Genomic DNA, 280,619 nt, shown 5'->3' on the forward strand with positions numbered 1-280,619 from the left:
AACAAAATCTCGATGCCTGAATTGCATCAAGAGATTTGAAACCATTCCAGAGGATCTTAATAATATCACATTCAAGAGACACCTAGTCCACTAAAAATATGAGTCTTCTTTTTTAATTTGTGGTTTCTGCATCAAATAATTTGACTCTTGTAAATATTTAGAAGTTGCTCTATTTCCGGCCTACCACTAGGGCTATACCACCAACGCCATTTATCAGAGCTATGATGCCCATGTAAGCCCCGAGGGTGAGCCTTGAGGTACAAGCATCACAGTCACACATCTCTGTTAAGCAGCCAAAGCTGTAACAGGAAATCAACTTGGTCTAGAGGCTAAACTAATATTTCATGAAGGCCAAGAGCAGCCACTCTTCTCCCTGCTGACGTAGACTTCCTTTCCAGAGCCGCTGTGGATGGTTGTGCAGGTACAACTCTAGGGAACGCGCTTCACACTGCAATCTGTGTTCTTCCCTCCTGATGAAATCTCTCACTTCCTCAGAAAAATCCTGAAGAGAAGGTGAAAGGCAACTCACCTCAGTAAAGATGGTGGCTGTTCTCCAGGCAGCCAGAGAAGCCCTGGGCAACTGCTCTTCCTCCAGATTGCTCTCCCTGCATCACCTGCCTTCAGTCATGTTTTGTGGGCATGCTTTTTCAGATGAAATATCATCACTCATATATTGATACACTTAAAAAAGGCCATTCACCCAGAGCTCATCTACAGGTGTCACTCCCCTCCTGCCTTTTGTTCAACATCACGTGACATTTTGAATTTTACAATCTCTGGCGCTTTAAACCAAATGTGAAGTGTAAGCCAGCTGATTATCACTGGGGGAAAGAAGAAAAAGCAAACACACTTTTCCATGTTTGTCAGTAGGAATACGTGACACACTATCGTTGTTGGTATAGGGAGCGAGGGAGGGAGGGATGTGGATGGGTACATGCATAGATTTATTTGTAAATTTATTGACACTGAACGAGCCTACAAGTTTCCCACCATGGGGTGGGAGGTCATCTTAGGGAGACGCAGTGGCACTGAGCTGTAAACTATTACAAGACAAAGGTAAATAATTACTCAGAGGTGGGAACACTTTACCCACAAGGAAGACCATTCACATCATCTCTTAAATCCTGCATCAACCTCGCCTGGTGAGTTAGGCAGGGCATGTAGTATTCACCCCATTCTTGAAATGAGGAAAAATTAGGTTTGGGGAAGATAAGTGATTTGCATGATCCCACTGCTTATTAAAAACAGAGCAAAGCTTCACATTCATATTCTGAATTTAGGGCCTTTGGCTTATCCAATAGCAAGTAGTGGACTTCAGGCTTCAGTGGGGTAGATACTTCAAGTGTTAGTCTTTCCTAGAGCCCCTCTTCAAAACCTGCGATGTGAATGACTATTCTCACCCACCAATGCATGAGGCCCAAGTGGACACTCCTTCCCCACGCTCTGGACTTAAGCCTGAAACCCAGTTACCCATCTTCACTGGGAAACTTTATCCTGGAGGGTCGATGTCTACCAAAAACGGCTGTTTTGGCTTTTTTGTACAATGTACCATTTATTTTCTTCTAATTTTAAGAAGTATTACAAGTTCATTGTTCTTAAAAGTGAAAATATAGAAATGCTCCCTCATTTCGAAGGAAAGTAATTAACATTATGTTGTAAGTCAACTGGAATCATGTAATGCAGATGTTTCTATAATTATATGCACTGAAGTTATAATGCTATTCTATTTTGTAACCTGCATTTTTCCCTTTCTACATCATGAGCATATACACCAACCATTAAATATTTTACTAAAATATTTTTTTTTAAGATTTTATTTATTTATTTGACAGAGACAGAGATAGCGAGAGCAGGAACACAAGCAGGGGGAGTGGGAGAGGGAGAAACAGGCTTCCTGCCGGGCAGGGTGCCTGATGTGGGACTCGATCCCAGGACCCTGGGATCATGACCTGAGCCGAAGGCAGACGCTTAACGACTGAGCCACCCAGGCGCCCTAAAATATTATTTTTTACTTCTGCAGAGTAATTTTAGCCTACCATATGGAAGTACTGTTATGTACTCAACCATTTCCTTTTTTTGGGATGGACTTGTTTGTTCAGTTTCAGTTTTCTTTTCCTTTTACCTTTTATCATAAAGGAGCAGGTTCATATGTACCCCGATATTTGTCATACACTTGAGTCCCCTCTATCCCTAATGTCATACATCTGACCAATCATCAGACTCCTGCTGCCTTAACTCCTTCCTTCTTGCCCTCTGTCTTTCCTCCTCCACCTCTATCACCAGTACTCCAGTCCAGGACCTCCCACATCTCTCTCCTAGACTGGGCTCCCTAAAATCCATCTGGGCCCAGCCTTATCCATTCACCAACTCCAGCCTGAATAGTCTAAAACTCTAGTTGGACCATATCGCTCCCCTGCTTATAAACCATTCAGTGGCCTCCCATAAGCTAAAGCTAATGCCCAGTGTCCATTACATGGAATATGGGGCCCTTGACGGGCAGGCCCTTAGAAGCCTGTTTTCAGTATAATGTCCTGCCACTCTCAGCCTCCAACTCCCCAAACCAGATGTAGCAAATGGCCCCCAGCAACCACTCCTGCCCTCTCAAGAGTCATACTGTGCATTTTCTAGATCTACCATCTCTACCCATGCTGTTCTACTGCTCCTAAAAAGCTTCCTCCACACCTCATCTCTTCACCTGGACAGCTCTTTTTAGTTGTTCAAAACTCTGATCAAGAACTTTTCCTCAGGAAAGAAGTCCCTCCTCCCTTAATGCCTCCCTTCATCACTTCACCTACCCCCAAGCCTGTGCTAGGAGCCCCTCCCCATAGGGCTCCCACGGCCCCTGGGCACATCTCCATCAAATACTACCACACATTGTTTGCAAGGACATGCACACCTGTGTGTATCCCTTGCTAGACCATAAAATAATCCAAAACTCTTTTTTACATTTCAACACCCATAGGCCTATATATAACACTTGGCACAGCACAGATGCTGAAGAAATGGTTAGTGAATTCAACCAATTTATTCCAAGGAAGTGAGTCTCATTGTGTACTTAATCTCAAACTTGTCCCACCTACATTGCTTCTGAGTCTCATTTCTTGAGATTGACTTAATCTGATTGTCTTCTTTTGATCATTTGCTGATTGTCTACATGCTGTGCATTTTCACACACATGACCTAAATTTAATCTCACCACAAACTGGCAGAGGTAGACAGCTGGTATTTCTGCCTCCTTCTAGAATTCACTTTTCTTCCATCTTATAAACTTACTCTAACTTTTCTCTGCAGAACAATCCATCTCCTACTCCAGAACCAAGTGATTTTGGTGGAGTGAGAGGTGCTAACAGCACACAGCAGTGAATGGGCAGATGACCAAGACCAAAACCAAATAGCACAGCACATGGTCTTTGCCACAGCAATTGTTTCAGGGATGAGCACGTGACCAAACAAGCCAATGAGAGGCAAGAAATGCAGTTGGGCTGTTTAGATAAATGTACATTCTCTTTCCCAGAAATGATGCCAGAACTGCTATAGCCATCTTGCCCCACCTGAGCCTCCAAATGACACCAGTGAAAAGAAAGGCAGAGCCAAGAAAGGGGGGACATCGTTGTGATGATGTTGGATTAGCCCTAGATGAACGTGGGCTGAAAGCCACTCCTGTGATCTGGACTTGTCACTTGCATGAGCAAATCAACTCCTTTTATCTACGTAAGTCAAATGGAATTAGGTTTTCTATAATCCACAAACCAAAAAAGTCTTAATGCATATACCTATACAGGAAGTATTATTGGAAATAATCATTGTAAATTAAGACTCCAGAACATTACTATAGGCAAATTATACCTAATAAACAGCACAGCTAAGATTCAAATTTGGGATTTTATAACTCTATACTTTGCTGTTCTCACTCATGTGATTAAAAACCTGACACAATCGGGCGCTTGGGTGGCTCAGTCGTTAAGCGTCTGCCTTCGGCTCAGGTCATGATCCCAGGGTCTTGGGATCGAGTCCCACATCAGGCTCCCTGCTCAGCAGGAAGCCTGCTTCTCCCTCTCCCACTCCGCCTGCTTGTGTTCCTGCTCTCACTGTCTCTGTCAAATAAATAAATAAATAAAATAAAAAAATAAAAAAATAAAAGCCTGACACAATGTAGATAAGGGAAAGCACGCACACGAACACACACGCACACACGCATACACACTGTCTCTATACCCTATCATGAGATTTTAAATGACATCTGTGAGTCATTCTGCCCTTCTCTGCAATTAAAACATATTAGTACGTTAAACAACTCTGAAGGTCTGCCTCACAATACAGAAGGGTATTCCTAAAAATGTGTGTACTCATTACTTTTAATTAGTCAAACTTTATTGTATAGAAATATTCTTTATTTAAAGGGATTTGATGGTAATCCTTCTGCAAAGTGAAGAATCTTAATGTTGAGAAGAAAACGAGTGCCATAATTTAAATCTGGCTGTTGATCAATCAGGATTGCTTAAAAATAAGTCTGATTTACAATTTAAAGAGAAAGGGAATCCTGACAGCATGCAGGTTATGTGTAAAAGACAGAGTATATCCTACACTCTGTTTCAAAAGTTTGGACAAATAGATCATTCAAAATGTCCAAAATACTTCCAAAGATCTTCCAGGGTAGAGATCCTCAACTGTGTAAGGAAAATTTGATAAAAACAAAAACAAAAAACCACAAAAACAAACAAACAAACAAAATACCTTCTGTTGGAACAATTAGTTTATCTAGTAGGCATTAATTTAAAAATATATATTTTTTTGAGCACCTCCTAAATTCCAAGGACTGTGCTAGGTACCTGGGATATGACATTAAGAAAAGATAAGAGAGCCTGTTCTCTTGGAGGTTATACTATAAAAATGCGTTCTGTATGCTCTACTACAAACTGGGTATACAGAGATAAATAAAAGAGACACCATCCCTGCCCTCACAGAGCTTCATCAAGCACAATATCTCTAAACTATTTTGATTGTTTCACCCCATTATTACAAAGACTCTTGAGCAAGCATCCCTCACAAATGTATATTTACTTGTTTATAAAGTGTAGCTTTGCTCTAGTTTCAAATATGTGCTGTATAACAAATACACATCAAAACCAACCAACAAACAGAAAGCAGGAAGGATGAGACCAAAACTTAATATAAAGAGTCCTAATATTTCCTTCCCACACCCTTCATTGGAGAACACTGGTCTAGTAGACTGGGCCTCCAATGGCCAAGCATTGCCCTGACAGAATTACAGCTCCCCGTAGGCACAATGACTGACCTGCACTCTGGGGCTGGGGCTAGGCTGAGTATTTCTTACTTTGGTCCAGAAAACCACTGATCAGTGCCTGGCCACTGTCCGTGATCCTGTCTGGGATTCACAGAGACCTAAAACCACTCTTGAAAACAGGGCAACCAGGGTCAAATCAGTTGAATTTTTATTTTTCAACCCTTGGCTTTGGCACTGAGTAGACACTCTGCTTGAGTGAATATTCCTCACAAAATATCTCACCTACACACCAAGCAGAGCTGGTTTATTTGGCCAGTGCTGGAAAACTCACAGACTAAGTGTCCAGTGCATTCTCTCCAGAACTACATGACTTGGACACAGCTGACTGCAGAGTCCAACCAGGCCTCCCGTTACACGGCACCAGTATTCTCGGCACCCTCTACTTCCAAGACCAACGTGTAAGCCCATAAGCTACAAGAAAACAGTGTCTCCTTACACCAATTTCTATTCCTGTTGCTGCAAATTAATTCAATCAACATTTATCGAGGGCCTACCTTGAACAAGACACAACAAATAAAAACTTATTTTAGCCAAATGACTTGAGCCAACATAGATATGTGGGTGAAGAGACTTGGTTATAGGCAGAGCTCCCACTTTAAGGAAATTATTTCACAGAAAAATGAATGCTAAGTAGAGTTTTCATGCCCACCCCCTGGCATCATTGTGAGCATACATCAGCAACCAACAGCATGCTTCATTCCTGCATACGCTAATGAAAAATGATTGCTTGTCTTTCTAAAACCAAACCAATTATTCTTGTTTTTGTTGAATGGAAATCTAGCTTGTGTTTAGTGACAGAATAACTAAATCAGTCTTATTTGGAACCCAAGCGTCAACGTGGATCCTGTCACTTTGCTGACAGGAAATGTAACCCAGATAGCTTATTTGATAAAACAGGGCTATTTTGGCTTTGAAACAAAAAACTCCCCTCTTTTGACTTCAGAACGAATGAACCATGTGCCCTCACCTCCATCCCTCTCTTCCCCTGATGCCTGTCCTCACACAGCACGTAACGGGGCAACATTTTACATAACCAGCAATATCTGCTCCGAGCTGGTACACGGACGCCTACCTGATTGAATATCACCATTTCAGAAGTGCTGCCTAATCACATTTTTTCAGGCTGTGTGAACAAAATAATGTTTCTTTAATTACGTGAACTCTTTATTTTTGATATTTTAATGACATTTTAGAAGATAGAGCGGCCACTTCTCTTAGATCGGGTGGTATTAATCAGGTGTGACAGCTAGTTATTTGATACATTTTTAAATCCCACTTGTATTTTCACACGAGTAATCTGGGACTTGATTTCTCAGTCCCGAGCCTGTAATGGCAACTTGTGCTCCTGCCCATAATGAGCAAAATAATTGAACCAAATTAGCACTATCTATAATTCAGTTGTAGCTTAGAGGCCTTATTTTATTTTATTTTTTAATGAAATTAAAAAGCACTCTTTCCCCTCCCCCCGCCCCAGGATAAATGTTAATAAATAAAGGTCAGTGAGATCAACATTCTTCATCGTGTCGGTCCAACACATGTCTTCCCCTGGGGCTGCACCCAGCGGCCACGCTATAAACGTGGCAGATCCCTTTCTTCACTGAGCATGTTTTGTGCCGGAGAGTTGCTCAGACGCACGTGGGGGCTCCGTTACCTGGGTCAGGACGCCGGGGACCATTTAGTGCATCTTAGATGCTGTTTGGGGATCACAGAGTATTAACATGGGGTACGACCTGGGCATGCGTTTGTCATAAGTGCAATAATTGTTAATTTGTTTGTCTCTCTGGTATCCTGAACTGAGAGGCCCCAGACGACAGGCCTGGGTTGCCTCTGCCTCATCGGAATTTCGGAGCCTCCACACCCAGCGTTGTTCTAGAAGTGCTTGTCTAGAGGCCACACTGTTAGTAAGTAAATGTTTTTGTAGAAGGCAAAGTATAAATATTGCTCAGGCCTCTCATTTGACAGAGAAAGATGAGGAGGCCCAGAGTAGACTTGATCAAGTCACAAAGCCCACATACTTGAATTCCATTCACAAGTCCCAGGCCAGTCTCCCATTTACTATACTGGTCTACTCCATACAGCTGAGGGTCCAGCTAGTATTCAGTTAATAATAAGAGCAGGGGCGCCTGGGGGACTCAGTCCGTTAAGCGTCGGACTCCTGATTGCAGCTCAGGTCATAATCTCAGGGTCGTGAGATTGAGCCCTGAGTCAGGCTCCGCACTCAGCACAAAGTCTGCTTAAAATTCTCTCTCCCTCTCTCCTTCTGCCCCTCCCCCTGCTCGCACTCTCTAAATAAATAAATAAATAAGTAAATAAATAAATAAATAAAATCTTCAAAAAATAATAATACTTAGAGCAATAGAACAGTCTTTCTCAAACATAAACGGGCATATGAATCACCCAGGGAGCCTGTTAAAATGCAGATTCTGATTCGGTAGGTCCAGGTTGGGACCCGAGATGCTACCTGTCTGAAAAGCTCTAGGTGACCCTGGGACTGCTGGTCTGTGGACCACACTTTGAGTAGCGAGGCCAGAGAATAGAGTGATTAATCCTGCTGCCTCTGGAGTCAGACTGGCAGGGCTCAAATCCTGACTCTGCTACTTTGTGTATTTTACCCATAGGCCAAGCACAGTGCCGCTACTATTCCTCAGACGCCATGCTGTAAAGTCTACAGAAACCAGAGAAACAAAGCAGGCAGTGGGGAGTGGGCGGGGGGGAGGGGGGGGCGGGAACTGAGGCAAACTGGAACATTCGTGTGCTCTCTGGGTAGTAGCTGCCGTCTATCTTGATTTGATTGTTACATCATGGGAACAAAAGTCCTTGCAGAGAAAATCTGCATCATTGATTTCATATTTGAGGAAGAAAAAGATAAAGATAGATGATAGATGATAGATAGATAGATAGACAGACAGACAGGAAGACAGATAGTTCAATGATATCTCTTAATTTTTAAAAGTTGGCAACTACTTAAAACATTTCAAAACATCTTGCAAGCCACCCACGGGCGGGATCCTGCCTCTATCTTGCTACTTCTTTACAAACATGTTCTCATTTAATCTTCAAAACAACCCCAGGAGGTGAGTATTTCTTTGATTACCATTGATCAGCAAGGAAACTGGCCTAGAGCCGCTCAGGAGCTCCCTCCCCTTGCATGCTTAGGTAAAGACAGTGCCAGGACGCGAGCGGGGACTGCCTAATTCCAAAGCCCGATCACTACACAGCAGTGGCGATCATCACCAAGTCCTGCCCAAATCTCTGTTTCTCAAATGTCCCCTGGGCTGTGGCTGATGTGCCATGTGCTGGCAAAAGGGAGCGAACACCAATAACCATTAAAAGGAGTTTGCAAATCCAGCTGGCCCAAAAGATCAAACTTGTGACCTAGGCCTCCTGAGCGCTACGCTATCTCGTTTCTACCACAGGCTCTGTCCTTACATTGTGTGAAGGTTAACAGAATGAAATAACTAGAAACACCACCTTGAATCTTGGCACTGTGAGCCACATAATGTCCATAGGCCTCAATTCGCCTCAATGCCCACCTCGTTGGGCTAGTGTGAGGGTTAAATGAGAGCTGAGCTCATGAAACAACTAAACCAGGTGTGTAATCATGCTCAGTAAACAGCCACCATATGTATACACAGTCCCTGTGATCTCCAGGGCATCTCCCCCAGGGACCCGAACACGGAACCAGAATGTTCCTTATATGTCAGGAGATCTGATTCACAGTGCACCTTTCTCAGTAGCTAATCAAGAGGAAATCTCAGGCCAGTTGAGCAGTGCCTGACGTCCCAGGATAATGACTTCTCGTCTCCCTCTATTGTCTTCTCTGCCCCCACCACCCTACTGCTACAGAAAAAAAGCCTACACCCTCGGAAGACAAGACCACCTGGTCTGGATCCTACTGTGCCCCTGGCTCCCTCTCGGTTACATCACATAGGCTACTGGAGACTCAATATTCCCAATTGAGAATGAGAACAATAGTCGTTATCTCCTAAATTTTCTTCTGGTTTTTGCGGGAATTAGATGAGATGATGTATGAAAAATGCCCGATACATAGTAGGCACTTTGCAAATTTAAGTTCCTCTTTCCCTTCTGTCCAACCTTATCCCAGAATGTCACCGGGTAAAGAGTGAGCAGATTACACATAACCTACACACGCTCTCTCTCCAAGCTCTGAAAAAAGCTTGTAAAGAAGGCAAAATTATACCGCATTCAGCCCTGGACTGGGAATGGAGAACTTAGATGTTTGTTTATAAACAAACATGGAAATGCAAACTGTCATTAACCCCATTTTCAGGGCAGGGAAACAGGTTTAGAGAGGCTAGGTCACTCATTCAAGACCACTCTGCTATCAAGGAGGACTCAGTGTCTCATTTCTCAGTGGGTACACACCAAGACAAGTCATTTTACTTCATCTGTCAAATAAAGATCTCAGCAATATCCAACCATATAGGAAATTCATATTTTTGTCCTGGCTTTTGGAGAGTCTTCCCCATCAGATTCTTCACTGAGACTAGACCAGGATGCAGCCCCTGCTGAACAGGAGCCTAAGGCCAGTGGCTCGCCCTCAAACACACTGTTCTCTCATGTTAAAGACAAGTCCTGTTTGGTGATCTGCCCCAGTCTCCTTTCAAGCGGGCCTGTGTGGACAGTTGGGTAGTCTCTCTCTTGGATCTAAACTATTTTCAAGTGGCTCAGATGTCCAGGATGGAAAGGATCCTTTTGATACAGATCAAGTTCAGCTTTGATCATTAAACCATTCCCTACTTCCCTGTGAATTTTCACCAAAGCGGGAAACTGAGCCAATGCATGCACATTGGCTCAGAGGGTGGGTGCTATGGATCAGGGCGGGAGGGAGGTAGGGGCACAGCTGTCTCCCGTAAGCTGCATGAAGACACCCTGTTAGGACCGCAGTCCGGGGCGAAAAGAGGCACTTTAAATAGAAATCAAATACTGCTACCCTTTCTCCCTCTCCACTCCCTTGCAAATAAACACATAAGGTTTATGACTGGATAACCATTTGGTTTCATTCCAAGTGTAGAAATGGGTTTAGAAGACTTCAGTTTCCTGTCTCCTAACTTCCCTGACCACAAATATTTTTTATTGTAAGCCATGAAAGCAAAGGGTTATTTAATAAATTAACACTTCAAATGCCTTTGGTTCAACTCTCAGTTAGTCCTAAACTCAATTATTGGCCTTCTATTCATTTAGCTCAGGCACTTAGACCTGCCTCACCTGTCTCTTAATTCCTTCACCTAGAAAGCTTTAGTTCCTATCCTTGCTAGATTTTATGGGTTTACAATACTTTATTCAATTGCTCTATTGTAATATTTCTGCCCTCCACCCCCACCCCAAATAATCCTTTATGAGGAAGCATAGACACAGCCCGGAATGCAGTAAGGTAAGCACAACAGTCTTTATAGCATTTCACAAATTTCTCGTGGCCTCAGAAATCACAAAATAATCACATTAAACACACACACACACACTCACACACAACAACCTAGCCCTTTGCCTGCAGGACAATGCATGTTTTTTTATTAAAAGAGGAATTTAAATTCCTTCTGTGCACAGACTGTTTTAACTAGAAGACTTAGAAAATTAATTTTTGCCTATAATCTCTTATAGATAATGCTTTAAAAATAGTTCCTCTTTAAAAAGCATATTTCATGCAAATATCAAAAAGCCTTTTATCTGTGTTCAAGACTTCTTGTTCTATTTCTGTCCGTTGTTTCCTTCTCTTAGGAAAAGATCAGATTTCGGGGGCCCTGGATCCCAGAACTCAGTGCTGGGAGGCAGAGCGCGGGGCAGGGCGGCCAGGAGGCGGCGGGGTGGTAGGCCACAGGTCAGCCGGCCTGCCCTCTCACAAGCTCAGAACCCCAGGTCCCCACCGAACTTCCTACGCTGTGCTGGGGCCCCGGAGGGGTGGATTCAAAAGGTGAGAGTTGCAGCCTTGCAGCTGGAAAGTTCGCGAAGGCCTGGCCCTGTGGCACCGGTGCAGAAAGAGACGGAAGGGCAAGAAATAGCATCTTTGGGGGCGCCTGGGTAGCTCAGTAGTTAGGCGGCTGCCTTCGGCTCAGGTCATGATCCCAGGGTCCTGGGATTGAGCCCCGCATCGGGCTCCCTGCTCGGCAGGAAGCCTGCTTCTCCCTCACCCACTCCCCCTGCTTGTATTCCCTCTCTGGCTGTGTCTCTCTCTGTCAATTAAATGGATAAAATCTAAAAAAAAAAGAATAGCATCTTCGAAGCAGTGTTGCCCAAACCGCCCTCACTCACAAACCATCTTCAGGGTTTCTGCACATCCTAATACCGCCTGTATTATTATTTATTTAATATTTTCTTCAGACGATTCACTTTTTTCCTTTAGTTCAGCCTCATCCTAAGCAATCGCCTTTGGTGAATGTCACTGTTTTATGAGCTGCTGTTATGTGTGTTTCTAATATACATTAAAAGAAGGACATAGGGGCGCCTGGGTGGCTCAGTCTTTAAGCATCTGCCTTTGGCTCAGGTCATGATCCCAGGGTCCTAGGATTGAGCCCCACATCCGGCTCCCTGCTCCGGGGGAAGCCTACTTCTCCCTCTCCCACTCCCCCTGCTTGTGTTCCCTCTCTCGCTGTCTCTCTCTCTGTCAAATAAATAAAATCTTTAAAAAGAAAATAAGGAAATAACCATTGAAATGAAATGTTTATCCACGTGCCCGTAACTATGTTCTCAGGTAAACCACCAGGCAGCCCCACAACACACTTTGGGAAACCCTACTGCTATGGACTGAATGTTTGTGTCCTCCCACCCCTCACCCCAAATCCATATGTTGAAATCCTACACTCTAATGTGATGGTATTAGGAGGTGAGGGCTTTGGGAGATAGTTAGGAATTGTGGGTGGAGCCCTTATGAATGGGATTAGTGCCCTTATAAAGAGACACAAGAGCTGGCTGAGTCTCTGCCCTCCACTACGTGAGGGCAGAGTGAGAAGGCTGCTGTCTGTGGACCGGGAATCAGGCCTTCACTAGGTATGGAATCTTCTGGTACCTTGATCTTGGACTTCCCAGCCTCTACAACTATAAGAAAAATAGGTTTGTTGCTTAAACCACCCAGTCTATGGTATTTTTGTTGTAACCGCCTGAAGATGCCTGCACAGATGAAGAAGTCACCTGCCTTAAGACACAGAAGAAGATACCAGGAAAAGGCAGGAAGGAGAAAAAAATAGCTAGGACTCAGCATTTGTAGAAAAAGAGTTTCCAAACTGTGTCACGTGGTGGGGGGGACTCCTCACCTGTGTACACACTCCCCAGATGAAGCCGTGAAGTCGAATGCTCAAGATGCCTTCTGTCCTTCTGTCCCCAGGGCCCCAGGAGATGCAAGGCCCAGACCCTGCAAACTCATACTGTTTGACAGGTGGCTGGGCCTGGAGAAATCTGCCCAAATCTATCCCAATCACCTGAACACCCATCGGAGCCCACCTCCTATCACTGTAGTCCACGGGATAAGCTCTCACCGTGGAGAGACAGTGCTCATTGTTACGCTCCCTGGCCATTAACACGGTACGTTTATGGCCCACAAAGGCTATGATGCCTACCCATGCCCCAAGTATTGAACATTTGGGTTTGCTAATTTTCTGAAGGCAGGTTCAGGATAGTAGAGTGAAGTTATGGAGTCAAGTCTCTCCTGCATTTCTTCCCAGACATTGACCAGATGTGCAGTCTTGGGTCAGTTACGTAAATCCTGTAAATCCTGTGACTCCCAACTTCCACGTCTTCAAAATGCAGGTAATGATCCATATTTATAACAATTTTTTTGGGGGGGGGGAGGCTGGACAAAAAGCCTAGTGTATATAAAAACATAATACTTGACATATAATTTGAAATCACACAGTAAATATATTTTTAATATGAATTATGCAGCCACTAGAAACGATAAAATCATAGTAAAGAAGACTGTAAAAGCAATTATCAGAAACCCTTAAGATGATCGAAAGATATTCCAAATATTCCAATATTCCAATCTTAATATATTCCTGTGTGTGCATTTATGTGTATTCACTCCAATTTCACGTGAGAAAAACAGTGCCTATTTATGGACAAAGACAAAACCATAGTAAAGTAAAACCTTTTGTGCCTTAGAGCTGAGAGACAGACAGTCTGGCCTAGAAGTGAAATCCTGAGTCCACTACACTGGGCTTTAATCCCAGGTAGGCCCCCTCCCGAATGTTATCTTAGCTAAATTACGTAGTCTCTCTAAACCTTGGGTTCCGCTTCAGAAAAACAGGGATATTAATCATAGTATCCACCTCACAAGTCGGCTTAGCTGGTCTTAGTAAATTCTGGTATTGAGTAAATTTGCAAGAAACAGTACTGATATTAAGGTCTTAGGATGATGGGTGATACTTCTACCTTTTAAGAAAGGATCTTTGTTTTCACTATCGAAAATGTAAGTAGCCAAATTACAACTACATTCACTGTGTTTCTATTGTTCAACCCCAAAGCTGTAGTGTGGGAAAGAGCTAGAAGAGCAAAGGCACCGCCACCACTAGGCTGTCCGATCAATGCTAAGCCACACCTGGGCAGCTTGTGACCACACCAGAGGGACAAAAGTTCCCTTCCCACCTGGCACAGTCGAATAGGACATAATGATCCAAGTGCTTTTTTGTCACACGGAACAAATGCATCTGAAATATCCCTGGGCTGTATGTCTACCCCTGCCACTTCCAATTTGACTTCACAGCTACAATGGAAAAATTTAAACCCTCTTCAATTTAAGCTGCTTTTATTTGTATTCAGACTAAGATAGAGTGTGGGTGCCAGGGGATAACTTGACCATTAAAAAAAATTCCGTTTGACTACATATATTTTTTATCAATTTGGGAAAGCTATCAAAGCAGGCATTTTCACTTAAATGCTTGGAAATAAAGCTGATATTATCTGGTTGGGGGAAGGCTGGGGAAATCACTATATCAAAAAAAAAAAAAAAGACCCTTTTGTGTATCCAATTTCACATTGCTGTTGTCATGTACAGGATGTATATTCAAATGTGTTTGCATATTTCTAAACTGATCATACATCAAAATTAGAGCCATATTGTTCCTTTTACAGTGAAACTGTTTATATAGGAAATATTGTACCAAACATTCCCTGCCTCCACCCTGGGTTGTGACTGATTGCAGAGTGAGATAAAAGCACTTATGTCCACAAACAGGAGAAAAGCCTATATGCATGCAAGAAATCAAAAGAAGGTGTGATTTTAACACAAACACTATTATCAACCAAGAAAAAAAAAGATTACTGGAGTTTATGCAAATTCAGAGAAAGCAAAAAGCATATACTTACACACTGACAGACTGAAAATTAGGGGTTGGGTTAGATAACAGAATTCAGTTTGGTACAGTTCAAAACAGCTCCTGGATGGCTTTTTATTTCCATGTGACCCACAGAATTAGAGTCGTTTACAAGGGATAGATATGGCCCACCAAGGGGAATCCACTTCCTACTACCCCATGGGAAACAGTGATAGAAAGCCGGCCTCTTGATTCTTTAGTGTATTCGCCGGAAGACCTGAGCTGGTTTCAGTAAGTTCAGTTGAATTTTCCCTCCTCCACACTCAGCCATTTTTTCCTTCTTCTTGCTCAAAACCTTGCTCCAACTACAAAGTGAAGATGGAAGCTGGCAATTATCCTATAAATCCAGGTTATGTTGTTTGGTCAACAGAATTGTAGATTTGATGGAGCTTAAAGGAATTTTAGAGATTATCCCATCCTGCAGTTTTCAGACTTCAAATATTTTGTCAATGAAATCATATGTAGAACCCCAACAGATAAATTAGATGTTAACGGTATTCCACCATAAATTTATTTTAAAAGCAGGCAAGAAAAAGTCCTGATTTTAACATTTAACCTTTTATACAATCGACAAATCAGAATGGTAAGACTGATTTGATAAATATAAAATATTGATATTTGGACTTATGAATGACAACAGTCTTACAACTGCCTCAGCATCTAGTTTGTTGCTTTTGAAACCATCATTTCTCACACAAATAAGCAGTGCAAAAAAGTAACAGTTTTATATTTTAAACAGATAAACAGAAAACTTGATTTAAAAAATGTCAAATGTTGGGGTGCCTGGGTGGCTCAGGTCTCAATTTCAAGGTCATGAGTTCAAGCCCCATATTGGGCTCCATGCTGGGTATGGAACCTACATAAAAAAAAATAAAAATAAAAATAAACTTTAAAATATAAATAAATCTCAAATGTCAGAAGACACTATATTCCAAGGCCTTCACAAAAACAAGGTAACCTGGCCACATAAATAGAAAGATTGATAGGCTGTAGTATGTAGAATTTGAGGGATTATGATTTTTGTTATTATAATTCTTAAAATTGAATAGAAATCTACTTTAAAATAAAATTCAAATTAAATGGCTACAAAACTCTTGACTATGGTTTGAAAACCGCTGATCTAGTTCAACATCCATATTCTAGAAGCAGGGAGACCAAGACCCAGAATTGAAACGGCTGGCCCAGGGATGCAGCGTAAAGCAGGTGGCAAACTCCTTAGGTGCCCCCTCTTCTTGCTCCTCCCATTTCTACTTCTCAGTAGATTGTTCCTAGAGCTCTAATATGTTTTATTATCTCCCATTTTTAAAACCAATAAAATAAAGAAACAAAAAGCCTCAATGACCCAACACCCCAGCATCTTCATCATATTATTACCTGCCTTCCTACCCCCACTTTTTAAGTCTCTTGAAGAATATCCTCGAGTGCCATCTCCTCTTCAGTCAGCTCCAATGTGACCACCCCTCCTCCCCCCCCAACCAATTCCCAGTCTACTTTCCCTTTGCTAAACTTTATTGTCTGTCACCTCCATTAGATTGCTAACTTTATTATGACAGAAATTTTTGCATGTTTTGTTCATTGACGCATCCTGATTACCTACTCACAGTAGGCGCTTAATAAATATCTTTTGAATAAATTAGTAAGTCATGTTATGGTCCCTATCATTTGTGACTAAAGCTGCTTATCAAAAATCTCTAAGAGCAGAGTTATATTTTCAAATAACACTTGATAAAGGACTGAAAGGGAAGGGATATGCCTAGTCAAAAGCAATTGCCCAGTAAGAATCATTACAAACATAATCATTTAATGGCTCTAGAAACACTTGTATTGTTATAAGAGACCAAGTTTTAACCCAACTGTGGCACTCAAAGGCTTTCTCAGTCTTGGGTTTTATTGGTGTAGATGACAAATGCTTCCATTTTCCATAAGTCCTGCAATTTGGAGCTTATATATGCCCTTTTAATTTTACCTGTCAACCTGGCAGTTCATTTTCAAGCTCACCTCTTCCTTGTCAAATGCAGCCAACAGAACCAAGACACACTAGTAATATTCTGTTTCCCAAACTCCCATACTTCCAAGTAATTGCAGATGACATCCAATCAGCAGCTTATGATGATAAAGTTTTATTTCCCACTCATGCTGCATGCCCACTGTAGGACAGCTACAGCTCCATCCCATGAGTCTTCTTTATTCTCGGACCCAGGTTCAGGGATCTGCCCCTTTTAGGGACATTGCATTCTCATGGCAGAGGGCAAGAAAGCAATGGTCCCTAAAGCTTCTGCTCAGACATAGAATGCGACACTTGTGCTCACATTTCATTGGCCAAAGCGATTCACATGGCAAAGCCCGATGCTGATAGTTGGAATGCATTCTTGCCATGGAGAAGGAGGTCCTGTAGAGGAAGAAATCCCGTAAAGATGAGAGCAGTTAAGGGGGTAATAACTATTTGAGGAAAGAAAAAGTAATAATACTGTCCTCCACAGTGACAGTTTGAATATTGAGAATGAGAGAAAGACCGGAGTCTAGTGAGACTCCCATGTTCTAGTCTGGGGAGCAGAGCAGGGGAGGATGGTACCATTCCTCCTGTTCAGAAGTACAGATGGAGGAGCAAGTGGTGAAGACAAAGACTATGGGTTACATTCTGAACAGGTTGCAATATTGCTGGCTGTGCCGTTCATGAATAGAAATGCTGGTTAGTGTAGCTATACTACACTAACTTGGATTTGAAAGATAATAACTGTGCCAAGATAAAGTTCTAGAGTCATCCGCATACAGATTGTGGATGGAGGCACATGAGTGAATGAGGTCTCCCAGGGAGTGTGAAGGAAGAAAGAGGTGAAGACTGAGGAAAGTACATTCTTGGAACTCGCAATTCAGTTGTCAGCCGTGGAGTGAGAGCTTACAAAAGAGACTGAGAAGAAGAAGGAAAAGATCCAAGAGAGGCCCATGGAAATCAAGGGAAGAGAGATTTCAGGAACTTGTAAACTAGGCACCAGTCACCGTTTTAAGTCCTGCACACATATTATCTCAATTAATATCCACCACACTATAGGAAGTAGGCTCTATTTTGTAGATAAAGAAACTGAGATAAAGAGAAGCTGGATGATCTGCCCATGGTCACATATAAGTGAAGGAGTGCTGTGGAACCAAAGTGTATAGCTCCAGAAATCACTCTCCACTTCAAAGGTTATGGAAGGAAGAAAAAGGGTGTGAGCTTGATTGTCAAAAGCTGTTGAGTGCATGGAAGGTGAGGAAATGGAGTAGGAAGGAAACAATTCCTTTTGGCTGAGCTGACCAAGAGAAACCTCATGGTATGGGTACTAAAGGATGAACATCATTTGGACATTCTTTCCTTCCTTCCTTGTCTCCCCTCACCCTTCCTTGTCAAAGCTGTAATTCAGAATTGTGATCTTCTAAGAACTCCATCTAAAGGGCAGCCATGTGGGAATTTTTTCAACCCGAGTAGGTTGTCACTTCCCTGTAATGACCATCCCACCTTTGGATCTTGTGGCAAAGATGACTGGCTGGTCACCAGGGCTTCCTCTTCTTCTTGCAAACACAACTACATTTCCCAGCATGCTTTGCAGCAGATATGGTCATGCGACTGGGTTCAAACAATTGTATGTGGGAAGTAATGCTGTGTTCCAGGCTTGGCCCAGAAAAGAAGAGCGTGGAATAGATAAGGTGTCAGTGAGAACACACACTGGTGTAATGGAAGGGTCACCAGATTCAGAGTCAGATCACCTTATTCCAGTTGCATGACCTCAGGCATGTCCCTTAATTTCTTTGTTCCTTCATTTGTAAAATAGGGATAAAAATACCTACTTTGCAGACAATTTTGTTTATTCAACCAACATTGATAAGGCAGTGGAGAGGTTGCCCTGCCACATGAAAGGAGCATGTATGGATATGGGGAGGTGCTCTCTAAGCAGAAAGCACTCAACAGTTGCTGATGACTAAGTTCCCGTATCTAACCAGGTTCCTGCCAGTGTGTGTCTGTGCGCAAAACCAGGAAGACAAGATGAGAATGTGCAATGTCATCATATCCAGGGGATTATAATCCACCTTGGAGACTGCAGGAAAGGGTTTTACAGAACTGGCCCCCGGGTCCCCCCGCACATTCTGCTCTTTCCTCAAATTAGAAACACAGGTTTCATTCCCTGCTTCCTCTGTATGAGCCAGCATCACCAGCACTCAGCCTCTTGCTCTTTTATGACTCTACCCATCCCCAGGTACATCTGATAGGCAAGAGACAGAATTGCAGCCAGTGGTGAGCAGGGAGCAGAGCCTGTCAGTCCGAGGCTCCATGCCAATTCACCTTTGGGGTCAGGGTTTCACTCGGCATGGCAGCTCCTTCGACATCGGGCAGGCACATCTCATTTCCAATTCTTGCTAGATTTTAAGGCCATGTAGAAATCTGGAACCAAGGAACTTTACTCTCTCATGACCACCTGCCCATCCGTGCCACCACACTCATTGTCCAAGAAGGCTGCCTCAGATTTGGGATCACTGAATGTCAGGACAGGACAGGAGAGAGAGGTTGGTAGGCTATTCTCTGATTCATCTTTTTCTTTCTTCCAGAAAACATTTCAGATTCTGAAAGAGTTCTGCAGCTAAATAACTACAGAAAGGTTTGTAAGACACTGAAGCAAGTTTCACGAGGCAAGTGACTTACTCTCCAATCTTCAATGTCCTCAACTATAAAGTGTGGGATATAGTATGTGTTTTTTTCTGCCACACAGGATTGTTTTCAAGCACCAATGAAATCATTTCACAGATGGTGGAGGTATCATCGTTAGTATCTTTATCACTATCTTACCGAAGACCAGCACCAAGACCTATGGCTTGAAATCATGTCATCAACAGGACATCTTCTGGGTCAACCATCCTGTATGTAAGACTACATTATTTCATGTTTGAAAGATGCAGGATCTCTCTGGAATTAAGGACTTCAATAATAGTAAAGTCTCAGGAATCGAGACATTGCAAATTCAGAATAAATCACGGAGGGAGTGCCTTTGCACCAATTACAAAATAAGGCCTGAGTGTGTAAACAAGGATTCAAGGGGAGTATTGACCCTCCTCTTGAGTTAATCTTCAAAGCATTTTGCTCAGAACTTTAAGAAATGTTTTCAAAGCAACGTCTTCCTATAAATAAGTAATACAGCAATTCGGAAATATTTTTACTGCTTTGTTATGGCAAGTCCCACAAGGGCCTACTCATGAAGATTCTGTTCACTGAGATTTCTTAATTAAAAATGTATTTGCTGAAAATATTCTATAATTTATACTTTATAGCAAGAATAAAAATTACCTTTTATTGAGGGCCCATTGGGGCACACATCATCTCATTTAACCCTTAGGACAACATGACAACTCCCAGATATATTGTAGAAGCTATTCTTTTCTTTGTACCAGCAGGAAAGTCTGGTTTGGGGAGTTTAAGTAACTCATCCAGTGTCCTAAAGCTAGAAAATGATAAAGCAGGGATACAAACCAAGGATTATGTGATTCTAAAGCCCTTTCTCCTAGTCATTTTTCTATTTTGTCTCTTAATTCAGATGACCTCTCATCCAGTTAGGCCAACTTAGTAGGGACTTTGCTGCAATGAAATATGCTAAAAGGGTCAGCCTTCACATCATCAGTTGGCATGTTTCTAGAAAGCAGTAGCCGCACTTGATCAGATCCTTATTAAGTCCATTTGGCCCAGCAGGGTGTCATCATCCGTGGATGCCACAGGAGGTTTGATACTCATGATCATGACTTCCAAGTTCCCCTCATGGTCAGGATACTGATAAGTGTGAGAAATGACCTGTGTAAGGTCACAAAATCACCTAGCAACTGGGAAATGGGCATAGCAAGTTAACTCAGGGCCTATCAGGCTCATCTACCATCTTCTCCTTGACCTTCTGCCCACACTGCTCCTTGCAGCAGCCCTGGCATTTAAAGGGAAGGTAAAGGACAAGAAACATTAGTTTTTCTCGATCCCTCCCAAGAAAGAAAAGAGACCCAGCTGGAAAGAGCAGTGCAGTTGGTTCACGGTAATGCAGGCTGTAGAGGGAGCTGGCCCCAACATAAGGAATGTGCAACTCTATCCGCTGCTGATTTTCTCCCCAAAGAGAGACCCTGTGGAACGTAAACTTCAACCAAGAATTGGATTTTTCTTACAATGTCAACAATTACTTTGTTATTAAAGAAAAAATCTGGGAGGGAGATAGCAGATGGGCACATCTGACAAGAGGCAGGGAGGAGGGAGCAGTGTTCCAGGTAGTGGAGAAATTGTTCAAGGACAATTTGTGTGTGAAAATATAACCCCTATAAATCTGCCAGAGCCAACAGGACTGAAGACGAATCACTTACAGAAATGTGTCGTCTCTCCCCAGCAAAGCTGACCACGGGCTTAATTTAGGTGCACGCCCTGTTTGTACTGGGTTTCAGATATTTTTTTAAGTGAGGCATGGGCAACAAAGAAGTAAATTGATATCGGTCCCCCTGCCTTGTCCCGTTAATAGCATCTTTTGCCTCCTGGTATTTTTAGAGCTTTGATTCAAAATATTAAAGTCTATGCCATAATCCAGATCAGCAAGCATATCATTGCCTTGGCAATAGAATACTGGCCTAAGAGCAAGAGAGCCAACTTTTTGTTCCCAATGCCATCATCAACTTTCTTGTTCTTGTCGACATGACTAAAAAGGATGGAAGAGCTGATCCATTATTTAGCCAGTCGAGAATTGCCTAAGCAGCTTATTCAACCCATTAGGATATAAGTCACATTAAGGCAGAGATTCTTTTTTTTTTCCTTGTTCATGCCATATCCCCAGTGCCTGAACCATGATTAGTTCATAGCAAGAGGTCAATCATTATTTGTCACATTAATAAATGAATCATCTATCCATTTATCCATCCTTGAAGACTAATGCAAAATACGTATGGGTTTTCTTTCCATGGAATTGCAAATGATACTCATTATCTCACTCAACTTTCTCCTTGAGACACGAGTTAACATATTTCCATATTACTTTAACTGCTGTTCCACAATTTTGGAATAGGAGCTCCCCTCTGGGACTGTCTTGCACCAACGAATACTTCCACTTAATTTTGATACCCACCCCTACCAACTCTTTAATAGCAGCCTACTTTCTTAACTTCACATATTCAGCAGTTTGGGTAATATAGGTTACAGACAATTAAACAAAGAGTTGTGCTCAGAATTATTGCTCTCTGGATTATCAGATTACAGTTTTATTCCATCATACTTTCTTAAAATGAATGATCTATCAGTTTATTATGGGAGATTTTAGAAGAGAGATTTCTGATCTGCCCTTGGCTAAGTCACTTCCATCTCCTCATATGGAGAGAAACACTTGGACCAAATCAGAGGTTCCAAGATGGCAATACTCAGAGTGGATGGAAACCATGGACACTTTCTATTTGACCTACATGGAAGTTTTTGTTTCTCTCTCTCTCTCTCTCTCTGTGTGTGTGTATGTGTGTGTGTCAGAGGTGAGGCTGGAGGGGTGGGACAAGAGGTAGGGGAGTTTAGTTGCTTAGTTGCCAAGAGATAAAGACATCTTCACATAACAACCCAAAAAATCCAAATTCTCGTCTTCTCTTTGGAATTCAGATCTGGCAACACTGTGTCTAAAGTCTCACATAGGAACAGTTAGGAGCTGTTCCCTTTCGAGTTTGATCTCTCTGGTTCTCCCAGTGCCCTCCGACCCACATCACTCCTTAATGCTGACCCCCTGAATTAGGTGATCTCTGAAATTCCTTCCATACTGAACATTCTATTATTATGGAATTGTATGCAATACTGTCAATTGGATTGGGTCTCTAATAAGCATTTGATGAGAGTCTACAATGGGTAAAACTCTGTGTTGCCACTATATATGACTTACTTACTTTTTAAGATCCTGGGGACACTTGATGCTCTGAGTCTGTTTCCTCATCATTAATGAAGGGAATGGCTGCTAAACAAGAAAATATGAGGCCCAGATATCCAGCCTGCTGACCTCACTTTGAATGTAAAGCTAAAGGATTAGAATGCTACCTCATTGCTGCTTCTCAAATATGCCCAGATATTAACTTTGAATGACTATAAACTGTAATAATTTGCTCATTGACTTTCTTCCAGTCATAGTATATAGTATATGTTGTAAGCCAGTACATTTTTCCTGTGGAACTCAATAAACTATTTTTATTTTGAATGGAAAATAAAAACAGAGGGAGGCAGGGAGGAGGGAGCAGTGTTCCAGGGTTTTGTTTTTGTTTTTTTTTTTTCTGAATAATCCCTTCCAGTTCTCAAATTCTGTGATTCTGTGTTTTGGGTTTTTTTTTTTTAATGCCCTTTCTTCACCCAGAACAAAATAAGCTCCAAAACTGGAGATATTCTACAAATATCATATTGGTAGAAAGGAATAAAATTGAAATGGCCTAAATATGCCCTACATGTGTTTCAATACAATTACCTTCTGGCCTTACAGGAGCCCTGTAAAGTAAATATCATCATCCTACTTTTACTGAGAGGCCAGTAAGAGCTGGAACTCAGTGTGGTCTGATTAGAAATCCCAAGCTTTTTCCACCATTTATCATGGCCCCCTAGAAAGGTCTGTCACCCTAACTGTAGACAATTACATGATCTTACTTTATTTTTATTTTTTTCAATTACATGATTTTCGATGGAAAGAAGCACCAATGAGTTGACTATCCCTCCATTACTGACTATTAGTAAATAGATACATTCTTCTCAATGAGGAATTTACTTTAGAAAATTAGAAATTAGTAGAAAATTGTAAATCTCTCCATAATTTTATCAATAATTACTTTTCATTGTGGAGTTTTATTTTTTTAAACGTTTTTACAACAGTTTTGTTTCCTCTGTATTTATTTTTTGGCTACCTTCTATTCACTGCAAATGACACTGATTTTTCTTTTGGTCATAAAAAGTTTTAAAAGTGAGTCACTATAAATTAATAGTAACCAGGAAGGGAAATACAGGTGGCAAATTGAGAAACCAAAGATCAGAAAGAAAACATGCCAATGTCTGAAGTTGGAGAAAGACTAGTCTGAAGGAGGAAGTGTGTGATCAGGGCTCTTGGGAAGGACTTACTCTAGTTACAAGTTAATGAAAATCCCTCCCTAGGGAGCAGCCATCTTATTGGCTGGATGTGGAAAAAGACCAGAAATAATGAAGGGTCAACAAAGAGAGATATTAATCAAAGAAGAGATCTCTTTTTGTCTTTGTAGTATTTCTCATTTCCTCCTCCATACACCTCTGTCCTGTCTCTTAACTCCACCCCACCCAGGGCCTATTATTTTTCTATTAGGAAGTGCATGCATCTTTAAATCCCACTTAATTGGTCACTGACAAATCTGACTCCTCTCTTGAACACCGAAGTCACTCAGCTCAAGTAAAAATTTTCTTGTCTCCTCAGTAGAGCAAATGGAAATTATCTGCATAAAAATAATAAAATTGATAAATAAAAATTCCTTCTGTAAGAAAGAACATTAATAAGAACACAAAGTAGAAAATGCCAAGTGTTTAGAAAGCCTTCAGCTTCATTTTATTTAAATGTTCCATTGTTTGTAAAAAATTCTTAATAGCTTGCAAATCCAATTTTTCCACTACCAATTTTATCCTTGGCCACTTGGCAAGCACTGGCTTTTTTTTTTTTTTTTTCTTTTCTGCCTCTGTTACCCCAGTGCAGAATTTGGAGATTTAGATATGTGAATCCTGAATTATGAAACATTGCAATAAAAATATCATCTCTGTGCTGGGAATAGCACTAAGAAACATCAGGACCAAGACTGTTACAAATTACTGGGAGCAGACTATCCCTCCACCCTACTATACAACAGAGATTCAGAACACACAGAGAATAGAGACACAAATTCTCTAGGGGTAGTTGATCTGTAGTGAAACCCTTTTATAATTTAGTACACACAATTGCATCTAACTTTTATACTAACCACGTATTACTCATTGCATAATTATTGCAGGATTGAAAATATATGACAAATATGCCATAACTCCCCCCACCCACACCATGGCAGACATTATGAATCAATCATGGAACTGTTTCCTGTTAGAATGGGGTTGGGGAAGGAGGGCCAGAAAGGGTATCCTGATTAACCCTTTCCCTCATAATAGAATCCAGCTTTCCAAGGATTGATATTCCCATGACTGCCAAAATCAAAGCCTCCCCTTTTATAATGTTGGATAAACATTATTCAAATCTTCCTCTTTTGGTTCTTATTTCAGAAACGCCAAGCAGTTCATGAACACATTTTTCTTCTGTCAGATCTTAATGCAATGGGTTGAGTTTCAGCTTTGGCCAGGTTACTGCCCTTGAGAAAATTGAAGCTGCCTGCCTATGTCCCACTTAATGAGTCATGTCCACATTCTAAAGGCTGTGAGGAAAAATCCTAACTCAAACTTATTTGACCCATTTTTCTTCCTGAAAAACCTGCTTCACAGATCAAACCTCAGGCAGTCACTTTAGGAAAACTTGCCAGAGTACTATTTTTCAGCATATTAATATTCCCCCTTGATTAGATACAGGCTATCCTCATCTCCTTATGTCCACTTCAGCCACTCAGGCTTTTCCTTAGTGGGTGTCATTTCCAGGTCGTTGGCCTCATTGATCATACATGAATTCTAGGTATTGGCCACCCATCCTTATAACAGCAATCTCCTCTATGACAGGATTTGGCTAATGGTTTAAAATAATGCCAATAATGTCTTGGATAAAGGCTTTTTCACATCTCTTATCTTACTTTGCTCTCACCATAGTTCAGTTAGGTATGAGCCATTTTGTGTCATTTGTCCCATTGGCAGATGATGGAACTGAGGCTCCAGGAAGTAACTGAGAATATGTCTTGGTGATGACCAAACCAAGTCTATAACCCATACCTCCTACCTCTCAGGCTTGCCCTAGAAGCCAATTAAATCCTTGCACAGAATAGGTTCTAGACTTTTCACACTGGACTTTTCAAACATTTGAAGTTTCATGCCTTGAAGGCTTAGTCTGGTAGATTATGTCTAACTTTAAATCACTAGGCTTCTCTCTACTGAAATAAATAGGTTTGCACCGCCCTAGTCATTGCTGTTGTTTTCCCATTGTTGTTATTTAGTAGCGTTCCTCTTCCTCAAGGGAAGAGCAATGTAAATATATAACTTACTCAAAGAGTCACAGCCAAGCAATACACACTACCTATGGAGTTCCAGGAACATTGAAATAATTCTCAGTTGATAGCATCAGAGAATTCTTCATAGAAGAGGGGCTCTTGAGTTGGGTTTCAATGAATGATGAGGAAGGGGAGGATGAGTAGAGGCATTCCAAGGAACATAACCATCATGAACAAAACTTCACGACAGTCATGAAGGTTTTTCTGTCCTTTCAAGATTCTGGTTCCCACTATTTAAGATAGAATATTAAGGAGCATCAGTGGCAATAGTGAAAGTAATTCCTCTGTGTCTGAAGGCGCCCTGAGGTTAGACAGAGACCCAAAGGCACTAGGCACATTTTCTTTGCAACTGGTCCCTGATTCATTACTTGTCTTTAGGACTAAGTCACTTATCAGTGGCGCATTCTTTGATGGACACAATTAATGTTTTCTCATTCTCATGCTAAGTGCTATGCAAGCACAACTTGAGAGAGTTCTCCTCCTTCTGACGGTACTCCCACCCTTAGGGCCCTACCGTTTAGAAGTTCTAAAGTTACTACAGCATTTAGTATTTCTGTATTTTCCAACTAGTAGTTGGGAGAAACAGCAAGGTCTCAAAAGAGGAGACTCTTCAGGATGTAGAAAAGAATATCAAATGTTCATAGAGAGGAACTGGGAAGGGGAGAGATGGGTGCCAAGCCAAGCAAAATCCCCAAATTACCAAAATGAATTGACCTACTCTAGGTTCCTCTTCAGATCAGATACCTTTTGTATGACTTCCAATTAAAAGAAAAAATCTACCAGGAAAGCACTTTCTATTTGGCAGAAAAGTTAACTGGCCCATCAAAAGTCACACAATACAGTTATTTACCCATACTAGATCCCCTCAGGTCTCAATTTCTAATAATGGATGGTTTAATTTTTAACCAGATAAACTTATCCTCTTTTTGAGGGAGATGGTGCCTTCACACCAAAGGGTCAACTTTATTTTTTTATTTCTGAATACTACAAATTATTCACATCCCCTTAGAAGCTTCCTCCTTAGTGACTTTGAGCAAGTATTTAACCTCCCCATGCTTCAACTGCTTAAAAGGACTGCTGAGAGTGCTTCTATCATAAGAGTTGTAAAGATTAAAAGAAATAATTCATTCAAAGTATTTAGTGGAGCTCCTAGCACATAATGAGTGCTCAATAAATGTTAGCTGTTAATTTCACTTTGAACCTTCTCTGGTTATAGTCATTGCCTGTTTTGCACATTTGCTCAAGTTTGCCAGTGGCTAAGGCGAGGAAGGCTGAGCCCTTTCTCACACATATATGGGATATATATAAATACATATATATTACATTGTAGAAATTTTCAAACTACCAAAAAGTACAAAGAAACGTAATTGCCTCAATTCTACTATTGACATAAACTTGTATGTTTTAAGTTAAAAGCATTTCCTTTTTAAAACAACAGTATTTTTAATATCTTCCCATGTCAATAAACATGTTTCTGTTACATTCTTAATGTGTGCATATTTTTCCTTACTGGGGTTGTACCATGATTTTTGTAGCCAATCCTCTATTTCCATTACTCGTGTTTCTTTCAAATTTGTGTTATTTTAAATAATGTTCTGGTGTAAATTATATATTCCTTTTTGTGACCTTGTCCAAAATTTTCTTTAGCATAAATTCAGAGACGGGGAATTTCTGAGTTTGAGGGTGCGCTGTATCTAAAGGATACATTATGTACTGCCAAATATCTTTCAGAAGGACCATACAAATTGACATTCCCCTCCTTGGGGCAAATGCCATTCTCTTACTTCCAATCCAACACTGGCTACTCTTTAAAATCTCTGCCAGGTTGATAGGTTGTAAATCTAATTTCATTTTTTAATTTAAGGTTTTTTTTTTTTTTTATCAAAAGTAATGAAGAAAACAGCTTAACACATTCATCAAATATTTGAATTTTTTCTTCTGTGACATCCCTGACAGTGTCATCAAGGAGATGGTAAAATGTGTGTGAAGAGCACAAACCCTGGACTGATTACCTGAGTTTGAATCCAGGCTTTATCTCATGCCAGCTGTGTGATCTTAGGCAAGTTACTTCTCCTCTCTGTGGTGGTGCACAACAGACCCAGTGCCTTCATTTAAATGTGGATAATATTAGCACTTACCAAGTACCTGCAGGCATTTAGGACATTGTTTGCCCATTTTTCAATGGGTGTGTTGGACTTCTTTAGGCGGATATGATGAAGAAGGCAAGGTGAAGGATAGCCAAGACAAGTAACGGCATAAACAAGGGCACAAAGGAACATGAAGTGTCGTGCCACTCCGACAGTTGAATCTTTCCAGTAGATTCATATGATTTAAAGAATGAAAAACAAACACAGTTTCATACATTGTTTTTCACTTCATGAAACCCAATTTAAAAAAAAAGCCTTGGCAAGTCATCAATGTGAAATTTTCTTGGTCCATGGACAACTGTCCCCCTGGGTCTAGCAGCTCCCAGGTTGTGTTGTCTTTTACCTGTAATGACCCTTGTTGAGCAGGTGTGGCGAAGTAGAGCTACACTTGTTTCAGAATTCTACGGGCCCCAGCCTCTGGATCTCAAAATGTAAATTATACCAGGATACCTCTCTTTTCCTTGTGATGCAGCACAAAGGGGGATGTTTAGAACCCAATTTGGTGCTCTAACATTGTCCTCATGTGTGGGTGACACTACCTAGAAATGCAGTCCCGGAAACTTCATGGAGAGTCGAATGAAACCTCAGACTTCATCTGGTTCAACCTTTTCATTCACAGTGAAGGTTCTAGACCACTCTAGTCACAACAGACCCAAGAATGGGGGAGCAGAGACCTCAGGGAGCTTTCTAACTTTTAAGGTTGAGGAGTGTTGTATGTAATTTGTTTAAAAATGTTTAAACCCAACCCCAATGTTGACAGGATCAGCTACACATGAGGAGCCTTAATTACTTTACCCCGTTCTGCCCATCCATCCTGTCCCAGAATAATGGCTTGAGGCGCTTTATGAAGGTGGAATTCCACAGCATATATTTGAGAACCATTTGTCTAATGTGCCAAGACTCTCTTTCCAGAGCTTTGCCTTACAGAAGTCATCCAACACCACTTAGCATCTCTGGGTCTCAGTTTCCCTCATAGGTAAAACAAGAGTACAGTTCTAAAATGCCTTCTTGAACAAACATTTCAGGATTTCACTTATGGAATCATGATTCCATTTATTCCATTTAGGCCTATATATTGACTCAAAGAACAGACTTTCCTAAGACAGGGTACTTTATGACAACAGAAAATCATCACCCCCAAAATTACTATTATTGAAAAATAGCCCAAGAGGTCAGCAGAAATTATCAGCCAGGCACAGGATACAATTCAGGGCTCCCCAGTTCCACACCATGAGAAGCCAGGTACACTCCAAATGGGCATTGCTTCCAAAAATAAAAAGATGGGTACTAATTTAGGCAAGAAGACATTTTCAAGATCATCTTACTCGACTTCACAAACAGGACTTTTTAATATTTCCAAGTAAAAATTTCAAAACTGCTTTAAAAAAAAAAAAGATTTTATTTATTTGAGATAGAGCAAGAGTGAGAGAGAGAGCACAAGCAGGGGGAGCAGCAGGCCGAGGGAGAAGCAAAAGCAGGCTCTCCACTGAGCAAGGAGCCCGACGTGGGGCTCAATCCTAGGACCCTGGGATCATGACCTGAGCTGAAGGCAAACGCTCAACCAACTGAGCCACCCAGGCGCCCCTCAAAGCTGCTTTTAATACCATCTTCTCCGTGATGTTTCCCCAAGATGCAGTCCCTGATTTTTCTCCCTGGTATCACAGTCTGGGATTCTCACCTCCAGTTGCACATTAGAATTCCCTGCTTGGGGCGGGGGGGGGGGGGGGGCGGGGGTGTGTGTGTAAAAAATTCCTATGACTTGTGTACCTACCCTCAGAGATTCTGATTTAATTGACCTGGGGGCGCAACACCATCACCATATCTTAAAAACTCTCCAGATGATACTGGCGTGCAGCCAAAGTTGACTGCGGCTTGTCTAGATGAACTGGCCGCAAAGGGACGTGCCTACTTCATTAGCATGCTGAACAAAAGTTTAGGATGTCTTTTGTATATATTTCAACTTCTTTATAACTGATATCTTTGACTATATTAGTATCTATTATTACATTTGTAACAGATTAGTGTAATGGCAAATATATAATTTATAAACAAATACACATTTATCTGGCGTGCATTCCAAAACAAGGGTTTTCTGATAGAAGTATGTCCCTGGAAAGTTTGAATCTCACTAATTCATTGGGTAAGTAGCCATTTCTAGTAAGTGGGCCTTTCTTTAATTATAGTCTTTGAGGTCTGTTTTTAGCTAACATGTATAGTGTTATCTGCCTTTCATTTCTGCATTATGTCCTATCTCCCAAAGTAGATTGTAAATGCCTTTAAGGCAGAGACTCTGTTTCTTGCTTCTTACTGTTCCCCATATTTCTTGGCATGGTGACCCACGGCTGCTCAACTTTGGGCATGCCTTAGTTCCCTCACTCAAAAAATTATTGATACTAATAGTACCAACTTCATAGCATTTTTATGAGGGTTAAATTTGAGACACAGTTCCTAATACATATCGTGGGCTCAGTGAATGGGAATGATTTTCTTACTTGTTTGTTGAGTTAAACTCTTATCCCGTATACATGGGATATCAGGTACCATGCTAGAAAATAAGGAAAAAATGCATAAGACATGGTTCCCTTTTAAGGAACTCGGAGTCTAACAACAACAACAATACCCCAGACATTTAAACAAACGTAAGGACACATAATAGATGCTCAGATTGGCACATGTATAAAGTGCTATGAGAATATAGCTAAGGGAACAATTTTTCCTAGGGCCTTGAAGCATGAATAAGAGTTTTCCTACAGACAAGGAAGAGGCATAGGCTTGGAAGACCAGCGTAAGCAAATGCAAAGAGCACTGGTTCTCCTAAGCGTAGTCTGGGGAACTGTGGGAATTCCTGACACCATTTTAGGTGGTCCACAGGGTTAAAATAATGATCATAATAATTATTTGCTTTTTTTCACTCGCATTCTCTCTCAAAAGTATAGTGGCATTTTCCAGAAGCTACATGACTTGGGATATTCAACAGATTGAATGTAGAAGCAGCTATGAGAATCCAGCTGTCTTCCATTAAAGAGATTTGTAAAATGTAAAACAATGCTTCTCTTTTCACTAAGTTTCTTTGTTTTGGAAAATATAGTTATTATTTATATAAAAAAAACATGTTATGCTGACATGTAATGAGTTTATTGTTATTTTAAAATGAGTTAATGAATATTTTAAAATATTTTTCTAATATTTCAGTTATAATCTCTAGTATGTTAAATATCAAGATATATGCGTGTGTGTGTGTATATATATGTATACATGTATATATGTGTATATGTATATATATATATACATAACCACCATAAACAAAAGCTTTTTGAGGTCCTCAACAATTTTTAAAAGTGAAGAGGGTCCTGAGACCACTAGCATAAAGGCATAAAATTGCATGGTCTGTCCAAGGAATAAATGAATAAATGAATACATGCAGTTAGCTAGCTGCCTCCAGTTCTTTTCGGAAGTAGACAGAGTATAAATTATAAATATATACATCACGCATTCATACACAATGAATCTGATTATCATATCCTCTCAGCCCCTGAATAACAGATAAAATACACCAGAATGCTGAAAGAGTTAACCTGAATTTATTGGTGATTTTTAGAAAGGAGGGGGGAGCAGATTTAGTTAATCCAGTGAAAGTCATCGCATATAAATTTGCAAACTAAAATATTCCCTGGGCTGAGGTCATGTGTTTAATTTTAGCAAGCAGGGTGAATATGTTTGGGTAGGTATTTATACTAAGTGGTGGACTGAGCTGGAGATAGGTTTGACAGTGGAAACGGTGAAACAACCTTTATTATTTTCAATGCAAAAAAAAAAAATGAACTATTAATGTGATGTTCTGGTTGAGAATTTAAACTCTCAAAAAATCTGGAAATTCAAAGTCATGGTACCCATAGCAACCATAACTCTGCCCCCTTGCATGCCCAGTGTGGAGTATTTTGTATTGCAGTACATGCTGTGAAATCTATGCCTAAATGTGCTATATAGCAGAGTTACAGTTGCTGTGGGAACTGTAACTTTGAATTGCCTGCCTTTTGTGTCATTAAACTTTCAGCTGAAGTATTGCATTAAAGGAATTTTTTTTTCCTCCACTGCGTTCCCTCATTTAAAAAAAAAAACTGATTGGGTATTTTTTTTAAAAAAGGATGTAGATGATGTTAGACTCAAATGGAAGGATAATGCATTCTTGTTTCCCAGATATATGCACTGATATAGCATTAGTGAATTACCACATTTACATATTTCAACCTGCAATCACAAGTCATAAAATAATCCTCTATTTATATAGCACCTTTAATCCTGAAGGGTCCCATCACACACATAGACATACTGTAACCGAACCACATTGGACGAGAAAACTCAATAAATATTCAACAGCGCCCAACAAAATTATACAGTGCTTTAGGATAGACGGTAGGAAAGAAAGGTATTGTCATCCAGTGGTCGGAACATAAGCCAAGGAGTGCGAAATCTGAATGCTTCTGTCTTCCTTTTGTGATGGCATTGGCTCTGCCCTTGAGTCAATGATTTGAATCCCTCACAATTCTGGGTGTTCCATTTGCTCTGTTTACCAGAGGAAGTATTTCTAGGTCCAATGGCAAGAAAAGACTTCAGAAGGTCATTTGGTGGGGTCTACTGCCCCCAGCCAAGGAACATACCTACATATTATAGCACAGACCACTTCTACAAAATTCTGCTACAAAGGGCACAGTAGTAAATATTTTAGCTTTTGAGGGCCATATGGTCCTTGTCACAACTCCCCACCTCTGCTGTTTGGCGTGATAGAAGCCGTAGACAATACAGAAATGAATGAGCATGGTTGAGTTCCAGTAAAACGTGTTTATGGAAACTGAAATTTGAATTTCATGTAATTTTTATATGTCACAAAATATTATTCTCCTAGTGATTTTTTTCAACCATTTAAATATGTAAAACACATTCTTTGCTCATGTACAAAACAGGTGGTAGGCTATAATTTGCCAGTCCTTGCTCTAGAAGTTTGGGTTGCATGTCAGGCTCAAGGCTACCTTTAGACAGAGACATGCTTCTAAATATTTAACTAGCTTCCCATCCTTAAAAAAGAAAAAAAAGTGTGTGTGTGTGTCTGTTTATATCTAGATCTAGATACGTACATATGTATATATCTAGATTTGGATATATACAAATACGTGGGTGTGTAAGTTCATTATACATTTTGCTGACATACAGGAAGTATAGCATAAATGTACAAACAATAATAAAATAGACAACACTTTTCACCGTAAATTCCATATAGCCAATCTATTCTCATGGAATGCTTTTTGTTAACTATTCGCTGAACTCTTGTGTCCATAGCTAACCTATGATTGCATTAACAAATGAGTATAGTTCCAAAAAAAACAAAACAAACAAACAAACAAAAAAAACCAACAAAAAAAACCAAGCGAATATAGTTTCAGTGTGAATGTCGGTTGATCTTTTCATTTATATTAAGGAGAAAGACGAAAGTGAAAAAACAGTGATGTATCTCAGAACTTCAATCTTTCATAAATGACATGAGCAACTTCTTTGCTGAATCAGGTTATAACTTTCAAGTATTTCCTTCACTTTTTTGTACTATTCGCAATTTAATTGGTACAGACTTGACAGACTTTCAAGTTAATTTGTGTATTAGTCAGGGTTCTCTAAAGAAAACCAATAGGATGTGTATCTATATATATTGGCTCCCATGGCTTAGAAGTTTCAAAATCTGCAGCTGGTAAGCTGGAGCCCCAGGAGAGCTGATGGGCAGTCCAGTCAGAGTCCAAAGACAAAGAACCAGGAGAGCCAATGGTGTACATTTCAGTCCAAAAATCAGCAGGCTCAGATTCATGAAGAGTCAGTGTTTTAGTCTGAGTTCAAAGGCTGGAAAAGACCTATGTCCCATCTCAAGAAGTCAGGCAAGAGTTCCCTCTTACTCAGACTTTTTGTTTTATTCAGGCCTTCAACTGACTGGATGAGGCCCACCCACATGGCGGTTGGGGGGGAAGGTAGGCAATCTGCTTTACCCAGTTCACTGATTCAAATATTAATATCATCCGAAAAATCCTCACAGACACATCTAGAATAACATTTGACCAAATATCTGGGCACCCCATGACCCAGATTGATATATAAATATAACCATCACAATCTGCAATATGAACATTTTTCTCCATCATTTTCTTAAGTCTAAACAATCAACAAAACAATAAATCAAGCTCTGATTTGTAATGTTCGCTGAGTTCCATGGTCTAAATACTCCCACCACAGACAATTTCAAGCCACCAACATGCCAATGGACACGGATTGGGAAGAGAACTCTCAGTAACACACCATCTTATAGTATTGCAACCATAAAAATATAAAAGCTAAAAATAACCTCAAGAGTATATAGATAAGAGTAAAATGTAGTAAAATAATTAAAAAGTGGTGAGTTTTGAGTAGGTATTACCTTTGTTTTTAATACAATACTTACTTGTGAGTTCATGTCATTTAATGTTTAATAATAGAGATGTTTATTAGCCAGCTTGCAAAATTCCTGAAAATATAACAATCAGCTCTGGTGAGTAAGTAATAGTTGGTTCCAGCAACCTTGAGAATGGAATTGTGCAAGCCCTGAGTAAGGTTCATACTGGTCCCCTGCCTTCTTCCTGAAAAGGCTGACCAATTTCATTTTGGCCAAAGCTTACTGAAGACAAGAACAGAAACAATCTCACTATTCTTCTTGGTATTATTTTTTCCTCTGAAGTCCTCAGATCTCTTTACACCCTGAGTGAATTACTACATTTACATATTTCAACCTGTAATAACAAGTCATAAAATTATCAGTCTGTGGCATGGCAAAATGTAGGTGGAGGCAACCAAGGGACTTGCTGGCGCTTCCGTGGGTTTGGTGGATGGCCTAGCACAGGGGGCTGCTAATCCACAGATGACCAGTCTGGATAATTCTGCCACAATCATCTGAGAAATCCTGACAAAGCCAGAATTAGGGTTTGAGTCCTGCAGATAATTATAGCCATGGACCCGGAGACATAGGAAATCAGTGAAGAATGGTCCCCTTCACTTTCAGTCTAGTGATTTACCTACCATACCCACTCTGCTTCTAAATAATGAGTTGCTTAATGCCTGTCAAGTAATTTTAAGTTATAAATCACCAAATACAAGGCATCATTAACGTCCATTTGAAACTGCACAGAGAAATTTTTAGTAGGCAGTATATGAGTCCCCCAGTGGAACCAAGACTCCATGTCTGTACATTTTCTTGTCTTCTTTTTGAAAAATCAGGTATGGCAAGATGTTTTAACAAACCTCAGATGGCTGGGATCTCTGGTTTTAGAATGATCTAAGATAGCTGTCCCCAGCAGTACCAGGCTGAGGGGCAATTTGATTAAATTCTTTATTAATATGAGGATCACAAATGAAGCTGAAGAATAAGGAGCCTGGAAGTTACACCACCCACTCACCACCTGAGATGAAATGGTGTGTCATCCCAGGAAAGGAACAAGGTCACAATTTAGTCAAATGTCATATGTAACCCACTGCAGCGCATATAATTTAAAAAAGAAGAAATGAAGCTTATTTATTTCTAAACTAAATAACCCATAAATATCAAGGCATTTGAAGGCAGTGAATTGTTAAAATTAAGGGGGTTTGGGTGTATCTGTGATCAGGGTGAGGGAATGAGACTTGGCTTTCATTGACAAACAAATTTAGAAAAATAGATTCAGCATTGCTACTATAACTGGAAATGGCTTGGACAAATTTAATCCAACTTCCCTGAGAATACCTAATTAATCTCAGGCCCGGGAGGAAAATCAAGATTAAGATAGGAAGTCTCCATCTGTACTAAGGGCAGAGGAACTTGGGGCCTCCATGTCCACAAAGGGCATCACATGACCCCTCCCTGGGGGATCTTCTCGGAGTGCCTCGCTTCTCTCTTGGCTTTGGCCTCCACTCTATGAGAAATGTGTACCCGGCTACCGATCTTACTGCCTGACCTGAGTTGGAGACCCACGCCCACCACAGCCCAGGAGACAAGCGACAAATACGAGCCCCATATTTAAGATGTAGCTCAACCTTTGACCACTAGAGGTCTCCTGGAAAGCAATGACCCGTATAACCCGGTTTATCTTCCTTCAAACCAATAGACTTGTTGCACTAAGACTTGGCGAGCCCGCTCTGCTGGAGGCCGCCTTATTAATAACGCCACCCACCCCCACCGCTGAACGGCGCCAGGCTAGGAAGGGGGAGGGGACTAGGCGGTGGCTGACCCTCAGTGCTGGTTTTTCGATCCACGAATCAGTCTGCAGACTCCGGGGCTACCCCCTCGAACCCCACTTCCTAACCAAGCAAGACGGGAGAGCCCCTAACTCAAGGTCCCCAGGTGGGCAGCGCGGAGTCCCACGGACTTCCAACCAGCGATGGACTAGCCAACGGACCAACGTGCAGAATCACCTAGCATCAGGTCCACCAACAGGCCAGGATCCACCCCCTCCCCGGGCTTCGCCCCCACTCATTCCTCCCCCCTCCCCCCCTTCATCTCCTCCCTTTGCCTCCCGATCGCCAAAGTGGCCCGAGTTTAGCCGGTGGAAGGAGATTAGGGAACCTTTCACCGTCCCTGTTCTGACCCATGCGGTATTTTCTGCAAAAATTAGCGGCTTCTAGCTGGAAGAGGAAAGGAAAAAGGAGGGGGGAGACGAGGGGGAGCAAGAAAGGAAACAGCCAGGTTGAATTCCCAGTCTTTATCAAGCAGTTCGCTCACCAGTGAAAGAAAGCTGCAGTGGCAGATTCGAGCCACATGCGGTAGTGTGTAGCAATTAGTAGATAAAATGCTGACTAAAGTGCTAAAACATGAAGTATTATTGTAGCCAAGGTCAAAAATGCTTCAGTTGTCTTTTGCAATTTGGGGGAGGGGGAGGCCCAGAGGTGCGCAGAGAGGTTTGAATTTTCGAAATGGTTGCCTTCTTTCTTCAAACTGTACTTTTTTTTTTTTTTTATGATCCTGTTTATTATAGCCCAAGCTGCCTAATTATGTCACTGCTGGTTTTTGCAACTAACTTAATCCTCCTGATCCTTTATGAAACGATTCACAGGCACTGAAAAAATGTGTCTACTGCTTCCCCACCCCCTTGAGGGGGTGAGAATGATTTATTTTGTATTTTTTTACCTTTTAAATAAACCAAATAAAACTGAGAGTTGGATTTGGGGCTAGCAAAGCAGCAGGAATATAGATGTGTGGGTATAGGGTCCTGTGTTTCAGTGTAAGAGAGCCCAGAAAATAGTGGGTCATATAAACATATACTGCTTTATTTCCCACTCCTCTTTTATGCACAGTGAGTCCCAGCTACAAGCTTTTTTATAGATAAATAAAGCAGTTGCTTTCATGATTATAACTGTCCTGAATGGATTGTCTTCTTACAACATTCGATCTGTTTATGAGTATTTACTTTACATTAGCCCAAGGACCCTGCACTGCGGGAGTTTGTCTCTATTCCCCTGGGTGTCGGTGTCTCAAGTCTTACATCTGCTCTGTGATTGATGGAGCCTTGAATCCACGTTATTACTCTCTCACAAGCAGAAATCAAACAGGCTATTAACTACATTACTTCAAAGAACTGTTTCAATACAATCTCCTTATCTTAATTGAAACTTTCTTTGTATGGATATTTGCTACACAGATAATTTACAGGTGCCTATCAAGCATCATATTAAAGAGGTAAAATAGATGATATTTTTTGGTTTTTTGTTTTTGTTTTGATTTTTTTTTTTTTGTAAACACACACCATTGTGATCTGTGATTTTAAAAGCCATTTACAGGATTGGACCAGAGGTTTGATTTATTAGATTTTATTATGTTCATGGGGGGTGGTTGTGGTGGTGCTGTAAAAAGAGAGGGAAGATACCCCTGTGATCCAGTTTTGAAATTTAGCATTCATCTGATTACAAGACTGCAGATATTCAAAAATATTCAGACCTAGATCCCTGCAATTGTTAACATCTGAAAAACCTTATCGGGAGTTTACAAAAAGAGAGATTACACAGCATGCAGCCTAGTTCAGCGCCTACCTTGAAGAGACATAGAAACAGGGTTTCTAATTAGATGAAGTCCCTCACAGACACTTAAAGACTTACAGCACCAAAACCAGCAGAAGTTGCTTAGATGCTCTTTTTTAAAAAGCTGTGTATTTTTTAAGAGAGAGATTTAATATACAATCCAGGGATACCCTCAGGCATTCTGTTGAGGTTTCCTGCATAAATGCTGGAAATGCATTGGTCATACAGGAAACTGACTCAGAGTCGATCTCAAATATGATCTTGTCAAAATACTGCAACTCAAGTTTTTAAATATAGGATGTGTTGAACTGGATGTATATATTTACGCTAACAGGACAGAGACTAACTGAAGCCTTAGGCATCTCTCCTGTATTAAAAAAAAATACGTAAAATGCCCTTCAGTCAAGTCCATTCATATGTAAAAAAATGAAAATGGGTTATTCTAATCAAACGTCTGCAGTATGCATCATAAAGTTAAAAAGAGAGAGAGAAAGCATGAGAGAGCTGTAATTTCTCTTTGTAACCCATGTTTATAAAATAGAAAGATCAGATGAAATTTCAAGGAAGATAATTAAAGAGTGATGTGCAAGTCATAATTTGGCTAATGCAAAGATGGGAGACTCTGAATTGTTACATTGTCCTCCTTCATTGTGCAGAGTTGTGATATTACTTTAAATTATTAAAATAGTTTTCATCTTTAAGAATACCGGCTCTTTGGCATGGGCTTTTATTACTTATTGTAATTGGAGGATCTGCCATTTTCTTTCGTTTATCTCTGTGTGTATAGAAACGAGATAGATCTTGCCTTTTATTACTTCCCCATGTTCTGAATCAAAAATGTGGTTTAGATAATGTTAAGTGCCCTAATTCTTACTGCAGCGGACGCAGACGTTATGAGAAGGCATAAAAATACACACAGAGGGTCTTTCCACCTCAAGTCACTGAATATGAGGCATTTGTGCTCTGCCGGGTGTATTAACTTCAGCCATGTGAATATAATTTTCATTAAAGTAATCCTGTTTCAACTAGATGCTGTGACTAGAGGTGAAACGTTGCGAAAGCGTTAAAAATAGCTTACTAGTAATTTCAACATCCTGTAATTTTATCACAGATCAAGTTTCAACTGTCATACTATACAGACCTTATTCCCCATATAGTACATGTTTACTTTTTTAGCATGCCAGACCCACTTTAGAAAGACTGGTGCCAATATAATAAATTCGGGGGGGGGGGGGGGGGGGGGAGGGGGGGGAAGGAGTGGGAGGAGAACGGGGAAGGGGGTGGGGAGCGTGGGGGAAGCGAGTACACCATTTTACATCAACACTGCGAAAATGCAATCTAGCCTGGCGGAGGACGGGCAGCTGGGTCGGAGCGAGCGAGGGCTTTGCAGTCTCTGCCTGTTCCTTGTTCTGTCGCTCTTAAGTTTCTCTGTGTTTGCATAATAGCCGTGCATGCAAACCTCGCAATGCTCCAGGGCTCCAGAACAATAAATATACACATTTAAAACCTTTATTGTCTTACGGTTCATGCCCCCGGTTTTCAACAGCTTAATTTCTGGTTGTATTTAACTAGTTTGCAAATGGATTTTTTCAGTTTCAAACTATTATTGAGGAAGCTCCCCTCCCTTTTTTGGCGGGGGAGGGGATGGGGGTGGGGTAGGAGTCGGTATATTATTCCTGTAGCGCTGGGTTATATAAACACATTATCATTTGAGAGCGCCCTTGGCGTCCATCAGCATTGTAAACACGTACTAGTGTATATACTTCAAAATTAAAGAATGCACACGCAGAACGGGGAGCCTGAATTCATATTCCGAGCAGACTCGCTGCTCGCATTTATTGATTTATCATGCATCGTTTATTGTTCCAGTCCCTAAATGCAGTCGCTGTCCGTTCAATATTGTTTGCAAAATCCTGAGATGTGTGTGCACTGCTCACTTGTCTTTCTGGTTTTTTTTTTTTTTGCCGAGTATTTTTTGCGAAGCGAACAAATGCATTAATATTTATATGTTTATATAATCGATAACCCACTTTTCCCTTCCATGTAAATAGGCATCAAAATATAATTTAACAGATTAGTTCTCGAAAACATGGCAGTGAGGAAGCGTAATTTAACTATCAAACAAATCTACATGTCTAATAACAGCAAATCTGCTAAGGAGCATTAGAAAGAGGAGCAGCGCCCCGGAATCTCTGCAGGAAATGTTCTTTATATTAGACATATACAAGCAGGTCCTGTCAGATGCACAGCGGAGCTCGCTAGCTCTCGTCTCTTCCAAAAATCTCATTAGACGACACCCCTAGACAAGGGAGATTGGGAAGAGGGAGATCTCATCTTCACACAGTTTTAGGGTGGATTTTATTTTTACAAACCGTCCTATATGTTTTTTGCCTTGATCCATCCGCTTCCCGCCGAGATCGGACGGAACCTTCCTTCCGATTATGAATTTGATCATTCCACATTTGGAAGGAAACCTACACAGTTTTGACAGGAGCTGAAAATTGAGTCGTCAGAGAAATATTAGGACATATTTTCAATCATTTTGGTGCCGAAGGGGAGGCAAGAGCTCAGTTTTATATTGAGACATTACGCCAGCTGAAGGCAGAGAATGTTTTTCCCTGCCAGGACCTGATGCAATCCATTCAAGCCAACAAGTTTGGAGAGAATGTTGAGTTCAATCAATTCAGAACGTCGAGATGGAGCCCAACTCACTCCAGGTATTTCGCTCTCCTCCGCTCCTCCGATCCCGGCACCCCCCGGCACCCCCCCGCCCCCCAGCTCACCCACACCTCTGCACCCACCCACACCCCCCACAAACTTTTCACCAAACTTTTACCCTCTGCATCCCCCCAAATCATTTTTATTGTTTAAAAAAATCCCTGCACTGATCATACATACATAATGTAATTTTACCGCCTCAGATGGAGAAGTAGGGAGAGGTGGCGGTGGGGGTGCCCGGAGTTTTTTTTTTTTTTTTAAGGGAAGCAGAAAATTTGTGGGCTCTATTATTTTTCCACCCAGCTTTATATCTGTTGGCTCTTCTGTATTAAGAGTGTGGATGTCTGTGTGTAAATGTGTCTGGGAATAGATGTTTGTGCTCTGATGGCTACGTTATTTATTTGGTGCTTTTTTTCCCCTGCAGTGGGTCGGCTCACCGTGTGGCTTGCACGGACCTTACATTTTCTACAAGGCTTTTCAATTCCACCTTGAAGGCAAACCAAGAATTTTGTCCCTTGGCGACTTTTTCTTTGTAAGATGTACGCCAAAGGATCCGATTTGCATAGCGGAGCTCCAGCTGTTGTGGGAAGAGAGGACCAGCCGGCAACTTTTATCCAGCTCTAAACTTTATTTCCTCCCAGAAGACACTCCCCAGGGCAGAAATAGCGACCATGGCGAGGTGGTAAACTTATATCTCCCTCTCTTCTTTCTTTATTATCCCCCCCCCCCCAAGTAATGCTTATTACAGGGCAAGCTTGAAAATACTGTATTCACTTCTGCAGGCGAGCAGGATCGACTCCTTTTTTAAAGGGGTAGCGCCACTAGCTGGGGCTCGAGTATTTTGCCATTGTCAGAGTTTGGCTGTCAGCTTTACAAAGAGGATCCAACTGCTGATTTTAGTCAAGATCAAATAACTTGTTCGAGAAGGGTTTTGTTCAAGGATATGTGTGTGTGTGTGTGTGTGAGAGAGAGAGAGAGAGAGAGAGAGGGAGAGAGAGAGAGAGAGATCGTTCGCTCTCTTGCTACTGCGCTTGATCACATGCTTTTTATATTTTTTTGCCTTTTGAAAATTTTACCTTCGCGTCTGGCTCGGTCGGGGCTGGGTGGATTTCTTTCGGTGGGTTTCGATATTGTTCACTTTTTTTTTAAGTAAGTATTTGATATGTTTAAGAGGGCGGAAATTACGAAATGGAGGCAGAGTGAGATCAAAAGCTATTGAGTTGGCAAAGACGTGTTGAATAAAGTGATAAATGACAGGTACTGGAATAATACATTCAAATAACTTGCAGATCTGCCCGGGCGGATTTCAAAGCGGTCGTGTAACCGGCACAAACACGTTAAGCATTAACAACTATCTCTCGCCCCCACCCCCCCACCCCGGACAAGCCATTTGATGTTCTAGTTTTCAATTACTCCACGCAAAGTGGACGTCTTCCAGCGCGATCTTTGGGGATGTGTGGGACCGAGACGGGGGAGGGAAGGCAGAGGGGTGTGTGCTCGCCCACTGGCCCTGCGAGTCCGGCGGCCTCCGTGCCCAGACGGCGCTCCGGGGGAGGGTGGGGAGGGACCGAGCTTCGCCGGCACGTTTCTGGGCGGCCGCAGGGGCGCTAGCCGCGCTCCCGGGAGGACGCCCGAGGTGAGCTGCTGTCACCGGGCGCCGGGGCGGCCGCCTCCCTTCGGCTCTGTCATTTCATGTGTGACCGCAGTTCTGCGGGCTCCCCTCGTCAGCTGACCGACCTCAGCGCCGTGATACCCACCAGGGGAACTATTTTGGGGAGGCTGTGCCCTCGGTGCGGTGGGAGGGAGGGCGCGCGGCCGCCTGGCAAGGCTTTGTGTTGCCCGAGCGAGAGCAGGGTGATCAAACTGAGACTTTTGAGGGCAGCTAGCTCTGTGCCAGGCCCTCGAGCTTTCGAGGTAGATGTAAGGATCTTTTTGTTAAATGAATGGTTCCCCGTTTAACTCATCCCGGAGCGTGGAGCTGCCTGCCAGTCCTTCCACAATTCCTTGGTTTGATGGAGTTGATTGTAGTTTTGGCATCGCCAGTTCACTCCCTCTCCCAGGATCGAATTACCCATCAGTGGTCTATGCCGGTTAATTACTGGAGTTCGTCAAAACCTTCGCCCTCAGATCTGCCTCTTCGGAAATAAGCCCCGCCCTCCTCCCCGAACGTTCCCCCCCCCACCCCCCCCCCCCGCCCGCTTTGGGTTTTAAACGTTCATACTTCCCGACGTCTGCCTGCAATTTTACAAAGGTGTTGTTTGGAAATACTGGGAAAAAATACTGCAACCTACCAACAGGTTGAGCTCTTTCCCCCTCCCAAGGTCTAGCTCGGCCCCCTCCCCCGACCCAACTTTCCTGCGCAGCTGTCTTCCTCCCCTCCCCCTCCTGATTTCTTATTATTTGCTTTTCAAATTTATTACTTCAACATGGCCTGTGATCTGGAAAAGGGAAGGATTAAATATCCAGAAAAGAGCTGGTGCCTAATAGACTTCTGACTAAACCCAGAAGGAAATTATTCAGTGTTTTATGAGATATTTTGTGGTCACTCTCCTCTCTCTTTTTTTTTTTTAATTGAAACTGAAATATTTTTAAAGACCCCGAGTTGACCCCACTTGGTCCAGTTTTAATTTCTGTTGGTGTAATTAAATAGTGAATTCTGATTTAAGAATAAAAACAGTATTAGCCGAAGGTTGCATCTGTTAGAACTGCTGATAATGAATAGATACACAGTATTTTTAAATAAACGATTTTAAAAAATTGTTCATTAAGGGGAAATGAAAGCGAACCGTTGTAATGATCTGCACATTTCGTCACTGCTATATGAGCCATACCTAAGAAAATTAATCTTGCCATTTAAAAGTAAACTCTAGGGGGTTTGGGGAGGGAGATGGCTCTATTTATAATCCTCAGCTGCATATACATCGTCTAATATTATGCATGATTTGTTTTTTAATGCTAACACGGCTGGTAATTAGCTGTATGATTATACTTGTATATTTCATTAGGACTTTGGCTGATGTCATTGTGAATTATTCAGCCATATTAAAACAATTTTCAATTGAGATAATGACACGCCTCAAAATTATGCAAATGCAGGCTGCATTGTGCAAAATAATTATGACAAATGTAAAGCAGGTAGAAAGTTTCCCAATGCAGATCGCTTTTCCACCCTGGTGATGTCATTTCCCCCCCTGGCCTAAGTTAGTCATTCATTAGCTGAATAGCAGCCCCAGTCTCCTCTGGAGGAGAGCCTACAGAAACCAGCATTTACTGCAGGCACCTAGAGGGGGCAACAGGGTCCTCTCATTAAGAAATTTGCTTTGTTTTCACTTACTCCATTAACTTGTTTATATACAGTGAAATGATTTTTGTTATTGATTTTAAATAGTTTGGAATGATGCATTTGCCATTTGCAAAGTGTAACTGAAAGAGAAAGGTTTCTTGGTGATGTGCACTGTTACTTGGAGAAAATGTTCAGCACATTTAATCAGCCAGGACAGTTTATTTTAAGTAACCAAATGGAGGTTAATAATTTCTTGATTGAGCTGACATCAGCATCCATTTCAAAAGGACAGCCAGGACTCAGTATGCTTTTTTGGTTTAAGAGAACCATTCTGTCTATTTATGATTTCTTGAAATGTAAAGACGTCAGTTCTAAAAGCAGGAAAATTATCATTGTGCGAGATTAGAAATAGCGTCCCTGTGTGGTTTGCTATCATCTGCAGAGGGCCTTTTTGGGGAATATTTTATTGATCCTTGCAATAATTGTATGAGGCTGGATAAGGCAGGACTTTGTATGCCATTTTACAGATGGAGACAGAGGCTTAGAGAAATTATGTGGTTTGTCAAAGGTCACCAGGCCAGAACGCAGGCTTTCCTAAGCTTTAGGGTTGTTTTTTTTTTTTTTTTCTCACTAAACCCTACCCTTGACACCAGAGTTTTAATACATCATATTATATTCTAGAAGTATGCACTAATGTGGGCTGGTCCTTGTTCATTTTAGAATTATGACTAGTCAATCCATTTTGCCAGAGGTCACTGGATTTTAGGTAGCAGAACCATTCTTATTCTATAAAGTTCAGCTGATTCGAGCTAGTGGTATCTAACAAGAACAGTTGCGTTTTAATACCATTATTAATAATCATTAACAATTTATTATTGGTTATAATAACTATGATAATGACTTAACTGCTGCCTTCACATACTTCCAGTGCTGGCAACTGGTATAGAGGAAAAGCAGTCCAGAAAGAGTTACATCTTGATTCTGCAACTTAGTATTTGTTCGACCTTGAACCAGCATAAACACTCTGAGCCTCAGTTTCTTCAGCAGCAAAATGGGGACAATAATGAGGCCGACTGTGGATTGTGAATATCAAGAGGCATTGTATGGGCAAAAGTACTTCAAAAACAGTACAGTCCTTAAAAATAGAAAAGAGGGATGATTGCGGTGATCTTTATTCTAGATATTAATTTATAAACAATAAGCAGGATAACTTTTATGCCTGTGTGGGGGTTCCCAGGCCTAATCATGATACTGTCTTAAATTACCATGAAAGTGAATAGCAGAGCCATATACAAGGAGTTAAGTGTCTTTAGTAATTACCCCCAATCGCCACATTCAGCCACAACCTCTTCAGAGGAGGAAAATGGCAAAGTAGGCGGGTAATTGGTTCTGTTACTGGGTAACTTCTGATTATATTCATTTTCAAATTGCCAAGCGCTTAATCTATTGGCAATATACCCTCTTAAAAGAGGTGGATGTGCAAGCTTGGATTTCAGCCTGACCGTGGGCTGGATTCTACAAGAAGCTTTACTGGGCACCTGCAACTTTGAGTGTGGATGAGTAAGCTAATGATGTCAGGAAGTCAAGATCAAGCACACCTGGGCATTACAGATAGTAATGACACGTAGTCAGGATTTCTACAAGTGGTTACTATCTGGTTAAAAATTGTCAAACATTCATATTCCAGAGCCCCTGTTGAAATTAACTCGATTGGAATCTCTGGAACTAGGGTCCAGGATCCTGCATTTTAAACATTGCCTCGCTTTCCTCATCTATGAAATGGAAATACAGTACCTACTCCCTAGATTGCCTTAAGGATTAAATGAGTCAATACATGTGAAGTGCTTACAACTGAGATTGGCCCATAGTAGATTCTTCAGTAGTGGTGGACTCACTGTTTTTATCATTAATATTTGTATTGCTGTTCTCATTGAAATTTGAGACCACTACCACTACTTTCCTTTTTTTTTTTTTTTTTTAAGATTTTATTTATTTGAGACAGAGAGCACAGCCAGGAGGAGGGGCAGAGGGAGAGGGAGAAGCAGACTCTCCGCTGAGCAGGGAGCCAGATGTGGGGCTCGATCCCAGGACCCCGGGGATCATGACCTGAGCCAAAGGCAGAGGCGTAACCGACTGAGCCACCCAGGCACCCCCACCACTACCTTTCCTAAAGAAAGGTTTTCTCTGTGAGAGGACAGCATCTAGGTTAGTTTGCTAGGACAAATACCCGATACAGGTCTCCCCAAATCAGGTTGGCTTTCATCCATATGATGAGTTTAGCTATGTCACCAAAATAAAAAGTTCCTTAAAGATTTACATTTCAGTATGGAGCTATGCTGTCATCTGGATCGGCAGGATGTGTTTAAAAGATTGCCTGCTTGTATCACATCTCGTGTTAGTCAGACACGTTCTGAAATCTAGGAGGTGCTGGACTGACCCTGTTCTAGCTGTAGATGGCTGCTCAGTCTCCGGTCTATATACATGAGCTGACTTTTTTTTAAATTTCCAAGACCTCTTCAAGTGACCTCACTGGCCTTGGACAATTTCTTTAGCTTTTCTGAGCCTCAGTTTCTCCATCTGTAAAATGGATCTAATGATCTCTACTTTGTCAAGAGAATTAGAAACAGTAATGGAAAGCACCTGACAACTAGCATAAGCACTTACTATGGGAGAGCTCAGCAAATGAGGCATGCAGTTCGGGCAGTTTTTAGTAGTTTTAGTAATGACCTTCAACTAGGTGAAGGAGTAACTTTGCTCCAACTGGCTGGCCCTTCAGAACTAGGACGAGAACTAATGAACTCTCTGGAGAGAATTTAGAGGACTGTGATAAGCATTAGTGAACTACGGCCTGAGGGCTGAATCTGGACCACTGTCTGTTTTTGTAAAGTTTTATTGAAACAAAGTCAGACTCAAGTTGAGTACTTGTGACGGTGAACATTTGACCCGCACAGTGGAAATTGGGAAATTATTTACTGTTTAGTCCTTTACAAAAATGTTTGCTGACCCCTGGCCTATGGAGTTGATTTGAAATAGGGAGCGGGATTGTGTACTTTTTTTCTCTTTCTTACTTGGGTTGGAGCAAGACCCAGTAATACTAAGAAATAATTTAACAGTCATGTCAAAAATATTTGCATAAACAAATCTCTGTTTCATCACTGATTCTAATGATGTTAAAATTTGAGAATCAGTAGAATGTGTACTGAGTTAGATTTTGTAGGTTCAGATCCTAACTCTGGCAAACGTTGGTGTCATCTATCTTGAGTTAATCAAAAACTGCTTGTTGAGTGCTAACCATGTACTCGGAGCTCTGCTAGGTACAGAGGTGGATGCAAAACAGTTCATGATGTGACCCTGTTTCTCAAGAAGCTTATCAATCTTCATTGAGAGATGAGATCAACACGTTTTGAAAATGTAAAAACAACATAATTCGTTATGTAACACGTTGGTGAATTGTGCTGACAATAAATGCAATGTGTGTTTAAAGGAAGGCTCATGATCTGCGTGATTTTGGAAAAAAGAATTTATTCAGCTTGCAGATGTTGATTGAAGGCCTACTATGTGCTGGACAACAGGATACAGAGAAGAAGGAGAATGGCCTCAGCCCTCAAAGAGCTCATCGTTTACTCCCATGGACAGACATTGGTCACAGAAAAGCTGTCAGACTCTCTCTGTGCTCCTTAGTTAAAGTGGAGATTAATTAAAGTCACTATTTATAGCCTTTCCTGATCTTTCTGGAAACTAGAAAGTATTGTCTTTATCTTTGAAGTCTCGATCACTCAGTGCATATTTATAGAGCACCTACTTTGTGCCAGAGCCTGTTCTAGGCCCTGGGGATACAGCCATGAACAAGATAGACAAGAATCCCTGCCTTCAGGGCTCTTCCTGGGCTGTGGTTGGTTTCGTTCTCCCCTGTGCTTTGCACATGCGCCTTTGGTGATGGTTATCTGTGTCCTTTTCCTTTGCCTGTCACTCCCCCTTTCCACCTCCCCTCTTCCCCCACCCTAGCGCTGTTCTCAGGAACTGCAGGTTATGCCTTATTCACCTCTGGGTACCCCCCCCCCCCCAGTATTCAGTGCCAGTCACTAAGTATTTATTGAATGACTATATGACATCAGTCATCTAAAATGTTCTTTCCCACAGCCTGCTTTCTTTAAGGCCAGCCTGGTTTCTTCCTGGCAGAGGACCTACGATGGGTCATTCCCATGTGGGCCAGCTGCTGCACACCCCCGACTCACGCGTGTTCTTTCTCATCTAAAATCCATCGTCGTTTTGCCCCAAGATGTGAAAAAGCGTAAAGGATATTCTTTCAGAGTACTCCACAAAGAGATGGGTGCCTATTTGGGACTGATGATGAGGCTAGACCCAGCATCTCCGTGTTTGGGTACTTTTCCCATCTTCAGCCTTCAGCCCATAAAAAGCCAGGGCAGTGCGGTGGCAGTCTGACCAGAGACTGCTGGTCACTCCTCACCTGAGTGTGGTTGGCAGCTCCTGTGGGCCAGCATGCTTCCCAGACTGATGGTCTTAACTAGGCCAACGTTTGATAGGGAGTCAAAATTGTAAGCAATTAAAACCTCCCTTGATGTTTAGAGTGTCAGGCACATACTAAGGAAATGTTATTTTTATGGAGTACACGAGTCCATACATGTAAATACTTTGTTATTAATTATTAATAAAGCATACCATTGTTCGCGGTGGCATCTAGTGATACATGACTCGAGCTCATTTATCAAAGTCTAGTTTTAACCAATATCCAGAATATAATTGCTCGAATCAAAATGCATTTGCTTGTCATTTTTTATAGCCAGGGGTGGTTGGACATTTGCCATCTCCCACTCAGAATAATATTGTAGCTAGTGATTACCCGTTGGTTTGGCTTTTAAAGAAATTTAAAACAAATTTATCGGTTGTTGGCTTAAAGATTCATTCGCCTCTCAGAAATGCGGTCGCAGATTTCCTGCATTTCTTGAAAACTCTGCTCCCGTGGCCTCGCACAGGCATGGATGGCTTTTTCCAGCCACGCTGTGGTCTTTGCCGGCTTGCCAGAGATTAGAACCCGGGCCTTAGCCTTCGGAAAACACGGCTCCCATCCTGGACTGTGAACGTCCAGATCGACAACTCATTTCAAACATGCAGATGATGATTATTACAGAAAGGGTGCTTTCGAATCAAGCTAATGGCATCAATCTCCAGCACACACTTGCGTAAATTAATTCCGCTTTTAAAATCAGATGCACTGTTAGCAGCGTCAAAGATGGATATTTGACATTTATCACACAGACGAGGACGTGTGGTTTAATTACATGAATTTTCTGTAGAATCTCTGTGGCTGTATAAATAGACGCACAGTGGCGCATGTCCTTGCACGCGTGACCATCGAGTTCACAGCCCTGTCTCCATCCCTTTGCCACGATGAGGAAAAGAGCGGGGAGGGGCCATGTGTTACTAGTCAATCCAGTGGCCCCAGGAGCCTCTTCCCCGCCTTACCATACCTTTCCTTTCTCGTGACTCCGAGCACACCCAGGCTGTGAAACACACCCCCTCCTCCCCAGAGCTGAGTTCCAAGCCTGATCAGTGACACTAAACATTAAACTCTTGTCTTTGAGAATAATAGGCTTTGCTTTCTACACCCTCAAGCATGTTGAGCTACTGTGCAGGCTGGAAAATAAAAATGTTCTAATTGTGTCTTTTAAATAAGCATAGGAGTGAATTAATTAGACCATATTTTGTCTTTAGTTGCTTAGTTACACAATAGTATTCCTGAGCACGAGTAAGATAAATTGGCTCTTTTTGTGCTGCCTGTCCCTTAATCATAATTACTGTATTGCTTAGGAGAGTAAAGCATACATAGATTTTGAATTTTTTATTAATAGTCAAAAATATGCATATGATATATAAAGTATATGCTGTTCAACCTGTTTTATATGCTTTTATGTGGGAAGAAGTTTTATTGTGGTGGTAACATTTGCATTAGTTGCTCAAAGATGTAGTTCTGGGAAATACATAATTGAAATGTTTTTGAATTGCTTTTTCTGGCCTTTTCAATCTTATTCAAAATAATAGTGCCTCCAGTCCTGGAGCAGTCATTCTCATTTGATTTAACATCTTTCTTTGCACTGTGTGTGCAGGGCCCAGCCTTAACCCTGCAGAGCCTAGACGGGGCTCCGTGATTCTTAGGCCTCAGACATCGCGCCTTATGTTTCTGGGCTCACGCCGTTGGGGGTCGGGGGTAGTGGGGCAGCAGAGCATGAAATGCCCTTTGTCCTTGGCACACTTCCACGTTCCTCGCAGAAATTTCCAGGGTTAGAGATCGTTAAGACTTTGTTTTAACTGGGGCTGGACAACGCTATGAGCTTGCCTTCTGGGGTCTTGCAAAATGGGATGTTGCTACCAGAACTCGGGTTTCTGGCCCCCTACCCCGACCCTCCACCGAGGAGGCAGCAAGAGTTGGACAGCTTGATATAGTTATTGAACAATGGGAGAGTCTGGCTTAAGACCCAGGATGCATGCTGGGTAAATGTATGTGAAAACTGACCCCATTGTTCTGTTGTATTTGAAAAGCAAGTAAATTATTTACAGATATTTGCTAATTAAAGCACATGTTGTTTTACCAGCACAAAAGAACACAGTATAACTGGAGACAAAGAACTAAGTGCAAATAATTTAAACTTGCTAATTCTGTGTATTTTTCTGAAAGGAGGAATATGTTTTAAAAATATGTATAAATACATACATATTAAAGTGTGCATATGTGTGTGTGTGTGTGTGTGTGGATATTCGGATATGCATGTGTGGGTTTTTGTTTGGTTCTGACCCCTACATGGGAAGCCTTGCATGCTACAGCGGTAACAGGCCAAGTTATCACCAGTTACCTGTCACTGGGCTTGCCCCTAGCCCCCTGTGGGCCATGGGGATGGAAATCATTGTGAGAGAATACTTGTTTTCCCTTTAGTCCAAGCTTTGCTTGCCACCCTCTGGGTTGAGCTCGGCTCAGGGTACCAGTGGAAAAAAACAAACTATCCAGATATTATACCAGAGAATAAAAATGTTCTTACTCACTGCCTTGTTCTCTGACTTTCCTCCACGATAGGCTCAGGTTTAGTTGTTTTTCTTCTGTGACTACCCAACTTCGGTGACATTCTGGTTGGAAATCTGCGTTGTGGGATGAGGGCCTCTTGACATGGGGCTAAGGGTTCAGATGCAGAGAAGGTCGCCGAGAACATTCTCCTACTCTCAGAGACCTTCCCCGGCTGGATGTTGGTGGAGCCGTAGGCGCAGCTGGTCCCTCTGGCTCTGCCATCTGCACCGACACGTTTGGTTTCCGGTGTGACTGGCTGGACATCCCTTGGCTCTGTTGATAAAGAGCATCAGGAAGGCTTGCCCTGGTTATCTAAGAAAAAGGCTCATGTCTAATTTGCCATGGACATTTGAATAGACTTAGAGGACATTCAAGAGAGCAAGTCCAGCCCCCTTTATTTAATGGACACAGAAAGGCCAGAAAAATCTTGGGCCTAACAGCCAGCACCCTCGGGCCCAACGGTCTGCTGCTCTGAGGAAGAAGGGCTGCTCTCTTAAGGTTCTACTCTGAGGAAGATAGGCAGGCGTTTCCCGTGGGTGTGTTCAGGGTGGATCATCCCAGCGCTCTTAGACCAGTAGATGGTGCCTCTGTGGGACAGGGCTCGTATAAAATCACTAATGAGAGTGTGGGCTTTAGTGCCAAGATACTTACCCAAGGGTCAGTGATGACAAAGAAACCAGGCTTGGTGTTCACAGTCCCCTCTGGACCTTACCTTCATTTCCATATTCTTTCCTGAAGTTAGGAGGGCCCTCTGATGGTATTATTTATGTTGGCTTAAGAAAAGCTTTGCTGAGACAGCACTCTTGGCGGCAAACTGAATTGGCATTTCTGCCACTCTGATACTCATGGATGGTTTCTTTCATTCTGAAATGTTTATTGCATGCCTACTATGTGTCGTTTCTTTCCAGTGGGGACATTAAGAGTGAACACAATGACTAATGCACAGATAAAAATTTCTGTTCCCATAGAGCTTACTCATTCTCTCATAATAAGAAGGAAAAAGCAACTTGATTCATCTATCTGAAGTGGCGGAAAACCATCCCCATACATTTTGGTCTTAGAACCACACTCATACTTCCTTCTTCTAAACTTTTCTCTTCTCTATGTATGCACAACCCAGAGAAAATGCCCCAACTTTCTCTTCTTCCAAACCATCTGCCAAAGTTTTACCCACAGTGTTTTCAATGAAGTTACAACATTTTCTGTTTATTGAGTAGCTATTATGTGTCAGGCATTGCATATATATTAATATATAAATTAAATGCTCATTTAATTCTCAAAGAAATTCTCTTAGGTTGTTGTATTGTGACATTTTCATACTTCATAGATGAGGCAGCTGAGGCCAAAGGAGGTTAAGTAACTTGCCCAAAGTCACGTATAGTTAAGACTCAGAGCTAGGATTGAAATCCAGGTTTTCCTTGATTCTGCCAGGATTGGTGATCTTCATGTCTCCCTATCACTTTAAAATACACTGAGGGACTATGGGATTTTGATTATATACTGACCTATTCCCTAATTGAGCCTTCATGAATATTGTTTCTTCAGTCCTTCATTTATTTGTTGAGCATATGGCGCTTGAAAGCTTCTGTCCTGCTCTCTAGGAATGTGCAGTCCAATTGGCGGTTGACTGATACACAGGTGACTCAGTCATCATACTGTGCACTTAAGGAATAAAAAGTTTAAAAGGACTCCTTAAATCCCACACCCCCCAAGGCAGGCATGTGGTGCCTCTCACACATTGCACAGGAGAGGAGACTCAGCCTCAGCCCCCCTCGAACGCCTTATGTGTGCAGGCCAGCATGGGGCCCTGGAGAGACAGAGGTGGGGAACCAGGCAGATCCTGCCTTCAGGAAGCTGCCGGTCAGGTGGGGAGTGCATAATTAATCAAACTGTCACAAGTAATGGGTCATCATGTGGCACAGTCAATGTGATGGAGTAAAAATACAGGGACCTCTGACAGGAGTGCCTGATCTTGTTGGGAAGCTCGGTGAAGGCATTTTGAAAGAAACAACATTTGAACTCAGGTCCAGTGAGATTCTGATGAAGGTTGGGAAGAGGTTTCTTTCCAAGATGTGGAGGTGGGAGCAGTGTCCCTACAGGATGATTTCTGGGTGGAGCCTAATCTCGGTAAACAGGTTAGAGATGCCCATGCTGCCCACTGGAGGCACCTACTGTTCTCGATGTCATCGAGACACCTAGATAGCATCTTCAGAGGTGATTTACATTGGCCGGCTGTGGGGATGTTGAAAACAGGGGGTCGGTAAACGAAGGCCCACTGGTCAACTCTGGCCAGCTGCCTGTTTTGTAAATAAAGTTTTATTGGCACACAGCCGCACCCAGTTGTTGACAAATGGTTTCTGGCAGCTTTCACACTGTAGTGGCAGAGTTGAGTCGTGTGACAGAGACTGTGTGATACACAGAGCCAAAAATATTTACTATCTGGCCTGGGACTAAATTGATATTAATAAAGGTAGTAGTAAAACTAGATGCTTACAGCTTCGTTCGCGTGAACTTTTATTTACTCCTTACAACAGTAATACCGTGAGGTAGGTTCTAGTGTCATCCCCATTTTGCGGGAGGGCCATCTGAGAAGTTAGGCGACTTGTCGAGGTTTCTAAATTCCTTCACCAGGTGAATGACAGAGACTGAATGGGAACGTGAGCTCTCGTGATTCCAAAACACAGATGGCAAAAACATCGCGCCGTCCTGCTGACAAGTGGAGGAAACACAGGCAGTATGAGCAAAGGGGTCTAGAATTCACCGAGGTATTCCTCTGTGAAGTAAAACCTCTCAACAGCTGGATCCCTCTTTCAAGGCCCTGCTCAAATGCCACCTCCTCCATGATGTCTTCCACCATGTAGGGGAGAAAGGGACCCAGAGCCTATGCACGTGCATAAGTGCCCACTGGGCCCGGCAGGTGACATCAAGTGGAGTGAGCCAGGTCTGGAAGAAAATATGATGCTTGAGGGAACTGGGGATGTGCAACTCACTCGAATGTTGTTACTCACATCCTGCTGATCATTACTGGGCAGGAATGTCATTTCATATTGCCAGGTCTTTCCATTTTTCAAGAGACATGTCAGAAATCTAGACTTTTGTGTGAGTGTAGTTGGCACTTTGGTCCAACTTTCAAAAAACACTGGGCCAAACAAAACATATCTTCAGTCTGGATGTTTCCCCCCAACCTCTCCCCCAACCCTGGCTGCCACCTTGCACTCTCTAGAGCAAAGCTTTGGATGATTCAATTTTTAAACCATTCTTATATTTGGCCCATTTTCTGTGAATAAAGCAAAGAAGTGAGAAGGGGAAAGCCAGGTAGACAAAGCCCTCACCCTTCTCTCTAGCCAGAGTTCCAGAGGCCTGCGGGTACAGGACTTGAGCTGTGGAAAGAAGCGTGTGCGAGTAGGAGCGTGGCCTGGAGTCACGCTGAAGGTATCCTGGAGACAGGAAGCTTGGGAGCAGGCCCTTGAAAATAACTAGGACTCTCTTGGATGGAGCTTTTTGAGGAATGAGTTGGACAGAGGAGGAAACCCTTGACAGAAGAAGCCATAGGAAGGACATAGATAGGAAGGAAGGACATAGCAATATTGGATATGGTCTACACTGGGCAAGAGGGCAGGGATTTAGTGGAAAATAAGGTAGACCGAGGCCAGAGTTTAGGGGGTCTAGCAGGTCAGTCTTCACTTGAATCTGAAGGCCAGTGCTGATTAATAATTTCACATGTGCATTTTGTCTTTCTGGTTGGAATAGAAACTCTTAGTCTAGAAGCTTGAGAAAACCAAATGTGCATACTTACTCTGCCAGTTAGTAGCTGGTTGTCATCTTGGTCTACTTACTGAGTCTCTTTGGGATCTCAGTTTCCTTACCTGTAAAATGGGTTCCTCTTACAGGGCTGTGAATATCAAATGAAATTCATATGGGCACAGAGCACCAAACCATGGTCTGGCTTCTCCTAGGCCTTTAGCAGATGCTCGTTATCGATCCTTCCCTTCCTGGTCAGGGGCCAAATCATAACGTATTGTCTCAAGGAGGTCTGTCATGATGCTAGACTGTTAATAGCTCGTTAATAAGTAATGTATTGGTTGAGCCGTTGGACTACTAACTATTATTTGAAAAATGCTAACTAAAAAAACTATCAATTTGAATAGAGCGAAACTTCCTGGCTTCCCATCTGTCCTGAGACTTTTCTGTTTAGGCGCAGAGATTTTGATCCATGTTTGAGGTTTCTGGTCAGGTCTCCGTTCTGTTCTGTACCATTTAGATCTTAAAGGACATTGAGGGGGCGTCTCTCCCATCAGCCACAACAAAATGAGATGAGATGGGGGAATGATGGTGTCAAGAGACAAAATCTGCATTCCAGATGTTCCATCTTGGTATGCCAAAGAACGTTCAAACCTGCTGCTTCTCAGGTTCCGCCCCCTTCTTGAGGCAACCTGTGCGAAACTGGTGTTGACCTGCCGAATGTGCACAACATTGAATTTATTTCAAATACTCTCACCTTCCCTCCGCTTAAAAAAAAGCCTCTCCTATTTCCTATTCTTACCCCCCACACCCGCAATTTAAAAACATGTTTCCCCCCTAGACACCTCCTCTCCCTCCTCTTCTTGTGGTGGTGCTGGGGGTGGTGGTAGGGAGTGTATTTCACACACATCTTTAAGATGTGCAAGGGCAGGTTCTTTTAAAAAGCAAAAAAAGCACCAGCAAAGGGATGCAAAAGGAAGGGAAGGGGTCCCAGCCAAAATGGCTGGGGGATCTCAGACATAGGATCTTCAAAATAGAGACTGCCTGCTGGGCCATTAAATCCTTTTGCTTTGGGTTAATCCCACAGTGTATATCAGATTACTGAATTCAGATGAAAACACTGCTCTAGTACTCTGTCTCCTCCCCAAATTATTCCAAAATCAAGTGTACATGGGTTATAAATACAGAAAATAATTGAATTCTGTGTCTTAAGTGAAATAATCTGTTCCATTCTGTTTCTTGTGAATATTCTCCATAATAGTCTAATTGTGTTTTGTGCTCCTGGGAGCTGAATGTGTGTTCAGCAACAATGCATTGGGTTGTAAAATATGCATCCTCAACTATCTGGGCAGGCAAAAAGAAGGATCTAGTAAAAAGGCTGAAGATGTTTCTCCTAATGCAAATTGTATGAATCACATAAATGGTGGTATCTTTTAAAATTATCAACAGGCTCTGTTTTTCTTTTTTCTTTCCACGTATAGGTCCTGTTTCTCACTCCACATTTTTGATGTTATAGATCAGTAATTCAATAGACAGCCAAGCAGGTGTTCAAATCACTCCTGACCCCCCAAATTCCTTAAGTGACCCCTCGAAGCAGTGGAGTGAAAACATTCTCAGCATGTCAGAATATTGAGCTATCTCAGTTGCCTTAATTTTTTTTTTTGGCCTTAATTTTTAAAAGGCTATTTTCTGCCCTTTTTGTTTGTTTGTTTGTTTCTCTTTTTAAGCAAAGAGAAGCCACGTCTTGATCCCGGCCGTGAGGATTGGAGGACTGTGTGTCTACAGGGCCTGCAAATCGCGATTATAGGCATCACAGTTCTGACTGGTCCGCTGTACCAAGGGCCTTCCAAAGATGAATCTGGAAAAGGTGGGAGGAGGAAAAGAGAGACAAGCCTTGGGCTTCTTCTCTGGTAGCTAAGGATGTAATACAATACTGCTCTTGAAAAACATTTCTGTTTTTAAACATAGGTCTTTTGGCTGCAAATTTTTATTCAGTTCAGTTCCACCAATATTTATTAGTATATCCAGGGTACTGTGGGGGTGGCAAAGAGATGAGTGATATCGGCCCCTTTCCCTTCAGTTGCTTGGAGGAGAGAAAACATAAAGTTAGCCTTACTTGGCAAGATGATCTTTTACTCTGCCTCTTGCATCCAGGAAGATATGCTCATATTATTAAATCGTGTTCTTGGAAATTTCTGTGTGTCCCCCAAAAAAGAAAAGGCCTCTTGTATAGGTAGTTGTTTCAGGATTTAGGCAGGCAGGAAGCATTTTTCCACTTCTCAGCAGAAATTAGTCTAATTTTCCAGCAGAGTCAAAACTGGTAGTTAGCACCTTCTTTCATGGGCTTTGTTTCATTATCACACAAAAATGTGTACATATATCCCATATTAAAGATGAGTGTATTGTTATCTATTTTTGTATAACAAGTTACCTCCAATTTTTGTGTCTTTGGACAACATTTATTATTCAGTGTTTCTGTGGGTCAAGAGTCCAGGTAAGGCTTACTGGGGTGCCTCTGACTCAGGGTTTCTCAAAGTTGCAATCACAGTGCCTGCCTGAGCTACGGTCATCTCAAAGCTCACTGGGGTAGAATCTACTTCTAAGTGGCTCACTTGCCTGTTGGCAGGACACAAGTCCTCGAGGGCTGTTGGACTGAGGGTCTCATTCCTTGCTGGCAGGTGACCGGGGCCTCCCTCAGTCCCTTGCCATGCCCCATGGGCTTCTCCATGGGCCAGTTCCCAACATGGCGGCTGACTTCCCTCACAGTGTGTGAGTGAGACAGAAGCCATAGTCCTTTTGTAACCTAATCTCAGAAATGACATCCATTTGCCTAATTCTGTTTGTTGGCTACTGTGCGACCCACACTCAAGAGGTTTACCCAAGGGCATGAATATGGGGAGGTGGGCATTGTTAGGAGCCAGATTAGCAGTAAGCAATGGAACCAGTCACCGTAGCCTAAGGCTAGTCTGATGAGGGTTGAATGATATTCTTCTTACCCTATCTAGCTCTTTTTTTCCTCTCTCTCTCTCCTTTTGTTGTTGCATATTCTGTCTGGGTGGTTCCTTCCAAACACCTCCTCGCTCTTCTGGGCATTTAATTATAGAAGACATACATGGTAGACAGCAGATTGCCTTAATCTTTTAAAGATTTGTAAGTCTTAGAGCATGTCAACAAGCCATATTGGGTCTTTCTTAAACCTAACATCTTGATCAGTGAATTTGGAGAGTTTTGCTGGAAAGGGCATTGTGTCTGGTGTGATGAGTCTGCCGAGAGAAGGGGAAGGAGGCCCCTGTACCTGGTGTAGTTAAACAGGCTCCTTATTGTATAAGAAAATAGGTAGGTTTCATGCACAGTGGTTGAGGAGGGGCATTAAGTCAGGTTGGTATATGTCCATGTAAAGACGTAAACATCCAAATGAAAGGGATTGTTGTCCCAGTTTGTGTTTCTGAGAAGTGGGTCTATAGGAGATGAGCATGTCCTCGCTACCCACCAACCTTCTGCATATGTCATAGGGCAGCTGGGCTTCCACCTTGTAAATTCTGTGAAAATCGGCTATTTCATGGGAAAACGTATCTATTTCTCTTTCTGGGAAGATGCAACTTCGTTTTCTACCAAGTGTTCAAAACATACATATGTAGGCATTAAAGGTTTGAGGAAAAAATGACAATAAGCAAATTTTAGTCAATTTTTTTTTTTAAAGATTTCATTTATTTATTTGAGAGAGAGAGAGAGAGCAATGAGAGGGGGGAGGGTCAGACTCCCTGCCGAGCAGGGAGCCTGATGCGGGACTCGATTCCGGGACTCCAGGATCATGACCTGAGCCAAAGGCAGTCGCTTAACCAACTGAGCCACCCAGGTGCCCCAAATTTTAGTCAATTTTTAACAGTGGAAGTTGATTTATTGGGTAGCCTCCATGCTAAACCTACTGGAAATTTAGAACAAAGGAGTGTGGATTCAAATTTAGAAGCATGCATCAGCTATAAGGCATGCACCATGGTGTGTGTGTGTGTGTGTGTGTGTGTGTGTCTGTGTGAGTCTGTGTGTGTGTTTAACCTTGAGTTTGACATTGCACCATGCTCCTCCCAGTGCCTGTGTATCCTGTTTTCTCTGCATGCAATGTCCTATGTTCTCCCCCCATCCTTTCCTCTCCTCCTGACCTTGCTAGCTCCTTCTGTTCCTTAGGGTCTTAGCAGAGAGACCTCCCCAACCACTCGATTTGAAATCATCCCCAGTTCCACCCCTGGTCTTCCATTATTGCCTCTTCTAGTTCTTTTGCTTCCAATTTTTTTACTATCTGGCTCTTAGACTGCCCCACTCCTCTCTCTCCTAATACACACACCTCACACCATACACTACACATGACACTTAATGACAGTAGGCCCCAGGAAGGTAGGGAATTTCGTCTGTTTTATTTCAGACTGACATATAGTTGGTGCTCATTAAATATTTGTTGAATGAATGAAATCACTTATGACAATTTCTCATTATATAAATCATATTTAGCTGAGGGCTACCGTTTACCATCTACCCACCCCCCTAGACTGGCCTCCATGAGTCAGGGGCTTCTTCCCCAGCTGTTCTAGTACCTAGCACAGCTCAGAGTAGATGCTCAGAACATCGAAGAAGGGAAGAGTGAATGGATTCTCTGGCAAAGGACTGAAAAGAGAGTAGCCTTCATTTCCTAAGTGAGAACAAGAGGCCGTGGGCACCATGCATTTTGGAAGGGAGCAGCACAGAGTCTTATTCATCCTTATCTCTCCGTGGCTGGTACTCAGCCCAGGGCTCGGCCCAGAGCACAGTCCATACAGGTTAATTGGATCAGATTGAGTTGAGCTAGGGAAAAGCTCAAAGTCTCTCGTGACGATAACACTGGTGATTCCTTCTGTATTCCCTTCTGCAGTCGTTTTGTTAGAACGCCCAGAAGCATGCATGTGTCCATTCATCCGTCCATCCATTGGTTCATTCACTCATTCTTTAAGCTCCACTTGGGAGTGTACCGGCTATTGGAAGGCACGGAAGGCTATGCAAGTTTTCAGGCCTGCTTTCAGAAAGCTTACCTTGAAGGAAACTTGGGCTTCATTCTCTGGGGTTTGTACAACGTCCCTGGGACAGCAGCAGAGTTGGAACTAGGCCGTTGGAGTTGCTTGGGTCTGTCCTCTGCACCGGCCTGCACACCACAATCTTCAAACAGGAGTAGAAAGGTCACCAACTGTGGTTGCAAATTGGCTCTTGCATTAATCCTGGCTTATTCAAAAACACTCAATATTTTTCCAAACTGAGTTTAGAGCTTTTGATGGAAGCCTGAATCATTTACCACGGCAGAGCATATCACCAGTATAGGGAAAACCAGAACTTAAAAATACAAAGCCCCTTTAAGTAATCCAATATAGGATAATTACATTATTAAATAAAGCTGTGGGTTTCAAATTATTCCGCCGCCATTGTACATGTAAGGATAATAATGTGAACTGTGCAAAGTGAACAGAGCAAAAAAAAATGTTTAACAAGAGGGAGCATGTCTAAATCATATGTTTATGTTTAAATAGAGACTACACAAAACAGGAAGATTTACTTGGTTTCTACATTAAAGCGTTCCTAATAGGCATGAGGCTTTTGGTGATACGCTGTGAAGACTGCTCTTCTCATTAATGACAGTAGTATGTCAAGACTCCATGTCAGATCACCAACAACCCTGCATCATTCAGACAGTGTCCACCATGGTTTTCATCTACCAACAGGGGCAGAGTTTTCTTCTTCCTTTTAGGGTCTTTATGGAATATAGGCCCCACTGAACTGTGTACCTGGGCAGAAGGTAACGTGCCTGTAAAAGTGGGTGAAAAGAGATCAGGAGATGTCAAAGGAATGGTTTGGAGTCGTTCAGCATATTAGACCATCTGTGTTGGGTGGCGGTTGAGTTTGGGTTTTATTGTTATTGTTTGTTGAGAAAAAGTGGAGTTGAGAATGTTTTCAACTGAACTTTAACACTGGAATTGGGCTCATTTATCTTCTTTTGCTTGTTTTAATGGCCAGAGCTAAGAATATAGGTGCCAAGCTAGTTTTTATCATAGCAACCTCAAAGTAGTTAAAAAAAAAATAGACTGTGGAGTGAAGACCCCATTAATTTGGCCAAAGGGAAGGTGGGCAGGCTCACCACACGTCTTTCGGTATATATCAGATACTTGCCTGTTTAGAGAGGAAGTATCTAGGACACTGGGATGCATCTTCTTGCTCTCTGTGTAAATTGTTTTTAATCTTAGGGAGGGAAAAAAGGCTCATACATGGTCAATCCAAAAGGAAAGATATGAAACTGGGCATTAATGAGAGGATGTTTCTGGGGCTTTCTTTAGAGATGGGCTTCTGGTCAGGGGAGCAGGCTGCAGCCTAACAGGTTTTAAATTAACTTGTATTAAAAATGTATTTAGCAACATAAAATATTTAGGATTTTGAATTACTTGTTTGATACGCAAATGCCTTTGGCTGTACCGTGAAGGATGGTTGCATTACATCTGACAAATCACACCTCAGAGCAGTCTTCTGTTTGCTTACTCCCTCTAATTGTGCCAGGATGGATTTCCAAAGTTCATTGAGCCACAAGCTTCACCCAAATATCTGCGGGGAGGGAGGGAGGAGGTTGGAAGAGAAGGGGCTGGCTTGGGAAATTGGAACCCAATACACTAATGAGCCTCCATGGCAAATCCATTTCATCATGTTCAGGGAGTCAAATTAAACCTTACTTGAGAGGATATCTTCATCACTCGGACGACAGAAAATTCTTCACATTTTTAAATAGCACATGAATGGCAATTCCTATAATCTTACTTTGAGGACAAAAACACAATACCAATCAAAAATTAAAATCCCTTTTGTTGCAAAATGACCTTAAATACCAACCCTTCCCTCCTCCTGCAACCCCCAGGACACTGTTAGGGGAGAGTTCCCTTATCCCAGGGTGGGAGTAGCATGGAGCTTTACTAGAGAAAGGACCGTAGAGATCAATTTGCCAGCAAGACGGGGGTGCTGCCAAATCTGGTTTCTGGTTCCACCTCAGTTTTCTTATCTCTAAAATGGGCCTGAGAACACCTACCTCAGAGAGTCCTTGTAGAGATCAAGTAAGAGAAGGTCTGTCAAATTCATGGATTAGTGTCTGGGTAAAGTAAAACATCTCAGAGTTTTCGACTGCCCTATCCTCAAAGACTGAGGAGAATGACTTAGAAGCCCAGACATTAGTAATTGCTTTCTGGCCCAGCTTCCCCTTGGAGGTACCCAGCAGCTACAGGGTTATCCACTGTTCCCTGACAAAGAATTAAGAAGAGTTAGGAATACACACAGCTACTCCCAAGTGGCATATGGATACCCCTCGCCCTCACTCCCTCATTTTCAGTTAAAGCCATGTGATATAGTAATAGTAATCGCCGTTATTTCTTGAGTGCCTACTCTGTGCTGACCATTGTACTCTGATAGCTTCAACATCCTTTACTGCCCTAGGAGGCAAGTTTTTTTTTAATCTTAATCTTTTTTAATCTTATTTTCCCCCATTTTTTAGTTAGTTTTTTTTTTTTAAGTAATCTCTACACCCAACATGGGACTCGAACTCACAACCCTAAGATCAAAAGTCAGATGCTCTACTGACTGAGCCAGCCAGGCACCCCACCCCCCAACCCATTTTTTTTAGATGAGACCTTGGCAAGATGATGCCATGTCCCAAGATGAATGTGGACATTAAACCTAGTAGAGCTGCATTTGAACCTGGGGCAGGCAGACTCCAGAGCCAGTGCTTTCTAAGTATCCCTTCGTTTCTCCGAACATGGAACCATCCAGAGATGGTGTACCATTAAGATAAGTAGTTTTTGTATGCTTTAGGCACAGCATAGTCCTTGGCTCCTCGGGAAGTACGAAAGAAGTAGAGATTAAGCAAGGATACCTGCTGCTAAAAAGTTTCCGCAATGCAGGTGTTTACTGTAGAACATGGAATTACACAATTCAGCATGAAATAGTGGTGCCTCATAAAGATTTACCATTATGTCACAGGTAATAAGAACAGGAATTCCCAGTCCAGGGACCAACTTAGTGTTGATATCATTTTATTTTGTCTACCCAGTACATTAAAAAACAACTACTACCATCTATTGCCATCCTTATTTCTGAGGAAAAATGGATATTATTACACCAGATGAAAGGAGGAGGGACAAAGTCTTAAATGGGAAGAGTGGGCAGGGGCCCTGCAAGGTCAGTTCATTCTCCAGTACAAAGAATATTTTAAAAACTCTTCCCTTCTCTTTGCTCTCTGCCCTCTCTTTCACTGGTTTGACTCCATGAACAGAGCTGCTGGCCCTGTGGTTTCTAGTGGGGTTCAGCCAGAGAGGTGCCCTGCCAGGATGGGGATAGGAAGGAGGGTGAAGACAGGTGATGATTCCCTGTTCTTTCCTGTGCAGTTCCTCCAGGCTCTTGGTGTCCCTCCAAGGAAGAGTCACCACCACTGGTAGAGAAGGGTCTACTCCATCCTAATAACCATTCGCTCCCTGCTTTGACCCTTAGACCTACAAGTGATGATAACTGACCTGCCCTTAGCCCAAGTTCCTGTACTGTCTATCTCTTGTGGCTCCTTTACATCCCACCAACACCTTTGTCATCAGTGCCTTCCTGAAATCTTCCTTGGATTATCATTACACAAGTATTCTCTTTCTTGCTGGGATCCTACACTGGTACAAAGATCGTCCTTGAAATCTAGCAAATGGAGCTGCATTGTCTTCCTTTTTCGCATTTCACGGCTGGCCAGTGAAAACTTCATCTTGTTGACCCACGTTACCGTTCTGCCCTGACTTTGTTGGACTTCTGACTGGCAAGCACGTGCCTGTAGAGTGAAACCTTTTACTCGCTCTGTAGGTGTCCTGTTAGTGGAACACACCAACGTCTTAACTGGGAGAGTGATCGGCCACATGAGCGTGAGAGTGGCCAACCCAGCCAGGCCCAGTGGTGGCAGTCTTTCTTCCCCTTGCACGCTGTGGGCATACCTGCCTACCCCATGGTGGTGAGGGCACAAGCCAATGTGCTTGCACTGGTCTTTCTGAATGTTAGCATTTAACAGGGTTTTGTTTGTTTTTTTTCATTTTTAGTTTCTATCTAGATGAAAATATCCCACTCTCGTGGAACCAATTGGACTATTATTTTGGTTTCACTATTTATTTAGCTAACATCACCTGTTGGTATGTTTGTGTTCCTAACATTTATCACATTGCAATTGCTACAAAGAATATTTTAAAAATCTAGGATGTTTGGGGAACATTGAGGTGAATATGCCGTGTTTTCCTGTTCTCATTCCATCCTCTCTCTGCCAACCCCTTTTACATTACGCTTATGTGTTCAGAATACTTTAGGCTTTATTAACATAGCTGAATATAGTTATCCTTTTTTTTAAGATTTTATTTATTTGAGAGAGAGAGAGGGAGAGAGAGAGAGAGCAAGCAGGGGGAAGAGCAGAGGAAGAGAGACAAGCAGACTCCGTGCTGAGCACAGAGCCCAGTGCGGGGTTCGATTCCACGACCCTGAGATCATGACCTGAGCCGAAATCAAGAGTGGGATGCTTAACTGACTGAGCCGCGCAGGCGCCCTTGAATATAGTTATCCTAAGCAATGATCAGTTACTGGTTACCACATGGTATGTTATAAGGAAGGCTGTGTTCATGTTCTCTCTCCTGAGGAATGATATATTTATAAAGATAGAGGTTTATCTGTGTGTCAGAGAGACCCAGAATTAAAATTGCTTGTAGTCGGGAGTTCAAAATCTCTCTTGTGTCACAGCCTACGGGTGGATGGTTCAGGCCTAGTAAGGTGGCTCTGCACATGAGGTTGCCTAGAGACCCAGCTCCTTCTGTCTTTTTCTCCTGAGACATTTGTCCTCATGTGTATTGTCCAAAGGCGTTTCCATTCCCTTTAAGGCCATGACCTAGTAGTGGCACATGTCACTAATACTCATATTTTTTTTGGTAAGAACTTGGTCACGTGGCTGCACCTGGCTGTAAGGGAAGGCGGGGAAATGGTGGGGATAAGGATGCTTAGCTAGTGAACAGCTTTGGAAGACGGAGCAAGTTTCTTTCTCAGAACAAAGGGCAGGCGTGATTACTGATCAGTATTAAAGATTTGGGGCGCCTGGGTGGCTCAGTTGGTTAAGCGACTGCCTTCGGCTCAGGTCATGATCCTGGAGTCCCTGGATCGAGTCCCGCATCGGGCTCCCTGCTCGGCAGGGAGTCTGCTTCTCCCTCTGACCCTCCCCCCTCTCATGTGCTCGCTCTCTCTCATTCTCTCTCTCTCAAATAAATAAAAATCTTTAAAAAAAAAAGATTTGGGTTCCCTGCACTCAGGGTCCTACTCCTATAATGCACCCCACTTCACGTGCACATGTCAGCTCGCCCTCTTTGCATCTCATTTTGGGAATTAGGTATTGAAGAAACAACACGAACATGATACTTTGACTGCAGCTGTTGCTGTGAACAATAAACCATTCTTTGTCTCTGACCAGGAGTCTTGTGTCCTCTGCCAGCATCCGTAGAATTGTGGCAGGCCAACTTGTAAGTTTGGGAAGAGAGCAAAATCTCAGACGCTTCATAATTCTTAATAAGGGCGAGAGTTTTGTCAAAGATCGGGTTGTTCGTTATCAAATGCCACTAAGAGGTCAAAGAAAATGAAGAATAAGAAAAGGTCTTGGTTTCATGATATAATACAATGGTTCTCGAAGTTTTTGGACTCAAGACCCTTTACACTCAAATTATTGAGGATGCCAAAGAGCCTTTTGTTTATATGGGTTATATCTATTGATATTTACTGCATTATAAATTAAAACTGAAAAATAATCTAAAGTACTTGGTAACTCATTTAAAAATAAAAACAATATGACATCCATATGTAGAAAAAAATGAATGTCGAGCTGAATCTCACAAACCTTATACAAGATTAAGTCAAAATGGATCATACTTCTAAATGTAAAGCTACACAGCTTTGGGAAGGAAACATAGGAGAAAGTGCTTATGACCTGGCATTAGGCAAAGAACTCATAGGTGCAAGAGTAAAGCCACAATTGAAAGGAGAAAAAAACTGATCAAATTGGACTTGATCAAAAATTTAAAACTTTTGTTTTATTGAAGACACTGTTAAGAAAATGAAAAGACAGCCACAGAATGGGAGAAAATATTTCCAAATCCCGTATCTGACAGAAGACCTGTATTCAGTAGACACAAGAACTCTCAAAACTCAATGGTAAGAAAACAAACAGCCCAATTTGAGAAATGAGCCATAGACTTCAACATGTGCTTCACCAAAAAGGATATACGGATGAAAAAGTAACACCTGAAAAGATGTTCAACATCATTAGTCGTTAGGGAAATGAAAATTTAAAACATGATGAGAAGCCACTCCATACATATTAGAGTGGCAATAATAAGTTAATAAACAAAAACCGTATCAAGTACTGGCAAGGAAGAGAAACAACTGGAACTCTCCTCCCTTGCTGGTGGGAGTGCAAAATGGTACAGCCCCTTTGGGAAACGGTCTCTGCAAAATTAGATAGACACTTACCCAGCAGTCCCTCTTCTGAGTTTTTGTTCTAGAGAATTGAAAATGTCTGTTCACAGAAAAAGCTTGATGTGAATGTTTACAGCAGCTCTATTTGTAGTCCCCCAAAGTTGAAAACAAGCCAGTGTCCCTCAGTGGGTGAATGGAGAAACAATCTTGTGACACATCCACGTCATGGGAGGTAGTACTCAGCGGCGAAAAGGAACAAGCTTTTGATACATGCAGCAACATGGATGTATCTCAGAGGCGTTACGCTGAGTGAAAGAAACAGTCTCAAAAGATTTCAGATGGTATGATTCAATTTATATGACATTTGGAAAAGAGAACTCGATAGCAAGAACGTATCAGTGGTTGCCATGTGTTAAAACTCATAGAACTGTACATCAAAACCAGAAATTTTACTGTAAGTTAATTTAAAAAATGAAAATAGCAATATAAACCCATTATACAAGTGCTACATTTTTATCAAAATTAACCATATTTTGAAAAACAAAAAAAATCAGTAAAAACAGTAGCATTGTTTTCCATTTTTATAAGCTCTTGACTGTCTAGCTTAATAGAGACAGCTGGGTTCTCATATCTGCTTCTGCATTTACTCTCCTGCCTTACCATATGTCATATAGTGTCTGGAAAACCCCACTATACACTTGAAAGAAAATAAGACTGAAAAAAGCAAATAATGTCTTAGTATTATTATGATCTTTGTTTTGCTTCTATGGACCACCTGAACTAATCTTGGGGATTCCCCAGGGTTCCTGGACTACACTTTGAGAACCACTGACATAATACACTGTCCCAAATTTCAGTCATTTTCATAGTATCTTGTCTTTTATCTTTTTTTTTTTTCTGCCATACCCACATGTCCTGTGTTTACTTAATGGTTTTGTTCAAATTGGCCTATTTTTTTAACTTAAATTTATTTAAAGAGGAAACTTTCTAAATCTCCTATAAATGGAAAACCAGTACCACTTTCCCATAAATGGAAAGTAACCACAAAAATAAATAAGCAATGAGTAACTTTAAAAAAAAAAAAAGTTTACCCGTGAACCATCTACACTCATCTCTGCATGGTACACTTTGGAAAACATCAGAGCGGAGGACTCATGACAATGAACGTGTCGCTAACTCTGACATCCCACTTCATTTATGTTAGCCCATTTAATCCTCGCAATTACCATAAGAGGTAGTCTTATTGTCCTTTTTTAAAAAAAAATACATTAAATAAAATGGAAGCACAGGGAGGTTAAAGAAGTTTCCCTGTGCTTCACAGTGTAAATTGCAGGCCTGGGATTCGAACCCAGGCAAAGGCTTCAGAGTCCAGGATGAATGCTATGTTGGCAGATAGGAAACCTGGAGGCGTGTCCCGGTTCTATCAGAAGGTGGTACGAGGCTATGTCATTGAACCTCACTGTCCTCGTCAATAATGTGAAGGAGGTGGACCAAATCAGGGTGTGCATGTTTACCTGCTGGCCAGCAGCCCCAGGGGGCCAGGCAGGTGAGGGAAACATCGACTGACTATAAGGCAGTAGTAGGGAGTGATGGGTCACCCGTAAACTAGAGATCTCCCTTCTTATCTAAAGAAAGCAACCACTTTCAACTGTTTTTGTTTCTGTTTTGTTTATTGGCAGATACCTCTTTTTTATTTTATTTTATCTTATTTTATTTTACTATTTTGTTTTTATTTTATTTTATGAAAAGACAGAAGTCTAGAGACCTTGTGTGAAGTTTCCCAATTTTTAGAACACGTGGGGAGGCCAGCAATACACAGGCTAATTTGTGACTTCATAGCTAGATACTTTCCTCTGACAGAGAGGGTTCCGGGATGGCATGAGCTGTTTTTATACAGTGGTAGACACAAAATCCAAACTACAGAAACAAGCCACTTAAAACAGTGGCAAAAGGGATCTGGACTTCGATAGCCTCTCAACACAGCCTCCATAAATAGTGCTAGGGAGCTGGGTTAATTGAAAAGCCAAGGTACATTACGAGAATAACAAAGTGTATTTCTTTGTGTTCCTTTTGTGTTGTAGTAGAGTAAATCAGCAATATTTATCCAGTGCTAATTCTTGGTTTGCAGAGAGCTAATGTAATCATGAGATGAGCTTATTGTAATTCTTTTCTTAGACATAGAAGCTTGCCCAGGAACGGCGAGTATTAGGAACTTTAGTCAACGCTTGCTCAGAATAGTAAATATGAACATGTGATTTGTGCCATTGTGTGTACAAAGCAATGTTTCCTGAGACATTTTCTATATATATGTTGGCTGTTTTGTTTTTTGGGTTGGTTTGTTGCTTCCCCTCCTCCGCTTATCAGATTTCCTTCTAAATCCTGGCATTTGACAATGTTGCAAGGCCAGTTTCTTTGTGAATCCACAGTAAAACATACTGGTGGTTGCACAATTCATCCAAACTTGGGTTTATGGCTTATGCGAGTTTATGTGAAACCCTGCATTTGTTTTCATGTATGGGTGTATATTCATGAAGTCTGCTTCTGAGAGAGAGAAAAGGAGGGAGGACAAAATCTATAGACTGAATCTTGAAGGATGGGTTTGTTCATCAATGACATCATAAGGATTGTATTTTCTCTTGGTTAATAAACTATTTGTTTGGCGGGCGCTGTAAGCCAGCCAGGGCTAGTCATGCCATTTCTTGGAAAAGATCTGAAGCAACTGGTAATTGAAATGATAATCATTTGATCATAGTTAGAGCTATTCGAAAATAACACTCATCTCCAAACTGGTCTCGTCTAAGGAACCATATTTGGTAACATTGTTGCCAAATTCCATCTTTGCTAATGTTGAGACTTATATACCATGATACTTAATTATTTTCCAGCATATTCTAAACTTGATTTCTGGTGTGCCCTGTCCAGAAGCTGTTCCCATATGCTTTGAAACAATACCCAGCCTGAATTTTCATTCTGACATTTAATAATCACCATGTAATAGCTATAAAATGCGTGACAACGACAGATCTTTTATTTCAAGAGGATGGTGTAGTGAATCTGAGTGAAATCATCCGTTGAAATGGTACTTTGTAATATGCTCCATTGTTTATAAAGTACTGAATTTTTTTTTTCTTGAGCAGAGGATAAAAACAGTTTCCACTTTGGGTCCCATTCAGTGGAAGTTCATATTTAATCATGATAAGAGAATGGACTCCATTACGAAAGTTTTACTTTTCATTTTTGATAGAGTATTTATTTTGTTGCTGCCTAACAAACTTTGTTCTCAGAAGCAGCTTGGAACTGGATGAGGAAAAGTGAAATTTTAGATCCTACCTTAAAATAATTTTAAAAACTAAATCCAGGGTTTCTTATTGTGTGAAGCTGATCTTAATAAACCCTTTTTTGTTTGCTTTGGAGTAGCATGTGCAGTACTCTGTGTAAGTGTGTGTGTGTGTGTGTGTGTGTGTGTGTGTAGGTGGGGGAGGAGGAGGAAGGAGTCATGTTTAACAGCAAAATTAGCCAAAATCACTTGTGAATTCCTTTTGTTTAGTAGCTTAGAGACATCTTCCTGTTGTTGTTTGTCAAAAATATTTCTAAGATTTTGTAAGCTTAGGGGTTTTCACAGCTAAGCTTTCTTCAGAAATGTGAAGTAAAAGAAATGAAAAAAGTCAGTTCAAGTTGAAATGTCAAATGCTTCAAATAATTTAACTTAAAACCCAGTGAGATGATCTTCTTAAGCCTTTTCCAAAGAATCTTCGGGTAAGAGAGGCCCTCCTTTGCTCCATGGATGGATATCTATTAAATATCTTGCCGGATTAATTCTGAGTCAGAAAAGTTGGTTGTTTCCTGGAAGCAATTAGAGATGCTTAAAATTCAAATTTATGATCCATACGAGAAACTTAAGTTTCAACTACTTTTCTTAGATTCAAAGGCTTTCTCCTCGCTCACCCTCTCTCCCCTTACCCCATATGTATTAAAAGAAAAAATCAGTTCATTTCTCAACTTACAAAGTTTTTAAGAAACATGAGAATGTGTAAGTTTCTTTCAGTGGGAAGCACATAACATTTATGAAGTATTTCTTTTGGGATTACATCACAGTTTTATTTAATTTTTAGGACAAAAGTTAAATTCAATATTTGTGTATAAGCCAAGGGAAAATGTACCATAAACATAGGAATTTGGGGGTGAGTCAGAGTTCCAAGAATCCCAGATTTACTTAGACCATTTATATAGAGACAGGCTAACCATTAGTCACCTAGTTCTCACTTTTTACTTTTGCAATTAACTGCACCTAAAAATTAGCTTTCACCCGAGCGAGTGGTTAGATGGGCAGATTGGGCTTTGGCACCTAGCATTAAAAATGGCTATCAGAATTACTGCCCAATTTTGGGGCACTTTCTTACCGTATAACAAATAGATCTTCTACATTATTTTTCAACTAGACAGCTAGCAGTGAAAAACGCTTGAAGTGAATTATTGAAGATTCTCTGTCACCAACAAGCCCATTGTCTGCTTGCATAAAGTTAAACCACTCAAATGGTATTTCAGAAGGGCTTTGTTGAAAATTTATCATTTGCCTCCCAGGCACCAATAATGTTTTGTTCTTCCCTGACCACCTCTTGTAGGATGAAGTCATTGCTGTTTCCGAAAAGGTAATTGTGAAGCTTGAAGACCTGGTCAAGTGGGTACACTCTGATTTCTCCAAGTGGAGATGTGGCCTCCAAGTTGGCTCCGTGAAAACCTCGGCCTTGGGGAGGAACGGACAGAAGGAAGCTCTGCTGAAGTACCGGCAGTCAACCCTCAACAGTGGACTCAACTTCAAAGATGTCCTCAAGGAAAAGGCTGACCTTGGTAAATATAATTTGTACTTCAAATCGCATGTGTGGGCGTATACAGTAACCTACTTTGTTGTTGTTGTTGTTCACAGACCTTTCTGGAAACCCTGTCATATAGATAATTTTATATAGATATAAAATTTCTTTGACCTCAAAGTATCCTGGGAATATGTATGGACAGATTGTCTGGGTGTGTAAGGGATGGATGCTGGCTGCCAGATCACAGGGCCTTCTCCGTGTGAAGCCCCGTGCCAGGAACTGGGTGATATAACACATGGCCTTAGGCAGCTTCCCGTTGGTGTGAAGGCATAAGACTTCATTAGGGTGCCTGAGACTGAATTAATGAAGAGTTTAAATATTTGTTCTAAGGAGATAGTATGACCTCTATTAACACCATGTCAGAATTTCATGTGTTTGTTTACATTGGGTGGAAAACAGAGCGAAGAAGAGAGAGGAGTTACTTAATGTGGAGCAGGAGAGCAATGTCAAATTGTTTAACCTCCTAGCCTCAGTTTCCCCACCTGAAAAAGATGGGCACTTTAACACGTCACTGAGATTTAAGATATAAACGGTTTAGCACAGGGATGATTGGTGTACGCGAGGGGCTCCCTAAGTAATTCTGTTGCTTTAACTTAACACTTTCGTCTCCAGAGACTTTTGTGACCTTTTCTTTTTTTTTCTCCCCCTTCTGTTTGTATCTCCCTGTGGCATTCACTGACTTATTCTCCTAGCATTGCTCAAGACCAAAGTTGTTGACCTCTGAGTTAGACTAGTTGTTTCCTCTTTAGGCAAAGAGGAACTTCACTTTTAACATATTAAGGCATCTTTTTCTTTCATTCTCGCGCAATGCTGATGTTCATAGCCCTATTTTATGCCTTAATGTGACAACTTCCTGTTTTTTTCAGCCTAGGATTTAACTATTACAACCAACCTAGACTATTTACTTAATTGGCATAAAGAGACTGCATAACAGCCGTAACTGTCTTCGGTGTGATTCTGATTTGTGATGAGCTGTACTGTGCTTTGGGAATCATATTAATATTTTCTTGCAATTTGAGTCAACGACTAACAGTTTCCTGTCATCTTTTGGTAGATGTCAGGCGGTAATATTTTGGACATGGCAGCCTGACTGTCATGTGTACACGTAGGGAAAATTATTAATCTGGTGGTTTTATTTTAAAGCCCCGAAATTGTTTTTTTACTATATTTCCTATATATGCTGTTACACTCCCTAATTTCATGAAAACACAGTGACTAGTCTTCTGACGTATCATAATGGTGAATAATACATCTCTTGTATTACTTTCCTAATGTATGCTCTAAGTTGTATTGCTGTTGTCTTGTATTTTCCCTAACATTAAAGCGTTTTTTTGTTTGTTTGATTTTTTTTTTTTTTTTAGTTATGGAATATACTGTTACTAATAAAAAAACTAAACAGGAAACCCATGGGGGACAAAAGGATGTGTAGATGGTTAAGCTTGATGTCACACATACAAACAAAAGTATTTATAGCAGAGTTGTTTTCTGTTTAAAATTGATAGTTTATTAATGAATCTGAAGAGAAACTCAATCTCTTAATTCTATCAAAAGATTTAGAGGGTTTGATCTCACTGAATTCTAAAAAATGTCCATGATCTACTTTTTAATAATTGATTTCAGAAGAAATTGATTTATAGTGAATATTCAAAGTACTTAGTGGTTTTTAAATCTAGTTGTTCATTGAACTCAGTAGGGAAATTTTAAATATAATGCTGATTGCTAAGTCCAGCTTCCCCAGATTCTTCATTCAGTGGGATTGAGGCAAGGCCAAGGAATGTGGACTGATAAAGGACTTTCCAGGTGATTCTGATTTTGGTTTTTGGTGTTTTTTTTTTGGTCTCATTTGGGAAACAGAACTACAGTTAGTGCTGAGGAAGGGAAAATAATCAACAGGAGATTGGATGGGGAGGCTCTCCTCTGGTGAACAAGAAATACCATGTGCTTTTTCTTTCTTTTTTTTTTTTTTTAAATGTAAAATACCCCTTTAAGGATAGTATTTGGGGCCTTGAAATTCTACTCAGTTGGTATGAACTGTGGGGAATTTGAGACAAATAGCTTTTGTAATTGGAATGCACACTGTGTTGTAATAATGTGGAAAGAGAAACAAAAACTTTCCTTAATGTAATGAGTTTCCATTATCTGCCTGATCTAAGGTTTACAAGTCTACATTGTTAGGATTTATATTGGGGAGATAGGGGGTGTCATTTGCTGTACGCATTCCTGTCCCAGCAACTTTCTCTTCAACCTCTTCCTTTCTCTGTCTGCAACATCAAAATATTTGTTGTCTGTACTTTTCTTTCTACACAGTGGTTTTCTTATCTCTCTTTCTCTTGGCCACACTGAAACCACTTCCAATACCACATTGTTAATGGAAGTTCACACACTTATTAGGTTTTTCCTTCTGTAGAACACTTCCAACTCCTCATTGTTCTTACCAAAGAAAGAAGATGAACTCTGAGATTATTTAAGACCCCCCTCTTTTTCTTTTTTTTTTTTTTTCTGGTGGAAGTCAGCAAAGAAGGGAAAGATCTCACCTTTCTTGTGGCTAAAATAAAACTCCAATACGTTATGTTTTTAACCAAAGTATTTCATCACGTTAAAACATCAATAACGACAAAATAATTAGGTTGACTCTTAAAGAAGGGATTTTGCCATCTAAAAGCTAATTAAAGAACTCTTCTTGCTCAATGTTTAGGTAGAATGAGTTCCCTTTAATCCCAGTTTGTGTCACTTCCTGTCTCTCTCTGAAGAGTAAAAAAACAAGAATGTTCTCACAAATGTGTGTCTGCCAACAAATTAATACTCCGCAAAGAGAAACTCTGCCCCAAATGGCAGCTTCCAATAACTGCTCTGATTCGAAACACAGCTCTTATGTTTTTTATCCCCTGCCCCTTCAAGGACAATATTTGTGGGTATCATGTTTGCTTTTTACAAATCTGTGCAGTTTTCGTTTAAGATTCAAAATGACTGGTGACGAAAATGACACATCTAGATAGTGGGAAAACCAATAATCTTCAAAAACACTCCTGAGATGTGTTAGAATGACTTCGTCCCCTTTCCTCCTCTTTGTCCTTTTCAAAGAAAGAAAGTTAACTATGAAACCAATTCAAATTGTGACTTTACTCGGTGAGGTATTTTACCTTCTCTCAGACTGTTTCATACTGAAGTTTATAGGAAAAGAAAAAAAAGAGAGAAACGAGCTATGTTAAAATAGGAGGGTTGAGGAATGTATTATTCATAAGCATAACGAACACAGGAACCTGTTTTTCCAGAAGAATCGGGTTGATTAAATCATTCACTATACAAGCTTCTAGTTATTTATTTTTGTCTTTAGAATTACAGTACTTAGCTTTTGTAATAAAGTGGACTTGAGACCCATATTTGGTATGGCAGTTGGAAGTCGTCAAATGAAGAATTATTTCATTTTACAAAATTTTTAGCAACTAAGGAATATAAACACTATCAGTTAAACATAGCAAACTTGCATTTTTTTATTCCTTGGGCTATAGTTTGGGGGAAAAAATCAAATTATTTTATATAACACTGCTTCTTACAGAGTTCCTTTAAGTGAAGTATGAAAGCTGCAGTGTAAGCTTTATTGGCCTATAAATATGTCATTATAGTTGGACTACATTTATATGCTTTGGATTGTTGTTTAAGCCAAGAAAATATGTCTCTACAGGTTGACTTTTTATTGAAACCCTTTGAGGCATACAACAGAATGTATTTTAGGCCAAGGTTATTAAAACAGCATTTTCATTTTTTTGCAGCAGACTCATTGTCAATTATGCTGCCACAAAGTGTCTGTGGATGGGCAGTTATGAATGGTTTCATCTCCAAATGTGTCTCTAGAAAAAGAAAGAAAAGACAGAAGCGTCTGAGCTGAAATTGAGAAAAGAGACCAAAGGATGTGGGTGTGGGTACAGCTGAATTTAATGATGGGGGTTCCCTTGGTTCAATTTCTGTTTCTGAAGGCCCATCAGACTGGAAAAGTGTGGCTTCCCCTGTCCCTTCTGCTGCTCGGATTTTGTTGTACTCTGGGGAATAAGACAGCATGATGGTGTTGAAAGCGCAGTGGGCAGGAGGTCAGGAGACTCTTGGCTCCACCTGTCCTGGAGATCTGTCACTTCCTGGAACAGTCACTGTATGTTTACATCTTTAGGTTCCTTGGGTGTAAAATAGGTGTAATAGTGTATACCCTGCTTTATCTCACTCGGTGTTTGAGAAGATCAACTGAGGAATAATTAGTTAGTGTCAATGGAAGCATTTGTGATACTGAAGTCCTAGTATGATCAGCATGTTACTATCAGAAGGAGGTTTTGTATGATAGGGAGCTATGCAGTATTTTAGTTTATTTGTCCCTTTTGAACTTTCCTAATCACACGGTCTAGTGTTGAGGGCAGGGTTTACTTTCATTATTATCTGCCTCAATAGAAGACTATTATTAAAATCCTCCTGAATATATATATATATACACTATAAAATGATATTTTATATGTATATTACATATTAAATATAAAATATATCATACATATGTTTTATATGGTTCCTTACATATAGATAGGTATATTTATATGTTGTAGAACTTTTTTCCTCTTGAAAATTTTGTCAAAACAAGCTGGGCCAGGAGTGGCCAGTCGTGTCAGTGACTTCTCAAGTACTTTTAGTTAGAAATTGACTTGGGGCACCTGGGTGGCTCAGTCGGTTAAGCGGCTGCTTTCGGCTCAGGTCATGATCCCAGGGTGCTGGGATCGAGCCCCACATCGGGCTCCCTGCTCAGTGGAGAGTCTGCTTCTCCCTCTCCCTCTGCCTGCCTCTCTGCCTACTTGTGCTCTCTATCTCTCTGTCAAATAAATAAATAAAATCTTTAAAAAAAAAAAAAAAGAAATTGACTATAGTCTTTGCTTGGAAATTCTGGAGGCCTTGTATTTCAAATGGTTATTTCAGGTCATTTTTGAGTTTGATATGTCAAACTGCTTCCTGGGGTGTGGATGTGGGTAGGATTCTCACTCTGCATTGAAGAAAACAGTTTAAATGTCTCCAGTAAGAAGCATGCTAAGGTGCTGACAGTTTATCATAATGAGGATTTTTCACCTGATACATCTAATGAACTTACTAGGATTGAAGACATGCTTTATTAGGACAGTCCTTTCCTTCCTCCTTCCTTCTTCCCTTCCTTCCTTCCTTCCTTCCTTCCTAGATGTAAACTTTGTATGTATATTAAACAGTCTTGTGAGTTTATTTGGTGTTTATATTTTAACTTCATTGCTGGGTTAGCTGTACTATTTTCCTTAAGGTAGAAATTTGTGAAATTTCTTAGATGATATATTGTTGAATTATTCTATTCATGAATATCGTGAGGAATCCCTACAGAAGGGCCTCTTCACTGAAACAAATCTGGCCTTTATAGAATCTTTGAGTTCAAAATAGAAATCAATTACCCATGGAGCTTATAAAAAATTTTTAAAGGTACTTTCCAAAGGATTTTCTCACAAGGCCCTCTGATGGTATTGTTGTGTGAGCCACACATTCTTTAAAGAAGCTCACCGTGGCATAGTTAACACTGAAGTATGCTGTCCAAGGGCCAACATGGCTGTTTCTTCGTGAGGTTGCTTCATGTGATTGTAAATTGAGAGTCCAAAGGACCTTTGACAGGAGTATGTTCACCTTTCCCAGAGTCTGTATCCAAGACATTCAAAGCTTTAGAACAACTTTTCTAAGGATCTGGGAACAGATCAGGGAGGTTATTTATTTGCCCATGTAATCAAACAGTTGAACATTGTCCTGAAATAATGGTAGAATGCGTGTGTAAGAAGTGTCTTGAAAAAATGACAATCGTGTATTTTGTCTGCACTCAGCCATCTCGGCTGTTCCTGCTGGAAAGCAAGTCGGCAAAATCCACGCATGTGTGAGCCAGTCGGCAGCTGGTCATGGATATTGCTGTCTGGATACTTGTCTTGCCATCACTCATGATGGCGCATTCCAAGTTAAGACCCTCTCGTTTGGAATTTCTGTTGACTTGTGGATCTTCTGGTGTTTTCTAGAGTAATGAATGCATTTTAGGATTCCATATTCTATTTTCTTTTGATAGTGGACTGAAGATGGATAGTCAACAGAAGAGAAGTTAGTAGAATTTAAGAGTTTATTCTTTTAGAATTGGAGATGTCAGGGCAGAAGTGGGGGGAAAATGTGAAATTGGAAGTTTCGGTGTTATTTTTAGTATTCAGGTTACCAGTATTCACCTCTTGACTACAATGCATGAACAAGGCAAGAAACTCATGCTTTTTTCAAGCTCTTCAGAGAGTTGTCAGGCTGGACATTGGTACAGTTGATGTTTCTAATCCCCTTTCCTTGAAATAGTCCTCAATCCTCTTTTTATTTGCCTAAACAATCCCAGTTCTTTCAATTCTTCCCCAGGACGTGGTTTTAAAAAATCCCTCACCATTCCTGGTTACTCATCTTAGGATCCATTTTGGGTGTTCTTTTTACACCTGCTTACCCATTCATATTTTATGAGCTCGTCTGTGCTGAGAAACCTAGACCCAAATGAGGAACAGCCTCCTGTGGAAGAGGGACTGTGATACCCGTCCCTCCATCTGGACAGCCTCCAGGTAGATCATGACACTGACTAAAGTATGGCTCTCTTCTTCTCTCCAGCTGTATGGCCTGGATTTCTAATTCTCAGAGCACAAAGAGTTATTCATTGTTATTCAGCCACTACTCCTGAATTTCAGTTACCTGGGTTTTTTGTTTTTAAACTAGCATTAAATGTAGACTATTATCAAATGAAAATCGTTGTCAACTAATATGGCGGCAGTCTCTGTGGCTCAATACCAATGCTATGCTTTTCTAGCTTCTGTGGTTCCTGTAGTTGTATTATAGCATTTAAGGGACTACTTGCCCCAGCTGGTTTTTGCCTCATTAAAGGTCCACAGTTGAATACCAGCATGGTATCCAGCTTGTTTAACCTGCTCCGATCAAATAAGATAAAGACCAACAAGTATTCCCTAAGTTATCATATGTGTTAGTTGAATACATCATCCTCCTCCTGGACTCTAGCTGTTCTGGCTTTTTTGTTTGTTTTCATTTTCTGTTTTTCTGGTATTTTGTCTTTAGTCAGGTACTCTATGGTCATTTCTATGATAAAAAGACCATGATGGAGAAAGCAATCAACCCGTAATTTTGTTTTAGCTTCATCAATGAGAAATGTTAATTTCATAATGAACTACCTGTGGTGGTTACCAGCTGATGGGAAGATAACCAAAGATGGAAGAAATCCAGGTGTGGTCTGAGTCCTTTGCTCAGATATAGATAGATAGATAGATAGATAGATAGATAGATAGATAGATAGATAGATATCACCTTTAGTTCCTGGTTACATACCTGGGGTCCATTGGAAAAAGTCTTTTGACAGCCTTAGCTTCTTGCAAGCTCATAAATTTCTGGTATCATAGATTGACGAACTTGGAGCAATAATTCTTTTTTTTTTTTTTAAAGATTTTATTTATTTATTTGAGATAGAGAATGAGAGAGAGAGAGCATGAGAGGGGGGAGGGTCAGAGGGAGAAGCAGACTCCCCGCCGAGCAGGGAGCCCGATGCAGGACTCGATCCCGGGACTCCAGGATCATGACCTGAGCTGAAGGCAGTCGCTTAACCAACTGAGCCACCCAGGCGCCCCATGGAGCAATAATTCTATATGCATTTGGTGGGAGGAGTGCAACACTGACTCCGTGCCTCAGAGGTGCTTGAAAAACATGGTTCGATTCAAGAGCTCCCCTCCCGGTTGGAGACGCATAATGCTTTTCTCCTATCATTGTAACTCTAAAATGTTTTTGTTTGCTCTCCACCTCTCATCTCTTGAGCCACTGCGTGGTTACTGACTGTAGGCCATTATTATAGCTGTTATCTGATGGCATCACCTTGCAACACAAAGCACATACATCCTGCATGTGAATTGCTGTGACTTTTCCAGAGGGTTTTGTGAGCAGATATTTGATTTGGGCGTTTAGGCTTAATTCTCTTTAGTCTTGATGCTGATTCTCCCAAACAGCTCGTTTATCTTTTAGAGTACTTCAGATGTGAGGTTTTATTGCAAAACATTAATTTTCCTAAATGTCAAAGATTCACCCCTCTTCTGTCCTCCAGCATTATGTGTTTAGGTCTATAGTTTGCACAGGTCACTGCAGAGAAAAAGCCGAGGTTTGGACTTTTACCCCATTTTAATAAATATATTTATTTAGGGCAGGGAGGAATATTGGTGGGTTTGCGAAGCCTTTCTGAAGTGCTTCGTGCGCAGTAGGGGCTGAGCAAATAGTCCTGCCATTTTGGGGTTTCCTGACTGGCCTGCCCGTGTGTGTTTTCTGTTAGTGGTTAGTGTGCTGGGGTGAAGTGACATCTCTTCGTTCTCCCCCAAAATCCCAGAGCCATGCCTTGCCTCCACCTTTCTCCCTTTGGACCTCTCCACTTGCGTTCTAAAATTTTTGATAATGTCTAACATTTTTATACTTCTGACCCTTTTTTAAAATATTGGCTTTCAGCCTGTAGCCCCCGTCCCCTCCCTGCACCTTCCGTAGCCTCATGCCTAGCGGATAAAGTACAAAAGTAGGCCAGCATCCAGTGATTACGCCAGCCTCCATTGCTTTTCTTTTTTATGAAATAACTTTAATTGGTGTTGTTTTCATTACCAATGCTATCCATGTTCATATTACAAAATGTGGGCCTTGCAAACAAAAAGCAGAAAAATGTACGTTGCTTCTTTTCCTCCCATCCAGAAGTAACTGTTGTTAACGCTTCGATAGATCTACGTGCCAATGTATATAATATGTGCAGAGACCAGAATTCATATGCATGTACTTTTCCCCCATAAAAATGAAATCTCATGTGTGCCTCCCCGTTGTAGCTCTGTACAAATGTTCCGTGACAGTATCCTCAGAAGCTCTCTACACTGTTCCCTTCTGCCTGCGTCATGTTTCACTCTAGAGGTGTTTCTGTTGTTGAACATTGTTGAACGTTTCGGTCGCTTCTGTTTTCCTAAAACTCGGTAAAATTCTTGGCGCTCTGCACGTATCCATGACTATTTCCTTATACATCTGTAGAGGAGGAATTGCAGGCTCAAAGTGCACACGGAATGTTAAGACCGCCTATCTCCCTGCCTTATCTCCTATCCTTTATGTAAACCTTCTGCTTTAGTCTAACTAGTCTGACTACTTGGTCTCCTTTCTCTTGAGCAACACGGACCTACCCTCCTGCCCCTCGATCTCTGCAGTGCATTTTGAGTGGCTCATGCCTTCACTCATTCTTGAGATGCCCCTTCCAGGACTCTCTACCTGCAGAAATGCTCTCTTTTCTTTAAGACTAGCAGGTTACGCCCCTGAAGCCCTCGTCAGCCATTCCGCTCATAGGATTTTCCCTGCTTATGGAGCTCTTAACACACTTAGTGTCCCTACCACCTACCGAGCACCTAACTCTGTAACCAGCAATATAAGGCAGTATTTTTTTCTTACGTGTTTGTCTTATCTTCCCCGTAACGGTCTTTGGTCTATCATGTAGGCATTCTAACTTCAAAGCCATACCTACTAGTTTGAGTAAACATGCCACTTTTATGATCAACCTCTAAACGTCTAAATCTCTGGAGTTCTCCGCTCTGAGTCGAACCGGGATCAGTGGTTGACTTGACTTCTTTTCCGCGCTTCCTACCATGACACCCTCTAGTGGAGGGGCGGTCTCATCAGTACCTGCTAGGAGAAGCAACATGCCTGGGGGGCGGGGGCGGCTGGGGGGTGGAGTATGTCGTTTTTAACTATTTTGGCTTAATCTGTAGCCAGCCATCTATAGACTTATGCTGGGAAACTCATTAGGAGAGATTTTGAACGTGCTCGAAGCTAGCCTGCTAGCCTGAGGGTTTTGGGTGTTGTCGTAGGGGTTTGTGGTGTGTAGACATTTTGCGTATTAATACTGGCACTTATTAATTCATCTCTTCCTCAAGGGAATCTTTTACACGTTTCAGGATTATAACAGTTACAGAAATGTGCAGGGAAATAAACAAATCCAGACTGGACTTGCTCTGCCTTATCTTTCTTATTATCGGCTTGTTCGTAATCTGTCTTTTTTTTTAGGTGACAGGTTATTAAGGAGATGGTTTTAGCATGACATCTAATATTTCGTATTCTAGGCAATTGCACTGTTTTAATCCTCGCCTCCCTTAAAATGGTTACTTGCTAATCATGATGGAGGATATTCTCCACCTTCCAACTACCCATTCTGCTTCTTTGGTTCACAAAGAAAGTATTCTATTAGGCCCTACAAAAACAATGCTTCATGCCTGGCCTATTCACTCAATAAGAAATAAAACATTGTTTTCATAGCAGTGCTGATAATAAGGCAGATTTCAAAGCATGATGAAACGTATACTTTTCTAGCAGAGAAAAACCTATAGTTACCTGGCTAATTACCCGTCACGTGATGCTTGTGTGTAAATACAGGCTTCTCACATTTGCAGCCCCTGTACAGGTTTCTTTTTTCTTTTCTCTTTTCTTTTTTTTTTTTTTTAATTGAGAACACTTATTTAGTTGACATTGTTTTGTATTAATGTTTTCAGTCAAAGATTTAGAATGAGCAAACAGAAGCTACCATTTTAGGGTGCCTTCTTTTTGACCATTGTGCTAAACCTTTGTAGCATGGACTTTAAAATAAGACAGTCCTGGATTCAAATTTTTGCTCCATCAGCTGTATGACCTTAAAAATTGTAATTCTGCTTTGATGGCTTATCTGTGAAACAGAGTTAACGATACCTGTCTCACGGGACTGGGGAAGATTAGATTCGCTCACGTATGAGGAATCACCAAGCACACAGTGGGAGCATTTAGTCAAGAACAGTTTTTTTTTCCTTTCCTCCTTCCTTTAGAAAAGTAAACCCTACAAAATGCTGTTTCCTCCCCCAGAAAGTAAAATAGACAATTGCAACATAAAAGAATACCAAGATATAGACATAGTAATACCTGACTTCATTGAGATTCACTCATAAACATTTGATTATCTATTATAAGGCACCGAAGTTGATTCAAGGTTAAATAAGTCATGATCCCAGTTTTCTAGGGGTCCAGAAAACCTCAAGAGTTATTTTGAAATGCTTTTAATGTGATGTCTTTAAATTTAATTCTTTTTGTCAGAATTTACCTGTGTATTGTCCTGCAAACCATCTGCTTTTACTTCCTTAGATCATAATTCACAGCCGATCCTTAATTGGTTAGAAAATATCTGATGCCAGGAATTCAAATGTACGTTGGGATATCACAAGTGAGACGTGTGAATTACTGCCCTCATCTGATGCTTCAGTGGCTGTCACCTGGCTGATCTTGTGGTGTATTAGGTGTATATAGGTAGGTGTCTGGTGTTTGTGTGTTTGTACAATGGTCCAACCTAGAGATCTCTTTGTCCTTGAGGTGCCTAATTATTCCAGAAGAAACCCAACCACACTGTGAGGGCCATGGGTTTGTGTGTTTTCTCTTGGAGGTCATGAACAAGAATTTTAAATGGACATCAGGACAGCCTGAATTATGCTACAGTAACAAACATCTCCAAAATCTCAGTGGCTTAACACAACAAAGGCTTATTTTTTTTGCCTCTGCACAGTTCACTGTGGCGTACAGGACTCTACAAAACAAATTTTCCCTATGTGCTGGCTCCGCATTGGTGCTTCGTGCTTATAGGAAGGGGAACCGAGAGGTGGAGAGCTGAGCGCTACAGTTTAAATGTTTACACTCGATAGTAACATGAAGGAACACACATCGCTTCTACTCACATTTCACTACTCATTCAGATTAATTCCGTGGTCATGGCTTACTTCAAGGAGGTTAGGATATACAAGGAGTTTAGGATATATAATCCTACAGCATTCTCGGAAGGAAAGGGAAATTGGATGTTGGGTACACATTTGTAATAGCTCACACATGCCCTTGGGATATTGATCAATTTCATAGAATAATAAAATCTCAGGGTTGATAATTTAGTTATAAGATTCTAGTTGTGACATCTTTCCTACACTTGCTACTTCTTAAATGTCTTCTGCTGACACCTTGATTAGTTGACCTTTTACTATTTTCAATGATTGAGAACTCTTTACCTTACGAGGCAGTTCTGGTCCATATTTGATCCATCTCTGTGTTAGAAATGATTATTTTTGATGACTTAAGTTTGAAATGCATACGATTTATAGTACAAACTACTATATTCATGGTATACTATTGTTACTAATTCTATTCTTATAACAACAGAGAGCAAATCAAATTTTCCTTTTCCTTGATAGTGTTTCAAATATTTGAAAAGAGTTGTCCCCACCCCCACTTTTTCATTCCCCAGCTCAAACACCAACAGCCTCAATCCCACATTCCATATGTAGCATGGCTTCTAATTCCTCCCCCTTGCTGGTAGTCCTCATCTAAAGGAATCTCAGCTGTCCCTGCCACTCTCAGAGTATAACTATATTTGTCTCTACTTAAGGAAAAGATGGGACTGCAACCCTTTAATTTTTTTATACAATACATGTAAAAATTTAAACCATTTCCTGCTTAATTGTACTTTTTTACAATACACATAAATATTCAAACCATTCAAGTACAAGTCCTTCTTCGCCTCTTTCCAATTACACTCCTTCTCTTAGAATTTACTTTACTAACAATCAGAGGTTACTCCTCCAGTTATCTGTGTGTGTGTGTAAATTGTTTTGCTTTAAAAATAAGATCTTGGGGCGCCTGGGTGGCTCAGTCATTAAGCGTCTGCCTTCAGCTCAGGTCATGGTCCCAGGGTCCTGGGATCGAGCCCTGCATCGCATCGGGCTCCCTGCTCAGCGGGAAGCCTGCTTCTCCCTCTCCCACTCCCCCTGCTTGTGTTCCCGCTCTCCGCTCTCGCTATCTCTCTCTCTCTGTCAAATAAATAAATAAAATCTTTAAAAAATAAATAAATAAATAAATAAATAAATAAATAAAAAAAAATAAAATCTTACCATGTACCCTATTGTGCAACTTGCTTTTATCAGCTACGTAAGTAGCTAGAACTGTGTTGTCCGATGTGGTAACCACTAACCAGGAACAGCTACGGAGCCCTTGAAATATGGCTACTGCGACAGAGAAACTGAGTTTTTGATTTTAATTAATTCCAGCTTAAAATTAAGAACTGAAGCAATTAAAATATTTTTGTGTGTGAAACAGCTTTATTGCTTTGGTAGGGCTACATATCACTTTGCTGAATGTTTAGCATACAAATTACATGTACTTTAAGTGCAAAATACACACCAAATTTCAAAAACTTACCGTAAAAGAATATATATCTCACTAATAATTTTTATACTGGTTACATGTTGAAATAGTGTTTTTGATATGTTGGGTTAAATAAAATATATTATTGCAATTGATTTTACCTTTTCCTTTACATTTTTTATGGCTACTCAAAATTTTAAATTATGTGGCTCACATTCTATTTATATTGGACAGTGCTGATCTAGAGAGATTCGAATAGCGGTGATGGTTAGCCAAACTTTTTATTTTGAAGTAGGATCGCTGCTGTATGCACTGAGTGCTTCAGAAGGCTAGGGCACTGAGTTTGCTGTGGAAAGAAGATGAAGATGGAAGAGACCCAGGCTCAGGAACTCATAGTGCAGTGGGGTGGACAGACACAGCTAGGTTGTGACATGGGGGTTAGCCAGTGCATGGATGAAGGTGTAAGCGACATGCACTGGAAGCACAGAAGAAGTTTCCATGGGTACGTGTCTTGCAATGTGAGCAAACTTGCAAATGCTTAAAGGGCAGGGATTATGATCGTTGAATAAGTGAGGCGATTCCCATCCCGTGTGATTTCTCTGTTCTATCAGGTTATTACTAGAAATAAAGAATCTCGTGGTCATCTCTGGCTTAGATCTTCTTTCTGAATGGCCTACTCATCTCACTAGGAACTTGGACTTTGTTCAAATTTGGCTTCCCAGATAGAATTCCTGTGTTTGATGTTAAATGCTAAGCTTTCATTGTCTCTGATAAAAACATTGGGGTTCATATCAAGCTTGTCTTGTTAGCAGAAAGAATACATGTATTATGTATTCCTCGTTGAAATTCCTAATATTTTGTCAAAGCTTTAGCACTTCTACCCAGAAAGTGTTCTGAGATGTTGAAGGGAAGATAATTAAGCTGAAGGCTCTTTCTTGATTTATTTGGGTTTATAGAGTTCCATTTGTTTCATAACTAGGAAGACTTTTTATGCCTACCAATGCATTCTCGGATGATAAAAGGCTATCAGTTGAAACTCAAAATGTTAAGTCTTTATCCTCTCATTGGGTGTCCTTGATTCATCAAAGCAATATTTTCGTGTGATATTCCTTGCTTGTATTACCCACAAGCTACGAAAAAAAGTTGGCAATTTTCGATTGCAAATGATAGAACTTTTCTGTGAAAATGTCAACTTTCTGCCTGGCTACATTATTCATAGTTGCAAATGGGGCTAGTGTGGTTAATCAAATCAAGTCATATAAAACAATTTCTTCTGAAGGCAATGTTAGTGGTGGATCTCACAAAATCAGAGAATTACCCTGGGCAGAGTTTTCTGGCTGAATAAAACTTCTGTCGAATCTGTTCTGGGAGTGAAGATACGGATAGTATACATCCATACTACAGATAGCGGGTTCAAGGTTTGGCAGACAGTGCACTGATGATCATCCGCTTTCTCCCACCCCCCAAAATCCTATAACTTACACTGTAAGTCAAGTGCCTGAATGTTCTGCTGAGGAATCATGAGTCATGGGTTCTTCATTCAGGACCAATGGATAAATTTGTGTGAGGATGCCTACCCCCCCCCCCCACAACCAACACCAAATCTTCATGCAGAATTCTGTATGTAAATACACATTTTCTTGGGAGACCATTCAGAGCATTAATCTGATTCTGAAAGGAGCCTATGAAGGTTATGAAGTACTTTTTTAATGCCTGATTATCAGTTACCCCCTCTCCCCAAAAAACACCCCTCAGGCACTTCTGCCAAATTTGATGTATTGCCCTTTCCTGCTAGTCCATACACATGGGATCGAGAGGAAAGGTGGTTGGGTTCTCCTGTCCTGATGGTGCTTAACCTTTGTGGGGTGCCATGGATAACTTTGAGAATCTAAAGAACACTGTGGATTCCCTGCCCAGAAAACATGTACATCCACCGAATTGGAGTGACATTGGAGGACATTCATGGACGCTGTCCTGAACTTGCTTTTTGAACTCTTGGGTCAAGACTGCTGGTTGAGTCCCTTTAAAGAGCACAAAATCATCATGCTTAGAAGACCAAGGAGGGTGATGTTGTGTCCACCCACAACGTTGGTGGGATTCCACTCTCCGATACGGGGATTTCTGGTTCTCAAGCATGTGTGGCTCTCTCATCTCGTATATTTTTCTTCTATATTTTCAAATTATAAATTTTGACAGCAGGGTAGACCAGAGGCAATTCTTATTTTCTACTGTCTGGATAATTTGGATCTGCTGTGTAGACATTGTATCTTTATTAGTTACTTCCTCTATAGGGTGCTGTAAAAAGGCTTGCAATGGTGGGAAACCCTCTGCAGACTCCTTTTGATGAAGTAGAGTGCCCTTTTGTAATGTAAATTTATTTCCTATGGCTTAATTTTTAGATATCAGATTTTCATGAAATTAGGCCTAAGGATTCCTTTGAAAGCCTTTTTGTCAAATCGACCCAGTGGCCATTTCTAACAGCAATTTGTTTATTATGTGAATCAATCTCATGCTCAATATTCTTAATATTTATAAAATAATGACTTTTTCTTTTACTTAGGGAACTCTGCATATTTACTTGTGGCTCTAAATTTGGTCTATTTCCTGGGAGTATGAGTTGAAGCCCAAAATGAGAAACCTTTTCTTTTTTATTCTGATCGAGACCCTATCTGCCATTTACTAGACTGAAGTACTTACAGGGAAGAGAGAAGTTCCCTCCCCCAGCCCAATTTTTAATCTAAGATACCGTCTGGCATGCAGTAGGTGCTCAAAATGTACATTGGATAAATGGATAGATGACTATGCTTTAAATCTTATATCTGGAGGCAGCAGAACGTAATGGTAGGAGTCTTGCTGACCTGTACTTGAACCCTGGATCCCCAATTTAAAGAAAAATTATAAAATCCCTACTTCTCAAGGATATTATAGGATTTAATAATATACTGAATTTCAGGTTCTTAAGACAGTGTCTGGCACAATAAAGTATTTGATAAATGATAGCATTATTAAAGTCTCAGCCCTTACATTAAGATATCCTAGACTTTAGTAATTTATAAACCAACATCACAATTTTTGTCATATCAATAACTCCCTATTTTTTAATTTACTTAATATTTTTCTTTAAATTAACTGCCTTTTTTTTTTTTTTTTTACCTAACTTGATCTAATAGAAAATTGTATTTCACTACTATAAATGGAAAACCTGTATCACTTGCTGTAAGTAACAGTGGAGATAAATACATAATTCTTAAAATTAAAAAAACCTGTTTATCCATGTACCACCTAAGATTGGCTTGGGTACCACTAGTGTACACCACACTTAAGTCATTTCCTTCGAGGCTTTTCTCTTGGGCAACAGCCCAGCCTAGCTTACTGATAGCAAAGAGACCTGCTCGGGCTGTGGCAAGCCTCATGTCAACAGCAGGCTGGGAAGGGTTGGAAGCAGTTACAGTGAACTAATCTATAGGCTCAGAAGTGTAACTGCCACACAGATGTGAGGTCTGAAAATAACCCACCACACACCTGCCCTTGCTGGGTGTCCGTTACAGCGTTAATTGAGCACCAGTAGATGAGATGCGGTAGGAAGAGTAAGAATAAAGACATGAATCTTACCTCTGAGATGCCCAGACTCTTGTGAATGGTTTAATACTCAGCCCGGGATTGGGGTTGCAAACTTAAGAATCGCAACTCTGGGCAGTTGCGGAACATGGGTCCCAGGGGGTGAGGAAAAGGGTAATTGTTATTACCCTCAACCGGCCCCAAACAGTGATTGTGTAACCTTGCAAAACTGAGTCCTGGGTAAAATTTGTCTCTTTAGAAATGCACCTAGTCAAAGGTGATTTGCTGAGGCTGCATCCTTAAGGTTGTCTAGATTAGAACAACCTCCTTGCCCCAGGGTCGTGTTCAAGCCAAGCAGAAGAAAATAGACCCTGTTCTGCAAGGGAGTGTACTTTAGTGGCACACGAAAAACAAAAGTGAAGGCTCACATCTGTGTTGTGTTGCATAATTGATAAAAGCTGAGGAAGCAGCACTGGAGACAGGCTCCTCGTCCATACTACTCTCCCAATCGTTCAGTTACGGGCAGCGCGTTTGAGGAGGCACATCGGTACTCAGAACATTGCATGTGGTTTGAGAAACGGGTCCGAATGTGTTTGCCAGACAATTTGATTCCAACCGTGTACCGAAGACCATCCTCAATCTGACCGTGCTCTACCCCGTTACGCTGAGAAAGAAAAAGATAATTCAGCCGAGCGTTGCGCCGTTGGCTAGAAACACCACAGTTCTGAATACAAATATTACTGACGGTAAACGAATCATTAAAGGAAGAGTAGCATAAAATATCTAACAAATGAATTCCTGAAGTTTGGAATAGAATACATTTTACCATCCATGAGCAGGACCTTAATTCGTCAACCAAAATATCAGTTGTCCGTTGAAGTCGCCAAAAAACATTTATAGTCTTAGAGTAAATGGCTGGTAATTAGGACTTACAAGCTATAAATACAGAGCAGGGATTTGGTGATATCATAATAAACCACGAGAGAAGCTAGAGTGGTTTCTAATGTTAGTAGAACCTTGAGAAATATTTAGATCCATGTTCTCAGCGCCACAGTTAGTTTTTTTTTTTTATTGGGAGGTGGGGTTTTATCAAAAAATGTGCAACTCTTTTCCATCAGAGGCAGTGGGAGTATAGACTGTCGAGAGGAAGTTAGGTCCTTGGTTTGTATAACGCCTGAATCTTTTAACAAACAATATATACTTAGAGAAAAATAAAATTATTCCCCCTATTCCTGTCTCAGTTCCCTCACTTCAGATCCCTTTCCTTTGAATGAGTTTTGTATAAATGAAAAAAGACAACAATGGAAAGTTCCTGGGCCTCTCAGCTCCTCGTCCCCAGTTTGGCTGGTTTATCCGCTATTTCAGATCGTAAGAAGTAAAGCATTCATCATTCCAGCTCTGGACTTTGTTTCCCTCTCTTTTTCCCTGCCGGTCGGCTGACTCTGGAGACATGACAGGGGTGCTGACCCACACCTGCGTCCTGGCTTCCCTCACTCACAGTGAGGGTGTGAGGGTGGGAGGGTAACAGCTAGGCCACGTCCGGAAACGAAGTTGGGTGATATCCGTGCGGCGTCTTAGTGAAAGATCCAGACCAACAGCTGATCTCTTACGGGCCAGTGTCAGTGCCCTGCAGGACCAGCCCCGCAGAGCATCGTATATGTGAGCAAGGAGCAAGACAGTTCTTTGTAAAGTCCGTTAGTCCCACAGAAAGTTCCATGGAAATGCGGGCCAAGTGGTGTTTGGGGCTGTGGAGAGTTGCTTGCTGCATGATAGCTACACTCTTGGTTTCTGTAGCCCATTTCAGGAGATTTCAGGCATCCTGGACTAGGCATTTCTGTGTGCACACACCACAACCATATCTAGCATGTGCAAGGCACTGGGGAAGAAATGTCCTGGACAGCCAACACACCTACCCTGATGTCATTAGCGATAGTTTTTTAACGGAGCTCACATGCAAGGACAGATGTTCTTGGTGTGAAACACAGTGCCAGGATCCGGCCCAGAGTAATTTTATTTTTACGTATGTCTGTGGTCCTCCAATCCCTTGTAGATTTGCGCCTTTCTTGAATTTGAAACCTGGAATCAAATCCAGAGTCCAGCTCACTGGAGGGTCAGAGTCACGGGTGAGAATCAGCACATGAACAGCTATTGGGCACATGGCAGGCCCCAGTCAGCAACCAGGGGCCCCCCAGTGTGGCCGGGGTTAACCCATAGTGCCTGGACGGAGGGGGGTGTCACAAGGGAGGATCCAGGGATGCGGGGGAGGGGACAGGGAGCATCAAAGAGAGGGGGCTGGGGGCACTGGCTCTTTACTAACCAGCAAGGAAGTCCTCTGGCCTTGTAAACTGGTGAGGCCATCGTGGGGCCTACCAGCCAACCGGGCAGCCCCTGCCTAGGGCGCTGGTGTCAGCGTGCTAGCCGGGGGGCAAGAACGCGCCTAGATTCTGTTTGTAGCTTACTGAAAGCCCACCCTACAATGCTTAACTGAATAGTGCTCTTCAAAATGCACCGACTAAAAATAGTTTCATCTGCAGTGTGAACATAGTTTCGTATTTATACTAGCATCTGGCCTAAGGAATTGAAGACTCCATTCTTTAAATAGCTCCACTCCAGCTCTTGAATACTCTGAGAAGAAAATCTATCCCAGTCAAACACCTTGTTTACATAGCCATGTTTAAATGCAAACAAGCTCCCTTTTTAAAATGCAGAAGAATATTAATTTGGGAGTGATGGTGCTTTGGGGTAGTCTTTTTTGGGGGGGGAGAAAGAGGGGCTGACTAGAAAATGAATTTAAAAATATGTCCATTTAGTAAAAAATTTCTGAGACCTCTACTGTGTTAAAATTTTTGTATTTCCCTAAATTAGATTTGCAAACATGTAAATAGTATGTGTGAATTTGGGGTGCCTGCTTCACTGTCATATGTGAAACCAGCTAGAATGAAGGTCTTGGGAAGAAAAACTTACACTGCTGCTAATGCCCAACAATAATAGAAATATAAGCCTAGATACACTTTAACTTTTTCTACCAGCAAATGCTCTGGGGCCGGAAATCATTTGCCAGCAGGCAATGAATGTACTTTTGTTAGTCTTAGGGGGATACTAATGGTTAGTCCCCATGAAGAAAAATGTGAAAATAACACACTAAAAGTAAACATTACGAATGGATGGCTAATGATTAGCTGTTATAGTCCAAAGGGGCAGGGTATTTTTTTTATAGTTTTATGACCCTTGCCCAGCCCTTATTGAAAGAACATTGTATATTCAGAGTTACATATTTCAAACTTCTACCTCCTTTGAACATCTCCTTAAAGATCATAGCACATATTCTCTGCCTTCATTTGTATGTTGTTGTAGGGAGAGGAGGATTTTAAATGAATACTGGTTTTAACATTATATTAAGGAAGAGGAACAGTTATTTTTAAAAATTCAGTTCATGAACCCACAGAGTGGGTTATAATAATAACTCTTCCTCCCATTATGAAAATTAAGTCAGGGCAGTAGGATTGTTCTGCTAGGTAGATGAGTTCGTACATGATCGCTACAGTGTCTTCAAGATAGAGCCCTGTCCCGAGTGAAGAGCTTTTGTGTACTTAGGCCTGTTCAGAGAAATAAAAATGTTAACAGGTTGTGTTTTTTTTTTCCTTATTTAAAACAAAAATGGCTGTTTTTGAGTCCCTGGGGGCTCTAGTTTTACAACTTAGATTAACTACTTTAGTAAATAAAAGAATGTCGGTAGAATATTGCCCACTAAAATGTTAACATGTGGGTATTTGGAAAGTAGGAACATAAAAGCAACTTTTCAGTCATTGCTGTTGAAATTAGATTTGAGGCCATGGGTTGTTCTTCACGGTCTAGGAAAGTAAATGCTCCGGCTGAATGAAAACTAGGTATATTCTTTTCTCCGAGAAACACTGAAATGTCATAATTTAAGCACCACTTTCATTTTTCACCAGTGAAACTTTTCTAGATAAAAATCCAATCTAATTCTAAATCATCCTTTTAAAATGGTTTTTTTTTTTTTCCCACTACAAATGTAATATGTTTTTTTATGGCAAAAAGTAAAGATATGTGAAAAGAAAAAATAAAAATCATTCATAGTCCCAAGACCCAGAGGGTTCTACCACTGGTAACAGTTTAATTCCAATTTACTATATTTCTTAATCCCAAAATGCCACCGGTTGTAAAGATGCACCCCTGATTTCACAACAGCTTTTGAGGAACAAGAAACAATTTCATTCCAGTTTTTAGATATGTACTGATTTCAGAAAATTAGTAAGTTGTGAAGGGAAACAAGGAGTGCATTTGAGAATTGGTTTTAAAAGGCCCAGCTGTGACCCTCCTTTTCCCAAGAAGCTATATTACCCCCAGGAATCCTGCCCTAGTCTGAAACCCTTAGAATTGTAAGGAACCTCAACAGTTCCACCTAATCTGACAGTAATCCTTCCATTGATCTTCCAGTGATGCTGACTTTACTTACTTTATACAACCATGGATTTTTTTTTTTTATGTGCTTTGAATTTTAGAAAGTGCTTTGTTTTTATATTGGACCAAATAGTATGTCCCACCACATTTTTCCATTGGGACTGATTTCCTTAAGAAACCCCACAAGAGAGGGTATACATCTTTTCCCACCAGAAGTCCTTTAGATATTTTAAAGGCAATTGCCATATTGCTTTCAAGAGCTCCTGAAGTTTTACTGGTTCTTCTGACATCCTCTGATTTCTTGGTTAAACATCCCTGGTGCTTTCAACCTAGAATAATTCCTTATGCTCCTGTTGATGTGCTTCAGTTAATCAGTGCTTGTTTAAAAACAGTGTCCGCGGACTATATACGTTGTCTAACCAATGTGGTGTAAAATAAGACCATTACATTCTTTATTCTGGACCTATATTTCCATGAATTCTGCCCAATGTTTTATTGTTTCTTCCTAGCACTGTTTTCTTTTGACTCCTACAGAAATGATGTTTAGCTAAGAAAATTGGGTCTTTTTCATATGAAATGTTAAGAAGGGCCACCACCATCCTGTTCTTATACAATATATTTTTTCTTTTTTGAAACTAAATGTAAGACTGCATTCTCCCTTATTACATTTGGCATTATTTGATTTCAGCCAATTTTTAGCCCTTTAAGAGCTGAATATATGTTTGGATCGTATCTTTCGTTCTCATATGTTTGGATCATATCTTCCCACTGTATCATCTGCAAGTTTTTTTTTTTTTTTACTCAAGTAGTTGACTAAAACAAGTATCCAGCAAATAAACACAAGCCATTCTTATTGTTTAGCTGTGACCACATTCCTACTTGAATTTCTTTCTGAGGTATATCTTCCTAACTTGACTCCAAGTGTCTTACAGGAAGAAGCTTGTCTTACTAGTCAATATTTGGATCTTCCAGAGCTCCTAGTTCAGAGTCAATTTTTGTTGGATCTGTTGGCCATTAGTGAATTTTATGTCTACCTCCCCTTACCTTCCGCCAACACCACAATTCTTGGTACATGAACAAAAGGGAAATTAAGTGGTGTGAAACAACACAGTGGACCTCGGTGGAGATAGTTCACCCAGGGTCATGTATCCTAACACAGAAGAGTCCTTTTTTTCATCCATATGTTTTCTTATAGAATGATAAACTGAGGTGGTTGATGGATAAAGGCTCATCTTTCAGCTAGATGATTTATTGTATAGACAAACTGCCCAAACATTTAACTCAGTTTTTCCTTTTCTAAGCAGATGTTCTGCTAGAATGTAGACACAGCTTCCACAGATACCTTTCTGGCCTGTGACTGTTAATATCTTTGTTAATATATGTGCCATTTACAACAGAAGAATGATGCTGGCATTTTATTCTGACAGTGTTGGAGGCATGGCTCGATGTAATAAAAGGAGCAGCCCAAGCCCATGGAGCAGCTCGTGTAACCTTCTGGTTGGGATATGCTTGTTGTATTCATGCAGATAACCATCTGTTTGTACATTCTTATACTGACTTATTCATTGCTTAAGTCATTAAACACTTAAGAGTCTTTTGTGCTCAGGCTCTGTTAGACTTTAGCTTTCCGGGAAGATTCTTGAAAATATTAATTTTTTTATTGTATGGCAGTATTGGGGATGGATCATTTCATAAAAATTACTTAGGTTAGCATTTGCGGGTACACAAATATACATAATCTAATAATGTTCAATAATATTCATCATCATCATAAATTTAACACTGTAAGCCAGTACACACACACAAATATTTATATTCCATTAATGTATATGTGTGTATATATATATATACTTATATCTGTATTTGAACCTATAGTTTCACCATACCTTGCTTAACACTACTATGAATGATGTGCTCTAGCATTTTCTTTTCTGTTATGTTCTATTTCATTTCTTTAAAATGATGATTGCAACCCACCTAACTAGGTTTTATAATCCTACTAATAGGCTGAAATCCTCCGTTTAAATAACACTGACCCAGAAGTGATTGTTTTGCACAATGTCTTCTTTCTGGTTAAGACACTATTTCCAAACTGAACTGCTTATGGATCTGAATTTGGTCAACTGTTATCTAGGTCCTCCCATCCCCATAACAATCCCTACGGAACTTGTGCTTCTTTTCCAAAGTCTAGAAAGGAACCCTTCCAAGGTATCCTACTTCTAAGGCACCATTACTCATATAGTTCTTTGATAATCTAATTATATTGCTATAGTATATTGATAATCTAATATACAATATTGTCATAAATAATTTAACTGCCCATATCTGAAGTAAAAAGAAAACCGTACATCATTGTCTTTTATGACACAGTGCCCTTGATTTTTCAAAACATGTGGGTAAGTTTGCTGTTCTTCATATAAAATATGTTTAGAGAATCCATCTTTTAGGCATTGTCTGAATTGGTATGTGACTCCTTGGTGGAGAAAAAGCAATAATTTCCTGCTTCTTCGCCTTGGACCTAAGAGAAACTGCTTTCAACATCCCAAAGACAAAGAAAAGCTTCTATTTATAGGCTTCATGTGGTTTCTAAAGTTTTAACCAAAGTGAATAGAACAATAATAAATTGCTTTCACATTTCTGCCCATAGAATTGTTTATTTAGCATTTTCTGTAAAACAAGAGACCTTCCATCCTCATGAAAAAACTGTATTTTGATTGCCTGGGAGATTTGAAATGATTTCTAATCTTGCCACAACTGTCTTCTGCTGTATAAATGAAATGTTTCATTTTCAAAGAGACTGTCAGGATATTCTGAAGACAGTTCCTTCCCTACTCTGCACAGCAACCCCCCACCACCACCACCAAATAAAGTGCTTTGCTTTGGATTTTTTAAGAGAACAATGGCATTATATCATGTATTGGAAGATATGGTTTTTAGCGGGTCCTAAGATGCTTATTTTCTACCAGGTTTTGTTATTGTTGTTTCATGACATTGCTCCTAAGATTCTCTTTTTTGATTCACTAATTACCAAGAGTTGCCAGTTTTGTGGGGTGGTCAAACGGGACAGTAGCCCTTTGTATACGGAGCAAGAATTGCTAAAATATTGTATGTATGCAAACAACTATCTCTTTTTTTAAGTATGGAGGGTGGTGGTCAGGGCAATAAGTATCCACAACAAAACTCCCTTCCTTTGTTGAAATAGGCAGGCCTTTTCTTGATAGCTAGACAAACCATATCAAGGGACTGCCATTTTATCAGGGTGTTGAAGAGGACTGAGTTGAGCTTATCAACCAGCTTCCTGACCTTAGGGCTTAGGATTTTCAAATTATTTATATTCTCATATACCCTGCTGATCTCTAGACCTGCCCTGAGTGTGAAAGAGGCTCAGTTTTGTTTGTTTGTTTGTTTGTTTTGAGGTTCAGTTTTTAATGGCACTTGACCCAACCAGTTTTCACTCCAGAATCATCGTGTTCTATTATCCCACAATCAGAATAAATTGACGTTTTCAATTTACTAAGTGCTTTAGTTTTGTTTAGAAATAGCCCATAAGGTTATTCTTTTAGATTTTTTTTTTTTGCCCTAAGTTTCTAGGTTTCCATGCTAAATTACCTGACTGATATATTTAATAAGGAGAGTTTTTCATAATTACACTTAAAGAAGTGGAAAAAGTCAAGTTTAAAGCATATACTGTAATGCCATTACCAGAAAAGTGACTAACATCCAAGCAGAGAAAAATAGTTAGCCAGCCCACTAATTACCTTAATATATATAATCAGGTCTCCAAGCTGCACTTAATCAATATCTTCTGCCTTGATTAGCCATATTGAAATACTTGAAACCCTGACTTGTAATATGAAATTCAGTCATACTTATAAATGGTGATAGCTTTTATTTACTTAGAGTCAACAGTTGATGAAAAAGCTCTTACTTAAATAAATTGGCTTTGAGAACAAGGATACAAACAGAAACATAATTCATTCATTTTATAATTGTTTCTTTCTGCTGTGGACATTAGCCTTTGGCATCTGGTCTTTAACCATAATCTATGGCTAGATATATCCAGGGAACTGGAGGCATGCGAAGGTGAATTCAAATTGGATAACGCTTGAGAATTCCAGTTTAAACAAGTTGACTGGAATCTAAAACACACTGTAATATGGACAAAAGAATTGTTATTATAGATTAAATATATGTCGAAGATATAGAAGGATTATTGTGTCTGTTTCAGATGTAATTTCATGCCTGAGAATTTACATTGAAGGAAAAATGGTCTGGATCCCATTAGCGAAAGGCCCTGTTTTGCTGTCAGTTTAATTAAATGGAAACCTCTGGCAAGAGCGCTCAGGAGGTTGATAGAAGCAATACTATTTTGTATGTTGGAACAGGAAACTGTTAGGTCTTCCAGTTTGAAAAGGATACAAGAATGAAACCTGTGATTCATTTTTGTTTACAAACTCCCTCCTAGTTTACAATGACCTAAGTGATAAATTAACTACAATAAGTTATACATAGTGTGCAGGACAATGGCTTGATCCCAAGATACGAAATGCTAATCTCTGATGAAGAAGGTAGAACTTATTTAAATGTGACTTTCCCCTAAACAATGCATTCTTCAACAAAAGTAATTGTTTCCTTTGGTTTATTTTTCTGTAAATAGATTGAGTTGAGAAGGGGGAAGGGTGTTCAGTTTGCTTTTAAAGTGTGTGTCCGTGTGTGTGTCCATGTGTGTGTCCGTGTGTGTGTGTTTGTGTGTGTGTAGCAAAAGAAAGAGAAGAAAAACAACACAAAAGAAGAAAGGGGGAAAAGAGTAAAAGAGAGACCCTGAAACAGTGATTTATCTGTTAAGTGTGTTTGGCATCCTGCCTTTTGGCTGGAATTTTTGAGAGAAACATATTTGGTTTACTTTAATGGGCAAAAGCTCTGAACCTCATTTGTAGAAAAAAAGAGCATGTTTTCTTTTCCCTTTTTCAGTTCAGTTTATTATATCTTGACATTCTGTCTTGTAATTGAATAGTAATTCTGAATTTAGAGCTGGAGAAGAAGAAAATTTAAGTGGGTCCTCCTCCCCTCCCCCTCCTCTCCCTCCTCCCCCCTCCTCTCCCCCTTCCTCTCTCCTTCCCTCATTCTCTCCCTCTTTCTCCTTACATTTCAGAGAAAAGAACTAGCTGATCCCAAAGTTTTATCTCCTTTCACAGGCACCCTTAGGACTGGCACCAAAACTGATTAATTTCACTGAGACTGTGTAGCTGTCTTTGTAGCTTGGACTGTGCTGGGGGTTGTTGACATGTTTGTGTCTATTCTAATAATATGAAGTCAGTATGTGTTAGTAGAAGGAAATTTTCAATCTCAGTTAAAAAAAGGTAATCAGTGAACATATTCTATATCATACTGTCATGGTGGATTCATGACATTATGCATTTAGCAAAGCTCTCATACAATACACAGAATGAACCCTAATGTAAACTATGGATGTGATTAATAATAATGTATCAATATATTGGTTCATCAGTTTTAACAAAGGTACCACACTAATGCAAGATGTTTTAAAAATATATTTTGCAGGAAGATACTAGCAGCAAAAAAGAAGAAAAGGGTATATAAGTAGTATGCAAACCAAAATCCAGTTTTTCCCCCTTAGTTTGGTATTGCTATTTTATCACTATTATTAACTAAATGTCTTTATTGGATTGTCATTCCCTTAATAAATATGATGAGGGGAAATTATCAGAGTTACAAAAAACATAAGTTGGGTATATTATTTCAAAAAGGTTTGATCAAATATTTGAACCATCCAACATTGGAGAATTTATATGGGGTCATTTTCTCTCTCCGTGTCCACATTTATTTTCTTCATCTCTTTTAATTGTGCTTATTTTCTTATAATAAAAGTATTCCATGGTTGGGGCGCCTGGGTTGCTCAGTCAGTTAAGCGTCTGACTCTTGTTCTCTGCTCAGGTCTTCATCTCAGGGTCGTGAGTTCAAGCCCCGTGTTGCACTCCACGCTGAGCGTGGGACCTTTTAAAAAAAAAAAAAAAGTAATGGATATTTATCATGTTAAGATGATATAAAGAAATAGAAAAAAAATTAATCACCCATAATACCACCATGCTGAAATAACTACTGGTAATATTTATTGTCGCTCATTCTAGTCTTTTTTCCTCTGCCTATATATGAGCTTTGGTTTTTTTAAATTTATATTGTATCTTCAGTTTCATATCTCTTTTCTTATTTAATGTGGTCTTTTATACACAGAAGATATTCATCGGCAGTATCATTTTTACTAATGGATTCCACTGTATTCCATTATACGGAAGTACCATAATTTGTCTGTCTATTCTCCTATTGTTGGACTTCGGGGTTTTTTTTTTCTAGCTTTTGACTATTATAAGCAGTGCTCTTGTGAACATCCTTGAAGTTATATCATTCTTTGTATCCTTGATTATTTCCTCATGACAAATTCCTAGAAATGGAGCTTGTGAGGTCAAATGTCGAAGCAGAATTCAGAGGCTTTTGCTAGGTGTTGGTTCAATTGTAAAGAACATCTTCAGTAGAATCAGGATATCTTGTACACTGAAAATCCCTCAATGCTTGGCATTGTTGAAGCCAATGTAAAATGAAAAACATGTTATCAAATTTCAAGAGAAGTTGGGCAAATTTACATATAGCCAATCTTGGGCAGATTTGTACTTTGTGTGTAGTACATGTTTCTTTACCCAGAATTCTATCTCTAGTTCTTGCGTTGTGATTTGGAAAGATATCCCAACTCTAAGAGTGTTCCTAACCATTCCCTTCTCCACCTGCCAGAACTTCCTACAATGTCCCTTTGGGGGCTTATGTTTGCACTAAGCTTTCTATGGAAGAGACACACCTCCCCGCCCCCCCCCCCCCCCCCTTTAGAACATTCTAGCTCCATGTCGTTTGTTTGTGTGTGTGTGTGTGTGTGTGTGTGTGGTATGTATGTGGTGTGTGTGAGGGTGTGTGGTCTGTGTGTGTGTGTGGGGAGGAAGGCTTCATCCCCATTCTCTCTGCGCTCTCCTAGTCACAGGTGAATATAGGGGACTTGCGTTAGAGAACTAGCCAGTGATAGGCTGGGACATCTGTGAAAGGGTTAAGCTGAAAGACTGTTACAGCCAATGAGCGTTTATCCTCATGATGTCACAATGGTGATATCAGAGGCTCCAGGGAATTGATTATGAAATTACTCAGAACTGGAAACATTCATTCCACTCTTAGTAGCTTTTTTGAGTGTGACAAAAACCAGGATAAATTGAAGTTTTAATAAAATAGGGCTGTATATGTTGCTCCAAGTTCATGAAGATCATTATTTTGAGTACAGTTAAATTAACACACGGGCACACACACACACACAACACACACACACACACACACACACACCAGATGCCAGTGTGAAAAAGGGGAGGGGGAAGCTTTTAATCTTTGTTATTGATTTTCTGTGTGTACAGTTTTATCTAAAGAGTATGGTTTACCAGCTATTGTGGGGTTGGGCTTTCAGGCCAATAAAAACCTTTGGTCCTTAGAAAATAAAATGAGATATTCAGGCAGCTAGTTTATTTTAATTTCTTTTCTTTTCCACTTCATGACAGTATTTCAAATAATTAGGTTGATTTATGATTACAGATAGTTTTAAGATGTAGGACGCTTTAACAATGCAGTGCCAGTTTATTGTATCTGGCTTTATCCAATTATAAAATTGAGTTTAGTCATGTAATGATTCTCTAACTAAAATATCAATCACAGTGCATGGACTTTTCCAATGTATATACTGCGAGGCTATTTTAAGCTTCTCTCTTCAAGGCGCCCTCACATCTGAATATGCTTACTTGGCTTTACTCTTTAACATGTAAGAACACATGAAACTTTGGCTACATTTAGCCTCCCGAGTCTAATGCACATGCTTGGTGACAGCAAAGGGGGAGGTTTTGACGACGAGCGGAATATGATAGACTAGAGTAATTATTTCCACAAGAAAATGAGCATCCTACGTTATTTGTACAAATAACACAAAGTGATTATTTGGCTGTGCCATTGTAATGAAACAATAAAGATCATATTTAATTTAAAACAGTATCCCCCAGGGTCTTCTTTTTTATTCAGAGCATTTTTGGCTACTAAAACAAACATGATTTGCTGCTATGGTTAGCAACAGCAATTCTAAAGGAGAGCAGAGGGAGGGAGAGAGAGACTGGGAGAGGGAGAGAGGGAGAGAGAAGGGAGAGAAGCACATCTTTTCCTCTCTCTCCTTTAACTCTAGTATTCCAGAAATCATGATAAGGGCATACGGAACAGGAACGTTGAAATGAGTTGCTTATTGAAATAAGTTGCTTATTGCACTATTCTTTCCATATTGTTCATATAACCATTTATTTACAATAATTTGAGTAATCTCAGAGTTCCTCCTAAAGGCTTTTTTTGGCCTGGATAAAAAGTGCAGCTTTAAGATATTTCTCCTAAAATAAATTTGAGACGGTCTCATTTATAGTCAGCAGTGCCTTGATTACTTGCAGACACACTGGAAATTTACATGCGCTTTTCTCCTTTATAAAACACTGATCTGTTCATATCATTAGTTCCCTCATGACTAGCGCTTGGCTGCTTGCCAAGCGGTCTAAATCTGTAGTTGTAAATCGTGAGTTGAAATAGCAGAAAGTGGATTTGTAACTTAAAAAGTGTAAACAGTTTGGAAAATGAAGTAATTTTGGAGTATGATTGATTGCCTTGTGATTGTACTTTAAATTAGCCTGGGGTCTTGGGGGCAGATATGTGCTCTAACTGCTTATTATACATTTTCAGTTTTCGAAGGAATAATAGCATTGTTGGTCGGCTTTTAAACAATGTATGCATCTCCTGGAGTGACCTTTTAGGAAATGAATAGTTTTATTGTGTGTCCATTACTTTGCCTGAAACAACATTTTTGAGTTATTAATTTGACTTGTTCTATAAATAAAGAATTCAAAATGCAAAGCAGCTGTGCAACCCAGAGCACAGTATATCATGCCTGTGCTTTAGAACCACTGTTTGAGATTGATAATCCACAGAACAAATGGTTTCTTGGGTGATAAATTAATGTTTTCTGGAGCCTATGGTTACCGAAGATTAGTCCTTCGATACTGCAGAAGCCAAAAATTACTATTAAGGAGAACAATCGATTTGTTGGCCTTCTGGGGCACTGGAAGCATAGGTCTGCTTTTGTGAAGGGATCTCTATTCATTTAACGGCATAGATAGAAAGCAGGAATAGCCCAGTGGGTCATTTCTGGGCAAAATATAGCAGCTGTGATAGGCAGAAAGCCCTGGAGTCAGAACGCCTGAGCCCAGGTATCTCTTACCCTGATTTGCCAACTGAGTCATTAGGCAGGACAGCGAGGCTCCACTCCTCTTTCTCCCCCACCAATAAAATGGGTATAAGAACTTCAACCTCGCAAAATCGTTTTAAGATTCAAATGAGACAAGCTGGGGAAGGATTTTATAAACGTAGAATGCCATGTATTTCGTATCATCATCACCAACGTCATCATTATTTTTACCGCGATTGTGTTACTATTACACTGGCTTTGGGAACTTGGCCTGTTAATACCGTGAATGGCCCACGGATACAAGTTGTGAGCAACAGTCTCATTCACTCTTTGCTTCCATGAGGGAGAGGTCTAGGAATAGTTGTTTTGTGCTAACACTAGAATTCTAGTTTTTGTTTATGGAAACAGTTTTCCCAATATAGCCCTTTCCTTGTATTTTTTTACTTCTTCGTCAAACTCAACATTTCTTGGGGACCACATTTTGTTCCCATGTTTAGAGACGAAGAATCTCAGTTCCTTAAGCGATTGTTAGAGCTTTTACTCCATGTCAGGAAGAGCCTGCGGTAGGCATCAGGGACACAGAGGAGAAAGGAGGGTTCTCTTTGCCTTTGCAAGTGGTCGAGCCTCGGCAGCACTTTCCAATAGAACTTTCTGTGGTGATGGACCTGTTCTGTGTCTGTGCCTTCCAGTAAGGGACCCCCCAGTCACATGTGGCTGGTGACCGCCTGAAATATGATTAGTGTGACCGAGAAACTGACATGAAGCATTTTAAATTTTATTTGATTTTAATTCAGTCAACTTTAGCTACCCGTGGCTGGCAGCTATTCTATTGGACAGCCCCGATCCAGAATAAAGATTTGCTAGTTTAATTGCCAGGTTGGGAAGTACACCTAAATATTTTGGAAGCACATGGTTATCCATGTTTCTATTCTCCTTAATGAGACACAATGCCAAAGCTCAAAACATTGGCATTTAGATAGTGCCATTGGACAAAATGGATGAATTGCTTTTTAGTGTGTTGTCGAAACAGGGAAGTGGTGCGTATAGGTAGGGAAAATGCACAAAATACTCCCATCAGGGCCTAAACCCTGAGCAGGCAAACGGTGGTGGTGCTGATACAGGACGCTGGCCGGGTAGAAACCCCAGCCAAGCCAGCTAGGGGTGTTCGACTGGCTGCCCTGGTGAGTGACGGCGATTTGGGGGCATCGGTGCCCAGCAGTCCTCTAAGTGTAGGATTTATGAACACTGAACTACAGAGTAAAGAACTCCCTGCCCCACAGGGAAAATGTGGCAACTTCACATTTTCATTTTGAGTTATCAAAATTCCTTCATATCCATGGAACATAAGAAACGTCCAAAGGTATTGGGTGTGAAATGCAGCCGTCCAAGACGGGACCACACAAATCATTGGGGGAGCACCCCGAGCGGCCAGAGCGCGCAGCGGCTGCTCGGTAGAGGGGTGGGGGGTGCTGCATCCGAAGCTCTGCAGCGTGGGGCGGCGATGCATCTTTCCAAGTGATCTGGGTTCCTCAAAGTCCATGCTTGGTTCCTACGTGAGTGAGTTTCCTCTGGGAGAGGAAGCAGCTTTTGGCATTGTGGAGCCGTATTTAAATACTTGTGGTGAAAAGTCTAATATTAGAATGGGAACAGAGAGACTTTAGACATCATGAAATCCAATCTCCTTACTTTGTTTGTACTTTTGGACTCCAGCGTTCCCGGCTGAGCAGCGGAGGTCTCAGCAAGGACCTCGTAGAGTGGATGGCCCAGTGGCACAGGGCTTGCTTTCCGCCCCGCCCCCCGACACAGCTCTGACGTCATTTCCCACCTGGCACCGCGGCTCTCGCCCCGCCCCAGCCGGCGGGCAGCCAGGAGCGGGTCTCCGCCCCATTCTTCTCCCGCACACAGGCCTGTTCTGCTGCGCGCCGCTGTGCAGGCCCGGCTGCTCCAAACTTGCTTTCCGCGCCCCAGGGCCTCAGCCGCCACGGGCTTGCCCTTTGTCCCCGAGTCCTGGCAGGCACAGCGCCCGGGGCCCACAGGACCTTTCTCGTTGCCCCCAAAAATGTTTCCAGAGGAGAATACAACTTTTTGGTCGAAGAAAATGTTTTCATATATAATATCTATATATTCGTCTTTATACCAATGCAGTCCTACCATGTGATGTTTCTTATTTTCCTCGGGAGGCAGGGGCCGGGGAGGAAAATGTTACCTGGGGCTTTTGGAAGTCCTAATGCAGTGCTGCTTTCACGGGTCCCACCTTCCTTAGAAGGCCCCGTCATTTATACAGAGAAGGCACCTGAAGCCCAGAGAAGGGCGCTAGTTTGCCCAAGATTACAAAGCCGGTGCCTGGTACGTGTCTCCCTTCTGAAGCTCCTTCTTTATAGGACATCAAGGAGATTTTGTCTTAAAACGATTTATTCTGGGGCTGGCTTTTCTAAACCGTAATGTAATTGTACTTTAATCAATAAAAAATGTCCTGAGGAACAACTGGGAGGGTGGGGGAGGAGAGAAGCCCAGCAAATGTGAATTGTTGTTTATTTGTCTCTCTTAAACAATGTTTCACGTTAAAGCAGCGGCAAATGAAATGGATTGTATTACAACCTTCTTAGAAAAATAGCTGCTGATCTCATAAATTCATCGAACTTCCTGGTTCCAAAGGCCCCTCTTAAAATAATAATAAGTGTCACACACTCCGTAAAACCTGCCTCCAGGTAGCGGGCAGCGAGGGGATTATAATTCCAAAACCAGAATGGGCCCCTCCTGCCTCCTCCGAGGTGGCGGGTTCTGTGCCGACCCCGCACAGGAAAGGGGAGGGTGATGGCTTCCTCCCAGGACTGTCTCCTGTCCTCCGTATTACATGATGCCTGGATCTCAAACGTCATCCCTCGGCTGATAGTTCGCTCCTCTGGCCTGGATCTCAAACGACATCCCTCGGCTGATAGTTCGCTCCTCTGGCCATCTCTCTGGCCCGGCGCACAGCTCATGGCTCTGTTCTCGGAGCTGCCCGGGGGGCCGCTCTCCTCGTGTCATAGGTTTATCCGGGCAGAGGTGTCTCTCAGAAGCCCCAAGCAGCGGTTCTGACCCGGAGTTGTAGAATCAGGCAGACCTGGGTGCCACAGTGACCTTGACCAAGCTGCTTAATCTCTCTAAGCCTCAATTTCCTCATCTATAAAATGGAAGCAGGAAACATATCCCTCGGGATTGCTGCAGGGATTAAATACACATTAAGGGTTTAGCGCTTGCCTGTCAATAGTGGGTGTTCAATAAAAGGCAGCTGGACTCGACTGGGACAGTGTGGGATAACTGAACATTCTGACAGGTAGCCCAAAGATCTTTCTTGGTCTTTTTCTTTCGTTTGGCATCAAGCTCTGTGATGACTGTGGTATGAATAAGCATCAGAAAGTGTGCCTGGCATTTTGCAAACTGGGCTGTATCTTACCTGTATCCAGGTGTGTGAGATGTTCTCAGAAAATGCTTCCAAGTCAGTTGTACTTGAGTTTTGTTGGAGATGCAGCCGGTTCGTCGGGTTTAAGACCTTTTTGAAGCCCGTGATGTACACTCCTCAATGCAGATCTCTCAACACCAGTCCATTGCCTTATGTTGGCCATGGGAGGATGCCTTCCACAGGAAAGAAACACCTTGGGTGTAACTGAACTCTATTACCTTCTGTCAGACGCGCAGGGCAGAAGAGACAACTTCAGTCCTCCCCTCCCCCAACCTGAGCATTGGAAGGGTCTCACTGTCTTTATAGAGTCTTCTTTGACACAAACGGTGTGGCATTTTTAATTTTTTTTTTTTTTTTTTTTACTTTTTGCAGGTCTAGAAATCTTATTTAAGTCAATGTAATGAGACACTTTGAACAAAATGTAATCATTCTCACTTCTGCAGGGTTGGAAGAAGCGGTATCAGAGCTACAGAGTTGGGCTGAGCTGGTTGTGTTCACACAGGCTAAGGTTCTTGCCGTGTGCTCTGACTCATCACAGCGTATCCTACAAGTAGGATTTTTTGAGTGTCCGTATTAAGTGAATTATACTCTGGAAGAATTAAGAGGGCTATCATTTCACTATGATTTTTGAAAGAGTGAGAACCCTCAGACCCAAGCAGAATTGCTGGGCCAGAGCTCTCCCTTTTTCTTCCAGGCCCCCTTCATGTCCTGAGAAGAGCAGTTCTCTGGTTTTCAAGAAGGCTCTATTGAAGTGGAGGTGTAAGGTTTTGTTAAAGTTCCAGGGTTTGTGAGGTCAAGGGAGTCTTCGCTTTGTCTTTTACAACAAGAATATATTTATATATTAGTTCTGAAATTTAAAAAAATATTTTTAAGTATGCATGAGCAAAGATAAAAGAATTATCTCATTTCTTCTGGCTAAAGATATCTGTCTCCTCATGGTCACCTGTGAAGGAGCAACTCACTGACACAAAGAGCATTTTAACCCAAGATATCATGTGGCGGGAAATTTAATCTAATAAGAGATTCTTCCAGTAAAAGAAGTTTTGCATGAGCAAACTTATAATAAGAAGTATTCCCCAAGGTGATAAATTATGTGGTTTTTTAATCTAGAAATAGGCACCTTAAACAGAAAGAACAGAGATGACTTTCAATCATCTGTTTGATTTGAAGGCTAGGGGAAGGTAGAGGGATCTGATGGATCTTAGGGCGTCTTTCTTGGCTGCCTAAGACCATGTATGGAGTCTCCTTCAGATGCTGTACATGTGTGCCTCTGGCTAAATCCTTAGAATAACTGGTGTTGGAAGTCCTCTAAGCTTCGAGATTTGTTACTGGAGCAAGGAAAGGGTGTTTGGGATGTCCCACTCGACTTGAAGGACCTGAAAGCTTAACAGCCAATAAAAAGAGCATTGGTGGAAGATGAGTGCTAATTTTAGGCAAGAGCAGACTGTTCCCTCATGCAAGCCCTTCCCTCCCTCCTTCCATTAAGAATTGAGGAGCCGCAATGGCTTTGTCTTAAGGTAGGATGACAGAGAGAGGTGATTTTCTCAAGACAAACATGGAATTTTTATAACACGTAATATTTGCTGGTATTTAAGTATACTTTGGTGGCATCTTGGCTGGTGTTCAGAGACTTGAAATCATCTTGATTGTAAAGAGTCACTAAAAGGAGCTGTTAAATTGTGCTTCTTGAATTACATTAGCTACAAGTATTGGTTCTGTCTTGGCCTTGTAAATGATAATACCTATTACCTAGATGGTCTCTGTCCACATCCCACCTGAGGAAAAAAATCGAATTGGGTTTGAATTTCAGTTGAGGCAAAATATATTAATAATATCCTTCATTTTTAAAAGAAATCTCGACCGCTTCCCTGCACGGAGCGTGAAGTCCTTTCCCCCTTGAAGGGGTGGGTTATTTGTAAGCTGGGTGCCAGAAATAAAAATGAAAAAGGAAGCATTTAAATTGTAGGCGACGTAGGGATGTATTCGTTTTTCTTCTGCATGAACCCACTCATAATCCAAATTGCATTTTTTAAACCCCTTTTTGTTCAAATTATTTTACCAACCATCGCTTTAGAAATTTCAGACTTGAACATGATGAAATAAAAAACATCACTTCCACAGCTGGGGCATAAACACCTCCAAAGTGTGGTGTTCCGTGGGGTGCTTTGCATTTCAATTCTTTGTCCCTTGGGCTCCATAGTTCTGTTTGGAATCACCATGCCTCCTTCACCTGGGGTCTCACCTCCTGGATTCTGCCCTGGAGCACAAGACCAGGAGCCCCTGGAGGGTGAGCCCTGTCATGGTCACCAGTGAAAACCCACTGATGAGCAGTGTCTGGCCCCGAGCAGGAACTAAATAAAGACTTGTTGAATGAACGACTAAAGCACAAGACATTATTCTTGAATATCTGCTTGGTCAAACCTATGATACCCTTCCTGGGATCTTGGCTTTGAACGCTGGCCACCATGGGCTCTTTCTCCCTTAAAGAGACTTGACGGGGACGTGGAACGTTGTCTCTCCTGAGCCAGGGACGGTGGAGCTTGCTGAAGCTGTGGGGGGAGATGGAGGGCTTCACTCAGTCACCTGCGATGAAAGGAGGAAAAGGAAAGCCAGGGTTCAGATCTAGCTCTCCTCAAACATGTCTTCCACTCTTGCTCAGATGAATGGAGTATGATGCTCGAATGGTACTCCCGGTGCCTTCGGGATTTAACCTGAACCCTGTAACGTGGCTCCCGAGGTTCTCTGCCACCTGTCATAGTGCCTGGCCTGCACTCGAGCCACGGCCCTTTAATCCCATCCTTTCCATCGGCCCATAGCTGTTAGAGCCCCAGGGACTGAAGATGTGCCTCTTTCCTTTGAGACGCCAGCAGCAGACAGCCCTGAGTCTGGGCTCAGATCTGTTCCACAAGCCTCCTTAGCAGTGTGACTGTGGCAAGTCAGTTCATCTTTCTTATGTGTCAGTCTCCTCGTCTGGAAAATGGGAATAATAATAACTTCCTATAAAGAAGGAGAGAGATGTGTTCATGATCGACACACAGAAGGGGCTGAGTGAGTGGTGTTTTTATCTGCCTTGGGGGGTGTCTGTGTATCCTTCAAAACTCGGCTCCAGCTCTGCCTTCCTGAAGATTTTCTCGACACTGTTTGGGTGCTGGGACCTGCCTCTGCTGTGATTCTTTTGCGAACGCTTATTTATTTGTTTCCATGTCCACCACCTCTCCCAGGCTGCGCATCCTGAGAGGAGGGGCACTGGCTCTTTGATCTTGGTTCTCCTACCCCCTGCCACCTCCTAATCCACAGGACGTGGTGTTTGACCAGTCAATGGATGGGTGGGAATTTTGACCTCAAATGCTACCTTTCAGGAACAGTCAACAAAACAAAGAGGCAACCCACAGGATGGGAGAAGATATTTGCAAATGACACTACAGAAAAAGGGCTGGTATCCAAGATCTATAAAGAACTTCTCAAACTCAACACCCAAAAAACAAATAATCAAGTCAAAAAGTGGGCAGAAGATATGAAAAGACACTTCTCTGAAGAAGACATACAAATGGCTAACAGACACATGAAAAAATGTTCATCATCATCCATCAGGGAAATCCAAATCAAAACCACATTGAGATACCACCTTACACCAGTTAGATTGGCAAAAATAGACAAGGAAAGAAACAACAAATGTTGGAGAGGTTGTGGAGAAAGGGGAACCCTCTTACACTGTTGGTGGGAATGCAAGTTGGTACAGCCACTTTGGAAAACAGTGTGGAGGTTCCTCAAAAAGTTAAAAATAGAGCTACCCTATGACCCAGCAATTGCACTCCTGGGTATTTATCCCAAAGACACAGATGTAGTGAAAAGAAGGGCCATATGCACCCCAATGTTCATAGCAGCAATGTCCGCAATAGCCAAACTGTGGAAAGAGCCAAGATGCCCTTCAACAGATGAATGCATAAAGAAGATGTAGTTCATATATACAATGGAATATTACTCAGCCATCAGAAAGGATGAATACCCAACTTTTACATCAACATGGATGGGACTGGAGGAGATTATGCTACGTCAAATAAGTCAAGCAGAGAAAGTCAATTATCATATGGTTTCACTTATTTGTGGAACATAAGGAATAGCATGGAGGACATTAGGAGAAGGAAGGGAAAAATGGGGGGGGGGGTTTGGAGGGAGAGATCAACCGTGAGAGACTATGGACTCTGAGAAACAAACAGGGTTTTAGAGGGGAGGGGGGAGGGGGGATTGGTTAGCCCAGTGATGGGTATTAAGGAGGGCACGTACTGCATGGAGCACTGGGTGTTATACGAAAACAATGGATCGTGGATCACCACATCAAAAACTAATGATGTATTGTATGGTGACTAACATAACATAATAAAATTTTTTTAAAAATGCTACCTTTCTCACAATGCAGAGGGCATAGTTGTGTGAGCTGTGTGTGTGGTAAAGATTGGATGGTTTGTGGGTCTTTGTCCTGAGACCCAAAGGAGGGAGGAAATAGAGAGAAATCACACTACTGGCATCACTGAGCCTCCAGTTTGCTTCCTGAGGGGTTAACAGTGAGAAGTATGCTGATGAAGGATGTTTTATACAATGGCAGTCTCTTTCTGAGATTATCTTCCAAATAAGGCAAAATCCAGTTTCACTTTAGGGATTGTTTTGAACATGAGACTGGAAGGGATACTTTAACAGCACAACCTGAAACGAGAAGTTTGCTTCTCTTTAGTTCATAAAATCACGAGGATTTTCAAGGCCACCGGCCCACTGGAGAGGCCCAGAGAGTCCCTCAGATTCTCATCAATCTGCCAGAGCCCCTCTCAGAGGTTTGGGGCCACACCGAAGGCAGCTGGGGTGTAATGGGGACAGCACGATATTTCGTGCCGGAGGGCCTGTCCCTGTCATTAGCTGGGTAACCCTGAGTAAGCCATTCACCTTGTTGAGCTTTCTACATCCTCTTGTATAAAATGGGGATATTCATAATAGACTTCAAAGGGGGTTCTGGGAAGACTGAGTGAATCTAAGTATGTGAAGGGGCTTTATAAATTCTGAAGTGTTACACAGATGAGTGATTATACTATGCATAGTAACCTATTTGTGATTTTACAATGTTAAGCAGGGTATGTATGCAAGAAGGGGAGTTACAGAGAGCTGCGGAGTGCTGTAATCAACATTTGGGGGAGTAGTCCCCGAAATGTGATCAGAAAACACTAACCTCTTGAGGGGAGCCATGAATGACCAAAAAAAAAAAAAAAAAAAAAAAAATGGCAGGGGGAAGAAAGAGGGGTGAGGGGTGAGAGAGGGTTCTATGGTAAAATAAATTCAGGAAAGACAGCATATTCCCTCCTGTAGATTGAAATGCCCCTTAGCGTGTCGAAGGCTCCAAGAAGCCTGTCTGCATAACTCTGTTAAACTCAAGAGTTTTCCATACTAATACTAGGGTACCCTTTCCCACATAACACTTGGTTGTATGTCCCCTCTTTCCCCAGGAACTAGTGTTGTGTGAAATACTTTGGGAAACCACTTGCAAGGCCGTCCTAATAGTGAACATCTATCGAGTGTTTACTATGCCCTACACAAGCCTCAGTACTTTTTATCTTTTAACTCATGTATGCGCCCAGAAAGGCACTGTTTTTTATGTCCATTTTAGAGATTAGGATCCCGAAGCTGTGAAGTTGTCACTCCCTGGATCCCACTGTTAGTAGTCGGCAAACTTCACGCCCTGCTGCTCTCTGTCTTTCATACTCGCTACCTTGTTGAATCCTACACATGATTGAACTATAGGGCTCCCGCTTCCCAAACTCTCAATGCAATTGATCTTAATGCTCACCACGATACTGGTACTGACCATAGACAGACTACGGACGCCAATGTTATGGAATATGTGATTTTTAAACGTGTAGCCTACTTTAAAGAGCTAGACTGTGTTACCAAGTGAAAAGAGTAATTCCCGTTTTAGCTACAGCGCCCCCTGTGGTCTTCTGGTAGAAAGCTCTGACCCCCTTTGGGCTTAATCGCCCTACCACCCCCCCCCCCCGCCCCGCACCCCCCGGGGATTTGTACCTCTGACTTCAGGATTTTTCAAACACTCCGTAGTTCTTCAAACTGGGTTTCTAGTTCTTATTTTCATCCTGCCCCCAAACCTGCATCTCACCATCTGTTTCAATAGGTGCTTTAACACCTGGGATACTTGTTACAAAGCCCCAATCCAGAGACCCAGCCCAGATATTTTCATTTTGCATGTTGGCAGGGTGGTCCAGGAATCTTCATTTAAACAAGCCCCTCAGCGGTTCTGATGTGACTGGCCCACAGAACGTATGTCCTCTGTTGCTTTTCATTTGAACTCGGAGTGTGGGGACATCCTACCGAGTTACCACTTGCCAAATGAGAAGCCTGGAGGAGTATCAGTCAAGGTTGAGGCAGAACCAGATTTCCACTCCGAGCATTCAACTGGAGAGATATTAATAAAGGGAAGACTTGCAGAGGTGTGGTTAAGATAAAGGGAACCAAGAAGGGTGGTTGAGGCACCCAGGGTCTAGTAACAGCAAGAAGCAAGGGAGGAAATATTGCTACCTGGTGAAGGCTGGAGCCCTCGAGGAGCTACTGTGGTGTAGGGGTGCAACCCCAGGTAGCACTGTGGTGTCAGAGCTGGGAGGGAGCAACGAAGAAATACCCCAGCTTCTCTCTTTCCACCATCTGCTCTCCTGTTGGTGTCTTCCATTTGCCAAATTAAGAAAAAGCCAGAGTGTAAGGAAGCCCAGGAATACAACTGTGAGGGGTCACACAGCAATGTAGACAGGATAGACAATGAGTAGAGGACACCAAATAGTGAATAATCAGAAAACATTAATTTGAAATATTAATTGACCGTTAATTGAAATTAACATCAGTTGAAAGCCTACCATATGCTTCACTTGTATTGACAATGTTAGGGACTCAGACATGCTAGAGACCCTGCTCCGGCCCTTCAGAGAACCCACAGTCTAGAAAGGGGGACCTAACATGAACAAATACGCTCAGTAAAGTATCACAGAACAACTGCACCTTGGAGTTAAACTAATTTTGATGATCCAAAATAACAGATTTCTGGAAGCAATAATCTGTTCTCCAGAACAGGGATCAGGAGAGACGGGGACTAAGTAGATCAGATTTACTGTCCATAAAGTCTCTGTCCCGACACAACTCCATAACTACACACCTCTGCTGCTGCTGCAGGAAAGCAGCCACACACAGTGTCCATGAGCAGGCGTGGTTGTGTGGCAATAAAACTTTATAAGAACGGGCCCGTAGTTTGCCAACCCTTGCTTAACATAAACCATCTCACAGAAATATCTAGAATAGGGGCGCCTGGGTAGCTCAGTTGGTTAAATGTCGGACTCTTGATTTCAGCTTACGTCATGATCTCAGGGTCATGAGAGCAAGCCCTCCCTCCGTCAGGCCCCAGGGTCAGCATTGAGTCTGCGTGTCCCTCTCGCTCCCCCTTGCTTGTGTGCACTTGCTCTCTTTCTCTTGCTCTCGCTCTCAAATAAGTAAAATCTCTTTTTAAAAAAGAAATATCTAGAATGGGGATCTGTAGCACTGGTAACTCATGATATGAAACCACAGAATTATAACTGGAATTAATATATTAGTCACCCGTGATTTGTTTATTGTGTCTTTTATGAGAAAAGGGAAGTAGGTGTGGATGTTAGAGATTGGGGAAAGGAGGAATTTTACAGTGGAAATGAGTTTCAGCAAATGATAGATATTATGGGAAATGTGAATAAACCAGATTCCTCCTCCTCCTGTCTTACATCAGCTTACTCACTACTAACACTGTACAGAAGGAAGTAAGACAGGGCATATCCATATCATCAGCTTTCAATGATAGTCTTCCACCATGCACTGTGAGAGCACATTAGAAGGTGCCGGAGTTTTCATATGACTGCATTGCCGTGAGATTGAATAGTGGTTTCAGTTTCCAGTACGTTTTATAAGTATCTCTTTCCTTCAGATGTTAAACTAATTTTCATATTGCACACACTAGGAAAAAGAAAAAAAATACCCATTCTGAACAACTGATGTTCTCCTGGCATTGTGATAAAAAATAGAGCAGATGGTTTGTGGAAATGGCACCAGGTGAACTTGTAGGTAGTTAGAGCAGGAAAATAGATATAACTCCGAGAGAGGGCTCTTACCAGGTTTTATAGCTGAAGCTTTTTTTTCTTTAATTTTACTTCGTTTTTTTTTTTTTTTTTTTCCATCATTCACCAGAAAACCAAAGGTGGCAAGCAAGGATCTCTGTTGAGATAGTGACGCAGGGTTGCTTGCTACCTTTTGGCCTTGTTTGGGGTTTTTGGTTATCAGAACAATGAAGTAACAGCCTTCCCTCCAGTTTTCTTCTCTTCTTCCAGCTGTGTTTCTGAACCTCTTAGGATCATGGGGTCCTAGAGTCCAGGACCTAAAGGCATCATGAGGACTGTGGCAAATATTCGGAACAGCCCCATCTGTCCTGGCTGCCTCTTCAGGCCCAGGCTGCCCATCACACAGCTCTTCCGGTCTCTTTCCTGGTGGATTCTCTACCGCTGTGCCGTCCAGTATGATAGCCACCAGCACATGTGGCTATGAAGCCCTGGGAACGTGGCCTGTTCAAATAAAGAGATACCGTACGTGTTAAACACATACCAGATTTCAGAAACTTAATATGGAAAAAAATTATGTGAACTATCTCTCTACTAATGCTTTACATTGCCCATGTGTTGAAATAATATTGTGAGTATACTGGGTTGGATAAAATAGATTTTTTAAAAAAAAGAATATACCGTAGAGAAACACTTGCACTTGTCCTATGAAATAAGACAAAATATTTTCTTAGTTTATACATATATCATATCATTGTGTTCTGTGCCTTAAGTTAATACAATGGTATATGTCAGTAATATTTCAATAAAACTGGGGGGGGGGTGCAAAATATTCATTGAATTTTGCTTTTCATAGTAAAAAATTAGAGTCAAAAAAAGATAAATAGATTATTAAGGTTATTTCATGTTTTCTTTTTACTTTTTAGATTTTGTCTACATATTTGGCTTTAGATTTCCCAAACACTGTATATGAGCCTTTACCCAATTTTCAATGGACATCTAAATTTTCTCATCATCAGTTTGAATGAGTTTTTTGTTAATAGGAGGTAGAAAATGTTAAACATGACATAGATGGTAATTGACTATAATTAAAATGAACATACATGATTTGATAAAAACCTTAAGTTTTAAAATCTGTATTTATTAAAGTATAACAGTTCCGAATAAATCATATGAAATGTTTATCCTTAGGTTTTATCTAATTTACTTCAAAAAATCTGGTAGACTTACAGAGCATTCCACCTAGATTTAAAGGGATCAGCATCATTAACCTTTATTGCTCTGGCTTTTCTGAATTCAGAGCATCCTAACACAGGCCAGAGTACTCCATCCATTTCCACTGCCAACTTCTTTAACAGAAATATGTGGAAGAAGGGAAAGAGCAGAAGCCTCTGGTTTAAAGTGTCTAGATACAGCAGTAAAGGAGGTTTCTTCAGAACCAGTATTTTGCTTGGTCTCTCTAGTGGTCCTAAGACCAGGAATGGGTGATGGTTAAAGAAGGAGATTAGCCTCGGTATTGAATGTGGTCTCATCCCTGGGCACATGGACAGAAGAGGGAGTGATAATAGACGTTGAGGATCTGTCCCATTCCTATGTAGGCTCCCCTAGGAAAGTCCTCTTGTACCCCGTTGGGTGGGAGTTTACCACTTTGAAGACCACTGATTTAAGATGAGCCACTGATACCAAAGAGGCCTTTGCCCTCTTTTTCTTGTTAAGCTGCTCCGGGAGCCCTGTGATAATAAGAGAGGAAGCAACGCGATCTCTACACCTCTTGTCACTGCAGGAGGTGAGCTCCCGGAGGTCAGTGCAGTCATTTGGAGGGTGGTCCAGCACTTTGAGGGTGGTCCACACACTCCTCAAGTGGTGAGATTATTCAAAAAAAGTCCCCAAAATGAGATGTCTGCCTAAACTCATGACCCTTCATCTGAAAAGGCCTAGCAGCCCCTGAGGTCAGCGCTGTTTGCCAGACAACTTTCTCCAGATTCCTTCAGCCTTTAGGAAGAGCTGCTGGTCCAGAGGCTAGGGTGAACCCAGGACACTGCTGCTGGCACTCCTGGGTGGAAGGGTCACGTGCTTCACTGCAGCGCTGTCTGCAGGCAGCTCCTTGCCAGCGCACCTGCGCGGGTCTGGGCGGGTCACAAGAAATGAGGACACCGCTCCTGTGCCCTCCAGGAGTTCATATCCTAGTTGCCAGCTGGACAGACGCCTGTCCTCCTCCCAAGAACGACTAAGAGCGCCTTCACACAGAAAACATAACCCCTGCCAGACATTGCACTTTCTTATTGTGTCAGATACACATCACATTGACCATTTAATTATTTTTTAATGGATAGTGGCATTAAGTATTCCTGTGATATTGCGTAACCATCACCGCTATTTCCCAAACTTTCTCATCACCCCCAAACAGAAGCTCTGTACCCATTAAGCGACAACTCCCCATTCCCTGTCCCGTCCCCCCACAAGCAGCCCCTGGCAACCTCTAGTCTACTCTGTCTGTAAGAATTTGCCTCTTCTAGAAGCCGCGTATGAATAGAATCATACAATATTTGTCCTTGGGTGTCTGGCTTATTTCACCTCGCATAATGTTTTCATTATGTAGCATGTATCAGAACTTCGTTCCTTTTTATGGCTGAATAAGTGTCCTTCATTTGCATATTCCATCTTTTGTTAAACTGTTCATCTATTGGTGGACAGTTGGGTTGTTTCCCCTTTTTGACTCTTATGAATAATACTGCTATCAACATTGATGTGCAAGTATCAGTTTGAGTCCTTATTTTCAATCCTTTAGGGTATATACCTAAAAGTGGAATTATTGGGTCATATAGTAATTCTCTATGTAACTTTTAAGGAACTTCCAGACTGTTTTCCACCACAGCTGCACCATTTTACATTCTCATTAGCAACGAATAAGGGTTTTAATTTCTCCACATCCTCACCAACACTTGGAGTTTTTTGCTTTTATATTTGTTTTTTTAGATAATAACTACCCTGGTGTGTGTGACGTGGTTATCACATTGTAGTTTTGATTTGCATTTCCCTAATGATTAATAAGGTCGAGCATTTTTTCATGTGGCATTTGTATAACTTCCTTGGAGAAAAATATCTCTTCAAGACCTTTGCCCATTTTTAAATTGGATTGTTTGTCTTTTTGTTGTTGTAGGGGCTCTTTATATATTCTGGATATTAATCCCTTATCAGATGTGTAATTGAGAAATAATTTCTCCCATTCTGTGGGTTGTCTTTTTACTTTTTTGACAGTGTGCTTTGATGCACAAAATTTTTTAATTTTGATGATATCCAGTTTATCTATTTTTTAATTCTTATTGCCTGTGTTTTTGTGAAATCCAAAGTCATAATGGTTTTCTGCTATATTTTGTAGCATTTGGCTCTTAAATTTGAGTCTTTGATCCATTTTGAGTTAATGTTTGTACATGTTATGTCGTAAAGGTCCAGCTCATTCTTTTCCTGTGAATATCTAGTTTTCCCCCACATCATTTGTTGGAAAGACTGTCCCCTCCCCATTGAATGGTCTTGGCTCCCTTGTCAAAAACCAGTTGCCCATACATTTGAAAGTTTACTTCTGGATTCTTTATTCTGTTCAATCACATTTTGTCCTTATGCCGGTACCACACTCTTTTGGTTACTATAGCTTTGTAATAAGGTTTTGAATAGGGAAGTGTGAGTCCTACAGCTTTGTTCTTTCAATATTGTTTTGACTATATGAGATCCCTTGAAATTTCATATACCTTTGCCAGATGTTCCCATCTTTTAAAAAATTACATGGTTAAAATGCAGGCAAACAAAGGAGAAAATAATCACAGATAATCTCACAACCTAGAGGCATTCATCTACTATGAATGATTTTGAAGCATTAAACAAAACAACATGGGATACCACTTCATATCCTCTAGGATGGCTATCAAAAGACAACAGCAAATGACGGAGAAGATATGGAGATGCCAGAACTCTCATACACTGTTGGAGTGAACGTAAAATGGCACAGCCTCTTGGAAAAATAGGCTGACAGTTCCTCAACCGGGTAAACATAGAATTACTACATGACCCAGCAATTCCATTTCTGGGTATATACACAAGAGAAATAAAAACATATGTCCACATGAAAACCTTTAAATGTTGATAGCAGTATTATTCATAGTAGCCCAAAAGTATAAACAACAATAATGTCTCATCACCTGATGGAACAGGTAAATAAAATGTGGTGTATCGATAAAATGGAATGTTATTCAGCAAAAAAAATAAATGAAATACTGATACACTTTATAAAATGTATGAACCTTGATAACATCATGCCAAGTGAAAGATGCCAGTGACAAAGAACCACATACTGTATGATACAGTTCATATTAAATGTTCAGAATAAGCAAATTGGTAGAGACAGAAAGTAGATGAAGCGGTTGCCTAGGACTAGTGAGGGGTAGCGAGATGTGGGAGCAAGAGGGTTCAGAGTTTCTTTTAGGAGAATAAAGAAATGTTCTGAATTTGATTGTAGTGATGGATGCACAACTCTGTGAATATACTTACATCTCAGTAATGCTATTAAACAAAAGACATAGGTTTGAATATATTGTTTCATGCCTTACTTTTTTTTCACTCAATGTAACAGAATCTTTGCATGCCCTGAAATTTATTTAATTTTGCTATTTTCAAGGGCCACACAGTTTTAATGAAAGTAGACGTACCATCCATTACATACACACACACACAGATATGTGTGTGTGTGTGTGTGTGTGTGTGTGTGTGTGTGTATACATGTATAAAATGTCTTCAAAATGCTAGGCATTAAGTAATCAATATTAGTCAGTCCTACACTATTTGTTGTTTAGCTCTCCATACACGTGTGGTTTTTTTTTTCCCCCTAATATAAACGATGTTGGAATTTATGAGGTTTAGCCTGATCAGTGTTGACTACTTGTCCATGAAAGTCATGGCAAATAGTGACTGGTCATTTTGCTAAGGCACACATTTGGATCTTACATGCTGAGAGACTGATGTGTGGAAGTTAATTATTTTGCTATTGATCTGTCCCGTATCACACCTTAATGAGGTTTATTCATGAGTGTGGGGGCTCAGGAGGGTCTCTCAAATGTAAAGGGTTTATACAACCGCTGCATAGTGGGATTGTGGTTCTCGCAATGATGGCAAGCTTAAGATACAACTTGAAAATAAAAATCCATATAGATTTATAAGGGGAAAGATGGCAGAAGTTATTATGGTTTTTAAAGCCAGCTGGACTAACGAGGTCAGGTTCCTTCTCTTCCAACAACTTTGTCATGGTCACCACAGGGCTGACTGGATCTCAGTTGTAGTTCCTCATAAGCCAAGAAAAAGTTAAGTTTAATGAAGTTCAAATCCAATATAACAGCCTTACCTGGACCACTAGTAAATAAATAAATGTGTAAATTAATCTCTGAGAAAATTTTTGGCACAATTTTTAGAGTAGGGGAAATTTTGTCTAAGCCCTGGCTCCCTGGTGTTCTCATGGGTCCTTTATGTTTTCTTCTTCAGATACTGAAATTCATTTGTACCGAAAGAGAATGGCTAACTGTAGCCTCACAGTGGGTGAAGGGGAGGCAAGTTCGCTAGGTCAGTCCCCTTAGGATCCCGCTCCAAATGTGGTCACCACTTTCCCTACTTGTCAATCTGGCCACGTGGTCTCAGGAGTAACCATAGTCCTCTGCGACATTCACATTCAGCTGACAGGAGCCGTATGGAAATAAGATGCAGAGTCCTCCGAATGAAATCTAGAGTGGCTCCTGAGTGTGGCTTAGAATTCAGTGGCCACTTGGGAGAACCTTGGAGGTGGAGCTGGCTGGCTTCCCAGTGGGTTCGCTTGTTACTCAGAGTGATGGCAGTGTTTGGTTTTAGTTCAGCCTGGTATTGTTTTCTTTTCGGAGTGAGGAAGCAACAGTCAGGGCAAAAGCCAATATGAATGTTCTAATACATATTTTTGTGAGTATGCGTCCATGTATTTGAAGTGGTCGGCGTTGGGAAACAGCGAGTTAAAAGCCCAGGGTTTTGCATTTGAAATATTCTTTGTTCTGTTTACAACCATGCACAGAGATATTTTCCCACATTTTCTTTTATATAAGTTCTCCAGTGATGTTTTCGTGGCCTATCCTGGGAAGATCTGTCTTTCCATTTATCAAAACAAATGGCAAGCTGGGGACCATTTAAAGTCGTTTTTTTAGTTAATAAAGCCAATCTTCTTGTTCTGTTATGTTAAAAGTACATTATCTTTTTATTGCCAGCTCTCTATGGCTAGGTCTGTTTTCTGTCTTAGCAATCTCAGGGCTGCCCCACTTGCTTACTGTGTAGAGAATTACAAAATCATCAAGGGTGGGGCGGCACCAGCTGACTTACAGTACAAACCATTTCTCAAAATAACCACAACAGTGCAATACTGATGTGTAATTTACGTCACAGTATGTTTTTATGAAATAGTTTGTGGCATTTTCATTTCTATTCCGGATGGAATCTTGTGCTCTCTCCCTTTTAATCAGGCATTTAATTTATTTTTATTATTAATACTTTCCACTCCTTGTCTTGGCATGCCTCCAATTTAACAGCTTTGATGAAGGGGGGAAAAAAAAACAACAACCAACAACCCATCTTCCCCACCCCAATTCTTCAACATCAGTTTAACTGCAAATGTATTTTCCCCTTTGATGTGTACTTACTTCGGGTACGGGTACAAAGCTTACTGCCTTAGGAGAAATGTAGAAATATGGCGGGACGCGTTACACACTTACACGGACTTACATTCAGGAATTGATGAAGTTGATGTACAACTTCGGAATTTTAAACACTTTCAACCAATCCAAGCTATGTAGTCATATGCACTGCTGCATTTTGCTTTTACAAATGTCTTTCTGTATAGTGTCCTGTAATTAGAACAGGAAATCATTGAGTAACTGTAAGATGAATAAGAGCACTTAGACTGAAAGGAAAATTACCTTCCGAGAAATTATATTCTCTCTCTCTCTCTCTTTTTTTTTTCTGCATGTTACAATGTTGGTAATGATAGTAACAGCTGTAGCTGCTCTTATCTGTAGAATTTTCAGGCTTAGGTTTTCTGAAATAAAAAAAAAAATGTTCCTTTTCTGTAATAATCAAAAATGAATGGACAGAAAATAGGAAATGCCTAATTATGACAAATATTCAGTGTCACAACAGAGCAGCAATTAAATGGAAACTTCAGTATAATTGTCAATAGCAGTAAGAATTGGACTAGTGCCAGGTACATAAAGTTGATGCTTTGCCTTTGGTTGGTTGCTAGGAGCACGGTGAAAAGTATAAAGCTTTGAGAAAGGAATGCCTAATGTAATAAAGTAACAGAAAGAAGCATAAATCATTGCAAGAGCCTCTCGTATTGACATTATTTTACTTAAATTGTCTCAAAACTAGACATCAAGTTTTATAACATGAGCAAATTCATATTTGCTTGGGGAAAAAAAAGAACAGTCTATGTTGTCTTTGAAGGACTGGGGACTTTGTGTCTCAAGCATAGCCTTCATACATATTTGGAATCTTTTAAGTGAAAATCTTTAAATGTTTGTTTCTATTGGCATCCAAATGCATTTGCCCTAATACGATTAAGAGAACTAAAGGGCAAAATACTTGGCAGATTTTTCAGTTGAGGTAATTAGGTGCAGGAAGGAACATGCATACTTTTTCCACCAGGCTCTATAAAATCCTGGTGCAAAGATTTTTTTTTAAGATTTTTTTTTTTTTAAGCTTACTGATTTTAGAAGTAGATTATAGTGGTTTTCAGTAAGCATAATAGTGTGATGTTTCCCCAAAAAACCCCCCCCCCCCCCCCCCCCCCCCCCCCCCCGCCGCCAAGAATGAAAAAGAAAGTTACATTTCTAAATGTTGTGTAAAAGATAAAAGCAGATTTCTCCTCCGGAATTTATGTTTTCAGTCTCCTGTGCATTGGCCACCATTATCTATTTAAAAAAAATAGCATTATGGATATTTGAATGCTAATGTCAATGCTCCATTAATTCATTGTGTTTGCTATTTCATGCATCTCTCTTTGTATAAAGACAACTTGAGCAACGTGCTATTCAGAATGAATGCCTGCTCTTACCCTCTCCCCCCCCACCCCTTCCCCATTCCCAGCCCAACTCTGAGGATTAAAGCAATGGTATACAGTTACTGTTTGAAAAGCTTGGGTGGAGTCTCACGTTATAATTACAGTTTCTCTGTGGAATTCTGTTTTGGACTTTGAAAATATATAAATAAGTGAAAAATTGACATTGAGAGAGGTTAACAAAACGTGTAATTATGATATAAGCACAGGATTAGAGTAATTTTGGTTGAGCATTACAAGCAGTGTACTTTAGGTATTAACTTTTAATAGGCAAAGTTCTTCTCATTGAAGTTGAAATGAGGTTTAGTAATTTTGGGTCTCTTATTCCCTTTGAATATTTCATTTAAAAATAGGCATTTTCACTTTTTTTTTTTTTTTTTTTTTTGGTGGAAGGGAGAATTGAGGAATGGGATGACATTTTAATAGAATATCATAATATGGCTTAAAATTTCAGTCTTTGGTACCAAGAATTTATTGCTGATCATTTTCTGTTGACAGAAATCAAGTACTGCCTACATAACCCAACCAACTACCGCTGACTAGAGTGTGTTAGAGTAAGATTCCTTGGGGTAATACTTTGATTTCTTTTCCTATGTGGGTGTGGTTGAAAGAAAATCTTTGTTCCAGGAACACTTTGTTTATCTTTTGCTAAACAAATGTGCAATTTATCCATTCTTTATTCATTCTTAGATTTATCTGCTAGACCTATTATGAATTGGAAAGGGGAGAATGTCCTATGAAGCATTTATCAGCAGCCTCTGTTTCATGGGTAACTGCATACCGAGTGTTTGTTTATATGTACATGAAATGCATAAGGAGGAAAGAAGTAGCTGAGGAATTTAAATAAGAATTTTTGAAAGGGTTGTTTGGCTTTATTTGTTTCATAGTGTACTAGGGCAAAATAAAATATGACAGCTGTTGAACAGTTTAATAGTTTTGTAGCTGTATGAGGAAGAAGTTAATTTAATGCAAAGGCTTAGGGGAAAGTTATAGGATCATAGAATTTTAGATCTGGAAAGCTCTTCCAAACTCATAATTTTATTCTTTGTTAATACATACCTTTCATGTGAAGGTGACCATGCTTTCTCTTGAGAAAAAAATATTTCTCCAGTTAACTAAGCACATATACCTAAATTCATCTAGGGTGAAGTTTCTCTGAAGTGAACTTTACCCTAGATGAATTGTTGATTCTTCCAGGTCTCACATTTATGCTGGATGTTCTCTTTACTCTCATCTAGAATGTTTTGTTAATTTTCTTAGCAGTCCCGAGGGTCTCATGGGCTTTGTCGGGTTTTTTTTTGGGGGGGGGGGAAGGTGTTCTTTTTCTTTTTTTTTCTGTAAATATTAAAGGTGATTCCTCTGGGCATGTCTAATTGTAAGGTTGGAAATTTGCCTCTGTCTAAACAATGCCAAAATTCTGGTCCAAATGGAGGGTTCTTTTCATAAGGAACAAAATTATCATAATTTTTGTTTTGGTATTATTAAGCACTGCCCCATTAAACCAGGTCCCAACTGGGCCTCTAGCCTCTTAGTATGGGAGCGGTTCAGGAAGTGCAGGGGTTCTGGGCTTGCACAACTTAAAGTAGGCCTTATTTCCTATTACGTGGGTAGAAAGTAGAAAGGTGATATACATAGTACCCCCCCCATCCATGGGGGATACATGCCAAGACTCCCAGCGGATGCCTGACACTGCAGATAACATCAAACCCTATCTGTACTGTTTTTTCCTAATCATACAACCTATGAAAAAGTTTACTTTATCAGTTAGACACAGTAAGAGATTAATAACAATAACTAATAGTAAAATTGGACAGTAAAGTAGTCTCGCTCTCTCAAAAGACCTTATTGTCCTGTGCTCACCCTTCTTCCTGTGACGTCAGATAGTAAAATGCTTGAGTGACGAGAACTGGGATGAATGACGTAGGCACTGTGACATAGCGTTAGGCTACTACTGACCTTCTCATGATGTGTTCAGACCGGAACATCTGCTTCCAGACCGTTGTTGACCACAAACTGCAGAAAGCGAAACCTCTGATAAGGGGGGGGATGGGAGCCGGGGAGGGGGGAGGGAACCACTGTGCGTGAAAGATGTGTCCGTACTGTTAAATCATGGCGGAGTGAGTTGCAGTGTTCCAAAATCACAACAAGCTAACTTAACCGGAGTGAAATTCTGACCTATAACTGGCCGAATTGTGCAGTTCTTGATGACACAGAAGTTTCAGATTTTCCGTGACCAAAGGCCGTCATCCTCATCCCCAATACTGTACCTTAATTAAATCTCTAGTAATAATGAGCTGCAAATAAACAAAGATTTTCTTTCAACCACACCCACGTAGGAAGAGAAATCAAAGTATTACCTTAATGATCATAATGATGTTACTATTATTAGTATTTGTGACATTTTTGTCATAATGAAAAGCCCATCAAACTTGGAATGAAAAGACTGGGTGACAGTCTCACGTCCGTCACTTTCTGCGTCCTTGAGAGCCTTGGGCTAGTCACTTGGGTGTCTGAGCCTGTTATCTCACCTCTGAATTGGGGGAGATTCACGAGCCGTAATCCTACGAATAGGGTTGTCGTGAGGAGCAAAAGAGATGTGTTTTGTGAAAGATCTGTGTAAATTTTTGTGTTTTCCTATCAGTACCAGAAATCATGGTAGTATTTCTAAACCAACAGTCCCTCTGTCCCTCTTATTTTTGGTTACGAGGTCTTTTTTCATTTGCTGTCTTCTATGCGACCTACAACAATCCTGGGAGAGTGGCAAGGAGAAGGGAATTTTGTCCTAGATTCTGTTCTGGGTACAGTGGGGGTTTGGCTAGAAGCATATACCTGAAAACAGGTTATAAGTATATATATACTTAGAAACCCCAACTTGTGACATTTCGACTTAGCAATTTTTTGACTTTACAATGGTGTAAAAGCGATAACGCACTCAGTAGAAAGTGTACGTTGAATTTTGAATTTGAATCTTTTCCCAGGCTGGCAGTACGTGGCTCGATACTGTTGTGGTGCTGGGCATCCACCCCCAGCTGCAGCTCCCAGATGGCCATGTGCTCATGAGGGTGAACGTCCAACACACAACCAGCCTATACCCGTGCAACTGTCCTGCTTTTCACTTTCAGGACAGGATTTAATAAATGACATGAGATATTCAATACTTTATTATAAAATAGGCTTTGTGTTAGATGATTTTGCCCAGTGGAAGTGTTCTGAGTACATTTAAGGTAGGCTAGGCTAAGCTATGGTGTTTGGTAGGTGAGATGTATTCAATGCATTTGCAACTTAGGATATTTTCAACTGACAAGGGGTTGTTGGGACATAAGCCCATCGAAAGTGGAGGAAGCTCTGTGTGTATATGTGTGTGTGTGTGTATATACACACACACATAGAGAAAGAGAGAGATCAAAACCCAAACTAAATAAATTACTATAAGTCTGTGCAAAAAGCTAAACTCAGACTCAGAGGTAGTGGTTTCAAAGTTTAATGTGCATGAGCTACCTGGAAGCTTGTTAAAAATGTAAATTAGAGATTCTGAGTTAGTGGTTCTGGATGAGCCCCTGGAGTCTGCCATTTTCCAGTTACCATATGTGATTCTGATGTGGGCAGGCCTGGGAGCGCTCTGAGAGATGCTGTCTCCAGAATGAATGGACATCATAGGACACATCTCCAGGACGTGGACCAGAGGGAACTTGCTGGTTTTTCTTCCAACAGAAAGCAGATTCATGGCTTGGCTTGTATTTTGGGAACTGCATGAAGAAAGAAGGATAAATGTTTCAAGCTAGGATGAAGTGAAGAGAAAACAAAAACAAACAATCAAAAAAACCCAGGTCATTTCTAAGCACCAAAGATAGACAGGGAGCTGATTGCATCCACAACAGAGAATTAAGAAGAGGTTAGAGATGGCATTATCATGAAAAATGGTTGGGGGCGCCTGGGTGGCTCAGTCATTAAGCGTCTGCCTTCGGCTCAGGTCATGATCCCAGGGTCCTGGGATTGAGCCCCACATCGGGCTCCCTGCTCAGCGGAAAGCCTACTTCTCCCTCTCCCACTCCCCCTGCTTGTGTTCCTTCTCTCGCTCTGTCTCTCTCTGTCAAATAAATAAATAAAATCTTAAAAAAAAAAAAAAAAATGGTTGGAGAAGAACAGGAGGGAGATGGCATTATCATGAAAAATGGTTGGAGAAAAACAGGAGGAGAATGAGGGGACAAGAAGGAAGTGAAATGCTCCCAAGAATCCAGGTGACATCTTCTGCTAGAAAATGAACTCTGAAGGATCCATTCTTTTGCCATCATTCAGCCTGAAAAGCAGAACTTCCTCCATCCCAAGAACTTGGAGAAACCAGCACAGCCGTCCCTCCAGTACAGAAAGCCAGTAGCACAACCAAGATAGAATGGTGGGAGCTGTGTGCTGATTTGCACAGTATGCAGGAGATGGTCTTAGATGCTGAGCATTCCGATACAAGCCCTGGGGGTTCGTGGTTACGCCCCCTCCCTCATCCACGGTGTCTTGGACAAATAGAGGATAATAATACCATTGACACATTCGGGGGCTGCTTCTTCGAATAGGACTTAGGTACTCTGGAGTTCTGATGATGTTTGGTGAAAATTTCCAGTCAAATGTTTTGTGCTTTAGCTCTTCTAGAAAGCACAGATTTGAACCCAAAGTGTGAACTTGTGTCTTGGTCTGCGGTAAAAATCTCAAACTGAAATGTCTTGGGACATATATCAGCATTTCAAAACTGAACTTCATTTGGGGACTTGCGTTCAATGTAAACATATCTCCTTGTAATTAAATATGCCAGCTGACAAAGTGGCTACCCACAGACCAGGCAGGAGTCTAAGAAATGTAAACTGTTAAAAGATGTCATCTTGAAAGCAGCTAAACATCTCCATTCTCGAAGAAGCCTCCAGCCTGAGGAACTAAGTGAACATAATTAGAAATACATCTGGGTATTGGCCTCCTATCTGAGAAGGTCACATGCACACCTTCCACTGGTACTGGTTAGATTCCATCATTTGTTCTGTCCTTCCTCATTTGTCTCCCACTGGTTACCAGATGGCCACGATAATGTTGGTATCCTTAACAACTGTCTTGTGCAATTCCCTGCAGCATGGTAAGAGCTCAAAATATTGAGTGTTTTCCCTTTGGATAAGCCAGTGACATATCTGGGAATTGCTTACAAACGCCCTGATGGTGTGGTTATAGGGAGTGATGGCAGACTAGGTCATGGAGCCGAAATTCAGCGTGACATGATGCAGGTGGCAGGCTACCAAAGGGGAGCTTTTGCCATTTCTCAAGCTTAAGATGAAGGAAGGGGTCCTCCAGGCCGAATCTGGTTTTTATAAATAAGCGCTTAATATCGTGAGGTGCAGATAAGCGGTAAAAGGGAGCTTCGTGAAAGTTGCTGAAACGTTCTGAGCTAAGTTGGTTCTGATGGAGCTGTCACAGGACGCTTGGGGAGTCCTCTCAGCATGGTTCTCTGAGTTGTGCCAAGTTACCAGATGGGTTTGAGGCACATTAGAAAGTAGGGAGCATGGGAAGGGGGGAGGGCAAGGAAGGTGGATGTATCAATCAAGTCGGGATGGATCATGCTGCAAAAACAAATAACCCCCAGATCACAGCCTCATTTAAAACAACAAAGGTTTCCTTTGTGCTTGTGTCTATGTCCATTGCGGACTGACGAGGGGCTCTGCTCCGCGTGGCTCTTGTTCCAAGACCCTGACTGGCAGCCCAGCTGCTATCTGACTCATGACAGGTGCCCAGGATGAAGGAAAAGAGAGGGTGTTGTCAGTCAAACACTGGCCCCTAAGGTCGCCACTCACTCCTGTCATATTTTATTGGCCACAACAAGTCACAGGGCCACTTGACTCCAATGGGCCAGGATGCGTGGTCTTTCCACAAGACCGTAAAGAGAACCAGAAATATTTGTTGAACAGCCCTAACCACCACCAGATTAGATGATGATGCTATTTGAACTTATGGACGTCTCTCTGGGACCACATGACCTTTACAGGGCCTTCTACCACTGAAAGATTATATAATCTAAAGAAAGCAGGCTCTGGAAATTTATGTAGACAGAAGCTCAACAAAATTCTGGTTTTTCCGGTGATGATGACTTTAACGCTTGAAATATGTATCAGACTCTTTGAAAAACAGTGTTTTGGTTCTGCGGCTTGCTGATGACCCAAACCTCGCATAATCTATGAGGTCACCCCGACTCTCTCTTCTCTCCACCTTTTCTCTTCTCTGCTGGTGACCCGAGGCTTTTTTAGTGGAACTGGGGTGGCGAGGTGAGGCTGGGAGAATGCCGCCATAACCCAGAATGGGAGAAAGATGAACGGGTATCAGGGTCTCACTGAAGACGTTTTCATACCAAAGCAGAGTGACAATTGCAATTATGCCATGGCCATGACAGTTCTTTGTGGGAGGCAAGAGGGTAACAGAAATGTTTTCTTGTTTGTCTAGGGGAGGACGAGGAAGAAATGAACGTGATCGTTCTCAGCTACCCTCAGTACTGCCGGTACCGATCAATGCTGAAGCGCATCCAGGATAAGCCATCTTCCATTTTAACGGACCAGTTTGCGCTAGCCCTGGGGGGCATCGCCGTGGTCAGCAAGAACCCCCAGATCCTGTACTGTCGGGACACCTTTGACCACCCGACGCTCATTGAAAATGAGAGTATATGCGATGAGTTTGGTGAGTCTTTTTTTTGTTTGCTTGTTTTCCTACATGAAACTTGTGCTTGTGTGTTTCCTTGCTTTGGGTTCTTGTGAAGAGTGGTGATGGGAGCAAGGCTTATTTTCACCAGCTCTATGTGCCACCCCCCCCCCCCAAATTATCGTGGCATAAAGCATCATCGCCTCCTGGGCAGCCTCTGTTGGCCAGGGTAAAGGGTAATTACTTAGAATTTGTTGTTCAATATAGGGTCTGAAGTTGCTTGGTCGACCTTGAAATTGGACTTTAGGACAGGAAGCTTTCATGTTCGTTCTTTCTTAAAAGGCTTTGGCTATTCAGATACTGACTTTTTTTTTTTAACTGATCACTCCCTTTTCAGTGTGATAAGGAACTACAAAAATGCACCAGTTGTAACCACTTCAGTACTATAAGGTGAACAGATAGATTGATGATAGATAGATCCCTACGCCCCTTAATTTTTTCATGTGCATGTATGGATACACATATATATATGCATCTTTGGGGGGCACAGTGTATAAAAATATGTATAGATATTTATGTATCTACCTATATTCAGATATATTATATATATATATATATATCTTTATACACTATGCCCCCCAAAGATGGATATATGCACACATAATTTTATCTGCATCTCTCCTAGCTGATCAGTCATGTGTCTCTATAGATAGAAGCAAAGGAGAAGATATATCATAGGTTTGGGAGCCTTTGCATGATGCAGTGAATGGCTGGAGGCAAGCCAGGATCACATCTCTCACATCTTCAGTTTCTCATCTGTTTGTTGAAGAGATTGGATCGTATCAGTGGTTCTCAACAGGCTGGGCAGGGATATCAGAATACCCTGGGGGTGCTTTATCAGGCTAGACATGTTCCTTGGAAATTCCTGTACTTACAGAGGCATGAGACCTTCTCCCCACCGCCACCTCGCCCTACCCCTTCTTTGGGATTTGCCACCATGGCACAACCAATGTGATGGCTGACCCATGCTAAATGGGGACCTGGGCGGAGAAGAGGTGAGACCCGTGGCCCAGAGAGAGCACCGATGGGGTCATTTTGAGTCGGAACATTACTTGATTTTGTTGGCTAAGGTTTTCCCAAGGCTCCCCAGTTTGTGGATTATTCAGATCAGATTATTCTGCTTAACTATTACAGGCCTCAGCATGGTTTGGGAAATCCACTGTGGCCTCTCTAATCTGATTATTCCTGACCCCAGTAGCCCTCTACCTGCTATAGGGGGCTTGTAAGTAGTGGTGAGCGTGAGGGGATGATCCAAGAAGGAAGGGAGGAAAGAGGAAGGGGACCTCGGTTCATCGGATGTGGCATTTTTTTCCTTATAAACTTTTTTTTCGGATGCCTTTCACAACTCTGCCTTACCAAATGACCGTTGGTCTAGAAGAGAATAGTAGTGTTTATACAAGTTATTTATCCCTTCTTCCAAGAAGAATTTAGTGTCATATTTTTAATACTCAAGTAACCGTTGTATTCAAGTAGATGAATGTATCCAATACATCTTTTCAAAAAATACCCTCTCTTTTCAGATCAACATTTACAAATCGACCCTTTTTAATACTTCTGTTTTGAGGGTTTTTCTCCCCTTCTCCCCTACTCCCAAACCCTCTGTCCTGCTTGCCGCTCAAGACGTCTGTAAATTCCTGACACAAAATAAAACTGAAAGAATGCTTTCCCTCATTTAAGACTAGTCAGAGTTAGAGTATCACAATGTAACATAATGAAAAATGTTTTAACCTTTTTGGCTAATTTAAGAGTTATTAGTCATTGAGCTTCAAAGCTGTTGCGTCTGGAATTGGTAATAGAAAGAGGTTCCAATTTAACCGTGATCACAATGGTTGTTAAGAGTTACTAAATTAGTTTTAAATGTTCTCACAAACACAAGCATCTGACTTTTGAATGTTTTCCTGAACTTTTCTTCTGGTAAAGCTAATTTTAATGCTGTTTTTCTTCTCCAGCCTCTTAAAGTGGAAACTTTCTTTTGGAATAAAGGTACCTTTAAAGAGCTTCTAGATGGCTAGTTTAATAATTAGAATATTAGGTTTTTCTTTTATTTGAGTTTGTACTTCAAATAGTTTGTATTTTGTGTAGTATTTCATTTTAGTAAGTGAACCCCCCCCCAAAAAAAAACTTATTTTTGACCTGATTTGAACACCTTCTCCCACATCCCTCCCCCACCATCCACTCTTGGTCCTCCATCTAAATTTCCAGAGATCACCCTTTTAAACCTCCAACTGGTTGTATTTGAAATCAACACAGGCTAAAGGGTTTGTTAAAACGTGGGGTTCGGTTTCTCCAACCAACTAACAGTTGGTAGAAGAACATAAATTTAATTAGTGACTAGCATTAAACAAATGTTCCTAATATTAAACACTGCCAGATGACCGAAACACTTCTGTCAGATTACCGTGGGTGCCAGGGGGCCCACAGATGAATTTTCTACACAGTATATATTCTGTACCACACGTTTGGTGACTTCAGTAATTGGTCAAATGTAATTTAGGTAACAGTATGCCTAGGCTGTAAAAATCAAATTTTATTAGCCATATCACCAGGTGGATGAATGGCGGAGCTGATGGCAAAGAGTTTATAGCATTTAGCAGCTACACCTTTGACACATGAAATTCATAAATTGCCATAAAGTACCTGCAAGGCCCTTCTCAAAAGGACAGTGTCTGCTTTCCTATGATTAAATAATGTTTATTTTATTAACTAATATATTTTTTGCTTTCTTCTATTAAATGGGATTATGGAGTGGGGGCAGGAGAAGGTGTTCAAAAGATAAATAAAACACAGTTCTTGCTTGTTTGGAGGATTTAAAAATCTAATTGGGGAAGACAGGATTAACGCACCTGAAAGGTTAACTAATGTTACAAGCAAGTCAATGATTAAGTATTTGGTGAGTGTTGGAGAAAGCAAGGGCAGGAGGAATTTAGCAGCGGGGCTGCTGGCGGGGCGGGGGGCGGTGATCATGGGAGGGGTCAGGGAACGCTTCATGAATAAGGCAGGACTGGGTCTGGTATTAAATGCTAGGGGAGAAAGGCTAATAGAAAAGTTTTGGAAATACCTAGATCACTTGTAATTCATGTCCTGACTCTCCACGTTGGGAATGGCTGCCTTCACCGTGGGTCAACTGTTGGCCTCCCCTAGGTTTGTTTACCCTTAATAAATGCTCTGGTGCCCTCTCTACCAGGGGGACGTGAATATGAGTCTGTGGACCAAGGCTGGGACAAACCCAGGCAGTGGCTCTGGAACTGGGCTTTCCTGGGCAGGGATGATCCACATTTTCTCTTGTATGATGACCTTTCCCAACTGCTCAGACACCTTCCCCCTCCCCCCATTGTTTCAATGTTGTCCACTGAATAACAAGTTTAATTGAATAATAAAAGTAAGGCTTTTAAATCTACAGTGAATCCCTATAAATAAATTCTCCGTGGAATTTTATGAAGCTGTTTAATGAAAAGTTTGATTAGAAACTATTAAAGAAAAATAGAATAGATGAAATTTCATCATTTAGTCCCACATTACAGTGGTGTCATTTTGATTTTTATTTACATTGAGATATTCAGAATAGAGTAAATATATCCTGGCTTTAATTAACTATCCTCCTTACTTGGGAAAGGTTATTTTAGGCTTGAAGGGTTTTGATAGCGTACCATCTGCTTTCTTCCCTGTATTTTATTCAAGTCCCTTCCCTGCTTTACAGCACTGTGCAGTGTTTAAGCCTATGACATAAGCATAAATTGAATCATATTAATGGCAGGTGATTGAAAAGCTTCAGCCTCGACATCCTGCCTGAATCCTTCCATCTTGTCAGTTACAATGCTCTTAAAGGTGGTGTGCTCTTTTCTCAGCACAAGAGAATTGACTATTTTTGAAACTAAAGCATTGTGAAGACTGGCTGTGTTGCACATGCAATAAGGAAATGAGATTATAATAATGAGGGCAAAGTGACATCAGGATTGACTATTCTTCTCGTAAAAATCTTTACGCTACGCATAATTCCTGCCCCCACTGTCCTGGTAGGATCTCTGAATGTGAGGCATTCTTCAACGGCCCCCCACCTTGCTTTTACCTCTTTTTATAATTTGATTCCTCTTTTGTAAAACAGATACCATCATGTATATTATATTATTGTCTGTGCTGTAGAGAAAACAGACGCACGTGCAAACATTTTGTCTATTTTCCCTGTTAGAACAATAAAATGTCCACCAGTTTGTAATGCGCAATGTTTACCTTAATATCACACGGGTTGATTTCACATGTACGAAGCGTTGACAGCTGAATCCAAACAGGCGTGCACAGTACCGTAGATGAATGGATAACTTTAAGGAACTAGCTTTCATCAGAGAGATGTAAGGTGGATCCAATATGTATAAATGAGATGAAATCAGTCCCTTAAATAAAATCTTAAAAAAAAAAAAGGGTGCCTGGGTGGCTCAGTCGTTAAGCGTCTGCCTTTGGCTCAGGTCATGATCCCAGGGTCCTGGGATCGAGTTCCACATCGGGCTCCCTGCTCGGGGGGAAGTCGGCTTCTCCCTCTCCCACTTCTCCTGCTTGTGCTCCTGCTCTCGCTATCTCTCTCTCTGTCAAATAAATAAATAAAATCTTAAAAAAAAAAAAAAAGAAAAGAAATCAGTCCTTAAAGGTGGGTCCGACTAAGTGGATTAAGATATGGTTGATTAAAAAAATAATAAAAGATACGACTAATTTTAGTTTGAGTTTTGAATTGCGAAGAGACATAAGTCATGCTTCTGAGTTCTTTGGAGTCAGGGTGTGTATGTGGCGGGGGGCAGGGGTAGTTCCTTGACCAAGGAATGGGATGGGCTTAAAGGAAGGATGTGGTAATTCGCCCGAGAGGGGCAGAGATGAGATGGGCTGCCGTCTTGGCATTTGGTCCACGTGCAGGAAACCATGGTCTCTGCCCCTTGGGGAGATGGTGGCTACATCAGTATTGACACATGTCCTTTGCTGAAGCCCAGGGAGGATAGCACAGTCTAGGGGGGAAAGTGCTGGGCTTACAGATCGGCTAGGTAGGAATCAAGGCTCACGTGTCTGATTTGCTGTTCCTCCAGGCAAGTGACATAAGGTCCCTCACTTACCCCATCTTTCAAACTGGGTAGAAATAGCTCATCACCGGGCTTAGACTAAGTCTGTATCTGCTTGATTAAAAAAACAGTCCTCGTCATCAATGAAGATTCTCTCCTCTTTCTATTAGAATCTTAGGCTTTGGACAACTTAGAACCATCCAAACCAATCTCGCTCTGTAAATAATAAAAGAACCATTTCTCTAAGGCTCTGGGACTCTTCCTAGAACCTTAATGGAAAAGAAAAGTTTTCTACTTTATACGTTATGTTTTTAAAAAGCTTTTCTGTCTCTGCACTGAACTTTCCCTTTCTGTTTTCCTGTTGGGTGAAATAATGACATTATAGACAAAAGAAGAAAAAGCCAAGGGGAGGGAAGGAAACAGAAGAGGGGATGAAACCTTGACGTTTTATGGAGGAAAATTCAGGATGTGTAAAATTATTTTGAAGCACAGAGGATGAGCTGGACTCTGCCTCTTCCCCTCTAAACATCACATGTTTTGCTGGAAATGAAAGGAAAGGCAGTTGTTTTGTTAAGAATCATGGGAATTTGTAAGTGAGTAAACATTTTTTTTTTCCTTGCCAAAGTAGGTTTCATGGTCACAGTGGATTTCGATGATCAAATGGCCTTGTTCCTGGCCCCTGTCCACATTCAGGCTTTCGCTGCCTGTCTGCAGTGCCCACCGATCTCCCAGATGATAACAAGGCAGATGTTTCTCTTTAATTGAAGCCGAGTAGGAAAGGAGTCAGGCTTCTTGTATATTGCTATTTATGCAGATGTCCTTAACCTCCAGAGGTCTCTCTTGGAGGACTGCTTTGTCCTGGACATTTTCTAGAGCTTCTGTTTATCGCTAGAGAATGGTCTAACCAAGACCATGGTTGGTACCTTCTCTTTGTTGCATGTGCTGCCCAAGGAGGGACAGAGGAATGTTTAAGTTTATCACACAGTGGAGTCCACTGAACCCAAATAAATCTGCTGGTAGTGGTGTATTGGATGTGCTTGATAGGACCTGTAATGATTAGCATATGGCCTTGGCTTCCAGGACACTGAGACACAAAGAGGGCTGGGGAGCAGACCTCCTTGGGCAGGGGTGTTGGAAGCTAGGGTACCATCTCTCTTGAAGGTTAATGACCAGAATTTTTTTGTTGTTACTATAAACTAATTTTTCAGAGTCATGATATATGGAATGGGTAGGATTCGTGAGTTTCTATTTTTGGAACCTGGAAGGATATTTTAAAATAACTCTGGACTCTTTTTGTAGCTGAGGGGACTCAATGGGTTATTAAAAACTATTTGGACTCCTGGGTACAATAAACTCTTGTTCACTCCAGAAGAAAGGATTTGTGTCTATATAGGCTAATATTTCACCTAGCGTTTCATTTAGAAAAGCAAGAAAGTTATATCCCATTACATTAACAAGATCAACATATTCCTCTCTAGGGTGAAACAAATATTTTTATCAATTCACACACACACACACTAAAAGAAAGAACCAGGTCATTGAAAAATCACAGGCAAAAGTGCTAGTTAGGGGTAAAGATGGTAGAATGAAGTTCAGAATAAGTCTGTATTCGCTTGATTTTTAAAATCCTCTTGATGCCAAAGAAACCCTCTTAAAGCCCTTCATTCTATCCTGTCAAGGGAATTGGATTGATTAAAGTTCCTTGGACTGTAGGACAGGCTGTCTGGGGATGCCGAGAGCCCCCCACAGTGCCTAACACACAGGACGTTCTTGTCCATTTACGCATTCCACCAATATCTATTACACACCTACTACGCGCCAAGTGTTGTTCTGGTCCCTGTGCACCCAGTTATGAACAAGACAGAAAAATTTACACTCCTAATGACCTTACAATGTCATATGTGGGGAGAGGGTTGGGAAAATATGGGATGGCCATGGACCATATGTCGTGGGTATAGACCGTAACTCATAGAGTTGTGAGGATTCAAGCCCTTAGACGGTACATGGCGAGTACTACTTAAGTACTCCTCGTTGACTAAATCTTCTTGTAACTCTTGCATCACACAACACAACCTTAACCACACATCATACACCATAGTGTTTCCTCAAAAAACATCTACAGAATTATTTCATACCTATACAGACTCCTGGGGACATGAGGTATCCTTTGCTACTAAAAATCATTCAACATCCGCTCATTCCAGAAATACTTGTTTGTTTGTCCTTCTGCATGGAATGTGTTTCCCCAGATATCTTGGGTCTGGCTCCCTCTCATCATTCCAGCCTCAGCTCAAATGTCTGCTCCCCAGAGAAGTCTTCTCTGATTTTCCCCTTTTCACAAGTCTGGCTCCACCCCATCACCCAACATATAATTATCTTCCCGTAACTTTTCACTATCTGAAATTAACTCTCATATTTGTTTCTTTATACGTTTATAGTCTGTCTCCCCCATCCCCACCTGTGCTATAATGTAAGCTCTTTCAGAGCATGTTCACAGTCGTGTACCCAGGGACCAGAACAAGACTGGGCATATGGAAGGTGTGTAATAAATACTGGTTACATGAGTGAATGGATACATGCATACCATTTGTCAATATCCTTGCTCTCCCCCATTTTGCAGATAAGGACACTTCAGCACAGCAAAGTTACCTCGCTATCAAGTGGCAAAACCAGGGTTTGAACCTAGACAGTCTGGTTCAGTATCCATGCTCTTAACAGTTACACTAGATTGCCTTTCAGCTTGGACCTGACTCAGAGAGATCTTTCCAGGTTCCTGAGATCCAGCTGCCTAGAAACAGATAACTGATCACCAGATCTCTAGATAATGAATGTACAAGGGGTTCTGAAGGACTTAGATCAGTGTGTGTAGGAGTGGTTAGGGAAGGAATGATCGTGAAAATTCAAAATCTGAAAACCACTGGATGGGATCCGGAGACTTTGATGCCAGCCACCGTCCTCGCTCATCTGTATTATACCACCCTCCCTGATGGAGCCTCTGCTGCCCTGTGGTCTCTTCCACACACGCCCAGAGTGATGCTGCCCATCTCATCACAGAAGCAGATAATCAATCTAGAGCCCCGTAAGAACTGCAGGTTGAAAGGGGCAGACAGTAAACTGCCCGGTGTTCTCATGGGCGCTTTCTAAGGCATGGGGTCGTGATGCTCACAGAACTTCGATTGTACACCTCTCTCTGATTGTCTGCTTAGAACGCATTGGCTTTCCCAACTTGGCATCCTCCCTTAATGAAAAAATTATAGGTCTAATTCCAAAAAATGAAATGTATGCAAGCTTTCCTGCTTCTGTCACTTCTTTATTCCTGTAGCACATAAATCATTTCCCTTTTTAAAATTACATTTTGCTTGCCATGACTTGGTAATGGGTTTTCGAAGGAGGCAGAGCAGCCAGGCTCTTGGCACGGGAGCGGCCGTGCTGCCTGCTCAGGAAATCTCACTGCTGGCTGGCGTGGGCCTTGATTCCATCATCTGGGCTTTATGCTTCCTTTGGAAGTTGCCTAGAAATTCTCTCCCTTAGAATCTCCTTTCTGAACGGCCTTTTTGGCTCTCCAGTTGCCATCATGGAGGACTGAAGAACAGATGGGATTTAGGCAGAAAAAGACTGGTATGTTCTAATGCTGCTGGGTGCTTACATTCATTCATTGAGCACCGACTCTGTTGAAGGCAGAACTCCAGGCATTGTTGGGATATTGGTCTCTGCTGTCAAGACACTTAAAAATCAAGTTGACCGAGATAAGACGTAGAGTAATGGGCCTCTACAAATATTATTGTGATCTTCTTAACAATTCTGGATCTTCCCATGAGCAACCTGAAAACATAGTTTCCGTAGGGTCACAGGTCCAGCATGTTGCCAAAGTGGGAGTTAGCATCCCCACCCCAGTCCCCTGACCCCAGGGGACATACTTTTCCACCCCGAAGTGAGAGGAGCACGGGCTAAGATTCCAGACTTATTTTGATATTTTGATGTTCAGAGGAGACGGTATCTGCCAAGCTTTATAAATGGGAAAGCTTTGCCACATGCTGGAGACTGCAAGGCAGTCCACTGAGGGCTAACTAGAGGAGGTCCAACTGTAGGTGCCCCTGGAGTTGAAAGATGTAAAAGAGGGCCGGGATGTCAAGGGAGGCCTCTGAGAGGACGTGCATCTTCAACCGGACCTTAAGAGATTCAAAAAGAAGGAAGTTATTTCAGGTGAGGAGGTGGAAAATACTCCAGACTTTGAAGCTCAAAGAAAGAGGTTGTTTCCTCTGCCATTTTTAGCTATCAGCATAGACATTTAAAACACACACACAAAAACAAAACAAAACAGCCTCCGCAAGCAAAACTTTTTTCTTCCTAGAAGAGGTCTCCTTCCCCTGAGGGACCAGGTGTTCCTAAGTCCTTCTCCCAGAGGCCCCATTATGGTTAGGACCCAGGGGAAACCTCTTGGAGGAAAAATCAACTTGTCTCTTATTAAATTGGAAATTTCCCCTTGGGCCTATAAGAAGGAACAGGAGGGATGCATCAACTTTGCAGCAGGGGGGAAAGAAGTGAGGTGAGGTGCCTGTTTGGTTTCCTGGGTATTTAAGGGGCTGCTTCTAGGTTGAAATTGTAGCTTCCAAAGAATCATCTAGAACACTTCACTCTGTGTCCTCCTGTGTGTCTCAGTACTTTTCCAAAGTTGCTTTTTTCTTCTGCTTGGTATTAAAGTTAATAGATTCTACTGCATTTCTCTTTCCTAGACTCTAAGCTCCTAGAGGGGGTAAGAATCATGCCTTACTTGCCTCTGTCTCAACATATGTTTGTGGAAATGATATAAAAATCCTGTTAAATTCCAGAAGGCTTCATTTTATCTCCTTTCTTAGAGTCAAGTATTTCTTGACCTCAATCTTTAATGTTTAGCTCATTGCCAGTTGATTTAATTCTCAAAGGAAAGTATCTAGCTCAAAGGAAATGGTTTTTCTCAACGTTTATTCACCTCTTCAAACCAGAGGAACATTCTTCATAAGCTGGTCAAGGTCTTTGGTTGAAGATTGTTCATTTGTTATGATGTTTAATAGATCCGGAGGTCTGCACAACCTAGAAAGGTGTTCTCTGAGGAAGTCGAGCAGTACCGTAAGTTAAGGCAGGTGGTGTCCAGAAGTCACTACACTGACCTTTCCAGTCTCTAACCTACAGAGCTCAGAATTCAGTTTGAAAACCAAGGAACAGTGGCAGAGTAATTAACATAGAGGACATTGACAAGTTCCAGGGAAATGTGGGCTATATGGATTTGGAACATAATATAGATCACGATTCAGGCTGGAATCATATCAGAAAATGTTGGGAAAGAAAAGTCTTCACCAGTTTAATGTTTATTATTAGGAAGATTACTTGGTCGGTGGCACTTACACCTGGAGGATACTTTGTGGATCATTGACCTGCTCCATGGTATTTGTAGATGAGGATGAAGTCTTCTGTCTCTCAGGAGAGCTCCACGGAGGAGAGCCCCGTCTTTGGATGAAGCAAGTTCACAACATGCAGGGTTGAACACATCACACTTTCTTCCTCACAGTTCCAGACATGAACATTAGGTCTTTAAAATAGGAGATATTTTAATAAAGATGTCACACATAGTGCCAGAAATTATACTGCCCCATCCCCGAGAACAGACACCTTCCGAAAGAGAAAGGATGTTGGTAAACGTGGGTTCTTTTGAGGTCTGTCTTTATCGTAGTCAGTTCACAGGTCCCGTGCTATTGAGAAGGCATTCTATCCCATAGTTGTGGGGAGAAAGGAAGTTGAAATGTGTCAGGACTAGAACAAAAGGGCTATTGGGAGCCCCCATTAAATTGTCTTGTGGACCATTGGTACCAGTGTCATCTGCTGGAGCTGAGATGAGGAGGTAGCCTCAGAGAGCAGAAAGTGTGGCCTAGCCACTCCCAACCCAGCAACCACTCCACCCACCCTCAGCCCGGGCCATTCACAACTCGTGAGAGGAATGTCCTTCACATGGACGAGTGTTCCTCCTACTTTTCAAGTGGCCGACACCCCGTCTTCATTGTCTTGCCCCTGAACAACCTTGTAGAACCTCGAGGACCGGTGTCCATGACCCCAGTGGGCAGTTGAAGAACTGATTGGGAAAGTCAGCAGCTAAACGTGAGTGCAGTAGTGGTAAGACCATGATGGAACGTGGACATCAGCTTCTGGATCTGTGTTCCTGAGGCCGTCCCCCCAAATGCGGCCTCGTCCTGAAGGGCATGGCCTCACAGCCGCGAGATCCTATGCAACAAACCCTAGGCAACCGGGATCTTCAGCCAACCAGATGCTCCCCATCCCTCATCCCCTTTGTACCATGTTTCAGGGAGGGGAAAAAAAATAGTAAAAAACAGTTCATATGTTTTTCAAAATATTTTTCTCATCATGCAATTATTTCCATTGTGGAAAGGACAAGTATAATAATAATAATAATTGCCACTCTTCTGTGAGCATGTACCATATGTCAGGCCTTATGCTAAGTCCTGTCCATACATGATCTCACTTACTCTTTAGAGCGCCCCCGTAAGGAATCTATTAACCGTCACTTCGCAGGGGAGGAAGCAGAAGCTAAGAAAGGTCACATCAGCCCAAAGTGACACAGCTAGTAAGTGGTCAGGCTGGATTCCAGATCAGGTCTGTAGAGCTTCAAAGCTGGTATGCTTATCCACTCTTTGATATTGCCTGCCTAAATATCACTGGTAATCTCATCAGGGTTTATAAATTCCTTCCAGACTTTTTCCAAAGCATTTTTATTTACTTGAGGACATTTTATATATGCAACTGTTACATCATAAGATTCTAGTCGTTACAAAATAAACATTTCCCTGTATTATTATAAACAGTCTTACAAGCACCATCTTAATAGTCACCTAATACTGCATCAAATGACTTTATCAGAGTTTACATAATCCCTTTCTATTCGAAGTTTGTTTTCGTTTCTTCCAGGGTTTTTAGTTTTGTTGCTTTCATGTATAATTAACACTGTAATGAACATCTTTTTTTGTGTGTGATGAACATCTTTATTTATAAAAACATCAGCATTTTGATGGTTTCTTTCGGATAAATTCCAAGAATCTCTTAGTGCCAACATTATTTTCCTTCTAAGCAATAGCAGAGCTGTGGGCTAATCAGAGCCAGCTCTGTGCTTACCCACAATCAGCCCTTCCTCCTGGACCTTCTACAGCTCAGGTTGAGGATGCTGAGAACCCAGTGTTCAGAATGAAGATCCAGAGTTTCTCTTCTAAAGCACAACAGGAAAAAATTTCTTCAATGAATACTGGGGGGCTCGGGCAAGAAAGTGAGCTCATGCAAAGATTCCTGGTCTCCTGAAGAACTCACTAAAGTTTTCATTTTTAGTCTCCAACCTCCTGAATTTGAATGGGCAACGTCCTGTCACCAATATTTTAATCGTACTTGGTGCACACTGAAGATTGAGACTCAGTGCTATAGGAACGCCTGCGGTTGTAGTTGGTGGCAGGGGTGATGGGGAATGGAAGTCGACGATGTAATCATTATGGCCAGCCACCTCCTCCTTCCTTAATTGCTTCCATCCGGTGTGACGGCGGGGGGCTGAGGGGCGATTGGGCTACAGTGTGCTGACAAGTCGCAGCAGAAGGTAGGGAATGTTCCCTGGCCTGTCACAGGCTCAGGTAAAAGGCCTTGCCTTAAGTAAAAGTGCAGAGCCATAGGGCACCTGGGTGGCTCGGTCAGTTAATAGTCTGACTCTTGATCTCAGCTCAGGTCTTGATGTCAGGATTGTGAGTTCAAGCCCCATATTGGGTTCCATGCTGAGTGTGGAGCCTACTTAAGAAAAAAGAAGGTGCAGAGCTGTGATTTTGGAGGCATACATTCTAGTGCAGAAATTAAGAAAAAGCACAATGTACTAGAAAGGGTACTTGACTGGGAGTCTGGAGAACTGGGTTCAGAATCTGACCCTCTCACCAAGAATCCAACCTGTGCTCAAAATTTTTGACAAAAGGGACAAAAGAAAAAAAAAGGTCCTCATGGAAGTAGCTGAGGACGTTCTTCACGTTCACCTGCACAGTCTATGTTTCCCCAACCCTGGACAGTCGCCATGTGATGATTCCTGTGAGGTTTTTTTTTTTTTTAAGATTTTATTTTATTTGAGCGAGAGAGAGCACAAGCAGGGTGGGGGCAGAGGGAGAAGCAGGCTCTTCGCTGAGCAGGGAGACTGATGCGGGACTTGATCTCAGGACCCTGGGATCATGACCTGAGCCGAAGGCAGATGTTTAACAGACTGAGCCACACAGGCACCCCGATTCCTGTGAGTTTAAGCATGGTCAGTCACCTAGCCTTCCCTGACATAGACTGAGCACCTGCTGTAGGTGAGGTGTGACACTGGGAAAGACCGAGAGTGAGACAGGTTGTGTGCCCTTCGGAGGCACCTCGTCAAGCCCAGTGTCCCCTCAGTGTGCACTGGGTCCACTCTCACCGAGTGCTAAATAAGGCAAAGTATGGCCCATGGGTCACATCTGGCCCATCACCGTCTTCTAGAGTTTTTTATTGGAACACAGCCAGGCCACGCTCACGTGCTTCTGTCTCATTCACAACTGCTGTTGTGCAAAGTTGAGTATGCCCCGCAAGGCTGAAAATATTTCCACTCTGACCCTTTACAGAAACGTCTGCTGACCCCTGAGGCAGATCAAACGACTAGGTACTAGATTTTATCAAATCTAAGACAATATCATTCGTAACACACATCATTTTCATATGTACCCACTAAGAAATAAAAAACATCATTGTCAGATGCCGTCAATGGGGAGACCACCGATCCTGGAGACATCGAAACGTGATAAGGACTGTGTACTTTACAATGGAAATTTGGTACTTTCCAGAGAGATATTTTAGAGACATTTTTTAAAAATGTAAACAGGGATCGTCATGAAGACTATTTTCCCTTGCCCATAAATCAACCAGGCTGTTGACTCCGCATGAAACCTATAATAACAGACCATGTGATGGGGAATCAGAAAAGTGCTGGCTTTTTGGCATCTGTCTTGCCAAAGACTGTTGCTATTAATGAGTGGAAGAAATATCTTGGCTTTGTTCTCGGATACTATTTTCAACTCCCGTTAGTATAAATATTTAGGGTGTCTCAGCACAGTGGCAGTAAATTGTTAGTTCTTTTATCTCAGGACTGGAATATTTGAACAGTACACCTGCTCTTAAAATGTGTTATGAGGCTGCGTACGAAAGGCTTTGTAGTAGTTTGGAATGGGAAGCTTCTCCAATACTGCTTATGGTCAGATTCTTACCAGTCTGAAAAATATGCTAATTACACGCAAGGCTCTGAGCAAAGAGTGAACTCAGTATTACGATTTTAAACTTCCTCAAAACAAAAACAGGACACCACTTCAGGTGAGATAGCAATTAAATGGCATCAACGACGTGTGCATTGCGTGGGTCAGCAAATTGATCGCTGTGTGGACACACGTTCGTATACCCAGAGAGCATCCGCATTTGCAAATATAAGTCATGGTATGATGTTTTGTTTTTCCTTCAAAAATAGGAATTCAGGAATTCTGAGTCAGGCCACTTATTATTTGTCTAATTCAGCTGCAGAGTAAGTTATTAATGACCCCCAGATGTTGTTTATAGTGATTGGATATTTTCAGTTGTGAAGGAATATTTTCTTTTTTTGTATGTGTGCAAGTGATATTTCTTAATATGCTCTACGGCATCCGAATAAAAGTTTGATGGCAGAACAGTTTGCATGTCCAATGTAATTGCTTCTAAGTGAGTTCTTCATTCTTCACATTTTTAGCTCTAATTGCTTTTTTTCCCATATGTCTAAAAATAAATATTTGCAAGTTTTGCGTCCTGCTACTCATTGTAATACATAAAATATTTGTACACTGAGCAAAATTCACTGATAATGTTCGCAATGGGCTATTTAGAGAAAGTAAGGTTTGTGTGGTAAGAGGAGATAAAATACGTTTTTATTAGTATAAATGCCAAAGAAAGCCATTTATCATATTTTGAAAGAATATTTTTAAAGGAGTGGCCAGATATTTGACCTCTGGGACTATTTAAATAGATTCAGTTGGAAAAAGCGATCCAGAGTCAAAAATAGTTTGTTTGCTATATAATGGATATTATAAATGATCTTTGGAAGGTGGCAATTAATTTTTGATTATCAGGGACAGGGGGCCCCACTATGTGGATTATCCAAGTCCCTGACTTCCCAGGCAGACCTCCTCTGCCTTCATTTGAGTTTATTCCAGCTCATTAGCACCTCCACCCGAAGGTTGGCAGAGAAAAGGAGAGGAAGAAAAAATGAAATCACTTCTGCTGCTCTTAATGGCCTTTGGAAAGAATGGATCATGAATGAAATAGAAACTAGTGGGAAAAATAAGCTATTGGATTTTCAGTGTTTTCTTTTATCCTTACTTTCCTCCGTTGACACGAATAATCAATAGTTGGCTTAAAGACTTTTAAATGAACTGTACATTGGAAGGCTTTGCAGTTATAATAGCAATATTATTCCCTTTATGCTCCCAAAGACTGGGTGAATTCCAGAGAGGTAAATATTGCCCAGTCTCCACATTGGCATGTTTCTGAGCTTGCTGCCTTTTTGTTGTTGTTGTTGTTGTTTAAAAAAAATAATAATAGCCCTCTCCCAGTCAGTTTTTTGTTGCACAGAATTCCCCTCCCCCTGACCCCATATTAAATTTAACAATTATTTGTGTGCGTTCAGATCTAAACATCTGCTTAGCCGCCATACCCTGTGATCATGTCTGCGATACTGACCTGGTGATACTTTGCATTAATGAAAGTTGGCAGGTTTGGTCTTTCTCATCATATTTGCTTCTTAATGTATTGCTGTATTTACAGTTCGCTCAGAACAATTTGTGACAAAGGTTTGCTTTTATCCTAACAGCTGCCGGCTTTATACCACCTCTCAAGGTTCTATTAGACATGACAATAAAGCGATTCTTCAATGTGTGCATTACTTAGCCATCTTTTTGATATATATTCTTTAAGTTATCCTGGCTACATGCATCTCCAGTTTCAGTCCCCCTTTTGGACCACCATGCAGCCCAGAGCTTTTGAGCTTTGTCTTGGAAGCTCCTTCCATCAATCAGAATACCAAATTTACATTGTTAGGTTCCCTGGAGGTGTTAGAGCCCTGGATTCAGCAATTATTGTGAATAAGAACCCTGTAGCCAGGGTGAGTGCCAACATTCCAAGTGCTAGCACAATGGAAAAGAGAAGTGGTTTATGTTAGAATATGGTCACATTCTTCTGATTAAACCCACTCAAAAAAGACAACATTGTAATATTTTCCAATGACTGTTTATCATGAATTACGTCAGCCTTCGTTTAAATTGCTATTATTTCTCCTTAATGCTTCTTGGTGCCTGCATAATTTACGGCACTGGCAGCCTCGGGACTATGAAATAACCTTTCACAACCAACACACAATAGTAAAGAACATGGCGTTTTTGTTGTTAATTATTATAGGACTCCTTTAACTTTTACAAAGTGACATAAAATATTGTTGAGGTATTTATGGTTCAAGCTACTTTTACATGCATCTATTTTGCTTCTGGCTAGTTCTTAACTAAAGCAATCATTTGTGGTTATTAGGCCGCCGGAGATATTATGTCAGAACTGGTTTAAGAGTATTATTATGTATCACATGTCATAGGCTGCATGTCAGCACTTGAGGCTGTCTTTCAATAAAAACAAATGTAATTTTAGTGTGTGCTCTTTTAGGGATCGGTGATTTGTAAGCTAACCTGAGTTCATCTGAAGGTGCCCCAACCTTGTTCGGGAGGGAGCCTGTCTCGGCCTTCCATCATACCCCGTTAGTCCCTTTCCTGTGGATTTAAGGCCTTTTCCAAAACAAACTTTGGCAGAGGTTTAATTCAGAGTGAAGAGTTGCTTCTGGGGAGCCACAGAATTAGCAAGGACTAGTTAATTGCCCATGGCTGAGCTTGTGATGAGCCCCCCATTTTGTGGTTCTTCTTATCGATTTCATAAGTCCTGGGGCTTCCAGTTATGGCCTTCTGAAGAAAGGAGGAGAGTCCCGGCCCATAGAAGACCCAACCTCACACAGTCACAGGGGCTACCCCAACATTCTGGAGCTAAGTCCTGGGTGAAGGGTGGTAGAAACAAAAAAGGATGGGAACTCGTTTGAGTTTCCACAAAGCTCCACTTCCAAGCAAACTTTGAATTAATATGTCACTCCCCTGGGTTCCAAATACTGTGCATATTTTCCAGTCCTTGCTTATTTAAAGCAAGAAAGGAAGGGCGTGCCAGAAAGTTTTACAAAGAATGAAAACACATTAGTGACTCATGTGAACAATTACTGATTTTCTTAACATATAATTTCTTAATTACTGTCAACCAAAATAATTTGCATGATAATATTTTCCCCCTCCCCACCCCCATCCATGTTTAAAGAGCCATAAAATAGTGATCAAAGAAGCTGTTTGATCAATAGTAAGGAAACTTAACTCCTTAATTCTGGGTGGATTGATGGGATTCTGACATTGGATAGTCTTTAGAATAATCACCTCCAACACAATGGGCAAAATGAGCTTTCCAGTAAAACAAACAGCTTTGCAAAGAGCTCGGGGGCATTTTCTTTAGCTTGAATTCAAGGAGGAAATTGTGACTTTTATGAAACTTGCATAAATTTACATGTATCCTGTCAGAGTTTTAAAATTAGACAACATGCCTGAATGCCCTGGAAATGAGTCTGCCATCCAGATTTAGAGTGCTTTTAGCTTTTTTAATTAAAGACATTTCACAAGCCAACCCCAGAGAAGAAGAGAATTAAGCATTACATAAGAATGTAGCAAAGTTGGAGATTTAATGAGTGAATATTACGAATTTATAAAGGAGATAAAAGGTGTGAAAGGAGCAGTTATTGGGAGTTTTCAGCATTTTTATATATACGTGTGTGTGTGTGTGTGTGTGTGTGTGTGTGTGTGTGTATTTATATATATATAAAAACGGGAAGAAGTGAAAAGGCCAGGCTGCCATTTGCCGTAGCCCTCGTTCTGGAACTGGTTCAAAGCTCCCAGCACTGACTGTAGGCTGTGAGGCTTGTTAATGAGCACTTGTGGCAGTGAACTGGGATCATGGGCTTGTCACATGAATATAGATACACACGTATATATAACTCAGAAGATAGAAGACAAGAACTGTTGCTGCCGTGTGGCTGTGAGAAACTCAAAACAATGAAAATCAGCCTAAAAACTGCATTTATAAGAACTCCATGCTGAACCCGACAAATGCTCATTCTGAATTCTTTAATAACTGCTCAGAGTGAAATATCATTATTGAAAATTGTTTTTAGCTACATATGTTACACCGTTTAAAAAACTTAGACTAAATACTGTCAGCCCGTGTTTGCTTTCCTAGCATGTTATTCATTTATTGAGAAATTCAGAATGTAAAACATCTGGGAGTAAGCTGCTGTGTGCAAAGTCATCTTTAAAATGTGTATATTTCAGAACTTCTTTTGTGTATTTATTTAGAAATATGGGAAAATTCTGTAAACATGTTCTGGAATATATGTAGCATTTGAATATGAAAGAGAAAGTTGGCATAACTGAAAACCCAAATTTCATTTTCTATAAATATTACTCTGTTGGAGGAATGGGTTTCTGAAATTAGAAAATTCAGATTATGGTTAGCGATATTTACAGGGAAGTGTCTCTCTTTGCCCTGGACTGAATATGTGTGAACCAGAAATGTCCATTCTGGCTCCTTCTGGGGTGTGATGTGATGTTTATGTCTAAATAAAGGAGTTAATTTATTTCAGCATTTCAAGGCCTGCGATGGAGCTGTACAAACCCAGTGGTGTAGATATAATAGAGTCCGACCAGAAGGGCTGCACCGCTGGGGTGTTAATAGCTCCCTGGTTTTGTTCGACAATTAGTCCATATATTTTATAGCTGGGCCTTTAAGGAACTGGAGCCATCAGCACCATCACAGTAAGTGGAAGATGACACAACATAGAGATTGGAGTCAGGAAGGGAAGTTATTAATGATTTGTAATTTTCTCCTTTTGGGAAAGTAGAAATAAGACCCAATATCACAGAGCTCTTTTCAATTCTTGTAAATTTCACATTCTCTAACCATTCTGGTAGCTCTGAAGCCCCAGGGCAAATTCCCTCTGCCCCAGGCTCTTTAATCCTCTTTTTTTTGTTGTTTCCTGAAATGGAATTTGTTCTTTGTGATAGGAGCAGAGCTTTATAATTAAGTTTGCTGGTGTAGTCCAGTGGACTGGACTAGATGAGCTCCAACCTCCTCCGAACACCACTTTCTGGGGTTTCTCCAACCCATTCTGTGGATGAGATACTCCAGACAGCATATGGCTCTCCAGCTAAAGGGCACTCCAGCTTTTATTTTAACCCGCTAGCCCCTGGGGTCCTTTGAAAACCTTCCTGCTTTCACTGTGCCTCTCAGCCACCACGGTCCCTCATTTATGGCTTTGGCTGTGGGCTGGCTATGATTTGAGGGCCATCACCAAAGGAATATTAAAATCAATGTGTTTTCCCAGGACAACAGTTCCCTGGGTCTTATAAAGAACTAAAATGACGGAAAGGAACAGGGAGCATACTTTCTGGCAAGGAAGTTGACTTAAAATTTAAACTAAAAACAAACAAGCAAAACTCCTCAATGTGAACAATCCACAGAGATCTCCTGTCACTGGAGTACAAGGTTAAATTTGTTCATTGACCAGAGCAGCAAAACCCATTGAGCCAGTGTCAAGAACCATCTATTCTCTTAAGAGTTTAGATGAGGTCTCTAGATCAAGGAAATACTGGGAATAAGCCAAAGAGACAGGCCTCCGTGTTTATCTCTTTCTTCTGCCTGGACTTCCAATAGACTGGGGCAAGTCTCCCACCCCTTCCCCAGCACCTAGTAACTATGGTGGAAACGTGGTTGTGGATGAGTTGGAGAAGACTTGTTTTGAGGATTTCAGCCCATTGCTAATGGATAACGCTTATCTGTTCATTAAAGTAACACTGCCCTTTGGACATGCTTTGCTAGTAGATAGTCGAATGTTTGCAAGTAACAAGATACTTATGAATATTCATCAGTTCAGACTGTCCAAGAGTCTGCTCCTTAAATTTCAGTGAGGGACCTCTTCCCACAGTGCCTCCTTCGGCCATCACAGTATACAACTGACAGCCTCGAATTAAGTATTGCTGCCTTCAGAGTTCCATGTACACATAACATAGAGTCCTCTTCAGTCTACTCACACCCAACTTGACCAAATGGCATATTTATACACATGTGGGCAGGTCATTGCCACATTTCGAGGCATATTCTTATACCAGAAGAATGAAATACCGAAGTGCTGAGGGGATTCAGTTTAAGGTTGCTTTAGAGGGGGGAAGAGGCTAGAGCATCACATCAGAAACAATGGACTCTTGTTCAGGAAAGGGGGGAAAAGAAACAAAGAAGGATAAGATAGCTGTGACTCTAAAAATAGAGACAGATAGTGAGATGTCACAGTAACCAAGTGAAGGGAAGACTTACTTAAGAAATTAATAAGAATGGTACTCTTGGACAAAGTCAAGAGGGATATTTCTGATCTGCCAGTCAAGCCACAAATATTTATTGAGTGATAGCTGTTCTGCCTTGAACTATGCCTTAGGCACACTGAGGAACCTAGCCTCTTTGGGAGAGTTAGTAAATACACTTGAACCAATTCATAAAACAAATTGTGAATAGAAGAATATGGAGCTGGCTGTGTTATGAAGAGTATATGCAATTGAAAAAAAGTTAATAATTATGCCCAGGTGCTCAGGACAGCTTCCTGGATGGTCTTTAACTTGGAGGAGGATAGAGAAGGCTTAGATATGTCCACACTGTTTGGCACACTGGTGTTGTTTGAACTTGATGAGACTTTATGTCCCACCACTAAGGGCTAACATTCAGAGCAGCTCATTTTACAGCCTACTGGATTTGATGGGTTTGCAGGTGAAATAGCCTACAAAACATAAAGCCACTAATCCCTAGAGATGCAGCCTTTGGCTGGAGATTCCGAAGGTTTTGTGGGTAATCTTTCACAGCGGTGCCACACCTCCCTCCCAAACCGTCACAGGAGCATTCTGCTGGTAAATGCAATTCTTCATGTTCCTCCAAGAGTCCTTTGAGTGGATGCAGGGAAATAACACGAGCCCATTATCACAGATGTGGAAACTGTGATTGGGACTCGTGCATAAACATGTTAGTGGAAGAGTCTGGAATAAACTTGGCTCAGTTACTGTCGCTACTGTCTGTCCCAGTGATGAGATGTTGAGCTAGAGGCTTCCTGTGGCCTGAGCAATGAAGCCACCACTTCACCATCACTGCCATCTGCTCATCTCTGGGTAATAGGTATTGAGGAAATTTACCCCCTATTTGCATAATGCTTGGTCTCCTTTCTTGTTTGTTCTGTTGTTGCTGTCTGTTTAGTTAACTTGACTGAACTTTCTCATCTCGAATACAAGAATGGCAATACCTGTTTCCGATGGTTCTCATGAGGATTGGCCAAGACAATATATGGGAAATGTTTTGCACTGTGCTCCTGCTATAGTAGTCTTAAAATAATAGCAATAGTAGTCATGATCAAGGTCACATAGAGACTGAGCTGGTGGTGTGCCCTTTTCTGTCCTGGATAAAGATAAGAGACAACATCCTCAGCAATATCCACACAGAGATATGGCAGATGTTGATTTACATGCCTGCCTCCTCTGCATAAGCAGTGTCCCATTCAAGCCTCAGTTTTCTTAGCTTTAAAATGAGCAAGACAGGGGTACGTAGGTGGCTCAGTCAGTTAAGCGTCTGCCTTCAGCTCAGGTCATGATCCCGGGGTCCTGGGACTGAGCCCCGCATCAGGCTCCCTGCTCAGTGGAGAGCCTGCTTCTCTCTCTCCCTTTGCCCCACCCCCTGGCTCATGCTGTCTCTCTCTCTCTCTTAAATAAATAAATAAATAAAATTTAAAAATAAAATAAAATGAGCAAGACAGTCCCCTCAACACAGGGTCCCTGATTCATCCTTCTATCTATTTTTCTTTCTGTTGAGGTCACCATTCATCAATTCAATAAATAAGTGTAGGGAGAACTTATTATGTATCAGACATTGCATTAGACCCTGAGTCAACCTTAGTGAATTAAACAGATGTAAGTCCCTGGTCCTAATGAAGTCTAGAATCTAGGGATGTGAATAGCAAGCAAGGAAATATATGTATATTTTATATATAATCACACAAAGAGAATTACAGGCCATGATAAGAGCAACAAACCCAAAAAGATTGCTGTCTGGGTTAAATGAAATACTGTATGTGAAAATGCATCAAAGGCTATAAAATGTAGACCTTCAGAGACTCTTAATTTTGACTCACATAACACCTGCTGTCTTTGTAGCAGTCAATGGCTACTGCACATGCTCAGTGCATGAGGCTTAATGGTGACACCACCACCACTGCTTTTTCTTTGAGGCTTATTTCAGAAAGGAGAATAGAAGGGAACCTTTCTGTTGAGTTTATAATAGCAATTATGGGCTGATAAGGGTAGACCATTCATCAAACGATCATACCTCGGACTTTATCTCTTTGGGTCAAATGTTTCCTGATTGATATTGACTACCATATCTTAAGCAGCTTTGAACAGATAAGAAGCTAGAAAAGAAATTCCTTTGAAGGAGATTTGACAAAATTATGTTTTCTGATTTTTTTTTCTTTAAGAAGAGAGATTAACTTCTCATTGTTCTTCTAAAAAAGTACAAAAGCTACCAAACCACTGAATTGAAGAAAATCTAGAAAAGTTTTCATGGGTAGATATTGACTGAGTTCCCACTGAATACAAATGATCATCTGTACCGATGTTCGTTTCTTGTTTTGAAATTGTTTGGAAAGAACTTTCAACATACTGAGAATGACCATATACCACAGATACTTAGGAGTAGACAATTATCCCAAGAAAAGATAACCCCTTGATGGCTGTATAGAAACAGCCCTACTAGAAACAGAGCTGTAAGCAAAAGTCTTATAGGTTAAATATAATTCATTTTCATAGAACATTACTTGTAGAAGCAATGTTTTAAAGGCGGGGAGGGTAGATTTCTGACCGTGGGCCTGATATCCAGCTTTTAATTGAAATGACCATAAACATTGTAATTAATCAACTATGTACTCAATTATAAAGTATATAATTACATTCTGAACAGTAAAAAGCTTCCTAAAGTGTATATAAATCAATTAAACAGGGCAATACAGTAACCGATCACATAAAATTATATTTAATGAGATGTGTCATCTATCACAGTGTTTTCCACATAGTTCTTATCATACATCTTTGTGATTCATCTGTGCCTTCTTTCTTGCTGCCACGAAGCTCACAGTGAAGGAACCTCTTTATCTTGGCTGTAGAATTTAGTAACATTATTTTGAGCAGACATACATAGGTATCTTTAAAGAGAGTTTGGAGGGGGGGAAGATTTTGGATCGTCTCTAATGGCTTTTGGGAAGGGTGACCTGGATTTGTCCGTGTGCCTTTACTTGTTACACATTTCCCTATAGCAAGTGCGGGCATTTGCATTTCTGGTCTTGCTACCGAATCCACAGTCTGCATCTGTTGCCTTGAAATTAGCTAGATGACCTATGTTTGTTTGCATACCTCTACAGTAGTTGCTAGATATGACAACAGAGGTGTAATTAGAAAAACATGCTAAATACAAATCCTCCTGATCAAGTCACTGCGCTTTGAGAAGTAAGGTGTGACTTGTGACCAAATCGTGGTGCCTGACATATACCTCAGAACGGATAACAAAGAAATAACTGAGTAACTGCTAATGGTCTGGCTTTCTAATAAGGTGGTGATGCCACCCCTTTCCCTTCTCCTCCCTCCTTTCAGACCCCGAATGGCTTTTCCATAAGCGACGTCAGTCTCTCATGCTGAGTAATTACACCCAATCCTTGCTGCAGGAAACAGAACCATACAGAACCACTGGCCAGGGCAGGACTGCCAAATGGGGTAACCTAAAGGCCTTCTCCTCCACCTGTCTGGGAGCTCACATGGTTGTTTTGATCCCCACTTTCCCGCATCACTTGCTAGCAGATACTTGGGGTGTGAACAGTTGGTTCATTTATTCGTGGGTCCAACCAACATGCTCTGATAACCGACTATGTAATTGTGCGTTGCCCTACGGGAGGACACGGGGCTAGTACAATCAAGAACTCAACACAGAGCTAACCTCTGAGGCGCTCGCTTGCTAGTGGGGGCATCCTTGAATTAAACAGACACTTAGTATCTAAGCACTGTCTTGAAGTATTTAAATAGCATTTAAGTGCTGTGACAGAGCTAAGTGAATCCTTCTCTGATTCAGTAGGCAAAGAGGAAGATACTTACTCTTTTTTTAAATTTTGATTATTCCCTTGAATATTTTACTGGAACTAATGTAATTGGGGGACTGGCAAGTTTTACAAGTGACTAATATATTAATCCCACTCTTCCCTGCTGCCTTGTGGGATTGTCAGTTGAGTCAGGGCTTAAAAATGGAACTTGATGAGATTTGCTCTAAAGATGTTGACTAATACCAATTAAACCCCTAAACATCACACACAGATTGATTACTCCTTTTTCACTTTTTTAAAGACCCAAAGATACACCTAGTTAATAACCTGCTCCATGTCCTTAATAAAGAGCAGGCTAATTAAAAATTGTTTGCTAGCTGAAAATGAATAAATTAAGAATCACACATTAACACAGCCCTCCTCAGCCCGCAGAAGGAGCTGAACTCGGGCTGGTGGGGGATGAAAGGAGTAATTGTGAGTCCTTTATCACTGAGCATGACATGTATAAATGTAGCGCCCTGTCACAGAGATCGGGGTGCTGGGTAAGAAGGCTCTGGGCAGGGCAGGCAGCCAGGTGAGCCTTCCCTTGTGTTCCTGATACAGAAGCAAAGAGTGGGACACAGAACGGAATGTGTGCTTCCTCTCTTCCTCCCTCCATCTCTCCTAATCCTGCCTAGCCATCGGGCCGTCCTGCCACGAGTCCTGCACCCACCCCCTTAAATCCCTCCGTGTGTCTCCCGAAAGCCTGCAGCATAGAGAGTCTCCACCACGGTGATGCATCAGTCCCATGGTGTCTGGTCAGCAGCTCCCCCAGCCCCAGTGCTCCGTACAGCAGGCCATCTGGGACTTTCTTAGTTCCTCGAACTTGCTTTCCTCTCCTTGGACTCTGTCTCTGTCTTGGTATGTGTCTTTCCTGGAAGAGCAATCTTCTCCTTGTCATCTCCCCCCTCAAACTGGCGAACCTCTTCGGTCCTGCCGACCTCAGCTTACACATCACTTCCTCAAAGAGGTCTTCCACATGCTTCCAGGAGGTGAGTCCCCCTGCGATGTTCCCGGAGCTTCTCCTCTTACTTGTTGACAGCACCTACCCATCTACTTTCCCGGAACTTCAGCTTCATGAGAGTAAGGCCAAGGGAAGTCTTGGAAACCCTTGTGTCCCCAGTACGTAGCCTACATATCCTAGGTGACCATTGACTGTTGAAGGACTATGCCAGAACTCCCAACAAACAAGCTCGGTTCTGTTTCCCTAGAAAGCAAGAAGTGGGTCTTGTGTTTCTTTGGTGACCCTCATGAGACGAATTGGTGCTCAAGAAATATTTGCTGCAGACGATTCTTCGTTGTGGTATTATATTTACCTTAGCGAGGAACGAGAGGAGTTTCCTTTAATAATGTGTGGGACAGGGAGAGAAATGAACGAGCGCGGGCTTGTTCCTGTCTTAGTTCGAAGGAGTTAGGTAAGCACCAAAGGGCCAGTTCACAGTATGGAGTGAGCAAGCGTGTGTTAAGTGCATGCCGGTGGTCCCTGCAATTGCTTAGCAGCTTCTGCCCCTGGACCTCCCGTCTGAGGGAACGGAGGCCGCTCCCGGTCGGTCCTGGGGCGGGCTGCTGTGCAGAGGCAGGTGGCGGGGCGCCAGCAAGGTGAACTCGGACGACACATGGGTCTGGGTCTCAGTCCCCACTCACTACTACATCCAGCCTTGTGCTCCCCGGCAGTTCCTTTCTGTCTCTAAGCTTCAGTCTTCCCATCCTTAGATGGGCATTAGTGAGGGGCGCCTGGGTGGCTCAGTCAGTTAAGCGTCTGCCTTCCGCTCAGGTCATGATCTCAGGGTCCTGGGATCGAGCCAGGCATTGGGCTCCCTGCTCAGCGGGAAGCCTGCTTCTCCGTCTCCCTCTCCCCCTCCCCCCCTCGTGCTCCCTCTCTCTCTCTCTCACTCAAATAAATAAAATCTTTAAAATAAATTGGCGTTAGTGATATTACCCACCTCAAGGGGAGATCATATGAGGATTAAGTGCACATAAAGCTCTCAGCGCAGTGCAGAGCATGGAACGCTTGTTAGAGATCGACAGCGTGTACCATGACTCACCTAAGTCGAGGGAGATCTGCGAGCCTCTATCTGCTCTCTGGAAGTGGTTATGGGACAGTCTGAGGTGGCAGTAGGGACACAGAGAGGCCTAGGATTGATCTGTCCAGAATATTCCAGAGCCATGATGTTCTTGCATCTGTTTTCATTCTCTTCCTCCCCTCCCAGCCCCCTAACCCTTGCACACACCGTACAGACACTCTCCGTTCCAGGTGCACCATGCCCTCTCTTCTTTCTGTGGATTCCAAAAGTTAACTCAAAAGTTTAATATCATATTTTTTATTTAATGTAATTTTATGTCTGATCAGAATCTCTTTATTTCTCCGTGTTTAAGTCTATTATCCTCAATATTTTTCAAAATTGATTTCATAGCAGGGGGTGCCTGGGTGGCTCAGTCGGTTAAGTGTCCAACTCTTGCTTTCAGCTCAGGTCATGATCTCAGGGTCCTGGGATTAAGCCGCTCCTCGGGCTCTGTGCTCAGCTCAGAGTCTGCTTGTCCCTCTCCCTCCCCCTCTGCCCCTCCCCCCACTTGCTCTAGTGCATGTGCGCGTGCATGCTCTCTCTCTCTCTCCCCCCCAAATAAATAAATAAATCTTTTAAAAAAATGATTTCATAGGAAAGACATAATCCTTGATTGGAATTACCAAGATGAGAATATATGGCCAAGAAATGGTGGGAAGATGAATCTAAGACCCAGAAATAATAATAATAGTGGTAGTAGTAGTAATAGTACTGCCGTTGATGCTGCTTATATGCCATTTACTAGGTGCCAGGCATTATTCTAAACCCTGAATCATTTTCTCCATTTTACAGATGATGAAACTAAGTTACCCATGTGAACCATATAGTGGAAAGAGTATGTAATTAGCTTAGTTTGCCCTTAGGACTCTGATGGAAAATTATTTTTCTTCACTTAATATCGAACAAGAGAAGGAGATCACATTGCCACAAGTTCTACCTTTGTTTAGTTTAGACGTTTGACTCAATTTATGGAAGTCTGTCTTTGTAGCTTGATCATAACATTGGAATGTCAAAAAAAAGTGCAGGGAAAACACTATAAAATGAAGTCTGCGTTTACTGGTAAGAAGCACAGAGCATTTGGCATCAGCGGAAAGCATAGTCTTTGATGTGGAAAATAGAAGAGTTCTTGCTGTTTCCATTTGGGTCAGAGAAAGAGACGATCGCTATATGATAAGTTTAGTGGGTTCTAAAGCTAGATGTAATAAGTGACAAGCCACAAGTTGTCCTACCCCCGAGGATATGCAAGGATGAAATACACATGTCAGGAAAAATGTGGTCAGTGAGGAACCACACAACAGAAAAGCAGAGAATATTTAACAAGACAAGTCCCGGTTATCCTGGGAGTGAGACTTGAAGAGGAGGCGATTTACATCTTTGAGTGGGGGGCTGAAGAGGGATGATGGGAGAGACAGAGAGTAGGGGAGTAATTTATGGCGAATCATCTTACCCCCTGACATACAGAAGCCAGGACAGCTTTTTATTTTAGGTATGGCAGTGTCCTCGGTTTTAAACAATTTTCCCTCTGTTTTTGAAAGTGTTCACACAATTAATGCCTCTTGCATGTATTCAACAATAGTTGCCTAGCAACCATCAAGAAGCATTTTTGGAGCGCAAAGGGTCTAAAAATGAATGAAGAGCAAATACAGTTCGAGTTGTGGCTGAGATGACTGGATTTCAAAGTAGATCCCCCAGGAATCAGGCCATGCATCTTTAAGAGGAATGAGATCTGGTCTGGCATCCTTGGAGGCCCACTGAAATGTCCTATTCATCTTGGACACATGCAAAGGGGGAATATGTAAAAAAATAAGAGAGACTTCTAAGTGAAGCTTCATACGCTTTTCTGCCTTCAGGCAGGACTGCTTTCTACCCAATCCTAAATGCATGTGGAGATAATGAAGTTGTGGAAAGCCCTTAAGAAGGATGATAGCTCCTCCTCTGGTAACCCACTTAGGATCTTGTAACCTTTGGACTGAGACCACTAGGTAAAGAACATGGGTTAATCAAGGAACTACCTCTTCTCTGCAGGTTACTGATTTATACCCTTGGCTGGCTCTCATGATCATACCTCATTTGAAATGAAAATCTAAATGAGCTTCCAGATCAGAAGTCACAAACGCGGGTACTCTGAGGTGTCAACAGGGAGCTCAGGGGGAGAGGGCAGGTGAAGCCCTATAAGAAATCAGGAAGCACTGGGTGCCCATGCTCTGTCGAAAGGAGCTGCTACTTTCAGCGCCAGTCTTTTGCTGTGTTGTAGGAGTATGAGCCCAGTGTTGTCAGATCTCTCAACTCTTTAAGAACAGACAGACATGCTGATTTTTAGGTGAAAATCTCATGATTTTAGATTGATGACAATGATTGACAAAAACTGCCCGAGCCAAACAAACTCTGGCACCAGGCGGATTTTGTCCATGTACTAGTCTTGTCTAATAAACCCCTAATGTTGTAGATGAGGAAACAGGCCTGCTGTTCTTCAATTCCTTGAAAATGTGAACTCGTTAAAGTCAGGAACTGCGTTACCTTCTCTGTTTTATCCCCAGCTGGACTAGCACAGGGTCAGGCATGTGATGGCGAATGCAACAAATATTTATTGAGTCAACAAATAGTAGATGTGAGAAACAAAACCAGGACTTGATTTGGCCAGTAAGAAACCAGGATCTTAAATGCTTCTTCTTAAATGACTCTTTTTTCCTCCTAAGAGACCTTCCCTTACTTTCATATGGATAGAATTTGATCTTCTCTTTTGCCACATCATGGCCTTGTTTAAAGCAAGATTTGATTCATACAAATGTTCTTATAAAAACCCAGAGGAAAAGCCTTGTGTACCCTGTCTGGGTTTCAACCTTCCCATAGATTTGTCTGTACTGGGACAGCTATGAACGTGAGGTTGCTTTTCTTCTTGGCCCACCATATGCAATTCCATTCCATTGATTGTCTATTTATTGAGCCCCCACCATGTGCAGAGTCCTCTGTATGGTGATTCTAAGGTACAGGGGATTCCGATGAGCCTGAGGGCCTCAGAAATGTTGAACAATTCATTTAGAGAATGAAGATACTTAGCATAGTCTCTTTTTTATTTTCATTTTAATGTTTTCTGATCCTATTTTGGCAACACTTTACTGTGTGGCAATTTTCTTTCTTCACTTTTTGTGTTAAGATTTAAACTGGTCTAAAACATAGAATCAATTATTACCAAGACATGTTCTCCCCTTTTAACAACCTACTTATTGCCTCTCTGATGAAAGGCTCTGCCAGAGTAGACGACAGTCAGCCTCCAAGGAGGTATACCAGGGGTTTGTGTCAAATGATCCTCTAGCTTTCATTGTACTTATTCTTTCTTGCTGGGTTCTACAAGGTGCCTATCTCTGTGCTGAAGGTTCAGATGTTTCCAGAGTGACAATAACTCTCCCACCAGAGAACCACTGGCCTCTTGAAATGCTTAAAGTAATGTACTCTTCCCTTGTGTCTGTGCCGATAATAGTAATAATAATGGCATCCACCATTTATTAGTGTCTTCTGGGTACCAAATAATGTGCCAGGCATATTGTGTCATTTTATCTCATTCATAGTCTTCGCCATTTATAATCTTTCAAGAGAGAGATACAATCCCGTTTTGATAAATGAGCAAACTCAACCCCAGCGAGAGATGATGACTTGTTTGGGGTCATACTGGTTGCCTGGTCCGTGAAGTCAATGAACAGCTACCTGTTTTTCAAAGTCTGTGCCCTCTTTACTTCCTTATGAAACGTGGGGATCCAGAGCAATTTTACCACCTTCACCAGTGTTTTGGAGACAAAAGGAAAGATGCTGGATCGCTTTTTCAGAAGCAAACTCTAGGGGACATTTTAAACAAAGTGGATGATTTTGCATGAGACTGTGTTTAATTTCAGAACAGTGTCCTTTGCTGGCGAAGATAATCAGATGTAATGTCATCTGCAACCTCTCTGCGTGCGTGATTTCATAAAACTGGTGTAGCAGTTTATTATTATAAAATTAGTATAGCATAGAACAAACCCGGGATGCAAGCCAGATGAAATAGACAATGAATAGTTATATAAGGTTTTGGAAGCACATGTAGTAGAACACAAGCTCACTGTATTTTCTTCTCAATTGTCTGCTGTTTGTTCATGTTTCCTTTTCAACATGATTGCATCTCAGTTTAATAGCACTTGCCATCTCAGGCTTTATGGTGCCAGGCCTGACATAGTTACATCCCCTCTGTGCTAAAAATATTGCATGTATATATTCAACCGCAGCCCGACATGTTTAGCTAATGGGTTACTCGGAGCTGTGCGCTTATATAATTAAGTGATGTATGTAATTTTGTGTTAACACATTTGCAATGTGTGTTTTCCTGGTGATTGCAGTGCTTTATTCTGTGTAAAGTGTGACATTTTAATTCCCGCTGAACAATTTCCTACCTTGATTCGCCTTGTTTTTGTGGCAGGGGATTATTTTGCAATCAAGATAAAAGCATTATTTATGAAATTTCTAGACTATCCCATTACTGGGAACTTTTAACTGAAGATCAATCTCCTATTTTATTGATCCCTTTGTTAAAAATCTTTACTGGAGTTTAAATTTAATCTCTACATTATAGATTTGCCCAGACTTTTGTCTGCAGGCACATTTTTTTTAGGCAGCTTTGCAGGGATGGGGTTCCTTAAAAAATAATTCTCACCAGGCAGTCTGCCATCTTATCTTCCCCTGGGAACTTAATTTCTCTTCTCTCTTCGGTGTCACTGACTTTCTCCCTGTTGAGGGTTCTCCAGGAGAGACAGCATCTCTGTGGGTTGGAGGGTCTTGGCAAACCAGGTCAGATCCATAGATTCACAGACAGGGCAGATTTCTGTTAAGCATTTAAGTGATTGACAGGAGCTGGGCCTCAGAGTTACAGAGTGGGAATTAAAATGTGGGGGATACACTCTTTCTCTTTATTAACTGTACTTATGACCAGTGGGAGGTGCTAGAGACAGGAAGGTGAGCCGCCAAGAGCAACCCAGCCCCCTTGCCCTCTGCAGAGGTGTTTATGTTCTCCGGTGGGATCAGCAGCTTAATAAATATTTATTAGACTCTTACTAAGTACCAGGCAGTGCTTTCAAAATATGGTACGGAGAGACTCACTTGTTCAGTAAATGTTTATTGAACACCTACTGTAACCAAGACCAGAGTCTGGTGAGGGAGAGAGACCTACAATTTCAATATGGGATGATAGGAGCTAGGATAGAAGCCTGCATGATGGAGAAGCTGAGGACAAAGGGTTCCTCCTCCAGCTGGAGGTGAGGGGAATAAGGAAGCTTTTGAAGGGGGTGTGATGCCCAGCGTCAGTCTAGGAGAAAAAGTAAGAGTAGGGGCAGAAGGGACGAAGGTGGAAAGGGAAGGGTATTGTCCGAGGGAAGTCTGGGAGCGTGGGCACGCAGGAGTAAAGCCATGAGTGGTCTTGCGGCCTCTAAGGTATCGTTCCTGTTGGAAGATAGCAAGGCCACTCCAGAGCAGGGTCTGCGGTGGTCCGTCGTCCTGGCCCCCAGAGGTCCTGAGTTCCCCTCATCCAAGGAAGGCCCCTTCGTTTTTCAGCACAGCCACCGACAGCAAGCAGGTGGCACGCACTGATGCCAGTGCTGGGGGGTCGCCCCATGGCGTCCCACGTGCTCGCCTCCTGGTCCCTCCTGTTCGGGCCCCAGCACTCTTCTCTGTGGTACACAGAAGTTTCGCCAGGAGGACCCACAGGCCGTGCGCTCCAAGGGAGCTTTCTCGGTTGTATGTTTTGGCATTTGAACACAGCGGGAATGTCCTTGTCAGCTCCCATTTGACTTTATTAATTGCAGTTCCTTGGAAAGTGTGTTTTAGTAATGCGGTCTTGGGATGACAGAGCCCGCCCCGCGGAGACCCGAGAGGAGGTATTCAGGGCCCATTGAAAAGCCATCTGCTGCTGATCCCATGCAACCAACAGACAGCAGTGTCTCTGGGAGCCCCAACACTAGCTGTGTGACTTCAGGCAGAACTGCAGACTCTCTGAGCCTCCCTTCTCTGGTGCGTCAAATAAGAGTTTGGACTAGTGGTATCTAAGGTTCTTCTTAAACTCTGGAATTCCAACATTTTCCAAGTTACTCAAATGAAGAATCCTGCTGTCCTAACATCTGTGGATTCACCAGCACCTAGCAGTGATCTTTGGTTCCAAATTCCTTTGAAGAGCCAAGAACCGCTTTTTGTACTCCATGCCTTGTAATGATTCCCTGGCTCTGTATTTGAGGAGGTGGTCGTCTGCACGAGCCCTCGAATCTCGATTTTCATTTTTTAAGATGCAAAGGGAATCATTAAGCCTCTGAACGTTCCTAGACTATATGGCAGTATGGATCAAGTAACCCATTTTATGAGTCCTGTTGCAAGACGCTGTCACCTAGAAGCTCCGTATTGTTTCCAGGCCCCGCCCCCCACCCCCACTTCCCCAAGCCCTGAGGCTGTGGTTAATAATGTCAAAAGAATGTTTTAAAATTGCTCTTCTGTTGATTCCAAAGAGTCAGAGCCCTCACGTGGCTAGAGTCCTGGGCTAGGAGTCAAATTCTAAATTTAATTCCAGCCTCTGTGAATGTCTTCGGTTCTCGCCTCCTTACCATTGATCGAGGATTCAGTTTCCTCATCTGCAAAATAGGCGTAAGATGCCTTGCTCCACAGAAGTGTTTGCAAACAGCTTCGTTGTACCCCAGGATTTGCTTTATATCGGGGCAGAATATAATTTTCCATTCCATAATAGGAACAAAACAAAAGCCCTTTTGAGTGTGCACCTTGTGTAAACGCCCCGTGCTTAAATTCTGATCAATCTCAGAGGTCAGCAAATCCCCACCCCCTTCTTTATTATTATTATTATTTTTTTTTAAGCTAAACAAGGCTAACTAGGGAATTCATTTTGGAATAAAAAGACATGAAAGAAAGGGTATTTCAGCTTGCACAATAGTACAAAGAAGAACAAGAATCATCATGTTTGCTAAAGAACTCACAGCTGTTTAATTTTATAGTAAAATTACTTTAAGAACTTTGCTAATTCAGAGACAAAACCACAACAACTATTGTTGCAAAACTGAACTTCCACGTGTGAATGGAAAAGCCAAGTTAAGGTGAATCTGCCCCTAAACTCATATTAAACTCAAATTAAAAATAGAGAGCATTTTTGTGAATGCAGGTTAGAGGAGCGGCTTTTATCTAAAGAGAAGGCACATGAAGAAGGAAATGGTACATTTGCTGGTAATATGATGAAAAATAATTTATGTTCTCATGTACTTTGCCCCCAGCTTTCTCTTAAGCCGCTCAGTCTGTTTTAATACCAGGTTTGTTTGCTTTTTGGGGATGGGCCTGTCAGGCAGGAAATTGTCGAAAGACGTACAGCAGAAATGTTAAATGGTGTTTTTAAAAATTAAAATTAAATACCAAATGGAGTAACCAATTATTAAATTTGGAGTTCAGATTTTTATAAAATTTTATTTCTAGAGGCTATGAATGAACGGTGTACCTACACTTCGCTCTATACATTCCAAGTTTCCGTATGTTGCCTATTGTCAAAAACAAATAAGCTGTTCCTTATTTTTTTTAAGTGATTTTCTTCCATATTAGGGAATTATTCAGACTTCTTTCCTTGGTTCCTATAATTCCAAACCAGTTGGAACATCAGTCTATTTTTGGTTATGAAGGAACTTTTAAAATGTGGACATGATTTTTTTTGAAGTTTCTAAATCTCATAAAAATCAGTTTGCTGCATATATAACAGTTATGGGAGTAAACATAGTGAAGTTATCATATGCCGGACAAAGTTCTAATTTCCATATTACAGCCTCCCCCGCTCCAGGTCCTCCTCCTCCAATCCCACTCCGCATGGGAGGGCTGCTAAATGTAAATTCTGAAACACATACAACAACATAAGGTTGTGATTTGTGACTGTGTCTCTCAAGGATGAATGTGCTTACCTGTATTTGATTAAACTCTGTTGGTTTCTGGGTTTGTATGGTCTGCCCACCACATCACATAGATTCACCACGAGAGGGCAACCAAGAGTTGACTTTCAAGCTAACAAAGCTAGAAAGGGTTTTAATATCAGCTAAGTGTTTTCACTTGCTAAGGATTTATTTCCCCGCCTTCCGATTGCCACATGCAGCCTCCAAGTTTCAAGTAACAGCGAATAATAATCCAAATAAAGTTCTTCTGAAGGGAAATATAGACAGACTGGTGCAGACAAGAGCTTTTGCCCAAATAAGGATCCCTTTTTGGAGACCCCATGTGTTAGATAACCATCAACTGACAGTTGGTCATGAGTTAATAACGTTGGATGCTGAAATATGCATACCATGTTGCTATAAAAAAGTTTGGAGGACAAAGACAAATACTGGTAAAGTTAGGTATCAGAAACATACCAGAGGTGTGCAGACTGCTTCCCCGGCTGTAGGTGGAACCTGCCAAGTAATTTCATTTAAAAAATGTTGTAAGTACTACACAGTAGAATGTGTAATATTCACTGCACAATTTGCTGGTGTTGTAGGGATTTGCTCTTAATCTCCCTGCGTGTTACTACCTCTTCAGTGCAGTGCTATAGCAACTCCTGCCTTCTAAGAAAAGAAAATATTTCCTAAGCTTATTTCCATTGTGACCATTGCTGTTCTTTTATTTTTACAATGCGGACCCTAACAGGAGGGGTCAGGGAGGGTTTCCATAAAAGAATCCAGGTGGATGCGTGGCCCTTTGATTGGCCCGTTTCATTTGGAGAGCTGTTAACGTCTAGTTCTGTTTCCGTGCTGTTGCTGCCACGGGATTCAAAAGGTGAGGGGGTGGAGGGACTAGGCTTTGATTTCAGCCACCGCGACCAGTTATTTGGGAGGCTGGGACCCTGGGCCAGGTGGCCACGGAGCAGCTACTGTCTTCTTATAGAGTGACACCCCAATGGCTATTCGTGCTAAGAATGAATGGGGAAAGAACGTGTTTCCTCCTCTGCCCCCTAGAGTTCAACCCTTTTTGTTCTATCGACTTTTCGGGGCTTATCGGAGTGCTTTGTCTTCAGTGAATAATCTCACTTTTCGTTGTATAGAACCGTGGGACTTGAAGCACTTGGCGAAGCCAAGAAGGCCATGCCCTTGGGTGGCTTTAGGACTGACTCTATCTGATCTCTCTACTTACTTGCAAATGAAATCTCCAAAAAGGAAAACACACCCAGACCATGAATTTATTCAACAGTTTGTGGTTAAGCAGCTTCTACCTTCCAACCAGCCAAAAATCATTCAAGGTCTATTTTCTCTTACTCAGTTTGCAAATGGCTTACATTATACCCAACCCATGTTGGTAACTGGAGAGAACACTTAGTAACATTAATAATTAGACAGCCTCTTTTTCTCTGTCTCTTCTCCACTTTCCCCCCAAGTGCCCTGTCAAGGCTTAACATTTGCTTTGAGATCTTAGTTAAGGAAGTTAATGAAATAATATCTTCATTGGGGCCATTGAGTAACCTGGAGTCAATGATTACCAGATCTGAATTTTGCAAAGGAAATACCTCAGCTTTGGCAAAATTCTCAGATACTAACATCGATGCATGACTATCCTTGCGTGTAACAGTAAATAAAATCCTAAATTTCAGTGAAACTTTGAATCACCACTTTTGCTGATGATTCTGGCTTCAGATGTTAATCTTGTTCTGTCTACTCTTTAACACATTTTCGAGGACCTATCTGTAATCATAACATTGAATTGTTGACTAAACCAGCATCCCCCAAGAGAAAGATAATGCAAGCCACATGCAACGTACCATTTTCTAGCAACCGCATTTTAAAAGGTAAAAAGAAACAGGTAGAATTAATTTTAATAAAGTGTTTTACTTAATCCAGTATATTCAAAATATCACTTCAATATGGAATCAATATAAAATGTTATTAATGAGCTATTTTACATTTTGTATCTTGTCCTGGAAATCCAGTGTGTACTTTATGCTCATGGCACATCTTAGTATGGTACCGGACAAATTTCAAGTGCTCAGTAGCCCCACGTGGATAGTGGTGACCATGTGAGACAGAGCAGCTCTCAACAGTCATAGAAACATTTTATCTTACACTGAAAAAAATGGGAGGGAGTTCTAACCTCTTCTGTGTATTCTCTTTGTTCATCTGATGGCTATCTGTCCACGTTTCTCCACAATGTGACACACACACAGTCCCACTACCCGAGCGCTCTAGCTTGCCCTGCCTCCTCACACACAACCCATTCTGGACCCTCGCCCCACTCCGCTTCAACACATTTTCCAGTATAGTGGCTCCTAGGTAGCCACGAGCAAATGAAGCTCAGACACGGTGCTGGGAGCTCACAGAAGAGAACAGGGCTGGGCGGCCTTTACCTGAGCAAAGAAAAATGTCTGAGACAGCTTCAGACAAACAAGAATAGCCATCTTCTTACTTTTAAGTAAGAGACTTGTCCAACTTCTTCAATTATTCTTTCTGAAAGGTAGAAAAGCGTAAAGAGTGTGAAAAATCCCTTTTAAGTATAACTTCCTTTGGGGATCTCTTAAAAAAGAGATTGGAAGCTTATTACTTGATGACCTTTTACTTTTTCTTATATTTATGTGTTTGAAAAACTGAAATTTCTCTCTTAACATATTAGTCCAAGTCTGTAAGAAGTTAAATACCTCTATGTTAATACACACACACACACACACACAAATGTCTCTTTTACTTATTTCCAAGTAGGGAATGTTTTCTTTAGAGATGTAGCAAATCAATTATCCTCAATGTTGAAAATGGAATATCTCATTTCCAAACCTGGAGAAATGGCTGAACAAGAATGTTCTGTTTATATGAGTTTAAAAACTGTTCTGTATTTGCTGCTCCTTGCAAGGCTATTCAGCACAAAAAATGTAACTTTCACTTCTGTGCTGGCCTGTTCAATAGTAACACCACAGAACACATCAATCATGGACTAGATGAGCAGGATTTTTGACTGTAACAAAAAGAAAAAGAGAGAGACAAAAATCCTCTATGTTTAAGAGGTCCTATCTTTATAAACTTCATAAATTAGAGACATCAAAATGTCCTTAAAAAGCATTTTCAGACTGGATCCTTAAAATAGCCTAAATTTTTTTTAAAAAAACAAGTATCTTAAATTAATATTCTATTCTTATTCCAGACAATCATACCAAGAGAGACTAAATCTGTGTTTATTGAATAGTTTTCAAAAAATGGAAACACAAGTTATTTCAAAATTTTAAGAACTACACAGTAAACATCGAAACAATGCACTTAATCTAACTGTTAATAGCTTTCACGCAGTTTTTTTCCTCAACATCCAGCATGATCTTCTCCACTAAGAGTGGAGCCTGAGCCCCAGGGCCTGGAAATGAACCCTGGGTACCTGGCATCCAGTGAGAAGAATAGCAGGAGAAATGAGTTGCCGGGTAGAAGGTTGAGCCCCTACGGCATTTTTAAAAAGACCATTTTTGGTTTTGCTGGGTTTGCGACTTCATAAAAGACCTTGCAGCTGGGGAAGGAAATCTGACCCTTTATTTGCAGGGACCACCTGGACCAAATGGCCACCTGTCTGTAGTCTGTGCACCAAGCTAAGTCTTCGGGTATCCACTCTGCCCTGATGTTTCTTTACAGAATTGTAAAATTTGGACTTTTAAGGTGAAAGGGTCTTCCACCGGCTCCTGATGCCATGGTACGGACACCTCATCACCTCAAAGACAAGTAAGCATTTGTGAAAGAGCTGCGGGCCACCACTTCGGTCCCTTTCAGGGATCCTGAGGGGGAGCTTTCCCTGAGAATGGGTCCCCTGACGGATATGTGAGTAGCCAGAACAAGCCAAAGGGAAGCTGAGGGTTTGAAAGTTCTGGCACGGATTTCAATCTCCTTCCCTGTTTCCAGAATTCTCTCCTTAGAGAGTCAGTCTCCTGAAAACCCAGACTCTCTCCTCACTCTGCACCTAGATTTAGCGCCCAGATTTTCCCCTCATTCTCTAAATGGTAGTGAAAAGTGTCTCTAATCCCCTTCTTCTTTGCCAGCGCCCTTGTAGACAAGCCTGTTATACTCGTCTAGAACATTTCTGCATTCCTTTGGAATTCACTACATTGTTTCGGAATAATATATAGATAACATTTGGTCATTTAAATTTCTCTCCCTCCTCAAGACACAGAGGGGAAATAAAGATAGAAATCTGCCTGTCACTGCTGGTAAAACCTGACTAAAAAAGAGGTTTGCTTGTGTTTTAATGGCAAGAACGCATGGAGTCACATGCTTTCAAACCAATTAGCAATACAGATGAGCTAGCAAATCGAGTTCCATTTATAGGGTGGGGGAAGGGGAGAAGTCAAATTATCTGTGTTTTTAAGTGTTTCTGAGAAATGAAGACCTCCAGGGCAGAGAGAAGGCGGGTCAGGAAATAGCTATGCAAATCACATGCCTATGAAATTACTAAAACTTTGATCAGGGGCATTAACAATCACTCCAGCATTCACAAGTATGAAACAAAGAGTGAGTAAGACTGGGCCTGTTTTGGAAGGGATTACAAGAGTGTTTACTTACATGGTTTGTTGAGCAGTCAATGAAGTCCACGGCTGTTTTGGACTTAAGCTGCCCGGGCAGTCCAGGTATGACAGACGCACTAAGACATTCCACTCTCATTAGTGACTTGTGGGGATCTCAGCGATGCTGACAAACAGCCAAACTGGCTGGACCTCGTGTGAAGTCCGCTTCATTTTTTTTCCCCACCTGCCCTCTTTCTAACCACACAACTGCTCACCCTGCACAGGAGGTGGGAGGGGACCTGGGTTCTGGGAGAGTGTAGTTCATTGGAAATGCTAAATTGTGGTTATGGGCTCTGTGGTCCACACGGCGCCAGGGGAGAGCTGGGGGCCAAGGCCAACGTGGACACTCACGGTGGCCACGACATCCAAGGTTGCGGGCAGTGTGATGGGCGCTCTGGGGCACACACGACGGTCAACGCTCAGGGCAGCCGAGAGTGAGGGCATTTTGCGGCCGGCTCTGGCCTCGGTTCACGCCTCTGAACTATTCTCTTTCATGCCTTGATTTGAGAAAAAAAAAAATTACCCTGGAAAAGGGAACTGTCAGAACAATTGTGGAGAATGATAACACTCTTGCAGTGGCTTTTGTTTGTTGTTTGCCTTACCTCCCGCCTCTGACTGTCAAGTCAGCATTTACGTGGGAACGGCCCACGAGATGGAGTCGGGCTTGTTGATGGCCCCGGGGGCTCGTGTCTCAGACAACACAGTTGCCACCCAAACATTCCTGTTGGGTGTAGAAGGTTGTTTATGGGAAAACAGAATAAAAGTAAACTTGAAAAGTGTTAAGTCTGTGTGTCCCGAATGCTTTGCGCATTCACAGAAAGATTCAACCAGTTAACAGACTTTGAGCACCGCGGGCGGCCGCTGCCGCTTCCTGGCACCGCTCTCTTAGGTGTGGAGTAGTGAGTGTAGGGAAGATAGCTGCGGATTTGAAATACACGTTTCAGGGAATCATTTTATGAATTTTTAAAATAAAAATGTTGACTTTAAGTTAAAGCCAAAATGAGGGCTGAGAGCTTCTGTTTTTCTTTTCTATTTTCCCAAGTATTTGAAAACTGAAATTCTGTAAGAGATTATCTGTGAAATGCCTTTCTTTTATTACACCCATAAATTTCAGGAGTGGCTTTGATCAAGCCTTCTGCCATGCTTGGTTTCTAGATCTTTTACTCATACATTAATAACTTTAAAAACACTCATCCTATTTTTGTTGTAGTGAAAGAGGAAGTTTCTAAATAGTCAAAAGGGAAACATTGAAAATAGAACACAGTAAATGATAACTAAATTAGGGTATTTTTTTTCCAGCAAGAGCAATGCTCCATGCTGAAACTTGCCAGAGTATTTTAAGATTATTGTCTATAAAGAAAATATATCAGAGAATTGAAATCCTCAGAGGAAAGGCCTTACAGAAATGCAAAGTATTATCAGAAATGCGTACTATACAAGGAATGATGTTTGTCAGTCCCTAATACATCAGTCAGGGGAGTTTAGTTTTCTGGCTTGTGTTTAGTGTTTAAAACACACACACACACACACACACACATGCACGCACGCACGCAAAACTTGCAAATCAAGTGAGTTAACGCTCTGCCAGCTTCCTCTAGATATTGACCGTGGGGGTCAAACTCTTAAGAAAATGAAGCCTGGTTTTCCATCCCCCTAACTGCAGTCCCCACCAACAAGCAAGTCCTATCTCTAAGTGGAAGCTCACAAAGAATTTCTCGAGAGAATATGGAGCTGCTTTGGCAACAAAATCCTCTCTGCAAAATGAGAAGAAAGAGTTGTTAACTGATGAGTCAATCCTGCTTTTATAGCAGTTTATCTTCATGGTATTTCCAAGAGCATAAATGTTATAAAAAAAGAGAGACGGTCATGACAGGAAGAACACAGTAGAAAAAAACAGGAACGTTTAAGCCAAAAGCAATTTACTTTGCCAGTAACTGGTTACATTTCCTTTGTTTTATTATTATTATTTCAAGAGCTGGGGTTGAGCCTAAAGTTTCCCACACCTGCACTGCCCTGACACATAACTTGTCAGAACCCATAGGGAAGGGAATATATAAATGAATGCCTGAAAACCCTGAGCTTCTAGACGCTTTAAGAAAAGAAACAAACCCAAAAACCTTTTGCTTATGTTGCCTAAAAAAAAAAAAAAAAAAAAAAAAAAAGGCTCTATTTTATTAATGTTTGACGGAATTAAGAAGAGGAAAAAACAAAACACACAGGTCAGATGTCAAAGTAGCCAGGAGCACTGGCGGTCACTGATGCTCCTGGGATTACCGGCATGGAAATAGTAGTGACTTCACAGAGGTGCGTACTTGTTAATTTCATGACGCTGAGTAAGAGGAACAGATGGGCAGTCAGAGAGGAAAGATTTTTTAAAAACCACAGAGATCTTTCACTGTTTAGGCAGAAGAATCAGTGGCCCACTGCAAAGGGGGAATGTGCACGGCGCTCTAAGTTTTATTAGACCTGTGTGGCTTTAGTGGAAGCCTTTACCTGCTACTGAGTCAGGTCGATGGGGACCCTGCTCCATGTCAGGTCTGTAGGATGCTGTTGCTGCCTGAGATGGACTCTAGCACCCTTGTGCTATGTGGTGTTTGGGGGAAGCTCCCTGGTGCCCGCCATCCCAAGTTAATCATATAAATATCTCATTATGAGACAGAATGAGGGCCTGTGTCTGTCTGTCAGAAGTTACTTAAAACAGGGACTCTGGGTTGGAATCCTTCTGCTACCCGTAACCAGTTGCATGACCTAAGACAAGTAATTTCATCTCTGTCTCAGTTTCCTGGTCTGGAAGATGGGGATAATAATCTCACCTTCCTGTTGGTTTGCTGTGGGTTTTAAATGAGTTATTGTATGCAAAGTGCTGACTGGCACAGAGAAAGTGCTCAGTAAATAGCAGCTATTATTATTATTCGTGTGTAATATTGAAAACATTCATGTAAAGAGCATTGACTGAACTCCGTGAATGAGCCAGGCCAGAGCTGGGCTGTGGATTATATACACATGTAAAAGTCACCGTGCATTTATTGCTTCACACATTTTTTTTTTTTTTTTTTTTGGTAGTAGAACTGACTAGAGCCAGTTGTGCTCTCAACAAGCATGCTCCCGGCTTCCCACACCCCTGACCACCACCACACCATAAAGCATTTGTTTTCACTCACCCGCCTGGCAAATGATTTGTTCTCTTGACTCTGTAAGAACAAAAAGTAGCCTGGGAACCAGAATTTTTACTCCCCCCCCCCCAAAAAAACCCGCCCCCCAATCCCAAAGCTTCGCCTGGGGTCTTACAGATCCCAGAGGTTTCAGATTGCATTATGGGGTCTACCCCCCCACCCCCCAGTCCTGCAGGCTCCATTCTCCCTGGGACTTTGAACATCAGCTCTTCCGGGCACTGGGGCATTGGGGACAAGATCACAGTCCTTCGGAGCGCCAGACACAAAGGCTTAACGGTCATCAGGAACCAAGGGCCTTAGGTTTTCTGTCTCAATTCTCAGAGCAAACTTGGAAGTCGCTGGGTTACGTTCCCAGAACTCAAGTGTAAATAGAGAAGGTGAAGGCAGTTTTACAGGTGCCCGGTGTGACAGGTACGCACATGGGCAGGTTGGCGGGCTTGGCTCCTGAAGACTTGAAGGAGGTACACGTGGGCATCTTTAGTTTCATCCGTCACTTACTCATTCACCAGGCTGATATCATGTAATGCCATCTCCTGGGTGTGTGCTGGGCAGGTGACAGATGAATCCCACATGGTCCTGCCCTGAAGGACCCTCCAACCGAGGATGATAATAACCCATAAACTACAGCTAAAGTACCACGAAGACCGTGGTACCTTCCAGAAGAGAAAGCCAGGAAAGGAGGGCAGAGGAGAAATGAGAAGAGAGGTACGTGAGTCTGAGGCTTGAGCCGTTGGTGGGATTTGCCTAGCCTACCTGAAATGTCAGCGACTTGCCTCATTAGGAACAAAAGGCTTTTTCTCTTGATCAGGTCCCATTTAGAGTTTAAGTTTGCGTGACCAGAATATTAGGTGCTAGCCTGTTCTAAATTTAAAATTCTCAGAATCTGCTGGGGAAGGGCATGTGCTTCTCTGGGTTCTGAAAACAGCTCAAAGAATGGAGAAAATAGACCCGATTTGAGGATGACCTATTGTCGGTTCCCGGAACCTTTGCCTGTATTTAAAACAGCCTGTTCAGTACAAGTTCTATCTAAAAGGCCTTTGGGATTTGAAAGCTTTCTGGAAAGAAATGCTTTTAGGTTTAAGTGTTTTTTTGCCAAAATGTGAGGAAGGAGAGATCATAGTTAACAAGTCTGAGAACAGAGGCGATACTGTTGTGTTTCTTTTTCGTGAAATGTCTCAGACCTGCCCCACATCATGCTCCCTTTCTGTCAGCTTTCTGCTCGGCTATTATTTTGATAAGGGACATGAAAGTACATCCTTCCCTCACGCTCATTAAAGTCTTAGCACTTGGGTCCGTGGTGGAAACACCTCTGTGCTACCCTGAGTCTTCAAACCAAAATAGTCCACGCCCTGGCTCCGGGCTAAGGCCCGGGTCAGTTCAAGGAAGGTGGTGGCATGAGGCTGTGACAGGGGAGAAGGAGGTCAGGATCCACAAAACAGGCCCGATGAAATCACCAACCCTGCGCAGGGAGGGCGGGCGGGGGGGGGGGGGGAGCAGAGCCCTCCCTGCCAGTCTGGCAACTCCGGCAAAGTCCTCAGAGCTCATCCCACACACTCCGTGCTAGTCACTGCTGTGTGTTTACATGAGTAATGGAGCTGCCGGGGGAGGGGAGTTGTAAGCAGAGCGCGGAGCCTGGCAGCTCGCATTCACATTCGCATTCGCGTTCGCGTTCGCGTTGGGAGGGAAGCTGACATCCACACCAAGTCAAGACTTCCAGGGACGGGGCCGGGAAGCAGTCACATGCTGTAGCTTTCGTGAGCACAGACATCCTCAGGCAGATGTTTGTCGACTGGAATGGGTAATCGCTACTTTCTCTTTGCTTGATGTTTGTCTGTGAGTTTGTTTACCTGTGATAATTCCAGGCTGGCTTTGGGGGATGGACTTCTGGACGCTCGTCTGGGGAGGGGGGGAAGGAGCGGAGAGCGGGTTTGGGAGGGGGGGCTGAGCCCCACAAGCCACTTTTTAAACTTTTGCCGGACTGTAAAGGAGCTAGCTCTGCTTTCCTGAGCTTTCCCAACAGCAGAGCTGTTATCCACAGTAGAAAAATCAAATGAGTGGGACTCGTTATGTGGATGAGATGAGTACATCAAATGTCCTAAAACCCCTGGTTAACTGTGTGATGTCAGGAAGTTGAACAACAATTAAAAGCGTTGGAGTTGTACAGAATTGGCACTGTCATCATCCTACCTTAAAGCAATAAAAAAAAGTGTGGGTGCCTCGAAAGGGCTGGAAGAAAACTGCTTGAGGGATAATTCATTCGTTTGGAATTGTTCAAGGGCTGCTCGGTTAGTGGTTTGTTTTAATTTTGCTCAGCTTGGGTGACTGATGGAGCTCACTGTGAAAGCTGATGCCGGACAGTCAGAGCACTAGATAAATAGCAGCCTTCTTTTTGCTGCTTTCTCTGTGGATCTTAAAGGGATCGAGCTCAACATCAAGGATGAAATAGAGCTTTGATTTGCATCTTGTCTGTGGCTTTAAAAAAGTATAATCTTCACGGAATCAGGCCAACCTCAGTGTGATCTTTGCAAGTTATTTTAAATAACCCTTGAGATCTTCATAAAAACTCTCTTGAAAAGGAAAAGAGAGCATGCTGATTTAAATGTAGCTGCCAGATTTGCTGAGATTTAAAACATGCTTGTTGCAATATTACTAGTAAATACCTGTAAGAATATCTTTCTGATTGTTATCATGAATGTCCTTTCTGTGCTCTCTCTCTACTTATTTGTATCCTATCAGCTTATTTGGATCATAATTTCAGAAAACACTCATGTCTCCACTTTTGAGGAGAGAGGCTTTCAAACGCTACATTACTATGATACCGTAATGGGCTGGCATATCACCTAGGTTTCTGAAAACGAGATACAAAACAAAAGGAATCATCTCGGAGCCTGGCTTAGGGTTGTCCTTCAGCTCAACATGTTTCTTTTCTAACAATAGGGAAGTGCATTTTCCTGATTATTGTCCTTGAGAGCCGAGAGCTTCATTTTATTTATACTAATTAGACATATTAGCTTTGGGAAGAACTGTAGAGTCTACCAAGACACAGCCCTTCAGAGAAGGGGGCATAACGTGAAAGTTGGCTTCCACACGTGGGTGCGCTCCTCCGAACAGGTTAGAGGGCACCACTCTATTAACATTCTTGGTCTTTAATAAGGAAACCCATGCAAATGAAAATGTACATCAGTTTGTTCTTCGTTTGTTTTCAGCGCCAAATCTTAAAGGCAGACCACGCAAAAAGAAACCATGCCCACAGAGAAGAGATTCGTTCAGTGGTGTTAAAGATTCCAACAACAACTCCGATGGCAAGGCTGTGGCCAAGGTACGGTCGTTCGCTCCCTGCTCTCCATTTGGCTGCCTCTTGTTATTTTTCCCTTTTCTCTTTATCTCTCTGCTCTTGTGTCTTGGTGGCAGTTTTCAATTCAGAATCTGGCTTTGGTATTCACAGCTCTCTGTATCTGTTCCCTCCCCTGGGTGGTTGGGGGAGGGGGGAGCGTAGGCATTTTGATTAGTCAACAGAAAGACTTCCCACCTCCCAGTCTGGCCTGTTGGGTAAAGGACAGATGATTAAGCGCCCACGTCATTGAAGCTGAGGATTTCATAGAAGGTGACACAATGACATAGTTTACTCTGCTTGTATCAAAAATAGACCAAGCTGAACCATCCTGTTTCTGAACGTGTTCATCTAAATATGTTGCAGAGATTAACAGAGGATGAAATTAGAAATAGCTAGAATTATGTTTTTTAGTTATATTTTTTCAAAGTCACCTCTAATTTACCTTGGAGTAAAACTGAAGATATTTACCTGTATGGAAAAATAGTTACATGGATACAGGTACCCATATAGACATTTGTATCTTCTTGAAGATCTCTATTAACACAGAATGAAAATCCAAATTCTAAACTATTTTTCGGGCCCAGGCCCATTTTGCCCAAGCATTCCTTGGAGTCTTGAAAGTGCATGCCTGAGGTATTTAGCACCATGAAGGGTGAAGTGTCACTTTATATTTTTAGACTTATCTTTTTGACTTTTGTGAGGTTGGTCAGATTTGCACGGTTCTGTTTACTGGGTCTTTGCGCTTAGGTGTTGATTCTGTGCCAAAGACAGCAATAAGCCCTTTAGGACCCGGATTGAAGACCAGATTTCAACTGGATACTATGTTTCCAGATCCAGGAACTAAGCTTATGAAAATGGGAGCATTTTCACTAGTGGTGAATTTGGAAGATTCTGATGTAGGAAAATATGAATTTGGTCCTGTGTTGACAGTCTACTGTTACTCTGCTCTGTATACCACTCCTCTTCCCAGTTTAATGAAGCCAAACCTAGACAGTCACAGTTTACAAGTCTTACTTTCAGCGGATGATTGTTTAATCAGGAAGTTTTGAGGACTTTTTGGTTAGGATTTCTTCGTGCTTCCAAGAATGCAAAGGGTTAAAACACAGAGATCAACCAGTAGAAATGTGTATTTTCTGGCTATACACCGATCTGCTTTCCTAAAGTTATTTTTGTCCTGCTCTTTTGACCTTCTGCAAATGAGTGCACATGGGTACCAAGAATGACATTTTCTAGTAATTTGGACATCTCAGCCCTAGAACTACCTATCAGCTTCCATGGTCTTGAAGAATGTCAGCAGGAACAGTTCATTCCCTGTGATGTGGTTTGCAATACTGTAGAACGGACCGAGAAAGTTGTAGGATCCTAGCCTTCAGCCGAGCTTGCACGGCTGGTGCCTTATGTTGGCACCCTGCCCCATACCTCCAAGGTGACATCATGTGTTTACCCCAGTATGTTCTGTACCTGAGCCCAGCAGGATGAAGCTCCTTCCCATGTCATTTGGAGTTACTAATGAAGTATGCCTCTGGGAATTTTACAAAACTCATACGAATTGATCTGAAAGACCAGCACCTCCAATATTTCTCACCGGGGAAGGCCGCTCAAGACTCACAGTAGGACCCACAAAACTGCAGAGAACAGGAGCCTGTTCTATATTTGATGTTCACTGACTTCTTAGGAGGGATCGTAGTCAAACCTGGGTTTTCTAAGGGACCCTTTCCACACCCCTCCCACCAACGCTGCTGTTCAGAATCTTTACAAGGAGGCGGATCACCCTTCCATCGTTGGTTTCAGTGGTGAGTGGATGAGGCACCTGCCGCAGTCAGCCCCCAGGCACTGGTCTAAACACCTCGCTCTTCTCAGAGTCTTGGATTACAGTTCTGCCTTGGCTGCTTCCAACGGGTCTGGCAAGACCACTTCAACTAAAAGAAAGAACTAGTAGGTATAAAGTATGGCGGGCTTGTGTGTTGACACCAGCAGACTGATGGAAAGTCTCTACAGAATAAACAGGCCACCCCTGGGACGAGGATGACCACTAGAAAGGCATTTATGTCTTAAAGGGGTCTTTTCTCATGAAACACTGTCATAGAGATTACAAGCTTGTGACCATCTGATCACTTGCTGAACTGGAAGCAATATTTCAAGTAACAGTTTGGCTTTATGACCAAGACCTGTGTGACTGTTTTGCAAAAGTGTCTCAAACAGACTATTTCTAACCATGGATATATACCAGCTCCACACAGCAAAGCTCTCTAGCATGAGAACCTCCTGGATTTGTGGTCTGCATGGCTGGAAGAGCAGTTCGAGTAATTTGCCTGTTGCCATCAAAAGGTTGCACTCTCTCAATGAGAACGTAAAAGCCAGCTTTGTAAGACTCTGTTTGTTAGGGACAGAGGATCCCGTGACAGCAAAAGTCACCTGGGGAAGAGGCTATCAGTTCTCTGAAGATGTCTTGAAAGTGTCCAACCAAATCCTGCTATTTCCCTGGGATCATCTTATGCAGCAGATGTGGGTCCAAGCCCATTCATATGGGGATCTGTACAAGAAAAATCTTCTCCGTCCAGGCCTCTAATGGAAGGCCCACAGATAGAAGGCAAATGACTTTTCAGATTCTGTAAGCACTTTCGAAAGGCCAGAAGTATATTACAGGTGGTTTATATTCTAAAAGGAACAAAAAGAGGGAAACCATGGTGTGGTGTGCCATATGTTCTTTCACTTAAATCACAAACATCCCTTTGATATTTCACAAATGTGATACTTTCGTTATTTTCACTATGTTTCATCCAGTTTGGTTCTCAGAACCACCCCCAGGAATTATCCTTCCTGCTTCACTGGGAAGAAGATGAGGGTCTTCCAGCAAGTTGGTGACCACATCAAAATTAGATTATAGCTGCTTCTTTCTTGCTGGTTCATCACATCTTAACTGCCAGTCCAGTGAAAGGATGTGGTTAATATCAAATAGGTGGTGGCTCATTGAAAACATTAAATGTGGATTCTTTAATTAGCACTTCCTCAATCACTTTAGAAACCCCAAAGCTCTTAATGAACTCAACAAGTAGAAGGCGTTCAGGCTGGGAAAAACAGATCTCGTAATTAACTGTCACCATCAAAAGGTTGGTCTTTCTCAAGGTCAACATGAAGACCAGCTCCTGTTTCAAATTACAGGAGATTAAAATGAGAATATTTGGGGTAAATGTGAGAATATGTAGAAAGGAACTTGGCTAGGTCCTACCCAGAAACAGAGTAATAGCCTAAAGGGCTTCTTTATGTTAACTGAAGAAATGTATGGAGCTAGCCCGAGAAAGGAGACCGCTGCTCACTTCTTACAAAGCCTTTGCGCGTCCACACCCCCCGCCCCAGAGAGGAGAAACCTGCTGGCTCACCCACCGGGGTTCGGGATGGAGTTCAGTAGGCAGCAACCTGGCTTTCCCAGGAGCCTTCTCTACAAAGCAGGGAGTCTGAATGATTTTGGACCTGGTCTGTGCACCTGGTCCGTGCTTTCCTTCTGTTTCTGGGTATTTCTGCACAGTTTGCGGCAGAAGGTTAGGCAGCCATCTAGACACTGAGGGAATGCTCATACTCCCTTAACAGTGGTACTTCTGACCTCATAATATAAATAATGGCCCATGATCGCTGCAAATTTAAGACTCAGGCTGTTTTATATGCAAATCGTATATCTACTCCTGTTCGTGCAAAACCAGGGTTTGGAGTGAGGCAGACCTGAGTCTAAACCCAGAGTTCTGCCCCCATGAGCCGACTAACAAAATACATAACCTCGCCGGGCTTCATTTTCCTCAACTTTAAAATGGAGCTAGAGGCCTCCTTTGACGGTTGTTGTGAACATTTGCTGGACTATGGGAAGCCCGCAGCACTGTATCCAGCTCAGTGTGGGGGCTCAATTGATACTGGTTTCCTTCCCTTTGCTCAATACACAATAGAAGGAATGGAGCCCTTTTATACTTTGGAAACCACCTAGTTTTATCTTGTATTCCTCATTTGATAGATCACGTTTCTAAGCTGTAGGTTTTGTAATGCCTAGTAATAAGATATGCTTTTAATTGGAAGTATGTTTTGACTATCGATTCCATTTTTTATGAGTGTCAGTAAATTATAGTGTTTAATACTGCGCAAGCCCTAGAATGAGACTACCTGGGTTCAGATCCAAGCTCACCACTTACTAACTTGGACATGATCCTGTGGCCGTCACTCATCCCCTCTGTGCCTCAGTTTCCTGGTCTCTAACTCGAGAATAATCACGAGCCTCACTAGGGTTGTGGACATAAAATGAGATAATGCTTTAAAAAGTGCTTAGAACAGAGCTTGGCTACATCGTAAGCACTCACTAAAGGCCAGAGGCAATACAGATTAAAACTGGAATGATTTTCTGATTTCAAAAAGGCATTAAATTAGAGATTTCATCAGAAATTGAGACTCAGTCTAAAATTTGACAGTGAGAAATGATGACGACATAAAGTTTCACAGGATGTTCTCCTTAATGTAATGTGACAAAGTACTAAAGTTCGAAAATATTGTAAGTAAAAATTCTACATGGAAGAATGTTTTAGTCCCATTTCCACAGCCCCTTAAAAATTAAAATCTTATCTAGAGGCCCAGTTGAATGAGTTGTACAGGAAGTTTTATTTTTTCCAGAACCAGTCTAAAGATATTAAGCTCGCATGTTCACTTGAGAGAATAAGTTAAAGAAAGCCCTGGCAAGAGGATACAGTTCCCTTTTATAAATAAGCATAGCCTTTTATATTCTTAAGGCCTGAGAAGGAGACGCTGAAGGGAAAGAGAAAGAGGGGTCAAAAATCTGAAATGGAAAACAATGTCGAATATGTGGGACATTTTTATTCATAACATTTCCCCAGCACTTGCCCTCTTCTCTTCGATGTTAGATATAGAGATGTAAAGAATATCGGAATGTACACGTTCCCCATGGGCGCACTTGAACTCAAAGTCTGACCCTTTGTACTTCCCCCTTTTACAATTAAAATAGCTCAGCAACTTAGCGTTATATTTAACAACCATCAAAGGCCTCTTGTAGAACATGGCAGTGAGCAGGGAACATTAGGTTAGCCACTCAGTTTGCTGAGTTCCATATTCGCCTAGACTGTGGAAGGAACAACATCTGGCATGTTGGCCGCCATTAATTTTTAAATATGGCGCTTTCCATTTACTCTTCTTCGGTTTTTAACTGACCTCTACTCTTTCCTTTGTGGCAAGTTAGTATCTCCTATTACATGCTCAGAGCTGACCGAAAAGCCATTAAAGAGTGGGATCTTTTGTTTCCTACTGGGGGCGTATCTGGGCATCCCCCTCAAGTGGCAGACAGAACACACCTTGCTGGTGTTCCTGATGCCAGCATCTGCCGGCATTGACATGTTTTTTTCAGGTGGCTGGAAATAGTAGCAACAAGAGAAGTTTACTATGAAGAAGTAAACTTTCTTTCATGTTGATTCAAAGTGCGAAATATGGGACTATTTACTAAGAAGACAGGGCTTTGTTCAATGACATTAACAGATGGTGCCCCTTGGGAAAATAAAAGTGTGTAAAGAGGCAAAAGAATAGTCCCACTCCCACCAGATGCGGACACTGTTTCTGGTTTCCTATCAACGTACTTGTAAGGACTCTAAGGCTGGCATAGTTCGGCAAACCATGGCCCCCTCACCACCTGTTTCTATAAATAAAGTTTTATTGGAACACAGCCGTACCCGTTCGCTCATATGTCTGTGACTGCTTCTGTGCTAGTTGAGTAGTTGCAACCGAGCCGATCTGGCCCCAAAGCCTGCAATATTTACTACCCGGCCCTTTACGGAAAGTTACCACCTGCTGGTCTGAGACAATTCATATTCAGTGTTGCCTCCAAAAAGCTCCTTGAGGGCAAGGTTAATTTACTGGCTCACCCCTCCCGCACTGTGAGAAGTGTCATGGCTGTGTCTGTTGAGCGTTCCGAGGCAGTACTTGTTTTGATGTGGCATATTTTCCCCCCTTTTCCAGGTGAAATGTGAGGCCAAGTCAGCCTTGTCCAAACCGAAGAATAACCATAATAACTGTAAAAAAGTCTCCAATGAAGAGAAACCAAAGGTTGCCATCGGTGAAGAGTGCAGGGCAGATGAGCAGGCTTTCTTGGTGGCACTTTATAAATACATGAAAGAGAGGAAGACGCCGATAGAACGAATACCCTATTTAGGTTTTAAACAGAGTAAGTATGCTTGTTTTCATTTCTGAAAGATCAGAACTGCTCCTATTCTTTAAATTGGGAAAAAATTTTGACTCAGGGTTATGTTGCAATCCTAATCTGGGGATGATGCTCTCTCTGTTTATACTAAATCTACAAATCATCCAGCCCAGGAATTTTTCTCCCTGCCCCTTTCCGCTACGCTGTTCCCTTCTGGGGCAGTTGCCGTGAGATATTTATAGGCTTGAATCCACTGATTATGACTGGAAATAGACATGTTGAAAGTTTCTCATTTTCTGTTTTGTCAATCTTGAGTGTCTGTAACGCCTTTCTTCTGAGATAATAATATGACGTCACTTTATCAGGCCCAGATGTTGCCTGCAAAAAAGCAGCTTTAAAGAGGAGGACATTGAAAGGTGGACAAAACAACCAGAAAGAGAAAACGTATTTCCTAAGCCCCAAATTTGTTAAGAGATAACAAAAACCTGACTTCAGAGGAAACACGAAATACCCAGATTTGAACCAAAAGCCCAATTTTGGATTACATTTAAGCATCATAATACATTTTTAAGTAGAAAAGGAAACTCGCAGCTGAGCAGAATTCCATAGAAAAAAGAGAAGAAACCCAGATCCGGTCCTGATTTCACAACCGAATATATGTATTTTGCCTCTGTCTGGATTTTGTAGCACACAAAGCAATGAGCCCCTGGCTTGAAATAGTATTTTCTCCAAACGTATCTTCCTAGATTAAAACCATGTGTCATTTTGATGAAGAATGTCAAACCTGTATGTTTTACATAACAATTTACATACCTAATAGCAATTGGCACTGATTGCAAGAGAACACTCGCAGCCATTATAAACTTATGTAACTACGAATGATTACAATGTTTGTCTGAAAACTGGTTGCTTGAAATAGAAGTAAAATTAATGTACTATGAACAGCTTTGTTGCATTATGCATTGGTTCAGATTAAATCAGGACCAAGGCAGGGCTCTTGATAGCTTTGAAATAGTGCAAGGTTCAATGAGGCTTTTCCAATGTGTTGTGTCAAAGAGCCCCTTTTTTTTTAATTTTAATTTTATTCTTCATTTCCCTTACCAAGGAATTACTTAAAATTCAATTTTCCCCCTCTTGTAAAAGAGTCAAATCCATAGCAGTCCCATTCCATGGTGTTTGGGACAAATGAACAGGTTTGCTAGCAGTTTGGCATAGTTGTTTAACGGAATAGACGTATGCAAGCCCTGCAAAGAGAAATCTGTTCTAGAAGAGTATATACTCGAAACATCACACAGGCAACTTAGGGGACTAAGTGGACTCAGGACTCAATTCTGTGAATGAGTTCTTCCTTCGCTTTGATCTGTTATGTCACCGAGACTTCAAGGGTAAAATATGTGTCTTCCTACTCATTGCAAGGCACCACGTGTTAGTGAAATACAGTATGAGTTCTTAATATAGTGCTGCCATCAGACATTCTGTTAAAGAGGTAATCATGTATTACAGTGGCTGGTATTTATTGATTATGATAAGTTCTTATCTGAAGGAAGCATGATGTAGTACTCTTTAATCAATGGCTTCTTTCTAAGGGTTGAACAAGACCAACCCTAATTTTGAAATCTCACTCTTTTCCCCAAGGACGCTGTAACTTAGCTTCCCTGGGTCTGCTGATGGCAACAGGATTAAAACTGTGTTGTCCTTTATCCCCAAAGTAGAACCATTTCCGTATTTGTGACTGTTTCTTAAGAAATATTTTAAGTGGTAATAATATATCCTGTTGTTGAATGCCCTTTGGCAAATTGTTTCCTAAGAACTTAGCTCTCTGGGGTACTAGTGTTTTGGTTTTTGGTGGTTTTTTTTTTTTTTTCTCTTTCTCATTGAAAACAAAACAAAATGTTTTAATTGACATTTCTTGGAAGTATGTTAATGCAATGCTTATCTAAATACTTATTGTCCCTCTAACAGTTAACCTTTGGACTATGTTTCAAGCTGCTCAAAAACTGGGAGGATATGAAACAGTAAGTGTTTAAGCAACTTAAATGAAATAATTTTGCAATCTAACTCCCCCACCCCTTCTCTGACCAAAATGGAGAAAATACAAAAGCTAACCGTCCCTGACTGCCTTCTCAAATGGCTCCACACTTTTGGGGGTTTATTGGGCCGCTTTTGGAAATGATCCCAATTAGTTCCAGGTTTGGCAAAATTGTAAACTTGTCGTAAAAACTACAAGTGGAAAACATATGTAACTCTCCCCTGTCAGGGAAATTAGTTGGGTCTGTAATTTTTTCCCATGTTGAGAAAGGGCTATTATTGTACAACAAGCCAAGATTGCATAAAAGAAATTTCCCTTGGCAGCATACCTGACATCTGTTCATGTCTAATATGGGAAATGTATTAAAGGCTTTCAAAAGTAATCAGTATTGGCCATTAAGGAATAGAATGCAGCAGAATCTTCTCTTATTCTAGGGCAAAGAAGCTTTATTAGACAAGGGTCAGTGCCGCATAAACAGGAAGTTATCAAACTTATTCAGAACAGGCTCTGACACTCTTTATCAGCTAATTCTAACTGACAGGAACGAGTTATTCTTAGCCCACAGGAAAATTTGATGGCCACGGATTTTACAGCATGTATTTTGAACCAATAAAACGTTAGAGCAACAAACTAAGATTAAAATCTTGAAAGAAGAAGAAAGAGCTGTATTAATATAGCACACAGAGATGAAATCTGTAATAAAATCAATTGACATAGGAAGATGTCGTCATTGGAAATATTTTCTCCTCCACACAATGATCAGATTAAGTTGTGCAGTTTCTTCGCAATTGAATAAGATATTATTTTTTTTTCTTTCCTTATGAAGTAACCTGGGATATCTCTGTAACATAGTAAAATGACAGTAAGAGACACAGTGTCAAGAAAATGAAATTCATTTTTAGTCCCACCATAATAACCAGGGTTTCTTGCCAGATATAGCATATTGTTCCACGAACTAATATAATGGTTTGATGTCAGGGTTTTGGAATGGGAAAAGATGGCAAGCATGATGTGATTCGGATAATCTGGTATTTACTGTAGAGATACCTGCCATGAATTCTGACTCAGAATTCTAAGATGGGAGTAAATGTGTGTGTAAGATGTTTAAGACCTGGGATATATGTACCCGTTTATAAAGCAATATAATGCTCATATGAAGTATTATAAAATGTGTGTTTCATAGACATGAATTTACTTAAATATTTGTTTTACCAAGCACCCTCTGTAAATATAAATGATATAATTTTTCACTTGGTTGGATCTGTTGATAGGACAAAGAGATTGACTCCTTGCCATGGTGGCTCATAGTTTTGCAAAATCTTAAGCTAATTATAGCTTTTGTCCATGTGAAAAAAATAACTTATTCAGAGCTAGCCTCGTGGATTTAGGAGTCAGCCCCATAGCCTAGATTTTTAAGTCTAACGCTCGATGTTAAGAACAGGAATACACATTTGTATGAACAGCAGATAAGTTACGTGATACTGCACAATATTATGAAATGTCTTTTTAAACCCAGAAATGTATTGTTGTTTACTGATACAGTGCCAACAAATTTCACAGAATCCGTTTTTCCTGCTTTTGTATCTTCTCCATCTTCACAAGGATCTGTTTTCCCCATGCAACAGCAAGTGGGTGTAGAATACACAAAAGAAACTTCTGATAAGTTTCAGGGCATTCTTCTTTTGTTGAATGAGTGAAATAACAAATGACTGCGCAATCAGCCAATCAGCGGAAAACATAGGCCATTGGTTCTAGTTGCTTGCCATCCAGGAGAGGCAGTGGTTATGAGTAAGAGACAAGGTGGAAAAAGATCCGTTCCCTGTTCAGGTATAGTACTGTTTCATTTTAGAAATGAGGGAAGGAAGACTTGTGGCTCTCGTGCCATCTGAGCAGAATTTTGGAGAATCAATGGAATTTAGACATGAATTATCACAGCCTTCCAGGAAGAGAAAGCCAGATGAAGAAATAAAATGTGGAGGTAGAATGATGTTGGACATGGAGAGTTTGAGTAATGTAAAGTTGGGTGACCAGGTGGCTGGGATGAGTGACCTCGAAGGCGAGTCCAGAGAGGATGGAGCCCTGTGAGAAAGGCTTTTGGATGGTAGCCCCTGGACTTATCCTGTAGGCTGGCTGGGGGCAGGGGAGGGGGAGCGACGCAGAGAAGATTGATAACAAGCTAAGTGTTCTGTTCTGCCCCTCATTCTGCATTCACTCTGTGTGTGTAGGTGGAGTCAAGTAGAGAGAGGCTGGGATGGGGGGCGGGGCATCTGGGAGACCCGATCAGCATCTGCTTCCCATCTGGTTGTGTATGAGCTGCAAGTCTTCAGCCAAGCCACAAAGAGGACTGGCAACCTCTGGAATCGCTCCTTCCCTCCTTCTCTCTCTATTTACCCATCAACTCCCTCATTGTTCGTTGGGCCCCTGCCATTCTTCACCCCCAAGTTTTTCATCTCCTCTGAGACAGCAAATCTACTTAGCCCTGTGAACTATAAAATCTACATCCGGGGTCAAAAACTAGATGAAGCCGGTTGGTAGGATTTTTCCTTCCCTCCTCCCTTCCTCCCTCTCTTCTCTCCTTCCTTTCCTTTTTATTTTTTTAATGCTTCATACTACCTTGCTGTCCCTGTAGGCACTGCAATTGGCTACTCGCATGCTATGTTGAAGCTTTTGAATCCCCAAAGTACAGAATACATTTTTCCATTGGTATATATTGACCAATAAACGGAATGAAATATTCAGTGAGGATTCAGTTTTGAAGTCAGTCCAGAATAAGATCCCGTCTGAGGACTTAAGTTGTCATCGCTGTGTTATTGAAAGACATTTGATTATCTGGTAGCAGAAGCAAGTGTAGACTTGTCATTAGAGCTCAGAGGAGATCTTAGAATCTTCTAGATCAGTGGCTCCCAAAGGCCACTCGAGAACTAGGGCTCAGATTTGCAAAGGGGAACTTGAAAGTATAGGGAGCTGTCTAGGCCTCCACACTGAGCCGTTAACTGCGGTGGGCCTGGGCCTAAGAACCCGAGAATCCTTTTTGACAAGCGCTCTGGGTGATGTTAATTCAAAGCTAATGGTAACAGTGACTATTCCCACTTCACCTACTGGCCCTTGTGGGCTCCTCGCTTCATGATGTGGCCCCATCTCAGTCAAGCATCAAAGATTAGAAAGTTGTCTTCACGCTATTACTAAAGAAGCCCACCAGAATATTACCATTTCTTTGGCTCCAAAGCAGCACCAAGTTTCCAACGAAGGTTTTTCCATTTGATAAAGTGGTAATCCAGCTAAGTCGGGACCTGATAAGCCATTTTCATTTTGAATGAGGGAAAGAGTACCGTCCGAACCTTTTTATGTTTTGCAAATTGGCCTTGGTGCAGAGAAAGATACTTGCCCTGCTCCAGTCCATACCCTCATTTTACAAGTGAGGAAACTGAGGCACAGTGAGGTGAAATGAGTTGCGAGGGGTCGTCGTGGACTTCTTCAGATTCTGACTTGCTGAGATTTTTGCACACAGCTGTCACCACCTCCATAGCAACACTGGAAGGAAAGAGATGCATAAATGACCATTCTTTGTGCCTTCCACCCCCAGCGGTGTCTTCTCTATCTACAACGCTTTCTCCCTATTTTGGGTGATATTTTGGGAAAAGCCTCCAATAGCCTACCTTCGTTAGTAGCGTCTTTCAGTAGATTCTTTGTACCTACCCTGAGCCTTACCCGACACACTAACTACTAGCTGAGATTTTATCTGATTCTTGAGAAAAATGTGTGAACTTAGGAGATGGGTCAAGAAGTCTGCGTGATGTAAACATTCAGTAATAGTAAAAAATTGCAAGTTTCAAATTTGTAGATGTATCTCTTCTGCTGTTAACTTGTGATTGGATAAAGACATCTCTCTGGAATTCCTTCTGGTTATAAAAAGAGGCCATCTTAATTGGCTTGTTTTTGTTTGTGGTTATAAACTATTCCAAACCTTCTGGTTTGAATTGCGGATTATGGATTATTTCATTGGAGTCCTTCACAACCCTCAAATTGAATTAAAAAAAAAAAAAGAGCCGAAGTTTTATTTTAAGTCTTTATAAGCATTTGACTAATGGCTGTATTCAGTTCTGTTGGCCTCCTCTGCCTTTGCTGGAAATGAATTTTGTGTCTCTGCATCCTTAGGTTTAGAGATCGCAAATGTACCGAATGGATTTGATTCCCTAAAAAACAATATCCTGGCATTTTGATTGGTTGGCAGTGAGGATCCTTCCTTTACAATCATATATCCAACTTCTCCTCCCAAATGTTTTAGAGCAGGCTCACCCACGGTTGAGGAGGCAGAGCTGGATAAAACTGTGCTGATGAGCAAAAGAGGTCTTCACTTCAGTGTCTGGTGAAGCAATTAAAGCTTGAAGAGTAGCTTGGGGTATTACCAGGATGAAGCGTGTGGAGGGTGGTTTGCTAAAGTGATTTCCATTTGGCTAACCATGTGATGGTGAGCCAGAGGCAATATTTGGAGAGAAGGTAGAGTAGGGAAATGGGTCTTGAGAAAAATCTTATTCTAGAGGCAAAGGACCATGCAAGCGGTGCCTTCTAAGAATGCCAGTTAGCAGGTCCTTCTCTCCCCACGGGTGAGACGGGACCATTATTTCTCATCTGGAGGAAGAAGTCACATGTCTTCTTGCTGGAAGGATTAGGCTCTGACACCAGATTCTGGCTTTGACATCATTTCAAGACATCCTCTGAATCTAACCCTAGTACTCTGGACGGACAAAGCCTCTTGCTTAATTCAGAATTCTCGAGGCCAAAGATGATGTCATGTAGTTTTGAAAGGCTCCAGTTCCTGGAGTACTACCAGGAAAAAAAAGTCATCTTCCTTGAATTCAGTCCGCCCTCAAGGTGTCCCGAGAAAGAGGCTGTTTCTCGGAGCAGCCTGGGCATGCAGGCAAATGTTCCTTTTGACTTCACATCTGCTACATTCTTAAGCCATGGACACACTCGAGTCCTGCAAGATTTCTGATTGCTGTTTCCTAACCAGGCCACAAAAATCCCAACATTATTTCATCCCTGCAACCGCGAAGGTAAAGAAACCCAGCTCCAAGGCCATGTCTTGGGTTAAAATCGTTTCCCAGTTGTTGTTGTTTTTTTAAATAACAGGATATTTTCATCAAGTAAGCTATAGATGGGACAGATTCCTTTCCTACCCCCTGGACCCGTTTTCTTGGCAGAGGTGTGAAGGGTTAGTTTCAGGCCACCTTGGGTTCCAAAGAGCGGTTTGAAAACCACTATGTTTAGAAACAATGAACATACATAAACATAATAGGTGTATAGTGCTTTTCAGTCTCTTGGGTCTTACCCACACCAGGGAAAGAAGTAACTGTCAAGTGTCTTCAGAGTGAGGTGAAGTCTCCACACACCTAGATTGGTTTGCTGTACGTGGGTGCGGTCTGCTCGGTTTTTCATCTTGCTTTATGGTTAATGGTATGGGGTTATGCTTCCTGCTAAATTATGAACCCTTGAAAGTAGTAACTTCTCTTTCTTTTCATGATATCTCCCCACCCTCAGCCCTCCATCTTCCACCTTCCCCCTCCACACCTCTGTGACTGGCCCAGGGCCCTCCAATGGCAGCCAGTAGACGCTGGGCTGATGTCAGGAATCCCTATCATTTAAGCGAGGCTTTTGTAGGAGATGACAGGGGAAGCACAATCCAAGAGAAAACATTGCTTGAATGAATTTGGCCATTCTCTTTAGGAAACAAAGAGCCAGAAGTTCTTTGTATCCTTAAAAACCTAAAATGATAGAAGGTCAGGTAGAAACGTGACCATGACCGGGAGGCTCCAGTTAAACCAAAGAGCTAGTCAAACTCACCCCATGGCTAGATCAGACTTTCCAGCTGCGTGGAACGGGGGGCTAGATACTACGAGGCAGACATTGGTTTTGCCCCAGTGGGGTTTTAGAGATAACACACATTCCGGGCTACAGAATAAAAACCCGAAGTGGATACATACTTCGGCATGAGGAAAGCACACTAGTGCAGGAGGCACGTGTGTACAGGTGGGAGCACGATGCCCGGTAGCTGGGCCAGGAGGAGTTCTTGCATCCTTTCCTTTCTCCTTAGAGGGCGCTGGGACCCACAGTGGGTTGGACAATGGGAGGATTTAGACATTTCTCCCTTTAAAGCCCATGGACGGCATTTGAATGAAGAGCACATCTGGACACAAAAAAATGGAGATGTGTACCCAGGAGAACTGTGTACTTAAAAGCATAAAAGCAGTTAGCAGTTGGAAAGAGCACATTTTATGACTTTCCTGTGGAAAGAAAATATCTCAAAATGGCCTGATTCATCTAGGCCGGCAGGTGGAAGCTCAGTAAACAGGGACCACTTCCCGGAAGGCCCAGCCCTTGTCTTTGCTCCAGATGAACTCTTACTGGTGAAAACTGTATTTAAACACCAGAACTTGCTAGCAGGGGCTAACGCAGACTGCTAGCCAACTGCACGTGGCTTACTAATGCCAAGGGACACTTGAGGCTGGCCCCCTGCTTGCCACAGTTTCAGTCCTAGTGTGAAGAAGATTGTTTTCCTCCTTTTGACAATTCATTATTTATTCTTTTTTTTTAAGCATTTTTTTAAAGATTTTATTTATTCATTTGAGACACAGAGATACAGAGAGAAAGAGAGAGCATGAGGAGGGGGAGAGGCAGAGGGAGAGGGAGAAGCAGGCTCCCTGCTGAGCCAGGAGCCTGATGTGGGGCTTGATCCCAGGACCCCGGGATCATGACCTGAGCCGAAGGCAGACGCTTAACCATCTGGGCCACCCAGGCGCCCCTCATTATTTATTCTTAAAGAAGTTTGTCATTTCTGTGATAGGCAAGTGTTGAACAGGGTACTACCCCCTAGTCTAGATGATAGGTATAGGAGGGGTGCATGGTCAGTTTCCACACATTAAATATCCCCTCATCAGTGGTCTCTCGTTCATGACATTTTTCACAACCTGTATTATTTTATCTGTGTGGTCCCTTGTTTACGTTTGGTATCCCCCAACACACACACACACACGGATGTGGTCATGTTGGGTGTTGGGTCTGGTTTCCATTGTTGCATCCCAGATGCTAGCATAGCACCCAACCAATGGGAGATGTTCAAGAAATGTTTGGTGAATGAAGAGTCAAGTGAATGGATGGATCCCAATATAATTGAGAGTTATCTATGATTCACTGGTGAACATAACAGAGAACCTCTGTTCTAACTAGATACACACGTTGTCAGGGTAGAAGGAGCCATAGTTTTACTAGGTGAGAGTAAAATCTCAAAGCACTATTAACCTAACCCATCCCCTTAGATTCTTGCTGACCTCATTGCTGTGCTATTTCTCCACTAGTAAGAGACCCACAGCTCAAAGTCAGACCTTGTAGCAGAAGCTGTGATTTCCACAGTTCTCTGCCTCACGTGAAGCAAAAGGTCCCTAGCTTCTGTACTATCACCCTGCTGTACACGTGGACTGTTCACCAGCACATTCTGATGGGGAGGCTGTTTTGATGTAGTGAAAAGGAAGTCTGCTCTGGCATCATAAGATATTGGTGTGAGCCCTGGCACGGCCATTCTGTTGTGTGTCCTTGGGCAAGCTGTGCAACCTCTCTGTGTCTTACTTCCTTCATCTGTGACGAGATTCCTATAATCTACCTCACAGGCTAATGGGAGGATGAAATGATACCACACTTGTGAAAGTACTTCACAAAATATGAAATAGAGTGCACAGGAGAGATACAAGGATGCCAAGAGTGATGGTTTCCTCTGAAGTGCGTGCAGGGACATATATAGGCTGTTTTCTGGCCCTGTGGGCTCCCCAGGGCCCACACACTTCATCTGAGGGAGGGAAATATGGAGGTGTGTTTCAGGGGGCCTCAGCGTGCTAAGGGCTTTGAGGAATAACAGAGACACGTGGGAGAGGATCCAGTTTCGCTTCTTCCTTTACGCAGATCTTGAATAGACCAGCCTGAAAGTGTATTATTTAAAAGATTGGAGGGAGATCATAATTAAATATAAAGTAATTACTAAAATATGTATTTTGAGTGTTTTGAAAGGGACTTGAAACCATTTATTATCATCTAAACCAAGCTATAAATAAAGGAAGATTTTATTTTTAGTCATACCTGCCAGGAGATGCAAGAGGTGGTTCTGTCTAGAGAGAACTATTGAAACACATTGGTTCAAGAATGCTTCATGGGAAATTGAACAATGCAAACCTCCCATTGTCTCGGGGTCAAGAACGGTTTGTAGAAATAAAAGCGCTTTTATTTGAAATGGAAAAGGTGCCATTTACCCTGTAATATTTAACCACCCCTCCCCTCCTCCTTAGATTACAGTGACAGAGCCCCTGTTTGCAAGTTGAGACTCCCCCCCACCCCCCCACCCCGGCTTGCTGCCTTTAGCCCCTAAGTGAACTCAGCTGGCAGCTCTGCGGGTATATTTCAAAAGAAGCCCCGGGGTCGGATTGTGGCCACTGCCACGCACACCTCGGCCACACCCTGCCCCCTGCACATTCCAATAACAGAGTTTTCCTGGAACTCTGTTCAGAAACGTTCACAAGGACCTCAGAATGGGCTCTGTCTCCTCGTTTCAAGGAAGTACTAGACTTGCTCGGATGTAGTAAATGACGTGGTTTCCCCAGATTAATCATTTGCCAGATGATGCATCTGTTATTTTGTAAAATCTTAATTTACGTACAAAAAAAAATTAAAGAGGGGAATTAAACAGGACCAGGGTATGCTGTTGGGTAGATTGCAAGCTGCCGGGTTCTGTTCACCCAGCTCCCCAGTAGACATAAGCTCGCATTTTCACTTCGGAAGTTGTTCGTTTTCCTAGCATTGGACTGATAGCCCGTTTTCCTGACCTAAGGGAATAAAAATAAACAGGTTGCAACATATACAGTTTCAGATTTGGGTTTTGTTTTGATGGTTAGAGGAGCTGGATTAAAAATATAGCCGGAGATGACTGCAAATTCCATAAGCAATTTGATCAATTGAATTAATTTATGTAGTAATTTTATTTAGTGTTTGAAGTGGCCAACACAGCACACAGGTCAAAAATCGGAAGATACAAAAGCAAGTTTGGTGCAAAGCCTCTCTCTTTTCCTCTATCCTTGGCCACCCATTTCCCCGCCCCTTAAGGAACCAGTGTTCATTCTGATTCATTTAAACTGATACTTTAGCTGAAATCTTATTTTATTTGGATGCTTTATCAACATGACCTAAAGGATCAGAGTATGAGTTTGGGTCCTCGGGGGTGGGGTGGGGTGGGGGGAATATCTACATAAAATATCCAGGGAGATGCCTTAGAGGAAATGCTCTAAGAGTGACACAATATAGAACCCAAAGCAGAATTCCATGTTTATTGTCAAGAAAAGTACCACGAGAGAGATCCCCCTGTGAAACCCCGAGTCTCTCCGTATACTCATCTGGACTTCTCTGTCTCTGGGTTTCCAGAACAGACTGTCCTCTTCTGCCTGTTGCATTTGTACTGAATCCTGGCACTGTGAATCTCCTATGATGCAAGATTGAATTTCCCGTTGCCATTTTTTCAGATAACAGCCCGCCGACAATGGAAGCACATTTATGATGAATTAGGCGGTAATCCTGGGAGCACCAGCGCCGCCACTTGCACCCGCAGGCATTATGAAAGGTAAGAAGCCCTTTCTTGGAAAGTCCTTGCTTAATTAAAAGTGTGTTCATTGGAAGACACTTTTGGGGAAGGATAAGATAAGGGGAAGTCTGAAGGACCTTTCTGGAAATAGAAAATATCCTCTGGCATTTTACCTTGCATACCGCCTTGTGATTTTTTAGGGGACATGGCTTTCTCTGGTTACAGGGGCTAAAATTAGATGTTCTTTTAGTTTGGTTTTATCCTGTGACCACCTATTTGACAATACCTTTTTATTTTTCCCCCACAAGCCTAGATTACTCAGTACGTTCTTCGTAGGTTCATGTACTGGGAGAACCTTCAGCTTCTGGAAATCCTAAGTCTGCAGTGTTACTATGGCGTAGCCATGTAACCGTATGGACATTAAAATGTTTTAATGTTGAACGTATTAATATTGAAAAGTACGCACTTCTTTAATAAGAAAATTGGCCCCAGATAATATCCATTGGGTTTTTTCCCCATCTTGGTATTTTTTTTCTTCTACGGCTATGCTGTTGACCAAGAAAATCCTTTCTTGCCAAGCTTTGCGTGGTTCAGTTTTCTAACACCTTCAGCCTCTCTCAGAAGGTGATGATCATGCAAATAAGAGGTAATGCTGCCTTAGCTGTTGTGAAGCTTGTCTCCACAGGAGTGTTTCCCCTTTGCATTAGGACTATCGGTGCCCACAGCAGTGCAGGTCTGTTAGCAGATTCATGCGTTACCCTTGCTCTGTGCTTCCAGTCCATCTTTAATTTGTTAGGGTCACGCCAGCTTCTTTATCCCTGGCATTTCATTTCCTTGCTGACATGTTGACTGACTCAGCAGCCTGGTTTCAAATTCAGAGCTTGTAAGATCCAAGCAGAGGGTGTGTGTGTGTGTGTGTGTCTGTGTCTGTGTCTGTGTGTTTTAATAACCGTCATGGGTGGAATGAAGTCAAGACACAGCTGAACAAACAGGCCAGTTAGCTTGCTAGTTTGAAAGGTAAAACAGAACTGCTAAGTGTGACGGCTGCTCTTTACAAGTCCATTACCATTCCAGCTTCAACCCAGATGGATCCTACAAATGCATCTCCAGATACTGTTATCTAGAGGATCACCTCTCAGTGATATTTTGTTAAGTTTTAGTTATATTTTTATCTGTGTTGCATTTAGCATAGAGCCTCTGTTAGGATAGCCATTCAATGAAACTTAGAAAGTTTTTGTAGATATAATCATAGTAAACTAGATTGGGTTTAGTAACCCATGAAAAATCCCCACAAAGTAGTAGCAAGACATTGCCTTACTTGTCGGGGTAATGATCCACAAGGATTTTGTTTTTAAAATGGTAACAGGAATTCGAATTATTACTCTTCCTAGCATTGTTTTCAGTATACTACATCAGTTTTTCAAATGTGAGTGTTATTTCTCTCAGTATTTAATATAAAACCTACATTCTCACTGGACATAACAGGGGCACCACTGAAATCCTAGTACAAAATAGCATCGGTATCTCAGGTGAGTGTTGTGTAAAGAGCACGGAAGGGAACACATTCAGCTTGGTGTTGACTTCTGAGTCAAGGCTTTAATCAGAGCATTTTCATTAGAAACTCTGTCTGTATTTTTAACTCTGTCTATATGTTCGCTGATAGTGAACCTCCCGTACCTCCATCTGCAAATGTTCCCGACACCTGAATCATCAAACTTCAAAGATCAGATAGTTAAAATTTGCAAAAAAGAGCGTATCTCAACTGTTAGCTAGTTCACCCAGTTAAAGAATGAAAATTAATCAAACATATTACAGAGCATCGCATGGTCAAAAAACAGATTAGGTTTGGGATGGAAAAAGGATTGGATCTGATAGTAGAGTGAGTGTGTGTGTGTATAATGAACTCAAGCAGTTATGTGGATAAAAATAGCCTCAATCTTAAATGAAATACCAGGATATATTCTTTTGAAGACTGTGTACTTTGTTTCATGATTTACCTCATCTGAAGTAGTAGAATCCCAAATGCCTTCAATCAGTCAAATTGGAAAACTCTAGTCGAGATACCTCAAACTTTAGCTACTAGGAAACATTATTTAAGATTCTTTAAAAATGTCTCTTCTCTCCTCATTCTTGGGAGTAAAGGAGTATTTCATATAGGTTTGGTCTCCCACTGGATTAAATTTTTTGAAAGGCTATGTCACCCACTCTGCTAAATCTAGAATTTGTTGGGTCAGTGTGTATCAGTCGGGATGCAGTAAGGAAAATAAAAACCACACCAGGAGGGGCGCCTCGGTGGCTCAGGTGTTGAGTGTCTGCCTTTGGCTCAGGTCATGATCCCAGGGTCCTGGGATCGAGCCCCGCATCAGGCTCCCTGCTCGGCGGAAAGCCTGCTTCTCCCTCTCCCACTCCCCCTGCTTGTGTTCCCTCTCTCATTGTGTATCTCTCTGTCAAACAAATAAATAAAATCTTTAAAAAAAAAAAAAAACTACACCAGGTATTCAACAAAGAGAATCTACTATAGGGAATTATTGAAACAAACGTAAAGCACAACGTTAATATGGAGGAAATAACCACAGGTTCCCTGGGGTCAAGAGAATAGGAGAAAGTGGGTTAGGGTGTTGCCACCCAGAAGTTTAGAGAGTATGCCTCACAGAGCTGGGATTCAGATCCCTCCCTGGGAGAGGCTCCCAACCAGTGCTGGTCGTTATTGAGCTCAGAGGTGGAACACCGCGGAGCTAGGCTCAGACCTGAAGAGGCAGTGCTCCCTGGCTGGTGCTGGACCTCAGAGCAAATGCCATAAAACTGTTCTGGGATTGTTGACAGAAGCTAAAGGCTGGAACCAACTGCAGCTGCTAAATTACTGTTGGGTTGGCCCTGAAATGAACAGCAAGCAAAATAGAAAGAAGGAGTCCTTCCTCCCCTCCCCTGGGCTCCTCGGGCCCCATTTGCAGGACCCCAAAAGGAAGACAGCTGATAAAAGAGACATGTAATCTGCAGAATCCCAGTCCCAGCATCACCAAGCAGAGCACAGAAGAGTAGATTTGGGGCTGAGACAATAGTCAACCGCCAAGTGGGACCCCCAATATGGAAATCCCTACACAGAGACAGAAACCCAGGTTAGAACACAGCTGTCCCGGGTCAATTAGCAAGGTCCTTCATCCTTCCTTGTATATCCTTTCACCATCTAGGCCCCTTTCACATTGCTGCGATCAGATACAAGGGGTGTCTTGAGTGGTTAGTAGTCAATAATAGTGAAGTACTAAAATTTGCAGATAATTGACTCAAAAAAAAATGAGACTCCAGGGGGCGCCTGCATGGCTCAGTTGGTTAAGCGGCTGCCTTCAGCTCAGGTCATGATCCCGGTGTCCTGGGATGGAGGCCCACATCAGGGTCCCTGCTCAGTGGAGTGTCTGCTTCTCCCTCCCCCTCTCCCTCCCCCCGCTCATGCTCTCTCTCTCTCTCAAGTAAATAAATAAAATCTTAAAAAAAAAAATGAGACTCCACTTAGAATTATACCAGTCTCACTCATTTTGAGCCAATCATAATCTGAAAGGAATCACCTATGTTCCTGTGTGTTGTGATCAGGAGAAAAGTCTGGGGGCAACTTCTCTGGCTGTCTTACGTCTTACTTCTCTTTACTGGTTCTACCAGAGAAGGGCGGAGGACACTCAGATCTGTCCCAGGGATGAGAAAGTGTTCTGCTTTGGTCAAAGAAGAGGCTGAAGCTCTTGGCTAAAACTGTGCTTAGGGACTTGGTAGATTTCATTCCTTCTTGCTAGTTACAGGCTACGCTAACACAAAACAGACAGGACTAGATTGGTGAAGGGCCACCGTTTTCAAGAAGGTTCAAGAAGCTGAAAAAGATCAGGATGTTGTGGGCAAACATCTAGTCTGGAGATGCCCGTGAACATGTTTCAAACCTTTCCCATCAGATCAGGGTGACCGAGTTCATCCTGTGCAACCAGTCATCTCGTGTTCTTCTTTTCACCCCAAAATGCAGACGTGGTCCTTTTCCTATTTCCCTACCACCAGCTTTGCTTCCCTCGAAGATGAAGAAGAAATGAGTGCTCTCCTATGCATTATCCACTGATTTATTTTTCATGTGGTGCGGTTCATGTTTCCAGTAAATGTTTTCATTTTCCAACAAGAAAAAAGTAGCTGGTTCCTCAGTAAATATTACTTGTATATTAGTTGGGCACTTTTGGTTTATTAATGAGTGTAATAATGAAAGTGTGGGTTGTTGAAAAGAATCAATGGGTGTTTTTATTTAAGGCACAGCAGAAATGGTACAATGCCTGTGAATGCATCATTGTCGCTGAAGGCCTGACTCGTCCAAACTTGCCTCTGATTGGTTTAAATCAAATAGGTCCAAGCACTTCATAAAAATGTCTTTGTCAGCCTGGTTTTGCTTCCAAACCTATTCATCTCTGTCAGTTTTTAATATTAGTACCAGGCTCCTGGCCATAGTCCATTAGTACTGTACTTAATTGCTCATGTTACAACTGATCACCAATATAAAAAGCATTAATGTTTCCCCATCGCGAGACTGTTGCTATGTGGATGTCTCAAACTCAGCAAAGCTCATGAAGTGTGGTTATTCTGGACACTTCTTATTTGGGATTTATAGTAAAGTTACTATAGGTTGTAACTCAGAGAAAAATGCCCACCTCTGGCTGGGCGGGACCCTTCTACGTAGAACATTTTCTTTCTTGTCTGACTCTCCATTTAAGGTGTCCCAAATCACCTTTCTGAGGAAAGGAATAAAAAAAAGGAAAATGGTTATTTTTATGGAATTCTCTTAGCTTGATTTTCTGGAATAGCAATTCACTTTAAAGACTTTGTTTTCACGTGCAGATGTGTTTTCCTTTTTAGAAAAATGTTTTTTAAGCACATGCAAGAGGCAAAAAAATCTTCACACAGAATACCAGATTACTGGTGTGAATTTTCCTGAACAAATTGTATGGTGTGTGTCTGAGGAGTACATGAAGTTGTTATTAAGGATGGAAAAAGGAGCATTAAGGCAAAAGGACTTCATGATGTGCTTTTCTGAGTATTTAGAAAATCAAGATCAGAGACAAACGTATTTGTTTATGGGGGAAATGAGTAACGACGCTTCATCTTCTTACATACGTAATGCCCAATTTAGAATTCTCATCTTTTGCTTTTCCCATGAGCATTCCCCAGGCAAGACTGTCCTGCCACAGGGCTGGGGTGCCTTCCTTCGCCGTGACTTGGGGTGAGCCGGACCCAAGCCAGATGCATCTGGGCAGAACCCGAGTGACAGTCAGCTAAACCTCTTGCCTTTCTTCTCTGAAGGTAGAAGGCAGAGCGTGGGAGGGTCACCTTTTGAGTAAGATAAATACGTGCTTTAAGGTAAATGCCAAAAAGATATCAAGTTCTAAGGAACTCAGCTAATCACTTTGTGAGGAAAAAGTCAAGGGGGAAAGTAAGGTGAGTTACAGCTCTCTTTATGTCCAGGACACGATGTGATGTAGTCTTGCTCATTTTGATACCCCTGAAGTTAATCAAGACCCAATTCAGAAAGACACGGGCAAGATCTCAGTATCTGAGATCTGAGAGGTCCCTTAGTCATCCTCTAGACCAATGTTCCTCAAGTGAGGCTTTCTGGCCCGTGTGTGCTCGTGTGAACAGAACAGTTAACAAATGAGTGTTATGTTATACTTACATAGCAGTCTGCCAGGATAATTTTATGTCCATTGAAACTAATAAAACATTGGGGCTTATATTTTATGTGCCTTGCTTTAAATTTCATTTTTCTACTAATTCATTTTCATGAATTCTGAATTTTACGAAAGTGTCTGTCGGCAACAGACAGGAAATTTAAAAATCTAGTCCTTCCCGTCAGGTCGCTGAGGGAGCCTGGCTCCACACCACTGGTCACAACCTCAGATGTATACGGGGGAGGTGGTGCAGGGGGCCAGGTAGGAGAGTAGGAAGCTGGCACACATAGCCCAGGCCAGAGAGGCCAGGTGGGATCAGCCAACACCATTGTCTTGGGCAGATGGAGGCTCAGTACTGTCAGACCTTCCATGTTTTCTTGATAACTTTTATGTGAAGTCACCTGGCTTACAAATACTAGATCCAGGATTTCTGAAAATATTTTACACAAGTTAAACTAAACACACCCCACGGCAAAGGTAGCCTACAGGCTGCCAAGTTCTGTGAGGACTGAACCATCTTTGGCACTGGGCTAATCCGGTCTCTGCACAAATGCCCTGTGGTTGGGGGGCAAGAAAGAAGAGCCACCATTGAAGGTGCTTTTCATCTAAACACTCTGCCACGTGCTGAGCAAGACACCTTCTGTGGCTGCCCATTGACCCGACCTTGCCTTCTGAGGCTGACTCTCTCAGTGCATGCCATTTCCTTGGTGATGGGCCTCCATAAGCTTGGCTCCTCTCTCACTCAAGTCCTCCTAGTCCATTCAGCCATGCCTCAGAGCACGACTTACGGATTTTCACCAGCTTGGCCTGCTGTCATGTAGATGCCTCCAATCTGTGTTACTCACGCTACCCAAAGCGATTCCAGATATGGCATATCGTACTTCTTGGGATGTAGAGGGATCAGTCTATCGACATAGCCTAAGATTACGTTTGAAATTGGTAAGAAGCCCTCTCCTAGTAGCTGGTTTCTTTTTCTGGGGTAGGATAGATTTGCCATTTGAGTGACTGCCTTTTTCCTTTGCTGCTGCCCTCAAGAGCCAATGGGTGTTTTTTGAACGTCTACCACATGCACAGCACACCCTCTGGGATAATGAAAACGTATGAGCCAGAGAGTCTGGAATAGGGCTGGCAGACAATGAGGAGGTGCCCATGCTACCACATTCATGGCAGAAATTGCGAAGGGAACATGAAACTGCTTTCCATGAGCTCAAGCTCAGCTTCAGAACCCCTCTCAGTATGGCACCCCTAGGCCATTACTACCGACTCATTAGAACCAGAAGGTGCTGTGATCCTTGGCTTACCTAACTTATCATACGATCCGACTCATAGTCCATACATACCTGAAAGAGAGTTAGATACTTAAGGCTATAAAAAACCTCAGGTAAGTAAGTAATTGATACAAATAGCAAGTTCAACAGGGATCAAAAAAGAAGAGCGAATTTTCGGCTGGAATGAGCAAAGTCTTCCAGGAGGATCTAGACTTTGAACTCGATCTTAAAGAGTTAGGTTATAACTTGAGGATCATCATATATTGCCTAAAATATTCAGCTGTTGAATTCGAGACTGGTGAAGATACTAATTTTGAGGACATGGATCATGGGCTCTTGCTTTCCTGGAGTCTCCCCAGTGCACCCAGGACAGCATCATGAACATATCAGGGACTCAGGGATTAGGGGTTGAATGAATTAAATTAAATCCAAACAAAAAGGATAGTTTCCTCTAGGAAATGTGTGTCAGGAGGTAGGGAATAAGATGGTAGAAGAAGCTGTCAGGTGAATACTAAGGCTGAATTTCCAAACTGGATACACCCAAGGCAGGTATTACAGTTTATCTTCTCAGTGTCTATTGACTGTCTTGCCCCGAAGTCCAATGGGTAGACCATGCCCCATCCTCACCCATGGGTACCCATGGTGGGGTTGACCGGTCTATGGACTTGCAGCTCCTTTCTGAACACTGGCTTGGTGATGGGGGCTCTGGCCAATGGGCACAGCGAGTAGCCGTCTGCAGCATTGCCACACACGCCCTCTCATCAACCTTTCCCCAAACCCGCAGAAGGCTTCCTGGCTCTTATCCACAGCCAGCAGCCCTGGGAAAATCGAACAAGGTGCCGAGATTCAGGCAGGCTGCGGCACGGCCACTGCTCTTCTGTCTACACCCCACCAAGCTTGTTCTTGGAGACCTCCAGAATTTCTCCCGAAAGGACAGTCCAATAACTTCATAAGCAAAAGCCTCCCTCTATATCACTCAGCATGCTTAAAATGCTCTGATACCTTTCCAATGCCTGGATATTTCAAGAAACTTTTAAAAAGGAAAACAAAGCCCTCGCCAGGCCCTGGAGTAGAAAAACTGGTTTCTGTTTTAAAAAAAAATAAACAACAGCCTTTGAAAAAGTCTCTGTTTAAAAATTCTTAAATTTGCCTCTAAATGCAAGTTGTAATTAATAGAAGTCAGAGTTTACACTCTAGAGTGTAAAAACACCCTCGGGCACAAACTAATCAAGTGTGTGTGTCATGCTGTAAACTACAGCAAGCTCTTTGTTTGACCCAAAAAAAAAAAAAAGCTTGCCAAACAGCAGTTTTTGTCAGGCTCCTTTATTGTCTCATTTTTGTTTTCTCCCTACCACCCCCCTACTCACCCCTTTGAACCTGGCTATAATATTTAAGAAACTTTGCAGGTCCGATGTTTTATTGATAGTTTTCATCAAGCATGAATTTAAATGTGAGAATAGATTAGGTGTCTCAGCCCCTTTTCTTTTTGATAAATAAAAAGAGGTTTCTACTTATGATTTTCTGTCCTCAGGGCTTTATCATTAAGATTAAATAACTGTACTCTCAAGCATGCCACTGCACAAACATCTTTTCAATTACGTGAGTAACAGATGCCTTCACAAAGGAACTATTGAAAATTCAGAGAGCCTGTTTCCAAAAAAGAGAGAAAAAAAGTATCAGATGATAGAAGAATGTAATTGTTTACCATTAAAATATATCCTTAACTCTTCCACTGAAAACCTTTTGGAACATTTTGGTTTTATACAAGTTATTACAAAGTTCGATCAAAATAATAAATGTTGGGGGAATTGTTGAACATTTCAGAAGCTCTGTAACCTCTGGCATCTCACATACGTGGGACCCAAATGCCATAGTTGTTTGCTTGTTTTTACATAATGGACACTGCCTGCCTTCGTTGGTGGGGTGCTCACTATGTTGAAAACACTGTAGTTACATTTGTCTATTAATCTTGAAATAATGTTCATCTGCCCTTGAAATGGATCCATGCAACTTGATTCTGAGTTAGTCATTGTTTTGCTGCTGGCACTCTGGAGGGCTGGGTGCTGTGTATGGTCTGTGTCCTCTGTTGTGAGCATGTATTTTAATCCCTGTGGCATAAAGTCGGCCTTTCTGAAATCCATCCCAAGGTCTTCAATTGAAAGGCCTGGGGCTTACATTGGTCTAGACCCTTTTAGAAGTGGCAAGGAGGCATCATAGAAGCGAAGCCCCTGAGGAGCTTTCGTTCTAGCTGGGGAGGCCATGAGAACCTCAAGTGTGTGTGTAAAATTAAGTGCTACAGGCTGGAATTCATCGAGGATATGGTTCTTGAGTTTCTCCTGATCCAACCAGAGTCGCCGCCTTTTAGAGAATCTTGGCCTAGTTATCCTGGCATTTTGTAAGAGGAGCACTGCGCCCAGTGCCCGAGCCACAGGGCTGCTTCTGTTGTAATGGGTTGACTCTTTGTGGAATGGCCTCTGAGAAAAGGAGAATGCTCACCCTGATTTTTTTAGTGCCTTAAGGGCTTAGGGTTCTCTTAAGCCAGGGATGATCAGTTCAATACCTCCTCATTGGTGGTGCTTTTTAGACAAGATATGAAAATGCACTGCTACCCTGCTGATATGAAGGCAGCTCAGAGAGGCAGGCCGATCTGTGTTTGAACTCAAATTTTGGCACTTAATAGCTGCATGCCTTTGACTAGTCATTTAGTTATTTCACTCTGAACCTCAATTTCCTCATCCATGAGATGAGGATAAAATAATGTATGTATATACTTCTTTTTGTAATGGTTGGACGTAAGGTATACAAAATGCCTGGTATTAATAGGCACTTAATACATGGTGGACACTATTAATATCATAATGCCTAATCAATATATAAGAACAACCAGAAGTTGTCCTCCCCACCCTCCCACCTCACCTTTTCACCAAGATCCTCGTAGACCGATGCAACTCCAGTTCAGGGGTCCTGCCATCCTCAAGCTACCTCTCTCATGTTGACAATCCTTTATAGGAGTCAAGCTGCCATCTTGCTGGCAGGCTCCTTTTTTTCTTTCTTTGCTTAGGGTTACAGCCACTCCAGGACCATAGAGGAAGGTGTCAGAGTCATTAATGGGTCTAAGAAACAACTCTCCCACCACTTCCAGGGGCAAAGAGACAGAATTAGTGCCTTCAAAAAAGTTTCTCATTCACCTTCTACTGCCTCTTGAGTAGGTAGTGGTAGGCAGGTAATTTTCCCAAGAAAGAGCTTTTCTGAAGACAAGTGGCCATGTATTGTTGTTGATAATAATGGGCCACATACCTTTTGGGTATCTTACACAGAATACAAATGATGTGATTTATACCCACTTCCTCATTGAAGAGCTCGGTACAGTTTACCCTTGGTGAGCTCATCTAAGCTAAGTCTTTTATACAGAATCCGTGTGGCATTCTCCCGTTGCTTTCTTGGTTCACATGAGTCCTGCCTTGGGCTCAATTCTCCGTGGCCTACATGTCAGCACGGACTCTCCCTCCATGGTTTGATGCTCAAAGCCTTCAGTTCACCTCTTCATCTGTTAGAGGGGGATACTAGAGACCTTTTTCTCAGCTCTCTTGGTTACTGATATTTTGCTTCTCACACTCTGCACACTGTTTTTTCTGCTTTACAAGAACTCACACCATAAAACCAAGGAGATCTTTACCCAGGGCCCACATCTGTCTCAGATGGAGCTTGGCTTTTAAAAGGACAGGAACAAAGTTTCTTCTGTACTCAGTGAGTGTTGTGCCCACTGAGGAAACATCCCACTTTTGTGCACACTGGTGTAGCACATTTGTGTACTTGACTTTGGTCTTGGTGCCTATCACCCAAAGGCTCTTCGGCCATCTTGGTTGTGGTCTGGAACCCTGAGAGGTGAACCGTATGTGAGATTAGAAACTTTCTATTCTTCTTGGAACCTTAACCAGTGTGCATACATCACCTTCAAACAAGAAAAATATACCTTCTATTGGCTCCATATTTGGTGAAAGATTGCTTCCCACACTTCACAGTGAAGTTATATTTTCAATTTCTGGCTGAGAAGGGAAATGTCTGGCCAAGCCTTAGAATTTATCAACCCTGGAATCAACTTGGAGGTATAATGACTTCATTTGGGATCAGATCAGGTCCGAAGCCCCAGTGGAACCAATATGTCATTTCTTTTCTATGACTGTGAAAAAAACCTAGTAAGAATAGCCGTAGCATTTTTGCCCTGACATGCACACCAACTTTTTTTCCCTCTGCCCCTAAGATATTCTGTTCCAAGGGCACCAGCAGATCTTTGGGCCTAGACTTTTTCACACGTCTGATGCCCTAAAAGTGTCTACAGGGTAGCGAGGGTGAGTTCGAGGATCAACTACAACCCTAAAAATTTCCTGCTTCTTTCCCCAACTCTCCAAATTTGAATCAGTTCTAGACAGTATTATAATATCGTTTTGCAGAGCTCTATAAATAGATGGATTCTCATTTCTCCTCCTAAGCACTGTTTGCTCAATGTTTTGGCCCCAAAGTTCAGTCATTCCATGCAGGCATTAATCAATACAGAAGATTATTAGTGGTTACTCGTTCAGATGAGATTTGACATTATTTTCCCTCTGCCTATGGGGAGGGAAGGGGGAAGGCTGCCTAATAAAGATGAAGAGTCTTTTCTTCTTTTGTATGAAATGCAAATGATAAGGACATGTGCCATATACAGTTCTGGAGTGTGAGGCTGCCGGTTTTTGTTGAGAAAGAGAGGCAAGACCCCGGAGGATTTTAGAATTTGTAAATATAAAATTATCTGCCTTGGTGTTTAAAGAGAATAATAAAAGGGAGAGAGAGTTGGCAGGTTGCCAGATTACTTACATTACAGTAATAGATTTGCTGACCCCTGATTCTGCTGTAGAGAAATGTATTGAATTTTTCATAATATCAGATGAGGCAGATCTGAAAACCTAGTAGACGGCGCACCATTATTTAACTTTAGATTTAACAAAGCCGAAATCTTTTCAAACCAGCAATTTCTTGTATGATGATAATTTAGTGGCTCAGATGCTAATAAATCAAGGTTATAATGCTATTGATTTGTTAATTTTAACTTGGGTTGATTTTGAGTCATCTTTATTTTTTAAAAGGGAAAAAAGAGAAAGGAGAAGGAGAAAAAAAATCTTGCTTTCACAGTGACTGAATTTAATAAGAATCTTGGTGATAGCAAAAGGCCCCCCTACTGTTTCTGCTTTGGGGTGGAAAATGTTATTCTTGTATTATTCCTAGGGAAAAATAAAATCTCATGCTGCTACAAATCTCATGCCTATGGAAAGATGTTATTTTTTAATACATGATGGCTTACCTATTTCAGAACCATTAATGGCTTCGTAAATAAGCATTTTGCTAATCTGAAATGTGAAATCTGGATAATAATAAAGGCCCATTTATCTGCCTTGCTTTCAATTCCCAGAGTAGATGTAGATCAGGGGTAAAAATCTCTCTGGATTTTCTAATGAATATATTGCTTCTCTTCCCCATTACTTCCGCCCACCTAAAACCCAGCCCACATTCTTAGAGTTGCAGCCCATTGAAAATATTTCTCCTGTGTAATGAGTTCTTGGGGGCTGGGGTGCATTTTTGCTTTTATCTGTATAGTTTAGAAACTGATTAAATCTTTGTTGTACTACAAATATTTGAGGAATAATCATCGGCAAGGCGCAGGCATGTTGCATTATACTAGATTCCTGATACCGTGTGAACCTCCTCAGCTTCCTGCATTGGGCAATGTTGACCTCAATATTGGCTAACCTGTTTGTCATGGTATCACATGTACGCTAAACGTTTAAATGTTCAGAAACCTATAATAGCTTTCATCCTCTTGCACTGTAAAAACTTCTAATAATCAAATGATAAGATCATATCCTGTGGGGTAATTGTGTTGTACCGTGACAGGATAACTGAAAAAACACTCAATGAAAATCGCACCAAACGGAAATCACTATATGAACAGCGATTGTTTGTGTGCTGGGCGAGACCGTGCCCTGTTCTTCAGGGCTTAGCTGGTCATATTTCTACTTGTTTCCTTTTAGCTGCTGCCTTTCTTGTTTTATTTTGGGAACCTTTTTTCCCTGAGCCACTATAATTACCTTTTAGTGATTTAGAAGGGGGGAGACCACTCAATCGACCTTTACACGCACACACACACACTCACTTGCTCACATAGACTCTCCCTCTGGAAGTCTTGAACAAGCAAGGCTTGTGTTTGGATTCAGTTTTACCTTAGTCATGCCTCTTTCCAGATACAAGAAACATTTAATTCCACATTTCCTGCTTCTGGCTTTAGGCCTTTGACCAGCAAAGTGAAATGTATTTTTTACTGCTGTCGACCAGCCAGCTGCTGAGTTGAGTGAAGAAGAAAAAAAAAAAAAAGAAAGAAAGAAAAGGGGAAGAAAAAAAAAAAAAGGAATGAAATGGAAATGTTGCCCTGCTTCTTGAATTGGCAAAGTTGTGTGAGGAAATTCAAGTCTCCTTAGCGCCCACCCCTCTGGAGGGCCTGGTGGGGAGGTGAGGGGTCCTCTGGGGCCTGGGCTGGGTGTGTGCCCCACCCAGTTCTCTGCCTCCTCTCCCCCTCTCCCCTCACTCTCTGCGAGGCGGGCTCCTCAAGGTGTCGCCGGCTCAATGAGGAATGAAGTCAAGGGCAAGGGTGGTCCCAGCAAACAGCCACCGTCGGAATACCCAGACTTCAGTGCTGCTCGGGTTCCCATGGCAACCAAACACCAGTAAAACAAACCTATCTGTCCCAACAATAAAAAATGTTTTCATTAAAGTCTATTTAAAACATTTTTTTTCCAGTGTAAAATATTCGATGCCTTTCGCTCCCAGACAAAAATCCCCAACCTGCCGATGTTAAAGGGGATCAAGTCCCCGGCAGAACCCTGCAGATAAAAGGGATTGGGGTAAGGTTGGGGACTTTACAGACGAGACAGGATAAGTTCAAGTATGAACAAGATTGCTTTTTTCTCTCTTCTTCTGCTTAGTTATGCTTTTTATTATATAAACATTAACTGTAATATTACAGTGGGAAGCAGGTATTTGGCAGCCATATATTATTTTAGTAAGTCTACATAGAGAGAACAGTTTCCAGTTTTAGCAGCTGTAACATGTTTAAACTCAGTTTGTAATGGGATCTGAAGATAACTATTCCCCATGGGCTGTGTTGATCTTCATGGCTGGCCCACTGCCAGATGGAGGGCTCGAAACTATTATTCACGCCTCCTTGCACATACCTTGTCCGAGCATGCTCAGTAAATGAATTTTGTTTCTAATACGTTGTAAATTGGGATTTCATTTTCCCATAATTTACTTGGTATTTCATTAAACATTGAAATATTATCACAAATGCCCCCACGTCTGTACTCGCAAACCTGAACAGTTGTGTGTGTTTAAGGAGCTGAGATCCAGATTGCATGGTTAGAAACCAATTTCAGGATAGCTAACAGATATCCAAACCAAAGAAGTTTTTGCCTGGAAGTCTTAGTTTAAAAATAATTAGGGTTCCCAATATTTGAACAGATTTATGTTGTTTATAAGCCAAGTACATTTTCTTCACTGAGTCAACTTGTCTCATTTAAAACAAATTATGTTTGCTGTATTAAAGTTCATATTTTTAAGGCTGAGTCTTGTATTAATCCCACAGTGAGTCATTAATCATACCAAATGCATTATAAAAACTTTAATCACTGAAGTTGAAACTGAGATTGTAATGCAATCCATCCCTTTTAATTACATCAGCTATTTTTCCCTTTCAGATCAAGAGCTATGTCGCAAAGGGAAAACAGATTAAAACTAGAGCTGTTTGATGTTTCTCTTTTTAGAACAATTTTATGTACTTTGTTTTAAAAGTTATATAATTAAAGTGCTTGAATTTTTCAGCCCTCTGATTTTTGTGGCTTGAGTGGTCTGTCCTCCTTCCTTCTCCCCGGGGACCTCTTTTGTTTGGCACCCCAAAACGGAGCTCATTCTGGAATCCCCTGTCCGCCTCAGAGCTCAGTTGAAGACAGCTGTCTCTCAGCCCCACTGTGCTTGCATCCCATTAGCCTCTTTATCTTAAGTGTCTGGTTTATATTTTGACGTGAATGAAAACACAAACTCTGGAGGCAGGCAGAACGAGGTTCAAATGCCATCTCTAACAAACGATGTGATGCTGAGGCAAAGATGTGGAGATGACACGGAATAATCTACGTAGTGTATCTAGGACATTAGCCTGGGGCACACCAGTACCTCCTAGAATATCATCCTCATGAGGTCAGGGCCTTTGAATGTTTTGTTCACTGCTGTATCTCAGTGCCAGGAACCTAGAGCACACAGTAGGTGCTCCATAAATAGCTGTCGGAAGAATGATAAAATGGATGGTAGCCATCACGGGTGTTGCTATTATGCCGTGGTGCTGTTGTTAGCTCTTAGCCAGGTTCCATGAGCTGTGATAATGACGTTAACTCTGGTTGCTTCCGTTGGTATCTTTGGTGTATAGATCACAAAACCAGAAAGGTGTCTTGCAAAGGAGTGTGTAAGTTACCAGGTTCTGGTTTTGGACTGAGGAAGTAGAGCCCTGAACTGTGGAGTGAGTTTCTAGAAATGCGCTGGCGTCACTGGGGATGGAGTCATTCAATAAACCGTTTGTATGGAGAAGAGAAACTAAACCCCAATAGCTTCGATGTTCCTGGAATTGCCTCCCATGATGGATCATCTCTTCTGATATCCTTCCAGATTAATCCTGCCGTATGAAAGGTTTATTAAAGGAGAGGAAGATAAGCCCCTGCCTCCAATCAAACCTCGGAAACAGGAGAACAGTTCACAGGAAAATGAGAATAAAACAAAAGTATCAGGAACCAAACGCATCAAACATGAAATCCCTAAGAGCAAGAAAGAAAAAGAGAATGCCCCGAAGCCCCAGGAATCATCAGAGGTGAGTCGCCCTCCACAGAAATACCCGCCCTGTCCCGGGTCTCCCAGAGCCCTGCGTCCACAGCCGGGTCCCTGCACCCCTGCAGCCCCAGACTGACAACGGCCCCCATCTCAGCTTCACAGTTCCCCAGAGGGGGGATCTGTCAGTTTGCTTGGGGGCTGGAAGGCAGTGCGTGCTATTGAATGGGGTAGGCCAGGAATAGGATCTAGAAAGATGGGAACATCCTGTGGAAAACTGAGAGCAAATGCCAGCTTTGAGATAGAAGGAGCCAGAGCTTCAGCTCTGTGAAGCCAAGGGGCTCCAGTGTGAAAGATGTGGCTTCTTTGTCATTTCACAGCCAGTCTATCTGAGGAGCTGGTGTGACTTTGAAACACGCTTTGTGGGTTCTAGCAAGGAGGGATGTTGAAATGATGGGCCATGTCTCTGCAGGACTATCCTCGAAACTTCAGAGACTCTTTTGCCTCCCATAATTGACCTCTATGCAACAGCCTTGGGTTGAGACCAATTTAGAAATATCTTAAGTACATATTTATAGGAGAATTTTGAAATTGTTCCTCTGAAACCACTATTATCTCTCATGTTAACAGGTAGTTTCTGAACCTTTTAAAACCAGCCCCAGCTGCCCACAGCCCCCAACAGCTCTTTGGTAGAAGCCATTACCCGTCAGTGTTCAGCCAGTCATGGAGGCTGATCTGGGCTCTGTTTCAACATGAATAATAAAAAACCCTGCTGCCCATAAAAAAAAAAAAAAAGAAAAGAAAAAAAGAAATAACTTAGCAGCCACATTTGGAGACAGCATGTTCTAGGATCCAACCCCAGGGGGAATTTTGGTGCTGATATTAAACACCCCCTAAAAATCAGGTTTATAATGAACACATAAGAGACTCCCTAATTAAACACTGGCTTGAAACACACACACACACACACACACACACACACACACACACACATACATAATGCACACTAACCTCCTAACTAGAAATTAACCTACCCAACTGACTCCTGTGTAAGAAGATATTATGAATACCAAGAAAAGACTTTTTTGTTGTTTTTATTTTTGTTTCATAATTACTCTAAGCTTTAGTAATTAAAAAAATGGGGGGAAAAAAGATGATGCAGAGAGATTTCTAAACATCTGCAAGCTTGCAACATAAATGGCCAAAAGCAAGGAAATTCCAAGTTAAGGCTCACATTCCATTCTTCCTTTATCCTGTTGGCCTGGTGATTTATTACAGGGTTTTGGATCAGTGAGTTCTATTAGATACCATATGTACAGCATTGCCAAAGCACCAGAGGACAAACTGAGGCCAGAAGCCAGCTGACCTTTGAGTGGCTCCACTTTGGGGACGAAGTTTGAAATGGTTGTTTCGTGAGGTGGGGGAGGAGCCCTCAGCCCATTGCCCTGAGGCCCATCAGCGTGGGAGATGCCTATTGCCAAGAGTAGGGCCCAGCTCCCTCCGGCTCACAGAAACCCTTAAAGCCTTCAGGCTCCCTGTTTCTTATAGGTCCCAATGCCTCGGGGCATTGTAAGTGTCTGGAGTGTCAAAGGGTATCATGGTCAGGTCATCTGAACGACCTGGAATCTCACACCCTCTCTAAGTCAACCGTATGGTAAGAATTGCTCCCCACTTCCAACATAGACCCCTGTGTTTGACCAGGTGTATTTGTTCTCGTTGACTGTGTGTTGGGGGTTTGAATTTTATTGTTGTCATTGGTGTTTTTATTGTCTTTAATTTTTGATGTTTTCAATACAAAGCAGTGAACTCAGTGGAGATAGGAGGGCTTATAAAGCTGTGCCAGGCAAACCCACTGTCTTCAGGTCACTAGATTGCAAGTTTCCTGGTGGGAAGGTACGATGTAACATGTCAAGGCAGACTGTTAAATACCATCCTAGAAAAAGGGTCCTTTACTTTTTTCTGCTTAGCTTTCAGAAACCCCCTAAACCTGTTTTCCAGTGACAACCACAGAACTCCGTGTAACCAACGGCCTAGGTCACAGAAACTTCCATGAGACTGGGGATCCCCTGTAGCTTCACTTCAAACCACAGCCCCATCAGAAGCTAACATTTAAATGCAATTTGCCTTTTTCCCTTGCTGTACTCATTTTTCTGTATTTTCATGTAATGCATAAGCTCAAGAGACCAATGATGATGGTTAATGTAGAACAAGTAATGATATTTGTACTGGAAAAGGCAGCTATTAGTATGAAAGAGAGAAATCGAGAGAGAGAGAGGAAGGGAGGGAGGGAAGAAAAGAAAGACGATAAGCAAAAGCTCTTAGGTCTAACACATCCCTAAAAGACAGGGATATCTTCAAGTAGATTTAAGGAGAAACATCTCTGAAAGGGTGTGATTCCTTAAAATGTCTGTTTCTATGCATCCCTACACCAGCATCCTCAATCTTACCCAAAGATGTTAATGTGTTCAACACTTCTTTTCTTAACAAAGAACAACGTTCAAGGGATGAGACTGGGGGCGGGGGGGGCTTGGGGGAGAAGACCAGCTCAATACGACTGTTTAGTGACTGTTCTCTAGGACATGTCAGGACAGCGTGACAGTTTTGAAAGGGCCTGTCAGCCAGCTGGGTCACAGATGGAAAGTTAAAATGACCTTCTGAGGTCAAACTTTGCACAGCTACATAATGCAATGAATGGGTCAAATTGTGCCCACAACTTCAGTCAATAGGGACACATAAAGAGCATCCATCTCATTGACTACAACATATTCCAGTGAGCAGAAAAGCTGTATTTGGGGCGGTGCTCAATGCCTGCATTTTGATGACTTCATTTTTAGCTTTAATAGAAATGTAGTTTGGTGCAGCCTAGAAGGACTTCGAGTCCCTCTGTCCCTCAGGTAGACAGGCTGGTGTTGCATCTGCATAATTTTCCAGTATTTTAGCATTTTCTGCATGTCATATGGTGCTGAGTAGAAATTAACACTTATGCATTGCTAATTTTATGCATCGTACTGAACACATTAGGATGGGATTTGCTCTCTCAGAGAAAGGCAAGGGGTTCTAGTAAGTTTGTTGCTTGTTGTTGACATGGGGTTGGTTGGTTTTTGAAAGAGAGATGCTTAAAAAAAAAAAATCTTTCTCCAGAGTGTCATAAAGCACAACATGTAATTTAAAATCCATTTGCATAATTGACTGATTTGACAAGAAAACAACCTCAGAATTAAACTATATATTAGAATCAAGGAGTGATAAGATTGTATACCCTCAGTACAGAACACTTTGCTATTTTGATAGGTGTCTCACAAGGGACTTTGAGCGAATATGCATTTCTACCCTAATGTTTCCATAATTTAGATTTCTTTGTTTAGAGCTGTGATTGGGGGGTAATAAAGCTTTACAGAAACTCCCTGAGCTGATTGACAAGCCTGTTTTCAAAGAAAAACTGCTGCGTGTAATATTTTGTTTCATAGCTAAATGTGTCAATGCATTTGGCTTCCTTCTGACTGCCTTTTGAAATATTTTATCAGGTTTCATCAGAGCCAGAGAAGGAACAAGAGACTTTAAATCAGAAGAGCATCACTGAGCCTCTCCCAGCAGCAGACATGAAGAAAAAAATGGAAGGGTACCAGGATTTTGCAGCGAGGCCCCTGGGGTCTAGAGCAGACCCAGAAAAGGACAACGACACAGATCAAGGTGCCAACAGTGAGAAGGTGGCAGAGAAGGTGGCAGAGAAGGAGCCTGCTCCTCCACTCCCGAGTGCCCCTGCGGCCCCTGAAAGGGGTCCGGCCCTGGTGCCGGGGGCTGGCAAACAGTGCCTCACCTCTCCCAGTGCTCTTGTGGACTCAAAACAAGACCCCCAGCCCTGCTGTTTTACTGAGAGCCCCGAAAGTGAACTCCAAGAAGCACCCTTCCCTGGCTTCACCACCACGCAGCCCCCCCTGGCTAACCAGAGCGAGCTGGAGGATGACAAGCTGCCCGCCATGGCGGACTACATCGCCAACTGCACCGTGAAGGTGGACCAGCTGGGCAGCGAAGACATCCACAATGCGCTCAAGCAGACCCCGAAGGTCCTCGTGGTTCAGTCATTTGACATGTTCAAAGACAAAGACTTGACTGGGCCCATGAATGAGAACCATGGACTTAATTACACCCCTCTGCTCTACTCGAGGGGCAACCCCGGCATCATGTCCCCACTGGCCAAGAAGAAACTTCTGTCCCAAGTGAGCGGGGCCAGCCTCTCCAGCAGCTACCCCTATGGCTCCCCACCCCCTTTGATCAGCAAAAAGAAACTGATGGCCAGGGATGACCTGTGTTCGGGTCTGTCCCAGGCCCACCACGGCCAGGGTACTGACCACATGGCGGTCAGCCGGCCCTCGGTCATTCAGCACGTCCAGAGTTTCAGAAGCAAGCCGGCGGAGGAGAGGAAGAGCATCAGTGACATTTTTAAGCATGACAAGCTGGGTCGATCGGACCCCCACCGCTGCAGTTTCTCCAAGCACCACCTTAGCCCCCTTGCTGACTCCTATGTCCTGAAGCAAGACATCCAGGAGGGCAAGGAGAAGCTCCTAGAGAAAAGGGCGCTGCCCCACTCCCACATGCCCAGCTTCCTGGCCGACTTCTACTCGTCTCCTCACCTGCACAGCCTCTACCGACACACGGAGCACCACCTTCACAACGAGCAGACATCCAAGTACGCCTGCAGGGACATGTACAGGGAAGCGGAAAACACTTCTTTTCCTTCCCACAAACACCAGGAGAAGCTCCACGTGAATTATCTCGCGTCGCTGCATCTGCAAGACAAGAAGGCGGCGGCGGCGGCGGCGGAAGCCCCCACGGACGACCAGCCCACGGATCTGAGCCTTCCCAAGAACCTGCACAAACCCACGGGCAAGGTCCTGGGCCTGGCGCACGCGGCCCCGGGGCCCCAGGAGAGCAAAGGCGTCTCCCAGTTCCAGGTCATGAACAGCCAGACTCGGGACTGCCACCCCAAGGCCTGCCGGGTTTCGCCCATGACCATGTCGGCCCCGAAAAAGTACGCCGAGTCGCTGTCGCGGTCGGGGAAGCCTCAGCACGCGAGGCTGGAGAACTTCAGGAAGATCGAGGGCATGGTCCACCCGGTCCTGCAGCGGAAAGCCAGCCCTCAGAACATTGGGGCCGCGCGGCCCATCAAGCGCAGCCTGGAGGACCTGGACCTGGTGATCGCCGGGAAGAAGGCCCGGGCCGTGTCTCCCCTGGACGCGTCCAAGGAGGCCTGTGGGAAGGAGAAGGCGGCCTCCGAGCCGGAGAGCGACGGCAGCAAGGCGGCGCCCGGCGGCCATTCGGGGGGGGGCGCGCCCGAAGGCCACAAGCTTCCGCTCTCCTCCCCCATCTTCCCAGGTCTGTATTCGGGGAGCCTGTGCGGCTCGGGCCTCAACTCCAGGCTCCCGGCCGGCTATTCGCACTCGCTGCAGTACTTGAAAAACCAGACCGTGCTTTCTCCACTCATGCAGCCCCTGGCTTTCCACTCGCTGGTGATGCAGAGGGGGATTTTTACATCGCCGACAAATTCTCAGCAGCTTTACAGACACTTGGCCGCGGCCACCCCCGTAGGAAGTTCGTATGGGGACCTTTTGCACAACAGCATTTACCCTTTAGCTGCTATAAATCCTCAAGCTGCCTTCCCATCTTCTCAGCTGTCGTCCGTACACCCCAGTACAAAACTGTAAGCCCAGCTCTGCCCGGCGTCCGGCGCGGCGTGCCTAACGGAGCTTCCCTCCCAGCCCTGGGGGTGACGGCTTGGAGAATTAGAAGGCAGTATCTCTTCTAATCCGGGGGAGGTGAGATCAGCCCCAGCCAAAGGGGCCGCGAAGGGGAGGTGAACATACCTGATTTTTCTGGGACGACTCCAGCCTTGGCTGGTCAGTCTTGAGCTCCTTCCAACACAGATGCCCTTGCACCGAGATGGGTCACTTGGCACGAGGGTCTCGTGAAGGGATGTATGCGTGTCCGGGAAGAATTTAGAAGACCCCGTCTTGAGTTGCGATGGTCAGGAACAATCTGGGCAAAAAAAGGGGGGGGGGCAGGCATTTCACAGGAAGGGGCAAGGAAGACTGGCAAGCGTTTGCCAAGGGATGCCCCTCTTTTCCTAAAACTCTCCAAGGTTCAATCAATGCAATGTATAGTGGAACTTCAATAGATCTTTCATTTTGACACTATTAAACAATCCAGAGAAGTAAACACTGTTAAAATGACTGTATATATTTGCTTCTTAAAACTACCCGTATCACTGTTTGCTCACCTAATTTATATACAGGTAGTTCCATTTTCTCCCAGTTCCTTCTTGTCCTTTTTTTTTTTTTTTTTAATTAAACAGTATCGCTTTTGTTTGCAGGTCTTTTTTTGTTTTGTTTTGTTTTATTTTGTTTTGTTTTGTTTTCAAGGCTGACTGACTGTCCTAGTTGTTGATGTGTGTTTGTAATTTTTCCACATCTTATCATTTTGAGCAGCTTTGGGTGGTAAAGTTATTGTTTACAAATTGAAGCAACTGATTCTAGTGGAACAAATGAAAAAGAAACAGTTGAGCACACAATAGTGCAAAGAATGTTCCTTTGCAGATCCGCAACTTAAGGATTTTGTTCCTCATAAATGGCATAGTTGAAAGAGCTTATACACTGCTTACCCGGCCAAATGCTTTGCTTTGAAGTATTGGGTTATGTGAAAATATCGAGCATTGTACTTACCTTATCTAGGCTGTGAAACTGTCCTACATACCAGAGGAATCATAAAAACAAAAACCTCACTGGCAGCAAGCTGCTGAATAACAAGAGTCTAGAGGACATATTTGTGGGCTGCACAGATATTTTAGGAATTTCAGAAATTAGAACAGAAGCCAAAATGATTTACATTGGTGTTGGCACTGATCCCTTTAAACAGTGTGGGAAAGGGGGTTGGGAAGAAGATGGAGCTCGACTATCCGGAAGAGAACGAGCGGCTGGAGGCCCGGGCACCAGATACCTTCCCTGGGCCGTGGTCTTTTGAGTAATAGGTAGTCACGGTGCCTTCATCGAGTTGGTCTCTTGTTGTTCCCAAGAAGAACCTCCCAGGCCACATCTTTGGGGAGAATTGGCATGCTGGATTACCCGTTTCAAATGAAAGTCATCTTCTTTGGGTTTATGGGGCATTAGATTTGGGTGGATGCGCACCCACTTGGTGGCGTGCATCATGTCTTTAACCACCTGGCAATACGTTGGTCCACTTTATGATTTCTTTTGTCATTGGAAGAAACGGTCAAGTTGTTCACGCAGTCAAAAGATGTGCAGAGTGTGTATTGTCATTCTTGCCACATTATTCCATTCGCTGCTGAGCTGTAACATCAAGGTGGATGCATTTTCTAAGCGTGTTGAAAGTCCATCGATACAGAGTGGATTTTCTTTCCAAGTCCCATCCCTGCTGATACGACTGCTTTGATGAACTCCCCAGCCAACCCTCCCCTCCCCCAACACTCCCAGTAGACATTAGAACCATAGTTAGCCAGTCTTTTACCTCTGAGATATTTAATTCTATGAAAATTGATGACAGTTTTCAACTTCTAAGTAGGTAACTCGACTGCAAAATAATCACAACTGATAAACAATGACACTGCGGCTCTTACACAAAGCCATGCATGCCGTGCATTTGTATTGAAATGTCTCCATGATATGAAGCCAAATATTCAATGTAACATACTTAATATCCAAAGGTGGAAACAAAAGAATGTAGAGATCTAGTGTTAAGAGTTCATTTGCTTCAATTAATTATTTACCTTCCTGTGGAATTTCACATATATATATATATTTACATATATATATATATATATTTAATAGAACCATAGATAGACTAGTAGAATATAGATTATAAATGTGTAAGTGCAGATTATCCTGCTATTGCACAAGATAGAGGGGGAAAGAGATCTCAATTCTAGCTGGCCGAATGGCTAGCCAGGACACCTAGAAGAAAGTTGCACTAGATGAATGGTCGCAGAATCAGACGACATGGACGAACACGGAATCTCCAGTGTTTCTGCAGCAGACATGGGCTAGATCATGCATGGTTTCTAGGAGTTTGTTTCTCCAAGAAATGGGGGCCCGCTTGTCCCTGGTGGAGCTCACCTATCCATTTGGAATATGGGCATTTGTTTTCCCCGCTACAGTGATTTCAGTCTGGTTTCATCATGTTGGAATTCGATCACACCATTTTTCAAACAATGTTAACATAGTCCAGCTTTTGTTTTTCTCATCTCTTCCGAGAGGAGACTCACTGTTTCTGTCTGAGGAAGCTCATACCCTCGGCAAAACATCAGGACAAATAAAGAGAAATGGGGGTATACATTCCCAACAGAAGCAGTGTGTTATTTGTTTTAAAACTCCGAACAGAGATCTTGGAAATCTTTCAAAAAGACCATTGAATTCTTCATTGGCTGAGAACTACATTTTTAAAAGTCTTAAATAGGGCTTTGTTTGCATTGTTTGAGTTCAAGGGGCCTTATTATTGAATGGAATTGCACAAGCCTTTCTTTGTGCAATCAAACCATTGTTATTGGTAGTTTAGTAAAGGAAACTGTGGAATCTAATTGGCAATGGAGTCATAAATCTATTTACTGAGCGTGGCTTCCAAGAAATGTTGCAATTCAAAATAGCACTAAGTCCGTGATTTACTGGAGATTTGGAGATTCTAAATAATATTGAAAAAAAAAAAAAAAAAACCTTTCCATGCAACTTCTGGTTTAACTTTTGGCAACTCAAAAAAACCAAAAAACCAAAAAAACAACAAAAAAAAGAAACAAAACAAAAAAACCACCCCAGCCCAACTGAGTTTCAGAATTAAGTATTCTTCTAGTAAGTGATTGGAACTTGTAATATTTGCCACAGGACTGACTTATTTATTTACTAGCTAGAAGCTCTTAAGTTCACTTGTTTATCAGGGCATATACAGAAGGGTTTGTTAAAACTCAATGTTGACTTTACAACTTTCTGACCTGGTGCATGAATTCTCAAGTACTGTATTTCAGTGTGTTGGTGTGTCTGATGGAAATTTCGAGGTGATCCCACAAAAATATTTTATGTAGTGTGCCTTCAAAGAGAACCATTTCTTTCTCTTCACTTGTTGTCCCACAAAGTCACATTTGGTGGTGGTCAGCCAAGTCCCATCTGGTCCAGTTTTACTCTTGTCCCAGTTTTAAAGAGAAATGGGAACAAGTTTGCCCTGGTGAGACCCACACCATTGCAATGATTATCTTGAGCACTTAAATTCCAGTGTTGGCTGTTGATGTATTTGATATTCTGCTTGTCTCCCCATGGTTGAAATATGTCTGAAAAATAGCAGCATAATCTCTTGGCTGTTTATACTTTTTTAAACTTTCCTGTGTTGTAAATATTGTATACTTTTGGTGATTCCAGCTATGTAACCTCTATGCTCTGTAAGGTGATTATTTGTATATAGCAACATGGCCCAGTGATATTACATAGTTTCCCAATGGAGAGGTTATTGAGTAACCTTTGCATTCGTTTAAACACTACCAGAAGAATGCTGAGCCAAACTATAAACACTCAATTTTGTATGTTTTCCAAATTGTACTTATTACTGCTTTTGATACTGTATTACGTGCCAATAGTTTCCCAATCACATAGCAGGCAAGAGATATTTTGTACTTTTTGATCCACTGTAATATTTAATAAAAAATGTTACTATCTGTTTCCTTTTGGGTGTGAACAATCTGTTACCCCTTCCTGAGGAGTCCCAGAGCCTCACAAGGGTTCTTTCCACCCCATTGTCTCCAAATTGGATCACAGCAGCAATGATGAAGATGCTGGTGGCAGTGATGGTGAGGATGGTGTCTTTAGTTTGTTGAGAGCCCTCTGGGTGCCCGGCTGGCATCCAGTATCTTTAGTCTTCACAATCCTGCGTGAATACAGGTATGCCCATTTTACTGATGAGAAAACTACAGCTTAGAGAGGTAAATCAGCTCACGCCAGATCACCTGACTAACAAACCGCAGAGTCGGGAATTGAACCCAGAGCTCTTAAGTCTATGACTTCCTTTGTATGCCACAGTCCTCTCCTGGCAGGTAACAGAAGTCACTCTGTTTACTTGGTCCACAAACATTTACTCATGCCTCAGTTGCCAGGCATAATGTTAGGAACTGGGAATATAATGGTGAGGAAAAGATAAATATTGTCTCTGGAGCATATATATCTTATGAGAAAGAGCTAATCAAGTAGTCACCCATATAAATACAAAACCTCACCCTGACCTAGTTCCGGGGGAGAGAGGGTGGTAACTAAAGTGATACATGAAGAGGAAGTGGTGACTAAACTGACATGTGAAGGATGAATAGGAGTTGATCACGTGAGAGGGAATCAGGAAAAGAGGAGTCCAAACACAGGGCACCACATGTGCAAAGGCCCTGTGGCAGAAACAAGTTTGGCTTATCATAGGAATCCAAAAAAGAGAGAGAGAAAGACCGACCTGTGTGACAGAAGCATGATTTACAAGGTACTGGGAATGAGGTTGAAGTGAGGTGAGAGAGTATAAACGGGCCAGCTGAGTAGGGCTAACAGACCAAGCTGAGCATTTTGGTCTTTTTCCTTAGAAAAGGTTGAAGCAGGGAGGTAACTTGTTCAGATTTCCTTCAGTGTCACTTTCCGGCTGCTGTGGAAAGGCAGACTGAGAGCAGTCTAATACCAAGATGGTGGTCATTTCATCTGGGGTGGTGGAGTGGTAGAGTGGACACAGTTCAGAGGTACTTAGAAGAGTGAAGAGACTTAGCAGTGGATTCAATGGGACAATTGATGGCTATTCAGGAAGGGCTGAGAATCTGGGAGAGCAGCATGTTCTGACACCTGATGAGGATGGACAGAGTTCTGACCGTCCATCCCCTTAATCCTCTGCCTCTAGGCTTCCCCCTGGTTTTGCTCAGCTTACTATTAGTTGAAGTAATCATGAAGTAGTACCCTGGGTGCTCCCTTCTTACTGGGTCCCAGAGATTGGCACAAGGTAGAGGTTGGACAGACTTGGTGGGGGTCTTGTTTTACAACCCACACCATCTGGTCAGGCTGGACTTGGAATAGACAGGAGAGAGTAAGCTGCTAGCAAGCATGTCACCACAACTCTCAGGGAAAACAGATGGATATTCTGATAAAAGACACTAGGTGCTTTTTCTTATCAGGAAAAGGACATCAGGAATTGCAGCAACATATCCTGGGCTTCACCCTCTTCTTGCTGGCTATCATCCCTTTGTAAATCCAAACACTCCAGCCCCGGGTAGGACCCCTTGCCCCCTGGTCTCCTAGCCTTCACTCTGATTCACATGGATTTCACGGATCACGTGAATTGCTATGAGAACATCAAAAAAATGTTCTTCCATCTATGACACATTCAGCATTTATAGATCTGATACTTGAATCATACACAACAAGAAACATCATGATAAGTTATCTATTTTTACCAGGCTGGGCTGGCAAATACCGTTGGGAAGGAGGGTGCTTTTGCTAAAGATGTCACTCATAGTGCAAAAGCAATGAAAATGCCCAGTGATTTATTCTAGGAAAGTGGCCAAAGTTGACAAATGTTTAAGGGCTGATAGTGACCAGGAAGTGGGTGATCATTTACATCAACAAGTATATAAGTGGCAGGAGGTGGGGAGTGGGGTGAGAGGTGACCTCTGGCCAGGACTAATGTGAAAGAAATCTTAGCCTTCAAGGTTGGCCTAAATCACATTAATTTGGGCTTTGCTAATTCAGAATTTCTGAATTTTGGAATCTCCAGGCTAAGTCCTAGGATAAAAAAACATTCCAAAGTATTTGTTTAACCTGCTTAAAAGAACAAACTATTTTTAATCATGCTAGCCATAACCCTAGGCATTCAGCCAACCGAGTAAGGACAAGGTGATCTGTTCCCTGAGGCATCTATACAACAACTACTACTATTTTAATTATTGTTGAAACTCTCTCCAGAACAGAGCTGTCCAGTGGAACTTCCTAGATGGTGGAAATGTTTTCCAATGGGGTAGCTACTGGGCAGTGTGGCTACTGAGCCCTTGAAATGTGCCTCATAGGATGGAGGTACTGACTCTTCAATTCTATTTCATTTTTATTTATTTAAATTTAAATAGCCACCTGTGGCTAGTGGTTCCTACATTGAACAGTACAGCGCCAGAAGGTCCAGCTGGTCAGCTTGCAAGTACAGATACAGACCCTGTTACAGTCAGGTCAGTATCTGCAGGCAGACTTGAACACAAACACGAAAGCAGAGGCGCCTGGGTGGCTCAGTCAGTTAAGTGTCTGCCTTCGGCTCAGGTCATGGTCTCAGGGTCCTGGGATCGAGCGCCTCATTGGGCTCCCTGCTCAGCGGGGAGCCTGCTTCTTCCTCTCCTCCCCACTTGGGCTCTCTCTCACTATCTCTGTCATTATCTCTGTCTCTCTCTCTCAAATAAATAAATAATCTAAAAAAAATCACTAAAGCAGACAACATTAAGTTTCTTCTTGGCAAAATTCCATTCATCAGTTGGGGGTGGCTATAGATTTAACACTATTTTTCACTCAGGATTAACACATCATAGGCTTTTAAATACTCAACTAAATGAGCAAATAAATCATTAAGAACACATCAAGAAAGAAGTCTCCAATTATGCCATTTTGTCATCAAGTCCTGCTTTTTCTCTTCAATCGGATTGTGTAAGGCTGGAACGCAACTTCCAGAAAGTCTCTGCCATGTTGGTGCGGCCACACTGCTTCCCTCTGTGGGAACTGGATCTTTAACTCTGGAGTCGAGGAGAGGATTCAGCAGCATGAGGGAGGAGATCAAGTGGGGAGAGGCAGCACCAGGGACCAAGTGTGGAGGACTCCACGACAAAATATGTTCAGTGTCCCAGGCCTTATACTTCAAACCTGGGTGTGTCACTTTATTTCTCCTTTCCACACAGTGACAACTAACCACACAGAGTGACAACTCCGTTATGTGACGGACACTGCTTTACATGTTTTGTTCTGTTCGTCTGTCTTTTGGTATTGATTCATTTGATCCTCAAGCATCCCATGATGTAGATACTATATTTATTCCTACTTTCTAGTTGAGGAAAACAAGGCCGTAACTGAGCGTTTGATGACCAGTCAAAACGTGCAGTGCCTACCCTGATTTCCCAGAAGACCCTTTCCGAGTTTTTCTTATTGTGTCCATCTCTTCTCTTTTTTTCCCACCACCCTGACTCAGAAATTCAAGTGGTCAGCCAAACATGTCACACAACACCCTAAAGTTGTTTGTCAATTAATGAGGCAAAAAAGAGAGAAGGCACCAAGAAATAGTATTAGGAAAGAGAAAGAAGTAGACTTTAAATTATTAGAGAATAGCATTAACTTTAAGCCTCCACATTGGAAAAGTTAGATGAAAGGAGCTATTTTCTACAAAAATAGACATGAACAAAAATTTCCCAAGAGAGAAAAAAAAAACCTCCAGTGACAACGAAAAATTTCATCAGGAGTCAAATAGTTCTCCACAAAAAAGCACCAAGCCCAGATGGTTTTAAGAACTTCGTCAGAGACTTGAAAAGAAGAAAAACTACTCAATACTTTTTATGGGTTTATTTTGACCTCATTACCCAAACTCAAAAAGGACAGTGAAAGGAGAAAAAAAAAAAGATCAGTCTTACTTATAAACCAGATGCAACAATCCTAAGTAAAATTTCAGAAAATTATAGGTTTGTTTAGATATGTATATTCATATGCAAATATGTATTCTACATATATGTACATGCATAATACACTATAATGTCATGAATATTTGAAATATATTAAAAACAGTATTTTACCATTACCAAGAAGAGTTTATCCTAGAGATATAAAGTTGGTGGAATATTAATAACTCTATTAATGTAATAACATGCAAAAGCTAACTGGAAGAAAGTTAAGGTGGGCACATACCTCAAACAATACACAATAATACACAGATGAATTTCAAAGAAGAAAACATGAGAGAACCATTTTATAATCCAGGAGTGGGGAAAGCCATTCTATGATTCAAAATTCAGAAACTATAAAAGATGATTCTCTGTCTATGTAAAAATTAAATTTCTATATGCAAAAAATAAGCAAATTCAAAATGCAAATTTTACATTGGTAATAAATATTGCAATTCATAAAAATCAGGAAGAAAATGGGCAAATGACAGTAAAATGTACAGGTCTTAAGTGTATAGTTCAGTGACCTTTGATAAATGTGTGCAGCCACGTGAGCATGACCAAGAACAAACTATAGTACGCCTGTATTTTGGCAGAACGTTTTTTCATGACACTTTCCAGTCAATTGACCTACTCTGACCCTGTAGGCAATCACTATCCTGATTTCTATCATCAGATTTGTTTTACTTGTTTTCAGCCCTCTTAAAAATTGAGAAAACAAAGATATTTACCATCACGTCACGGCTTTTATTTAACATAGTACTGTAGGTCCTTTGCACCATGGTATGACAGGGAAAGGAAATAACCGGTATAAACTTTAGAAAGGAAGAAATAAAATTGGAAAATTTCATAACAATATGATTGCTTATCCAGAAAATCCAAGAATATTTACAGATAAATTATTATAATGAACGAGGGAGCTCAGCACATTTGCCAGCTATAAGATTAAAACACCCAAGTTCATAATATTTTGATCTACCAGCAACAACGGAAATGATACTTTTTTTTTTTTAAGATTTTATTTATTTATTTGACAGACAGAGAGACACAGCGAGAGAGGCAACACAAGCAGGGGGAGTGGGAGAGGGAGAAGCAGGCTTCCCATGGAACAGGGAGCCCGATGTGGGGCTCGATCCCAGGACCCTGGGATCATGACCTGAGCCGAAGGCAGATGCTTAACGACTGAGTCACCCAGGCGCCCCAATGGAAATGATACTTAAAAAAAATTTCCTTTCAGAGTAGCAATAAAACCAAAAGTTACCTAAGAATAAATCTAACAAAATAACTTGGAAAGCAATTTGGCAAAATGTAGTCAAGTTGTAGATGTGTTTATTATAAACTCAGCGAGAACAGTGCTGGATGGATCTGGAGAACCCTCACTCTTGTACTAAAAGGAGTAAGTAGGGGGATGCTGGTTGCAACATAGGTTCCCACCACACACACAGGACCCCAGAGACACAAAACCACATAAAAATCCATTAATGAAGAATGGATAAGGAAGTATATGGATTAATGTACAGTAGTTACAATGAATATTTTGAATATCTATGTAGCAATGTAAAGAAGTAATCAAAAACTTGATGTTGAGTGAAAAAAATTGCAAAAAAGTTCACATGGTATGGTAAGAATTAAAAACATAAACCAATAGGGTAATACTGCTTATGAATATATTTAACGAATATATAAAGACATAAACAGCAGCACATCAACATCACATTATTTATAGGAGGGAGGAAGGAGAATCTGTTAGGGGAGGAGGAGGCCTTTGGCGGCCTATAAAATTCACTTCTTTTTGAAATCTGGAGTGAAATGGCAAAGGTTAATATTTATTGAATTCGAGTGGAAACAAAGTAGTGATGTATTATGACGTATTTTGTATATTTGGAATTATTCCTACTTCACAAAATAAATTAATTGACACATAACGTTGCATGTGGATTTGCGGCCTCGGAGCCTCTGTTAATGCATCTGTAAACGGGGGATAATTAACCCAGTGCCTGGCCTCCCGTCAGGGTTGCTGTCACCATACAAGACCCCTCCATGAGCCCTGAAGTCCCGAGCGGCTGCCATCATTACCACGGCCTGCCCACTCCAAGGGGCACCGTTCACGTGGAGGGCACCAAGTCCCTCCCGGGCGTCAGCCCCTTGCTGAGAGCCTCAGATGCTTTTAGCCCACGTGCCCTCATAACAACCTGGAGAGACAAGTAGATGCGGGCATAGAAAGGCTAAGCGCATGACCCAAGGCTCCTAGAGAGCAGAGTGGAAGACACAAGGTTTGATCCAGGCCCATCTCATTCCAGCGCCTCAGCTTGTGATCCCTGGGTGGCTACTTCTCAGCCCAGGCCTGTCTGCATTCACCCAGAGATACCTCCCAACACGTACCTGCGTGATCAAGACTCCTACCTACTTCTTCTCTTCCTACCCACCCCACCTACCTTCAGGGCAAGGTGGGATCTTTTTCCTGGTTGCCTAATAGAGAGAAGGAGGAGGGCCTGGCATCTCCTCACTAGGGCTCAGATCCGCCATAGATAGCTCGGCCCTTCAGTGCGCCTCAGCCCCGGGCCTCAACAGCTCGGCCCTTCGCCTCAGGCCCAGGTGGGGCTGGCCTCCGGTTATTAGACTAGTGCCCACGGACCGAACAAGAGCACCCTTCTGCTTTTCTTTTAGAGCAAAACTTTGCAGATTGCAAGAGCATAATGGGCACGATTTCCAGCTTAGACTTCTAATGCCTGAGTGGATGGGATAATGCTGTGTGTGGAATAGCAAACGGGCCTGCCCAGAGTAGGAGGATCAGAATAGGGCAGGTGTGGGCATCCCAACTCTCTCCTGAGAAACTGAGGCTGCTGAGTAATGGGCTAGTTTCCATGAGCCAGGAGGATTCATTTACAATTCCTCCTCCGTGTGTGTGTGTGTAACCCAGGTACTATGCTTAAGTGCTCCCACATATATAATCTTCTCATAACAACCCTCCAGGGGTATGTGATTACACCTTCTTTACAGACATGGAAACTAAAACTCAGAATGTTACACAACTTGTCAAAGGTCATCTAGAGCTATTATGACAAGGCTGTAATTCAAGCCCAGACCTTCTGCTCTAAGAGCACATCTTAGACCATCAGCTCTTCTATTTCATAGAGGCCCCAAGAGGGAAGATGTTTTGCTGTATAGTAGAAAAACATCCTACTGACTCCTTTAATTCTTGAAGTTCTGGGCATGCTCCCTCACTTTTTACATAACGTCCGATTCCTGAAGGATGGCCGCTCCACCCATGTGTTTAAACCAAGTCATATTCAGGAAGTAAGTCCAGCTTCCATTAATTTGGGAAGTTATTTTAGTTTAGAAGGGAACCAAGGGTCAGTGGTCTTCACCAGGTTTAACATCTTCTTAAGTAACCAGCTTAGATCGGGGATATCAATGTCAGTGGATGAAAAATGGACTTTTTGCATGCTCGGATTTGGTGACCTTGAGAGACCAATGTGTGTCGATCCTTTGTTGCAGTTCAAACAAGGCACTGAGTTCTTCATACACATTATTTCATTTTTCCATTGAAACTCCTTCTAGAGAAGGAAACTTCTCTGGGCCAATTAGAGTCACCCAACTGGAGTGAGCCCTGATTGTGAACACAGGATGAATGGCTCACATCGCAGTGCCCAGCCTCTGCCCTGAGCTGACCCAGCAGGGATTCACCTCTCAGGATTTGCACCTTTGCCGCCAGGCTCTCGATGGGGGTAAATGTGAGGCCCACATCCGGGCACTTGGGCTCTCTCTGCCTGGCCTCTTGGTGACTGCTGTTTTTCAGCTTCTCCAGGTCTAGCACCCAAATTTTGGGAAGTACATCTTTGGGAAGTTCTTTTATTTATTTATTGTATATTCTTGCTCTATTGCCTCACACAGTCTGTGGCATGTTTGTCACTGGCCATTTCCTCTGTGGGCCGTGGTCCAGCCACACATCACTAACCTTCTTCCAGAACCTGGCCTTCTCCGTCCTGCCTCACATGGATGACATGGAGGAGCGCACAGAAAGAGTGAATGATGAAGTGCCTCCACCCAGCTCACACTGGGACCCATAAAATAACTTCATTGGGAAGCTAAGCCACTATGAATCTTTTAAGTTAAAGATGGAGAGTTTAAATCTCTCGCAGTTCACAAAGGCACGGAAAAACCATGGCCATCTCCTGGGTCCTAATTTATTCCATCATTAAAAAGCGACGTGATTTTTATACTGAAAATAAGGCAGATATGTTATGTAATCAAAGGCAAAATTCTTCTGAGTTTTAAGAGTAGAACCAAAGACATCAAAAATACATATCTGCAGCAGGCTGCTTTAGGCTGCAATCCGGCAGATACTCTTCGGGTGGCTCCCACGTGCCAGGCATAGTGATGAGCTCCCAATTATAGCACTGAGTAAGGCAGCACTTGTCTGTTTCTTCTGGGGCTTGAAATATAGCAAGGAAAACAGCTATGAAAACAGGACTTCTAAGAGTGTTGAGTACTACAAGAGATCACAGTCAAAGAGCTGTGAGAGCAAGGGAAATGGTAACTTCAACGAGGATTCAGGGAAGGCTTCTTGGAGGAAGTGACTTTCAAGCAGAGATCTGGGAAGTGATGAATAGGGAAATAAGATACATGAAATCTCACAAACGAGAGCATGGGGTGTTCTAGGAATTAAAAAAGAGCAGAGAGATCGGTGGCTGGGGTGGGGAAGCAAGACTTCTGGAGTAAGTACTTGAATAAGGAGGTACAAATGCCCTGACTTAGCGTGATACAACCATAGCACGACCTCCCACACAATGGGAACATCAAATATTAGTCAAATAAGTGATCTGACAGATATTACCCCTTCAGGGATAATTTACATTCTAAAAGAGAATGCCAGGCCCAGAAAACCACTGGAAAACAATATGAAACAATAAGAGAATTCAGAAATGAGTTGCAAAGTAGATATATAAAACCAATACTTGTTAGAAATTGTGGTGAAAGAAAAGATCTCATTTAAAATAGCAACCATAAAGAGTCCTAGACATGAATTTAACATGTAATTTGCAGGGCTTTTATTTAAATACCCTTTAATAATCTATCAATAGACCCAAAGATGGCTTAAGACATTGAAAGACAAATAATTGTCTCTGATGGGAAGATACCAATTCTTCCTACATTAATTTATAAATGTAATGAAATCTCAATTAAAATAGCAACTTTTTCTTTTTTTAAATTTTTTATTAACATGTAATGTATTATTTGTTTCAGGGGTACAGATCTGTGATTCATCAGGTTTTTTTTAAGATTTTATTTATTTATTTGACATAGAGAGAGACAGTGAGAGAGGGAACACAAGCAGGGGGAGTGGGAGAGGGAGAAGCAGGCTTCCCGCTGTGGGAGCCCGATGTGGGGCTCGATTCCAGGACCCTGAGATCATGACCTGAGCTGAAGGCAGATGCTTAACCAACTGAGCCACCCAGGTGCCCCCGTGATTCATCAGTCTTACACAATTCACAGCGCTCACCATAGTACATACCTTCCCCAATTCCATCACCCAGCCACCCCATCCCTCCCACCCCCCTCCACTCCAGCAACCCTCAGTTTGTTTCCTGAGATTAAGAGTCTCTTGGGGTTTGTCTCCCTCTCTGGTTTCATCTTGTTTCATTTTTCCCTCCCTTACCCTATGATCCTCTGTCTTGTTTCTCAAAATCCTCATATCAGTGAGATCATATGATACTTATCTTTCTCTGATTGACTTATTTTGCTTAGCATAATACCCTCTAGTTCCATCCACGTCATTGCAAATGGCAAGATTTCAATTTTTGATGGCTGCATAATATTCCATATATATTTACCACATCTTCTTTATCCATTCATCTGTTGATGGACATCTTGGCTCTTTCCATAGTTTGACTATTGTGGACATTGCTGCTATAAACATTGGGGTGCATGTGCCCTTCGAGATCACTACATTTGTATCTTTGAGGTAAATACTCAGTAGTGCAATTGCTGGGTTGTAGGGTAGCTCTAAAATAGCAATTTTTAACTTAACAAAATGATATTTAAAATTTTTTTGTGTGGAACAGATGTTTAAGATTAATCAGAAAACTTCTTAAAAATAAAAGACAAGAACTAGCCCAGGTTGATGCCAAAATCGTTTTAAAGCTGCAATAATGAAAATAGTGCATTATGAGACAAAAATAGATCAATGAATAAGAATGAAAGGTCCATAAATGAAACCAAATTCATATGGAAACTTGATGTTTGAAATGGTAACACTTCAAAATATCAAGGAGAAGGTGATTAGTCAATAAACGGTATTGGAGAAAGGGGCTAACTGGAAAGAAAAATAAAGCTGGGTCTCTACTGGAGGGGGAGAAGAACCATGAGAGACGATGGACTCTGAAAAACAAACTGAGGGTTCTAGAGGGGAGGGGGGTGGGAGGATGGGTTAGCCTGGTGATGGGTATTGAGGAGGGCACGTTCTGCATGGAGCACTGGGTGTTATGCACAAACAATGAATCATGGAACACTATATCTAAAACTAATGATGTAATGTATGGGGATTAACATAACAATAAAAAAATTAAAAAAAAAAAAGCTGGGTCTCTACCTCATTTATTATACTAATACCAATTCCCGATGGATCAAAGATTCAAATGTAAAAAAGAAACTATATGAATTATTCTGGAAGAATAAATGACTGAGTTCATACACCAGGAATAAGGAAGGGCTCAAAACCCAGGAACCATACAGGAAAAGACTGATACGTTTGACTCTATACAAACTGGAATTTTGGGGATAAAATATACCATAAACCGAGAGAAAAGACAAATGACAAGCTGGGAAAATATTTAACTGATGTGACAGGAAAAGGGCTCATTTCTTTCATTTTTAAAAAGTTCATGCAAATAAAATAGAGAAATGACAAACAATGGCCACCAGCAGTCAATACCAAAAAATGAAATAAAAAGTAGTCAGTCAATATGAAAATATGCTCAACATTACTCATAAGTAAAGGCATGCAAATGAAATGGCAACAAGAGACTTTTCTGAACTCAGATTGTGAGAAAGTAAAGTGAGGAGGCCCATTCTGAGAAGACTGGAGAGGCGAGCTCAGGTAGACTCTGAGCCGTGGGGAGGGTGAGCCACTGGTCCGTTGCTGGAAGGAAACTTGGCAAAATCTATCTGATTTTTTTTTTTAAATAGTAAAACAAATGAGTTTTTTTTTATATTTTTAAAAAATTTTTATTACGTTATGTTAGTCACCATACATTACATCATTAGTTTTTGATGTAGTGTTCCATGATTCATTGTTTGCATATAACACCCAGTGCTCCATGCAGAACGTGCCCTCTTTATACCCATCACAGGCTAACCCATCCCCCCTTCCCCCCTCTCCTCTAGAACCCTCAGTTTGTTTCTCAGAGTCCATAGTCTTTCATGGTTCCTCTCCCCCTCCGATTTCCCCCCCTTCATTCTTCCCCTCCGGCTATCTTCTTTTTTTAAACATATACTGTATTATTTGTTTCAGAGGTACAGGTCTGTGATTCAACAGTCTTACACAATTCACAGCGCTCACCATAGCACATACCCTCCCCAATGTCTATCACCCAGCCACCCCATCCCTCCCACCCCCCACCACTCCAGCAACCCTCAGTTTGTTTCCTGAGATTAAGAATTCCTCATATCAGTGAGATCATATGATAGATGTCTTTCTCTGATTGACTTATTTCGCTCAGCATAATACCCTCCAGTTCCATCCAAGGTACTACGATAGACTGAATGTTTGTGTCTTCCCCACATTCCCATTCAGTCCTAACCCCATAATGTGATGGTATTAGGAGGTGGAGACTTTGGGGGTGATCAGGTCATGAGGGTGGAGCCCCGTGAATGGGATCAACGCCCTTATAGAAGAGACACCAGAGAGTTCCCTCGGCCCTCCCACTGCATGAGGACACAAAGCAAAGACGGCCATCTATGAGCCAGGAAGGGGTTCTCTCCAGGCACACAATCTGCTGGCACCTTAACTTTGGACTTCCCAGCTTCCAGAACTGTAAGAAATAAATTTCTGTGATTTATAAGCATCCCAGTCCATGGTATTCTCTTATAATAGCCTGAATGGACTAAGACAGATATGTATCATTTAGCTCAGCAACTACTCTGCTAGGAATTTCCCTGTATAAATATACCTACAGAAGTTGGTCAAAAAATATGTATAAGAAATATCTTCCTATATTACTTAAATACCTCTTGCAGGGAGAGGGACTCACTGAATGGCTATGGAAATAGAACAAAGTGAAAGAAAAAAATATATGTAGAGGTGTATTCTTTGCAGCATTGTTTGAAATAACAAATCCCAAAGCTAAAGTATGGGGCCCCCATGCCATGGGTTCTCCTGCAGCTGTGAAGAAGAACGAAATAGTTTTGTGCACAGAGACAGGGGAAAAGCAGTTATAGGCCCATGGGTCCAGCATCATCCCTTTTGTGTCACAATTTTACAGGAAAAGATACATATAAACAGATGATGATAGTTAGATCGACAGATATGCACACCGGTACAGACATAAACAAATTATCTCAAAGCAATCAAAAATAATTTATCTTTTGGCAGACACATGGGCCTGAGGGACGAGGTTTTACCTTTTGTTTTATACTTTGCTCTACTATTAGAAGGTTTTAAATTTATAGATTACTTACATTTATTAAAATATGAACATGGATTGCCTGGGTAGTGGGATAATGGATTTTTTTTCTTCTTTGAATGTCCGTAGTTTTAAGACAAAGTTTGAGTGGTGGGGGGAAACAATAAAGAAAAAGGCCCCGGGTGAAGTCTTGGCCCTCTGGCGGGGGGGGGGGGGGGGGGGAGGGGAGGGGCAGACCACGCGACAGCTGGAGCTGCAGGAGGAGGTGTTTCCAGAAGAGCGGAACATCTAACATCCCACAGACTTCCCCACTTGCCTCCATTAATGATGATCCCCTCACAGGTAACCTTCAAGGAACTTGGCTTCAGCATCAACAGAGTTAAAATAAATAGAAGGAAATCAGGCTTAAAAAGAATGTCGTTCCTATTTGTGCGAGCATTTCCTCTCTATAGATACAATTGAACTAGATGACAAAAACAGATACAGGTTCAACTCATGCCTTCTCTTCCCGTTGGCTTAAGATGGCTCACACCCAGTCTACCTTCTCATGGGTCCTGCATGCCTCAGTGGCCCACGCATGCAGAAAGGTGCAGGGGGCACACCATCTTGCCCCTTGAAATGGACCTGGAATCTAGGGCAAACGGAATTGAGGTGGCCCAGGAGAATGCTTTCTTCCTTCCTCTCTCTCCTTCAAGGTCAAAACTATCTCAAAACCATATACAGCAGACATGACTTGTTCTGATGCACAGTGAGAAGATGATGGGGCTGGTTTCTCAAACTTTCAACCTACTGAACCCACAAAGAAGATTTCTGCCTTCCTCCGTTTCCTCACAATGAGGCAAAGCACCATGGTATTGTCACTGTGTGTCAGAGTCAGGAGGCCTCGTCCTGCCCTGCAGGCATTCTCGGATCTTCTTCTAACCTCTCTGAGCTTCAGTTTCTTCATCTGTAAAACAGGGATGTGGGACAAGGGGGAGAAGATAGGGGAGGAATTGCTTAGAGAAGTTCTGGGCTTCATGCTCTTATTTATGGTTTCTTGTGGTCCCTGGGGCATCAGAGGGTTCATTCCATCACTCATTTATTCCATAAATATCCATTGAGCCCCTCACCTGTATAGGGCATGGGTTAACCACTGGAAATACCATGGTGAGCACAAGATCTTATAAATTGATGAAGGGGCAGATGATAAATGAGCAGACAAATGAAGAAATTAGATAACTTCAGAAAGGGATAGGAGCTGTGAACAAAATATCACTAGGAATGGACTAGAGCATCCTGGGGGTGAGGAGTCTAGTTGAAGAGGTGGGTCTGGGAAAGCCCCTCTGAGGTATGAGCTTATGCTTAGCCCCCATAATGAGCTGGCCACACCCTGGCTCTGTGACTGGGAATGCACACTGGTCCTCGCTGCAAGCATGTTTCCAGGATGGCATGCCCCCTGTCTATGACGGCATCTTAACAGGCCCAGACTGTGGCTCTTCATGTCCCATCATCCAACATGGTGGGTGTAGGCAAGACTAGGGCTGTCTAAAGGACAGGATGGGAAAGCCAATGGCTGTGTCAGCCAATTCAGGAAGGCAGACAGAAAATTCTGCACTTCCATTTTATGTATTTTTTCTTTCATCTTTTTCATTTTTTTCAGGGGGGCGGGTGATATTCTTCCTAATGAATATGGTATATTATTGTGATAAAAATAGTGAACACTTAATAGTGCTTGCTATATATTTAGACATTGCTCAAGGTGCTCACATATGTTAACTCATTTAACCTTCACAACAACTCCATAAGGTACATGATGATATCATCTCCATTTTACAGATGAAGAAATAAAGGCACAGTGAGTTAAGTGATTCTCCACACTCAGGAGTGGCAGAACAGGACTTGGAGCCGAGCGGGCTGGTGCCATAGTCAGTTATCTTAACCATTACATTGTGCATAAGATATGTATAAAATTTGTGTATTTGCTTCTAAGCATATTTATTTATGGTTTTACTGGAGGTGCAAGTTTGAGTTTTTTAGAAATCTTCTTTCAAAAGTTTAGAGACCATAACATTGGCTATGAAGTCAAGGAGAACTGGTTTTAAATCTCTGTTAATGAAAAATATTATTTATGACACTTGTTAAAGATGATAAGGCAGACTTTATTCAAGGAGGCTACTGCAATGGGGCTTAGCGGTAGGGGAGAGATCAGGCTCAACTCTGAATACAACAAAAACAAGTGGAGATTTATAGCCAACAAGTAGAGTGGGGGTTACCGGATGGCGAATTACTAAGAGGGGACATGGGGTAAGGAAAATTCTGTTGAACCAACTTTGATAGGATTTTTGCTAAAGCAGGCCAGAGTAGGGGATGAAAATTTTGTGTTTTTTGGTTTTGTTTTGTTTTGCTTTGCTATTCCATTTTATTATGGTTTCATCATGATAAGTGTACTCTTTAGTCTCCATCCTCTATTTCCCCCATCACCCACCCACCTCCCCTCTAGTAATCCCCAGTTTGTTCTCTATAGCTGAGTCTGTTTCTTGTTTTGTCTCTCTCTCTCTCTCTTTTCCTCTTTGCTGCTTTGTTTTGTTTCTTTTTTAAAAAGATTATTTGAGAGAGAGAGCACACACACAAGCAGGGGGAGTGGCAAAAAGGAAAGGGAGAGAGAGAATCTCCAGCAGACTGCCCACTTAGCACAGAGCCCAACCCACGGCTCGATCCCACAGCCTTTATTTCTTAAGTTCCACATATGAGTGAGATCATGTGCTATTTGTCTTTCTCTGACTGACTTACTTCGCTTAGCATTATACTCTCTAGATATATCCATGTTGTTGCAAATGGCAAGTTTCCATTCTTTTTCATGGCTGAGTAATACTCGTGTGTGTGTGTGTGTGTGTGTGTGTATCACCTCTTCTTTACCCATTCATCTATTGATGGATACTTGGGCTGCTTCCATAGTTTGGCTATCATAAATAATGCTGCAATAAATACAAGGGCACATGTATTTCTTTGAATTAGTGTTTTTGTATTTTTTGATCAGATGGCAAGGGTGGGGGTATTTTCTAAACTGACCCAGCAGGATTTTGCTAAAACTGGACTAAATGGGACAAGGACAGAGCGCAAGAATGAAACCTCATCAGAAAGAGGCCTCAGAGGAGCCCAACTCATGTTTGGTTAAGGCAAGTCTGGTAAAGGAAAAGCTTGATAAAAGTTAGCTCCTTCAGCAACAAGAGAAAGCCCTCAAGCAAAAGGAAACAGATGCTGGTAATTGGAAGCTGGGCAGTCTTGCATGGAAATGGAAAGACCCAAGGAGAATCAGATAGGGCCCGACAGTTTGTATCTATTAGTCAGAACTCACTAGCGATGCTGATGGATCATGGGTTCTGAAATAAAAGGACTTGAATTAGAAGTTCAGCTACTAATTTCCAAGGCTCATTTCCTCATATGCAAAATGTGGGAGGGAGACAATAAAAACACACATCTCACAGGATTGTTGTGAGGATGAAATAAAATGATATATATGAATGTTTCTTGCTATATGCAACATAGTTAATAGGCCTTTTATTTTTCTTTTATTTAAAAATATGTGGATGACAATAATACACTGAATAAAGATAATACTGGTAAAGTTGGAATGGAGTCATGTGTATCTTTGTTCATGTAGCTCTAGAACAATGACCATCAATCGTCAGAATGAACCCAGGCAGGGGTCCTGCTGGATTTTCTTTAAAGAAGACTCAGTTTTGTTCATCTATCTTTGAACATAGAGATTATTATGGCAGAGACTGCAAAATGTTGACCAAAATGTGTTGCCTCTTCTTCCTGGGCTCACAGTTGGAATTCTGGGAGTTGGAATTCTTCCCAGGTGGAGGCTTCTTCATTCACATGCATGGTGCTTGGGCTGAGATGAGTGGTTGGGCTCAGCTGGGGCTGCTGACTTTACCAAGCCTCCTTGCACTTGGGAGAGGCCATATGACTGAGTACCAGTCAATGGAATGAAATGGGTTCCATTGTTAGTCTTGATCCATAAAACCTGCCGCAACCCTCCATTTTTGTGTTCTTTCCCCCCTTCTGATTGGCAGAAATGGAGAAAATTGCCAAGGTAACTTTGGAAGCCACACATTAAAGATGGCACAGCCTCAGTTCAAACGGGTCTCTGGATATCCCAACAACCTAATCACCCTTCCATTACTGTTCCATGATCAAGAATACTTGATATTTCTATTAAATTCAAACCATTATAGATTTTTGGACTTATTTGTTGTAGCAGCTACCATTACCCTAACAATTAAGCCCATAATATATTAGAAAGATTTTCACCAAGGGAGTTTTTGGCTTAACTCTGGATTAATAAGTTTTCATTAAGTATAACTGACTTTTTCAAATATTCTGATTAATTGTGGTTGTGTTGAGGGAGCTATGACCACACAGGGCAGTGTGGAATGTAATCAGTGTGTTGTGGTGTTAACTCCCAAACGATAGGCTTTTTAAAGCAGCCCTCCACCTGGAAAATTCATCATATCCTTGGCTAGCCCCAAGAAGAGAGAGCAGGGAATCATGTCCCCATCACAGCAAACATTTTCTACCTGAGAATCTTCCTCTTCAGGTATCTCTTAGATAAGGGCAGGTAAGGGGTATTAGATACATTTTTTATGAAAGACCATTTGGGGTAAGACAAGCAATTTCTTCTTCCTTCCTGATCTAATGAAAGCTCTACCGAGGGAAGCAGCTGAGACTCTGTACTTTTTTTATTTTGTTTTAGTTTTTTACTTTTTGTTTATTAATTAGTTCAAAAAGACAATTAATATCATCTCTGTTCCAGTTATTTATTGATGAATAACAAACTACCCCCAAATTAATGTCATCAACAGCCATTTTATTATGCTCACAAACTCTTTGAAATTCAGACAGGGCAGTGGGAATGGCTGTTTCTGTCCCAAGGTGTTTGGGACCTCAGGTAAGAAAGAGCGAATGTCTGGGAGTTGGAATTCTCCCCAGGTGGAGGCTTCTTCATTCACATGCATGGTGCTTGGGCTGAGATGAGTGGTTGGGCTCAGCTGGGGCTGCTGATTGGAGATCCTGCCCATGGCCTCTTCATGCGGCTTTGTCTTTCTCACAATATGGTAGTCTCAGGATAGTTGGATTTCATAACTGATAGCTTGGGGCTCCAAGAGTGAGTGTTCCAGAGACCCAGGCAGATGGTGGAAGTCCTTTTATGAACCAGCATTAGAAGTCACATAGGGTCATTGCCATTATACTCTTTGGCCAAAATAGTCCTAAGCCCACACAAAATTCAAGGAGAAGGGGGCACAGATACCATCTCTCGATATGAGGAATGTCAAAGAATTTGCTGCTGTATTTTAAACCTACCATTATCTCTAATCCTACCATCCAAATATAACTGCCACTAATATTTTGGTTTATTTGTTACCAGTTTTTAAAAATCCCCAAACCTATAAAATAAAATTGGAAGAGAAGAATTAATACTGTTAAAATGTCCTTACTACCCAAAGTAATCTAAAAATTCCATGCAATCCTTTTCAAATTCCAGTGGCATCTTCATAGAAATAGAATAAACAATAGTAAAATTTGCATGGAATCAAAAAAAAAAAAAAACCCCAAATAGCCACAGCAATCTTGAGAAGGAACAGAGCTGGAGGCATCACACTCCCTGATTTCAAACTATATTAAAAAGCTATAGTAATAAAAAGGGAGTATGGCACTTAGTATAAAAACAGACACGTATCAGTGGAACAGAATAGAAAGCCCAGAAATAAGCCCACTCACATACGGTCAATTAATTTATGACAAAGGAGTTAAAGGGATTCAATAAATTATTTTAGAAAAACTGGACAGCCATATGCAAAAGAATGAACCCGAATTATTTTATACCATTATTATTTTATTTTATTTTATTTTATACCATATAAAATTATTTTATACCATACAAAATTAACTCAAAATGGATTAAAGATTTAAATGTAAGACCTGAAACCATAAAACTCCTAGAAGAAAACATAGGTAGGTGGTAAACTCTGTGACATCAGTCTTGATGATGGTTTTTTGGATCTGAATCCAAAAGCAAAAGTAAACAAGGGGGACTACATCAAACTAAAGAGCTTCTGCACAGCAAAGTAAATCATCAACAAAATAAAAAGGCAAACTATAACCTACTGAAAGGGAGAACGTGTTTGTGACTCATATATCCAGTAAGAGGTTTATCAAAAATATACAAAGAAATCCTACAACTCAATAGAAAAAAACAATCTAGTTAAAAAATGGACAAAAGATCTGAATAGACAATTTTCCAAAGAAGATACACAGATGGCCAACAGATACATGAAAAATGCTCAACATCACTAGTCATCAGGGAAATGCAAATCAAAATCACAGTGGGGTATTGCCTTACACCTGTTAGAATGGCTATTATAAAACCACAACAAATAACAAATGTTAGTGAAGATGTGGAGAAAAGGGAACCCTCGTGCACTCTTGGTGGGAATGTAAATTGGTGCAGTAACTACAGAAAACAGTATGACGGTTCCTCAAAAAATTGAAAATAGAATTACCCTATGATCCAGCCATTCCACTTCTGGGTATTGATCTGAAGAAAATAAAAACACTAATTCAAAAGATACATGTACCTCCCTCTTCATTGCAGCATTATTTACAATAGCCAAGATATGGAAACAACCTAAGTGTTCACTGATGGATGAACGGATAAAAAAGATGTAGTGTATGTATGCAATGCAATATTGCTCAGCCATAAAAAAAGAACAAAATATTGCCATTTACAACAACATGGATGGAACTTGAGGGCATTATGCTAAGTGAAATAAGTCAGACAGAGAAAGACAAATACTGATTGATCTCACTTATATGTGGAGTCTAAAAACAAAACAAAAAACCCTCCCAAAACCCAAGCTCATATATACAAGGAACAGATTGGTGGTTGCCAGAGGTAGGGAGTAGAGGGTGGGCAAAATGGATGTAGGAGGTCCAAAGATATAAAATAAATAAGTCTTGGGGATGTAATATATAGAATGGTGAATATAGTTAATAATACTGTGTTGCATATTTGAAAGTTGCTAGGAGAGTAGATCTTAAAAGTTCTCATCACAAGAAAAAGGCTGTGTAATTACATATGGTGATGAATATTAACTAGACTTATTGTGGCGATCATTGTGCAGTATATACAAACATCAAATTATTATGTTGTACACCTGAACATATATAATGTTATATGTCAATTATACCACAACAAAAATAGAATGAAGTAAAATAAAATTGGGAGAAAACTTTTGGTATAATTTTGTGTCCCAACCTTTTTGACTTTTATTTTTTTTTTAAGATTTTATTTATTTATATGAGAGAGAGAGAGAGAGCAGGAGGGAGAAGGAGAGAGAATCTGAAGCAGACTCCATGCTGAACACAGAGCCTGACACAAGGCTCAGTCCCACAACCGCGAGATCATGACCTGAGCCAAAACCAAGAGTCCAACATTTAACCGACTGAGCCACCCAGGTGCCCCTCTTTTGGACTTTTAATGTAATATCCTGAGTGCTTCTCTATGTCATTAAAATTTCTTTGAAGATCTTTTTAAAAAGTATATAATGTTCTTTAGCCCAAGGGTGCTTCTTAGTTTACTAAATGCTTTATTCGTTGTCTGCCTTTGACTTTATAACTGGCATGAACAGCTCTGGCTAGAGCTACAATACTCGGGTCTAATTTTCTTCTTCTTTGTTAAAATTGAGGTATAATTGACAGCACGCTCAACAAATCATAAGTGTACAGATTGATGAATTTTTACTTGTCTGTGTGCTTGAAACATAATGCAAATCAAGATATTGATCATTTCTATCACCTAAAATTTCTCTTGAAGTCCTTTGTCAGTCATCTCTCCCCTTCGGGAGGTAATCGCTATTCTGACTTTTATTGTCATTGATTAGTTTTGCCTGTTGTCGAGTTTCAGACAAGAAATCAAAGGGTATATACTAATTTGTGTCTTGTTTCATCCACATATTTTGTTATATTCATCTATGTTGTTGCATGTATCCATAGTTTTCTTTTCTTACTGCTGAGATATTTCATCGTGTGAATATTACCACACGGGATGTATTCATTCCCCTATGGATGGACAGGTTTCTAAGTTTGGGCTATGATGAGTAAAAGTGCTACATTTTTGTATATGATTGTTTGTGGATATATTTACTCAGTTCTTTCAGGTGTATATCTAAGAGTGGAATTTCTGGGTCATAGAGCAGGTGTATATTTAGTAATTACTACTAAATTGTTTTATAAAATGTTTAAATTAATTTATATTCCCATAAGCAATGTATACAAGTTACAGTTACTCTATATCCTCAGTAACACTGGGTATTTCCAGTTTGTACAATTTTAGTCATTCTAATGGATACATTCTACTATTTTACTATGGTTTTAGTTTTCATTTCCCTGATGAATAATACTGCTCAGTACTTTTTCATATGCTTATTAGTCACTTAGATATCCTCTTCTGTGAATTGCCTTTTGAAGTCTTTTGCTAAGCTTTAATTGTGAATTTTTTTTGCCTTTCAAATATTTATTTGCAGGAGGTTTTAATATGATCTGGATTCAAATTCTTGTCTATGACGAGACCTTTCATAAACAGAAGTTCTTAATTTTAATCAGTTTCAACGTATGGACTTTTTTTATAATTAGTGCCATTTTGTCCTATTTTAAAAATCTTTATCCTAAGATCATTAACATGAACACACATCCCACATATTTTTTTCTTCTAGAAAATTTCAGCTTTAGATCTATATCCACTTTGCATTAATTTTTACACATGGTGTGAATAATGATTAAGGGTTTTCTTTTTTTTTTTTAAAGAGAGGGGTTTCACAATCATTTATTGAAAAGGCTGACTATTCTCCACTGAATTAAAAAAGGATGTTTTGCGTAAATCAAATTACTGTATATGGAGTAGGTCTATTTATAGCCTCTTTATTCTGTTCTAACAATTCATTTGTCTATACTGTGCCACTATCACATTATCTTAATTACTGTAACTCATAGTGATATTCCAGGAAGTGAGGAGAATTAAATTTGAGTTCAGTCCTGTGACCAATGATTGGATCTTTCATGCCTACATAATCAAAACCCAGTAAAAACTCTGGACACTGAGGCTTGGGTGAGCTTCCCCAGTTGGTAATCATACATTGATATGCTGGGTGAGTGATGTGTCCAAAGGACAAAGAAACTTCATGTCTGGGACCATCCCAGACTTCACCTCACCCTATGCGCCTCTTCATTTGGCTGGTCCTGACTTGTATCCTTCATAATAAAACTGTCATAAAAAGTAAAGCACTTAGCTGAGTGTTGTGTCATTCTAGCAAGTTATCAAACCTAGGAGGTGAGTGGGAAACCTCAAATTTGCCAGTTGATTATTTTTATTTATTTTTTTATTATGTTATGTTAATCACCATACATTACATCATTAGTTTTTGATGTAGTGTTCCATGATTCATTGTTTGCATATAACACCCAGTGCTCCATGCAGAACGTGCCTTCTTTAATACCCATCAGCAGGCTAACCCATCCTCCCACCCCCTCCCCTCTAGAACCCTCAGTTTGTTTTTCAGAGTCCGTAGTCTCTCATGGTTCGTCTCCCCCTCTGATTCCCCCCTTCATTCTTCCCCTCCTGCTATCTTCTTTTTCTTCTTCTTCTTTTTAAATATAATGTACTATTTGCTTCAGAGGTACAGATCTGTGATTCGACAGTCTTGCACACTTCACAGCGCTCACCATAGCACATATCTTCCCCCATGTCTATCACCCAGCCACCCCATCCCTCCCACCCCCCACCACTCCAGCAACCCTCAGTTTGTTTCCTGAGATTAAGAATTCCTCATATCAGTGAGATCATATGATAGATGTCTTTCTCTGGTTGACTTATTTTGCTCAGCATAATACCTTCCAGTTCCAACCACGTCGTTGCAAATTTGCCAGTTGATTAGAAGTGTGCCTAGTCTGGGAACCCTGTACCTTGCCGCTGGAGTCTAAAGTGAGGGGAGATTTGCGGAGAACTGAGGCCTTCATCTATGAGGTCTGCATTAACTCTGCGTAGTCAACAAAACAACTGCATAGCAGGCACATTAAGGATTGCTATAGCTTTTCAGAGAATTGGCCCCTTTACCATTGTGCCATTCCCCTCTAATCCTTGGTAAGTTTCCTTGTTCTGACATTGGCTTCGTCTGAAATTAATATAGCTACTATAGGTTTCTTTTGACTTGCGGTAGCATACTCTATCTTTCTCTATTGCTTAGCTTTTAATCTATCTGTGTCTGTGGGTTACCTGCTGACAACATTTAGTTGGGTATTGTTTTCCTTGGGTGTCGTTAAATCCTCTCTGAGAATCTCTGTCTTTTAATTGCTGTATTTAGACCACTAACATTTAAACTGATTATCGATATAGTTGGATTAATAACTATTATATTTGTAACTCTTTTCTATTCATTGCCCTTCTTTTCCTTATTTATTTGTCTTCCACTCTTTTTTCATCTTCTCTGGTTTTAATTGAGCATTTTATATGATTCCATTTTCTCTCTTGTCTTGACATACTGATTATACTTCTTTATAATTATTTTTTTTAGTAGTTGCCCTACAGTTAGCAATATACATTTTCAGCGAAAACAAGTCCACTTTCAAATAACACCATACTGATGTTTGCTTCATGGGTAGTATAAGTACCTTGAAACAGTATATTCCCAATTCTGTTCTCCTGTCCCTGTTAGTATCACGGCCATTTATTTCAGCTATCCATAAGCTATAATCGCCCAATACACTGTTGCTATCATTTTGAAGAAACTGCTATCTGTTAGATCAATTAAGAATAAGAAAAATTAGGGGCACCTGGGTGCCACAGTCAGTTGAGTATCCAACTCCTGGGTTTGGCTCATGTCGTGATCTCAGGGTCGTGAGATTGAGCCCCAAGTCGGGCTCCGTGCTCAGTGTGGAGTCTGCTTGAGATTTTCTCTCCCTCTCCTGTTCCTACTTGCGCTCTCTCTCTCTCTCTCTCTAAAATAAATAAATAAAATCTTTAAAAAAATATTTTATTTTACCTTCTTTTATTCCTTTTCTCATGCTCCTTTCTTCAGGTAGGTCTGATTTTTCTGACATATATTATTTTCCTTCCCTCTGAAGAACTTTTAACATTTCTTGCAAGGCCACAAATTTCCTCAATTTTTGTCTGAGAAAGTCTTTATTCGTCCTTCACCTTTGAAGAATAGTTTCACTTGTTGATAATTTCTAGGCTGGTGTTTTTGTTGTTGTTGTTGTTTTTTAACAGTTAAAATATTTCACTCCAATCTCTTCTTACTTGCATGGTTTCTGAAGAGAAGTCTGATGTAATTCTTACCCTTATTCCTCTGTTGGTAAGTTGCTTTTTCTTCTCTGGCTTCTTTCAAGATTTTCTCTTGATCTTTATCACAGTTTAGATGTGATATACTTGGTGTAACTTTTTCTGGTATTTATCCTGTTTGGTGTTCTCTGAGCTTTCTGGATCTGTGGTTTGGTGTCTGTCATTAATTTGGAAAGTTCTCAGCCATTATTACCATTCAAATAGTTCTTCTGTCCTTTTCTCCCTTTTTTCTCCTTCTAATATTTCCATTACATGCATGTTATACCTTTTGCAAAAGCTCCATAGTTCTTAATTGGGTTCCATATTTTTTTTTCTCCTTGCATTTTACTTTTTGAAGTTTTTATTGCTATATCTTCAAACTCCCTGATTCTTTCCCTGGCTGTGTCCAATCTGCTGATAAGCCCACCAAAGGCATTCTTCCTTTATTTTACAGAGTTTTTGATTCCCAGCATTTCCTTTTGCTTCTTGGAGCTTCCATATCTCTGTTTACATTACCCATCTGTTCTAGCACGTTGCCCACTTTTCCACTAAAGCCTTTAACATATTAATCATAGTTATTTTAATTCTAAAATCTCTGCCATGTCTGTGTCTGGTTCTGATGCTTATTTTATTTCTTCTGACTGTGAGGGGTGTTTTTCTTTTGCCTTTTAGCTCACCTTGTCATTTTTCGTTGAAAACCAGACATGATGTATTGCATAAAAAGAGCTCAATTAGATAGGCCTTCAGTGTGAAGTTCTATGTTTATCTGACTAGGAGCTGGGTGGTGTTTATTGTTTGCTGTAGCTGTGGTTTCAGAAACTAAAATGCCTTCTAGTGTCCTTGTTTTTGTCTCCCTTGTTGTTTTGGGTTTTCCTAGACACTTTAAATAGGGTCTGAGGCCTGTAGTTCTTGTAGCTGTAATCCTCTGTTATGGTACAGAAGCTGGATTGATGTGGTAATAAGGTGTGGGGGGAGGGGAATTTTTCTCTCGTCCTATAATTAGATTTTAGGTTTTTAGTAAACCTGAGTTGGGTATTTTCCCTTTCCCCAGGGTGGTTAGGCTTCAGTAAAACCACAGTAGATTAGACACTGTAAGTTAGTTTCCCTTGAGGGCAGGTCTTGTGAAGGGGAAGAGTAAGATCTGGGTGTATTTCAGAATGGTTATTTTCCCCTCCCCCTGCTGGAAGCATGAGGGGATTTTTCTTCAATCTTCACTTTGAGAACCTGGGAGAACTCACGGAGACAAAACTCACAAATGTAGGGAGTCCTCCCTAAAATTGGACCCTCTCAGAGTTTCAGACTCTCATGCTTATCCACACCGAATCTTCAGCAACTTGCCAGTTATAGTTTAGAATATTCCTACCAATACTGCCTGCAGTGAAGGGTTTCTGCTCCACATAATGTGCTTCTCATCACTCACCCATCTGTCTGTCCAGTTTTCCGAGTAGCAGTTTCCCCTGTGACCCCAGTTCTCTGTTGGATCTAAGAAGAGATGTTGATTTTCTGTGGGTTCAGGTTTTTTTCTTGTCACGAAGACACAAGTGAAGACTCCAAGCTCTTTACCTGTTGGACTAGAAAGCAGAAGTTCACCTGGTCTGTTTTTGAAACTTAAATTAACATATTGAAGCACCGTATGTCCATATCGGCAAGAAGTAGTATGCATTTGCTTAGAGATAGAAGTGCCTGGGAATTTATATCTAGCATCCTCCCCCAACTGCCCTTCACTAAGGTCCTGCCGTGCCCTTCACCAGGTCCCTTGCCTTGGGCTGGAGGTGAAATGAAATTAATACTCCAAGTTTCCTCCTAGGGATCAGGGTGAAACTACTTCATAATCCTTGCTTGGTTTCCTTCCTTTCCTTGTCTTGCTTCGTCCCCATCCTTACCCATTTCCTTTGGAAGCACTTCCTTAATCAACCACGTCCTCATGACTCTCATCTCAGAGTCTGCCCCTGAGGAACTCAACTTAGGACACCAACCAAAGGGTTCAAGATGGTGAATGCCTTCTTGTCTTACATTTTCACAGCCCAAAGGGTTCTTCCTTTGATCTACTCCAAAATGATCCACCTCCTCCAAGTGAGGTGGGTGACACCATTTAATTGGCAGCTGCTCATACAAATTAAGGAACTTTTCTATGCCTGCCCAACCAAATTCTTTGCCATTGGTTGTTTCCAATCTTTTTACTTAATATTTTTCTTGTGACTAGCCCTTAGTGGGCTGCAAAGATCAGGGCCCACAGCAGCCAAATAATTCATCTGATAGACCACATTCAAGTATGCTTGAATATTTACTCTAAAATCAGTGTAGACTTTCTGACTCCTCCTTTTCCAGCCTCTCTTTTTCTCTCCCAGTGACTTCATTCAGGCAAAAAGACCACCCACATCTCTCCCCACTTGCCCAGTCAAAACCTATTCATGAGAGATGATTAGTGGCTGAAATGCCCAGGCTACTTCTTTTCTCTTAGTAAGGGGATGGGGAAGGGAGACTCAGAGTATTTAAAACATACTCTTTCCTTGCACAGTAAAAAGCTTTGGATGTTATTAAAGATATTTCAGGGGTCAGACAATAAGTATGAGAAGAAATTTGGAAAACGGGGCCCTTAAAGGTACTTCCTGGCATCTGTCCCTGGTGACTGATCGTTGCTTATAGGCAATTCCTTACTTACGGAGTTTATTGGTTAATCACAGTGGCCAGAGGAGTATCTCTCTCTGGATGGACCTCCCTCTGCCCCCATCTCTGTACCTCACCTGGTGCTGGTAAGAGCTCAGGAACAGGTCACTTCAGCTCCAACCCAGGCACACTGGTGGCCAAGGACAGTCTGCACGATGTGGTAGACAGGCAGCGGGTTCAGGAGAAGAGACTTGTTCAAATCCCGGCTTTGCACTTGCCAGCTGTGTGACCTTAAGAAAGTCACTTAACATCCTCTCCATTTCCCTGGATATAAAATGAAGATAATAATACTGACACCCACGAGATGTTATAAAGCAGAGATCATCATGTACAATGGCTGGCACCAAGTAAACACCAGAGGAGTATCAATCCCTCCACTCCCTCTGTAATGCAAGCTTCGGTAAATGACGTTGGGTTTATTTGAGTCATTATTCTGCTTCCCTGGTTCAGAAACTAACCCCCTAATTAATTCTCCAAATTAATGTTCCAGAATATCAAAATTAGAAGGCACTTTTCTATCACCTTGTTCAACCCATCCATTTTGCAGAGGATGAAACTGAGGCCTGCAGGGTTTGGGGGCCTTGTTTAAAAGCCTGCTGTTTCTTCTCTATTGCTCTTTGCCCTGCACCTCGTTAATTATCACCTTTTTGAAGTCTATGTTTACAAATCCTGGCTAATGTTTAGTTGTTTGCATCTCCAGTATTATTTTGTGAGGTGTTGCCACATGGGGTTATTTTAGGTCTTTGGCAATGGTCTCCCAAAAGGGCAATGCGGTGGATTCCTCACAGCTCTCCAGAGGCACCAGGCTGGTGGTGCACGGCCACTGGCCTGGGGTCCCAGATACTTCATTCTTGAGAGAGGACTCCTCTCTGGACACATTTGTCGGCTGGCAGAAAGGCATTCTTCCATGGCCAGGTGGTAAAGCTGGAGGGGAGAGTCTCCCAGAGGGTAGAACAGTTCAGTCTTTCAGGCTTCCTGGCCTTTCATGGGTGGCTTTGCCAAGACCGTTGTGCTCGGGAGGAGGGAGGGGGCAATGCTCTCTCTGTCCCAACCCCAGGGTCTGTCGGAGATCCAGGGATTCAGAGGAGTCTCTGTAGGGCCAGAGGCCTCACACAGCCTCCAGAATGTCATTGCCAGCCAGCTTGCCCTTTCCCGAAGAGTCGACCCAACAGTGCCTCTGTGAGCAGGAAAGTTATGGAAACAGCCCGATCAACACAGTCAGGAGGGCTCAACAGCTTCCAAAATTGTCCTTACCGTGTGAAATGCAGTAAGTTCTACCAGGGAACAGAACAGACGTGACTGAAACACCGAAACGCCCTTCAGGCCTTGTCAGACCACAGTGCCCCCCGCAATACCGCTTTCATCCCCCCCCTCTGGGACAACCTCAGGAGAAGACCTCAAATTCTGAATGTTGACAGGCAGGTAAGCAGACACATCCGAATCTGGCTACGTGTGGGGTGGGGGAGAGAACAAGTTTGTGCAAGCTCCCAAGATGATACCGCGGAACTCCTCCCCACCCGGGGGTTGCCAGATTTAACAAATAAAAACACAGGGCGCCCAGTGAAATGGGACTCTCAGACAAACACAATGAACACCTTTTAGCACTCTTATGGCCTATGTGATATTGGTTCGTCCTTCTACTAGAAAAATGCGTTTGTCTGAAATTCAGATCTAACTGGGCATCATGTGTTTGGCAACTCTCCCACCCTTTCCACCCTCAAACAGCAAAGTGACATTTTCAAATACCATTTTTAAAAAGCATACATTCACTGTTAAAAATGCAGAGAAATATGACAAATAAAATGAAAACCAGTCATAATTTTACCACCCAGATTTGTTAACCAATGTTAACATGTTAACATTTTGATCTATTCCATATGTACATCTGTATGTGTGATTTATTGTCAGTCATATATTTATAAAGTTGGGATTATAGCAAGCATCCTAATATTTGGTTTTTATTATGCTTTTCCCCTATAGCATTACATGTATGTGTGTATGTGTGTGTGTGTGCATATAAAACACTTTATTTTAAATATCATTATATTTATATACTTACTACTCTATATTTTATTGTCTTTAAATATCATCCATTAGCAGGTCTTTTAATGGCTGAAAAATGCTCACTCGAATTCCCAGCATACAGGGGAGTGAGAGGAACAGAGCTTCTCAGACTCCTCTGTTTTGCAGACAGCAGTTAGCCATCAGATGCGTGATGCACCAACACCCTGAACCATGCCAGCCCCATAGGAGGGATTCCAGAAATGCTTATCGATCAAATGAATAAATAAATGAATGAAGCCCTTTCGGCCCTGGGAGCACCCTTAGCTCAAACACAATCCCCACATTGCCACGTACAGGCTCCTGCTGAACAGAAAAGGAGGTCGTCGGACTTCAGCCAGCAATGGACAAACCAGAGCTCAGCACCGTGGCCTCTGTGTTGAACCCTGGCAAAGTCCTGATTTTTCTTTAAATTTTACAGTCAGTAGCCATATAGTGGTCCCATTGCAGGTTCTGTGGATACAGAAATGAACAGGATAGAGAATTACATTCATGTGAAATTGTATTAGTGTGTATGGTGGTGGTGGGGAGACAGACAATAAAAGGATAAATAGATAAACATAATAATTTCATATAGTGATGAATGAGAACAAAAACTATTATAGCCACACAGCTTACTGTTCTTGCTAACGCAATTAAACTATCTGGCACTCAGCATTAACATGACTGCAATACTCTGGAAAATTCCAGCCCCAAAAGATGAAGCTGCAAACAGTGTTACTGTTTGTGTTAGGAACTTGCTGAAAACCCATTTATCTGAACAGCAGATCAGGGTAGTCGTCCCCTTCTCTCAACAACTCAATTGGGCTGAATATTCTTCAAGGTTCCCTCCAAAGCCCACAGCTCACTGTGTTAATCAGTCCTTGACTATTATGTCCCACACTTTGCACAACTCCAATCGGGGCTCCCCATTGAAAGACCCATCGTACACTAGACCCTCCAAATCCTATCCATATTCCACCCTTGACCTCTTCCTTCTGAGAAGCTTCTATGATTCCATCAAAGTGATAGTATCTCTTACTGCACTAAGCAATAAATTTGGCTTTGTGCAGTCAGCAGGCTATTTCAGTAGTCTGTGTGGGAACCAGCAGTCAACATGAGCGGTAGGAAGGAAAAGAAAGCAGGGCCATTCAATCCATAGTGATGGAGGAGGGGCCGACAGCGGTGGTACTTTCATGGGGAAGCAAGCTTCTCAAATGGTAACATTTGAGCTGAGACTTGAAAGAAGAGAAGGATCTGGCCTAGCCATATCCTGGAGGCAAACCTTCCAAGCACTGGGAATAGTAAAAGGAGGAAGGTTGACAGCAGAGCAAAGGAGGTCCGAAGGTGGGGGGGTAGATGGATGTCAGATGACGAAGCTGATTACAGATCCAATGAGTTGGATCTTATGCTAAGGGTGACTTTAAAAGCTGGAGGATTAAAGCTGCATTCCTGCATCCATCCCTCTGGTCAATGAACATGACTTCAGATCCCTCTCCTGCCTGGCATTCTTGGGTACCAACAGCGCTAGAGATTTAACGTTCTAGAGAAAAGACAGATACAAATAGCCAGGACTCAGAAAACCAATTCCTGCACATTGGAGGAAGTATGGGAAGGAAACAAGGACCCGTAAGCACAGAACCAGAGGAGGTGGCCCTTCCTTGGCATGGTTCTGGCTCCCATATCCCTTGGGTTCCACAGAAGCGTGGTTTGCCTGGTGGCAGCTTCCAGGCCCCAGGGTACATGAGGCACTGCACAAAACCCAGGCCCGGGGCTCCCCGGGGGCTTTTATCTATGCACCTCAGGACCAAGCATAGTACCTGGCATCCAGTAGGTGCTCCATAAATGTCGGAATTGACGGTCTGCTTTTTAGGTATTTCTATTCCATCCAACTCAACAGCTGTTTTGAAATTTGCACAGAACTATATATATTATTAAAACATGAAAAAAATGAGGAAATCAGAGGAAGAAAATGCAAAGGGAAGGGAAGCAAGATAAAATTAGGGTTAACGTGAATGGTTAAAACCTCTAATGAGTCGTTTTGAATAGAACTACTTCTAGCAGCTGGTGCAAAGAGCACAAAGTTCAGCTGCTAGATTCACAGAAACAAAATTAAGGACAATAACAAGAAGCCTTGTTAGGGGGCTTAGGAAAGGCCCAGCTCTTTCTAGCACTGAGTCAAGGAAATTCTTTTATGAGTCTTCATAAAGAGATTCTCTGTGAGATAGTATATAACAACACCCCTAAGACAACACAGTTGTGAGTTTCAAAGAGATGTTTCTTGGAACACCCCCGGGGGGGGGAATTATCGAGGCATATCTGAACAAAATCCCATCAAGGAGACGGGCCAGGGAGGAATTCCCATCTGCCAGTTGCTGGTGATGACCGTGTAGGACCCTAGAGGGGCTGGGGGAGGCTGGGGAGCAGTGGAAGGCCAAGCTGGCGGGGACCCCATAGTGTTTGAGTTTGGTGGAGCCGGGCGCGCGCATACATCCCGCACACCTCTGGAGAGGAGTCACTCAGAATGCAGGGGACACCGTCCCTTCACGCCTTTGTGCAGCAAGTTTCTGCCCTCCTAGACCAAAACGAGGGGGAGGGAAGCCTCCAGAGAGGAGGGATTTGTAGCGAGGGGAGAATCTTCATGAAGTGCGATAGTAAACACCTCATATTTCAACTCTGTGAAGAAAGCATCTCCTGGCAGACACGCTCACAAAAATGTGTGCAGTTTGTGGAGGGGTCGTCCAGGGCCCGCTGGCGGCTCCACCGGGGTCCCCCCATTTCCTGGGCCATAAAAACGAGGAGACGGGCCAGGAAGCGGTTGGCTCTGGCTGCGAGTGTGTGCCCCCGGCTAGAGCTCCTCTGGAATTCGCAAGGGCGGACGCCTCCGCGGCGGTCGCGTCCAGGGCAGACCCCCAATCGCTTCTTCATGGCGGTGGACGCTTGGTTTGGAAAAGAAAAAATCATGGCGAAATCAAAACAGAAATTAACATCTCTTTTTTAAATGGTGTCGTTTGGGAATGATCGTAAACACAGTTTAAATTCATTGGATGTTCTACCCAGATCTGTGCTCTGATGAGATCAAGCGCTTGAGGGGAGAGAGCTTTATCTTTTTGTAAGCGTATATTGTCTTCTTGGACCCTGACATCGCTTTCAGATGGGAAAATGGAGGCTGGGTGAAGGTTAAGTGACTTCTCCCAGGCCACACTAGGTGGCTCCTAAATCCTGTCTCCCACCTCCTAGCTGAGGGCTCTTTCCGTGAAATGACGTTACTGGGGACCTGGCTCCGTGCCCCACACTACTAGTAGGAGCCCAATAAACATTCATTTCCCCACCGCTTACTGCCCTCTTCTCTGCTTTTCTGTGAAAGAGATGCTCTTAGATTGAGGGCTTCGAGTGCAGCTGCTTCCCTAGTCTTACCTACGATTGGCACTTGGCCCACGTATCTGCTTTCCGTGAGTTCCAAGGGGAAGTGGTCGAAACACGCGAGCTTCATGAAATGTCTCATAAGCCAATGAGGGCGGTGGAAGGCGGTCGAGCCTCCAATCTAGGAGGTTGGCGTGAAAAATCCCCTCTGAGCCCTCTGCCCCAGCCCTGTCGCTGACTCTGTGCTCCCAGCCCTGTCACCGTGTCTCTCTTTTTCATCCAGAGTTACAAGGGTTTTGTGAAATGCTCACATCTGAACTATCGACGCCATGGGCTGCACATTTGGGTGACGAATAGGAGGCAAGAAAGACACGCGTAAGTTCTCAGACAATAAGGGCAAGAAAATAAATTCGTTAGGTGACAATAAGGGGGTGGTGGAATTTATCAGCATGATTATTGTGCTAGATTTGTACTGTGTTCAGCTTAGATTGGAAAGTCAACAACACGCACCATTTGGGATACTCTGTATGGGATCAGGCTCCTTCCATTAGGCATATAATTTAATAATTGTTTTGGGCTTAGGAATACATTCTAACTTCATATTATGTACATGTTTGTTTTAAGTGCTCTTGTAGGGCAGGGGCAGGAGGGGCGGGAGGGTGCGGGTAGGGCAAAGACACTGTGCCAACAGATGCAGACCCTAAGGAGATGATTCTCAAAGCATATGTCTCTTAAAGGTCCACCTGTTGAATAAACAGACCTAGCTCAGGGAGGGTTGCCTGGAAATATTTTTATAGTCATTTTTTAATAGCAGAAGGAGGACACGGATAACCTGCAGGGAACTCAGGTGAACAGGAAATTGATCAGTGCTCTAAGTATCAGAAAAGAGACCAAGGTCCTTTCACATGATTTCAGCATCAAGGGTTGGAATAAAGAAGGTCTCACCTTCTAGGAACCAGAACACTTTACTAACCAGACTGGGCCATTCCTTGACATTTGTCTCTTTGCAGACTCTGATCCCCGAGTCAACTTCTAGCCAGCAAATTCTCCAAATATGATTACCTCCAGTATATGAGCTCATTTCTCTGCACTTACTCCCAAATGGTCGACATCGATTTGCGACATTAATGAAGTAAGTACCCAACTATCCTTGTTCATGAGCTATTACCTCGGTATTGATTGTAGCTTTAATTGACAATTACTTGAATGGGCTGGGCTATACTGAGCTTTTATTAATTTTCCATGGTGATGCTCATTACTAAACTTCATTGCAATTGTGTAACAACGTACATTCCCCACTGTGGCTAACTGAACTGGAAAATTCCACTGGCCATTTCCCAAACCTCTTTATCCTGGAAAATAAAGAATTTGGTATTGTTAAATTTGCTATCAGGATTCTAGACCTCGATTCTGTGGGAAGAGAATTGGCTGTGAAAATAAATAGAATTTGGTACATTATTTTTCCTTCGCTGTTGTTTCAGAGAACATGCGGTACCCACAGATTTTATTCTACCCCGTGCTGCCTAGAGAAACAGTGAACCCCATATAAAATTATATTCGTTCTTCTTTCTCCCTTTTTTCTTTTTTTTAGAACTAGGAGTGGGGAAGAGACAGCGAGGTAGAGGAGATTGTGTGGTTTTGGGAAAGAGCAGTTTGGGTTTCTGGGGGAGGTAAATGGAGGGAAGGAAGGTAAATTGATGAGGGGCAGACCCATCTCTGTGTCATCACGAAGGAACATTTATGCTCCGTTCTTAGGCAGAGCAATGGAATGCAGAGACCTCCCCTTGTGTCTGCCAACTCTCAATTGCCTTCAGCTCAAAATGATCCTTATTCCAAAGTGGCATACTGGGGGGACACGCTGGGGGGGATATCCTGCTTCCCTCCAAAGGTGATTCAGAAATGTGACTTATGGTATCTGATTGAGCCAGAGCAATGGTTATAATGTGACATAAATTGATTAGAGTTGGAATTCACTTTGTTATGAGCTAATTAATGGAGATGTTCCTCTAGTTTTCTGGGAGAGTGAGTAGTGTAGCAGAAAGGTTTGTCCATGAAGGAGCTATGGAATTCTTGGTGTAGCTGTTCTAGAATTATAACTAGTGAATATCCACAAAAAATTTCAGGAAAAATATTGATTGGCATTCAGCAAATTCAACTTTCAGTTAATTGGACAGGTGCCGTTTTTGTTCATTTTGTTTTGTTGGTCATTACACACTCATGAGATGTCAGTGATAGGAAAGCTAACTCCTATTAGAGAGGATGTTTTGAAAGACAAAAATTAACAGAGATGAGTTTACTTTGAGTGCAATCATCTTTGCCTTGTATGAAAGGCTATGTAGTATAGTGGAAAATGCCCTTCACTAGGAATCAAAATCCTTATGGCTTCATGCCTCTGGACCTCATCATAAAATGAGAGGCTTGGCCCGTTATAACCCCCGAGGGGCTTTTTATGCTCTTAAATGCCACAGTTTTGGTCTTCAGACACTGAGTTGTGTGAAGGTAAGATAATGGAAAGAGTATTGCACTGGAAGGCCAGAACACTGCTTTGAGTTGTCGTTTCCCCAGCCAGCTGTGTGCTCTTGGAGAAGTCACTTCCCCTTCCTGGGTCCCATCTTCCTCCTCTATACCATGAGGTGCTACTGAGCCAGTACCCTGAATGATCCCTTCCCTTTCCAGGTTCTTCAGTTCAACATGGTAAACAATGGTTCCTGCTATGGTTACTTCTATGTGCAGACTTGGGGAGTCTCTAGTACCCAGTTATTTAATTAAACACGAATCTGGGTGTCACTGTGAAGATTGTCTTGTAGATGTGGTTGACATCCACACTCAGGTGACTGGAAGTAAAGGAGATTATGCTCAATCATGTGGACAGGCCTTGTCCAATCCACTGGAAGTTCTTAAGAGCAAAAACGGAGGTTTCCTGGAGAAGAAAAAGTTCTGCCCCAAGACTGCAACTTGAACTCCTGCCTGAGTTTTGATCTTTCCAGACTGCCCTGTGGATTTCGGACTTGCTAGCCCCCACAATTATTTAAGCCGATTGCTTAAAATAAATCTCTTAGTATACACACATATTTAATAAATGGCACACATTTATCTCTTTGGTTCTGTTTCTCTGGGAAACCCTGACTGATACAGCTCTCCAGGTGAGAAGATAAATTTGGGGCCATCAAAGGAAAATGTGCTGATATTTCTTCTCCTTGCTGTGGTAGGAGGAGGGACAGAAATATGGAGCCCAGGTTACCTCAGTGGTTATAGTCAGCCCACAAACGTTTTTTCTTGGGCCTACAAGGTTTATTTCTTTTGAATTAGTTGACAACATTTAAACAGAAGGAGATATCACTTAAAGTGTGACTTTCTCTTTCTCTTAAATAATTGGAGATCAGGCAACCTGAGGCCTATATTCCTACGAGGGAATAATCAGCTTGAACTAAATCCTCAAACTGGGTTAGTCATCGCCCTGGGGATACACAAAGGTTTTCCAAGGAATATCAATTTCCAGACACTCAACTTCCATATGTTCTCATTTCTAAGGCTGATCTGCTTGGCAACCTGCTTGCCTTCTGAGCCCTCACATTTGTTCTCTCTCTCACTCTCAGGTCCCCTTTATGATCACCCTTGTCCCACCTCACAGTAGTAGTGGAAATAATGCTGCCCAGCTATTCCTTCTACAAAGGACTTGCCCATGGTGGGCTGAAAGATGACCCCCAAAAGATATGTCTATCTGGAACCTCAGAATATTACTTATATGGAATAAAGGTTTTTGTATATTATTAATTCCTGGATTACAGTAGATCGTCAATCCAGTGACAAATGTCCTAATAAGAAGCTGAAGGACAGAAAACAGCCACAGAGATACAGAGGGGGAGGCCATGTCAAGACAGACAGAGAGCAGAGTGATGAGTCTCCAAGCCAAGGGGCACCAAGGGGTGCCGGGAGCCAGCAGGACCTGCAAGACAGGCGTGGAACAAATTCTCCCCCAGAGCCTCCAGAAGGACCCAGCCCTGCTGACAGCTTGATTTCGGACTTCTGGCCTGCAGAACTATGAGAGAATAAATTTCTGTGACTTGAAGCCACCAAGTTGGCAGACCTAGAAAATGAATTTATTCCTCTCTGTGGGGAGCTCCTTCAGGGCTGGCCTCAGCTGCAGGGGGCCACCCTGACTGCAGTCACACCCTTCCCAGGACAGCCCCACATCTGGAGACGGAGCATGTGGGGTACCTGTCTCCAAGACAACTCCGAGGGGCAGTGTTCACTTCAGAGCAGCCTGCTGGGGAGCCGTCACCAATTTCCTCTCATCCAGGCTTGCTTCCTCTTCCTTCTTTGCACATGTATTGATCTTGAGAAAACATCCCGCTCCCCATGTTCTGTCTCAGCATCTGCTTCCAGAGAACTCAACCTGCTATGCAAAAGCAATGCACCCTTTTGACCCATCTCAGGTTTACTACCGTGCATTGCCTCAGAGTATTACAATTCCCTGGAGGACAATCAGACAACTCCAAGTATTGATGTTGATGTTGCTCTAACAAAAGAGTTTCTATTCCCATTTATTTATTTATATAAACCAGTTTTCTCAGCATTTATATCTATAAACTTCAAACATAGGAACAGGTTTGGTGCGGAACCTTACCTCATCTTAGGTAATATTCATCCGTGCATACGTGAAATAATTGGAAGAAATAAAATGCCATCTATCTCGTATAGGTAGGCGTTTTAAATAAAATTTTAATTTTATGATGAATATGATTCAGAAAAATTTACAAATATATTTAGGTTATTTTAATCAATTTTCCCAGAAGAAAAATATTTTAACTCCTATGGCCTGATGGTCACAGGAAATTATTTTAATTTGTATTTTATTTATGTTGCAGAGAAGTATGGAGTGTGATGAATAAAACACTTTAAATCAAATATTATAGTTGAATAAAATTTTGTGGGGGAAGAGTAATTAAAATATGAATTCAGGGAGAAAAAGGAAGTAAAATTTCTGTTTTTCAAATAAGAACTTGTGTATTCTTTTTATGGTTGATGGTGGTTATCAAATTGGTATGGGGTCTAAACTCTATTGGAGTGATGTAAATTATTTATTTTAAAGTGTTACCCTTTACAGTACACTACTAGTTACCTTTTAAGAAATAACTATTAAGCATATGATTAAAAATTTTAGATGTTAACCTAACAATCTGATAAGAGGTACATGGTTTTCCAAAAATTTGGGGCATGTTCATGACTACCACTGATTTGCTCTGCCTGCTGGCACCTGTAGGCAGTTTGGTCTCTTGACTCCTGCCTTCGCTAAAGAGCAGAACAACTCTGCTAAAGCCTGTGTTAGTCCCCAAGTACAGTTTCTGGGAGCATTAGCCCCACTCCCCTGCCCAGATCTCTGATGAACTGACATTTCTGCCAGGGAGGAAGGGATGAGATACAGAGGAGGGGTTGCTTTTTCTAATTCTTGTAAAAACTCTTTAAAGGCAGGGGCTACCGAGGAGAATGGTCGATGGGCAACAGAGACTGATTTACAAATTCCCCCAAAGAAATTTAAGACAAGCTGCTCCTTCCAGGCTCTCTCCCCAAATCCCTAACCCGTGGGCTTCCTTTCTTTCCCTTCTCTACATAGATTCCATTCCAGGCAAAGGAGAATGAGACATCTGAGGAAAATGTATTCACTTTGTACCATTGCTATTCCTTCCAAAATAATAACCACAACTATAATAATGACTGCCATTTATTGAGTGCTTACTATGTATCAGGTGGAAAAATGAATTATCTTAATAGTTGACATCAGATTCACTGCAGGAACGGAATTGCCTTTTGAGACTCTTCATCAGCCCTCTTAGGAACTGATTATAAAAGCCATCCAGAGGATGCATAGGAAAGCAAGAAAATTTAGGGAAAAAAGTTATGACAAATAATAATAGCCAACACCTTTATAAATGCTAACTATATGTTAGATACTGCTCAACATATTTTATATGTAGAAATTCATGAAATCCAAGGCACCTGGGTGGCTCAGTCAGTTAAGTGCCTGACTCTTGATCTTGGCTCAGGTCATGATCTCAGGGTCATGAGATGGAGCCCTGGGGCTCTGCACTGAGCATGGAGGCTGCTTAAAATTCTCACTCTCCCCCTCCCTGTGCCCCTCCATCTCCACCTCGCGCATGTGTGCGCATTCTCTCTCTCTCTCTAAAAAAGAAAAATTCATGAAATCCTTATAATCATCCCGTTATTATCCTCATTTCTAAAATGGGGAAACTGAGGAACAGAGATTAAGCAACTTGTCTCAGTACTAGTTAGCAATAAAGTGTCAACTGGCTCCAGAGTTTATGCTCTTATCTATTATACTGTATTTATGCTCTTAACCACTGTACTATGTTATATCAGGACTTTTTCTAAAATAAAACAATAATAATTAAGCCAATACTGTCCCATGTCATCATAGAATAAGGAAATAGAATAAAGATCAGAAACAGACCCACATATAGAAAATTAACATATGATAATTAGGTATTTCAAATCAGTGGCAAAAATAAAAACAAATTTCCAATTCACACCTAAATCAAATTATATTCCAGATGGATCAAATGTATCAAATGTATAGAAATGTAAATATACCAAAAAATTTAAGTTCTAGGAGAAAATATTGGAACATTTTTATAATGTTGGCATCTCCTTCTAGGCATATGAAGCACAGTGTCTATTTTAAAGAGGATTTGTACTTTTAGCTAAATATACAGTAAAAACTTCTATATGGAAAACAACACACTATAGTCTAAGTTGAAAGAAAAATAATACTCTGAGAAAATATTGCAAATATATGATAAACAAAGAGACAGAAACCATAATATATAAAGAGCTTCTATAAACCAACAATGAAAAAAAAACTACACATAAGGATGAGAAAAGAAAAAAATTCAAATGTGAATTCACAGAAAAATAAATGCAAATAGCTAGTAAACTTATAAATAGATGCACAATCATATCAAAAGCCAAAGATGCACAAAATTTTTTAAAAAGGGTATCATTTTAAAGAAAAATATTAGGAAATACTAAAATGTTTGAAAATATGGCAGATGGAAAACTCTAAGATCCTGTTGGCATATTGGCAGTAGCTATTTCAACAGAAAATGCATATTCCCTTTGTTCTAGTAATTATAGGGGATGATTATCAGATCTCCAGTGCTCAAGAACATAGAACGAATCCACGTTTCCCTCCTGGATCAAGTTTCTGCATCTCACCCTGGTTTGCAAGGCCCTCCATAATCTGGACCCACCTACCCACTCAGTGCCACCGCCGCACACCAACCTGCCACCCCAAGCCTGGCAGGTACCAAATAACACCACCTCCCCTATGCCTTTGCTTATGCGGCTCCACCTTGAAGGCCCCTCCTTTTTTGCTTTCACCTCTCCCGACCCATTTCAAGGCCAAGCCTGAGCTCCATCTCCTTCATGAAGTCAGGTCCTTAGCACAGCCTCCCTTAAACATATACTCTCTCAGGTGACACCCTAATCCTTTTGGGTATGTTTTCTTTATAGTGAGGTTGGAATTTTCTGGAAGACCAGAAATGCTCTGGGCTTCCCATGTAAAGGCAGTATAGTTTACAGGGTTCTAATATAAGACAGACCTGGGTTCGACCTTGATCTGCCATTTTCTGCCCATGTTTCAAGTTATTTCACCTGTATGCACCAGGCCATAATACATGCTAAATCAATTGTTACCATAATGATTATGGTTGCTTACCTTCTCTCTGCATCATACTTGCCCCATCCCATCAATGCCAAAATAGAATCAAACCCATGGAAAGTAGTCAGCAAACTCTTCTTGCAAGTTGCTTAGCTAGAGGTCCAAATTGTCGTGTGTTCTATCAAATACATTCTAAGTGTCAACTTAGTGTGTGTGTGCATGTGCTTTCATTCATTCATTCATTCAATTATTCAATTGATTCAATTCAATTCACTCAATTCATTCAATTATCTAAGATGAACTCCTCTTAGTTTGCTTGTAAGTGAGCTAGTAACTATTCTCAGTTTAGAGCTAGCCAAGAATCAATCTTGACCTGGTTGCTAGGAAACTCTGTCTTTGGAGCAGAAGTTAAGAATCAATTTCCCCCTGCTTTAAAGAACTTATATTTAAGTAAATGACTTTCTCAGAAATATTGATTCGTTCCAAAAGCATTTAAATAATATAGAAAACAAGAGGAATTTTATGTGAAAGCTGCATCTTGACAGCAAAGTAGACATGCGCTTAAGAAAAACATATTTACACATATAATCTACATCTTGTTCAGAGAGAAAATAAACTTTAATGTAGTAATAGGACTATTTATGTAATGAACTCTCAGGGGTTGCTGCATAAATAATGATTCCTGAACTATATGAATGTTTTTATGTGAAAAGTGCCTTGCGAAATTTCAAAAAAAATTTGATTTTGTGATTACATCAAAGGCTGAATTCATATTAACAAATGAAGCTTTGTGAAGACATGAAGACATTTTCTAATGGAAACATCATAATTAGAAGCACATTTTCTCAATAGATGTGTTTGGAAGATGCTTGCGCCTCCTCATGGCCTCAATGTCTTGCGAAGGATTCTCTTGGTCAGCCACTAGCTTCACAAGCAATTCTCGGACCTCAGCGAGCCCTGCTCCAGGGAGGAATGCCAGCCAGCCTGTGAAATATTTCTGCAAGAACTTTTGGCTGCCTTAACTGCCTAAAGCAAATGTTTGTTTGCTGCAGTACGTGAATCAAATGCTTTTGTGTGAAAACACTTGCTAGAGAAACAAATGTTTGTTTTGGTAATCGACATTTGGACTGTTGGAACATTACCACTTAAGATATTGGTTTGAGAAATATACATTTAATTTGGAAAGCACCAGTTAGGATCAGGCATGTGACACAAATCTAGGCTGTAAGGAAATGAGGTTGAAATTGGACCCCAATATTTCACTTCCCCTTGTCAGATCTGACTAGGAAAATGGTGCCCTGTTTGACATGTTGCTGTATAATGTTACTGAGCAACAGCATAAAAGAAAAAAGTGATTTACTTCCTTCTAGAAGTGTATGACTTATAAATTATCAAAGATAGCAGCAAGAGTGTATTTATCTAGTATTAATATTTAAATGCCATCTTCCTATTGAATGTACCACATGCTCCATATTAATCTTTTAGATTAGACTTAGTACAAATTGATGTTTCCTAAATGGAAGATTTCTCCTTACAGTTCACTTTTGATTATCCATGCTAACTGGCAGGAGGAAAGGTACAGATACTCCAAAACAGCAGGTGATACAGAAATAAGCTTTGGCTTCAGAGAGCATTAAATTTTTTAGTAGCAGAAAGAAACTAATTACATTTTAAGGGAGAGAGATGTTCAGAAGGGAGTTTGATGGCAAGAAGGTAGTTTTAATTTTAAATATATTAGGTCACAGAAAATCCATAAATAGGAAGTCAAATGATAGGATACTGAGCTCTAGTCTAAATACTAGAGTAAAAAATCTTAATTAAATATTTTATTTATTTCCCATACATTTTAAATCATATTTTTAGTTCTGACAAATGCCAGGATTATATATAAATGTATTTGATTTTTTTCCCACTCTATTTGAGTTTTTCTACTTTGCGAAAGTAAATTACAGGACCCAGGTTCATCGGAAAATTTATGAGCTGAAACCTATAATCAAATCACTATGTACTTAATAATAAAATAAAATTATAGCCCACATTCTTTGCTGCTGGTCTTAGTCCTACTTGATCTTTAGCTGAAAAAAGAATCATATTTTTAAGTAGAAAAGGAAGCCAGTATCAGTTCAGAATAGCCAAATAGAAGGATTATTCACTAGAACATCGAGAAACACGACTTTGTATCCTGAATCCATCCATTGCTGTTTCCATTTGTAAATTTCATTCTACCATTGAGAAAGACAAGTGATATAATTCATATATATTTGAAATACTTTGAGCTCCCCAGAACTTAATAATTCAAAGTATTACAGTAAATTCCCATTTATTCTGAATCCAAACTACCAGAGAGCTGAAATAATGAGAATTTTTTTGTGTGCAATTTATAAAATGGTAATGTCCCTGGAGCATTAAAACATTCTAAATTCTTCTGAACAGTCATAGAAAGATTAAATTTTGTTCAGCATAATTTTGTGGTAAGATGTTTGATAGAGTTCTAGTTCTTTGAAGATAGTAATTAAACCATGCGTAGCCTATGGCAATTCTTCTTCTTAACTTCAATATAGAAATAGTATCTTTGCATTTCCAGGAAACCTTGGCTTTGTCTTTCTAGTCTAATCATGCTCTAAAATGTAGCGCACATCATAAACTTTACAAAGTTTGATAACAGATCACATATGGCCTACTTTATTAGCTATAAATGATTCATGTGATTTCAAGTTAAGAGACACCCACCCACTCAAGCTAGCTAAAGGAAAAGATATTCTTTATTTACTCTGATACTAGGCTCTTCCATGGAACCCACGCTTGTGCTCAGGCACAAACAAACCAAGGACTAGAGGTCTGTGGGAAACCTTGGGAATTTATATTTTTGCTTTGCCTCCCATCTCTATTCTCTCTGTTTATCTGTTTCATTCTCTTCTTAGTCTGCAAACCAATACCTGCTCTACTCCCTCCACTAGATGGAAAATTGGGCCTGATATGGTAACAGACATCATGTATTATGGGATCAGGCACTGGAGAGACACCAGAACTTTTTAGGTCCCACTTGAATTATAAGAGAATAAGATGGGTATCCACTCAGTACTCCACTTCCCAACCCTTCTCACCCCCCAGGATACTGATGGGGAGGAGGGGAAGGATCACAGCCTAGGTAAATAATCACACCCCGTGGACAGAGGAAGGGGCAGTTATCAGAGAGGCAGGCTCAGTGTAAGCTGGGAGATATCACTACCAATCTCTTCTGAAGAATTTTAAGTATCGAGAAACTGTCACATTCATGGTGACAGATACAAGTTTTCTAAAATTCTAATTTTCACTTGAAAGCTTAAATTTTAGCATTGGCAAAAAGTACTGTCAATTGCATGACTGTGGTGACAAGCTGACTTCATTCATTTTTGAGAATATGTCTGCCAAATAACCAAGTCTAAATAACCATAATTTGTCTGTCAGTTATTCTTTTAAGTAAAAATGTTCCATTTAAAAAAGAGAGAGAGAGAGAGGCTAGTTGGGCTCACAACTCAAGCAACCACACTCCTGAAGGCAACCATCATACTTCGGTATACAGTGCTTTATACATACTTCCTATTTCATCAGATAGAATATTAAAAAATACATGTAATCAAGGGTCAATATTTAATACAAGTAATAATTTTTAACTGATCCATCAAGGGTGCTAAACAAAACTGTCTTCTTTTTCCCTCCACATGGTGGTTAAAAATATAATGACTACTAGCTGGTGTTCCTGCTAAGATGCCAGTTTTATCCATTATTTTTTTTTTTTTACCATCAGTGCAAATGTCAATATAGTGAAGAAGGCAAATTATCTTTTTAGTGTTATTGTGAAAATTGCTTTGCTTTCTCATATTGCTGAAAGGGTCTCAGAGATATCCCCACTACCTCCAATAGCCAGGGATCTGTGGATCACACTTAGATAAACCTACTAAACATACATTCATATTAGCTGAAATCATTGAGCAAGGGAATCTTATTCTTCTGGTACAGTATTTTCTTGGCAACAAGAAAACGTACATCCATATTACATGGGACAATATCACATTTAAAAATTACAAACAAATTATAAGTTTTAGTGATCAATTTTGGGGAGAATTTTAAAAGACCAATAAAGTTGGTTGATAAAAACCACAGAAATGATGGAGTTCAACCTAACATCCAGTGGAAGAGTATTTAAAACAATAAATACCATGATTTTAGTTTGATGGATTACCTTCCAGGAACTGAGAATTTCATGCATGGAGACATGTGATACGACAACTTCCCAAATCATAAAATTAAAAATTCAAGGAAGTGCTGGAAGTCCTAGCCACAGCAATCAGACAGGGAAAAGGAATAAAAGGCATCCAAATTGGTAAGGAAGAAGTCAAACTTTCACTGTTTGCAGATGACATGATACTATATATACAAAATTCTAAAGACCACCAAAAAACTACTAGAACTAATAAATGAATTCAGTAAGGTCATAGGATACAAAATCAATGTAGAGAAATCCATTGTATTTCCATACACTAATAATGAAGCAGCAGAAAGAGAAATTAAAAAACCTTCCCATTTACAATTGCACCAAAAATAATAAAATGCCTAGGAATAAATTTAATCAAGGAAGTGAAAGAACTGTACTCTGAAATCTATAAACATTGATGAAAGAAATTGAAGTTGACACAAAGGGAAAAATATTCTATGCTCATGGATTGGAAGAACAAACATTGTTAAAATGTCCATACCACCCAAAGCAATCTATAGATTTTTAAAAAGATTTTTATTTATTTATTTTAGAGAGAGAGAGAGAGAGAGCACATGTGCACAAGCAGGGGGAGGGACAGAAAGAAAGGGAGAGGCAGAGAATCTAGCAGACTTCATGTGTGCATGGAGCCTGATGCAGGCTTCGATCCCATGACCCTGAGATCATGACCTGAGCCAAAACCAAGAGTCGGACACTTAACTGCCTAAGCCACCCAGGTGCCCTACAGTCTATAGATTTAATGCAATCCTTATCAAAATCCCAACAGCATTTTTCACAGAACTAAAACAAATAATCCTAAAATTTGTGTGGAACCACAAAAGACCCCAAATAGTCAAAGCAAACTTGAAAAAGAAAAACAAAGCTGGAGGTATCACAATTCCTGATTTCAAGTTATACTACAAAGCTGTAGTAACCAAAACAGTATGGTACTGGCACAAAAATAGATATATAGATCAAGGGAACAGAATAGAAAGCCCAGAAATAAACCCATGATTATATGGTCAATTAATCTTTGACAAAGAAGGCAAGAATATCCAATGGGAAAAAGTCTCTTCAACAAATGGTGTTGGGAAAACCAGACAGCTACATGCAAAGAACCACCATACACAAAAATAAACTCAAAATGGATTAAGGACCTAAATGTAACACCTAGAACAGAGAACAGGCAATAATTCCTCTAATGTCAGCCATACAAACATTTTTCTAGATCTGTCTCCTGAGGCAAGGGAAACAAAAGCAAAAATAAACTATTAGGATTTCATCAAAATAAAAAGCTTCTGCCCAAGGAAGGAAACAATCAGCAAAATGGAGAAGATATTTGCAAATGATATATCAGATAGAGGTTAGTATCCAAAATATATAAAGAACTCCTGCAACTCACTACCTAAAAAAAAAAAACAAATAATTCAGTTAAAAAATGGTCAGAAGACATGAACAGATATTTCTCCAAAGAAGACATCCAGATGGCCAACAGACACAGGAAAACATGCTCAACATCACTCATCATCAGGGAAATGCAAATCAAAACCACAATGAGCTATTTTTTCACACCTGTCAGAATGGCTAAAATAAAAAACACAAGAAACAAGTGTTGGTGAGGATATACAGAAAAAGGAACCCTTGCGCACTGTTGGTGGGAGTGTAAACTGGTACAACCACAGTATGGAGGTTCCTCAAAAAATTAAAAATAGGACTACTGTATGATCCAGCAATCACACAACTGAGTATTTACCCAAAGAATAAAAAAACACTAATTCAAAAGGTTATATGCACTCCTGTGTTTATTGTAGCATTATTTAAAATAGCTAAATTATGGAAGCAGCCCAAGTGTCCACAGATAGATGAATGGGTAAAGAAGATGTAGCATATATAAAATGGAATATTACTCAGCCATAAAAAAGAATGAAATCTTGCCATTTGCAACCACATGGATAGATCTAGACAGTATAATGCTAAAAAAATAAGTTAGTCAGAGGTAGACAAATACCATATGATTTCACTCATATGTGGAGTTTAAGAAACAAAAGAAATGAACAAAGGGAAAAAAGAGACAAACCAAAAAACAGACTTTTAACTATAGAGAACAAACAGATGGTTACCAAAGGGGAGGTGGGGGGGGGATGGTGAAATAGGTAAAGGGGATTAAGGGTACACTTATCTTGATGAGCACTTAATAATATATAGAATTGTTGAATCAGTATATTATACACCTGAAACAAATATAACACTGTATGTTAACTATACTGGAATTAAAATAAAATTAAAATAGAAATAATAAAAATAACTGCATAAATAATAAAACACATTATAACAACTTAATTATAACAAACATTAAAAAAATTCAAAGAAATCTTTGATGCTTAAGCTACCATAAATAGGTTCGTGAGTTAAAATAATAACAATAAAAACAACACAAAATAAAATTTCAAATGAAGCAGTTACCATGATTTGAGATCACTACTTTGAATTTACTAAGATTCAGAGAGCCAGGGTTAAGGAAAGAGTGGTTTAATTTACTAGCTGTGTAACCTTAAGCAAATGTCCGTGAAATTCTTAGGACTGTTTTCACAGTTTTGTTGTATTGTATGAGTAAATGTATTTAAAATGCTGAACACTATGTAACACATAGGAGATATCCAAAAATGTAATTTCTGTAAAAGTTTTAAGAGATAGGCATTATATAGCAAAGAAATCCCATTGCATATCTAAAAAGAAGGTTTTAAGGCCGTTTTTTATGCTGAATAACAGGCCACCAAGCGGCTACTGCATCACACTCTCTCGGCAACTGGCTGCAGTCTCTTCTGCACCATTTTCCACACCAGACCTGCTTGGCACCACAGGGAGCTCTTTACCCCTGCACAATGACATTCCAACCACCACCAGCCAGAAGTTACAGCCAACCTGATTGTCACAAGCAGGACCTTGGGTCCATGGGCACTGTCAGTGATAGTAAGCCATCTCCTGGGAGGACAGGGAACTCCTCTCCACCAATCTGCTTGGGCCTGTGCAAATGGCACTTCAGAGGAGTCCCCGTGCACTTGGAGTCCATGAGCCAATGGGATATGCAAAGACGCTTAAACATTTCAGGGCTGGTTTCTCTGTTCATATCCAATTTTGGTGCTTAGGAACAGGGACCCATGCTGATGCCCAAGGGCAAAAAGCCCCACTTCCTTTAAGGAAGGGGGCAGGCCTGACCCTGATGCCCAATAAGGGGCAACCCTAGGCTTTTTGTTTTTCTTGCTTTTATTCCTTTTTGTTGTTGTTGGCCTTGTGCTGGGTTTGTTTACAAAAGATGTATTTTGTTTAACCAAATATTAAAAATGGAAAACTCCATACATAAAATAAATAAATAAATAAATAAATAAAAATAAAAAAAAATAAAAAGAAGGTTTTTACTATGCAGGCTAAAAGAATCACTAAAACAAGAGTTACAGCTCATAAATCAAAAAGCATAATAAAATGTAATAATAATTGTTATTATAATACTCAGTTAATCTAAAATAGGGCACAAAAGAAGGAAGAGAGGAACAATGAACTAATGGAACAAATAGAAAAGAACAAATGGGGTTAAATGTACAAGGATGTAAAAGGCTAAAAAGAGATGTGTCATGCTAACATTAATCGAAAAAAGCCAGAGTGTCTATGTTAATATCAAATGAGGTAGATTTCAGAGCAAAAACAGACAGGGACAAAGAAGTTCATTTCACAAAGCTAAAGGGATCAGTTCATCAGAAGGATATGAAAATACTAAACTTTTATGAATCTATTAACAGAATTTCAAAATATATGAGTAAAATTGATAAAACTACAAGGAGAAATCCACAACTATAGTTAGGGATTTCAATATCCATCTCTCCCTAATTGACTAAACAGGTAAATAAAAGGTAGATGACAGGTATATAGAAGACTTGAACAACACAATCAATCACTGGACTTAACTGACATGTATAGAACATTCCATCCAATGACAGAGGATAGATGTTCTTTTCAAGTGCACACACGTGAAACATTAATCAAGAGTGACAACATTCTGGGCCACAAAGCAAATCTCAATACATTTAAAAGTATTCAAACTATACAATGTATGTTTGTTGACACAGTGGTATTAATTAGAAATCAATACCAAAAAGATCTATAGAAAATCTCCAAATGTTTAGGAAATTAAATAACACTTTTCTAAATAACTTATGGTCAATGAAGGAATAAAACAGTAAATATAAAAGTATTTTGAACTGAATGAAATGAAAACACAGCATGTCAAAAGTTGTAAGATGCTGCTAAAGCCAGGCTTAGAGGGGAATTCATGCACTAACTGCCTATAATAGAAAAGAAGAGCAGTCTCAAATTAGTGAACCCAGCTCCCACACTAGGAAACTAGAAAACCAAGGGCAAATGAAACTCAAAGTAAACAGAAGGGAAATAATAGAGAATTAAGTGGAAATCAATTATCCTAGAAACAAAAATCAATAAAGAAAATCAATAAAATAAAAGCTGGCTTTTTGAGAGCAATAAAATTAACAAAGCTCTAGCCAGATTAATCAGGAAAAAATCAGAGAAAAAACAATCAATATCAGGAATGAGAAAAGTGACACTAATAGAGTCTACAGATATTAAAAAGATAAGGAAAGAATATTACAAACAATGTTATGTCAATAGATTTAACAATGTAGATTACATGCCTAAATTTTTTGAAGGACACAAACTGTGAAAGCTCTCTCAAGAAGAAATAGATAAGCTGAGTAGCCCTGTATTTATTAAAGGAATTAAGTTTTTCAAAGAAACTTTCAAAGGAAAAAAATCCAGGCCCAGAAGGTTTTATTAGTGAATTTTATGAAACATGTAAGGAAGAAATAATGCAAATTTTATACAAGTTCTTCCAGAAAACTGAAAAGGATGTAAACTTCCCAACCCATTGTCTGAGGCCTCAAATTAATCTATAGATTAAATGGAATCTCAATCAAAATGCCAGCAGGGATTTTGTAGGAACTAGCAAGCTGATTCTAAAACTCATATGGAAATGCAAAGGATCTCAAATAGTCAAAACAACCTGGAAAAAGAATAAAGCTGTAGGACTAACAATCTGATTTCAAGACTTATTACAAAGCTGGAGTGTGGCCTTGGTGTAAAGACAGAATAGATCATGGAACAAAATAGAGAGCATCCAAGTCAAAATGACTTACAAATGCATGGGCTGATTCTCTACAAATGTGCAAAGGCAGTTCAGTGGAGAGAGAGTAGTCATTTCAATAAATGGTGCTGGAATAACGGGAATATGCATATAGAAGTGATATGTCACACCATATACAAAATAAATTATAATGGATCAGAGACCAAATGTGAAACCTAAAAACTATTAAGCTTTTAGAAGAAAACATAGGAGAAAACCTCAGTGATCTTGGGTTAGGCAGACTTTGTAAATATGACACCAAAAATATGATTCATAAAATTAAAAAAAAAACCCTGATAAATAAACTGCATCAACATTCAAATCACTGTTCAGAGAATGAAGAGACAAAGCACAGACTGGGAGAAAATACTTGCAAACCAAATTATCTGGGAAAAGGCTGTATCCAGAGTATATGAAGAACTTTCAAAACATAAGAAGAAGAAAACAAACAATTCAGTTTTTTAAAAGGGCAAAAGACTTGAACAGATACATCACCAAAGAAGCTACACTGATGGCAAATGAGCACAGGAAAAGATGTTCAATATCTTTAATCATTAGGAAGATGGAAATTGAAACCTCGGTAAGATACTACTACCTACTCATTACAATGATTAAAATTGAAAAGATGGGCTGCCACAATACACGTACACTGGAATTGAACAATTACGTTAATTGATGGTGGAGGTGGGAGCCAGGTTTCTCACTATTTGAGTGGGAGGTTACAAATAATCAAGGGGAAGTGGCTAGACTGATCTCTGAGGTAATGGTTTTGAGCTGGATATGTAAGTTTAAACTCAGGTTGAGCTTACTATAAATACATGATTATAGATAGAAATATTTATAGGTATGGATACATTCATGTGTTCCCATTTTCTTGCTCTGTCAGCAGAGAGATCTAGAAGCAAGAATACTCAGTAACAATGAGTAAAAGGAACCAGGGTTCTTTGAAGAAATGGCTGATTCTAGGACTAGGGCAGGAAATACACAGATAGCCTGGAGAATTCTGTGGTACCAGAAAGTAAGAAAGCACTCATACAAAAACACAGTCACTGGGGTGTGTCAAAGAAACACAGGGGCCAAGGAAAAGAGCTCACATGGCTGAGGTAGAGTTTGTCAAGTCTCACAACTGTGAAGTTACTCTCTTTCCTCCTCTCCATACTGTTCTCTCTGGAAGAAAGTCACTCTGTGTAGCCTCAGCCTAAGGAGTGGAGGGTTATGCTCCATCTCCTGGAGAAGGGAGTATCTACATAAGTTGTATACGTGTGTGTGTGTGTGTGTGTGTCTAAATATATATATAAATAAATATGTAAATAAATATATGTATCACATAAATGAAGATATATTAGAATTCTTCTCTTGTTATTTATTTATTCAATCATTTATTGATAACAGTATGGATTCATGAATATTTATTTTATATTTTGTGTTATAATCTAATTCTACTTGGTTTTGTTGCTCACATGGTTCCAGCTTTGGCTGTTGGGACTCTTCCATACTTTCTGGTGCAACAAGGTGTTCCAGACTCATCTTGTGCTGTCCCTATCCTAAACAATAGTGTCAGCCATTTCTACAAGGAACTCTGGTTTCTTTTAGTGGAGAAGAGTATTTAGAACCAAGAGCTGGGCACCAGGTATACTCACTGATACTGGTATGTCATGATATCCAGGCCTTCGCAGTAGATAGAGCTAGGATATAGATATACATATGTAAGAAAAAGGAGTTAATCGTGATACTTCCAATTTCAATCCAACAATGCAGGGTATATTCTACTCTTCCCCTTCTCAGACTTGTAACCCAACAGTAGAAACCTGGATCCCATTATCCTCAGTATTTGTATAATTTGCTCAAGCCTAGAATGCATAAAAGATAGTTTCAAAATTGCTGGCTTCTTACTGCAATGGACCATAAGAGTGTAGCCCTTAAAGATAATGAGTTTGGTATCTGTGACAGAGGCAGTAGAGGAAGGAAGTTAAGAGTTCAAATTTATCATGTCCAAAGTGTTGACTTTGGACAAGTATGCTGCCTATTCAAGCCTCAATTTCCTCATGTATAAAATGGGAATAATGATGATGCCTACCTCACTGGGTTGTTGTGAGGAATAAATGGGCCATGGCTATAATAATATTCAGTACATGGAAGCTAAATGTTGTTTTAGACACATTCTGGGAACCCTCTTTTAGTATACTGTGTAGAGGGAAAGCAGGTAACAAAATAAGGTGAATCTTAAGGGTTAACTTGTGCCTACACATTATTTTCTAGACCAATTACCAAGGGAACTGTTAGCAGAGGGATAAAACTGAGACTTGCTACCTTGTTCCAGGCATTATTGTAGGCAGTGGGGATACAGCAGTCAACAAAAACCAATAAAAATCCTCGTCCTCACAGAACTTAACATTCTAGTAGGCATGTTTTGTACATCTACTGCTGTTTAATAAACTATCCCAAAACATGGTGTCATCAAACACAACTTTTTATTTCCTGAGTCAGGAATTCGGGGCCCAGACTGGCAGCTCTGTTTCAGATAGTGTTGGCCAGGGCATTCACTTGGCTCCATTCAGCTGATAGCTATGATAGGCTAGGAAGGTCAGGAAGGCTTTATTTACATGTCTGGAGCCTTGATATTACCCATATGTGGCCTCGCAGCACTTGGCTAGCTTGAGCTTCCTTCGGGCTTGCTGGTCTGAGGGTAGTTGATCTTCTTACTTGTCTGTTGACTTCCAAAAGGAAGCACTCCGGACATCAAAAGCAGAAGCCCAGACCCGAGTGAGAGGAAACAGACTCCATTTCTTGATGAGGAAGTGGCAATGTCACCTCAGAAAAGAGCATGTGGGATGGCAGCTAATGTTGTAGTCATCTTTGGAAGCAATCTACCTCTGAGAGAGAGATAACAAAGATAAATCAGCGAAAATAAATTGTAGGAGAGAACTAAAGCAGGGAAGGGTGTAGTATGAGTTGCAATCGGGACTCATTGAGAAAGTTACGTTTACATTAAAACTTGAAGGAAATAGAGGACACTGGGACAAGAACATTCCAGGCAGAGGAAACAACAAGTGCAAAGGCCCCAAGGAGGAATATGCTTTGCATATTCAAGACAGCAAAAAGGCTGATTTGTCTGAAGCAGAGGGATGAGGGGTCTCAAGAGTGGGAGGAGATAAAATCAGAGAGGTAAGGGGTCAGCAGTTCATATAGAGTCTTGCAGGCCATTGCAAGAAGTTTGGCTTTTACTCTGAGTTAAATGGAGAGCCTTGGTTGTTTTTGAGTAGGGAAGAAATATATATTGTATGTTAAATTGTCTTTTCACAGGATCCCTCTTTCCACTACCTGAGCACACACAATAGGAAGCTAAAAGAAGTAGGGAGACCAGTTAGAAGACGATTGTAATAATTCAGACAAGAGATGATGGTGGCTTGAATGAGGGTAGAAGCAATGAAGAGGTGATAAGTGGTTGGATTCTGGACATATTTTGGACCTACATCCAACAAGATTTACTGATGAACTGGACATGGAGTAGGGAGGAGCTAGAGAAGCCAAGGATGATCTTAAGATTCTTGACCCTCGCACCTAGGGGGATGGAGTTGGTATCCTCCAGATGAACTGAGAAGATCAGGACTGGGAGACAAGAGTAGAAGGTCATGTTAAGTTTGGAATGATTATTGAGCTTCCCAGTATAGCTATTTAATAAGAAGTGGGAGATATAATTGATACATGCAACCACTTTTAGATACATAAGAAATTTTTGGAAATATACATCAAAACAGTTAACAGCGGTTACCTCTGGGTAATAGGAATCTTCATAAATGGCACTGGGATATAAAAGGAGAGACTAATACATGTCTTTTGTTTGTTTTTAAATTTAATACCCTTCTATACCATGTATTATGTGAATGTATGTATGTGTTACTGTGTCCTGTATTACTTTTATAACTAGAAAATCATATACAATTTGTGTGGTTGGTGAAATGAATCAAGTCATCACAAATAAATCTTATCAGAAAAGCCCACATTGGACCAGGGTCTTGGCAATGTCTTTTCAAGCTCTGACACTGATTTCTATGACTGGGAATTAACTGCTAATTCTTACCTTCTCTTCCTTCTCAGAGCTCTGTGAAATTTGGTGTGTAAACAGCCTCTCTAATTCACTTGCCTAATCTTGAAAACAGCACCAAGAGCTCTCAGCACTTACCTACCTCACAGGAAATTTGAGGTTGAATGAGATAAGGTGTTCAAATACTTTGAGTTACCACAAAGACAGGTGCTCATGTAGGCAGGTTATCATGAGTCCTGGAATATCAAGACATAGTAAAAAGAAGCTGTTTCTGCCTTTTGATCACACAGGCATTTTGATACTCTTGAACTATTACTCTTCATTTAGTCTGCCGTAGAATGAGTGTTTCTCCCCAAACAGTATTCATTTTAGCGTTTTTGTTCATGCCTTCTGTCAAACAAGATTTCCGCAGCCTTTGATTTTTATCAAGATTTACTTGACTTTATTCTTCAAAGCATTTAATTCAAAGTTCACTCTATCAGTGGGTGGATTAGTTGAGTAACTGAAATATCAGTGTTGAATGCCATAAGAGTTTGTTAAATTATTTCTCTTCACAAGAGATGTACTTACCAAAGTCATGTACTAATGAACAATGAAGTGACTGTCTAAATAGTAGACATCGTTAAAAGAAGTTACTGGTACACAGTGAATGAAAAATAATAAACAGTGACAGCTCTAACAAACGTTCATTCAATGCCCCTTAAGTATTCTTCTAAGGCCATTATGTGTCAGGTACTGTATTAGGTGCTATGAATACGAGAAGAAAACACATGTCTTTTCCCTCATGAAGCTTATATTCTGCCAGAGAATTGCCACATTGTGTTTTAAGTTTGGTGTCACCATTTTAATGAAGTATTTGAGATGCTATGTGAAGAGGAATTTGGAGGTTACAGGCTGTACCCGTTTCTGGAAATTGTGTAGTTGATTACTATTACTTTGAAAAAAATCACCTTTAGTCCCACAAAGGTAAGGAGAAACCCAGAAAATCACCACCAAGCAGAATCACAAAGTACAGTCAGTGGAAAAAGTTGCAAGTCTCAGGAAAGATAAGCCATCTTTATATGTAAGACCTTTCTTAGAACTAGAACTTACAAGAAATTAGGCTGAATGTTCTAAAAAATAATGTAAGATTTAAAAAAAAAAAAAAACACCCAAACAAAAACTTATGTCAAATACAGGCTAGAAATTCACAGATATTATGGACTCCTGGGAGTGGCTTCTGCCTCTGGAAGGTGGTTGAAATAGATTGCCTTTGAGATTCCTTCCTAGCTTGAAGGAACCTAAATAAGTACGATTGTGAAGTTATATTTTCTCTAGAGAAAGATTTCTCAACAGCCAAATACACCCAAGATGCTAAGATTCTATTTATATTTTATAATTATTTAACAATGATCTCAAACCAGAGATGGAGCTAAAGAAAACAAACAGGCCTTGTTAATTACTGAAGAGAGTTAAATAAAAGTATAGATTTTACCAGATACTTTTTTGCCTTAAGTTCATTAGAAATCTTATCATTGGCGGGCCAAATGTCTGTCAAATTTCATTGGTAAACCACCAAACTGGTCAACGATCAGTCCAGGGTCCCCTGCCACCACCAGCATCCCCAACTCCCCAGAAATCTTGCTAACGTCTTTCCCCTCACTTTTGCCTCCTTGTTCTAATTAATTTTCCACCCACATTTCTGATTTCAGTGCCAACTTCAGATGACTCTTGTTTCATCTTAAAATTTAGCTTACCATTCCTTGCTTCTATAATTATTCTTTAAAAAGACCTCCATAGTAAAAATTAAAACTCACATTTTTGATCGGCAGCTTCTCCAAGTTGACTGGCACTTAGGTGCACATCCTAAGCTAATGAGCATTTGATTGCAACAGTTCCTCTGGCTCTGATTCAAAAAGGGCTCCTGGCAAAGCCATTGTCTCGCTTTCAAATGGTGGTGAGACATCAAAGGAGGAGTTCCTTCAGGAAGAGCCCGGGTTAACCGAACATGGGAATTCATGTTACTACAGTTAACGCATGACTACTGGCTCCTCACTTGCAGCCACCCCAAGCTGGGTTGTCTTCTAAGCCGTCTATCAGATGTTTCTTGTGTTTTGAACAACTTCAGGAGTTGGGATGGTAAGAATAGCCTCAGCAGCTAACATTTATTGGACACGTACTATTTCCTTGGAACTTTGCAGATAGCTTTATGTGTAGTTTCCTCATTGAATCCTTGCAATGACCCTCTGAAGAAGGTCCTATCATTACCCTTTTACAAGGTCTGCAGCTTAGCGGCCTTACGCTGACTGGCTTAAGGCCAGTGGGTGAAGGCAGCACCTCTCCCTGGGACTCAGTCCTCCGCTGGGTTCCTTCAGCACTGCGCTGGCCAGACTGTGGAGTGGGATTCCCTGTGGGAGGGAGCTGGGCCATCACGCCTTTGCTTTCTCTTCTCCGTGCCTGCCTCCCCTTCTAGGAGAGCTCATTCTTACCTTTTCTTGACTTGTACATTGTATCTTGTCCTTATTTTGTTTCACTTTGGGAAATCATCTATAATTCAGCTAAAGCTTGTACTTAATGCATGTAGATATTGTGAAGTTCCAAAAAGAGATCCCTTCTACGTATCTCAGTAAAGTTTTGTTAAAGAAGGACGAGTTAAGTGAGCAATTTACTAGAAACAGGATTGATGAAGGAACACTATTTTGATTTGAGGGGGACAAATACAGAGACTTTATGGCCATGGAGGAACAGAGCACACAGTGAACCTGTTGGCATCCTTCTGTCTCTTCACTGGAATGGGAGTTGGCACAACAGGGACTGTGGCTATCAGCCCGTGAGGAAAGGACATGTGTCGTTTAATGAGATATGTTCTCTCCTTAATTCGTGGTCCCAGGAATCCGTTCAGGGCTCATTTAAGACCTTGGGAGACATGGAAGATTTGGGTGCCCCCTTCCCTCCACCTTATAGAATTCAAAAACAGGAGTACCATAAAACCCATTAAATTTAATCTTATATGGGTGCTGGAATTAATATAGTTTCTTTTTTTCTTATTGAAAAATCTGCCCCTCTCTCTCTCTCACTCACTCTCTCGCACGCGAGTGTGTGTGTGTGTATGTGTGTATGTGTGTGGGGGGGTGTTGTTGGATTGAGATTTGCTTAGTTTTGTAAACTGAGTAATCCAGTACTGAGCAGTCCAAATGTAAGTTTCTAGAAGGTCCCAACTAACTGCAAAAAGGAGAAAGAGGAGTTAGTCTAAAGCTCATCAGTTTCTAAATTGAATGTCTAGCAGCACCTCACTAAGACTCAAGGAATGCATTAGACTAATGGTTTCCAAATTGCTGTGGGAAAGCCCAAGGTCCTAGAGAGCAGCTTCTGGGACTGCAAGAGTGGGATAGGTAGGAAGCAGGATGGGGAGGCCATGCGCTCCTTACTCCCTTTCCACTCCAGAGTAGTTGCACTGAAACCTGTTTTATTATTAAAAGACCCACATAAGATTTTGCTTGGAAATGGGGTCCTGCTGCTGCAACAAAAGCATAATATTGTGTACTTGTCATTTTAATGCTGGTTAATGATCAGAAAAGTACTTGTGTTTTTTTCTGGCACTGGAACTAAACCCCATGAATCAATTCAAGTAATCTATAATCTCCTTGAAGACAGAGACTAGCCTTCATCCTCGTCTTCCCCTGCCCGGGCAGCTAGCAGAGCCCTACATATGATGGGAACTACTAAAGTGTTGGCTGAATGCATGTCGTGTTTTCCCCATTACATTAATAATACAAGTCATCTGCTACTTCCCAAGAAGTTCACGGCAGAAAATTAAACAACAGAGTATTTTCACTGGTGTTGATCAGGCCTGTGGTACATTTAGTCCAACACTTTCTGGGCTCTCCACTCGAAACGTTTTATTTTAGTAATTGATTTGGGTTGAAATCAGTCTAAAGCGGCATCATATCTCTGCATTTTTATTGAGTTTCATTTCTTGGGATGCTTTGCTGCATGAAATAGCAAAGGTGTGGAAGTATCCTGGGCACACCATTCTAATTTCCTGAAGAAACTTTGAATGACTCATTTGGGGATGATGTCAGCATTGCTCTCATAATTGACTATTTAAAAAGCACTTTTGGTATCACAAATTACAAAAAAAAAAAAAAGTACAGTTGCATTTCCCACAGAGGGGAGCAGGAATCATGAACTCCATTCAGAGGGCTTGGTATGGATGGACGCATGAGGTTTGCCCTGGGCCCGTGAACGTTTCCTCCCTTCAATCTGTTCATGGCTCTGGGTCCCTCTTCACAACCCTTCAGGCCTCTCCTTCCTCTTGCCTACTGAAAAGAGAATTTGATAAACTCAATCATGCTCAGATGTCGCAGAGGGAAGCAATTTAATGTGTCACCTTCTGCTTGTAAAGAGGCTGGTAGGTAAGAAGAATCAAGTCAATGGTGTCCCGTTAGTGACCTGGATACATGTGAAAAGTTATTTCTCTTCTTAATTTTTTTTTTTTTAATCAAGCCAGGGGAGGCTTGATCCTCTGAGCACCTTTGTACTGACAAAGCAAGACTCAAAACTAGCCCCTGCCGTCCGTGGACTTCACAAGTAACGGTGGCATGTATAGGCTACCGTTTTTCTTCTTCTAGAGACACGGCGAGCATGCTCCCCCAGTTCCAGCTGTCACCACTCCGGCCCTCCTGCTCTAAAGAGAGTAGGTCACAGGTGATCTGGATGCCCTCAGCCCACATGGCAGAGTTCTTCAGAAACTAAACGAAAGGCAAACACTTCAGTTCATCTGACATTCAAGGCAGTTCATCTGACCCCACTGCTTCATTCACCTTATTTCTCACTAATCCCCAGCCATGTGCAATTAAACCATTTCAGGCCCTCGGCATACCCTATATTTTCATGCTTTTTAAGGCCATCTATTGCTATGGAAACAAACCCCCCAAAAGTTACTGGTTAAAACAAGAAGCATTTATTATCTTACTATAAGTTTTTGTGGGTCAAGAATTTAGGAAGCACTTAGCTGATGGTTCTGGCTTGGAATTTCTCAGGAGGGTGGTCATGCCTGGGATCTGCTCCTGAGATGGCTCACTCAAAAGGTGGCGCTTGTCACTGGGAGGAGGGCTCACTTCCTCTTCAGCTGTGTCTCTTCCAGGACTGTCTGAAGGTAGCTGCTGGCTTTTCTCAAAGTGAGCGATCCGAGAGAGAGTGCTCAGGGGCAAGCTGTCCTTATAATGACTGAGCATCACAAGCCACTGCACAGCATCACGTCCACATCGTCTGTTAACTAGGACTGAATCATGAAGTCTACATTCAAGGGGAGGGGAATGAGGCTCCACCTTTGAAGAGAAGTGTCAAAGAATTTGTAGATGTATTTTAAACCACCATAATGCTCCTGCCCTACCATTTGCTCTGTTCCTTCTGCTCAGAATGCCCTTCCTATATAGGCAGGGCCCCAAAGGACATGACTTAATAGTTAGCAGCATCCTGGTCTCTTCCCAACAGATCTGAGTGGCACCCCAAATCCCAGGCATGGCGATCAAAACTGTCTCCAAATATTGTCAAATGTTCCATGGTGAACACAAATGACCCCTGGTTTGGAACCACAGTTCTAGATGTTAAAAGTTCCGTGATTTATTTTTGTAACCCCGATACTAAACAGCTTTAATACGCTGATGTATTCACTACTCTAAAAGATGGTTCTAACAATCTAGAACGTGACTTTATTCTTTCAACTTTATGTTGCTGAGGACTCTGACTTGTCCTGTCCAACCATTTCCGGGCTTCCTTCACTCCTGACTCCAATAGCCTTTCAATAAATTCCCCCACCTCCCCCTTTTTTTTCAAGGTCTGGTTCAAATACCATTTCTTCCAGTTCTCCCTGATTTCCTTAGATGGAATTTATCTCTTCTTCCCCTTCATATTTCTATTATAATGCTTTGCACAGCTTAGTAGTCGATTCAAATTTACACATACCCAAAGCAGGTCCCTCCTGAATGCCTCCCGGGGCCAAGCATCATGTCCAGAATAGTATATGCTGGATCTTATTGTGAATGAAATGGATTTTCATTTGGGGCTCTAATACAAAGGGATATACCCAGGGACCACATCACTAGGGGAAAAGTTTGGAAGCTAGTCTGGCAAAACTTGCCCTTAATGCTTTTTTGCTATTTCACATTAGAGGCTGGGAGTATAGTGAGGAAGTTGAGCACTCACTTTGGATCATGAATGATGACGTTCAAATCCTGTCTCACTCCCCATGAGACTTTAGGCAAGTTACTTAATTGTTCTGTGCCTTAAATCGCTCATTTGTAATATGGTGATTGTTATGATACCACCCTGAGGGGATAAAACGAGGCAGATCAACTTGGAGCTGCTCTAGCTGAATTAGGAGAGGGAGAACCAGAGGCTACTCTCTTGGCATCACTCTCTCTGGGTCTACCTCAAAGGTTATCAACTCAGGAGCCTAGGGCTCTCTAGATTAGTTTGAGATAAATACCAACAGCCATTCCAGTGGTTTTACTGATAGGAAAGTTGAACAGATGAATAAATAGCTTGCCCAGGCAACATGGCTAGTTAATGGTAAGCCAAGGACTAGAATCCAATTCTCCCAACTCATAAACTGAATACTCTTTCAACTAACTCTGCCAACTCTATTGCTGATGTCAACTATTCCTATTTCAGTTTGTCTTATTTTCCTGAACTGGCATTCAAGGTCCTGCACGTGGTCCAACATACCCTACCTTTCCCCTATTGCCAATTTTACTTTAGCCATGACAATCTTCACCATGTTCTGTGGATTCTTACCTTAAAAATAGTCTTACTGCCTTATCTAATCCATTCTTTTCCACAACTTTCATGACTACATTCCCCCCTTAAATTTGAATGCTGTAAAATTAAACTCCTCCAGGAACCTACTGGATAAACTGATTTCTATTTTACTTATTTCTCCTAGATTTGAAAAATCTTCCTATTACGACTTGCTCTCACATTGTCCCAAGATACTCATAGTATATAATTTTGCATTGCTTAACTCATTTTAGTAGTAAAAAGATACAAGGCGTTTTGCACTTGTTGAAAAATTGCTTTGTAAAAGTTCTCATGCCTCTCTCTGATCTCTCATAACACTTAAAGTTAGATGTTTGTGTTATACTGATACTCTTTTATATTGCCTATTGTTTTATGTATTATCTTTTCAACTAATTTCTCAGGTACACTGGTGGTAGATAGGGATTGTTTTAAATGTCTGTGTACAGATATATTACTGTTAGATATGCAGAATGCAAATTCAAGCAGTAATTCACCTCAATATTCTCTAATATGGTTGATCCTACAAACTCTTACATGAACTTCTCAAAAATAAGTATTCTTTTTAATTTTGCAAACCCCAATGGTGCCTAACATAGGGTTCTAATATAGGGACAAGTAAGTATTTGGACACATTTTTAGATATCTCTTAAAGTCCAATATTTTCAAATGAAGTAAAAAAAAAAATGGGGCTGGGTTAAAATTCTTTTAAGAATATATGTATGTATGTGTATATATTAGCTAGATCTTCTCATTCCTTTCTTTATACATTTGTTACAATTTTATGTCACACTATAGAGACAAGGTAAGAACTTATATGCCAGGCCCTGGGCTTTATGTTTGTTACCTGCATTATCTTAATAATCATGGCTATCCTATGAGGTAAATACTATTTTTACCTTAAAGATTAGAAAATCCCAAAACCCCAAATTTAGATAATGTTAAAAAAAAAAAAAAGTCCCAAATTACACAGCGAGGTCACAGAGAGCTAGAACTAAATCCAGGTCTAATTCCAGAATCCACACTCCTAACTACCATGCAATATGACCCCAGGCAATTCTTCTGTGTTTGCTTATTGCGCTACTGAGTTAATTCATATGCTTAGCACAATGCCCTACACATATTTACCCAATACTATTCCTCCATCAGCATTTCGCTGTGACAGGATTAAAAGGTCAATAAGACATGCTCCCTGTCCTTGAAAAACCTAATTTGTGATAGGTAGAATTCTAAAATGGCACCCCAAGATGTCCTGCCCTATGAATATATCATGCCCATGATCATATTATATGCAAAAGAGATTTTTCCAGATGTAATTAAGGTTACTAATCAGTGGATCTTGAACTAATGAAAAGGGAAATTATCCTGGTGGGCTACATCTACTCACATTCCCTTAAAAGTAGTTTTCCCCAGCTGGTAGTGGATGGAAAAGTCAGACAGATTTGAATTAGATAGATTCAACTCCTCCATGAGGGGGATTTAATTCAGCAGACTTAATGAGTTATTGCTATCTTTGAAGAGGGGGCCGTGTGCCAAAACTGGAGCGTGACCTCCAGTTGCTGAGAGTGACCCCTGCTCAATCCACAAGCACTAGGAACTGAATTCTGCCAACACCCGAATAACAGATAAGCCTAGAAGTGGATTTTCCCCAGAGGCTCCAGATTAGAGAGCCCAGGCTGTCCGGTACCTTCAATGTCGGCCTTGTGGGATCCCAAGCTGAGAGTCCACTGAGAGCCCATGCAGAATTCTGATCTAAAGAAATGTGAGATAATAAACGTATGTTGTTTTAAGTTGATAAGTTTATGGTAATTTGTTATACAGGGGACAAATTCACAAAACTAATATGTAAGGGAACACAAAACTATAAACAAGGGCTTGGGCTGTAGAGGTAGGAATAAAACACAAAGAAAGGAGCGTAATTATCCTGGTGGAGAGGTTGAAGAGGGCATGAAGTCTTGAGGAATTTAGAGGTGCTACCATTTTGAAGAACGAATAAAATTTGCTGGCTGTGGGCTGAGGGAAGAGTGCATGAAGAAGAGAGGGAAGAGAGATATTCTAGGCAGAGAGGAGAGCATAAGAAAATGATGAGCAAGCAGAAACTTGTTGCGGCAACGTCCAAATGCTGAGAGCAGCAAGAGAAACGCGCCCAGCAGGGCGTGGCAAGTTGGAAGGGGGCTGTGAGGCTTTCCGTCAGCTGTGGAGAGGTCTGGACTTTTATCCTGCCGGCACTGGCAGCACTTACAAAAGAGGCCTTTAAAACTAATTGAAAATATCTGGATTGAAGACTTGATGGAGTATATGTATGTGCCTACAATTTTATATTATATATATATAAACACATGGTTTAATGTTTGAGGTAAGTGGATAGATAACTCTTCTTAATACTTTTTCTCCTCTTTAATATAAAACGAAAATTACCACAACCAAGTAAATTAAGATATGTTTATTAAGATGGCTAAATTCAACAAAAATGTATCTACTCACAAAAACAGAAAGAAAATGGTTTTTGAGTAAACAAACATAAAAATACTACTCTCAGAAAAGTACCCATTTTCAACAAAACCATCTATTTAAAAAACACTTTTTTGAGTATGGTTGACACACAATGTTAATTAGTTTCTGGTGTACAACATAGTGATTCGACAAGTCTATAGGTTATGCTGTGCTCACCACAAGTGTGGCCACCGTCTGTCCCCATACAACACTATGGCAATACCACTGACGACATTCTCCGTGCTGGGCCTTTTATACCCATGCCTTATTCATTCCATAACTGGAAGCCTGTATCTCCCACTCCCCTCACCCATTTTGTCCATCCCCCCTGGCCCTCTCTCCATTGGCAACCATCAGTTTGTCTTCTGTATTTACAGGTCTGATTCTGCTTTTTGTTTGAAACATTTTATTTTAATATCTTGAAACATGTTTATGACATGGCATAATTATGTATATACAAGATCTTTTCAATCTCTCCTTCAGTAGTACATTAAGAGATTACCGTATCTCTGAAAGCAAACTGCTGCGATTTAAAACACAATTTTCAGTAAGATTTGGAATGATTTTGCGTAGTTTTCTAATTATCAAACATGCCAGGACTGGTATTTTTCCTATATTCAGATAAACAAAAATATTTATGTAATAAATCTCCTCAGAGCATAGGAAGCTTTTTAAAAAAAAGAAATGTTAAATATTTCTGGTCATGTTTCAGATTCAGAAGTAAAATGTTGAAATAATATAATTGAGCCAGGATTGTTCATTTCTCTCCCCCTCCCCTGAGGAGCTCCATGGGAATAAATTAAGCACTGAGGGAGGTACATTAAAATAAGGAGTCTCCTTGTGGCTAACAGCAACTGAGTATCCTAGGTCCCTAATTTATTATCAGAGTGACTTAAGCTCTGGGCAAATTCTGCATCAGTAACCTAAAACTAAGTTTGTATCAGTGAATTTTTAAAAGAGTATACTGTAAGAAAGATTATATGTAAACATTTTAACGATTATTAGTTATAGCAAGGTTATCAAATATTAGTCATAATAATTAGCAGCAGCTTTGGGTATGTCTTTCTCTGATTGAGCTGATTTCACAACAGTTTACTTCTATCAGTCTAGCACAGAAGGGGGTACCTA

General features: G+C 41.4%; 1 protein-coding gene across 4 annotated transcripts; it reads left to right on the top strand.

Moving 5' to 3' along the window:
• The first annotated feature begins 40,245 nt into the window (after nt 1-40,245).
• Nucleotides 40,246-217,268, top strand: ARID5B (AT-rich interaction domain 5B). Of its 4 annotated transcripts, none has more exons than XM_032423865.1 (10): nt 40,246-40,732; nt 41,158-41,412; nt 70,969-71,194; nt 127,905-128,135; nt 173,548-173,660; nt 179,673-179,877; nt 181,816-181,868; nt 191,437-191,534; nt 207,187-207,385; nt 210,867-217,267. In XM_032423865.1, exons 1-10 carry the CDS (start codon nt 40,712-40,714, stop codon nt 213,042-213,044), a joined length of 3,579 nt encoding a protein of 1,192 aa, XP_032279756.1. In that variant the 5' UTR covers nt 40,246-40,711; the 3' UTR covers nt 213,045-217,267. The 4 variants fall into 4 exon arrangements, with proteins under 4 accessions (XP_032279756.1, XP_032279757.1, XP_032279758.1 ...); XM_032423866.1 differs by having other exon boundaries at nt 181,840-181,868; XM_032423867.1 differs by lacking the exons at nt 40,246-40,732; nt 41,158-41,412 and adding an exon at nt 55,651-56,699 and having other exon boundaries at nt 210,867-217,268.
• The last annotated feature ends 63,351 nt before the right edge of the window (nt 217,269-280,619 follow it).

This window comes from Phoca vitulina, unplaced genomic scaffold, assembly GCF_004348235.1.
Source record: "Phoca vitulina isolate PV1807 unplaced genomic scaffold, GSC_HSeal_1.0 scaffold29, whole genome shotgun sequence".
In the NCBI taxonomy this organism is placed as follows: Eukaryota; Metazoa; Chordata; class Mammalia; order Carnivora; family Phocidae; genus Phoca; species Phoca vitulina.

Coding starts and splice junctions, on each gene's coding strand:
- ARID5B (XM_032423865.1), top strand. CDS start 40,712: ATGGAGCCCAACTCACTCCAG. Junction 128,136..173,547: donor GAGTATATGCGATGAGTTTG/GTGAGTCTTTTT, acceptor GTTTGTTTTCAG/CGCCAAATCTTAAAGGCAGA. Junction 191,535..207,186: donor ACCCGCAGGCATTATGAAAG/GTAAGAAGCCCT, acceptor ATATCCTTCCAG/ATTAATCCTGCCGTATGAAA.